Source organism: Hemitrygon akajei, chromosome 5 (genome assembly GCF_048418815.1).
Source record: "Hemitrygon akajei chromosome 5, sHemAka1.3, whole genome shotgun sequence".
NCBI lineage: Eukaryota > Metazoa > Chordata > Chondrichthyes > Myliobatiformes > Dasyatidae > Hemitrygon > Hemitrygon akajei.
The window spans coordinates 61,572,360-61,860,717 of record NC_133128.1 but is presented as its reverse complement, the minus strand read 5'-3'; the positions used below and the strand labels follow the sequence as shown (position 1 = coordinate 61,860,717).

The 288,358-nt window shown below is 40.2% G+C and overlaps 4 protein-coding genes, 1 long non-coding RNA gene and 1 pseudogene across 16 annotated transcripts in view; 2 read left to right on the top strand and 4 right to left on the bottom strand.

The window, feature by feature from the left end:
• The window catches only part of pcyt1ba (phosphate cytidylyltransferase 1B, choline a), a 96,728-nt gene extending 13,705 nt beyond the window's left edge, over positions 1-83,023 (top strand). For 3 of the 5 annotated variants that reach the window (XM_073045625.1, XM_073045624.1, XM_073045623.1), the window contains exons 2-8: positions 49,353-49,452; positions 54,410-54,526; positions 55,907-56,058; positions 64,971-65,049; positions 66,936-67,078; positions 71,101-71,289; positions 76,508-83,023. In XM_073045625.1, coding sequence (XP_072901726.1) covers positions 49,353-49,452; positions 54,410-54,526; positions 55,907-56,058; positions 64,971-65,049; positions 66,936-67,078; positions 71,101-71,289; positions 76,508-76,708 — 981 coding nt within the window. In that variant the 3' untranslated portion in view covers positions 76,709-83,023. Of the gene's footprint in view, positions 1-15,106; positions 15,359-49,352; positions 49,453-54,409; positions 54,527-55,906; positions 56,059-64,970; positions 65,050-66,935; positions 67,079-71,100; positions 71,290-76,507 lie in introns of those variants that run through there. The other 2 variants (XM_073045622.1, XM_073045626.1) reach the window with 2 other exon arrangements.
• A 22,244-nt stretch (positions 83,024-105,267) lies between these two features.
• LOC140727826 (pyruvate dehydrogenase (acetyl-transferring) kinase isozyme 3, mitochondrial) lies at positions 105,268-181,389 on the bottom strand. 4 transcript variants are annotated; one of them, XM_073045618.1, is made up of 12 exons: positions 180,999-181,381; positions 159,669-159,810; positions 135,947-136,018; positions 135,484-135,668; positions 132,236-132,325; positions 129,604-129,681; positions 127,219-127,295; positions 125,332-125,433; positions 117,392-117,502; positions 116,154-116,267; positions 110,294-110,433; positions 105,268-108,232 (listed from the first exon to the last, which is right to left on the bottom strand). In XM_073045618.1, exons 1-12 carry the CDS (start codon positions 181,102-181,104, stop codon positions 108,205-108,207), a joined length of 1,245 nt encoding a protein of 414 aa, XP_072901719.1. In that variant the 5' UTR covers positions 181,105-181,381; the 3' UTR covers positions 105,268-108,204. The 4 variants fall into 4 exon arrangements, with proteins under 4 accessions (XP_072901719.1, XP_072901722.1, XP_072901720.1 ...); XM_073045621.1 differs by lacking the exon at positions 180,999-181,381 and adding an exon at positions 180,724-180,880; XM_073045619.1 differs by lacking the exon at positions 132,236-132,325 and having other exon boundaries at positions 180,999-181,389.
• Positions 181,390-191,665: 10,276 nt separating this feature from the next.
• Positions 191,666-213,724, bottom strand: slc51a (solute carrier family 51 member A). 2 transcript variants are annotated; one of them, XM_073045617.1, is made up of 8 exons: positions 213,297-213,724; positions 210,056-210,210; positions 208,098-208,171; positions 206,664-206,822; positions 204,730-204,841; positions 203,702-203,848; positions 194,968-195,073; positions 191,666-192,680 (listed from the first exon to the last, which is right to left on the bottom strand). In XM_073045617.1, exons 1-8 carry the CDS (start codon positions 213,370-213,372, stop codon positions 192,646-192,648), a joined length of 864 nt encoding a protein of 287 aa, XP_072901718.1. In that variant the 5' UTR covers positions 213,373-213,724; the 3' UTR covers positions 191,666-192,645. The 2 variants fall into 2 exon arrangements, with proteins under 2 accessions (XP_072901718.1, XP_072901717.1); XM_073045616.1 differs by having other exon boundaries at positions 191,666-193,360; positions 213,297-213,722.
• On the top strand, positions 213,108-269,152 carry LOC140727825 (uncharacterized). The gene is made up of 5 exons (XR_012098946.1): positions 213,108-213,272; positions 216,687-216,852; positions 229,060-229,129; positions 248,936-248,977; positions 268,507-269,152. It is a non-coding gene; the product is annotated as an uncharacterized lncRNA (long non-coding RNA).
• On the bottom strand, positions 233,482-234,418 carry LOC140727312 (sin3 histone deacetylase corepressor complex component SDS3 pseudogene; annotated as a pseudogene).
• LOC140727822 (zinc finger Y-chromosomal protein-like) lies at positions 244,437-272,756 on the bottom strand. 4 transcript variants are annotated; one of them, XM_073045611.1, is made up of 11 exons: positions 272,578-272,756; positions 265,828-265,911; positions 264,886-264,923; positions 262,326-262,423; positions 260,518-261,084; positions 254,329-254,487; positions 253,659-253,802; positions 252,480-252,521; positions 250,290-250,427; positions 248,810-248,950; positions 244,437-246,500 (listed from the first exon to the last, which is right to left on the bottom strand). In XM_073045611.1, the coding sequence occupies exons 4-11, from the start codon at positions 262,390-262,392 to the stop codon at positions 245,305-245,307; spliced, it is 2,454 nt and encodes an 817-aa protein (XP_072901712.1). In that variant the 5' UTR covers positions 262,393-262,423; positions 264,886-264,923; positions 265,828-265,911; positions 272,578-272,756; the 3' UTR covers positions 244,437-245,304. The 4 variants fall into 4 exon arrangements, with proteins under 4 accessions (XP_072901712.1, XP_072901711.1, XP_072901713.1 ...); XM_073045610.1 differs by having other exon boundaries at positions 272,584-272,756; XM_073045612.1 differs by having other exon boundaries at positions 260,755-261,084; positions 272,584-272,756.
• Positions 272,757-288,358: the final 15,602 nt, after the last annotated feature.

The window sequence follows — 288,358 nt, the reverse complement described above, 5'->3', positions numbered from 1 at the left end:
TTCTGAGGGTGTGTCCTCTGGTCTTAGACTCTCTCAGGAAACATCCTCTCCGCATCCGCTCTATTGAGGCCTTTCACCATTCAACAGGTTTCAATTAAGTCACCACTCATTCTTCTGATTTTTAGTGAATACAGGCCCAGAGCCATCAAATGCTCTTCATATGACAAGCTGTTTAATCCTGGAATGATTTTCATGAACTTCCTTTGAACCCTTCCAGTTTCAGCACATCCTTTCTAAGATAAGGGGCCCAAACCTGCTCACAATACTCCAGATGAGGCCTCATCAGTGCTTCATCGAGTTTCAACATTACATCCTTGCTTTTATATTCTTGTCCTCCTGAAATGAATGTTTACATTGCATTTGCCTTCCTCACCACAGACTCAACCTGAAAATTAACATTTAGGGAATCTTGCACGAGGACTCCCAAGACCCTTTGGACCTCTGTTTTTTGTATTTTCTCTCCATTTAGAAAATAGTCAACCCTTTCTTCTACCAGAGTGCATGACCATACACTTCCTTGTACTGTATTCCATCTGCCATTTCTTTGCCTATTCTCCTAATCTGTCTTAAGTCCTTCTGTAGCCTCTCTACTTCCTCAAAACTACCTGTCATTCCACCTATCTTCATATCATCTGCAAACTTTGCAACAAAGCCATTAACTCCGTCATCCAAATCATTGACATATAACGTGAAAAGAATCAGTCCCAAAACAGACCCTTGTGGAACAGAACTAGTCACTGGCAGTCAAGTAGAAAAAGCTCCCTTTATTTCCACTCTTTGCCTCCAACCATTACTTTATCCATACATCTTTTCTGTAATACCATGGGCTTGTAGATTGTTGTCATTATCATATGCCTCCAAGTACTCTGGACCTCATCCTTAATAATCAGCTCCAACATCATCCCAGCTTCTGAGGTCACACTAACTGGCCTGTAATTTCTTTTTTTCTGTCTCTCTGCCTTGTTAAAGAATGGAATAACATTTGAATTTTTCCAGAATCTAGTGATTCTTGAAAATCATTACTAATGCCTCCACAATCTATTCAGTTACCTCTTTAGAACTCTGAGGTGTACGCCATCTGATCCAGGTGACTTATCTGCCTTCAGACCTTTCAGTTTCCCGAGAATCTTCTCTCTAGTTATGGTAACTTCATACGCTTCATGACCCCTGACACCTGGAACTTCCAACATCTTCCAGAGTGAAAACCGATGAAAGGTACTTATTCAGTTCTCCACCATTTCTTTGTAGGGGGGAGAGAAAAAGAAAGAAAGAAAAAAAACATTACAGCACATTTTTACGTTAAAGAACAGAGGTCACAGACAATTACAATGTCCTCGTAGTTACATGCAATTTTTTTAAATGCCTGGATCTTCCCACCAACACACCCAAAATGAGTGTTAAATGCTGTTGTCTCTGAGTCATATTCATGTTCATTACGTTCATGCATATCCAGACATCTCAAGTGAGTTGGATGTTTCCTGTTCTGAGCTGCATTTTAATCTACAATCCATTTTCAGGTCTGAAGATTGGTTGTTGCTTATTGTTAATATTTGCTATATACCCTCACTCCAGAGTACACTCTAACACCCTTACTGACTTACTCACTATTTATATTTATAGTGGGAGATCATCGAGCATTTATATAAGTACTGTAGTGATAGGCTACTTTGAATTTGCACAGTTCTTCCAATGGCATTGCTTCCTCCTTTCTGGCTGTGCCTATACTTGCCTAATCCAAATGTGAAGAGCTCATTTTACAAGCCTGAAGCATCTCTGCTAGTAGGCAGGCCATCTGTTGATAAATTAAGGAAGCTTTGCTCTTAATATGTCTCTATAATTGTAAGTAATAATTTTTTGAAAATAATCTATGGAATCAAAATGTGTACAAAAATAAAAATGCATGAGCTGGTCATGCAAATGAGTAAAGCTATAACACTCAACCAAAGCATTTTTTTAAGGAAAAGAATTAGCCTTTTGCTTTACCTCCATAGTTCGACTATCCCAATTGAAATCAGAGGGTTCCAGCTCCTGTGCCAGACCTAATCTGATGTGGGGTCTGGGAGGCAATCCGTAAACCAGGGAACCTTAGCAAATCCCAGTGACGGGGTTTTGAATCTGCTGGTTTCTACAGAGCCAAGACCTCATCACTGTGTTGTAGTAGGGAACCTCAGCATCTGCCACCTGTGGGCCCAGTTGATTCTCACTGTCCGCTACATCTCGTGGCAAAGCTGCAGAATCTAGTGCTACACTTCGATCTGTCCCAGTCAGTGGTAAAGTGTTAGCGCACCGACAGAAGTCATGTAGGAGGACACACACTAAAGGGTGGGGGGTCAGAGCAGGCATGATGCAAGCCAGTGTTTTTTTTCCTACACTTTTTGACTATTTAATAGTTTTGCTACTTCTGATAAACTATTTTAGCTCCGAATTCTAAGCCATTTCAGTTTATTGACACTTATTCCATATTACAGCCTCTGAGTGAATCTTTGCTGTCCCTTCCCTATTCCCTCAACAGCCTTCCAGCTATGGTATTATAGATAGATAGATACTTTATTCATCCCCATGGGGAAATTCAACATTTTTTCGAATGTCCCATACACTTGTTTTAGCAAAACTAATTACATAAATTACTCAGTAAAAATATGATATGCATCTAAATCACTCTCTCAAAAAGCATTAATAATAGCTTTTAAAAAGTTCTTAAGTAGTTTACTTAGATACATTAAATACAATCAACCCCGGCACTTTAACATATCTTACTCCTGGCGGTTGAATTGTAAAGCCTAATGGCATTGGGGAGTATTGACCTCTTCATCCTGTCTGAGGAGCATTGCATCGATAGCAACCTGTCGCTGAAACTGCTTCTCTGTCTCTGGATGGTGCTATGTAGAGGATGTTCAGGGTTTTCCATAATTGACCGTAGCCTACTCAGCGCCCTTCGCTCAGCTACCGATGTTATACTCTCCAGTACTTTGCCCACGACAGAGCCCGCCTTCCTTACCAGCTTATTAAGACGTGAGGTGTCCCTCTTCTTAATGCTGCCTCCCCAACACGCCACCACAAAGAAGAGGGCGCTCTTCACAACTGACCTATAGAACATCTTCAGCATCTCACTACAGACATTGAATGACGCCAACCTTCTAAGGAAGTACAGTCGACTCTGTGCCTTCCTGCGGACCGGAGAGAGCATGGTCCCCTGCGGCGCTCCTGTGCTACTGACCACCGTGTCAGACCTACAGTCTCCCAACCGCACATACTGAGGTCTCTCAGTCAAGTAGTCCACTATCCAATCCACCATGTGAGAGTCTACTCCCATCTCCGTTAGTTTGTGCCTTAAGATCTTGGGCTGGATGGTGTTAAAGGCACTAGAGAAGTCCAGGAATGTAATCCTCACAGCACCACTGACCCCATCTAGGTGAGAGACCCCATCTAGGTTACCTACCCATCTAGGTAACATGTCATTTTGCATGATCTTCAATGAAATCTATTTCAAACCTGTCTTTTTTTTTCATTCTACCTTCCTAACAGCTTATTTTGATAATTTTATCTTGCTCCTTCCTCCTGCACAAGAATGCATTTGATGTGATTGTGTAACCACCTTCAATCAACTGAATCTGTAACAAAAAACTCACAAAAGGCTTTTGTGTCATTAAGAAGCTGAGCAAGCGGTCTTGCTTGTGTTGTCAAATGAATTCTGTTATGGGTGGCAAATGGCAGTGAATAAAGACCAAAAAAAAGGAACAATTAGTGACTTTAACGAAAGGAAGTAGCTTCATCTCACAGCGGTTCACTTGATGGTGGAAAGAGGGGAGTGGTTGGATTGATTTCCTCAGAGCAGAGAAGGTTAAAAATGTATTAAAACTATTACGAGTTTTGATTAAGCATGTTCAAAAATCTTTCCCTATCAAAGAGTGCCTCTATGACCAGAGGCTGCAAATTTAAGATAATTGGCAAAAGTCTCAGGGAGAGGAAGAGAGGAGTTCTGATAGTGAGTTGTTAAGGTCTGAATTGTTCTGTTTGAAGTGCAGGAGGAAGCAGATTTGGTAATAATCACCAAAAGGAACTGGGGGTCAGATAAATGTACACCGGTGAGAAGAAAGGATGGAGTGGGAGATGAGTTGGATTGCTGTTGAATGCTCCAGCCAAGGTACGATAGCCCCGTCTTTGCTATCAGCTTCTTTTTAATATAATATGCACTTCTTAATCCTTTCCTGGCATTGGCTGGAATAGGAAATGGGTGAAATTCTGCAATGGGTGGCAGAGAACATCAGAGTACTCGGAGCAGGACAGGCTATTGGTGATGTTCACATCAATAGGATCTTGAAGCTGTCAACCTTCAACAGCATTCAGAGGAGTATATGGACAGGAGAATGTGCACACCTCACCCCTTCTGAAGTCAATGACCAGCTCTTTTGTTGACATTGAGGTGTGATGGTTATTCACTTTTTAGGTCAAGGAGGTATGTGTTGCCAAGTTCAGCTTTCTAACACAGCAGTTGACATTTCTAGAGTGAAGAGTTGTTTTTGAGTAAGTTAAGCTTCCAACCAATATTCTTTGCTCAGCCTCTTGTCATAAACAAGAACCAGTCTTCAGTTCTTAATGTAAATGGCAAGCAATAATCAGTCTGAAGTTAAAAGGATAGCTTTGCAAACAAACAGCACTGTCTATAGAGCACAGAACGCTGTCCCACAGCACAAGGTTGGTTGCAGTGTCAAACAATGGGGTTATGTTAATTGGGCTTGTATCAAACCAGAAAACACTATTTTGTTCAAGAAAACTTGCAGACCAGATTGATACTATCACTTAGTACATCAAATAGCTGATATGTCAAAAAATTGGAAGATTTGTATACTCAGAGGGTCACCTTTCAGAGGATTAATTGAAGGCATCAGGGAACTTTGTTCCCAGAAGCTTTTAGACCATCTGTTTGAAAAGGGCATCCAAAGAAGTATCTCTTGCATGTGATATCGCCCAAGTGGCAAAAAAAAAGCATGAATGTAAGAGAGCAGTCAGGCTTGTGAGGAATAGTCAATTAATATCAATAAGAATGACAGAAAGGTGGAGTGAACTACAATCCATTCCTCTGCCTTTGATTTCTGCAATGGACAATTCATTCATCTCCAACTTGTTGGTATGTCTTTTTAGCTTATAGGAACTGTACCTGTGTTTTGGAAATCCTTCGTGTTTTAGAAATTGTTTTAATTTGGAAATCTTTCATATGATTAAAAACCTCTGAGTTTTAAATGGATTTTGAGTATTTTATCTAAATTTGAACATGTATCACTAAAAATAAGTTAACTGTTTATTGGCTGGAAGTATCTCCTCCTTGGTAGGGAGGTGGACCCACTGCTGAAATAGTGGGTATTGGCAGATAAACTTACTGTGGAGGATAAACAGGAAAGTGATCTAGCCTTTGAAGAGTAGGTGGCTACAGTATAACCTCCCTTTAGTGAGGGTACCTATAGCTATCTGTATCTGATAGGGCTTCAGAACTTTGAGCTTAGAACTTCACAGTAAGAAAGCCCAACAACATCACAGAGAGAAAGGTGTTGTCAGGATACCACATCACTAAGCTCACTATCTGCTTTTTGTACTTCTACTTATCATTATTTGAGGTATAGCCCACTCTGTAGTATATCTGCAAACTTGTAGATAGAGTTGGAACAGAATTTGGTCATGCAGTCATGAGTGTACAGGGATTAGAGTGTGGAATTGAGGATGCAATCTTGTGGTGCACCAGTGTTTAAAATAATCATGTTGCTGCCTATAATCAAGATGTTGCTGTCTATCCTTATTGATTGTGGCCTGTTGGTCTGGATGCCGAGGATCAAATGGAATAATAGTACCGAAGGCAGAATTGTAATCAATATTCTGACGTGGATGTCTTTATTGTCAAGATGTTTCAGGGATGAGTGTAGATCAAGGGAAATGGCATCTGCTAAAGACCTGTTCCAGTGGTAGGCAAATTGCAGTGGGTTGAGATTGCTTGTCAAGCCGGAGTTGATGGAGTTGACCAGCCTTTCAAACCACTTCATCACGGTAGTTGTAAAAGCCACTGGGTGATAGTTGTTAAGGCACTGTATCTTGATTTTTCTTCAAAACCACAGTGGAAGTGGCTTTCTTATGTAACATGCTGTAAGGTTTCTCTGTAGCAGCAATGTTTGGGTTATGACTTGAGACAACGGGGTTTGGAATGCTGCTGTTCTTTCTTGTGAGCTGGAAGAGAGATTTTCACTGTCTTTTCCTGGGGAAAGATGAGGAGAGAAGACGCGAATGGAGAGAGTTGGTAGACCGCCAGACGGGGTGGACTCAGGGTGAGGGTCCGAAGGGCAGCAACGATCGGAGGAGGCCAATGGTGGACAAAGGACCTTACCAGTGAGCTCCAACATTGCGCAACTGACTGTTTAATAAGATTGGGCCCTTTTTTCTTTTTTTCGTTTCTTTACTAACCATATAGTCAAAGTAAGAATTATAAAGTTTAATCGTTTAATGGCAACAACATTGTGTACTATTTGTTATTTTGGGGTACTGATTTGTAACAGGGGGCACATCACTCAGCATCCCCCCAAGTGAGATTTCTTTAGTTTGGTCGGGCTGGGGGCTATCACCGCCTATATTAAGCCGCTAGCCAAAGTGAGAGTTGCACTTAACGCAGGAGAGAACCACAGCCTGAAAAGGGAGAGGTGAAAGATATCTGCAGGTACCCTGCCAGCTGATTTGCACAGGATCTAAGGACACTGCCGGTGATCCCATCCTGTCCAGATGCTTTCCCGGGGTTAACCCTCTGAAAGACTGACCTTATGCCTGCGACAATGACAGTGGATTTATATGCACTGGAGACTGTCAGGGTGTATGGTGAGGTACCCATTCCCTTCTGTTCAAAACATGCGTAGAATGCGTTAAGTCCATTAGGAAGGGATGTGCTGTTGTTGGTGATGCTGCCCGACTTTGTTTTGTAATGTGGTAGAGTAAGAGATGAGTGATGCTGGTGGAGTATGAATGAATTTATTGAAGAGGTAATAGAAATATTACTCTGGAAATTTTATACATTTTATTTGCAGCAGGTATCTGATTAAATCCCTCAAAGAAGACTTCAAAGTTCAAAGTACATTTTACAACCTTGAGATTCATCTCCTTACTGGCAACCACAAAACAAGAAACCCAAAAGAACCCATTTTAAAAAAAAGTCCAACAAAAAAAAAACACAAATAGTGCAAACAATAAAAGCAAGCAACAGCATTTGGAACGAAAGTGAATCCGTAGACACGAAGCCTGGAACAGCCAGAGCAGGCCCACAGCCTCAGGCTTAGTTCATCACACAGTGGAGCAAAACGTAACAAGGCTTGCAGACATGCAGATCGGAGCCGGCCCTCAGCCTCAGCCTCAGGGCAGTACAGAGCAGACCAAATGTCTCGGTGCAGTGAGCAGAACTGGCCCCACCCTTGCCATCAATCCTGACAATCTGCCAAGGCGTTTAAATCGTTCAAACATCGGGTTATCCCTCGCTCTAAGTTGATGCATCTGAAAATGCTATAACTTGCTGATGGATTTGGGAAATTGCCTGGGCATCAGTTGACAGAGAGGAGGGTTAATGTTCAGGCACCCGCATTGGCAAGTTATTACTGGGGGTATGTAATAGAAATCTCTGTAAGGGCCTCAACTATTCATGTTTTTATAAACAGCTTAAATGATGGAATAGAAAGTGAGGTATTTATCTTTTCCAATCACTCAATGGATGGTAATGTAAGAGGTGCAGCCAAAAACATTGTGTTTTAAAGTGATTTTAATAGTTTTGTTTTCCATTCTGTTAATAAACACTCAGTGGCTACTTTATTAGGTACCTCTTATACCTAATAAAGTAGCCACGGGTCCTCCGCTGTTGTAACCCATCCATTTTAAGGTTTGTTATGTGTACTCAGAGATGCTCTCTGTACACCACTGCTGAAAAGTGTGGTTATTTGAGTTACTGTCACTGCCCCGTCAACTTGAACCAGTCTGGCCAATCGCCCCCGACCTCGCTCATTAAAAAGGCTTTTTTTTGCGCACAGAACTGCTGCTCACTTTTTTTTTATTTTTGCACCATTCTCTGTAAATTCTAGAGACTGTTGTGTATGAAAATCCCAGGAGATCAGCAGTTTCTGAGAGAATTCAAATCTCTGATACGTCTGGCACCAACGATCATTCCACAGTCAAAACCTATTAGATCACATTTCTTCCCCATTTTGATATTTAAACAACAGACCCTCTTGACCATATCTGCATGGTTTTATGCATTGAGTTGCTGTCACATGATTAGATATTTGCATTGAGGAGCAGGTTTACCTAATAAAGTGGCCACAAGTATGTATATCACATCCATTTCAATGATGCTAAATATGAGTCATCTGCAAAGGCAAGATAGAGACTTGCGGGAGAAAGTCTAAAGGGATCTATTAATGTCCATCACTGTTGCTCATTAAATCCTCCACAAGTGAAGAACGTAATGAAGCACGTGGAAGGCTGATGTACATATGGAAAGGGACTGACTACAAGGAGACACAAATTATTCTAAAAGCAAGAGATTCCACAGATGCTGGAAATCCAGAACAGCACACACAAAATGCTGGAGGAACTCGGCAGGTCAGGCGGAGACCCTTCTTCAGGACTGGGAAGGAAGGGGAAGACACGTGACTATAAAGGTGGGGGGAAGGGAAGGAGGATCAGCTGGAAGGTGATGTGTGAAGCCAGGTGGGTTGGAAAGGCAAAGGGCTGGAGAAAATGGAATCTGATAGGAGAGCAGAATATAAATTATCGTAAGACCTTAACATATAGGAGCAGAATTAGGTCATTTGGCCAAGCAGGTGTGCTCACTAATTTTCCCTCTCGGCCCCAGTTTCCTGCCTTCTCACTGTATCACTTCATGCCATGACCAATCAAGAATTTATCAAACTCTGCCTTAAATGTACCCAATCTTTGCCTCAACAGCCACTTGTGGCAATGAATTCCATTGATTCACCATTCTCTGGCTGAAGAAATTCCTCCTCATCTCTGTTCTAAAAGGATGCCCCTCTATTCAAAGGCTATCTCCTCTAGGTCCCAGAATCTCCCACCATAGGAAACATCCACTGTATCGAGGCCTTGCAACATTCAAAGGGTTTCAATTAGGCCTCCCCTCATTCTTCTGAAATCTAGTGAGTACAGGCCTAGAGCCACCAAATGCTTTTCATATTGGGATGATGTTTTTGCAGGGAAATGTACTATGGACATGTGGTCGATGTTTAAGGATCTCTTGCAGGATGTTAGGGATAAATTTGTCCCGATGAGGAAGATAAAGAATGGTAGGGTGAAAGAACCATGAGTGACAAGTGAAGTGGAAAATCTAGTCAGGTGGAAGAAGGCAGCATACATGAGGTTTAGGAAGCAAGGATCAGATGGGTTTATTGAGGAATATAGGGTAGCAAGAAAGGAGCTTAAGAAGGGGCTGAGAAGAGCAAGAAGGGGGCATGAGAAGGCCTTGGCGAGTAGGGTAAAGGAAAACCACAAGGCATTCTTCAATTATGTGAAGAACAAAAGGATGACAGGAGTGAAGGTAGAACCGATTAGAGATAAAGGTGTGAAGATGTGCCTGAAGGCTGTGGAAGTGAGCGAGGTCCTCAATGAATACTTCTCTTCAGTATTCACCACTGAGAGGGAACTTGATGATGGTGAGGACAATATGAGTGAGGTTGATGTTCTGGAGCATGTTGATATTAAAGGAGAGGAGGTGTTGGAGTTGTTAAAATACATTAGGACGGATAAGTCCCCGGGGCCTGACGGAATATTCCCCAGGCTACTCCACGAGGCAAGGGAAGAGATTGCTGAACCTCTGGCTAGGATCTTTATGTCCTCGTTGTCCACGGGAATGGTACCAGGGGACTGGAGGGAGGCGAATGTTGTCCCCTTGTTCAAAAAAGGTAGTAGGAATAGTCCAGGTAATTATAGACCAATGAGCCTTACGTCTGTGGTGGGAAAGCTGTTGGAAAAGATTCTTAGAGATAGGATCTATGGGCATTTAGAGAATCATGGTCTGATCAGGGACAGTCAGCATGGCTTTGTGAAAGGCAGATCGTGCCTAACAAGCCTGATAGAGTTCTTTGAGGAGGTGACCAGGCATATAGATGAGGGTAGTGCAGTGGATGTGATCTACATGGATTTTAGTAAAGCATTTGACAAGGTTCCACATGTTAGGCTTATTCAGAAAGTCAGAAGGCCTGGGATCCAGGGAAGTTTGGCCAAGTCGATTCAGAATTGGCTTGCCTGCAGAAGGCAGAGGGTCGTCGAGGGAGTACATTCAGATTGGAGGGTTGTGACTAGTGGTGTCCCACAAGGATCTGTTCTGGGACCTCTACTTTTTGTGATTTTTATTAACGACCTGGATGTGGGGGTAGAAGGGTGGGTTGGCAAGTTTGCAGACAACACAAAGGTTGGTGGTGGTGTGGATAGTGTAGAGGATTGTCGAAGATTGCAGAGAGACATTGATAGGAAGCAGAAGTGGGCTGAGAAGTGGCAGATGGAGTTCAACCCGGAGAAGTGTGAGGTGGTACACTTTGGAAGGACAAACTCCAAGGCAGAGTACAAAGTAAATGGCAGGATACTTGGTAGTGTGGAGGAGCAGAGGGATCTGAGGGTACATGTCCACAGATCCCTGAAAGTTGCCTCACAGGTAGATAGGGTAGTTAAGAAAGCTTATGGGGTGTTAGCTTTCATAAGTCGAGGGATAGAGTTTAAGAGACGTGATGTAATGATGCAGCTCTATAAAACTCTAGTTAGGCCACACTTGGAGTACTGTGTCCAATTCTGGTCGCCTCACTATAGGAAGGATGTGGAAGCATTGGAAAGGGTACAGAGGAGATTTACCAGGATGCTGCCTGGTTTAGAGAGTATGGATTATGATCAGAGATTAAGGGAGCTAGGGCTTTACTCTCTGGAGAGAAGGAGGATGAGAGGAGACATGATAGAGGTGTACAAGATATTAAGAGGAATAGACAGAGTGGACAGCCAGCACCTCTTCCCCAGGGCACCACTGCTCAGTACAAGAGGACATGGCTTTAAGGTAAGGGGAGGGAAGTTCAAGGGGGATATTAGAGGAAGGTTTTTCACTCATAGAGTGGTTGGTGCATGGAATGTACTGCCTGAGTCAGTGGTGGAGGCAGATACACTAGTGAAGTTTAAGAGACTGTTAGACAGGTATATGGAGGAATTTAAGATGGAGGGTTATATGGGAGGCAGGGTTTGAGGGTTGGCACAACATTGTGGGCCGAAGTGCCTATAATGTGCTGTACTATTCTATGTTCTATGTTCTATATGACAAGCCATTCAATCCTGGAATCATTTTTGAGAACCTGCTTTGAACCCTCTAGAGTGTCAACACATCCTTTCTAAGATAAGGAGCCCAAAACTGCTCACAATACTCCAAGTGAGGCCTCACCAGTGCTTTATAAAGCATCAGTATTACATGCTTGCTTTTATATTCTAGTCTTCTTGAAATGAATGCTAACATCGCATTTGCCTTATTCTGCAGAAATGTTTTGGGTATTTTGAGTGGAAAGCCTGTTGCCTAGTGAGCTTCGCTAGCAGGTGCTGGTCTCTGATGACAAAGGCTTATCGTTGGAAGCGGATCACTTCTCATAACAGGAGCTAGCTCAGCGACAGCAGAAGTTGATGATGAAATTTATCATCGACTTTGGTGCATCAGCAGAGTCTCTGGTCCATTGAAGGTGGAACAAGCCTCATGAACCACTGCTAATAACTATGAGAAAGCAGCGACAAGAATAAAAAAACAACCCACTTAGTTGAAAATTAGGGCTTGAAATGGTTAAGATGGAGGTCATATTCATTGTAGAAGTATCACGTACGACAAGCTGGAGGAACTCCGCAGGTCGGACAGCATCCGTGGAAACGAGCAGTCAACGTTTCGGGCCGAGACCCTTCATCCTGCTCGTTTCTACGGAAAAGCAAAAGCTTTTTTAGGTATGGAAAGAGAAAGAAGATAGTTAAGAACAATGTTGGGCCCTTGAAGAATGAATTGGGTGAAATTGTTATGGGAAACAGAGAAATGGCAGAAGAATTTAATAAGTACTTTAGATCTGTTTTCACTAGGGAAGACACAAGCAATCTCCCAGATGTATGGATGGGCCAAGGACATAGGGTAACAGAGGAAATGAAACAGATTGACATTAGGAAGGAAACGGTGATGAGTAGACTGATGGGACTGAAGGCTAACAAATCCCTAGGTCCAGATGGTCTGCATCCTAGGGTACTAAAGGAGGTGGCTCTGGAAATTGTGGATGCATTAGTAATCATTTTCCAATGTTCCTTAGATTCAGGATCAGTTCCTGAAGATTGGAGAATGGCTAATGTTATCCCACTTTTTAAGAAAGGAGGGAGGGAGAAAACAGAGAACTATTGTCCTGTCAACCTAACATCAGTAGTGGGGAAGATGCTAGAGTCCATTATTAAAGATGAAATAGTGGTATATCTAGATAGCAGTGATAGGATTGGGCCGAGCCAGCATGGATTTACCAAGGGCAAATCATGCTTGACTAATTTATTGGAGTTTTTCGAGGATGTAACCAGGAAGCTAGACAAGGGAGATCCAGTGGATGTAGTGTACCTTGATTTTCAGAAGGCATTTGATAAGGTCCCACATAGGAGATTGGTGGGTAAAATCAAAGCTCATGGCATTGGGGGGAAGACATTGACATGGATAGAAAACTGGTTGGCAGATAGAAAGCAAAGGGTAGCGGTGAATGGGTGTTTCTCGGAATGGCAGGTGGTGACTAGTGGGGTGCCACAGGGCTCGGTATTGGGACCACAGCTGTTTACGATTTACATCAACGATTTAGATGAAGGCATTGAGAATAACATCTGCAAGTTTGCTGATGATACTAAGCTGGGTGGCAGTGTGACATGTGATGAGGATGTTAAGAGAATTCAGGGTGAGTTGGATAGGCTGAGTGAGTGGGCAGATACTTGGCAGATGACGTTTAATGTGAATAAGTGTGAGGTTATCCACTTTGGGAGTAAGAACAGGAAGGCAGATTATTATCTGAACGGTATAGAGTTAGGTAAGGGAGTAATACAAAGAGATCTCAGAGTCCTTGTTCATCAGTCACTGAAGGTGAATGAGCAAGTGCAGCAGGCAGTGAAGAAGGCTAATGGAATGTTGGCCTTTATTACAAAGGGAATTGAGTACAAGAGCAAGGAAATCCTCTTGCATTTGTACAGGGCCCTGGTGAGACCACACCTGGAGTATTGTGTACAGTTTTGGTCTCCAGGGTTAAGGAAGGACATCCTGGCTGTAGAGGAAGTTTGGCATAGATTCATGAAGTTAATTCCTGGCATGTCCGGACTGTCTTACGCAGAGAGGTTAGAGAAACTGGGCTTGTACACGCTGGAATTAAGGAGATTGAAAGGGGATCTGATTGCAACATATAAGATTATTAAGGGATTGGACAAGATAGAGGCAGGAAATATGTTCCAGATGCTGGGAGAGCCCAGTACCAGAGGGCATGGTTTAAGAATAAGGGGTCGGTCATTTAGGACAGAGTTAAGGAAAAACTTCTTCTCCCAGAGAGTTGTGGGGGTATGGAATGCACTGTCTCAGAAGGCAGTGGAGGCCAATTCTCTGGATGCTTTCAAGAAGGAGCTAGATAGGTATCTTATGGATAGGGGAATCAAGGGATATGGGGACAAGGCAGGAACCGGGTATTGATAGTAGATGATCACCCATGATCTCAGAATGGCGGTGCAGGCTCGAAGGGCCAAATGGTCTACTTCTGCACCTATTGTCTATTGTCCAGCTTGTTGTACGTGTTGCCTTGACCACAGCATCTGCAGTGCACTTTGTGTTTATTGTTAAAGTCTGGGAAATGGTGTCAAGGCTGGGATGATTTAAGGAAATAGTCATAGAGAATCATGTCAAAGTCTCTAATTCCTTCAATACTATCTCTGTTTAGATATTGTTGTTCCAGAAAACATCCATTTTTGAGAGAAATGGTGATGCAGTGTGAGAGTGAAACTACGCACTCAAAAGTGTCAGGCATAGGAAGAACAAGCTATTGCTGATTATCACATTCCACTCACCCTCTGCTGATCAATAAGCTCTCTTCCAAATTAAAGTTCTCTTGGAAGAAACACTGAAGAGGCAAAGGGCGGAGTGGGCAATGGGCAGGTCACCATTACCCTCAAGATGGTACGGGCTTCAGTATTTGTTCCATCGGTGTGATGAGGGTCAAACAATAAGTAGGCCTTCCAGCATCACCCATGCCCTGGAAGTATCTAATCCCCATGGTAGATGTAACAGAAAGAATGATATTTTATGTTTCATGATCTTAAATATATGGTAACAGAGGAAAATAGTTACTGCATTGTGCACAGAATAAGATTGTTTTATTTAGTAGGAACAACTCATATTTAACTCACTCATGTACTCTCATCTCCAGTTTTTATCGTTATGACCACTACCAAAATCACCTGCTGTATTTTTTTTTAATTAGTACGTTTCATTAACAGTGACACCAAAATGTCCAGATAGGCTATCCTTTCCAAATTTCTCCATGAGCAAAATTCACTGATCTAGTTAATTAATGAAGAGCTCTGTCCCCTTTAAACTGCTCGGGTATGTGGCCGCGCTGTAACTGAAATGTTCCCGCACACGCAGCCTTTGTCACCGCGCAGCTGGAATTTTATTTTCTATAATGTTAATATTAAAGTGTCGTGCAGTTTCAGGCCGTGTAAAAATTTCCCGCTCGGAGCAATAGTTGGTCCACACAGCTGTTTAAAAAAAAATCGAGAAGGAACGTTGGAAAGAAAACTAAAATTCTGTTTCCCTGAAATGAAGTTCTGACTCCCCCCCACCCCCCCATCTGCCTTTGGATCATCCCTGTCTGCAGCACAGCACAGAATTATGTGGCTTGCCTTGCTCTCATCTCACTCATTCAACAACCAACCAGTGCATGTTATGTAAATTGTTATGCTTCAGGAGGTGGTTAACAAACCTACAGCTGAATGGTTGTCATGGCAACAGCTGAAGGTCCTGCCTTTTATCTTATATGAGGGAATAATGTTCCATTTCCTGGGGTGGCAGCAGAGAGGATGGGTCCAGTCTAGTGCCGGTGGGTGTGGTGGTGAGACCTAAAATTTAAATAGCATGGAGCAGATAAACTGATGGGCAGTAAAGTGTTCAGTTGAATTCAGTCTTAGAGGCAGCAGCTTTTCCTCAGTCATGCCAGTTCTTAAATTTGATGCTGAGTCACGAGAAGGTATCCCAAAATCCTCCTGTTATAAGCTTCCATCAAAGACTATGGAGGAAATAGAACACACCTGCCCACAGCCTCATACGGTGAGTCAAATAATTGATATCTATGATTATATTAATCTGAGTGGTTTAAGTGCCTATTTGCTGTTCAGCATTATCAAGGAAAATGGGCCAGTGACAGCATGTGCCTCTAAAGGGTTTTCAAACAAATAGTTCGGTTTGTTGTGACCCTTATTGTGCATTTAATGTGGCTGTTAAATGAACCAGCTTTATTTTCAGTATGTCTAACTGCTCTGGGAGACTGCATTCCAAGGCGTTCCAGAATCAAAATATGTCCAGGAAGGAAGAAAACCTGTATAAGCCAATGCTTCAGGATTTCAAAAAGCAAACATATGCAGTAGATTGAAAAGGTTCTTTATTCACTTGAATAACTGATTCTTTGAGTCCTGCAGCATATAAACTTAATAATACTAACAATTGCTTTTGATGTACATGTCATTTTAAGCCTGTGGTGTGAAGCATAACAAATATGTTAATTAATATCTCAAATTTTTATGCAAAATATAAACTATTATCTCATCACAGATTAACCACGTTGTCATCAGAATGGAAACATTAAAAATAAATTCATGACTTCATCAAGATGAGGCCGTTACTCAGCTGATTCTGCAGAGAATTAGGAATGAATAATTTGTGAAAAGGGAATAGAAGTCCTAACAATGGCAGCATCATTGTACATTTTTAGCCTGTGCATGTTGGTGTGAACATTGATGAATAATCTAGATCCTAGGAGTTAACTGAAGAAAGACCGGAAGTATCTGTTGATGAAGAATAATAAATAGAGGTGATAAATCACTTGCTCTCCGCAGCCTATCATTGACAACCCAGAGGCGACAAAATGTCGCTCTTCAGAAGGGTAGATTGGGTGCCTTGATTAACTAATCAAACCTGTAACAGAGCCGAAGCAATTGAACACATTTTCAGAGGAAATGTGTGTCACCATTTTACTGAGGATACACTAACATCTGCTAGAAGTACACAGAATAGACAGATGATATCATTAATCATTGTGCACCTGTCATCTGGTGTCATTGCTGCCATTTTGGAGCTTAATACTCCAACTAATGCCTTCCCTTAACCACGCTCAGTTGAACACCTGTCCAGCAATGGGATTAACCAGCCCATCTCCTTATCCTCTCCACACAGATTGTCCAAGGGTACCATTGACTTATAACAGTTACTGTACATACTGATTGGTTTCTAAAGACTGTTGCTGTGATTACCTAAGTGGCTGTTTCAAGAGTACTTCAAAGTTGCTACTGTCCATGTGAAAGTGGTGTGACTGATACTAAAGGATTCCTGTTGAGTCGGTATTTGCCAATATTCTATCAAGCTTGTATCTGGAAATCAGAAGAACCCATGGAAATTCCAAACATTTAGTATTAGGACCCAGTGTGGAGTAGACTTGCAGATTTTGTGTGATATTTACATTTTGTTGTAAAGGTTATCTTTTAGCTCAGTGTTGTGTTCAGTGTGTTTGCCATCATTTCCAAAACATTGGATATTGCAGACCTCAAGTTCAAATTCCAGCCTCTATCAAGCCAGTCAGAAAATAAATAATGAGTAAGATCAGATATCCTAATGTATTTCCTTCATTAGCTTAATATTTAATTTAAGGTTATGAGTGTGCATTGCATAAACAGGGATGTACCTTGGGTGAAGATAGAACTGGGAACTTTAGTTTCCCAGTTAGAAAATAGAAGGGTATGAGTACAAAGTAAGGGTGAAGAACAGATTAATTAAAATACAAAACAGGCATATTTTTAGACAAAAAGCTGGTGAAGAGCAAGAAATAAGGCTGTGTATTAACCACTGCTTTGTGCAGCAGCCTACTTTCTGAACAAGATTCAAAAATGTTTAATGTCATTTCCAGCACACAAGCGTAAAGGAGTGTTACGAACCCCGTAACTGGGTCACTTACCAGCAAAGATAGAGAGGTCCGTTGAAGTCTGATGGTACTATTTTTAACAGTATTTATTAGTAAAAATACACAAAAATAATATCAATGCAAACATACAGATAATATACGTCGTCAATACTAAATCTAAAAGTGCGGGTATAATAATAATCAATAAGAAATAAGCTCTATCGTTGTCTAGGGGATAATGTATTGTCCGATGGAAATATAAAAGTCACTCAGTTCATTCAGGCTGCAGCCTTTTGGTTGTCGCTGTGTTGCACTTTGTTGGAGAGAGAGAGAGAAATAGGAATAGAATGGGAACAGTTACCGCTGCGGGTTTTCCAACCTTTATGATTTTGATCCTTCGGGAGTCCCGTTGGGGTGGCCGTTCACTTGTGGCCTCTCCTTTAGCTAAAGCCGTTCTTCCGTGGTGAGGCCGCCAATCCCAGGCAAAGGGAAAGGACGCACACGAGCCCCCCACCGGCTGTCGCTATTAAACACTGTCACGGGATTTCTAGCGTTTCTCCTGGTGCGTCTAAAGGGGTTGTTCCCCAGACCCTCTTTTATCCTTACTCACGGGGTCTCAGATGTCAGTCAGGTTGGGATGATGCAATCCCTCAACCAGCCCACTCTGGTCGTCCCCTGAGGGGCTTCAATGAATAGTACAGTACTCAATACACAATTCCGTCTCCAAGAGACAATGGCCGTTATCCGTGGCTTTGTCTCGCTGAGGCCAGGACACATTCCAAAACCTTGTGGATTCTCTCTCATTTCCTGGGTCCCAGACCCGAATTAATAGCGATCTTGCGATTCTCAAAAAGGAGGGGGCGACTTTGTACCCTTCGGCCCCTCAGAGTTGTGGCACATTCGTAACATGAGAATGAAATAATTGTTACTCTGGATCTGATGTAACACAAAAAAGAGCACAATAGGACAGAGAGCATAATAATAAAATCACAATAAATATTAATATATATGCATAAATTGATTGTATGCCCATAAAATGACACGAGGTACAGGAATGTCTACATATGAGATCATGGTGTTGGATCATTCAGGAGCGAAATGTCCATGATGCTCATATCTGGAAGTTACTACAACAATAGAAAACAATGCAGGATGATCACATTCTAAGTCCATGATGCAAATATATAATAATATCAAATATAATATATGCTGCAAACAAAAATTTCTACTGTCAACCTCAACCCCTACATCTTTCCTTAAAGCTTGAAAATCTTAAATATTTACAAGGAGTCAGGAACTAAAGGTTCCTGAACATTGGTTAAAACAGAACAATTTTGAAAGTAGAAGGCTGAAGGGTGGACTTTCTAAAATCGTGAAGGGATTTTGAAGCAATTGATGTAGACAGAGATTATGGGAGTAATAATCATTGGATAGCCTCATTAGATTGAATAAGAAACTCAGGATAAATATCTTGACAAATTATTGAAGTAAAATTATAATTTATTTTAAATGACAATTTGTGGACACCACATTGGCATGCAGTTAATATGTCAGTATTACAGTTCGGGGTATTCTGGAGCTGAATTCCAGCGCTGTTCTGTATGGAGTCACTGTGGAATGTGTGGGTTTTACCTGGTGCTCTACTTTCCTCCCACAGTCCAAAGACATACCGGGTAGGTTAAATTGTCACTGTAAGATGACCCATAATTAGATTAGGTTTAATCAGGGTTGTGGGGTTGCTGTGGCAACGTGGTTTGAAGGGCCAGAAGGGCCTACTCCATGCTGTATTACTTGTGTAGCTGGATCCTGGACTTCCTATCAGTTCACCGGCAGGTGGTAAGAATGGGCTCCCTCACCTCCACCCCTCTGACTCTCAACACAGGAGCCCCTCAGGGCTTTTGCTCCCTGTATACCCATGACTGTGTCGCCACCCACAGCTCTAATCTACTAATTAAATTTGCCGACGACACTACATTGATTGGCCTAATCTCAAACAATAACAAGGTGGCCTACAGGGAAGAAGTCATCTCTCTGACACAGTGGTGTCAAGAAAACAACCTCTCCCTCAGTGTCGCAAAAACAAAGGAGCTGGTTGTGGATTATAGGAGGAATGGAGACAGGCTCACCCCTATTGACATCAATGGATCCGGGGTTGATAATTCAACCTTAAATTGGTTAAGGTGACTTCTCTAATAAAATTGTATAGACCATTTATTATATACAGTATGTTGACACATAGTAGCAAAGTAAGGAGAAATATACCCGCTCATTACTGTTCCAGTAGCCAAATTAAATAGTGTAATATTCAGAGCATCCTGTGAAATATACTAAGAAGCATAAATAGTTGAAACTCAGAACAGGAGTTAATTGATCTGCGATGAGTCTACCTGTAGCTCCATTCAGTCTGCCAAGAGTAGTTGGAGCTGAAAATGGAGCATCCAGGAGGCAGAGAACGTAGTAGACAGTATGGCAAGTGAGCTGGTCTTTCTGCAGATTCAGGAAGAAGTAGGTGAGCATCAGGAAGGGTAGACAGGTAGTGCAGGAAATTCCTGAGATTATACCCCTCTCTAACAACTGTGCCTTGCGTTGGATACTGTTGGCGAGCGTGTCCTTCCAGAAGCAGAACTGGAGCAATAGCCCAGTTTGTGGCCTCATACTATATAAAAGGTGCAAATAAGACTTACATTAAGTAGGGATAGTGGTAGTGGATTCTACTGTGAGCGGGTCAGGTAGATTCTTTGACAGCAAAAGAAAGGCCAGGTTATATGTTTCCTCACTGATGCTTGGGTCAAGGATATCATGGAGCAGCCTAAACAGGAGAGTGAATAGCCAAAGATTGTGGTGTGCAAGTACCAATGACATATGTAGGGGGAAGGGGGAAGTCCTGCATCATTAGCTCAGGGAGCTAGGTAACCATTTTAGCAAGTAAGACTTCATATGTTGTAATCTCTGTATTGCTGCCAGTGCTGTGACCTGGTCAGTACTGGACTAGAAAGATAAGTCAGATGATTGTGTGCAGGAAAATGGCCTTTAGGTTCTAGGATGATTGGGACTGGTACTGGGGAAGATAGGACCTGTCGTGGGTGGGACTAACGTCCTTGCTTAGGGGGTTTGCCAACACTGTTGGTGAAGGGAATGCAGAGTACTTGTCCAGATGGGTGGGAACAATCACCTGGAGGAGAAATAATACAACCAGCAGCAGCTGTTGTATGCACAATCAAGGTAATTGAAAGCTAATCTGCATCTATTTTACAGCAAGGAGTAATGTAGATGAACTCAAAGCTGTTATCAACATTGAAATCTACAATATTGTTGCCAGCACTTTGACGTGGTTGAAGGACAGAATATCCAACTCTATACTCGCAAGGAATAAAATTTCCCGAGAAAGTTGTACCAACCTAATTAAACTAATAATTAAATGCCTAACTAAATTAATCCAGTCTTCCTGAACAAACTCCATATCCCTGCATTCCCTGCACATTCATAAGACCATTGCATCTTGGAGCAGAATTAGGCCTATCAAGTTTTCCCTACCTTTTCTTCATGGCTGATCCATATTTCTGCTTAGCCCTAATCTCCTGCCTTCTCCCCATCTCGCTTTATGCCCTGACCAATCAAGAATCTATCAACCTTTGCCTTAAATGTACATAAAGACTTGGCTTCCACAGCTGCCTGTGCCAAAGGATTTCACAGATTCACCACCCTCTAGCTAAAGAAAGCCCTCCTCATCTCCATTCTGAGGCTGTGTCCTTTCATCTTAGACTCTCCCACCATAGGAAACATCCTCTGCACATCCATTCTATCAAGGCCTTTCACCATTCAGTAGGTTTCAATAAGGTCACTCCTCATTCTTCTGAATTCCAGTGAATATAGGCCCAGAGCCATCAAACACTCTTCATATGACAAGCCATTCAATCCTGGAACCATCTTCATTAACCTCCTTTGACTCCTCTCCAGTTTCAGCATATCCCTTCTAAGATAAGGGGCCTGAACCTGCTTTCAGTACTCCAACAGTGGCCTCACCAGTGCTTTATCAAGTTTCAATATTACATCACTCCCTCACTTTTTCTTAATATACAGTATTTCTGTTTTTGCACGTTTTTAATCTATTCAATATATGTAATTGATTTACTTGTTTATTATTATTATATTTTTTCTGCTAGATTATGTATTGCATTGAACTGCTGCTGCTAAGTTAACAAATTTCACGTCACATGCCAGTGATAATAAACCTGATTCTAATTCTGATTCTGACATCCTTGCTTTTATATTCTAGTCGTCCTGAAATGAATGCTGATGTTGCATTTGCCTTTCTCACCAGACTCAACCTGCAAATTAACCTTTAGGGAATCCTGCACAAGGACTCCCAAGTCCCTTTGCATCTCAATTTTTTGTATTTTCTCTCCATTTAGAAATTAGTCAACCCTTTCATTTCTTCTACCAAAGTGTATGACCATATACTTCCCGAAACTGTATTCATCTGCCATTTCTTTGCCCATTCTACTAATCTGTCTAAGTAGCCTCTCTACTTCCTCACCTATCCACCTAGTTTCATATCATCTGCAAACTTTGCAGCAATGCAAATCTTTGACAAATAATGTAAAAAGAATTGGTCCCAACACACACCTGTGGAACACCACTAGTCACCGGCAGCCTGTCAGAAAAGGCTCCCTTTATTCCCACTCTTTGCCTTCTGCCAATCAGCCACTGCTTTATCCATGCTGGAATGTTTCCTGTAATACCATTGGCTCAGCTTGTTAAGCAGCCTCATGTGTGGCACTTCGTCAAAGACCTGAAAATCCAAGTACACAACATGAACTGATTCTCCTTTGCCTATCCTGTCTGTTACTTTTTCAAAGATTTCAACAGATGTGTCAGGCAAGATTTTCCCTTGAAACCATGCTGACAACGGCTTGTTTTATTATGTGCCTTTAAGTACCATGAGACTATATCCTTCATAATCGATTCCAACATCAGACTAACTGGCTAATAGTTTCCTTTCTTCTGCCTCTCTTCCTTCTTGAAGAGTGGAATGACATTTGTAATTTCTCAGTCTTCTGGAAACTTACCACAATCCAGTGATTCTTGAAAGATCATTACTAATGCTTCCACGATCTCTTCATCCACCTCTTTCAGATTCTGGTCTGTACACCATCTGGTCCAGGTGACTGATCTACCTTCAGACCTTTCAGTTTTTCATGAAACTTATCTCTAGTTATGGTAACTTCACATACTTTATGACCTCTGACACCTGGAACTTCCACCATACTGCTTGTGTTTTTTACAGTGAAGACTGATCCAAAATACTTATTCAGTTTGTCCACTATTTCATTGTCCATCATTACAGCATCTTTTTATAGGTCTAATATCCACTCTCACCTCTCTTTTACACTTCATGTATCTGAAGAATGTTTTGGTATCCTCTTTAAAATTATTGGCTAGCGTATTTTCATATTCCATCATTACCTTTTTAATGACTTTTTTAGTTGTCTTCTGTTGGTTTTTAAAAGCTTCCCAATCCTCTAACTTTGCACTAATCTTTACTCTGTTTCATGCCCTTTCTTTGGCTTTTATGTTGGCTTTGACTTTTCTTGTTAGCCATGGTTGTGTCGTCATTCCTTCAGAATACTTGTTCCTCTTTGGGATGTATAGATCCCGCACCTTCCAATTTGCTTCCAGAAATTCCAGCTATTGCTGCTCTGCTGTCATCTCTGCCATTGTTCTTTTCCAGTCAATTCTGGCCAACTCCTCTTTCATGCCTTTGAAATTCCCTTTACTCCACTGTAATATTGATACATCTGACTTTAGCTTCTTCTTCTCAAATTTTAGTGTGAATTCAGTCATAATATGACCATTTCCCCTGAGGTAAAGTTTGCCTTGAGTTGTCTATAATCAATTATAGTTCATTGCACAACACCCAATCCAGAATAGCTGATCCTCTAGTGGGCTCAACAATGATTTGCTCTAAGAAGCCAACTCGTACACACTCCTGAAATTCCCCCTTCTTCCAATCCAGCACCAACATGATTTTCCCGATCTACCTGTATAATTGAAGCCCCCCCATAACTATTGTAACATTGCCCTTTTAGCATGCATTTTCTATCTCCTGTTGTAATTTATAGGCAACATTTTTACTACTGTTTGGGGGGGGGGGGTTCTGTATAAACTTCCATCAAGGGCTTTTTACCCTTGCAGTTCCTTAACTCTCTCCACAATGATTCAACACCTTCTGACCCTATGTCACCTCTTTCTAATGATTTGATTTAATTTTTTTACAAACAGAGCAAGGCTACCCCCCTCTGCCTTTCTTCCTATCCTTTCAATACAAAGTGTATCCTTGGTCATTAAGCTCCAGCTATAATCTTTCAGCCATGATTCAATGATGCCTACAACATCATACCTGTCAATCTGCAACTGTGCTTCAAGTTCATCTACCTTATTCTGTATACTGTGTGTATTCAGATACAACACCTTCAGTCCTGTATTCACCCATTTTGATTTTGTTGCATCATGTTCAACCTTTTGATTCCTAACTTTGTCTGAGGTCTTACCAACATCTGCCTCCACGACCTCTAGTTCCCATCCCCCTGCAACTCTCATTTAAACTCCGCCGTGCAGCATTAACAACCCTTCCCACAAGGATATTAGTCCCCCTTCAGTTCAGGTGCAAATTGTCTTTTCTGTACAGGTCCCACCTTCCTTGGAAGAGAGATCAATGATCCAAAGATCTTATGCCCTCCCACCTACACAAACTCCTGAGGCATGTGTTAAACTGTGTAGTCTTCTAGTTATAGCCTCACTAGCACATGGCACAGGTAGCAATCCTGAGATCACAACCCTGCAGGTTCTGCCCTTTAACTTAGCACCCAACTCCCTGAGCTCGCTATACAGAACCTCGTCTCTCAACCTACCCATGTCATTGGTACCTACATGGACCATGACTTCTGACTGTTCACTCTCCTACTTAAGAATGCTGATGACTGGATCTGAGGTATCCCAGACTCTGGGAGGCAACATTCCATCTGGGAATCTCATTCTCACCCACAGAACCTCCTGTCCATTCCCCTTACTAACGAATCTCCTGTCACCACAGTGTGCCTCTTCTTCCCCCTTCCCTTCTGAGTCACGTCTTGAGTTCATGTGCCTATCTAAGAGTCTCTGAAATGTCACCATCACGTTTGCCTCCATCACCACCTGGTAGCACACTAGAAGCACCCACCACTCTTTGTGTCTTTGAAACAAAACTTGCCTCCTCTCATCTTAAGTGCATGTCCTGGGAAAATGATACCAGCTGTCTCCTCTATCTACACCTCTCATAATCTTATAAACTTCTGTCAGGTCTCACTTCAATCTCTGCTGCTCCAGAGAAAACAACCCAAATTTGTTGAACCTCTCCTTACTGCAGTGTCCTTTAATCCTGGCTGTATCTGGCAAACCTCGTCTGCACCCTCTTCATAGTCTCCATTACCTTCTTATAATAGGGTGATCATATTTGAATGCAGTACTCCAGATGTGGCCTAACCAAAATTTAATAAACCTGCAACATGACTTTCTGACTCCCAAACTAAGTGCCTGGACAAATAATGACAAGCATGTGATTTGTCTACGTTACCACCTTATCAACTTGTGCAGCAATTTTCATGGAGATATGGTCATGGACTTGGACTCCAACATCCCTCTGTACATCAATGCTGTAATTCATCCTGTACTGTCGATTTACATTTGATCTCCAAACTGCAGCACCTCATACTTAGCTAGATTAAACTCGGTCTGCCACGATTGCATTCCTTCATTATTGAGGGAGGATATCCAAGAAGGCTCTGGAAACAAAGTAGAGATTAGAAACAAAAAAGGTGTTATCATTTTTGCCTACCTTCCAGTAGTCAACAGGAGGCCGAGGAACAGATATTTAGGCAGATATCAGAGAGAAGCAATAAAGATACTTGACTGAATTCTTTATATCAATGATGGCAAAACAGCAGGTGTGATTTGCATGGAATTAAGTAAGGCCTTTGACAAGGTACCACTAGGGAAACTAGTTCAGAGTACCGTCAAACTGAAGCTTCAGTATAAGTGGTCCACAACAAATTCTGTAATCAAGGTTTCTTAACTTAATTTACCTGTCCATTTGAATCAAGAATTAATGCCTATTGAAAATTTAGTCTTGATTCCAATTACTTAATTTCAATGAGTGCTAAATTCAATTCCCTCCCAAAGCTGGGCTCTGCCAGAAAAAACCTACTGGAAATGAACTTACTGTGGATAAAACAGACAAGGATAAATAGCTAAAGGTTCTTTGTTATCCATCTTTGCCTTGTAGGATTTGGGAAGTGCATTCACTGAAGAGTCTGAACCAGAGTTTGTGGAAAGAATACAGGTGTCACAGTGTCACAAACTATGACCAATGACCATCTTGACCAGCAAGGCTAGGAGAGGAAGAAACAGCAAATTGCCAGAAATTAATGATCAATTTATTCTGCTCCACCATTAGTTCTGCAAAAACAACATTTCCCCTCCAGTCTCCCCAGGCTGTTCATGAAATTACTGGTTTTGTAAATTAATTAAAAGTTATCTCACAATTATTGCTGTAAGTAAGCTTGTAAAGGACTGAAAGGTACGAACTTCTGATGGCCTAATCAACCCTCTTGCCCTGGAAATAAACTATAATTGTTGAATTTCGTTTCTTTAGGTTTAGGTTCTTTAAGTTGTGTAGGTTTGCAAATCTTTAAGTTTTTTCATTTTTTCTCTCCCTCTCTGTTCTTCCCCTCTGTCTTTATTTCCATCTTGTTACTTTATGGTCTACATCTGATTTGATATCTTATTTAGTCCTTCCCCTAGTTATTCCTGAATCCTTTACTCTCAATGGTTAAGAGGTCAAGGGTTTTTTTTTGTTATTCACCATATTCCTCGTGTCCCTTTGGCTGTTGCAGTACAGTTATTAACTGGAATTGCCCATCAACATTTTCCGACTTTACCTCAGAATTACTTGCCCAACTGGTGGGGTTGATGCAACATATCCTGCAGTAGAGTGCCATCTTTTCTCATGGATAAGATTCTTCAAAGATTTCCATCCAATCAAATCCAGGTTTACTGTTGAGGAAGCAAGCAATGTTCAAGATAGAATTTCGGATAACTTATTTCCTTATAAGCCTCAGGACACTGTTAATTTCAACTGAATAGGCTCATTTTTTTCAACAAGCAAAGCCAAAGTAAAACATTGGCTTAACTTCAGTGGGAATTGTTCAAATTAGAATATGCTAACAGAGTTTACCTCATGGTTTGCACTAATTAAACAAAGGGACAACAAATAGCAAATACTTCTCCCTGGGAATTTACATGGGAGATTTCTCATGGGAATTCAGCCAGAACCCAGTAAGGACAAGGTCAAAGGTTGAAATGATTGCATGGGTTTCGTCCGGGTGCTCCGGTTTTCTCCACATACTGGTTAGGGTTTCTAAGTAATGGGTATGTTATGATGGTGCTGGAAGTATGGCAACATTTGCGGGCTGCCCCCAGTACATACTTGGACTGTGTTGATCGTTGATACAAACAATGCATTTCAGTATATGTTTTGATGTGCCTGTGACACCAGCTGATCTTAGAAAAAAAACTCTTTTAAAATCAGCGGTTTACAGCACTGTTTGGGTTTTCCATCAATCAGTGTCTTTTTCTCCTGTGGAAGCAGTTGCAACCAATACAGTCAGAAGTCCCATGTGGTTGCCAGTGGCACACTCTTGAACAGAAAGTCTTCATGATGACATCATCATTGTTATTGTACACGCTCATGGACTTCAGTTCATTGTGATTGTGTCATTACCACAGAGAGTTGCCAAGCCATCTAAATTATTGGTGCTGGGTGTGGTGGTGGGGGGGGGGAGGGGTGGTTGCAGGACGCAACTGGAGAGTATATAAGTGAGGAAGGCAAATCCAGGATCTGCATGCGATGAATTAATGATAGACTATCTCTCAACGGACTCACGTCAAGCTCTGAGTGATTACTTGGCAGATGGTTGACACTGAACACAGACATCCCAATGGGTTTACACTGTATCATTAGTAAGTAGCATACAACAATTTCAACATATTTCAAGAAATGATAGAATTTAATGATGTACAGCTTATGTACCAATTTCAGTCACATGCATTGTATGTTTGCTTTAATGTTTTAGAGACTATTTAGTCTTTCTGTAGTGCCTGCATGCAAGTTATTGAAATTGCTTCATTTGAATTGATCAATAGTTCTATCATTTTCCAAGAAAATGAACAACATTGAGTTGACAGACTGTATTTTCAAATTATTGTTTGCAGATGATGGACAGTTATAGCCTAAAATATAAATTTTTACAAAGAAGCTGTTTCTCCTTTACACTTTGCCCCATGTCATCTTCCAAAAAACAAATATTATATACTTCTAATGAATTTTATGAATGTTGAAAGTAGTTATAGGCTTGTTATATTATAAAACAGATAACTATTATACATCAATTTACTTATTTATAATATACACATTAGAAATCTTTGAATGAAGTACATTCTCTCTCCATAATCAGATTCAGAATCAGAATCAGGTTTATTATCACCGGCATGTGACGTGAAATTTGTTAACTTATCAGCAGCGGTTCAATGCAATACATAATATAGAAGAAAAAATAATAATAAATAAATCTTATTCCACATACTTTATACGGTATATGTATATTGAACAGATTAAAAATTGTGCAAAAGACAGAAATACTAATTTTTTTTTAAAGTGAGGTAGTGTCCAAGGGTTCAATGTTCATTTAGGAATCAGATGGCAGAGGGGAAGAAGCTGTTGCTGAAACCTTCAGGTTTCTGTATCTCCTACCTGATGGCATCAGTGAGAAAAGGGCATGTCCTTGGTGCTGGAGGTCTTTAATAATGGACGCTGCCTTTCTGAGACACCGCTCCTTGAAGATGTCCTTGGTACTTTGTAGCTAGTACCCAAGATGGAGACAACTAAATTTACAACCCTCTGCAGCTTCTTTCGGTCCTGTGCAGTAGCCACCCACTCCCCCATACCAGCCTGTGATGCAGCCTGTCAGAATGCTCTCCACAGTACATCTATAGAAGTTTTTGAATGTATTTGTTGACACACCAAATCTCTTCAAATTCCTAATAAAGTATAGCCGCAGTCTTGCCTTCTTTATAGCTGCATCGATATATTGGGACCAGGTTAGACCCTCAGAGATCTTGACACCCAGGAACTTGAAACTGCTCACTCTCTCCACTTCTGATCCCTCTGTGAGGATTGGTATGTGTTCCTTTGTCTTACCCTTCTGGAAGTCCACAATCAGTTCTTTCTGTACCTGCATCATAAAAATGTCAGCTTGTCTGATCTTAAACCTTTTTAGTACTGAGTGTAACACTTGGAGATGAGAAGAGTTGATTTCAATATTGGGTGCAAGCCCTTTAAAGTTTTCCTCCTCTTAAAACACACAGTACCTTGGAGAACTAGAGATAACTTTATTGGGGAACTGAAAGGTGTGAAGGTAGATAAGTCTCCTGAACCAGACGATGTACACATCAGAGTTCTGATAGAGGTGGGGGAAGAGATCGTGGAGGCATTAGTAATGATCTTTCAAGAATCACTAGATTCTGGAATGGTTCCGGAAGACTGGAAAACTGCTAATGTCACTCCTCTCTTCAAGAAGGGAGAAAAACAAAAGAAAGGAAACTCTTGGCCAGTTAGTCTGACCTCAGTGGTTGGGAAGATGTTGGAGTCTATTATTAAGAATGGGTCTCAGGGTATTTGGAGGCACATGATAAAATAGGCCATAGTCAGCATGGTTTCCTTAGGGAAAATCTTCCCTGTCAAATTTGTTGTAACTCCTTGAAGAAGTAACTAACAGGATAGACAAAGGAGAATTGATTGATGGTGTGTACTTGGATTTTTAGAAGGCCTTTGACAAGGTGCTACATGTGAGGCTGCTTAATAAGCTACAAGCTCATGGTATTACAGGAAAGATACATGGGCATGAAACTTACATGGATAAAGCACTGGCTGATTGCAAAGAGTGGGAATAAACAGAGCTTTTTCTGACTGGCTGCCCGTGACTAGTGGTGTTCCACAGGGGTCAATGTTGGGACCAATTCTTTCTACGTTATACATCAATGATTTGTGTTGTTGCAAAGTTTATAGACGATATGAAGATAGGTGGACAGGCAGGCTGCAGAAGGACTTAGACAGATTAAAATGGGCAAAGATATGGCAGTGTCAGGAAGTGTATGGTCATGCACTTTGATAGGAGAAAAGAAAGGGTTAACTATTTTCTGAATGGAGAGAAAATACAAAAAGCTAAGGTGCAAAGGGGCTTTGGGAGTCCTTGTGCAGGATTCCCTAAAGGTTAATTTGCAGGTTGAGTCTGGGGTGAGGAAGGAAAATGCAAACATTAGCATTGATTTCAAGAGGACTAGAATATCAAGCGAGTATGTAATGTTGAAATTTTATAAAATACTGGTGAGGCCTGACTTGGAGTATAGTGAGCAATTTTGGCCCCCTTATCTTAGAAAGGATGTGCTAAAACTGGAAAGGGTTTAAAAGAAGTTCACGAAAATTATTCCAGAATTGAATGGCTTTTGTCATATGTATGAAGAGCAATTGATGGCTCTTGGCATGTATTCACTAGAATTCAGAAGATTGAGGGGTGACCTCATTGAAACCTATTGAATGGTGAAAGCCCTCGATAGAGTGGATGTACAGAGGATGTTTCCTATGTTGGGAGAGTGTAAGATGAGATGACACAACCTCAGAATAGAGGGGCATCCTTTTAGATAGATGAGGAGGAAATTCTTTAGCCACAGGCAGCTGTGGAAGCCAAGTCTTTATGTATATTTAAGGAAGGGGTTGATAGATTCTTGATTGGCCAGGACATGAAGCAATATGGGGAGAAGGCAGAAGATCAGGGCTGAGAGGATAAATGGATTAGCCATGATGAAATGGCAGAGCATGCTCAGTGGGCCAAATGGCCTCATTCTGCTCCTTTGTTTTATGGTCCTATGGAACAGCAAAATGAAGAAATAAGATGATAAAAACAATGCTTAGTTTGCTGATTCACTTGAAGTTTTATGTGTAATGAGAATTAGTAAGTGATTTGTTGAATTTAGTGTTTCATTATACTGCTTTTAGTGCCCCATGGTAGAAAGAGAAATGCAGCCAAGAACTGCACAGTATATTCTTGTTGAACATCACAAACGTGAGGGTATATTTGTGAAGGAGACTCAAAGTTATTTTAACTGTGCCAGTGAAGTCTAAATGGAGATCTAATGAAGAGTTTTAAAAATGCAAAAGATTTGAATCGAGTGATATTTGTCTCATTGGTGGGTAAGTGATGAAAATGCTATCAGTTTTAAATGTGACTGATGATGAGGTGAGAAAATTCTACATTATTTCACCATTTGATAGGTTTCAATGAGGCCACCCCTCATTCTTCTGAATTCTAGTGAATACAGGCCCAGAGCCCTTTGATGTGGAAACCATAGAGCGAATGCAGAGGTGATTTACAAGAATTTTGCCTGGATTGGGAGCATGCCTTATGAGAATAGGTTGAGTGAACTCGGCCTTTTTCCGTTGGAGCAGTGGAGGATGAGAGGTGACCTGATAGAGGTGTATAAGATGATGAGGGGCATTGATCGTGTGGATAGTCAGAGGCTTTTTTCCCAGGGCTGAAATGGCTAGCATGAGACGGCATAGTTTAAGGTGCTTGGAAGTAGATGCAGAGGAGATGTCAGGTAAGTTTTTTACACAGAGTGGTGAGTGCGTGGAAGGGGCTGCTGGTGATGGTGGTGGAGGTGGATACGATAGGGTCTTTTAAGAGACTCCTGGACAGGTATATGGAGCTCAGAAAAATAGAGGGCTATGGGTAACCCTCAGAAATTTCTCAGGTAAGGACATGTTCAGTGCAGGTTTGTGGGCCGAAGGGCCTGTATTGTGCTGTAGGTTTTCTATGTTTCTATTATTCAGAGTCAATTTGTTTATTGATTGATTGAGGTACAGTGGGGTGTAGGCCCTTTCGTCCCTTTGAGCCACGCCACCCAGCAACCTCTGATATAACCCTGGCCTAATCACGGGACAGTTCACAATGACTAATTATCATACCAACCGGTACGTCTTTGGATTGTGGGAGGAATCCAGAGCACAGGGAGAATGTACGGTCATCTCAGGGATTTTGGTGGGAACTGAATCCGGGGTGCTGGTACCGTAAAGTGTTGTGCTAATCACTGCTACCATGCTGTCCGGATTATTGCAGCTTGGATTATATTTATCACATGGAATGTTTAAAGGAAATGTTGGTGAGCATTTGAGTAGGAGAATAGTGGGTATTGTTGAAAATGAGTAGAATATTCTAATTTTCGTCCATTATCTGATCAGTAATAAAAGTCAAGTCACTTTACGAAGCATGAAGAATTTCAAGTATTTGTTTCAACAACTGATGTCAAGGAGTTTTGTGGATCAGTTCAGAGGTAGATTGAGAATCTGTTTGCTGAATTGAATCTGAGTGGGTTGAATGTGTAGCTCAGGTTACAACTGTAAGTTAAGCATGCTAGAGCCTGCATTCAGTGCTGAATTCCATTTGTACAGTGAATAGACTCATAAAATACTGGGGAAGGGAGGGAAGCAGAGAGACCTGCCTAATTCTGGATCATAGGCGACTGCAAACTTTGCTAGACGAGTCAGGAAAGACTGTATAATTTCAAGTGGAGACATAAATTGAACATTGGATGACAGCAACTTAGACTTATAATGAATTTTTAATATAGCAAATTTCTTAGAGTGGTTAATGTCCAAAAATAATGTTTTACAAGATATGTTATGGTGTAAAAGAAATATTTCAGGACTACGTTCCACCCTTCAAGCATGAGTTCCATTTATAAACTGCTGCAGTTTATGTCATTTGAGTCCTTCAATTAAATTGCAGACTTGTGATTTGCTCTCTGGGAGTGCCATGGATGAACCACCAACTTGCAAGCTGCAATTGTGGTTGAAGAACTTTTTAAATTTATAATGTCAAGCATTCTAATTGGTACAATCCCCTTTGTAAGCATCAAATCTGTTTGAGCATTCAATAACCCATAATGTGTGAGCAGTTTATATTCATTGATGGTACATGTCCTTACTCCATTGTGGAGTAAGAAAATCTACCAAATGTAATGAATTTAGAGATACGAGAAAGAAGGCAGGACCACATGGGTAGTAATCTCAGAATTATTTCCAGTGTTGTGTGTGAGTGAGTATAGGAATAGGAGAATATATCAAATCAACATGACAGTGAAGGACGGAGGGATTTAGACTCCAGGGACTTTGGAACGGAGAGGGGGAGATTTGGGAAAATGAGTCTGTACAGCTGGGCACCTTTCACCAGTGTCTATGCAGTGGTGTTAGCTCAGGATTCTGGGGAGGAGTTGAACTACGGTAATCAGGGCAAAGGAGGAGAGAGAAAATGTAAATGAAAGAAGGAATAGTGGAATGAAAAGGCAGAAGATGATGAAATCAAATGTGAAAGGTAAATGGGGTCAGAGTACAAAAATACTAAGTTAGAGTTATAGAGCTATACAGCACAGAAACAGTCTCTTAGGCCCAACTCATGCATGCCAAACAAATTGCCCATTTGAGCTAGTCCTATTTTCCTGTGTTGGGCCCATATCTCCCTGATCCTTTCTTCTCCATGTACCTTCCAAATGATCTTAAAATATATGAATTGAAAAATGATGAAAAAAAAGCAGAAAGTCAGAAAGCGTGTATCTTAATGCAGAAAGCATAATAAAGCTCATGGCACACATAAGAGGGGTGATTGATAAGTTTGTGGCCTAAGGTAGAAGGAGTCACAGCAAGCAGGCTGTTTTTCGCCGTTTTTCGGGAGAAAATTCTGATAGATTTCTTTTAACTACTTGGGACAAAAGAGGCACGACTGCCCAGGCGTGTGACCTCAGAGCGTGGAAGGTTTGAAAAGGGAAGCAATCTTCAATGGTTTTTTTCGATTCACAGCAAGCAGGCAGCGGAGTAAGTCGCCGTTTTTCAGGAGAAAATTCACTTTTTTTTTAACTACTTGGGACTAAAGAGGCACGACTGCGCAGCCGCGTGACCTCAGCATGGAAGGTTTAAAAAGAACACCGCCATATCCAGCGGGCCCCGGAGTGTGAGGGTGCAGAGTGATAGGGCTTTGGCTCAACGGGCTTAGGCGGAAACGGGAAGCAGTTTCCTGCGACCGTTGAGTCTTATAGTAAAGGGGTAAGTTACAGGTTTATTTATTCAGTAATAACAGTAGCATTAGAGGTATGCATCTAGGATTAGTATTGTGCTTGGAGTGCCAGATGTGGGGACCCTGGGAGACTCCCAGCCTCCCCAGGGATTACATCTGTACCAGGAGCATTGAGATGAGGCTCCTGAAGGACAGTGTTAGGGATCTGGAGCTGCAACTTGATGACCTTCAGCTAATTAGGGAAAGTGATGAGATTATTGATAATACTTATAGAGAGATAGTAGACTAGTAGACAGCACCTCTATGACAGTCCCCCTCAGAAATCGATACATCGTTTTAGATACTGTTGGAGAGGTTGACCTGACAGAGGAAGACCACAGCGAACAGGACTCTGGCACTCTGCCCAGTGCCGTGATCAAGAGAGCAGGGAGAAATGCAGTAGTTATAGGGGATCCCATAGTGAGGGGAACAGACAAGAGATTCTACGAGCTGGACAAGGATACCTGGATGGTGCCAAGATACGGGATGTCTCAGGTCGGGTCCAGAGTATTCTCAAGAGAGAGGGCAAGCAGCCAGAAGTCTTAGTACATGTTGGTACCAATGACATAGACAGAAAAAGAGAGGAGGTCCTGAAGGAAGATTACTGGGAGCTAGGAAGAAAATTGAAAAGCCAGACCTCCAGAGAAATAATCTCAGGATTACTGCCTGAGCCATGCACTAATGAAGGTAAGAATAATGCAGTTAGACAAGGCCCTGGTGAGACCACACCTGGAGTATTGTGTGCAGTTTTGATCCCCTAATCTGAGGAAAGACATTCTTGCCATAGAGGGAATACAAAGAAGGTTCACCAGGTTGATTCCTGGGATGGCAGGACTTTCATATGAAGAAAGACTGGATCAACTAGGCTTATACTCGCTGGAATTTAGAAGATTGAGTGGGGATCTTATTGAAACGTATAAAATTCTAATGGGATTGGACAGGCTAGATGCAGGAAGATTGTTCCTAATGTTCGGGAAGTCCAGAACAAGGGGTCACAGTTTAAGGATAAAGGGGAAGTCTTTTAGGTCCGAGATGAGGAAAAACTTCTTCACACAGAGAGTGGTGAATCTGTGGAATTCTCTGCCGCAGGAAACAGTTGAGGCTAGTTCATTGGCTATATTTAAGAGGAAGTTAGATATGGCCCTTGTGGCTAAAGGGATCAGGGAGTATGGAGAGAAAACAGGTACAGGGTTCTGAGTTGGATGATCAGCCATAATCATACTGAATGGTGGTGCACACTCGAAGGGCTGAATGGCCTACTCCTGCACCTATTTTCTATGTTTCTAATAGCAGAATTAAGCAGTTGAATGTGTGGCTAAGTAACTGGTGCAGGGGGCAGGACTTCAAATTCTTGGATCATTGGGACCTATTTTGAGGAAGCTATGACTTGTACAAAAACGATGGGTTACACCTGAACTCAAAGGGTACTAATATCCTAGCAGGATTGTTTAATATAGCTGTTAGGGAGGGTTTAAACTAAGTTGACCAGGGGAAGGAAACCAGGGTGTTAGGGTCGAGGAAGAGGAAAATGGAAGTAAGTCAAAGATACTGTGCAGCAAAGATGGCAAGAAGGACAGGCAGGTGAATAGACAGGGTAATTTGCTGTGCGATAGAAATATAGCAAAATCGGTAACAGATACTGATCTGAATGTACTGTACTTAAATGCACGCAATATTAAAAATAAAGTCGATGACCTTGTTGTACAGCTACAGGTTAAAAGATATGACATTGTGGCCATCACTGAGTCATGGCTAAATGATGAATGTGATTGGGAACTGAATGTCCAAGGATACACAGTGTATAGGAAAGATAGGAAGGTAGGTAAAGTGGGTGGCGTGGCCCTGATGGTAAACAACAATATCAAATCACTAGAAAGAAGGGACATAGGATCAGAAGAGGTAGAATCCTTATGGGTTGAGTTAAGAAATGGCAAGGGTAAAAAGACACTAATAGCAGTTATATACAGGCCTCCAAACAGCACCCGGGATGTGGACTACAAGTTACAGCTGGAAATAGAAAGTGCTTGTCAGAAGGATAATGTCAAGATAATTATGGGGGATTTTAATATGAAAGTGGATTGGGAAAGTCAGGAAGGCACTGGATCTCAGGAGAGGGAGTTTGTAGAACGCCTACGGGATGGCTTTGTGGAGCAGCTTGTCCATAAGTCCACCGGGGGTCGGCTGTTTTGGATTGGGTGCTGTGTAATGAACCTGAGGCGATTAGGGAGCTAGAGGTAATGGAACCCCTTGGAAATAGTGATCATAATAAGATCGAGTTCAGTTTCAAATTTGAAAAGGAGAAGCTGGTATCAGGTGTATCAATATTTCAGTGGAACAAAGGAAATTACAGTGGTATGAGAGAGGAGCTGGCCCAAGCTGATTGGAAAAGCAAGCTAGATGGAGGGACAGTAGAGCAGAATTGGATGAAATTCCTACAAGAAATAAGGAAAGGGCAGGAAAAATATATTCCAAGAAAAAAGAAAATCATGAATGGAAAAATGGCACAAATGTGGCTGACGAGAGCGGTTAGGGCTAAAATAAAAGCAAAAGAGGCAGCATACAAGGAAGCAAAAATTAGTGGGAAAACTGAGGACTGGCCGACTTTTAAAAACTTACAGAAGGAAACTAAGAAAGTCATTAGGAAAGGAAAGATGAATTATGAAAGGAAATTGGCAATTAACATAAAAAAGGATACTAAGAGTTTTTTTAAATATATGAAGAGTAAAAGAGTGACACGGGTATATATAGAACTGATTGAAAATGATGCTGGAGAAATTATAATGGGTAACAAAGAGATGGCAGAGGAACTAAATGAGTATTTTGCATCAGTCTTCACAGTGGAAGACATTAGCAACATACCTGATAGCCAGAGGTCTCAGGGAATAAAATTAGGTACAGTCAAGTTTACTAGAGAGGAAGTGCTTGGGAAGCTAAATGCACTAAGGAGAGGTAAGACTCCCAGACCAGATGAGGTGCACCCACGGGTTCTGAAGGAGGTGGCTTTGGAGATTGTGGAGGTATTGGAAATGATCTTCCAGGAATCAATAGACTCTGGCATGGTTCCGGAGGACTGGAAGGTCACAAATGTAGTTCTGCTGTTTAAGAAAGGAGGGAGGCAGCAAAAAGAAAATTACAGACCTATTAGTCTGACATCAGTAGTTGGAAAGTTATTGGAGTCGATACTCAAGGACGAGATTATGAAATACCTTGAGGTGTATGACAAGATAGGCCCAAGCTAGCATGGTTTCATGAAGAGAAGATCCTGCCTCACCAACCTATTGGAATGTTTTGACGTAATCTCAAATAAGATTGACAAGGGAGAGGCTGTGGATGTTGTGTATTTGGATTTTCAAAAGGCCTTCGATAAGGTGCTGCATAAGAAGCTGCTTAATAAGATGAGATCCCATGGAATTACAGGAAAGATATTGGAATGGGTGGAGCATTGACTGATAGGCAGAAAGCAAAGGGTGGAAATAAAGGGATCTTATTTTGGTTGGTTGCCGGTTACTAGTGGTGTTCCGCAGGGGTCAGTGTTGGGGCCGCTTCCTTTTACACTGTATATCGATGATTTAGATTATGGATTAAATGGTTTTGTGGCTAAGTTTGCGGATGACACCAAGATAGGTGGAGGGGCAGGAAGTGTTGAAGAAACAGAAAGGTTACAGAGAGACTTGGTCAGTTTAGGAGAATGGGCAAAGAAATGGCAGATAAGATACAATGTTGAGAAATGTACAGTTGTACATTTTGGAAGAAGAAATAATCAGGCAGATTATTATTTAGATGGGGAGAAAATTCAAAAATCGGAAGTGCAAAGGGTCTTGGGGGTCCTTGTACAGGATACCCTAAAGGTTAACCACCAGGTTGGATTGGCAGTAAGGAAGGCGAATGCTATGTTCGCATTCATTTCAAGAGGAATAGTGTATAAGAGTAAGGAGGTGTTGATGAGGCTCTATGAGACACTGGTGAGACCTCATTTGGAATACTGTGTGCAGTTTTGGGCCCCTTATCTTAGAAGGGATGTACTGATGTTGGAGAGAGTTCAGAGAAGATTTACGAGGATGATTCCTGGAATGCAGGGGCTAACATATGAGGAGCATTTGTTGGCTCTTGGACTGTATTCATTAGAGTATAGAAAATGAGAGGGGATCTCATAGAAACATTTCTAATGTTGAAAGGGTTGGACAGAGTAGATGTGGAAAGGCTGTTTCCCTTGATGGGTGAGTCCAGGACAAGAGGCCACAGTCTTAGAATTAGAGGGTACCCATTTAAAACAGATCAGGAGAAATTTTTTTAGCCAGAGGGTCGTGGATTTATGGAATTCATTGTCACATGGAGCTGTGGAGGCCCGATCATTGAGGGCATTTAAGGAGGAGATTGATAGGTATCTAATTAGTCAGGGTATCAAGGGATATGGGGAAAAAAACAGAAATTGGAACTAGATGAGAGAATAGTTTAGCTCATGGTGGAGTGGCGGAGCAGACTCGATGGGCCAAATGGCCTACTTCTGCTCCTTTGTCTTTTGGCTTGTGAGTCAATTTTAGAAAACCTAACACATTTATTTTTCAACATAGTCCTCTCTTACATTCACACACTTAGTCCAGTGGTCATGGAGCATACGGATCTTGGACCTCCAGAAAGTGTCCACAGCAGGGATGATTGATAAGTTCATGGCCTAAGGTAGAAGGAGATGAGTTATTAACTTCAAACTTTCTGCATAATCACTCAAAGAGTTGATCTGCATGTGCATGTAACGAGAGCTGTATAACTCATCTCCTTCTACCTTAGGCCACGAAATTATCAATCACACGTCTGTGGACATTTTCTGGAGGTCCAAGATCCGTACGCTTCACGACCACTGGACTAAGTGTGTAAATGTAGGAGGGGTCTATGTTGAAAAATAAACATGCTAGGTTTTCTAAAATTGACTCCTTCTACCTTAGGCCACAAACATATCAATCACCCCTCGTATAGGTGGATTAAGATCTGATGACTTGCAAGGCAGTACAGACGGGAACTCAATATTGAGGCATATTTGATACATGGGAAGGAAAATGAGAATTTGTTTTATTATCACTGACATGCAGTACATTGTGAAGTTTGTTGTTTTTTGGCAGCAATACATAAAAATGTTACTACAAAGTTGCAATAAAAATGTAATAAATAGAGCTAAAGAGGAATAGTGATGTAGTTTTCATTAGTTCATGGACCATTGAGAAATCTGATAGTGGAGGGGAAGAAGCTGTTCCTAAACATCGATTCAAGGTTCAAGATTAGTTAATGTAATTTCCTGTTTAATTTAAAGGAATATGAAATAATTGTTACTCTGGATCAGATGCAGCACTAAAATCACATTGGCATAAAAATTACAATAATAACTAAAGAACACAATAAATATAAATATGTAAGATAGCTTATGTACATAGATTGATTGTATGTCTGTAAAGTGAAGCTAAGCACAGGAGTGTTTGTACATAAGGTGATTCTGACGGAAAATGATAAAGTAGTAGTGGGGGGGGAGTGTGAAGGGGTAAGTTCGGGGGTGGAGGTGTTGATCTGCCTTGTTGCTTGGGGAAAGTAACTGGTTTTCATCTGGTGGTCCTGGTGTGGATGATACGTAGTCTCCTTCCTGATTGGAGATGGACCAACAAACAGTCCGTGAGCAGGGTGGATCTTGAGGTTCCTATACCTTCTCCTTGGTGGTAATAATGAGAAAAGGCCACTTGCTGGATGGTGAGATTTCTTAATGATGGATGTTACCTTCCTGAGGCACTACATTTTGAACATGTCCTTGATTGTTGGGAGGCTAGTTCCCATGATAAAGTCTACAGTCCCCTTTTAATCCTGTGCATTGGAGACTCCATAACAGGTGGTGATACCTGTCAGAATGCTCCCCACAGTACATCTGTAGAAATTTGCTAGAGTCTTTAGTGAATATGAAATCTCCTCAAATTCATCGAGAAATATAACCTTCTTTGTGATTGCACAGGATAGGTCCTCTGAGATGCTGATGCCCAGGAAGCTGTTCACTCTTTCCACTAATGACCCTTTGATGGTGTGTGTTCTCACAACTTCCTCTTCATGAAGCCCACAATCAATTCCTTAGTCTTGCTGAGGTTAAATGCAAGGTTGTTGCTGCAATGAACTCAACCAGCTAATCTATCATGCTCCTGTATGCTTCCTCATTGTCATCTGAAATTCTCCCAACAACAGTTGGGAGTCAATTGATGACATCTATTGAGGAATTTATGGATGTAAATAGGAGATGAAATAAGTTTGGTAAAAAGCAGGAGACACTTGTAGGGCTAGTGTGTGGAGAGAGGCCACACAGGAAAAGGTATAACTAAACAAAGAATCTGTGCTTGTGAAAAGGAGAGATGTTAGGCTGGATTCCCTTAATGAAGAACATCTATGTAGGACTTTCTTTAACGTGGAGAGGCTGATGTATGGGCTGCCACCACATGGTCCCTGGCAGATCAGGGTCGGGGTCCAGTGGAACAGAGTCAATGTGACTGGGGACCCTTCATTGCCGCAGCCTTTTCTCACCTTCACTGACATTGTGGTGTGTCGTCATCTTCCACTAGCTCCAGTGTTGAAGTCTTGATTGGATTGTTCTTTGTCTAGAACCTGCCTCTTGTCCTTACCTCCTTGGGTGTCCCTACCAGGAGTGAAACTCCAGGCGGCATCATTCTAGGGATCTCGAGAACTCACATCCTCTCCACCGTGACAAGGTGACGACCCTCAGGAAAGACTTGTTAAAAAGTGTGGTGCAATAATTGTGAGAGATCTTAACCTTCATGTGTATTGGATTAATCAAGTTAGAAGGGTAGGTGCAAAGAATGAATATATAGAAAGGATCTGGGAGAGTTTCTTAGGTCAAATAGAGTGCTAAGCAGGGAACAACCTACCTTGGATCTCATAATGAGGAAATGAGGCAGGTTTAATAATGACCTCAAAGTAAAAAAGAAATAGTGATTACAGCCTGATAGAATTTTACATTCAATTTTTGGTGCAAGAATCTTGAGTCAGAAACTATTTAAATAAAGGGAGTTACATTGGAATGAGGATCGAGTTGGCTAAAATGAACTGAGCAGCTAGATTATTGGGAAAGGAGGAAAGTTATTCCAGCAAGCAATAGCAGAAATTTAAGAAATCAATTCATGACACTTAGCAAAAATATATCCCAATAAGAAGGAAAGATCCTATTCTAAGGGAGGTGGTTGGGGGGAGGGAGGGTGTTTTGGAGGGGCCTGAGGGTAAAATCAACATGGCTAGCCAGGAACCCTGGTGATAGTATTAAACTGAAAGAGAAAATCTGTAATGAGGTGAAAGTTAGCAATGGAGCTGAAAACTGGATGAAATTTGGAATCCAGTATACTGGCAAAAAATATAAGAGAAAATAAATTATGAGGGCAAGCTAACAAGATAGAGAAAAAATAGAGGATTTTTAAAATTAAAAAAGCGAGAGGCCCAAATAAATGTTGGTACACAGAGAATGTTGGGGAAGGAGTTATTAAAGCAAAGGAATAGCAGAGAAATTAAGTGGGTATTTTGTATCAGTCTTTAAAGTAAACACATGACATTAATACTGACGTGCTGGGGAGAAATTTAATGACATCGCCATTGAGAAATAGTACTAAACAAACTAAAAGGGTTAAAGGCTGACAAGTCTAGGATCCTAAATAATATGGTTACTGAGATAATGGACGCATTAATTATAATCTTTGAAAAATGCTCAGATTCTGGAGAAATACCAGAAGATTGGAAAACTGCCAACATAACACCCCCGACTCAAAAAAAGGCAACTATAGGCTGATTAGTCTTGCATCTATTGTTGGAAAACTAAATAGAAAAATTACAACAATCTGTAATTACTAGGGAAGTAGTAGCAGCACAATTGGAAAATCATGATCTAATCACATAGAGACACTATGGCTTCATGAAAAGGAAACTGTGCTTGAAAATTTACTAGTTTTTTTGGGAGAAATTTCGACCAGAGTGAATAAAGAGGGTACCAGTGGGTTTATATTATTTGGACTTCCGAAAGGCATTCAGCAAATTGACTCACAAAAGATTAAGTCAAGCGCCTACGATATTGACGATATTGTGTAAGCATAGGAAGATTGGATAATAGGCAGGAAACACTGAGTAGGGGTGCAGGATTTATCTTGAGACTGCAGTGACAGCACGGGGATCAGTATGGAGGCCACAAGACAGCGTCTGTATTGGTGATTTGGAAGAAGGGAGTAAATGTGTTCTAATCACCTTTGTAGAGAATGTGAGAAAGCAATTTGTGAAGACAATTCAGCAAGTTTACAGAGGGAGATTTATAGATTAAGCGAGCACAAAAAGTTAGTAAATGGTGTGTAATGAGGAAGAAAGGGCTAAAGAACAGTACTTAAATGGGGTATGACTGCGGAAAGGGATTCAGGAATCCTTATGCATGAAGCTATTAAGTACATACGGCATTTAGTAAGGAGACCTGTATTTGAAGCAGTTTGAGTATAGAAGTAGGGATATCTACTGCAACTTACAAGGCACTACTTCATTCGAGGCAGTGGAGGTGGTTCTTGGTATGGAGGAAAAGTTAACCACTTTGGGATTCGATAAGATACTGGAGCAGAATTAGGCCATTTGGCCCATCAAGTCTGCTTCACCATTTCATCAAGGCTGATCCATTTTTCCTCTCAGCCCGGTCTCCTGTCTTCTCATCGTATTCCTTCATGCCATGACCAATCAAGAATCTATCAACCTCTGCCTTAAATACACATAAAGGCTTGGCCTCCACAGCTGCCTGTAGCAAAGAATTCCACAGATTCACCACACTATGCCTAAAGAAATTGCTCCTACACTCCATTCTAAAAGGACGCCCCTCTATTCTGAGGCCGGGTCCTCTGGTCTTAGACTCTCGCGGCATAGGAAATATCCTCTCTACATCCATTCTATCAAGGCCTTTCATCATTCGATAGGTTTCAAAAAAGTGTCTCCTCATGCTTCCGAATTCCAGTGAATACAGGCCCAGAGCCATCAAATGCTTGAGAATGATTTTTGTGAACCTCCTTTGAACCCTCTTCAGTTTCAGAATGTCCTTTCTAAGCCTGCTCAAAACTGCTCACAATACTCCAAGTGAGGCTTCAACCAGTGCGTTATAAAGTCTCACCATTACATCCTTGATTCTTTACCCAAGCTAGTTTAGAAGAATGACAGAGGATTTTAAAATGATTAATCTGGGATTAGTGTAAATAGGTAATGGATGGTCAGCATAGATTTGGTGGACTGAAGGGCTGTGTTCCATCCTGTATTCCCTTATGATTATCATTGAATTATGTAAGATTCTTAAGGGTCAGAGAGGATAAATGTTAAGAGGATGCTTCCTTGTTTGGGAGAATCCAGAACCAAAGGAGCAGATGTCAGAATAAGGGGCAGTTTGTAAAGACGTAGATGAGGAAGTGAATCTTTGGAACTTTACCATAGAATCAGAATCAGATTCATTATCACTGCCGTTTCCATGTCATGAAATGTGTTTTGTGGCCGCAGTACAGTGCAAGACATATAAAATTACTACAACTTACAATGATAAGTAAATACATAGTGCAAAATAGGAATGGTGAAATGGTGTTCATGGACCATTCAGAAACCTAATGACGTTCCTAACACATTGAGTGTGGCCCTTCCTGATGGTAGTACTGAGAAGAGGGCACATCCTAGATAGTGAGTGTAGATAATGATGGTTGCCGACTCTTAGAGGCATCGACTTCTGAAGGTGTCCTCGATGGTGTTGAGGCTTGTGCCCATGATGGAGATGGGAGAGTCTACAACTCTCTTCAGCTTCTCTCAGTTCTGTGCATTGAAGCCTCCATACCAGGCAGAGATGCAACCCATAAGAATGCTCTCCTGTAGAAATTTGCTCAAGATCACCATGGGGTAGAGTTACTGTGTATATTTGAGGTTGTGTAGACTTACACTCAGTGGCCACTTTATTAGATACCCATATGCACCTGCTTGTTAATGCCAATATCTAATCAGCCAATCAGGTGGCAGCAACTTACTGCGTAAAAGCATGCCAACATGGTCAAGGGGTGCAGTTGTTCTGACCAAACACCATGATGGGAAAGAAATGTGATCTTAGTGACTTTGACCTTGGAATACTTGCTGGTGCCAGATGGGGTGATCCGAGTATCTCAGAAACTGGCGGTCCCCTGGGATTTTCATGCACAATAGTTTCTGGAGTTTACAGAGAATGCTGCGAGAAACAAAAAAAAAACATCCAGAGAGTGTTAGTGCTGTGGGCAAAAACGCCTTGTTGATGAGAGAGGTCAGAGGAGAATGGCCAGACTAGTTCAAGCTGACAGGATGTCAGCAGTAACACAAATAAACATGTTTTACAACAGCTGTGTGCAGAAGAGCATCTCTGAACACACAACACAATGAAATTTGAAGCAGAAGACCATAAGCATATACTCAGTGTCCTCCTGTACTGAATAAAGGAGCCACTGAGTGCATTTCTAATCAGTAAAGGGTTTAGGAAAAGGGCAGGAAAGTGGGGGGAATAGTGGATCAGCCATGATTGTACTGAGTGATGGAAAAGGTTTGAGGAGCTTAATGCCTACTGCTACCCCATATTTTGTGGTCTTACAGGACAAATACATAAACAGAGGTAAAAAAACAAATTAGTTATTGCTTTATTATTGTCACATGTTCTGAGGTACAGTACAATGAAAACTTGATTTTGTATGCGATTCATTCACATTGTTCCAATGAGGAAGTACAACGGAAAACAAGAACAGAGTGCAGAATAGAGTTTTACCATTACAGAGTAAGTGTAGTGCAGGCAGACAATTAATGCGTAGGGCTATAACAAGGTAGGTTGTGAGGTCAAAAGTCCGTCCTATTGTACTAGGGGGCTGTTCAGTAGTTTTAAAACAGCGGTATAGAAGATGTCCTTGAGCCTGGTAGTATGTGCCGTCAGGCATTTGTACCTTCTGCCCGAACGGAAATGGGGAGAAAAGAGAATTCCCAGGATGGAAGGGTTCTTTGATTATGTTACCTGCTTTACCAAGTATTGTAGACATGAAGGGGAGCAAGTTTCCATGATATGCTGAGTTATGTCCACAGCTCTGTGCATCTTCATGCATCTCAAAGTTCAAAGTAAAGTTATTATCAAAGTACCGTACATGTATGTCACCATACACCACCGTGAGATTTTTTTTCTTGTGGGCATGCACAGTAAATTCAAGAAACCCTATAAAATCAATGAAAGACTGAGCCCAACAGGACAGACAAACAACCAATGTGCACAACAAACTGTGCAAATACAAAACAGAAAAATAATAATAAATCAATAAGCAATAAGTATCGAGAATATCAGATGAGGAGTCCTTGAAAGTGACTCCATTGTTTGTGGGAACAATTCAATGACAGTGCAAGTGAAGTTATCTCCTCCGGCTCAAGAGCCTGATGGATGAGTGGTAATAACTCTGTGGTGTAGGTCCTCAGGATTCTGTACATTCTTGCTGACAGCAACAGCTAGAAGAGAACATGGCCTGGGTGGTGGGTGTCCTTGACAATGGATGCTGCTTTCCTGTGATAGTACTCCATGTAGATGTGCCCACTGGTGAGAAGGGCTTTACCCATGATGGACTGGACCGTATCTATTACTTTTTATAGGATTTTCAGTTCAAGGGCATTGGTGTTTCCATACCAGGCCATGATGCAGCAGTCAATAAACTCTCCACCACACATCTATAAAAGTCTTTAAAAGTTTTAAATGGCAGGCTGAATCTTCGCAAACTTCTAAGGAAGTAGCGGTGATGCCGTGCTTTGTTTGTAATTGCGCTTCTGTGCCAGGCCCAGGACAAATCCTGTGAAATTATAACACTGAGGAATTTAAAGTTGCTGACCCTCTCCACCTCCAATCCCCAATGGGGACTAGCTCATGGACCTCCAGTTTCCTCCTCCTGAAGTCAATAATCAGCTTCTTGGTTTTGCTGACATTGAGTGAGAAGTTATTATGGCAGCACTCAGCCAGATTTTCCTTCCCCCTCCTATATGCTGATTTGTCACCACCTTTGATTTGGCCAATGACAATGAAAATTGCCAGGAAACAAATAAGGCATTGGAGTTGTGCTTAGCCACAGAGTCATAAGTATAAAGCAAGTAGGGCACACAGCCTTGTGGTGCACCTGTGCTGATGGAGATCATGGAGGAGATGTCATTACCAATCCAAACTGACTGAGGTCTACAAGTGAGGAAATCAAGGATCCAATTGCACAAGGAGGTATTGAAGCCAAGGTCTTGAAGCTTATTGATTAGTTTTGAGTGGATGATAGTGCTGAATGCCAATCTGTATTTGATAAAAAGCATTCTGATGTATGCATCTTTGCTGTCCAGATGATCTAGGGTTGAGTGAAGACCCAATGAGATGAAATCTGCTGAGGAACATTGTGCCAGTAGGCAAAATGGAGTAGATCCAACTTGCTTCTTAGGCAGGAGTTGATATGTTTCATCACCAACCTCTCAAAGCATTTAATCATAGTGGATGTAAGTGCTATTGGACAATAGTCATTAAGGCAGGTTATCATATTCTACTTAGGCACCGGTACGATTGAAGCCTGCTTGAAGCAGTTGGGTACCTCAGACTACTGTGGCAAGAGGTTAAGGATGCTGGTGAACACTCCAGCCAGTTGATCAGCATGGGCCTTTAGTACTCAGCAGGTACCTCATCTGGGCCGGATGCTTTCCATTGGTTCACTCTTCTGAAGGATGCTCTCACGTCAGTCTCAGACTGAAAGCACAGTGAGGACTGTGGGAGTTCCTCCAAGTTTTGATGGTCAATGTGAGCATATTGAGCTCATTGAGGAGCGAAGCCTTGTTGTCACCTATATCACTTGGTTTCACATTGTAAGAGGTAATGGCATTCAAACCCTGCCACAGCCATCCAATGACTCAAGTTTGGTTCAGAATTGCTACTTCACATGTGGGATAGTTTTCTGGAAGTTGTACCTGGACCTCTTGTATTTTACTTGGTTGCCAGACCTGAATGCCACTGATCTGGTCCTCAGCAGACTGCAGAACTCATGGTTCATCCAGAGCTTCTGGTTGGGGCAGACTCTGAATGATATTGTGGGGGCACATTTGTCCACGACTGTTTTAATAAAATTGGTGACGGCTTGGGCAGAGCAGTTGCCATATGAAGCTGTGATGCTTTTCAGCAATGAAGTTCAATGTGCATTCTCATTCAGCAATATAGAACAGATTTCCACCCCCACCTACAAAATCAAATAACTTTAAAAAAAACTCATACCTTTGAAAGTAATGTAAACATGTGATTTATTTTTAAGCTGGCAAAAAGGCAATCTATCCACTGTGGCTTCATTCACTCGGATATAATGTCCTGATGCTAGCAAAGCTGCTTTCATTGATTTTCTCTCTGAATTTAGTGCTGGGCCTTTTCCTTGCACTGCAGACGTCCTCATGAGGTTATGGTCTGACATTAGATACCCAAATACATGATGGTGTATGTTTGCAATGGCAATGTACTTCAGCTTTGGCCCAGACACAAAGCAGTGATGCAAGTGCTTTGAAGGTGAAGTTAGGAGGACAAAGAGTTTGTATTTCTCTGATTGCAAGAGACTGAGCATTAAATTGGAGATACTTAAGTGAAAGAAACTTTCTGTCCAGTGTGACTATGGATACTGAGAGGATGGAAGGCTAAAGTTAGTGTGTGAGTGAAGTTCCTTTTACACAGAGAGCTTTAGGTGCCTGGATTGAGCTGTCAGTGGATGGTGGAAGCAGATACGATAGTGACATTTAATACGCATTTAGACAGGCACGTGCACTTGTAGAGAATGGAGGGATATAGATTGTGTGTCATCAAATGGGATTGGTTAAATTTAGCATAATGGTCAGCACAGATATCATGGGCAGAAGGGCCTGTTTGTGAGCTGTGCTGTTCCAAAAAATAAAGCACCTCTAAGCCCTCCAGAACAGAAATAATTTTGTTTGATAATCGTATATGGGTTGTTTTGTCTCAAACATAGGATGTTGAGAAAGGATCTGTTTAAAGAGTTGAGAATCATAGGAGTAGAGAGTCTGCAGGGGTTCAAGTTCAAAGGCAATTGACAAAAGAGCCAGGTATGGTGAAGGACAGGATATTTGAGGAGTTCTAAAAAGGGGGCTGAATATGTTCCTGAAAAGTACTTAAAAATAAAAGTAGGGATCTGGTAGGAGGGTGTTGAATGAGAACTAACTGGATGCTCTTGTGCAGAGGTAGCAGGGCTGGATTCCCTCCTTCCAGACCGTAATCTTCCTGTGATTCTGTCCATCATCAGAAATAGAGCCAAGGGAGAAAGATGGAGTTATGTTCTCAGTGAAGGCTGGAAAAACTGAGTAGTCACTTATGTTCAGAAGTTCTTGCCTACATCCTCTTTATGTCCTTTCAAGAGCAAAAAGCATTTGAATTTTGACCAGAGCACCCGGCATAAATTTGCATCATTTGGAAAAACTGTTCCAGTAAGATTCATAAAAATGCACATTACTAAATTAATAAGAAGAATATCGATTTAATGAAAATTTATGGCTATTGATGCTATTTCATCTTATATTTTTTTGTAAAATATGCTGAATTTAAATTGAGTTCTCAAATTCCTCCTGATATAACATTGGATTAGATCTATAAAGGAGATAATTTTGTGTATATTGTGATTTAAGCCTGTAATATAAGAGATTTTTCAGATATATAATGAGTACAAGAGAGGCAAGAGTGGACATCAGACTAGTGTTGTTGTTGGTGACTGGTGGTATTCCCCGAAGGTTGGTGTTGGGTCCACTACCTTACGTGTTATATGTTAATGATCTGGATGATGGAATTGATGGCTTTGTGGCCAAGTTTGTAGATGATACAGAGATCGATGGAGGAGCGGATAATGTTGAGGAAGCAGGGGGTCTGCAAAAGAACCTGGACAGGATGGGCAAATGGACGATGAATTGGTAGATGGAATATAAAATAGTTTTGTACTTTGATAGAAGGAATAAAGGTGTAGACTTTTCTAAATGGGGAACAAGTTCAGAAATTGGAGATGCAAAGGAACTTGGAAGTCTTAGGGCATAATTCCCTGAAGGTACTGAGGAAGGCAAATGTGATGCTGGCATTCATTTTAAGAGGACTAGAATATAAAAGCAAGGATCTCAGGCTGAGGCTTTATAAGGCATCGGTCAGGCCACATATAGAGTAACGTAAGCAATTTTGAGCCCCATATCTAAGGATGGATGGGCTGGCATTGTAATCAGTCAAGATGAGGTTTACAAGAATGGTTTCAGGGATGAAAGGGTTACCATGTGAAGAGCATTTGATGGCTCTGGGTCTGTGCACACAGGTGCTTAGAAGGATAAGGGGGGAGATCTCATTGAAGCCTTTTGAATATTGAAAGGCCTAGGTAGAGTGGACACGGAGAGGAAGTTTCCAGTTGGAGAACCAGAACCAGAGGGAATAACTTCAGATCAAAAGAGCATCCATTTAGAACTGAAATGATGAGAAATTTATTTAGCCAGAAAGAGGTGATTCTCTGGAATTCATTGCTATAGACGGCTGTGGAGGCCAAGTCATTGGTATATTTAAAGTAGAGTTTAATAGGTTCTTAATTAATAGAGACGTCAAAGGCTACAGGGAGAAGGCAGGAGAATGGGGTTGAAAGGGATAAATAAATCAGCCATGACTGAATGTTGAAGCAGAACGCAATGGGCCAAATGACCTAATTCTCAGATGGTCTTAACCAAAGATGTTCAGCAAAATACAAACAGATCACTCAGTGGTGTACAACGTTTATACAACTCTCAGGTGTAAATCATGTAAAGGCATTCAGTGTATGTCCTAATCTTTATTTTCTCCTTTTCTCTCCAGACGTTAACTGAACCCGCTGCATTTGCCGATGAAACAAGCTGCCAGTGCAGAGCTCCTCATGAAAGGCTGACTATTGCTCAGGCCCGCTTTGGAACACCAAGTTAGTCTTTGATTTCCTAATGGCTACCATTACAAACATCCACATTTTTCATATTCAGTGTCTGGTACAAGTAGGACTTGAGAAATTAAATCTGTTTTTATTGACCCATTAAGAGCAGAGGGAAACCACTACAGGTAAAGTACATGTCCAGTCTTCATGTCTTTAGTGACATTCTCCAAACAAAACATAGACCTTGACTACCCTGCACCATCCAATCTCTTAATGACCTTCCCATATTGGAGGGAAAAGATAATCTCTGATTCTTTATCTTGACCACCAACCATCTCCTTAAACTCTTCTCCTCACCCTTGCCCTCCACCAGAGACAGTGTGAAGATGCCATGCTCTTCTTAGCCATTGAGAGTGCAGATGTGTGTTTTCTTGCAACAGACCATGAGGCTGAGACCACATCAACAGTGTGGGGTAATAGTCACTTAGCTGGTTTTCTGCCCTGTAGTTAATGCCGAGTTTTCCCGCACGTGTACCTCTATATTATCCAATTAAGACTCTTAATACCTACCACATGTGCATCTTTATATGAACCATTTAAGACTCAATACCTACAATCAGGGAAGTATTTTAATCAAAGTCTCAACTTAGGATTTCTTTGACTATAAATTACTATAACCATGGTGCATTTTCACTCTTGGACAATACCATCAAACTTCAAACCCCCTTTTCATTTCCCAAATAAGTGAACCTGCTGTTTGTTGGTTCATCCTAATTCATCTGATGAGAGCTATAGTTTCTTAAGTAATTAGTAAGACAAAGGAGATGGTGATGGACTTTAGGAAGACTAAGCCTGCACTGCTCTCTGGTGCTATTGATGGTAAGGATATGGATGTGCTGAGGATCTACAGGTACCTGGGGGTGCACCTGGATTACAGACTTGAGTGGAGCACCAACTCAGAGGCTGTGTACAAGAAGGGCCGGAGTCGACTCCACTTCCTGAGGAGACAGTGGTCCTTTGGAGTATGTAGGCCTCTCCTTCACATTTCTACCAATCTGTAGTCACCAGTACAATCTTCTATGTGATGCTGAGCTGGGGCAGTGGCATCAACATGGGTGATGCCAACAGGCTCAATGAACTGATCAGAAAGTCTGGCTCTGTTATAGGAGTCAAGCTGGACACACTGGAGGCTGTGGTAGAACTAGGGACCCTACAGAAAATCCTGGCAATTCTGCTCAATGTTCCTCACCCTCTGCATGCCACCTTAGCTGAACAGGGGAGCACTTTTAGTAATACACTGAGACAACTGCACTGCTCCATATGAGGTCATTCTTCCCCTCGGCCATTAGGGTCAATAATGAGTCAACCTGTAGCTGGGGAAATGTTGACTCCCACCTGTTAGACTGTTTGAGGTAACTTATCTTTTATTCTTTCTTAATTCTCTTCTAATATTTGTATATCTGTGCACTTGCAATGCTACTGTGACACTATAATTTCCTTTGAGATTAATAAAGTATCTCTTGAGACCATTAGCTCTGGCAATCAGCAGATCGTATCCTAGCCTCCCAGGAGCAGAAGCATCACAGATAAGGCAGAGGTACTCAGTGCATGGATTAGCCTGGGACTATAATATTATAGCTATTACAGAAATTAGTCTGAGGGATCAACAGGACTGGCAGCTCAATGTTCATGGGTATTGATGCTTCCATTGCAATGTTTCAATAGTCATGGGGGAGTTTCAATATGTAGATAGATTGGGAGAATCAGGTTGGTGCTGGCTCCAAGAGACGGAATTTATGGAATGCCTAAGAATAAGCTTTTTAAAGAAGCTTGAGACTGAGCACACTAGGGAAAAGGCAGTTCTGCATTGGGTGTTGTGTAATGAACCAGATTGATCAGGGAGTTTAAAGTAAAGGAGTCCTTAAGGAGCAGTGATAGAATTCGCCTTGCAGTTTAAGAGTGAGAAGCTAAACTCAGGTGAATGAGTATTACAGTAGAGTAAAGGCAATGACAGAGGCATGAGAAGGAGCTGGGCAATGTTGATAGGAAGGGGACACTAACAGGAATATCAAAAGTTGATGTTTCTGGGAGCAATTCAGAAGACAGAAGATAGATACATCCCAGAGATGAAGTAGGATTCTAAAGGGAGGCTTAGGCAAACATGCCTGACATGGGAATTTAAAGACAGCATAAAACCAAAAGAGAGGGCATACATTACAGCAAAAATTAGTGGGAAGCTTGTAAAAACAACAACTGAAGCGTTCTGTCTGCCACAGTTCCTGATGAATTGTTGGATTACATAGCGGGAGACAGATGTCAAAAAAAAGTGAGCGGGGGCAGTTGGGACATTGTGCATGCTACAGTTCCCAAACAGATTTGAATTGTGTAATGTGAGAGAGATTTCAAAAGAAGCGAGCGGGGGCAGTCAGGATGTTCTGCATCCCACAGTTCCCAGGCAGACATTTGAGTGTGTGTAATTAGGCACTTGGCAAGATTCAATAAAAAGAAGTTAGGTTTAAGTGGTGCGGCAATGTGGGGGCCAGTGTTAGAGTGGGGAGTTCAGGCTTTGGCTCATTGAGGCTTCGGCAAGGGGACGCAAAGGCTGTGGGTAGATCTTTCCTTTCTTCCTTCCTCCCCCCTTCCTTCCTTCCCTTTACTTCCCTCCCTTCCTTCCAAATATTTGTTGCACGGTTATTAATTTTGCAGATGACACTTAAGTTGATAGCATAGTGTTTAGTGAATAAGGTTCTTTGAGGTTACAGTGAGATACAGATCAACTGGGAAAGTGGACAAAGGAATAGTTGATGGAATTTAATTTGACAAGTGCAAAATGATGTATTTTGGGAAGTTAAACTAGGGCTGGGAATATACAGTAAGAGACAGGAACTTGCGGACATATATCGAACAGAGACTTTGATGTACAAGTACATAATTCCTTGAAAGTGGTGATGCAGGTAGATAGGGTGGAGAAGGAGGTGTGTTGTCAACTTGCTATCATCAGTCTAGGCACTGAGTATAGGAGTTGAAATATGTTACAATCGTATAAAATGTTGGTTAAACCTGCACTTAAGAATGTTTTGTACAAATCTGGTAGGCACCCTGTAGGAAGGTTGTGATTAAGCTGGAGAGGATGCAGAAATGATTCACAAGGATGTTGTCTAGATTGAAGGGCTTGAGTTACAAGATTAGATAGGTTAGGTCTGTTTTCCCTTCTGAGCAAAGGAAGCCCAGAGGTGACATGAGAAAGCTATGTGAAATTCTGAGAAGCAAGAATAGAGTCTGTTTCTCATGGTAGGGATATCTAAAGCTGGAGGACATAGGTTTAAGGTGAGAATGAGGAGGTTTCAAAGGAATCTGAGAGGCAAACATTGCACAAAAAGAGTAGTTGGCATCTGAAATAAACTCCTAGAGGAGGTGCTGGAGCCATGTAAGAGGCATCTGGGCAGGTTGTACTGCTCCCCCTCTCTTCACCATTGAAACTTCACCCACTGTTTTCATTAGAATTGCAATGGGGTAGTACTAAATGGGCTAGCCACACATTCCATTGTATTACTGCCAAGGAGGTGAAGGTGAAAAATTACCTCCTCAAAAACAAACAAAAAATGCTGTTCCTGCGAAATGGATTACATGAAGAGCCAAATGATGAAAAACAGCCGAAGTAAATGTTGTCAGACCACTTTATCACAATGTCCATTTAAAGCTAATTCTCATCTGGTCTTCGTTACAAAGAGCCTTCCAGCTGTAGCAGAATTCAAGAGAATTATTAAACTATATACAATATAAAAATAACATCACTGCTGCTGGTGGCTCAGCTGGACAGATGTACAGTATATCCATGGAAATCCCAGATTAGTGTTTGGTCAATCTGTGTTGTGGTGAAGAGAGAACAATAATTGAACTTTGTAGCATCAAGCTGATGAAGGACCAAGTTTCTGAAAAACCTGTTGCTCCTCATCTTCATTCCTGATTCCATTTTGAAAAGTGTGGGCGGTAGGTTTGCACAAAATTAGATGTAATTCACTTACCTGAAGATGGGCCTTGATGTTTGTAGTGCTATGCATTGTGCTATTAAAACGGATCATCACATGGATACAGCCCTAGCCACTGCCTATCACTTAAGAAAGAGGAAAATGAAGAGGAGGACACTGAACAGAGCCATTTAATATGCGGAGAGGATGAGAGACCTAATTACTACAGATTTGTGGTAGATGGGAGTGAGGGTGGATTGGGCAATGTATAGTGGTGCAGTTAGCCATGTGAAAATCTATATCCCTGAGTTCAACAGCAGATATAAGTCATTCAGATCATTATTGTGCTGCTTTGACTAGAGTCTTGACATTGGTCCCCAGTTATCTGTTCTTGCTGTTGTCATCAGAATTGCCTCCTGCCCCCTACAGATACACAAAATCCTCCAATTATCCAAAGCCAGCTTTGGAAAACCAATATGCCAGGCTTTCTTTCATGTCCCTTTTCCCTTGGTCCAATACTCCTCACCAAGAAAAAAAAACTTACAAGGTTTTGCAACTACCATGCAACTGCAATCTTAAAGAGGTTCAAGTTCAGCATCACATGCTGGTTGGCAAGTAACCTTTTGAGACACTGTGCTGATGGATATATTCAACAACAGCGTGGTTGGCACTGACTGCGCACATGCTTCAATCAAGATCAGAGGTGGAGCAGAAAAATGCAGGTGCTGCCTGCATAACATCGACACACCAACTTTGTGGCATTTTTAGATCCTTTGAACCTGTAGCATCGGCATTCAATTCCATGCCCCTGTCAGAAAGGAAGTGTGGTCTCTGCCTATTTACAACTTAGCCTCACCAGTCTCTTAGGTGTTGGCAAAGAGAAAGCTACTGGGGGGGGGGGGGGGGGGGGGAGTTAAAAAAACGAATAATTTCACCCGAAATATTGCGACATAGTATTTGTAGTTTATAAAGTGCAAGTTGTTTAGTGGCTGGTTGTTGTATATCACTTTCTAATTCTCTGCTACTTTAACCTTTTACAGTCGACAGACCAGTGAGAGTTTATGCAGATGGAATATTCGATCTCTTTCACTCAGGTCATGCTCGAGCTCTCATGCAGGCTAAAAACCTCTTCCCAAATACGTACTTACTTGTGGGAGGTAAGAACTGAGTGGCAATCCACTTGAAACTAATTGAGAAAATCATTTGATGAATGTGCCATCCATAGGTACTCAAGCAGGGGTTTAGAAGCTCAAAACTCGCTCCCTCTTGTATGACTATTCTTCATTCTGGGACCTACAGAACCCACATTCACAGACTAGCTTTTGTTGGAAGGCAACACAGTCTGCTCCACAAACTCTCCTTTGGTTCCTTTTGGCGTTAGCCAAATGGTATAGCTTTTCCTGAATGAAACATTGCTAATTCTGGCACAGTCTCCATCCCTCCGTCATTATGTGCTGACAGTGTTTCAGTGTGAATAGTGCATTAGTTTAAAACTGTTAACAAATGTGCCCGCTTTGCATATTAATCCCCCTACATCTTTGATCTTGTGCTCATGCTGCTCTCCGGACCCAACAGCTCACACACTCATATTTGCCAAGTGTCACTCAGATTTTGGTTTAAAAATACAGCCACTCATAATGATGCTGCGCTGAAATATAAGTGTAGCTTTGAATTCTTAAATGGATCTGCAATCTGTGTCATTCCTTCTTTTCGCAAATGTCACTTCTATTATTTGTTCAGTGTTGACAGTTCTGTTCATATCCTCCTACAGATCCATTGCTCAGTTATCAAAATGTTCTTGCAACAAGCAATTTTTTCTTTGATGCAAGTATTAAGGAATACATTATTGTTAATGACAAGATAAAGTACCATCGTGTGTATTAATAGTTTGATGATAAGATAAAGTTATAGATCTTTCATTGCAAGTGATGGTTAAATAACAGCACACACAATCAATCTTATACCCAAAACATCTGACATGAAAGCAAAGCAAGAGTCACGTAGCAGCAGACATAAAGACTACTTTCAATGTGACTGGTCTTACACAGACAAGCAAGATTGTAGGGAATGTTCATGAAATCAGATTACTACTTTGAACAGTCTCACTGTTTATTTTGCGTGGTTTCCCTCTTTGACCCTTCTGTCCATTCCAAGTCTCATTCTTTTATCCACTTCACGTTATTACTTTTAAACCAACTGCTGAAAACTTCATGAAAATTAGCCCCAGTGTTTCGATTTTGTGTTTTCCCTTCCCAAATACAAGCAACACATCCTCTCACGTTGCTTTGTCCGGAAGTGTAAGCAAAGATAGTAAGTATGAAGTAATACTGTATGACACTAGCATAGTGAGGTTGTTGCCATTAAATTGGAAGGCAATTATTATGTGGAATTTTTAACGTATTTATACTTTGAAACATTTTTCTTGCAGTTATATTGGCATTAAACTGGAATGGTGAGAATTATTAAACAATGTGGCAGAAGCAATTGTGACATCTCCAAGGGATTCAAAAGAATTGCTTGTGTGTGTTTGGTTTCAGTATGCAGTGATGATCTAACACATCAGTACAAAGGTTTCACTGTCATGAATGAGATTGAGCGGTATGATGCCCTGAGACACTGCCGCTATGTTGATGAGGTTATCAGGGATGCTCCGTGGACACTGTCCCAAGAGTTTCTGGAAAAACACAAGGTACGTCTCTGTATTGTCCTTTCTGTTCCTGCAAGTGCCAGTGTACTTTGAGCAGACTTTGGCTTTCAATAACTTTCTTTTTGGCCTTGATTCTTCATTGGGATCTCCTCTTAGGTAAGGCTTGTCTTGTACAGAAGAGAAGGGTTACACTTGAACTTGAGGAGAGCCAATGTCCTTGTGGACGTATTTGTTAGAGCTGTTGGGAAGGTTTTAAACTAACATTGCAGAGGGATATTAACCCGAGTGACAGGTCAGATGATGGAGTAGTTGGTGTAAAGGTAAACGCAATGTGTAGCGAGACTGTCGGGAAGGAAAGGCAGTAACTAGGACGTAATTGCAGTCAGTGAAATTTGTTGAAATCTGTCTACTTTAATGCGAGAAATATTAGGAACAAGGGTGATGAACTTACAACATGGATCAATACATGGAACTATGAGATTGTAGCCATCACAGAGTCTTGGCAGTCACAAGGGCATTATTGTCTGCTGTATGATCTAGGGTTTAGACTTTTCAAAAGGGACAGGGAGAGAGGTGGGGGTAGGTATTGCTAACCAGCATAGTATTACAGCTGCAGAAAGGGAAGATGTTCTGGAGGGATCATCAACTGGGTCAGTGTTGGTGAAGTCAGAAACAGGAAGAAGTAATCACTCTGTTGGGAGTATTCTATTGGCATGCCAATAACAACAGAGACACCGCTGAGCAGATCAGTAGAGAGATTCTGAAAAGATGTAAAAATAACAAGGTTGTTGTCATGGTGACTTCATCTTCCCTAATGTTGAATGGAACCTCCTTCCTGTAAAATGTTTAGATGAGGTTTTGTTAGGTGTGTTCAGGATCTTCACAAGATATCTGGACAGGCCAACTAGAAGAGGCTATACTGAATCTAGTATTAGGCAATGAACCTAGTAAGTTGACAGATCTCTTGGTGTTGAGCATTTGAAGACAGTGACCACAACCCCCCCCCCCCCCCCCACCTTTGGCATAGTCTAAGAGAGGAATAGGAACAGACAGCATTGTAAAGTATTTACAGTACTTAGTTAGGAGAGGGTGAATTATGATGCTATTAGGCAGGAACTTGGGAATGTAAACTGGGAACAGATGTTCTCAGGGAAATGAACTATGGAAATGTGGAAGTGTTTTAGGGAGCAGTTGCAGGGCTTCTGCATAGGTTTGTCTCCTTTAGACAGGGAAATGATGGTAGGGAGAAGGAACCATAGTTGACAACAGAAGTGGAAAATCTGGTCAAGGGGAAAAAGGACACAAACTTAAGGTTTAGGAAGCAGGTATGAGACAGTGCTCTTAAAAGTTGTAAAGTAGTTAGGAAAGAGTTTAGGAATAGACTTAAGAGAGCTAGAAGAGGCATGAGAAGGCATTAGTGAGTAGGACTGTGGAAAACCCAAAGGTATTCTACACGTACGTGAAGAACAGAGGAGGATAAAGAGAGTAAGAATAGGATCGATCAGGGACAGTGGAAGAAAAGTGCATGGAGTCGGAGGAGGTAGGAATCCTTTGTTTCAGTATTCACCAGTGAGGGAGAACTTAACAAATGTCGAGTCAGTGTAGAACAGGCTAACATGCCAAGGTTAAGAAAGAAGATGTACTGGAACTTTCGAAAAACATTAGGATGGACGAGTCCCCAGGGCCAGATGAGATATACCCAGTGTACTACAGGAAGTGAGAGAAGATATTACTGTGCTTTTTGCCAATGATCTTTGTGTCCCCACTAGCCATAAGAGCAATACCAGATAAATGGAGGGTGCCAAGTGTTATTCCTTTTTTAAAAAAAGATAATAGGGATAATCCTGGGAATTATATCAGTAGTAGGAAAGCTATTGGAGGAGATTCTTAGAGGCAGGATTTATAAGCATTTGGAGAAACATAGTCTGATTAGGGATAGTCAGCATGGCTTTGTGAGGGGCGGGTAGTGCTTCACAAGCCTGATTGGCTTCTTCAAGGAAGTGACAAAACAACTTGATGAAGGTAGAGCACTAGATGTGGTGTATATGGATTTTAGTCATGTATTCAACAATGTTCTCCATGGTAGGCTCATTCAGAAAGAGAGGAGGCATGGGATCCAGGGAAGCTTGGCTCCGTGGATGAGGAATTGACTTAAGGTAGTAGATGGAGTTTATTCTGTTTGGAGGCCTGTGACTAGTGGTGCTTTGCAGAGCTCTGTTCTGGGACCCCTGCTCTTTGTGATATTTGTAAGTTACTTAAATGAGGAAATGGAAGAGTGGGTTAGAAAGTTTGCAGATTATGCAAGGTTTGATGATGTTATGGATAGTATAGAATGTTGTTATAGGTTACAATAGACCTTTGATAGGACGTAAATCTGGTCTGATAAGTGGCAGATGGAGTTTAATCCAGTGAAGTGTGAAGTGATTCACTTTGGAAGGTCGAACTTGGAGGCAGAATGCAAGGTTAATGGCAAGATTCTTTGCAGTGGCACACAAGTTGATAAGCTAGTTAAGTAGATGTATGTTGTGTTTGTTTTCATTAGTTGGGGGACTGAGTTAAGAGCTGCAAGATAATGTTGCAGCTCTATAAAACTAGTTAGACCCCATTTGTAGTATTTGTTAAGAATAGTTATAACTCAATTTTGCCCATTAAAACAGTTGGACTCATCCACAGGAGTGCGGATACACCAAAGTTCATTGGCAGGGAGGTATCCAATCATCTCCACCTGTTGCTGAACAAACTCACCCTCTGCACATAGTTTACCTTGTGGTTCAGATTCATTTATGTTGCAGTTTCCTTTTCCAACTGCATAATTTTTACAAGCTGATCATTCATCTTTTTCCTCTTCTGGCATTCAGTCTCATTTTCTCACACTCTTATACTGCAGACTAGATTCAAAGTCCTAACATGTCATTCACTCTGTGGTCACCATTCACCCCAAGACTTCTAGAATATCGGAGTATCCCCATGTCCATACCTTAAAGAACTAACTGTCCAAGGTGAGCACACATACACAGACGTAGATTATATCAATTTAATAATGTTATAAACAACTTTAAGAATGAAATATGGCCTTAAGATAGTAATATTTGGAAGTTCTTCTAAGTCAGAAGGTTTAAACCAGTCCAGAGCTTAAGCATAAAACCCAAGGCTTACTTTTAGCATGGTATACTGACAGAGGTGAGATCTTTTACAGCAACATTAAATCAAAGCCTTGACTGTCCTCTCAGGTAGAGACAAAGAATTTCATTGCAGAAGTTTTGAAGAGTGCAGAGGAGCTATTGCTGGTATCCTGGCCCATAGTTCACCCTTGACCAACATCTCAAAAACATCAAAGATACTTTGAAAGCATTAAAGATTTAAAGGCTATCTTTATTTATCACATGTACATGAAAACATTGAAGCACACCGTGAAATATGTCGTTTGTGTCAAATTAAATCAGCGAGGTTTGTGCTGGGCAGCCCACAAGTGTCGCCCCACTTCTGATGCCAACATAGCATGCCCAAAACTCACTAATCCATACGTCTGTGGGAGGAAACTGGAGCACCCAGAGCAAACCCACACAGGCACAGGGAGAACATACAATATCTCCACAGGCAGTGGTGGGAATCGAACCCTAATCTTACAGCTGGCACTGTGAAGCGATAAGCTAACTGCTACCACCCCTCTTTGTGCAGATGGATGATGGACAACACCTCAGCAACTACACTATATAAAGCACACTCCAGGGCAATTTAAAGGCATAAGAAGTGTTTTAAAAACACCTTTCCTATCTATGCAAAATGTCATCTGCCCTTCACAAGATACAAGTTTTTTCCATGCCTGGTGTCATTTTGCTGCTGCACATCCTCCAATATTTCATGTCAAATTCTGTTTTTTTTTCCCCCAGTCAAAATTCATCTTTAATGTTGATTTGTGGGTTGCTTCCCAAAATAAATGTCTAATTGTTGGGAGCAATCCAATAGATGTTAATTTGTTCACTCATAGTACCCATCAAGCGTATTGCAAATTTTATCCAACTCAAATCTCTGGATGTCTCTGTTGAAAAGAAAGTGCCATAAATGACCCAGCACAAGAAAATCCAGAGTTGTTTTTTTGTAATTAATCCTGAAGATTCCTACCAGCTCAGCCACTCAACCCTATTACTAATGGCACTTACTTATTTCATTTACACTTGAAGTTCAAACTAGGCTTCTAAAAACTCATTTTGCTTAATTATTTTGGGAAAACACTACTTTTGTGACCCTTTTTAATTAATTAACTACTCGCTTTTAATGAATCCCATTAAAGCTCTGTTTAGGCTTGTGGCCCAGTCTCAGCTATTACTGCCCCTCCACTCTCTATTCATTTTGTCATCTTCCTCTATTATTTCTTGTCCCTTCATGTATTGATTACTGCTCATCTAGTCCTTTCATCTCTCCATTCTTCCAAGGGCAAGTATTTGATTCAGGACCATCTGATGGGTTGTATCTAGCACTGACTTTCAGACTGATCCTTCATGCTAAGGGAGGAAAGTAGTGAAGATGACAGAAATCCGAAATAAAAGCAGAAAATGTTGGAAAGGCTCAACACGTCTGACTGCATCTATGTGAGGAACATCTTCATCATTTAGTCAGAAGGCATGCAATAGAATCTTCTGCACAATAGAGGAATTCTTCCAGTATCCAGTTCATCCAAACAGTTAACTGAAGATAGGAAAGGCATGCATAAAGGGCAATGCTGCATGAGTCATTGGGATTTCAATATTCAGGTAGATGGGGAAAATCAGTTTGGTTAAGAGAGGGAATTTGTAGGATGCCTATGAGATGGATTTTTAGAGTAGCTTGTGGTTGAGTCCATTAGGGGAATAACATTTCTGGTTTGGATGTTATGTAATGACCCAGATTTGATTAGGAAGCTTAAAGGTAAAGGAACCCTTGGGAGAGAGTGACCATAACATGACCGAACTCATGCTGCAGTTTGAGAAGGAGAAGCTAAAATTGGATGTATCAGTATCTCGGTGGAGTAGAAGGAATCACAGAGGGATTAGCCAAAGTTGATTGGAAGGGGATACTAGCAGAGATGATGGTGCAACAGCAATGGCTGGAGTTTCTGGGGACAATCTGGATGGAAGGCACAGGATAGAAGCATACAGAAGATGAAGTATTCTAAAGGGAGAGTGATGCAACCGAGCTGAAAGGGAAGTCAAAGACAGCATAAAAGGAAAAGGGAGGGCATAAACATAGCAAAAATTAGTGGGAAGTTAGAGGATTGGGAAGCTTTTAAAAACCAACTCAAGGCAACTAAAAAAAGCTATTAAGAGCGAAAAGATGAATTATAAGGGTAAGCTAGCCGATAATCTAAAAGAGGATACCGAAAGAGTTTTTACAGGTATATAAAGAGTAAAGGAGAGGCAAGAGTGGATGTTGGACCACTGGAAAATGACACTGGAGAGATAGTAATGGGGAACAAAATGATTGCAGACAAAAGTAATAAGTATTTTGTGTCAGTCTTCGCTGTGGAAGACACTAGCAAGATGCCAGAAATTTGAGTGTCAGGTGGCAGAAGTGAGTGTAGTTGCTATTACTAAGGAGAAGGTGTTTGGGAAGTTGAAAAATCTGAAGGTAGATAGGTCACCTGGACCAGAGAGACTACACCCAGGATTCTGAAAGAGGTAGCTGAAGAGATTGTGGGGCATTAAAAATGACCTTTCAAGAATCACTAAATTTTGGAATGGTTCCTGAGGACTGGGAAATAGCAAACGGTACTCCACTCTTTAAGAAGGGAGGGAGGCAGAAGAAAGGAAATTATAGGCTAGTTAGTCTGACATCAGTGGTTGGGAAGATTTTGGAGTCCATTATTAAGGATGAGGTTTCAGGGTACTTGGAGGAACATGATCAGCCTAGGTCATGGTCAAACATAGGTCATGGTCAGCCTATATTTCCTGACAAATTTGTTGGAATTCATTGAGGAAATGACAGGCAGGATAGACAAAAGAGAATCAGTGGATTTGTTTATGCAGATTTTTAGAAGGCCTTGACAAGGTGCCACATATGAGACTGCCCATGGTATTTTGGAAAGGTGCGAGCATGGATAGAAGATTGGCTGACTGGCAGGAGGAAAAGACTGGGAATTAAGGAGTCTGGTCTGGTTGGCTTCTGGTGACTAGTGGTGTTCCACAGAGGTCGGTATTGGGACCACTTCTTTTCACGTTATACGTCAGTGATTTGCATGATGAAATTGATGGCTTTCTGGCCAAGTTTGCAGACAATATGAAGATAGGTGGAGGGGCAGGCAGCATTGAGGAAGCAGTGTGTCTGCAGAAGGATTTTGACAGATTGGGAGAATGGGCAAAGTGGCAGATGGAATATCGTGTAGGGAGTGCATGATTGTGATCACTTTGGTGGAATGAGTAAAGGCGTGGACTATTTTCTAAATCGAGAGAAATTTCAAAAGTCAGAGGTGCAAAGAGACTTGGGTGTCCTCATGGAGGACTCCCTAATTTGTAGACTGAGTCGGTGGTGAGGAAGGCATATGCAGTGTTAGCATTCATTTTGAGAGGACTATAATACAAAAGCAAGGATATTATGCTGAGGCTTTGTAAGGCATTGGTCAGACTACACTTGGATTATTGTGAGCAGTTTTGAGCCCCTTATTTAAGAAAAGATGAGCTGGCATTGGAGAGGGTCCAGAGAAGGTTTGCGAGAATTATTCTGGGAATGAAAGGGTTAACGTATGAGGAGCGTTTGATAGCTCTGTGTCTGTATTAGCTGGTGTTTAGAAGAACTGGGGGGCAGGTTCTCATTGCAACCTATTGTATATTGAAAGGTCTGGAGTGGATGTGGAGAGGATGGTTTCTATATTGGGGGTGTTTAGGACCAGAGAGCACAGCCTCAGAATAGAGGGATGTCCGTTTAGAACAAAGATGAGGAAAAAATCCTTTTGCTGGAGGGTGGTGAATCGGTGGAATTCATTGGCACAGGTGGGTGTGCAGGCCAATACGTAGGGTGTATTTAAGGCTGAGGTTGACAGGTTTTTGATTAATCGGCATCAGAGGTTATGGAGAGAAGGCAGGAGATTCGGGTTGAGATAGTAATACATCAGCCATGATGGAATAGCGGAGCAGACTTGATGGGCCAAATAGCCTAATTCTGCTCCTATGTCTTATGGTCTTAACTGATCATTATATTTGGAAATGATCATCATCACCATAAATGAAGGTTGACTTCTTGCTTTGAGATTTACTTTGTGCATATACTAGCAGAATAACTTGATACAGGCAAAGGGTAGATTTTAAAAGAAGTGTCTTTTTATTAATTGTAAACGTTCCCCAACCTTATTCCCTACAAACAGTTATCATTCACTACCTTCTCTACCATACTTTCTGCTCAGTGCTTTAGCTTATCTCAAGTCCTCAGTGTTTCCTTCCCACAATTACTGATTTTTCCTCCGAAGACTCATTACTCTCATCCATTTTATCAGAAGTCTAAATAATTTGCCTCCCTTCCAGAAGGCAGCATGTTTCCTGCTCATTAGTGCTAAACAGACTCCCTCATTTAGTCATCATCAACACATCATCTCATTTTCTTCCTTCTATGGGATCCAATAATGCATATTTTTATATGCTGGACATGATTGTCGGGTACTCTTAGCAACCTGTTCAGTTGACACCATTGTCTTTTATCTATGTTACAAATATGGATTTTCCTGAGAGAAATCAAAAACTGTGAAGGAAATCTGAAATAAGATCTGCAGATAGTGGAAACATCAAGCAGGTTAAACAGTATCTGTGAAAATGTTAAATGTGTCAGATTCTGATAAAGGATCCTAGACCTGAAATGTCAGCTCTTCGTTTTTCCAACAATGCTGCCTGACCTGTTTGAGTGTTCCTAGAATGTTCTGTTTTTAAGGAATTAAGGACCATCCTTGATCCTTGATCAGTGGAAAGAGTGGTGGAGGGGAAAATGATGGAATCAATGTAAAATCAATGTTCTCTACAAAAAATATTTATGTCTGTGAAAGTAGCTTGAGGGCAGAGCTTTGGGGGTTTGTCAAATGGATCAAAGAAGAGGCAGAAATTCTGTTATTAATGTTGTAAATGTTCCTTTTCTGTGTACACCCACACACGCTGAAATGAAGTATATGGTATTAATCAACAGAGTCATTCATCAAAAAATTCACTGTTTTCAAAGCCCAGCCAGTGGCCAGCATTTTCTCAGCAATATTCAGCATTTTCTCATATCAATGCATATTGAGCACTTTCCCCTCAGTCCAGCTCCCAATGACGGAAACTCAATCGCATTGCAATGTAAAGATTCCAAGGTTTGCACAGGATTATTGTGAGATCATGCAGTATGTTAGTTTAAAGTCCCTTTCATTAATCAGTAGAAATTGAGCTGAAGGGTCTGATGTATTCCATCGCTGTACAAGACTAAGAGGTGACGTGGTAATGGTATATAAGATTATGAGAGGTAGAGAGAAAGGGTAGCCAGAATCTAATTTTCCATGCTAGGACTGTCCAAAAATAGAGGGCATAGGAATAAGGTCAGAGAGAAGAGGTTTAGAGGGGATCTAAGAGGTAAATGCTTCCACATGAAAGGTAGTTGGCATCTGGAATCAGCTTTGAGAGGTGGTGGTGGAAACAAAAATAGTAACAACATTTAAGAGGAAAAGAACAGAGAATTGAACAAGCAAGAGGGAAATGGAATTAATGCAAGCAAGTGAGATTAGAAGAGATAGGCATGATGTTTGGCAGAGATACAATATGCCAAAGGGCCCATTTCCATGCTATGGCTCTTGACGATGTCCTTAGTACAGGCCACTTCAGCTGAACAGGGAAAATAGTCACCTGCTTTGTCAGGCAGGAAAAACACAAAAACCAGTCCTATGGCTCAGGGTACATAGGAATCTTAAGAATTTGTGTAACTGATCTGAAATTATTAATATTCCAACTCGTAACTTAACTCTCTTTTAGATTGATTTTGTGGCACATGATGATATTCCATATTCCTCTGCTGGATCGGATGATGTCTATAAACACATTAAGGAAGCTGGTAGGTTGATGACAAAACTTACTATATAATAATGGCTGAAATCAAATATACTTAAATATACATTGGGAATACTTATTTGTGTATTTGCCTTGCTGCATTTGTTCATCATACATGGTACAATGCCAGCTTGTATTTATATGCATCTTCAACACAGATAGATGGTATAAAATATTTTACAGACATGGGAATTAGGGTAGGAAGGGAATGAAGATGGAAACCAAGTTTAGGAGATTGAGGTGGAGGGGGTTAGAGAATTCCAATGAAAACATGGCCCTCATGTAGAAAAGACTCAAGTCAAATGTATAAAGAGTTGTAATTTTTGCAGACGTTGGGGATTATCAATACTGGTGAAGTCAAGGAAAGTTTTAACCTAAGGATGGAATGTACAAGGCATTGGTGAATTGGAAACAGATGCAACTCAACAAAGACAGAAATGATGATAAAGCAGCTTAGTAAGATTCAGGCACCAGAATTTTATTTATGAAGTTCTGTAGGACTCATGTAAGTCATGTTATTTGGAAGTCAGGAAACCAACTGTTCTAGAACAGAAAGAGACTTGCGAAATAATTCTAGAACAGAAAAAAGCTAGAGGAATGGTTCCAGAACAAAAAAGTTTGGAGAATTGTTCTGGAACAGATATGATCGGATGGAGTTCTGGAGCAGAAAAGACTCAATGAGCGGTAGAACAGAGAGGGGTTTGAGAAGTGAGTCTAGAACAGAAAAAAATAATGTTTTGAGGATTTGTTCTAAAACATGAAAGGGAAAAATAAAGGTTTGAGTGACTGGTTCTAGAACAGAAAAGGGCCTGAGTGTAAATATAGTGAATAGAGGCAGGGAAGAGAATGCTCTAACGGGATGACTCCGATGGGGGGAAAATAAGGGGTCAGAAGCTCCACTCGGGGAGGTCATTTTATTTAACCAGATGCTGTGGCCTAGGTGAAGAGTTCAAACCGGAGAAAAGTGGTTGGTCTAGTGCTATATATGTAGACATGGAAACTGACCCCATAACTACAGGAACTGTCAATAAAATTGAGTACGCACGAGGGGTGTTGGGGGAAGCAAAAATTATATATTAGAGCAAATAAAAAGCTGGGTGTGAACCATGGAGGGGGAATGTTGCAGAAAGTTGTTTGCCTGATTTTACTGAAAACAAAGGTGATCAAGGAGCATGAAGATATTCATATTCATAGAGAAAATGACACGTGTTTTATTACGGCAGTCTTGCCAGTATGGAGGGGCCAGAAATCTGAATTGAAAGATTGAGCTTTGTAAGCACATTGCACTTTACATTTTATTCCATCTTTAGGACATTGGATTTGTTTTTACCAGATCATTTCTATTTCCACCCCTCCCTTTTCTCCTCCAAAATGTTCCTGTGTACATTTTGCAAATAACTGACTGGTCGGGAGAATAAAACCTTTGGTTGGTGGCATTGTCTGTTGATGCAGCTCTATTCAACCAGCAGAGGGCACTTTAACATTGTATTAGATGCCAAGGCTCTCGCATGGAATCCTTGGGTAAACAAACCTGCTGGAGGTACCACAGACAGTTATATACTTATAAAAACATATTCAATAGCACAAACCCGGTGAGATACGTCCAAACATTGCAAGATATAGAGCTCATACATAGCATCTGTGCATTTTATTTACCACACAGTATGAGGATAGGAATCATTTGATTTTAAAAAGATAAATAAATCTCCATCTACGTAAAATCTTTTACAGTCTCAGAATTTCAGAAAGTGTTATTGCAATTAAGTGCTTTCAGAGTAGTAACTGTTTTGAAATTAAATCTTGGTACCCTCCAATGTAGTGTAAAACTGGTAAATAATGTGTTTTAATGCCTTTTATTGACATTGCAAATTATCCTTTCTTTTTTTTTAGGTATGTTTGTTCCCACACAAAGAACAGAAGGTATTTCTACCTCTGACCTAATCACCAGAATTGTACGAGATTATGATGTTTATGCCCGACGTAACCTCCAGAGAGGTTACACAGCCAAAGAGCTTAACGTTAGTTTCATAAATGTGAGTCTCCTATTATCTTGTGACCTTTCATACCATGAGAATGCTATTGTACAAAGTTCTAACTAAATGCTGGCTTTGTCTAGCTCGGACTCGAAGGGATTGCTTACAATGCAAATTGCTCTGCAGCAAAGATTCAGTATTGCTGGGCAACAGACTCCCTGTTAGCAATAATAAAAAGCTGTTCTGCCTGCTCACACATTCTGATGAATGGCTCCATGACTTCATGTTATCACACTAAGGAAAGTAAAATAACTTTACTGTCAATGAACAACGCTGTTTAATTTTGGTAATGTGGTGTGAGTTCCAATCAAAAATTTTCTTCCAGTTTGCTGTCATTTAATTTTGATTTCTCCCTGCTTCCTTTGCTGGTGTTGCTGTTACATCTTCCACTTGAGTCTGTCATTGCTGAGTCACTGCATTACTTGTGCAGCTGTCAATGCAATTTCTAGACTGACCAGGATGTTCAGCCAATTTATCCCCTTCGGTATCTGTAATTGTTTTGTTCCAAGCACCATTCCAATTACGGGCTACAAATCATGGCTTTACCTAGCAAAATTCAGCAACAGCTTATGGTGTTTCGGGTGGGGGTATGGAGAGGGCAGGAAGACAAGCACAATAGCAGTTGGAAGTTGTTTACTCATTTATAATGTAAGCGTCACTAGCTGTGCCAGCGTGCACCTTCCCATTCCTAATTTTCCTCAAGAAAATCTGGCATCAGGTTGATGAGTTATTAAAGTCATGTGATTCTTTTTCAAGAGGAAATTAGCTTATTCCACCCCAGCAGCAATCAAGTATTCCCAAGTAAGAATATTATTGTATCTGTAACAAAACTTAAGACTTTGTTCCCATACATCTGCTCATAGGTTTGGAAAGTGCTTTTGAAAACATAACTGCATACCTTTAGTAGATGGTGCATACTTCAACCACTGTCTACCATAAGTGGAGAGGCAAATGTTTAGGTTTTTGAATGAAGTGCCAATCAAGTAAGCTGTTTTGTCCATGTAGTAGACTTTCTGGAATATTGTTAGGACTGCATTGTTAGGATTACTATATGAGGAATGTCTGGCAGCTCTTGGGCTGTATTCCCTGGAGTTCAGGAGAATATTAAACAGCCTGAACAGATTAGATGTGGCAAAGTTATTTCCCATGGTAGGGGAGTCTAGGACAAGAGGGCACGACTTCAGGATTGAAGGACATCCATTTGGAACAGAAATGCGGAGAAATTACTTTAGTCAGATGGTGGTAAATCTATGAAATTTGTTGCCACGAGAGGCTGTGGAGGCCAAGTCATTGGGTGTATTTAAGGCAGAAATAGTTAGGTTCTTGATTAGCCAAGGCATCAAAGGGCGTGGGGAGAAGGCAGGGGAGTAGTGACGACTGGAAGAATTGGATCAGCGCATGATTGAATTGCGGAGAAGATACAATGGGCTGAATGGCCTATTTCTGCTCCTAGATATATATATTATGGTCTTATGCATTCTTCCAGGCAGGTGGAGAGCATTCCATCATGCTCTTGATCTTTGTTTTGTAGACCATGGAAAGACTTTGACAGTCAGGAGGTGAGGCCCTTGATGCAGGAACTCAGCCTTGGGCCTGCTCTTTCAGCTGTTCAAGATTACTGACCACCATCTTTCAAGTTCATCTAGGGATGGGTAGTAAATGATGGCCTCACCTAGGGTGCCCACATTATATATTTTGTTTAAATCCACAGTGAGTAATGTATTTATTTGTTTTGTGCAGATATGGGTAATCTTTTTGTATAGTAGGCAAATTAAGCTTTATGGGGAAAAGGCAGGTAGGTGGAGATGAGTCTATGGCCAGATCAGCCATGATCTTATTGAATGGCGGAGCAGGCTCGAGGGCCTACTCCTGCTCCTATTTCTTATGTTCTAATTCCTAGCATATTGATGGTGATGGTGTAGGGGGCTTAACACTTGAGTAACAACAGGAAGCATTATCTTATGAACAACTGAAAAGTTAAACCTGTGTTCTTCCATTTGGAGGAATAATGGGTGATCACATGAAATACACAAGATCCTGAGAGCGCAGAGTGTTTTGCTGTCCGAACACAATTGGCAGTTTTCCATTGTGTAGTTGTACAGAACAGCTGTAGCACATATCTAGTGCTCCTGGTTGTTCATTATACCATTACAAATTAACTAAATTGCCTAAGCAGCGGCCCGTCATTGTGGGGACTTCAGGAGGAAGTGGATAGGAACAATCCACTTGACACTAAGTGGAATATGGTTGAAACCATTTCCGCCAACGTTTGGCCCTCATGTGTTGGAATCCATTGGTGTAGGTCATTCCTTGAACAGTGAAAGTGTCAGAAGGTTAAAAATCAGCATTTCTCAATTCGGCTGGAAGTTATCTGTGTCAGATGATCAGATTAAAGGACTGTAACTCCTGAAACAAAGCAAATAATTAACTCCTTTCTCTTACTATTATGTTCAAACTCATAACTTACACTGTAAAGGTCATAAAATTTGTTTGATGACTGTCATAATCTTATCATGTTTCCTCAAAGAAACTTTGAGGCCTATCCAACTATTATTGTATTTTCTTTCAGAACTGGCACTATTTGCAAGGGGAGGGATGTTCATTTAGCAACATTAACTGATTATCTTGGAATATTCCTGGCCTCTTAAGAACTCTGGTTGGTTGGCCCAATTTGCAGTGAAGTGTATTGCCAAATTGATATACTGTTAAAAAGTCTGTCAGTGGATTCAAAAAGCTAAACCCTTCTGCCTAAAACCTTAAAAGAGAAACATTCCAAAATTAATGCCTCAATTCAAGTGAAATTATCCAACCATGTACCCATTCACATGCTAGGTAAATGTCTTTTTGAACCCTTTGCACCTATGTACATATATCTCATTGTGCCTTCTGACCAAGTCATCTGCAAACTTAATGAACTGGGTATAGGAACAAATATAAATTTAATATTCAATGTAAAGCTAGTTCCCTAATATGCACCTTTTTTCGCTTGTTACGTCCACCTTTTAGACTTTTTTTATACTTGGAATATTTTCAGTTTTTAGTCAACTGTTAGTCAACTTTTGCCGGATTTTTAGTTTGGTGCTGATGTGTAAGAGTAGTATGTTACCACATTGGGCTTGGTCCTTCAATCGTAGTTCAGGAAATGTGATCATGCTGAGACCATCAACACTCACCATCTTACTGACAGCAACTGCTGGAACATGTACGTGCAGTGAAATCCAAGGTTGCTACTGTAATTCTCTGTTCCACCACAGGAGGCATCATTGCAGGCTTCTCTGCAAAAATCGTAGAATCATGGAGTTAAAGAGAACTTCAAGCATTTCCCAACTATTGTGAATGTAGAAAAGGCTTTGAAATGCTCTGCCTTGTTGATTGAGTGTTAGTTAGTGCCTGCTAACTTCTCTCACCCAAGAAAAGTAATAGTCAGGGACATTTCAAAATTACATGGATATAAGTCAACAATTTTTTTGTTAGAAATGGTAATTTATCTACTATAATATAATTAACTATGTCTAAAAATGCTTACTATTTGTGATACCCTGGTTTGCTGTTTGAGCACAATGTGATTTACTGCTCAGGCTATGCAATAGTGTTATTATACAGTACGTCAGGTTCCACTGAACTGATACCTTGAGCCAACATGACGAGGAAAGGTTAAATTATGCACAAAGACCCATAGGCCTTTGAAGACAGCTTTCAATTGGATTGGCAGTGTGTGGTATTGCCTCACTGCTGACAACATAAAACGTGCCTAGTTCTGAATCATTTCTTGTTTAAAACCTAAGCATTTATTAGAGGGAATTGGCAGGATACCGTCAGCAGGGAATTATCACTGGCTGGGCCCAGAAAGATCTGCCCACTGTTCTGCTATGGTACTGCTTAAGGACCAGGAGAGGTTTGGTGAGGTGTTGATGCAAGAATGGTGGAAGATTTTCTTTACTTAAAAAAAAACAAAGTTTACACCATTTCATCTCCATTTCAGTCACTGACCTGAACATTTTGCTTTCTCCCCCCCTTATCAGGAAAAGAAGTATCGTTTCCAAAACCAGGTTGACAAAATGAAAGAAAAAGTGAAAAATGTAGAAGAAAAATCAAAAGAATTTGTTTACAAAGTAGAGGAAAAAAGCCATGACCTTATACAAAAATGGGAAGAGAAATCACGAGAATTTATTGGAAACTTTTTAGAGCTGTTTGGACCAGATGGAGCTTGGGTATGTTTTTAAAGAATATCTTCCAAAAATATACACAAATTCAATATTACAAATATGTTATTAAATGCAATTACCTCTGCCTAGCTAATATCTTTACAATTTCTGACTCAAAAACTGCCAAACAAGCTCTCCTATGGTATATACCATATGGCCTATACGGGTATCTGTTCCCTTCTTTTCCTTCACTACAAAGACGACTGCATTGGTGCTGCCTCCTGCACGCATGCTGAGCTCGTTCACTTCATTAACTTTGCCTCCAACTTTCACCCTGCCCTCAAATTTACCTGGTCCATTTCCAACACCTCCCTCCCCGTTCTTGATCTTTCTGTCTCTACCTCTGGAGACGGCTTATCTACTGATATCTACTATAAGCCTACTGTTATGTACCTCGTAACTGGGTCACTTACCAGCAAAGATAGAGAGGTCCGTTGAAGTCTGATGGTACTATGTTTTTAACAGTATTTATTGATAAAAAGACACAAAATAATATCAATGCAAACTTACAGATAATATACTTCGTCAATACTAACTCTAAAAGCGCGGGTATAATAATAATCAATAAGAAATAGCTCTATCGTTGTCTAGGGGATAATGTATTGTCCGATGGAAATATAAAAGTCACTGTCATTCAAGCTGCAACTCTTTGGGTTTAAGAGAGAGACGGTTTTAAACTTGCCCAGGTCTTTTATGATGCCAATCCGTTGAGTCGGGGGAGTTGATTTCCCCGTTGCTAGCTAAAAGCCGTTTTCCGTGGTACCAGCCACCAGTCCCAAGCAACGGAACTGAACGCATGTGGCCTCCTTCAAATGGCTTCCCGCTATTATGGGATCGCTAGCGTTTCTTCTGGTGCGTCTGAGGGGCTGTTCCTACAGCCCCTCTTTTATCCTGACTTGCAGGGTTGTAGATGTCAATCAGGTTGGGGTGATGCAATCTCTTTCTCACCCCGCCCACTTTTGCCTGAGGGCGTTCACGTAGCATAGCATCTCAATCCACAAATGTGTCTCCAAGAGACAATGGCCATGTCCCGTGGCTTTGAATCGCCGGGGAACGAGGCATTCTGCACGTCTCTCTCTCATTTCTTGGGTCCCCTGACCCAACCCAATAGTGATCTTGCCATTCTCACAAAGGAGGGGGCTGCAGGCATAACACTACAGACTCTCACAGCTACCTGGACTATTCCTCTTCCCACTCTGTCTCTTGCAAAAATGCTATCCCCTTTTCGCAGTTCCTCCATCTCCACCGCATCTGCTCTCAGGATGAGGCTTTTCATTCCAGGACAAAGATGTCTTCCTCTTTTAAACAAAGGGGCTTCTCTTCCTCCACATTCAATTCTGCTCTCAAACACATCTCTCCCATTTTACGCACATCTGCTGTCACCCCATCCGCCCGCCACCCAACTTGGGATAGGGTTCCCCTTGTCCTCACCTACCACCCCACCAGCCTCCAGGCCCAACGTATAATTCTCCGTAACTTCCACCACCTCCAACGGGATCCCACTACCAAGCACATCTTTCCCTTCCCCCCCCTTCTGCTTCCCACAGGGATCGCTCCCTACGCGACTCCCTTGTCCATTCGTTCCCCCCCCGTCCCTTCCCACCGATCTCCCTCCTGGCACCTATCCTTGTAAGCAGAACAAGTGCTACATCTGCCCTTACACTTCCTCCATCACCACTGTTCAGGGCCCCAGACAGTCCTTCCAGGTGAGGTGACACTTCACCTGTGAGTCAGCTGGTGTGGTATTCTGTGTCCAGTGCTCCCGGTATGGCCTTTTATATATTGGTGAGACCCAACGCAGACTGGGAGACCATTTCGCTGAACACCTACGCTCTGTCCACCAGAGAAAGCAGGATCTCCCAGTGACCACACATTTTAATTCCACGTCGCATTCCCATTCTGATATGTCTATCTACTGTCAAGATGAAGCTACATTCAGACTGGAGGAACGACACCTTATATACCGTCTGGGTAGCCTCCAACCTGATGGCATGAACACTGATTTCTCTAACTTCCGTTTATGCCCCTCGTCCCCTTCTTACCCCATCCCTGATTTATTTATTTCCCCCCGTCCTTTTCTTTCTCTCTCTCTCTGCCCATCACTCTGCCTGCTCTCCATCTCCCTCTGGTGCTCCCCTCCCTCTTTCTTTCTCCCTAGGCCTTCCATCCCATGATCCTCTTCCTTCTCCAGCTCTGTATCCCTTTTACCAGTCATCTTCCCAGCTCTTGGCTTCACCCCACCCCCTCTGGTCTTCTCCTATCATTTCGGATTTCCCCCTCCCCCTCCCACTTTCAAATCTCTTACTATCTTTTCTTTCAGTTAGTCCTGACGAAGGGTCTCAGCCCGAAACATCGACTGTACTTCCTATAGATGCTGCCTGGCCTGCTGCGTTCCACCAGCATTTTGTGTGTGTGTTGCTTGTCTCCTATGGTAGATTTATTTTATGACCAAATATCATTATTAACATTTTTATTTAGTAATGCACTCTAAGTACTAGACTGCTAAAATAGTAGGACTGAGTTATCTGCAAGTTAATTGGTTTCACTGGGATTTGGGGGAATCGATTTTACCCTCTGTATTCGTGGAATTTCGTTCCTTTATTCTGTTGGAGGATTTTAGAGCACAGGTTCAATGTTAAAATGTGGTTCTCGATAATAGAGAGCAAAGACTTTATTTAACATTTGCAAAAAAAGGCATAGACACATGTTGTTTGAAGTAAAAGAAATCTAGTTATAGCACTTTCAGGTCACAGGATTGCTATCAACTGGAGGTTTCATGTTCTGTGCCAGAAATAAGCAATGAGTATTGCTTGTCTTGCAGAAGCAGACTTTAACTCCATCAATTCCTACTCAAGAGCAATTAAAAGTAGAGTAATTTTAGACAAAAGGGGAGCAAAAATATTAAGTAAATATCATTCATAAAAATACAAAATTGCATTCCTTTTCTAAAAGGTGGATGAAGACTTTTAAACAAATATTTATGTTATTAATTTGTCTCATTTTTGAAGCATTGCTCGTTAGTTTCAACAAAGAGTACAAAGTCATTATCTTGTGCACAGATTTCATGTGCGTTTGGGAATTGGAATGATACATGGTGTCATAGGCTTCCTCCAAGTACTCATTAAGTTTGCACTGAGTGACAAAGTCACAGAAACTAGAAATGTTCCAGGTTTAGTTCTTGAATTAACTGATCACTAATAGGGAGAGAGGGAAATTGTTCATTTTTGATTATTCTGCAATCGTACCCCCTAAATAAGGGTATAATCATGGTGGGTGAGGATATTGTTGATCTTTACTACATTAATCTGCTACTTAAACTGAGATCTGAATGACAATAGCCTGGTTCTCGTGGAGTTTGGTTAATACTTTACAGACTGAGTGAGGTGTGAAAAGAAACTAATACAAGGTGGGAGAAAAATGGTGCATCTTGAATAAACTTTTTTAAAAAATCACCTTGATGATCACTTTGCAAGGTGTGTTGCATCGGTCAAATGTGATTTTCCATCAGCAAACAGTGAAATATTGACTCGAAAAATTACCAAACAAAAAAGGAAAGCTAATTCATCCGGAACACTGTGTGCAATCTCATTTAGAACATTGGACAGTACAGCACAGAAACAGATTCTTCAGTCTGCAATATCGTGCCAAGCTAATTAAATTAATAATGAAAGAGCCAACTAAACTAATACCTTCTACCTATACGATGTCCTCCTGTTGTCTTCACATTCTGGTGTCTATCTAAGAGTCTCTTAAAGGGTTCTATTATGTTTGCCTCCACCACCACCCCAGGCAGTGCATTCCAGGAACACACCCGTTATGTGCTATGTCCAGACACACAGCACTCTGTAAAAAACTTAACCCGCATGTCTCCTTTAAACTTATCCCATCACCTTAATGCATGCTCTCTCAACCATGGGGAAAAGATATTGGCTCTCTATTCTGTCTATGCCTTTCATAATCTTATAAACTTATAACAGATCTCCCCTCTGCCTCTCCAGAAAACAAACAAGTTTGTCCAACTTCTCCTTATAGCACATGCCCTCTAATCCAGGTAACATCTTTGTAAACTTCTTCTGTACCCTCTCCAAACCCCTGATATCCTTCCTGTAATGGGGCAACCAAAACTTAAAGCAATATTTCAGTCTTTTATGTTCCAAGCTCAAGATTCAGGTTTATTTATCACATGTACATTGAAACAGTGAAGTGCATCATTTGTGTTAACCAACACACCCACCTGAGGGTGTGCTGGGGCAGCCTGCGGGTGCTCTTGAATTAATTTCCTCAACTAATAAAGGCAAATATGTCTTATGCCTTCTTACCCATTTTATCAACCTGTGTAGCCCCTTTCATGGCGCTATGAACTTGGACCCCAAGATCCCTCTGCTCATCAATGCTGCTAAGGGTCTTACTCTTAACAGTGTACTCTCTCAAGGTGCAACACTTCACGTTTGGCCAGTTTAAACTCCATTTGCTATTTTTCCACCTATATCTACAACTCATCTACATTCTCCTGTATTCTTTGCAGTCTTCTATATTTTCCAAAACACCACTAGCCTTTGTATCATATGTAAACTCACTAACCCACCCAACCACATTTTTTGTACAGGTTATTTATTGATGTTACAAACAGCAGAAGTCCAGGTATGGAACCCTGCGGAACATCACCAGTCACAAATCACCCAGAATAACATCGACCACTATACTCCATCTTCTATGGGCAAGCCAATTCTGAGTACAAATAGTTAATCCACTGTGAATCCTATGCAGCTCAGTCTTCTAGATGAGTCTTCCATGAGCAACATCATCAAGCACCCACTTTTCTAAAATCCATAGACAACATCCACAGCTCAACCTTCATCATTCACCTTCATCAACCTCTTCAAAAAAAAAACTCAATCATGTCCGTAAATTTCTTCAAGGATTGAAAATCTTGTTGGCCTCAACTTTGTACTTGGTCGAGTAAATCAAACTGACTGTTGGCATTAATACCAAGAGCGTGGTGCTTATTTTTGTACATGTCTTTAATATCAAGCTATTAGCTAAAAGACTTAATTCTGCTTGTGGCTGCACAAATCAACATGCCTTTGGTAGATGAACATTTGGCTTAAACTTTTTATTGCAGTGTATGTTTACTTATTAGAGTGGACTTTATAGTAATTCTTATTAATTGTTTTTTTTCATCTGAAGTAGTTTATTACATTTCTTTAACCTTCATGTCTTACAGAAACAGGTTTTCCAGGAGCGAGGTGGTCGGATGCTTCAAGCATTGTCTCCAAGACAAAGTCCCTCAAGCAGCCCAACAAGAGAACGGTCACAGTCTCCCACGTTCCAGTGGCCGTTTAGTAAAACTTCACCCCCATCTTCACCGAAAGCTGCTTCTGCCTCTGTCAGTAGCAACAGTGATGGAGAGGAGGATGAAAACTGAATGATAAGGAAAAGCAGTACATGAGCAGATGAACAGGATCAGCACTGATACTATCTCAGGCAAACCTTGACCTTTCTCTTTTGCTCTCCATTATTCTCAGGCATTTAATAGAATTTGATCATTACTATGATTACAACAAGTTGATCGTGCATACATCACAAACAGTAGTGACAAGATCGTACCATCCTCCCCACTGCAGGAATTAGCTCTATATTTAATATTGATGCAGCAGTATAAATGGCTCCCAATTTGCTAGAGAATATCATACGAGACACCCATCAATGCAAAATCAAAGCAATCTTAGAGGGCAACAGTTATGGGAATTAGTAGATAAAAGACTTCAGACTGGTACTATGAAAATTTGCTAAAAAGGGATGACCCCACATATTAGACAAAGCATTGAAGGCAGATTTTAAAACTTCTTATTTAATAACCTAACTCAGAATTACAACTTCCCTAGCATAGCTTCTTATATAAATAATTAGTAACACTCCTTCAAATTTAATATAAAATGACTTTAAAAATAGGTAAAGTCAAAATAACACACCTTGTAATATTTGCAATCTTCTGAATTATTGAGCAGGTTGGTAGATTCTTATGGATGTCTCAGATATAGAATTTACTTCAACTATATATGTTTCACATTTTCGTTTTATAAGGCAAAGTGAAGTAAAGCAGGCAAAACCTACTTTTAAAGCTGACTGTGGAAACAGTGCTGTGAATTAACATATGGCTTCAAATGTACATGCAGTTATTGGCCTTTAAAGCTCTTTGCAATCCGTGCTGAAGATGTCCCATGAGTTAAAAATTATCATTACTGTGCTGTTAAAATTCAGGAAAACAAGCTATTCTGGTTTCTATTCCTTTCCTTTCCAGTCCTAATGAAGGGTCTCAGCTCAAAATGTCGAATGTTTATTCCCTTCCGCAGATGCTGCCTGACTTGCTGAATTCCTCCAGCAATTTGTGTGTGTTGCTCAAGATTTACAGCGTCTGCAGAATCTCTGTATTCACTCTATGAGCTTCCTATGACATTCTAAACAAGCTCCAGAAATACTTAAACAATTAGCGCTGCTAAAGATAATTAGATATTGCCCAAAGGTAGGGCTGGTATCTATTGATGATCTGGTAATATTGATGTTCCAACAAATCTCTCCCTCCACCCTTTTCAAACCAAAAATAGAACAACTGAAAACAGTTTCATATCTGTATGTAGAAGTTTGCTCGTAGATTTTTTATATTGCACTTTTTTTCATCTTCCCTTTCCTATTTTAGTTAAATCTCTCTTTCCTTTCTATTTTTTCCTTCTATTTTGAATTTACTTCTGATTCATCCTGTTCTTTTGCTGTTGCTTTCTGCGTTAAAATTTCATTGGTTAGGATCACACAGCCCAGTCTTTCAGCCCCATATTCAGTCCATGCTGACCACTGTATTCCCACCTACACCAATTCCATTTGGTCCATGGCCTTCTATGACTTGGCAATGCCAGTGCTCATCCATTTGCATCTTCAGTGTTGGGAGGGTGCCTACCTGCAGTACCCACTCAGACACTGCAATCCAGATTTCAACCAGCCCCCAGGTGAACATAAATCTTCCTTTTAAATCTTTTACCCTAAATTTGTGTCCTCCAGCTAAAGATTCATCTGCTGTAAGGAACAGTGTTCAACTTTCTACGTAATCTATGCCTCTTATAGTTTTGGTTCCCAGTCAGCTGCTTCTGCTTCAAGAAAAACAAATCCAACCTATCCAGTCTTTCCTTGGAACTGAAAAGTTCCAGCTCAGGCATCATCCTTGTAACTCATCTGCAACCTCTCTGGTTCATTTACAACCTTCCCATTTTGTGGCAGGAATGTTTTATAAGGTTGTGCTATGACCTCATTGCTCTTTTATTCTTTGCCTTACCTACTTGTGCTGTCAAATTTAGGGATCCATGAACTTGTCACACAAAGGTCCCTCCCTCCTGAATAATCCCTTGAGCCCTTCTTTTCAGGGTATATGTCCTATATTTTATTGGCCTTCCAACATCCATCATCTCTTTGACATCAGGGTTAAATTCCACCTACTGAAAATAACCGTCAGCACCACATGCCACAGATTTTCAATCACAAAAGCAACCATCCTCCTTGTCCTACTACCAAGCCTACTGTGGATGTATTTTGTTAACTTGCCTTGGATTCTGTGGGATCCAACTTCTTAGACCAGTTTTTCATGAGGGAATTACTTGGCTTATTTCTGATGTGCTTCTTGAATAAAGGTTCTGTCATGCTTCTTGAGTAAAGGCTGGGCACTTGGTGTGTCCAGCAATCTGCAACTTTACCTATGGCCACTGAAGATTTTAAAGTCTTTGCCAAAGCCCTAGAAGGCTCCTTCCTTGCCTCCCATAGCAAATGAGACAGATCTTAAATAGATTATGCTCAATAAAGCATCTTTTTAATGCTGTAAAACATCCCTGTCCTCCTCCCTGAAATCTGTAACTACGTCTTTCTCTTTGGTAAATACTGATAAACTTAAGACCTCATCCACATCTTCTGGCTCCGTCTTTTGGTTGCACTTTTGATCCTTAACAAACATTTCTCTTGCCCCTATAATACTTATAAAACGTTTTGGAATTCCCTTTATACTTGTCTGCTAGTGATATTTTGTAGTCCTTTACTTTCCTGTTTTTTGTGTAGCTCCTACACTTTTGGTATTCCTGAAGGGCTTTACTTATTTTCAAATCTCCATACCTGTCAATATGCTTCTATAATTTCATTACCAAACCTTCAATATCCCATAACATTTAGGGTATCCTAGACTTCCTTACTTTTCACCCTTACAAGGGCACTTTACTCTGAATTTTCATTTGAAGAATGTCCCTGTAGTTAAGTTAGTCCTGTTTTGGTTCAGGTGCAGCCTGTTTTGCTTGTGCAGATGTCATCTGTGTACTCATTGTTTGCAGTGTCACCTTTTCACTAAGTAAACTCTACAATGTTCTCAGCACTATGTGCACTCCATAATGAGTCAATCCTCGGCTCCAGATGGGCATTGCAATCATTTAGGGGCAGAAGCTGGGCAACTTCTGGCGCACAGGTTACCAGGGACCCTTGAAGTTTCCGAAATTTCCCACATATTGAACGGGAGCACTCCATTGCACAAAGTCCTGACCAGAATTGAACTGAGCCCTTAGTTACTCATTTTAAAGCACTGATAATACTAGGGACCCCATTCCTCTCAAAACCCTACCAACTGTAATTTTAAAAATCTCCGCCTTTACTTTTACTTCAATAAATGAAAGAAGCATGGAAAAGTGGAAATGTGTACTTGTTGCTGCTCACCAATCAGCTGCCATGTCTTTTGGTCTCCATCAGACGGTTAAGTTCTATTTATGCACCAATCTTCGTCCCACTGCTCTCTTCTTGTCTTCACTTGCCACGGCCACATACTTTATGGTTAAGTAAGATAGAATATTAGCTCTCTCATTTATCAAGATCATTGAGGTTCCATTTTCTGCTCTATGGGATACAATGAGGTTGCCCAATACGAGCAAATTTTGAGCCATCAATCGGAGATCAGAAGTTGTGACTTAAGAATGACAGCTTCAAACAGTAAAGTGGGTTTTATAATGTATCGAGGCAAATTTTGGATGTTACGAAAATAAAGGCAGGAATGTCCACTATCCCAAAAGCACATTAAAGGAAAACTCAGCCTCAGTTTATAAAACTGAATAACATGAGAGCTATCCTTCACTCGACAAGCAGGACCTAACTCTAGTTAGGGAATAATGGTCATATCCCCTCCATTTTTGACCTTTTTCTACGATGTTTAATATAGAAAAATTGGGTATAGTCTTCAGTCAATTATAGTTAGAGGGCAACAAACAAGTGATGAGATGTAATTCACCACAAATTTAAACTTAGACATTTGCTCAGTACCTCAATTAATGTGGTTACTTTATTGTTGAATGAAATATACTACAAGTGTTTGAGAAACCAAATTTGAAGCATATGCAATCTTTATTATCACTGTGAATGTTGAAATTCAGAGAAAATTGATAGGAAGGATAAGACTCAACATATATATGTTAATATATATATATATTCAGTTTCAAAATAGCTTAATATTTTTGTGGTGGTTCAGTATGTTGGTGTTCTTACCCAACTTTCCCCACCTTCTACAGCTTCGTTTAGCAAGCATGGTTGGGAATGGTGAGCTTTTATTAAACTTATAGGCCATTGGATTTTATTTCAACTAATGATGGGATGCACTATTTTTACACCAAGGTACAATATATATTTTTTAAAATGATGGCTAGTCTCTTTCCATGGACATTCTCCCAAGTAGACTGCTGTACTGATCTCGGATTACTGATGCTGAACACCTCCCCAATCTTCTGCATGGAGGAGAAAGCTGAATATAAGAGCAACAGGCATTAAAATGAGGAATACTAATAGAAGCACAGGTTTGTCAGTGCCATTGTCCTCTGATTTCCATAATTATAATGCAGACATCCCATGACCAGATCATATATATTCCCGCATCAGATATAACAGATGGAAATTTTTGATCCAACTTAGCATTGATTGGCCAGCAATGAAGGGGGTTTATAGGTTGAAAAGCTCTGGAGATCTTCAGCGGATTTCCCACAGAAAGACAGTGACTGTCATCTGTGGATCTGTATCATCAAAGTCTTTAATGGCTTTAAAGTCAGATTGTAAATTTTCTACATTAATATTTTCTTTAATACTCAAGCAGAATGAATTCTGATCAGAATCCGGTTCAATATTCCTGGCATATTCATTGTTTTGCGGCAGCAGTGCAATTCATAATATTGTAATTTATAGATTTTCAATTTTATATATATTTAAATAAGTAATGCAAATAGAGAGAAAATAATGAAATAGTGAGGTTGTGTACATGAGATCATTATCCATTCAGAAACCTGGTTGCTAAAGGAAAGAAGCTGTCCCTAAAATGTAGCTCTTCCTTGACGGTAGGAATGAGAAGAGGAATCGTCCTGGGTGATGGGAAGGGGTGTCTTTTATGATAGATGATGGCTGTCTGAGCCACCATCTCTTGATGATGTTCTCGCTACTAGGGTAGTTAGTTCCTATGATGGAGCTGGCTGAGTCTACAACTTGCTGCAGCTTTTTCTGATCCTGTGCAATGGCCCCTCCTTACCAGATGGTGATGAAACCAGTTAGAATGCTCTCCACTGTACAGCTGTAGAAACTTGGTAAATTTTTGATAACATACCAATTCTCCTGAAACTCCTAATGAAATGTAGTTCCTGCTGTGCCTTCTTTGTAATTGCATCAATATGTTGGCCCAGGGTAGATCTTCAGAGATGTTGACATCCAGAAACTTGAAACTGCTCACCCTTTCCACTGCTGATCCATCAGTGAGGACTGGTGAGTGTTCCCTCAGCTTCCCCCTCCTGAAATCCACAATCAATTCCTTGGTATTACTGACATTGAGTGCAAAGTTGTTTTTGCTGCAACACCATTCAACCATCTGATCTATCTCACTCCTGTACGTATCCTTGTCACCATCTGATATTCTGCCAGTAATAGTTATGTTATCAGCAAATTTATAGATGTCCTTTGAGCTGTGCCTAGCCACACAGTTATGGGTGTAGAGAGTGGAGCAGTGTGCTAACCACACATTTTTTGAGGTGTGCCAGTGTTGATTGTCAGCGAGATGTTATTTCTGATCCACACTGACTGTGGTCTCCTGACGAAGAAGTCAAGGATCCAGTTGCAGAGGGAGGTCACAAAGCCCAGGTTTTGGAGCTTGTGGAGTAGTACTGAGAGTTTGCATTATATAAAACTTTAATGACGGTTTGATGGTTAATAATTGATCAAAAATATCAAAGTCAAAATTACAAAGCCTTCAATAGCACTTCACTCACCCCTAGCATCTATTACAAAAGTCTCTGCAAACAATAAAATAGTTTAAAATGTTTAAATCAAAATATCCCATGCACCTTTCTTTTTATATTATTAGATAACTCTAATTTCATTAGAGGATTAGGGAATATTATAATCTTCTCTCTCACATTGATCTTACTCCAAAATTATAGAAATGTACAAAATGAAACACTTATGTATTGAACTTAAGGTGTAAAAAGAATGAACTTTTTTCTACAGGAAGTGTGGATGGCTGCCGTCAACAATAGTATAAAATGCTGTCAATTAAGAGTGTGATAGCTATAATATATTAAAAATAGACACACGCAAATACAGGTTTGAGACTGATTCTGATTCTAGTAGCTACCCAGATGAAGACCTAAACCTACTAAGTAGCATCCCTCACAAAATGCTGGTGGAACGCAGCAGGCCAGGCAGCATCTATAGGGAGAAGCGCTGTCGACGTTTCGGACCGAGACGTCAACAGCGCTTCTCCCTATAGATGCTGCATGGCCTGTTGCGTTCCACCAGCATTTTGTGCATGTTGCTTGAATTTTCATTATCTGCAGATTTCCTCGTGTTTGCCTTAAAATAGCATCCCTGGCTTCTTTCATCGACGATGAATAATTGATTTAGTTTGCGTGGAAATTGCTCAAATATGGAAGGATTCCAGTTGCCCAAAATGGCAGAGCAGTAATATTTTTTCCCAGAATTGAAACAAAAACAATCTTGTATCAATTCATAATCCCATTCTCCTGTGTGATTTGTATGGATGTGAGTGAACATTATCTGTGCAAGTTTTCCAAATAGCTTAATGGAGCATCTAAAATGTTACTGTGGTTTTCAAAATACCATTATGAAGTAAGGAGCTTTTATCATTTAAATGAGGAATTGTTTCTAATAACACTAGAATTAAGCATCATACAGTTTTTTGTAGGGGAGGCTGTTGGCAGAGGAACTCTGACCTTTAACTAGGTTGCAGAAAGCTTTACTTTGGCTTTGCTTGTAGTAATTTACCACCTAATGAAAAGACCAACTAGACAAAGCTCACATTTAACTTCATGCCACAAGAGGAAGGAGTCTTTATTCTTTAATTCTCAGTAGGTTCACTGTTCACAGTATGAAAAGTTTACAAATACCTGATAGATTTTTTATTGCTTTTGGAATCGCCAACACTTCAGGGTTCTGCTATACTTAAAAGGAACAAACTTTTGAAAGCAGAACAAAGGGCTACACCATCTATAACCTGAGAAGGCCTGTAAATGAAATAATTTTCATTTTAACACAGTCAAACTTACACTCACTGATGCTCTTTATTTGATGTTAAAAAGTTACCATGTGGGAAGATAAGTACAGGATAAATTGAAGTTCATTCTTTTGAAATGAAAAGGTAGTACAACAGAAGTGAAACCAACTTGGTGTTTTCAACTATAATAAAAGAGTTCATTAATGCAAATATTTTAACCCCATTATTATCTGTATGAAGGAACGTAGGAAGATCAAGTCAAGTCGTACCTTCAGTATATTCTACCAGTCTGTGAGATCAGTGCCCTAACTCCAAATACTTATTATTGCTCTATATCTTTTAATTGCTTTGATTAGCAAAAAGTTATTAATCCCAGATTTAAAATGAACTGACCTAGCAATGACTTGTATAAATTCAATGTTTAAAGGAGCTTCCTAATTTCATCCCTGACTTTTTATGCTATCTTTATTACTTTGAGCTTCCCGAACAGCAGAAATAGTTCTGATGGGAAGTATCAATCTGAAATGTTAGCTCAGTTTCTTTCTCAACAGATGCTGACTGAACTGCTGAGTATTTCCAGAACTTTGTTTTTATAATAGAAATAGCTGTTTTCTATCTACGCTGTAAATTCCTTTTGTTATCTGGAATACTCTATTTCAAACAAATCAATTCTTAACCTTTAATTTTTCCTCAGAATTTAATTGTTGGAGTCCAATTTTCATGCAGGTAAATCTGTACTGTACTCCTTTCAATTTTCAAATTATTTTTTATGCAAAACTTTTAAATGTAAACACAAAGGGCATTACAGGCAACACAAAGTTCTTGGTCAAGAAAAGATGACTTTTCAAAAAAAACAGAGCCATACTCACTTTTTATTCCCCTATGTAATTATTACCTAAGCAAAACCAGAAAATAATTAGAACAAAGACTCATTTATGCCACTGCTTAGAAAGGAAACTCAGAAAATGGAGGACAGTGGTCTGTTCAAGTTTTGTATGAAAATGAAAGAAGTTATATAAATGGAAAGACCAGAACTACAGCTTTTTCAAAATTCAGATCAATTAGAAATTGATTAATGTAAATTTCCTATTCTAATCGAAATTTGGTTTATTTTTCCCCAAAGATTGACCAAAAGCTGTCCTCCATTTTGATTTTCTTTCGACTGTTTTAACCAAGCAATGTCATGGCATATCTTTTTTGAGGCATTTGCACTAAATTCATTCCATGTATCTTGTTTACCAAAATGTTGATTCAACTCATTTATGAATACTCCTAGCTTTATTACACCATTATTGTGTTCCTCTATAGACATTTTAAGTCAGTTATTGTACTAGTCACTCATTTTAATGTAAATTTTTATTTATTAAGATACATTGATTGTAAAAAATGCAAATAAACAACAATAAAGACCAAGTTTAAAACAGGTTTGTTCCAGCTATCTGATGCAGTCAATTTTTTCTTAGTTTAAAATGAGTAAGATATTTCTGAATACAACATACTCAACTCTCATTAAACAGTGTTAAAACAATGAAATAAAGAAAGAAACTTCCACCAATATGGGATAGATAATAGGTAAATTAAGATAACTAACCAAATCTGAACTGATAGGGAGTCCAGCTGGTTTGTGTCAGTATTATTTGCACAAAATAAATGTAATTGTTTGAGGCAGCACAAAACATCAGGCAGCTTCAACCATGTTACAAATGGCAAGATAAAAAGTTTGTGCTTGCTCCCATGCTTTAAAAGTTATTGAACTGAATATTCACCCTGCCCATCCCAACCTGGAATTATGAGTCCTGTGAAATCTTATCCATTGTCCAAATTTGTGGCAGTTGAGTAGCATCCTCAAGTTAGGCAAGTCTGCATTTTACCTACCAGCCCTTTTTAAAATAGTTGGCACAGTGAATTATTTTAAAATAAAATTACATGCACCTACCAGTGGTCTCAAGCATGATTCCAAGTTTCTGGTTACTTGTCACTTTAATTTTCTAACCCAGTTTTTCTTTGCCCTGGCAACATGCAGCAATGCATTAAATTTAATATGAGCTGAAGGGTCAATAGCATGTGATCTAGCTAGACGAATTAACACCCTCCAGAAACAATGGTAAAACTAAGTCATTTCAGTAATAGAAATAGGAAGTTCTTTTTCATATAAAATTTTACAGTATCCTCAGTATTGCACATTTTTTACCACATTAAGATAGCAATTCTAATTTTCTCATCAATGCCTCCTCTTGGTAGATCTTTCCTTTCTTTACTAATCTCAATGATGCTTACTTTCACCCTGAAACATCATTCCTTCTGTGATTTGATCTTCTGGCTGGTTGTAAGCGTTCCCCATCGTTCACTCCTCTTCTTGCCTTTTATTTTTATCTTAAAACTGGTTTATCTCCACTCTTCCTTTTCCGATGAAAGATGATCAGAATGAACTCTTTTCCTTGCCATAGATGTTGCCACTGTCTTTTTTTTTATTACTCTTAAGTAATTTTCAGCATCTGCATAATTTCGCTTTTGCATAATTAGTTCAGTATTGTATCAATCCACTTGCAATTCTTGTGGCAATGTGCACAAATTAAAATTGCCTGTTTCATGTGATAACCCATTTTTCACAGGCCAATAAAATGGCAACAGATATTCACATCAATATACTCTTATGTACTGCAAAGAAATAAAGTCTAAACAATAGCATTCCATTACACAGACCTGTGGATGATTTTCTACCCATGATCATGTAAACTAATGTAGGTAGAATCTCAAACTGGTTTTTATTTTACTTCAGATAAACTTTGCAATATCTGATCACTTTCCTCTTTTGTCCCCATAGCATAAATGAGCTTTGAGTAAAGCTTCCAAGATGCATGAAATTTTTAAATTGCCTGTAAAGGGCATTTTAAAAGGAATTAAATGTTGTGGCCCAAGTATTTGTTCAATATGAGGAGAGAGCCGAATTTTTTTAAATGTTGTCTTCTACCTCCAGCCCTATCATACTACATAGGACATAGAACAGTACAGTAGAGGGACAGGCCATCTGGCCACAATACTGTGCCAAACCAGCTAAAAAACAAATCAGGAACACCCAAACACTAATCTCTCCTACCCACACAATATCCATATCCCTCCATCTTCCCCATATCCCTGTGCCTATCAAACGACTCTTAAAAGCCTCTAATGTATTTGCCTCTACCACCATACTAGGCAGTGCATTCCAGGCATTCACCATTCTTTGAGGGGAAAAAAACTTAACCCTCACATCTCCTTTGGACCTACTCACTCTCACCTTCAATGCATGCCCTCGGGTATTAGACATTTCAACCCTAGGGTCAGATACTCCCTGTCCACTGTATCCATGCCTCTCATAATGTTATAAACCTCTATCAGATCTCCCCTCAGCCTCCACTGTTCCAGAGAAAACAACCCAGGTTCTCAAGATAACACATGCCTTCTAAACCAGGCTGGTAAACCTCTTCTGCACCCTCTCCAAAACCTCAACATTCTTCCGAGAGATGGGGTGACCAGAACTACATGCAACACTCCAGATGTTGCCCAACCAGAGTTTTACAAAGTTGCAACGTAATCTCTTGACTTTTGAGCTCAATGCCTTGAATGAAAGTGAGCATTCCATAAGTCTTCTTAGCCAATTTATCAACTTGTGTAGCCACTTTCAAGGAGCTATGAACTTGGAACCTAAGATCTCTCTGCTCAGCAACACTGTTAAGGATTTTGCCCTTACCAGAGTGCTGTCTCCTTGCATTTGCCCTACCAAGGTGCAACCCCTCACATTTATCTAGGTTAAACTCTGCCTGCCATTTCTCTGCCCATATTTGCAACTGGTCTATGTCCACTGTATTCTTTGCCAGTCTTCTATACTATCTACAACTCCACCAATCTTGGTATCATCCACCAATTTACTAACCCAACCATCTACATTTTCATCCGGGTCTTTTATAGACATCACGAACAGCAGAAGTTCCCAGCACAGATCCCTGCGGAACACCACTAATTACAGACCTCCAGCTCGAGTAAGTCCCTTCAACATTACCCCTGTCTTCCATGCACAAGTCAATTCTGAATCCAAACAGCCAATTCGCCGTGGACCCCATGGATCTTAATCTTCTAGATCAGCCTCCCAGGAAGGACCTTGTCAAACACCTTGCAAAAATCCATGTAGACAACATCCACTGCCTTATTCTCATTAAGCTCTATCATTATTTTGTCAAAAAACTCAATCAAGTTGGTAAGACACAACCTGCCACGCACAAAGCCATGCTCTCTCTCCCTAATTAGGCCATGGATTTCCAAATGCTCATATATCCTATCCCTAAGAATTTTCTCCAGCAATTTCCCTACAATTTACGTGAGACTCATTGGTCTATAGTTCCCAGGATTTTCCCTTGTTCCCTTCCTAAATAGAGGTACAACATTTGCCACTTGCCAGTCCTCTGGGACCTCCCCTGTGTCTAGAGAGGAACAAAGGTACTGGTCAAGGCCCCAGCAATTTCATCTCCTGCCTGCTTCAATGACCTGGGGTAAATCCCATCAGGCCCTGGGGATTTATCCATCTTAATACTCATAAGAAAGCCCAACAGGATCCTAGCATTCAGGAGGCAATACAGCATCTCTTGTGTCTCTCTTGCAGCCACAGAATCTCCTTTCTGTTCTGCCATCGAGACCCCTATAACTAGCATACTGCCTGACTTTACCCTTCCCTGTTGAGCCTCAGAGCCGAGCTGGCCAGTACCACCAGCCTGGCTGCTGCTGCGTGCCCTCAGCAAAATTGAAAGAGGTATATTGCTGTATAGCTCTGTGAGAGCAGTACTGAAAGAGGTATGCTTGCAGCTGAGGAGAATGGCCACAGGGAGCCCTGCACTGACTTCCTAATCCCCTTACTGCCCCTGGTGGTCACCCCTCTACTGTCCGAGGCCTTGTGTGACCCCTCTTCAAAGGTCTCATCTGTAATACCTTCAGTCTCCTGAATGATCCTGAGTACACCCAACTCCAGCTTCAGCACCTTGACCCGGTCAGTCAGGCACCATACTTCCCGCAGATGTATTCCGCCAGGAGTACTGAATTCCCACATCTGACAGGAGGAGCATTCCATCCTGACTATTCTATACAGTTACTTGAAAAAAGGCTTACCTCTATATAAGTGTGTCTCCGCCTGTTCACGCCAAAGCCTGTTCAACCAAAGCCTTCCAACCCTATCACTGCCACACTCCAGCAATGACCGCTTCAACAATGACCGCTCCAGCAATGACCGCTCCAACAATGACCGCTCCAGCAATGACCGCTCCAACAATGACCGCTCCAGCAATGACCGCTCCAGCAATGACCGCTCCAACAATGACCGCTCCAACAATGACCGCTCCACCTGAGTCAACTTTTCTTTTATTTGCTGCTGATTTTAGGCCTCTGACACCAACACTTACCATGCCTGTGCAGCCGAAAAAGACTGGCCTTACCCAAATCTGCTCCTTTTATTTGCAAATTCTTTCTCTCTCTCTCTCTCTCTCTCTCTCCCCCCTCTCTTTCCCTCCCAGCCCTCCCTCTCTCTATCCCTCTCTCTTTCTCTCTGTCTCTCTCTTCCTCCTCTCTCTCCCCCTCCCTCTCTGTCTCTCTCTGTCCATCTCCCTCTCTTTCTGTCTCTCTCCCTGCCTCCCTCTCTCTGTCTCTCTTTCTTTCTCTCTCTCTCTCTCTCTCTCTCTCTCTCTCTCTCTCTCTCTCTCTCTCTCTCTCTCTCTCTCTCTCACCACACCTGCAGTCATCCACTGTGAAATCAGAATTGTGCAGCACAAAGACTGGACCTCGGATACCATGCCCACACCAACCTTTCTTGATTATCTGCATTGATCACATTTGATTGTAAAGGCACTGTCTCTTTCTATGCCATGCCTGTTTAGTTGCACGTCTAAAGATCTCATGAACCTCTTGATTGTGATTGTATCCAAATCCACTACCTCCTCTGGAAGTACATTCTGGATATGAACCGCTCTGTGTAAGAAAAAAACGAATAGTTCCCCCTTTAAAGCTCATTCTTCTCAGCTTAAACATGAAGGCTCATTTGTTTTTGATACACCTGTCCTTGGAAAAAGATCAAGTATTTACCTCATTGATGCCTCTCATAAAACATATATATTTTAATCAGGTTACTCCTTTGCTCCAAGAAAACAAACCCAGCCTATCAATCTCCCCCCCTCCCCCTTATCCACAATCCTCCAATCCAAGCAACATCCTGTGAATTTTCTCTGCACTTTCTCCAGCATGGTCACATCCTTCCTAATAGTTTTGTGACCAGAACTGTACACAATATCCTAAGCAGAGCCAAACACACTTGCACAGCATTTAGATTGTTTTCATTCAAGGCCAGTATTTATTCATCATCCTTAAAATCCACTTGCCAAGGTAGTTGTGATAGTTTCTTAATCTACCGCCATCCTTCTATTCCCAAATAGCTATTGGCTAGTGAGTTCTGTAATTTAGGTCCAGCAACAATAACATAGAAACAATGATGAAACAAGTCTCAATGTTATGCACTTGGAGGGGAGCCTGTATGTGTGGCAGCCCTGCACACTTTTTAACTGCCCTCTAGGTAAAGACATTCATTCAATCACAATCCTAAATGAACGTTTTCTAATTTTGAGACTGTTTCCAGTCCGATTTTGGGAAAACAGTTTTTCCCTCTGTCAGGCTCCATAAGACTTAGTATGCTTCAGTGAGTTAACTTCTCTGGAAAGTACTGTATATATTCCCAATGTGTTTAATCTCTACCAATAGTTAACACCCACTGTTCTTGTTTACCCTGTTCCACCTCAATGCACTATGTAATGATCTTACCTGTATGAACAGAATGCAAGAGTAGCTTTGCACTGCATCTCCGTACACGTGACAATAATGAACCAGTTTCTGTTCCAATTCCCTAAAGCTCTTCTGCACCCTTCCCACAACTAACAGTCCAATGCAGTTTAGAATCTATCAGAAAACATGATTATATCACAATTGATCCCCTCATCTGATCATTGATAATGATTATGATCAGCTAGGTCTCTGGCATCAACACCTGCAGCATACCATAAGCCGATCTCCTAACCAGAGAATGAATTATTCATTCCTGCACTCTGCATTCTGAATCGTGACAAAGGCGGCTATAAAAGAGTGTTTTAGGGATAAGTAAGTAAACAAAAGGTTTGTCTAAAGGTGCTGTCACAATAAGTAGCATCATTATCAGTAAGTGCCACCTGATAGCAATGTTGCTGATATCTCCAATACCTTTCTGATAATGGAGCACAGACCAGTTGCATTCGTAAACAAAAGGGATTCTACAGATGCTGGAAATCCAGAGCAACACACACAATGCTGAAAGAACTCAACAGATCACGCAGCATCTACAGAGAAGAATATACATATAGTCAATGTTTCTGGCCAAGACCCTTCATTAGGACTGATTGCATTTGTCCTTTTTTTTTGGTGGGGGGGAACAATACATAATTGGTCTTTTTCACAGTATTAGCTTTGGGAGTCATTTTAATGTGGCTGAAGACTAACGTTTGTGAAAGAGTCTGGGTGGTGGGGTTGGGGGGGGGGGACCCAGGTGGAATATGCACTTGGACCTTATATTTGAACATGATAGAAATTATTACAGACTGAGCACTCTAGCACTAATGTGCAAGGCCCACCACCACCTAGGCTGTCGATAGGCATGTTCTTGGTATCTCCTCCCATGTTAGCTGTTTAATTGTCCATCATCAATCATAACGAGCAAACCTTTGATTTGACCTGTTGGTTGTGGATTGTTTAATCTGTCCATTTTTGTTACTGAACACAGCCCTAGGCCTGTAGTAATATGTAGCACAGATTAAACACATTGACACCTAATTTTTAGATATGGATTGTACTTGTCCTCATGCCTCTTGCACTCACCAATGATGTAATGACTTCCTTTCCCTTCCTTTCAGTTAGTCCTGACGAAGGGTCTCGGCCCAAAACGGCAACAGTGCTTCTCCTTATAGATGCTGCCTGGCCTGCTGTGTTCCACCAGCATTTTGTGTGTGTTGCTTGAATTTCCAGCATCTGCAGATTTCCTCGTGAATGATGTAATGATGTATATTTACTCCTCTGCCTCAGTTGTATAGATAGTTTCCAGGATAAACTGATTTTTTTTGCACTATTTATTTTGTAATTTATGGTAATTTAATCTCCTTGCAACTCCCTGTTATGTTCAACATGGTAACACCTGATTCATCAGTTGAGGAAAGACTGCCAATGGTGATCAGATAAAGGTTTTTTTGCCTATATTTAACTTGATACCATAAGACTTCATGAGGTCTGCAGTCAACATGGAGGTCTCCCAGTGCTATCCTTCCAACCTGCATACCACCATACTGCGGACTTGCCTGGTCGGTGGAACAGGATGTGCCCAACAACTATCATGGAAGAGTCTGGCATGAGATCCAAAAAGTACAAATCTGACAACATTACTTCATCAGGTGCTTGCTTGACCTGCTCTCCCAAATTAGCCCCAGATGTTTGCAAGTACAACTTTGAAAGGTCCCAAAGGAGGGTCTTGGTCCAATTTGTCAACTGTTTACTCTTTGCCATAGATGCTGTCTGGTCTACTGAGTTCCTCCAGCATTTTGTGCGTGTTCTACATATTGAGTTGTTTGGAGCATATGTCAGATCTCTGTCATGTTTTTGGACCCTTTAGATATTGAAGACATTGTGTTCCAGACAGCTGTTCATTGGATATATGCTACCAGAAGACGCGTAGCTAGATATATTTGCCAGAAGCATTCCCCTCTCCTGTCTTTCTCCAAGCTCCAAGGTTGTAGAGCACAGAAACCAGCCCTTAAATCCAGGCCAAACATTTTGCCCAGCTACACTAATCCCATTAGCACTCATTAAGTCTGTATCCTTCCATACCTTGCTAATACAAGTGCCTATCTAAAAGTAACCCTAGGTTTGGCTAGCAGCTTAATCTAGGGGAAGATAGCCTTCGACCCGGCCAAACTTGAGAAATCTTGTTTGGCTGGATGCTGTGTGATTGATGAGTTCCCGTTACAAATCAGTACCACAAAATAACAAACAGTACACAATATGCAATTAAATGATTGAGCTTTATAATTCTTAATTTGACTATAGGGTTAGTAAAGAAAACATCAGAGCTCACAGTTTTCCTGTCTGTTCATTTTCCATCGATTTCCCCCAGGCCTCAAGTCCTGACCCCGTTTCAAGTCCACTCCGTCCTGCAGTCTATGACTTCCCCATTCTGGCATCTTCTCTCTCCATCTTCCGCCAGACATCAGCCCGCGAAACCTTCACCCGATTCATTCGAGCACACAAGAAAGAAAAACGTCTCCCCTCTTTGGCCAGTGCACATTCCAAAGCCCCCATTATCTCTAGTCATAACCCAAACACTTGCGCTACAGAGAAACCATTTCATTAGTTGGGAAACCTTTCCCAGGCCGTTACATAAATGTATCTTAAACTTCTCCACCATCAAAACATTCATCTATACCAGTAATTCCCTTTGGCTCCCAGACCACATCCCTAGCACTTCCCTCTCCCTTTCTGGCCTTTACACAAAACTATAAAGAATTTTGATTTATGGTGCACAGTGAAAGAAAATAGGAACTGCAAATTCAAAGCAATGACCAATAATTGCAAAAATCATTGAAATCTATTCAAAGTTACAAATAAAATTATTTCTTTAATTAGGTGAAAACCAATTTTCATTGATAAATTTAGAGTGTAGATTAGCCCTACTATTCACCGCTTCATTACTTTTTCACCTTTCATTGAGATGACGGGCTGGTGCAGTGATATTCGCTTCTCAACATCAAGCTGAATGTCACTTGGGAGTCTCAGATCTCCACATTCAGTAATTTGCTGCTTTGAAAGAAGTTGGGCGACTGCACTGAAACCACACTCCACTAAATATGACAATGGAAAGGCAATAAAGAACATTTTAATCTTTTTCCATAGTGCAAAGATTTCTTTCTGCAACCTTGATATGATTTTTTGAAACTCAGGTTCAGCTCAAAGTCATTTTGTAGCGAGATAAGCTCTTCCTCTACCCTTCCCACTAGTTCCCTGTTACAAGTGTTCAGGAATAGATTGTTTACCCAACCTGGAATTTGGATTGAGAGAAGACCCTGATATCACTCTGATATGCAGCTCACTTAGGTGGGCCTGGTATAGTTGAATATTATCTGGTATTCTTTCTTTCTCATCGAACTCAAGAGAGGCTCAGAAATTGGAAAGTCATAACGGCCAATGTTGCACTTAAATAAGGTTAACTTGATAGAAATGTGCAGACAACTGATTTAACTTTGATAAGACTCTCATCATTTCCTTGCAATTGAAGATTGATTTCATTAAACTTTTGAATAATTCTGACAAATAAGCAATGTCAGTTGTGCCTAATATTCTTGAGTTGATTATTGAATGAAGCATTTGAGTCTTCAAAGAATTTTGTCACAGTTTCAAAAAGCACATGAAAGCATCTCGGGCATTTTCCTTTCGAGAGCCACCTGACTTCTGTGTGCAACAGTAAGCATTCAAACTGTTCATCATTCACAATACAAAGCTCTTGAAAGTCAAGAATTGACAGCATAGGACTAGATTTTATTTACCACTGTGATAACAGTATTTAATGATTTGTGCATCACTTAGGTTTTTCTGTGACAAGATGCTGTCTGTGAATACAGTTGTAATGCGCTGCAAGGTTTCACTGCTAATGTAATGGTTTCTCTGTAACAGCAATGTTTGGGTTATGACTAGAGATAATGGGGCTTATGAATGTGGTGCTATCCGATGAGAGGGATGTTGTTCTTTCTTGTGGGTCTGGGAGCAGGGATTTCACGGTCTTTTGCTAGGTAGAGTTGAGGAGAGAAGACGCGAATGGAGAGAGTAAGACTGCTGGACTGTATGGACTTGGAGCAAGGGTCCGAAAGTCAGCGACGATCGGAGGAGGTCAATGATGGATGAACGGCCTTATCAGTGAGCTCCAACATTTGTGCATTAGACTGTCTCATGAGAATGGGCCCTTTTCTTTCTTTTGTTTCTTTACTAACCATATAGTCGAATTAAGAATTATAAAGCTCAATCGTTTAATTGTAGATTGTGTACTGTTTGTTATTTCATGGCACTGATTTGTAACGGGGCACATAGCAGAGCATCCACTCAAACAAGATTTCTTAAGTTTGGCCGGGCTGGGGGCTGTCTTCCCCTAGATTAAGCCACTAGCCAAACCGAGAGGTACAATTGTTAAGGTATCATTCCAGAATTGATTTTGTTGGATGCTGTCTGATTACCCTGAGCATTGAACCAGTGGGGTAGATATTTGTACTCCAGATGAATTGTTAATTCACCTGTTAAGTACTGAGTGGAGGTTTGATAAAATGGCTGGCACAGCTCTCATTTTAATACAGACCAGCTCTGACAGCGATAGCTGGGTACGGGGATTTCAAAGACAGGGTTCTCTTGTTTCTGAGGAGTGAGGGGAAGGAGCGGTCAGATTTGGAATGTCTAATTAATCCACATCTTTCAGAGAAGAGTGAGAATTCTGAGTTTGTATTGGCCCTCACCTCTCTGGTAAATAAATGGAAAAATCAGGTTCGAAGTCCCAGCTATGGTAGGCTCCGCCTATTCTCTGGAATAACGCCCACCCCAAAGGGAAGGAGGAGTATGAGACTTGGGCGGAGTGGACCTCTCAGTTGTTAGATGAGTGACAGTGCTCTGAGGACGTAAAGCGCCAGAGAGATTGGTTGAAAGTTTGAATGGGCGGCATGTTGACATTGTGAGAGCTGATAGGTTGAAATCTCCCATAGCAACAGCTGTCAATTACATGCAAACACTGGACAATGCTTTTGGCCCGACCGGAAGCCCAATGGAGCTCACGGTGGGGTTTCAGAACATGCGTCAGGAGAAGGGGGAGAAGCTTTCTGCTTATATTTTTCAGCTAGAGAGGCAGCTGAATTGCTTGCAGTGCAGAGGGGTCATTCAGGCGGCTGAGGTGGATCAGTTAAGAATGGACCAGGTAGCCGGGGCACCCAGTCCCATGACCTGATTACGTGGGGTCTCCGACAGTCTTTTAAGACGCCACCCCCTCCATCTTTTGTTGAGGTGATCAGAAGTACGGGAAGAGGAGAACATGGTGGAGGTGCGGGAGGGCTCCGTCAGCAAGGTACAGTCCTTGGTAGTCGTCCCCTCCGGTGAAGTGACCACAGATAGCCTACCTCGGGGAGCGGTAGAGGAGATTGTGGCAGAGTTGAGAATAGAGATATGTCGGCTGCTATCAGCATGTGTGATCCCCCCCCCCCCCCATGATGGAGCTGATGAGGGGGCGGATCCCCCAAGTGGACAAACAACGCGGAGGACTGCTGGCAGCAGGTGTCACGCCAAAAGGAGAGTGAGCCTCCGGGTACCTCAGCAGGGAGAGTCGTTGGGAAGACTTAGAGGAGACCCATTGAGAGAATGGCCTGGTGTCTCTGAGGGAGCACATTCCCAACAATGTACCAAGGAACCCCTGAAAGCAAAAGGCCTTGTTCCTGAAGGCTTAGTGGGTCCATGCTCCAGTGTATCGCTACGGATAGAGGGTATTTATGCTAAAGCCATACTCAACACCAGGTCGCAGGTCACGTTGTTTTACACCTGGTATCTGAAGCATTTACCATTGACCCCATTAAAGGCACTGGAGATCTGGGGTCTCAGTGCTGGTGATTATCCATACGACAGTTATTTGTCAGTGAAGTTGGAGTTCTCGGAAGCCGATGTGGCAGTGTCTGAGGTCCTTGATACGTTAGTGCTGGTTGGTCTGGACCCTGTTGAGAAGGATGGTGTTTCAATCCTGGTAGGGACCAACACCCCTCTTGTGAGAAGGCTCATGGGGGCCTACAAGGAGAAGGCTGGCAAGAGCTTTCTGGAACATTGTCCGTGCACCCGAGGTTTCAAGCTGCTTTTGAGGAAGTGCGTGGCTGCAAAGGGCTGGATACGAAATTTAAACAAGGGACTGTGTGGTTCACCCAGTCAAAGTCAATGGTGGTACCGTCCAGGGAAGTAGCGAAAGTGATGGGGACCCACAAATTTCCCCAGAGTGCCTGAGGGTGAAGCCCTCTTAATGGACACTCCGGAAGACCATGAGGGAGAGTCAGGATTTCCTGCTGGGCTACTGGTGAGGCCTGAATTGCAGAAGGCCTTGGTTGCAGGATGGCAGTGATTGTCAGAAACATCAAGAAGAGGGAGGTCACCTTCAGGCAGGGGATGTCCTTGGCACATTTGTTGACAGTGACAGTAATGTCTAGTCCCCCTGTGAGGCACAGGGGGAGAATCTATCAGAAAAAGGGGAAAAGTTGATCGCTGAGCCATTCAACTTCAGGGACTCCCCAGTTCCTGCAGGTTGGAAGAGGAGGCTGGTAGAGAAGATGTTGAAGCTGGAAGGTGTCTTTTCCATTGACAAGTTTGATGTGGGTTGTTCCAAGAGCACGCATCACACTATCTGGGTGACAAAGGACACCCCGTTCAGAGAAAGGTCACGGCGACTGGCCCCTGCAGAGCTGGAGGATGTCCGGCAGCATCTGTGTAAGTTGAAGGAAGCTGCAATCATCACCGACTCCCGAAGCCCCTGTGCGTCCCCAATAGTAACGGCCCGAAAGAAGAATGGGAAGGTACGGATCTGTGTGGACTATAGGACTCTGAACAGGCGTAACGTCCCCAACCAGTATACAGTCCCAGGGATCGAAGATGCGCTGGCCTGTCTGAGTGGTGCGAAGTGGTTCAGTGTGTTGGAGTTGAGGCACACATAGAAAGAAACCATTACATTAGCAGTGAAACCTTACAGCACGTTACTCTCCGCCCACCAAATTTAGTCATGTCCTCATGACTTTGAGATAATTCGCCAACCCTTCCTGCAAAACACAAAGTGTAGAGGGCAGTGGCATCACTCCCCAACATGGTAGAGATCACTACCTGTTCCCCTGGTGCTACATAGGCCAGCCTATCCGGTGGTCTCCTAATTCTCTGAGACCTCCGTACCCCCTCACCTAACTCTTCAGGTTCAGACACTACTGGGGATACTTCGTCTACCTGGTAAGGCCTCCCCCAACCTATCACTCATACCCACCTGCAACTCAGACCCCTGCATACAATACAATTTACCTCACTCCAAAGAATTGATATTGTTTTATTGCATGACATGATCACCAAAATACCAATAATCCTGCAGTTCAATAAAGATCTCCTTAAATACTGCAGGAAACTTGCTTTGTACAAAGATTGACTGCACAGTGCCTGCATATTTTAGACATAAATCTTTAACTACATGTTGTCTAACTTACCTGATGCATGCACAAGGGACTTGTGCAAAACAAATCCTTGCGTTTAGCAACATGGCAAAAACGAAAGAACTGCCATTGCTGTGACAGATTCAGTTTATTGTGCTCGTGGAAAGATTAGTACTACCTTAGCATATGTTTCTAACAAGGCAAAGTATTGTGTTTTGAGGAACACAAATGCTCTGAACTACTTGATGTTGCAGGAGGTTCTCTGGGTTTGCCCTTGCAATATTATAGAATATAAGATATCAGAGCAGAATTAGGCAATTCAGCCCATCGAGTCTGCTCTGCCATTTTATTATGGCTGATTTATTATTCCTCCCAAGCCTTCTCCCCATAACTTTTGAAGTGCTTACTAATCAAGAACTTTTCTCCACCTTAAGTATAACCAATGCCTTGGCCTCCATGGGGGCATCAGTGGTAATGAATTTTACAGATTCACCACACTGCGAAGAAAGAAATTCCTCCTCACTCATCTCTGTTCTAAAAGGATGTTCTTCCGTATCCTGTGGTCGTAGACACTCCCACTGTAGGCTTTTCAATATTCTAAAGGTTTCAATGTGATCCCCCACCGCCATTTCCCCCACCCCCACCTCACCCACTTCATTCTTCTAAACTCCAGCAAGTACATGCCCCAAGCCATCAAACTCTCCTCATATGTTAACACCTTCATTCCCAGGATCATTCTCGTGCACTTCCTTTGAACCCACTCCAGTGCCAACACATCCTTTCTTAGACGAGGGATTGCCTTCAAAAAATTTATTACTTCAAGTAACAGAGTACATATTATAATGCTAACACAGCGTAACACACACAAAATGCTGGAAGAACTCAGCAGTTAAAGCAGCATCTATGGAAATAGATAAATAGTCAACATTTTGGGCTGACACCTTTTATCACACCAGTCCTCATGGAGGCATCAGAAGTGGAAGGAGTGAGCAATTTCAAGTTCCTGAAGGCCTAATTTCTCTGAGGACCTAATCTGGTTCAAACATATTGATGCAGCTATAAATGAGACAAGAGGGCAGCTCTATTTAGTCAGAGTTTGAGATCTGGTATGTCACACAATCGCAGATTTCTACTGATGTAATGTGGGAAGCATTCTAACTGGCTGCATCACCATCTGGAATGGAGGGCGGGGGATGGAGCTACTTCACAGGATCAAAGTAAGCTGCAGAGAGTTATAAATTAGTCAGCTCCATCATGGGCACTAGCTTCCTTAGTACCAAGACATCTTCAAGGAGGGGTGTAGGGGGCTCTGGATAGAGGTAGTACCTTTGATGTCTGGTATGCTGTTCCCTACCAGACAGGGCAGACGGGCATCACTGGTCCTCATCCATCTCCTAAATCTCTCATGTGTTGGCTCCAAGTGCCATATCCCGGTAAACCGCTTCAGCTGGTGGGCTAAACCACGTGAGGGGGTGGTGTTAACATGGCACCACTGGGCGAATGACTTCCATGATGAAGTCACCGGCCAGGGAGGAAAGGTTCTGAGATGAACTATAACGGCCACGTGTTCACGGCCAAGGCGAGCCACCCAGTTGGAGGAAATCGGCTATTGTCAAACCTGGAGAGGGATGGGCTCCGCCAGGTTTCAGATGCCCAAGACAGGCTGCATGATGAGCACACCAGAAAGCAACTTCATACCAGACCGGTCGCAGCCTGGGTTACCAATGACCGCGCTATCTGTCTCACACCAGGGCGGATACAATAAACATGCTACTGCTGATTCAATACAGAAGATCCGTGGCAGAGAGAACATCACAATCGCCACATGGGATGTAAGAATGCTGAACCAAGCAGGAAAACTCAAGGAACTCACGCATGAGATGGAAAGATACAACTGGCACCTCCTCGGGCTCTGTGAAGCCAGATGGAAGAATGCTGGAGAAGTGCATACTGAGGAAGGTCATGTACTCTATTATAGCAGAGAGTAGAACAGACATGAAAATGGTGTAGGGTTCCTAGTCAACAAATCCATTAAGAACGCTGTCCTAGGATGCCAACCAGTGTCAAGCTGGCTCATGACCATCCACCTGCGAGTAAAGCCATTCAACATCACAGTGGCACAAGTCTACGCCCCAACAACAGACTACGATGATGAACACATTGAAGAATTCTATAAGAAACTACAAGATGTCATCGACAAGGTGGACAATAAAGATATTTTGATCAATCAGGGTGACTGGAATGCCAAAGTGGGCAGAGACGTACAAGATGATTGGAAGGGATCTTATCAGCCCCTCATGCAATGACACCTCCAATGAGAGACTACGGCTGCTGTAATTTGCCAGTTATAATAACATGGTGCTGCCGAACACATTTAGAGAGCACAAAGCATCCCAAAGATGGACCTGGCATGCCCCAATGGTCAACATCACCAGACTGACTACATCCTGGTGCAAAAAACGGCACAAATCTGGTGTGAACAGACCAAAGACCAGAACATTCCCAGGAGCAGACGTGGGCAGTGACCATGACCTTGTCATGACGAACATCAGTGTGCGCTTGAGGAGAATCAACAAGCTAAAAAAACAGCCGGCTGAGATTTGACCTTGAAAAACTGAGAGATCCCGCCATCTCTGAAGAATTTCAGGCAGCAATTGGGGGAAGTTTGCACTAATACTCCTCTTTGATGAAGACCTGGAGACCACCACAAATAACTTTAAAAAAAGCAAGCAAGATTCTGGGGAAAAGCCACCGCAGGTCTAAACCATGGGTCACTAACAAGATACTGGATATATGTGACACAGGAAGGAAATTAAAGATAAAAACACAGCAGAGGGAAGAACAGAATACAGGAAAATCAATAAGGAAATCAGGAGGGAAATGAAGGAAGCAAAGCAAAGATGGATAGCTGAACAATGTGCGGACATTGAAGACAGCCTCTCCAACAACACAAAGAAGGCATTCCAACTGGTGAAAGATCTTACCAAAGGAAAACAAGCCAAAGTGAACACCATCCAAGACAAAAATGGCAAAACTCTCATAGAAGAAAAGGAAATAATGGTAAGGTGGGCAGAATACTCTTCAGAACTGTACAACTACCAGAGCAAAGGGGATTCAAACATGCTGAATGTACAGGAATCTTCCAATGAGGATGACTATCTAATCATGCGTGAAGAAGTTGAAGCCGGGAAGTCAGCAGGAGTTGACAACATCCCTGCTGAAATGCTGAAACATGGAGTAGAGGCCACGATAGACATGCTTACCACTATCCGCAATAAAATCTGGCAGACAGGTGAATGGCCGACACCTTGGACTCAGCCGCTGATCATTGTGCTTCCCAAGAAAGGCAATCTCCAACTTTGCCAGAATTACCGTACCATCAGTTTGATCAGCCATATAAGCAAGGTCATATTGAGAATCAGTATTGAGACTCAGAATCATATTGAACAGGCTGAGACCTCATTGCTGAGGAACAAGCCGGCTTCCATAAGGGCAGAAGCACCACTGAGCAGATTTTCAACCTCCGCACCCTCTGTGAGAAACAGCTGAGAGGGTTCTACCACGTCTTCATAGACTTCAAGAAGGCATTTGACAGAGTCTGGCATGATGCCTTATGGGCCACCATGAAGAAATTCAACATGGGGCAGAGGCTGTTTCATACAATCCATCAGCTTTACGCCAAGGCAACCAGTGCAGTATTCACACAAGGCACCATCGGGGAGTGGTTCCATACCTCTGTAGGAGTCTGTCAGGGCTGCCTCCTCTCCCCCACTCTCTTCAACGTCTTCCTGAAATGGATCATGAGTGTTGCCCTTGAAGATCATGTGGGCACAGTCAGCATCCGAGGGAGGAACATCACAAACCTAAGATTTGCTGACATTGATGGCCTTGCAGGAAAAGAGGACGAACTGGCCAACCAGGTCAGCCATCTTGACAGAGCCTCCACAAAGTTTGGAATGGAAATAAGTGCCGAGAAAACCAAGCTCATGACAAATGCCTACAGTGCCATCACAACAGACATCTCGGTCCATGGTCAGAAACTTGAGACAGTGCAGCAGTTCAAATACCTGGGGGAATCATCAAGTGATGAAGGATCAAGACCAGAAGTCCTGGCAAGAACCGCACAGACAATGACTGCACTATTCAAACTCAAGACAATATGGAGGGACAGCAACATCACCGTGAAGTACAAGATCAGACTCCTGCGTGCATTGGTATTCTCCATCTTCCTGTACACATGCGAGACATGGACCCTCACAGCAGAGCAACAGAAGATACAGGCATTGGAAATGAGATGCTATCGCAACATCTTGGGCATCTCACACTTGGACCGCATCACAAACGAGCAGGTCCGCAAGTCCATCCACCACCACATTGGCTCCCATGAAGACCTTCTCACAACGGTGAAGAAAAGAAAGCTGAGGTGGTACGGTCATGTAACAAGATCCAGTGGCCTTGCAAAGACTGTTCCACAAGGAACTGTGGAGGGGAAAAGGAGAGGCAGACAGAGAAAAGATGGATGGACAACATTAGAGAATGGACAGGGAAAACATTTGTGGTGACCCAGGCCCTGGAACACAACGGTGACAGTTGGCACAGACTGGTGCAAAGCTGGTCATGACGGTGCCCCAACGACTCCACCAGGAGTTAAGGGCACAAGAAGAAGATCATCTCCAAGGAGCAGTGCCTCAAAAAGGTGGCATCCATTGTTAAGGACCACCACCACCCAGGATAATGCCCTCTTCTCCTTGTTATCATCAGGAAAGAGGCACAGAAGCATGAAGGCACACACTCAGTGATTCAGGAACAGCTTCTTCCCCTCTGCCATCGATTTCTGAATGGACACTGAACCCATGAACACTACCTCGCTACTTTTTATTTCTATTTTACACTTCTTACTTTTTAATTTTTTTATGTATATATTATATACATATATACACACAGTTACTATAATTCAGAGTATTTAAATCTATATTATTCTGTATTGCATTGTACTGCTGACACAAAAGTTAACAAATTTCACGATGTACGCTGATGATATTAAACCCGATTCTGATTCTAATCAGGATTGGAAAGGAACAGGAAGGATGACAGAATAAAAGGTGTAGGGAGGGGAAGGAGGTGATAGGCGAAGCCAGATAGGTAGGAAAAGTAGAGGACTAAAGAGGAAGGATTCTGATAGGAGAGGAGAGCAGGCCATAGGAGAAAGGGAAGGAGGAGGGCTCACAAGGGGAGTTGACAGGATCCCTTCAGAGATGGCAGAAGTTGCAGAGAATGATGAGTTGGATGCAGAGGCTCAAGGGATGGTAGGTAAGAACAAGAAGAACTCTATTACTGTCAGGAAGGTGGGGTGAGCGTGGATGTTCAGGAAATGGAGTAGATGCGGGCAAGAGCAGCATCAGTGGTGGAGGAAGGGAAAACCTGTTCTTTGGAGGAGAAGGACATCTCAGATATCCTGGAAAGGCATGCTGCACCCTAGGAACAGATACAACAGAGACAAAGAAACTGAGAAAAGGGAATAGCAGTTTTACAGGAAACAGGTTGGGAAGAGGTATAGTCACGACAATGTGGGAATGAACAGGTTTAAAAAAGATGTCGGTTAATAGCTTGTCTTCAGAGATGGAGACAGAGAGATCAAGAAATGGGAGGGAGGTGTCAGAAATGATCCAAGTGATCTTAAGGTCAGGGTGAAGTTGAAGGCAAAGTTGATGAAATTCATGAGCTCAGCATGGGGGCATGAAGCAGCATCTATGCAGCAGAGGAAAATTTTGGGAGAATTACTGTGGAAGACTTGGAACATAGACTGGTCTACGTAGCCAATGGAAAAGCAGAATGAAAAATTGTTGAGGATGAGTACCAGTTCTGCCATAAAGAAGGTGGTGGCAGTGGAGGGGAACTGAGAAAGAATCAGAGAGTTTTAAGGCTTTCTTGGTGGGGATAGAGCGCATTGGGGCTGGACATCCACGGTGAAGAGACAGTCAGGGCCAGGGAATTAAAAGTTCATGAGGAGATAGAGGACATGGGAAGTGTCGTGGATGTAGGTGGGAAGGCACTGAACCAAGGGCGATAGAATGGAGATGAGGCACTGGGACACGAGTTCAGTGGGGCAGGAGTAGGCAGACAATGGGCCTATCTGGACAGTCAGGTTTGTGGATCTTGGGTAGGAGGTAGAAGTGAGCAGTGTGGGATAAGGGAACTATGAGTTTGGTGGCAGTGAATGGGAGTTCTCCAGTTGATGAGGTCAGTGATGGTGTTGAAGACAGTCTTCAAGGGGCAGGTACTAGGAGGTGTCTGAGAGTTGCCACCTAACCCCAGCAAGGTAGAGATCAGTCCACCACACTTCAACAGCACTTCTAATGTCTGTGGGTTTGTTGGCAAGGTTGAGATTGGTGCGGAGAGAGTGCAGGGCAGTATGTTCAGAAGGGGTAAGGTTCAAGAAGGAGAGAGGAGTGCTGAAGTTGAGACTATTCATGTCTCATCAGCAAATTGAGATGAAAAGATCCAGAGTAGCCAAGGAACCAGAGCAGGGTGTCCAAGAAGAGAAGGAAGGGAGAGGAGTCATCAGTGCAGGGTGTGGATTTCTTGACAAAGAAGTGGGTTCAGAGACGGAAGTGACGAAAGAAGAGCTTGGCATTGTGGCGGGTGCAAAACTCACTAAGGTGTGGCAGAATGGGAACAAAAGTAAGGCCCTTGCTGAGGACTGAATGTTCCACCTCAGAGAGGGGAAGGTGAAAATATGGCAAGGATTAGACCTGGGATTAGAGAGAGGAAAAGAGTTGATGGTGCCAGCAGAGAGGGAAGGGATGGGGTATTCAGGGAAGGTGGGGTGGGAAGAAGAAGGAAGCTCCGAGGACTCAAAATTTGACGGCGATGGAGCCTGAGAGACCCAGGATTGGAAAGTGGTGATGGGGGAAGGGGAGCCCAGAGGTCCAATGGCAGCAAGGAAAAGTCTTATCCTGGACTGGCTGGTGGTCACAATCCAGGCTGGAGCCAGAATAAGATGGTTGCAGTCTACTTGTAGTCTGTAGGCATCCAAGGTCACAGGAAACACAGTTTTCTCATGTATATTAGCAATTACACAAAAACATAGGTGCAGATAACTTGAGAATGTCATTTACATCTAATTACATATAAAATGAAACACATACACAAAATGTATCAAATATATGGAAGACATTTAATATCCCACATTAAGACTTCATATAAATATTTTTCCAATTCAACAAAAAAACCTTCAGCGTCTTCACTTCAATATACAAAATAACATGGGGTCAAACAGACAAACGTTCAATTAGTCATTATACCCAGATTCAAAGGTAAAGAATACTTTGTCATAAGTGTCAAGATTGTAGAATTCCATTACAAAAATAAACACCAATTTTACTCCTGATGCCTCAAAATTTAAACAACTGCTTTATTGTCCCAGATATTCAAAGACTGTAAAATATATTTTTTATTGCTCTACTACTTACTTTTCAAATTCTGACAAACTAATTTAGCAAAACCAAATAAATTTGTGCCTTATAGAGCAGGTTAGGAACAATGATGAAAGAAAAATCTTGCACAAATAAATTCAGGAATTTACTATTTAAATATTATTGGATCACACAATAACTTAGAATAAAATTACATGCAGCAATTATCAGCTACATATTTCTTAATACTTAATCAGTCAGGAGGAATTCTGAAAAAATAAAATGCACCGATCAGGCGTACAAGGAGTTTAAGTAAAAGAATTGAGCTAACCATACCAGCACACACATTCCCACATTAACACAGGTTACCATAGGATCACTGGAGATCAGGTATCATCCATTTATAATGAAAACATGTTGTATTGAGATACTTAGGACACTTCAACAGCAGTGTCAAATTATTACAATAAGACCTTAAGATATAGAAGCAGAAGGAGGCCATTTGGCCCATCAAGTCTGCTCTGCCATTTCATCATGGCCGATCCAATTTGCCTCTCCTGCCTTCTCCCAGTAGCCCTTCAAGCCCTAACCAATCAAAAATAATAATGAGTTCTGAATGTTATTTCAATGAAATTCAAGAATAAATATGTATTTATCACAAATTGAAATACTTGGGAATGGGTTTGCTCCAATTGTCACACAGATTTCAGTTATTAGACCAGAGTAATCCTTAATTTTTTTCATGGAGTACCTTAACCAGAACTAGGGTCTCAAGACATTCATCTTCAACAAAAAAAACAATGTTTTGAAGACAACACTACAGGTGAGTTTGAAATTTAGCTGGCAAACTCAACTTTACAAGATTATCTATTAAGCCGTCTTTTGCATGTGCAAATATGACTGAACTTGAATAAACGTCTTTCCCCAAATCAGATCTCTGTGCAAGTCAAAGAAAGCAATTTCTACGAATGTACTAAATAAAAGTGCATAGAAAATATTTGTTCAGCAAAATATAGTACTGTTTAACAGCAGCAGTCCTTCCTGAATTTAGATCATAAAACTGTTGATTGAAATACAGATGCACCAAGGAAAGCACCTGTCATTTCAATTTAATGTGCTCCACTTATATTGTGTACTCGTGCTGCAATTTTAATCAATTTTAATGCTTTGTGATGACATATTCACAAGCTCTTATTTTGTAAAACAAATTTAAAAAGTCTTTCAACATTATCTCTTCAAGGTCAGAAACAGTTACATAATAAATAGGAATACAATAGTCGGAACATTTACATTTCCTTACTTCTGAACAACAACCACCCAAGTCTTGAAGTATGACACACTGCCTCATTTCGAAAAAATATATGCATGATCATGGAATGAAGAATCTACAAAAAAAACTATTTTCATTTGGAAGGATTTTTTACATCACAGTATTCCCACCTTAAATGGCAGTTGCATATTACAGATGCCTTGAGAAATAACTTGAAGAAAAACTATTTTGATGGAATTGCCTTAACTCACTAGTTCCTTCTTCCCAGATCCCTCCAGGTAAGTTGTGGATGATGTAACTAACAGCCATATTACTATTATGCTGCTATATGTGTGGAGCTTCAAACCAAGACGGGCTTCATGCAAGTATGAAAACTACATTTTTAATAAGTGTCAAGAGTGCTCATATATCTTGCAGTGATACTATATCACAACTTGTCAATCAGGAGCAGAAACATAAATAAAATGGCTTCAATTCATACACTTAATCCCAAAATCTTTGACATTGAGATTTTGCACTAAACAAACCATATAATCCTCGTCTTACTGGACTAGATCCTTTTCGTTAAAAATCAATTAACTTTTGTGAAACAATTAAATCATACGACAGCTTCAAGCTGAGTGGCATGATACAGAAAAAAAGGTGGCAGGGAAAGGGCCAGTACATCATAAATCGTTCACCAAGATATTTAAGCACTAGATTGTGAAATAACTACTGAATCTAATTTTAATGCTAACCAAGGAAAACCATTTCAGTTTTCATTTTAAAGGTATCAAGGCCATCAATGCTTAAGGTTATTCTATTATCCCGTCCATATTTCTTTGAAACCCCAAAATTCACTGAATTTATAAATGCACAACCTTTTAACATGTATTTACAGGATTGATATTATTCCATCTCAGAACCAGTACAGCATTTCTTGTCATTCAGTTTTCATTTACTATAGCTTTTGTTAATTTTACTGACCAGCTAAGTTGTGATGCAATTGATACCCAGCTAATAACCTAGAATTTTCTTGTGGATCAATCATTTATCATACAAATTACAATTGAGGGTCACGCAAGAGAGAAAGGTTAGAGTGATCTTGGCAGTAGATTAACAGGTCTGCATAGCATCGTGGGCTGAAGGGCTTATACTATGTTGTACTGTTTTATGTTCTATATTAGCAAAGGCTGAATAAATAAGCATAGGCTCCATGTCTCATCGTTATTTCCCCTTTCTTCTATTATTTGCCATGGGAATAAATATCTTGTGATCTTTCTGAACCAGATTTGTTCGTAGAATAACCAAATAATTTCATAATTATTACTCTTAATACTAGACCTTTTTTCATTTCAGATGTATTTAATCATTGAATTTAAATTCTCTATGCCATGGTAGGATTTCAGCTCACATCTTCTGAACATCATTTCAGTCTCCTGGATTGCCAGTCCGGTTACTTAAAGAATGAAAGGAAAAAACTATAAATCATTCTTTTTACAAATCTGAAGGCTTAGGACAGTTCTTTCCCAAATTAAGTTTTGGCTTGCTCTCAGTTTTGCCATCTTAACACTCTTTGGCAAAGCTGTTCCAGGTGAATACTCGGAGATGACCATTTACTATTACAATCACCGACTGAAACAAAAACCAACAATATAACCATTCCATATAATTTTTTTAATAACTTATGTTTGCTTAAAAAGTGTAAAGATAATTCACTGCAGATTATAAAAGAACAGAGAACTCTCAAAACAGAATTTTGTTTGGCTATTCTGACAAATTTTGCAACCCACAGAAGAAATGTGAACATAAATTATTTAAATACAATGAAAAATATTTTAACTATCTACAGAAGAGACCTGATAACACTATCTCGTGTACGTACTGGTTCTTCTCCCTGGTGAAGAACACACGTATACAAACATATACACAGGCAGGCAAACCAATCGAAACAAAGCACTTGTGAACATTGTTGACAGTCCTGACAATGCTGAGTTGCATAAATGTTCAAGATACAGCATCTCTTCAGATTAACCTAACTGCCATTTTCAAAAAGAACTGTCTTGGTCTTTTAGAAAATGTTTCCTGGGTTAAAATGCTACTTTGGCAGAAGCTAGAAACTGGTCATTTTTAAATAACCATTTCTCGCACAGGTACGGGCCACCTTTGGGTTCTGTTACTACAGTTGGGTAACAGTCAATTTTTGGCCGTAGGTCAGAAAATATACAAACAAAAAAAATTAACACCTCCACAGTATTGTCATGATTAGCATCAAAAACACACAAGTCTGATAAGAATAAAAAATTACCATAAGTGGTAAATGAGAGAGTGGAAACTAGTTCTGTCATTCAGAGAAACCAACATATGTACACGAGATGGACTTCTAAATTTAATACCATGGGGACCTTGCTCATATGTGAAAGGTTTCCACAAGTCAAGTGTTTTCTAACCTGTGGACAGCCTACATATGTATTTTGTCTTTGTAAGAGAAGGGTAGCAAAGTGAGACAAACAATAAGCAGCCAATCAATTATCAACATTTTTCCTATTGCTGAAATGAATGCTTACCTCCAATATTTTTTAGTCAAGTAAAATTGTATCAGAAAAGATTACAATGTCAATGTTAAGTGTAATAGATCATAAAAACAACTTACACTGCAAGGTTTGAGATTTAGGGTGTGGGATGATGCTATCATGTGGGAGGTTAAAGGGTGCCAATTTGGACTAATTAAGTTCTCTAATATTGCAAATCACAACAAACTAATTTTCAGTTTAATCCTGTTAACCTGCACCTGCTGGGACCCGAACTTAAATGCCCCAAAGTAGGTGCATAAAGATTTCAGCCAGAAGACTTGCTCCACAACTGTCTAAGCCAGATAAACAGAATGTTCTCAAAGGTGAAAAATGAAGAAAATCCATCCAGTCTCACTGTGCTCAACATTTTGCAACTCTTAATAGTGAAAGATGGCACTAAAAGCATTAAATATTGTTCATAGTGCCACCACTTTTGGGATTTTACAAAGTTATAAGTTAAGCTAAGTTCTTAATTGACAAAGATATGAAGCAGCTTTGGAGCTGACTTGACTATCAGTTCCGATTCTACCATTAACAAATCATATCATCTAAATATTTTAGCTTAGTATCTCTTGTTTTACTAAAATAGTATTTACTATTTTCAAAAGCTTCATATTGAGAATTACTCCAGATACCATTATGTAGCTTTGGAAGCTCAATTTCAATGTCTAGAGTAAGTCACGACAAAATACATTTACCATAGAATGTTACAGGCAAAAAGACTAACTACATTACAATTCTTCATAAAAGGCTAATAAAGACTGAAGTGCAAAACTGCTTTGAATTACTAATCAGCATGTGTGCCCATAACAGCAATAAAAGAAACTTTAGCAGTAACTAGAGGAACCTTGTCCACTGTTGATGCAGCAAAGGTAAAACATGGATGTCTATAGTGGAACCACAAATCAGAATACTGGTCCAGCAGGTTGCAGGTAGAAGAGGATTACCGGTTGGCCTTATATTTCGAAGCATCTCTAGGTTCACTGCTAGGATTGCTCCAATCATCTGCTTCTGGAGTGGTTTGGTAATGTCGCCAGGCTGATTTATTGAAAACAGGAAGTCGTTCAAAAGATTCACTTGACAAAGCCTAGGGGAAGAAAAAAAAGAAAATAATTTAAAAATTTAAACCAAAATCTTCAGTGTTATGAGGCATAAACTTTATCAGCCAGGCTTCGAGACCAAGGGCACAGATGGTGTCAGAGTGTGGAAAAACAGATTGTGCCTCTGATTAATCCTATACATAATGAAAATTAGCTTTACCAATAATTGTTCTCACAATGTTGTAGTATGCAAAACAGCTTTTTTAGACAATTGCATTACAATTTAATTATTCTTGATAGACTTCAATGCATACTGCATGAAAGATTGTTTGTAAATGCACAGATTCTTTCCCTTTTTCAGGTTTTAACTTATGATAATTTTAAGCAAGCTTCCTTTTTACATGCAAAACATTTAAATATTAAATTAAACAAGCCTATTGCAAGGTATGAACAAAATTGCACTACTGTATTTTTAGGCCATAAGAATACCTAATACCTAATCTTATGAATAGCTATCTTAAGAATAGCTAATCTTACAATTAGCTACCAAAGATAGTTCAGGTCAGGATTTCTATTAAAAAAAGGATAATTAAAATGATCATTTTAATGTGATTCAATGTTATGACAAAAAATTTGAAAAGTATATAGAACACAGAAATTAGGAAGCTAAATTTCTAGTATCATCATCTGTCGAGAAATTCTCTATTATTGTTAACTTGTTTTGTGACTTGATTGCAAATCAGCATTGGTCATAGTAGCAGGAAAACTGCTGTATAATAACAAAGGATAGAGTTTCTCTTCTCACTTGAACTTTGCTTCTCTAATAATCTCAGCCCCTTTTCTGAATGAAGAGAAATCTGATTCAATGAATTAGCTCTACACTCCAAAGAGATACAAAACAATGTGTGACTTCGTACTACAAGCAGATTTAAATAACCTGTTGCAGATATGGAGAAGTAAATAACCCATTGCAGGTACAGAGAATTAAATACGTGACCCATTGCAGGTACGGAGAATTAAGTACGTGACCCATTGCAGGTACGGAGAATTAAGTACGTGACCCATTGCAGGTACGGAGAATTAAGTACGTGACCCATTGCAGGTACGGAGAATTAAATATGTAACCCAGTGCAGGTATGGAGATATAAATAACTCATTGCAGGTACAGTGAAATAAATAACCCATTGCAGGTATGGTGAAGTACAGCACAGAACCAGGCCCATCAGGGCCATGTAGTCCACGCCGAAATTAATTAAACTGCCTACTCCCAACTCCCTGGACCTGACCAGAGCCCTCCATATCCCAACTACCTATCCAAACTTCTCTTAAAAGTTGAAGTCGAGCTTGCACGGACCACTTGCTCTGGCAGCTCATTCACACCTTCGTGACCCACTGAACATAAGAAGTCTCTGCTTATGTTCCCATTAAATGTCACCTTTCACCCTTAAGCCATGACCTTTGGTTGTAGTCCCACCCAACCTTAAGCCTGCTTGAATTTACCCTATCTATATCCCTCATAATTTTGTATATCTTTATCAATATCCTCTCAACCTTCTATGTTCTAAAGGATAGTCCTAAGCTGTTCAATCTTTCCTTACAACTCAGGTCCTCCAGACTCTTGTAAACTTTCTCTGCATTCTTTCAATCTTGTTTACATCTTTCCTATAGGTAGGTGACCAAAACTGCACACAATACTCTAAATTAGGCCCCACCAATGTCTTGTACAACTTCAACATACCAACCCATCTTCTGTACTCAATAGACTGATTAATGAAAGCCATTACGCTTCACTCTGTAAGACCTAACCTGGATGGCTTTACCAGGTCTACATTAAATTCCATCTGCCATTTTTTCAGTTCATTTCTCTCGCTGATGCAGATCCTTCTGCAAGCCATAATAGCCTTCCTCACTGTCTACTACACCCCCAATCTTGGTGTCATTGCAAATTTGCTAATCTAGTTAACCACACTATCATCCAAATCATTGATATAGTTGACAAATAACAAAGGACCTAGCACCGATCCCTGTGGCATACCACTAGTCACAGGCCTCCTTTACTACCACTCTCTGGCTTCTCTCACAAGGCCAATGTCTAATCCAATTTACTACCGCACCCTGAATGCCAAGCGACTGAACCTTCTTAACCAACCTCCCATACAGGATATTGTCAGATGCCTTGTCCATGGAGACAACATCCACTGCCTTGGCTTCATCCTCCTTCCTGGTAACTTCCTCAAAAAACTCGATAAGATTGGTTAGACATGACCTACCACTCAAAAAGCCATGATGGCTACCCTTTATCAGTCCATGTCTATCCAAATACTCATATTTCTGCGAAGCGCAGAAACAAATAACACTGTGATAGATAGATAGATAGATAGATACTTTATTCATCCCCATGGGGAAATTCAACTTTTTTCCAATGTCCCATACACTTGTTGTAGCAAAACTAATTACATACAATACTTAACTCAGTAAAAAATATGATATGCATCTAAATCACTATCTCAAAAAGCATTAATAATAGCTTTTAAAAAGTTCTTAAGTCCTGGCGGTAGAATTGTAAAGCCTAATGGCATTGGGGAGTATTGACCTCTTCATCCTGTCTGAGGAGCATTGCATCGATAGTAACCTGTCGCTGAAACTGCTTCTCTGTCTCTGGATGGTGCTATGTAGAGGATGTTCAGAGTTATCCATAATTGACCGTAGCCTACTCAGCGCCCTTCGCTCAGCTACCGATGTTAAACTCTCCAGTACTTTGCCCACGACAGAGCCCGCCTTCCTTACCAGCTTATTAAGACGTGAGGCGTCCCTCTTCTTAATGCTTCCTCCCCAACACGCCACCACAAAGAAGAGGGCGCTCTCCACAACTGACCTATAGAACATCTTCAGCATCTCACTACAGACATTGAATGACGCCAACCTTCTTAGGAAGTACAGTCGACTCTGTGCCTTCCTGCACAAGGCATCTGTGTTGGCAGTCCAGTCTAGCTTCTCGTCTAACTGTACTCCCAGATACTTGTAGGTCTTAACCTGCTCCACACATTCTCCATTAATGATCACTGGCTCCATATGAGGCCTAGATCTCCTAAAGTCCACCACCATCTCCTTGGTCTTGGTGATATTGAGACGCAGGTAGTTTGAGTTGCACCATATCACAAAGTCCTGTATCAGTTTCCTATACTCCTCCTCCTGTCCATTCCTGACACACCCCACTATGGCCGTGTCATCAGCGAACTTCTGCACATGGCAGGACTCCGAGTTATATTGGAAGTCTGATGTGTACAGGGTGAACAGGACCGGAGAGAGTACGGTTCCCTGCGGCACCCCTGTGCTGCTGACCACCGTGTCTGTGATGATTGTACGCTCTAGTATCAATTGTTTGGTGACAATAAAGTATTAAGTATATATCCAGTCCCTTAGAATTTCCCACAACTGATGTCAGGCTCATCAGCCTATAATTTCCTGGTTCATGTTTAGATTTTTTCATAAACAGCAGTATGACTTTAGCTATCCTCCAATCCTTTGGTACCTCTCCTGCCACTAAGGTGTTTCAAATATCTCTGCTAGGGCACTGGCAATTAATGCACTTGACTCCTTTAGGGTCCAAAGGAACACCTTGTCAGGCCCTGGGGATTTATTCACCCTGACTTGCCTAAGGGTAGCAACACCTCTTCATCTGTAATTTATACAAGGTCCATGAAGTTGATGCTGCTTTGCCTCACTGCTATGGACTCTGTGTCTGTCTCCTGAGTAAACACAGATGCCAAGAACTCATTTAAGATCTCCCCCATTTGTTTTGGCTCACCTGGATTACCATTCTCATCTTCCCGAGGACCAATTTTGTCACTAGCAATCCTTTTGCTCTTAACATACTTGAAGAATCCCTTAGGATTTTCCTTCACCTTGTTTGCGAGAGCAACTTCATGCCTTAATTTTGCCTTCCTGATTTCTTTCCTAAGAGTTTTCTTGCACTTCTTATACTCCATAAGCACCTCATTTGTTCCTAGGCAACTAGGCACCTCTCTTTTATCTTAACTACTTCTTCAATATCTCTTGAAAATCAAGGTTCCCTACACTTGTCATCTTTACCTTTTATTCTGACAGGCACATACAAGCTTTGTACTCTTAAAACTTCACTTTTGAAGGCCTGCCACTCTCCAAGTACACCTTTGCCAGAAAACAGCCTGCCCCAATCCACACTTGCCAGATCATTTATGATACCATCAAAATGGGCCTTTCTACAATTTAGAATCTCAAGCTATGGACCAGACCAATCTTTTTGGATATTTACTTTGAAACTAATGACATTGTGGTCACTGGATGCAAAGTGATCCCCTACACAAACTTCTGTCATCTGATTGTCTCATTCCCTAACAGTAGATCCAGTATCACACACTCTTTCGCTGGGACTTCTACATACTGAAAGGAAACTTTCCTGAACATATGTGAAAAACTCTATCCCATCTAGTCCTTTTATAGTATGGGATTCCCAGTTAATATGTGGAAAGTTAAAATCATGTACCATAACAACCTTGTGTTTCTTGCAGCAGTCTGTGATCTCTTTACAAATTTGTTCCCCTAAATCCCTAGGACTGTTGGGTGGTCTGTAATATAGCCCCAGGCTGTCTGACATTTTCCATGACTAGTAATGTCACCCTTTCTCCTTTAATCCCTCTTGCTCCGTCACATTTAAAATAACAAAACCCCGGAAAATTGAGCTGCCAGTCCTGGCCCTCCTGTAACTGATTCTTATTATGGCTACAATATCAGGACACTAGTCGCACAATCTTTTGATTCCTGACTTTGTCTGAGGGCTTACCAACATCCGCCTCCACAACCTCTCCACTAACTGTTCTGGCACTCTGATTCCCCTGTAATTCTAGCTTAAATCCCTCCATGTATCATTAACACATTTTCCCACTAGGATATTAGTCCCCTTCCAGTCCAGGTACAAACTGCCCCTTCTGTACAGGTCCCACCTTCCCCAGAAGAGAGCCTAATGATCCAAAAATCTTATGCCCTCCCTCCTACACCAACTCCGTAGCCAAGCACTACACTGTACAATCTTCCTAGTTCTAGCCTCACTAGCACGTGACACAGGTAGCAATCTTGAGATCACAACCCTTGATCAAGATCACAATCTTGAGGTCCTGTCCTTTAACTTAACACTTAACTCCCTATGTAAAACCTCGTAACTCATCCTACCCATGCCATTTGTACTAACATGTACTACAACCTGTGGCTGTTCACCCTCCCACTTAAGAATGCTGAGGATTCGATCCGAGATGTCTTGGGCCCTGGCAGCCGGGAGGCAACATACCATCCGGGAATCTCATTCTTGCCCACAGAACCTCCTGTCTGTTCCCTTAACTAACGAATCCCCAATCACCACATTGTTCCTCTTCTCCCCCCTTCCCTTATGAGTCACAGTGCCAGAGACTTGACACTGTGAGTTTCTTCTATTTGATCAACCCCCCACCCACAACAGCATCCTGTTGTTGAAGGGGATGACTACAGGGGTACTCTGCACTGGCTCCTTAACTCCTTTCCCCTTCCTGTCACCCAGTTTCCTGTGTCCTACACCTTGGGTGTAACCAGCTCTCTATACGTCCTATCAATCACACCTTCAGCCTCCCAAATTAACTGGAATTCATCCAGTTCCAGCTCCAACTCCTTAATCTGGATTGTTAGAAGCTGCAGCTAGTATTCCAAATACATATTTTACTATTCCACTCTTGAATTCTCCTTCACTGTTGAAAGGTACCTTTAGATAGATGACTGCATCTGTGCCCAGACCTTCCATGGAATACAGTTTGAGATCTCCTTGAAAGTACCTAGCATACAGACGGGAGATTGGCAAGCCATATCCAAAACCCGCCTGCAGAAAATCAAAAAAACACATTTTACTATATATGGTATCATCATAATTGGACTGAGTTGAATCGGATTATGATTGGCACAATGAAAAACTTGTTTTGCATACCATCTATACCGATCGTTTCATTAGAACAATGCTCTGAGGAAGTAAAAGGGTTAGGGTTCAGGCTGAATGCAGAATAAAGTGTTACAGTTACAGAGAAAATGTAGTGCAGGTAAATAAAAAGGTGCATGTCTATAGTTAGACAGATTGTGAAGTCAAGTGCTCATCTTATCGTACTAATAAGACCATTTAATAGTCTTACACTAGTAGGACAGAAGCTGTCCTTTTAAGAAGATGATCAAAAACAGGCAGGAGAATTTGAGGAAGAGAAAGATGAAGACTAGGTTCTTTGTGACGTAATCTTCAAAAGAGGAAATTTTAGATGAGCATCATGTTGGTCACATGGGAGAACAATTTTATAAGTTAATGTCAGCCAACAGGAAATAGGAGTTTCTTATGCTCACTCAAAGTGGATCATCATAAACCAAAGGAGGAAAACTATCAATTAATTGATGATCCAAAATGAACACCTAAACCCAGACAATGCAGACTACAGACCCATAGAATATTTCAAACTTTTAACTGCCTCCCAGACACTCAACTCAAGTGAAGTTAATAACAGAGTAAAAATGCTAGCCTTGCCAACAGTAGTTGTTTCTGTCAGTGAATGATCTAAAAGATTCCAGTTTGTAGAAACAAAAAGAGGAGACAATTAAATTGCCCAATAATCAATTAAATCAACAAAGTTTATTGGTTCCAACAGTAAGTCAAATTAGCTTAAATTCTGGATTGGGCTCTTGGATAATGACCAGAAAAAAAAACAATTTACACAATATTCCAGATTTTAAAGGAGTGGTCTGGGTAGTATTAAAATGGTTGAAGTATATGATCCCAGAACTGCCACTCACTATTAGAGAAAGATAGATACTTGGAATTTAGGTTGAATGAATCAATGTCACAAACATAAAATGAACACATTTCAATGAACTTTTGATGTACCTGGCAAAGAACAGCAAACTTGGTGAAAACATTTGTATAGTGATAAAAAAAACACCACAATCTCTTGCAGGTAGAGCACCTACCAGTGGAGCTGCCCGTGATGGCTCCAAGCTGGGACTGGGTGCTGTAGAATACATATAATTAAACAAACGCTCAATCTTCCGCAGAGGAACACCACCCCCTTTATCAGATATCTGCAAAAAAATAGGAAAAGGATTGGCATTAGAGCTAATACAACTTAGCTATCTTGCTCAACATGGCTATCACAAAAAAAATCAAATGAATAAATTCCTTCGATATACAAGAAATATATTTACTTTATCTATGAATATTAAATCTAAAAATTGGGGACTTCCGGCAAGATGGCGACTGTTTAACTGTTTCGAACTTTTGCTCCGTCATTCTCCCTACCTTTGCACTATATGTCTCCATTCTTAAACCTTAGTTAGGTATTTTATTAGGTTTCTCTTACTTGCCTGCGAACACATCTATCTTATAATGTCTAACAAAAGTACTAAAACGGGAAAAAAGAAACTTCTGCGACTTTGCCGGTTGACATTCTTGCTGTTCTGGAACAGCATCGACAAGATATTTTAAAGGAATTTAGAACTTCTTTCAACCAGCTGGATGTCAAATTGGATCGGATCAACGCTAGAGTGGACGAACATGCCAAACATTTATCTTGCATCGACTCAACTTCTGAAGATTTAAAACACCATGTCCAATATCTGGAAACCCTCTGCTCCAGCCTAGAGCAGCAGATTTGTAAGCTTTTTTCCAAAATGGTGGATCTTGAAAACCGTAGCAGACGTTGCAATCTACGAATTCTTGGTTTGCCAGAGGCCACCGAACAGGGCTCTCCCATGAAATTTTTTTCCGATTTTCTCTGTGAGATTTTTGGGAAAGAATTTCTTCCGACTCCACCTGAGCTTGAAAGGGCACACAGGACCTATGTTCCCCGTGCAACTCTGGGTTCCCGCCCATGGCCGGTAATTTTGTGCTTTCATCAATACCAGGTGAAAAACCGTTTGATTATGGAGGCACGTCGCAGAGGTACTTTTGCTTTTCAAAATACAGTCATTCGTTTTGTGGAGGATTTTGCCCCCCAGGTTCTGAAGATGCGCGCTGAGTTTAAAGGTGTAATGAAAGTGCTTTTTGATCGTGGTTTTAGACCCTCCTTTTGCAATCCAGCCGACCTGCGAATTACGCTTACTACTGGAGAATATAAGTGGTTTAAATCAGTGAAGGATGCTGAGGCATTTGTTGGAAGTCTTCTGGCTATCCTGTCTCCTCAGGAACCCGGTCTGACCTTCTAAAATGGTGGATAAGTACCTCTCGTAGTAAAGCTATTTTTTTTCCTGACTCAGACTGTACTTGAATAATTCAGACATTATCTATTGAGACTCTAAGGGCTGTAGACAATATCTCCCTGGACTTGGTGCGTTTTTTCTAAATAGATAATCCGAGTTTAATGTTTCCCTGCGGACGTTTAGATTGTACTTGTGCAATCTATAGTATTTTTGTATAACTTTATCTATAGAGATCTACAATTAACTTTAACTTGTTTTGGAGGTTGGGAGTTTTTATTGAAGGCCTCCCTGTTGGTTGATTCATAGTTTAAGTTTTGCTTTTTTTTCTGTAAATGGTTGATAAGTACTCTTTTCAAATCTATAAATTCCCTCTTTTCTCCCTCCCCTTTTATTTTCTTTTAATCTTCTATAATTTTTCACGGGTAAGTTAGTTTTGGTTTTCTTTTGATTTTCTTTGTATTAAGTCTCACACTTCTGCTGAAGCTGTTCCTATTTGTTATATTTTCTAGTGCATAAACTAGTTACCATTTGCTATAGTATTTATACGGAACTGTTGTTAATGACACAGAACTTACTTGGGTTAATTTTTTTGGTAGAGCTAGCTGCTATTTTTGGTAGCCGTCTAGTTTTGGGTTGGGAGGGTGGGGTGGATTCTCCAGTTCCAACACCACTCACTGTTTCCTTTGCTTTCCTCTGTTACTCAGGACATGTTTCTGTTTTGATTCTACGAATCTATGTTTACATTTTTGCTCCCAGACTGTTACTGTACTGCTTGACTTTTTATATGCCTGCTGCCTTCTACGCACAAACAATTGATAATGGTTAATACACTTAAATTTGTGAGCTGGAATGTAAAGGGATTGAATCACCCTGTTAAAAGAAGGAAGGTCTTCTCACATATTAAACAGCTCAAAGCGGACATTGCTTTCCTTCAAGAAACTCATATTCGTTGGTCTGATAACTCCTGGCTTTTATCAAAGTGGGCGGGTCAGCATTTTCATTCATCCTTTGCTGCCAACGCTAGGGGGGGGGGGTCTCCATCCTTATTAACTCAAATATTCCTTTTGAACTCCATAATAAGATATCTGATACAAATGGCTGTTTTGTTATTGTTTCTGGTAAACTATATAATACTAAAATTGTACTAGCAAACCTGTATGCCCCCAATTTTGATGATGTTAATTTTTTTGAACGTTTTTTCTCCTCACTACCAGACTTAAACTCATACTCTCTTATACTGGGTGGTGATTTCAATTGTTGGTTAGATCCTAGTTTGGATCGATCGTCCTCTGTTACTAGACCACCTACTAAATCTGCCTCAGCTATTCAATCGTTTCTCTCTAATTATGGTATCTCTGATATATGGCGTTTCCTTCATCCTACTGAGAGAGATTCTTTTTTTTCACATGTTTACCATACCTTTACTAGAATTGACTACTTCTTACTCGACAATCAACTCATTCCATTTGTCTATTCTTGTGATTATCAGAGTATACTGATTTCTGACCATGCCCCAATTACTCTGTCTTTAAATTTTCCTGGCCTTCCTCAGAGGAATAAACACTGGTGGTTTGATTCGACTTTACTATCGGATGATGATTTTCTAAAATTTATCAAGGATCAGATAACCTTTTATTTTAACACCAATACATCACCTGAAGTGTCATCCCAGATTGTCAGGGATGCCATGAAAGCATATCTGAGGGGTCAAATAATCTCCTATACAGCAAATCTTAATAGAAAATCCTGTGTAGATCGATTAGACCTCATTAATCAGATTAAAGAATTGGATCAACTGTATGCTCAAATTAAAAATCCTGAAATATACAAGAAACGTGTAGAACTTCAAACTAAATTTAATCTTCTGTCCACTCAACCTGTCAAACGCCAACTTCTTGAAAGTCGTTTTTATATTCTTCTTGAAAGTCTTGAGTCGTTTTTATATTCATGGTGACAAATCTGGTAAATTTCTAGCCAATCAGCTGAGGCGTTCCAAAGCCAAACAACATATTACAAAAATCCGGAAGGAGAATGGAGACCTTACGTCAGATCACTTAGAAATCAAAGACGCATTTAAAAATTTCTATTCTTGACTTTATTCCTCTGAATCTTTGAATGACAATATCTCTATCGATCATTTTTTAAATAATCTGAATATTCCTTCGCTTTCATCTGATTTTAAAGCCAAACTTAATGCGCCTATATCATCAGAAGAAATATCTTCTGCAATTTCTGCATTGTCCTCAGGGAAATCTCCTGGACCTGATGGGTTCCCCGTAGAATTTTATAAATCATTCTCTTCACTTCTCTCCCCTCAGTTACTTTCAGTATTATCTGACTCGTTTAACTACGGTAAATTGCCACCCTCTTTTAATGAGGCTTCTATTATTCTTTTATTAAAAAAGGGTAAAGACCCAACAGAGTGTTCCTCGTATAGGCCGATTTCATTGCTTAATGTTGATGTTAAAATCTTGGCCAAAGTTTTGGCTTATAGATTAGAAACTGTTATTCCCTCTATTATTTCTGATGATCAAACTGGTTTTATTAAAAACCATCTTCCTTTTTTTAACATTCGGCGTTTATTTAACATTTTATATTCACCTCCAACTGGGATTCCTGAATGTGTTATTTCCCTTGATGCGGAGAAAGCATTTGATCGTATAGAGTGGAACTACCTTTTTGCAGTTTTAGAAAAATTTGACTTCGGTCAAAGTTTTATCTCTTGGATCAAATTGCTGTACCTGTGTCCTACTGCTTCTGTTTTAACTAATTCTCAGAAATCCCAGTTATTTAACCTCAAATGTGGCACCCGTCAGGGATGCCCTTTAAGTCCCTTTCTCTTTGATTTGGCTATAGACCCTTTGGCGATAGCTTTTCGAAATTGTCCTGAACTGACCGGGATTTGGAGAGGGGGTGTTGAGCATAAAGTTTCTCTTTATGCTGATGACTTATTACTTTTTCTTTCAAATCCGTCTACATCCTTACCTCCAATGTTTTCACTTCTTGACCAGTTTAGCCAGTTCTCTGGATATAAACTTAATTTACATAAGAGCGAACTTTTCCCAATTAATAAAGAAGCACAAGAATTAACATTTCGTGATCTCCCTTTTAAAGTAGTCCACAATCAACTTACTTATCTTGGGATTATAGTCACAAGGAAGTTTAAAGATCTCTTTCGTGAAAATTTTGCCAATCTTTCATATACTATTAAACAGAGTCTGTTACAATGGTCACCTCTATCTATGTCTTTGGTAGGTTGTATTAATGTTGTTAAAATGTATGTTCTCCCTAAACTTTTATATTTATTTCAATCAATCCCAATTTTTATTCCTAAATCTTTTTTTGATTCCTTAGACTCTATTATTTTGTCATATCTGTGGAAGAATAAGCGCTCTAGAATTAATAAAATCTACCTCCAAAAATCTAAAAGAGGATGGCATGGCTTTACCTAACTTTTGCTTATATTACTGGGCAGCCAATATACGTTGTGCTACCTTTTGGTCTTTTTTCCATGGCCAACCCGAGTGCCCTAATTGGGTGGCAATGGAATTGAGCTCCACTAAAGAATTATCTATCTCTGCACTTCTCGGCTCTGTACTCCCTAGTAGTTTGTCCAGATTAATAGTTAATCCTCTTGTCAGACACACTTTGTGTATATGGGCTCAGTTTAGGAAATTTTATGGTTTCCATGGTTTTTCCTTTTCTAGCCCTATCTTACATAATCACCTTTTTTTACCTACTACGTATGACTCAGCCGTCCATGATTGGTATAGGAAGGGCATTAGACATTTTGAAGATCTTTTTATTGATAATCGCTTCGCCTCTTTTCAACAGCTCTCTGCTAAGTTCAATCTGCCTAATGCTCATTTTTTTAGATATCTCCAAATTAGACACTTTATTACTCTTTTAATCCCTAACTTCCCTGAAATGCCTGAGAAAAATGTTATGGACTTATTTCTTTCTATTAATCCACTAGGTAAAGGTTTAATATCATTTATTCGTGATAAATTAGCAGCCTTACGACGTGCCCCTGTGGATAAAATTAAAATGGCATGGGAGCATGATTTAAATACCTCCTTATCCGATGAGACTTGGGACTCGATTCTCAAATCGGTTAATTCAACCTCTCTTTGTGCTTGCCACTGCCTTTTACAGTTTAAGATTGTTCATAGAGCCCATATGTCTAAATCTAAATTATCTCGATTTTACCCTAACATCAGTCCGCTTTGTGATAAATGCAAAAGGGGCGAGGCCTCTCTCATTCATATGTACTGGTTTTGTCCTAGCTTGGAGAAATTTTGGAAAGATGTTTTCATAACTTTATCGTATATTCTGAATTACCACTTAGAACCTAACCCTTTAATTGCTTTGTTCGGTTTCTGGGGTGAGACAGATTTACGTCTGAGTTCGACTAAGTGTCGAATATTATCTTTTGCCTCTCTCCTAGCTAGATGTTTAATCCTCCTTAGATGGAGAGATGTTGCCCCGCCCACACATGCTCAATGGCTTAACGATATTATGGCCTGTTCAGACCTTGAAAAAATTCATTATTCAGTCCTTAATTCGGATTTAAAGTTCCATAAGGTCTGGGGACCTTTTATTGAGTACTTTCATAACCTTCCTCTTAACTAAGGTTTTTTTTCGGTCCCTTGCTTTCAGCTCCTTTTTTTTTGTAGTAGGCATTAATATCTTCTGTTGCTAAGTGTATTTACAGTTTTGGGGGTTTGATTGTCCTGATTTATATTCTCTATATTGTGTTGTGGTTGGTCTGGAGTTTTTTGTAGTTGCGGGGCCTGGGGAGGATACTAATTTTACATGTCTTCAATTTGGGTGCTTTCTCAATTATCTTTCTTTGTATCATATTATTATTGTATGTTTATTTTTGCACTGTATCAATGTTCTTCATTTTAATCCGGGGCTTTTTTAAATCTGTAGCTATGTAGAAAATGTATAAAAAAACTAATTTAAAAAAAATCTAAAAATTAAAAATCAAACTGCAGATGCTGGAAATCTGAAATGAAAATAGAAAATGCTGGCAATACGCAGCAGGGTTTCAGCCTGAAATGTCAACTCTACTTTTTTTTCCACAGATGCTGCCTGGTCTGCTGAGCTCCTCCAGCATTTTGTGTGTGTTGCTGAGATTTCCAGCATCTGCAGACTTTCTCTTGTTTGTGATTTGAATACTCAGCAGGTCAGGCAGCACTTCTCTTACCCAGGCCTAACAAAGTGTCCACAACTTGAAATATTCACTCTTTCCTCTTTCCACAGATCTAATATTAAAACTCAGTTTTAGTTCTGAGAGGGACATCAAGATTAAATATATAATACTGTAAGTCAGATTTTGCTGCCACAAGCCCTCTACGACACCAACAAGACTTTCAAATTTTGTGATAACTTAGTTGATACAGGGTCTCACTCAATGCAATGCTACAAAAAGTAGTGCCCATGAAACAGCTGAAAGTCTTTTGATAAGTGGTTATGCTACAATCACAGGCTTATTATTCAAATCCTACTAAAAATAAAGCAACTAAAAATATATAAAATAAGTATTTCAGTAGTCATTTAGTTTGGAGCATAGAACATTGGCCCATACTGTTGTGCTGACCTATATAAACCTACTCCACTATCAGTCTATCCCTTCCTTCCCACAAGGCCTATAACCTTTCATTTTCCTTCTATCGATGTAGTCCCTGAAACATCCCTATTATATCAGCACCTTCCATCACCCTTGGCAGTGCGTTCCAAGCACCTATCATACTCTCTGTTTAAAAAAAAACAGCTCAGACATCTCCCCTAAACTTTACTTTACTCACCTTAAATGGATGTTCACTAGTATTGGCCATTGCCACCCTGGGGAAAAGGTGCTGGCTGTCCATTCTATCTATGCCTCTCATACACCTCTATCAAGTTACCTCTCATCCTCTCAACACTCCAAAGAGAAAAGCCCGAGCTTGATCAACCTTTCCTCACAAAACATGCGCTCTAATATAGCATTGTGTCAAATCTCCTCTATACCCTCTCTAAAGCTTCCAAATCCCTCCTATAATAAAATGACCAGAATTGTACACAATACTCAAAGTACGGTTTAACCAGAGTTTTATAGAGCTGCAACATTAGCTTGCATTTCTTGAATACAATCCTCTGACTAATGAGAACTGGTACATTATACACCTTCTTGCGTGGCAACTTTGAAGGATTTCTTTCATATTATTTAATAGTAATTAATCACAATACTATTAAGCTAAAAAAATCAAAAATAACCTAACACTTACTTTGTCCCTCAAATTTCTTTATTTCCTTTCTTTCAAAAAGAAGCAAACTGCTCCAGCATTCATTTTTGTCTATGCAATTGAATGAGTTTGAGTATACTGCACTGCCATTAGTTCCCATCTCCTGCAGGACTCCACAAGCAATCCTAATCCCAGAGAATTCAAAACCTTAGGTCATATTTGCAGGAACTTGAAATTTTGAATGTTCAAGACTCAGAATCATGAAGTTTCCTAAATTCACCACAATTACAGTAACAACACCTGGGCAAAAGAAATTAGTTTCTTTTATTTAAATTCAATCAAGCCATTTTTATGTTGCTCGGAACAGTGGTCAGTTAACAACTTTACAGTATTTTCTAACAATTTATCAACATAATTTATTTTGGTTTACTCTTTCTTTGACTATAATTACATGTTGAAACATAACAAAATTGCTATACTTACCTTAATAGATAAATCCTCCTTTCCCAATGTAACCAGAGTTTTTATAGGGGGATAACCTTCCATTTTCCCTTCATGAAGTTCAACAGTAGCTCTCATAGAGTTCTGTTATAAACAAAAATTCCACATATCCAAACAATTTGAGTTAAGGTAAACCAAATGAGCCAATGCTTGCAGCGGGAAGTTACACCTAATGATGGGTGAGTCATGAGAAGCTGTGTTTCAGGACTTGCTTTAATTTTCCAGAGAAATGTTTTTTGAGAATAGCTGTTACTTTTAAAATATTTGCTTTAAGGTAAAGTGTATTCACACATGTACTTTAAAAAGAAATGGTTGCAAGATTAAAAAGTAGTTAAGTACTAGTTGTGGCTATTTCTCAGAAATAGCCCATTTAAAACAAAATAATATTAAATAATGGTTAAAGTAGTTTAAAGTTACTATCAGACAACTTGCCTCCTCCAGATACAAGATGATTGGGATCCATTTACTTGAGTGGATGTTGTCAATGAAACAAAGGAAGTAACTAATAGAAGATCCTAAAAGTTTGCAACCAACAAGTTTGTAAACAACCAAAATTATTTATTAACTTAGAATGTAATCAACTTTGAATAGATACACTGAATGAGTTGTTCTGGCTTTGAAAGCAGCTAAAGTAGTTTAACAGATCTGACAGCCAAAGTAAACAGAAATAAAAGCAAATAAAATATTAGCATCAATGAAATCATACAGGCCAACGAACAGAAAAATGATAATTCTAGTGAGGAAATGCATGAAATTTGATTTTATGTTGGGAACTTATTTTTTCTGAATTGTCTTGTGGAATAATTGGTACATTTAATCCTCTTCACAAAAGCAGTCAAGGGAACTATGTGCTTCTACTGCAAGGACATGAGTAGTGAGATCACCAAAATATCATTGCTGTAATTTCATCTATTAACTATATTTATTATCACAGAAAGCTACATACCAAAGTTCCCCAATGTTAAAAATACTGCTGCCTCAATAAGTAGAGTATATAGAAAAGAAACTATCCAGACCTTGATCAATTACCTGAGTGAACAATATTGTTGGGAATTCTCATCAACACAGGTAAAGTGAGATAATTCATTTTAGTTGCACAAAATGGATTCCACACATTTTTTGTGTGACTACACAGAAACTGAAAAGGTCTAAAGAGATTTAGACATTCCTGTAAGATAGAACTGGCAATAAAGTATCATCAAAGTGGATAATGAAATGAACACATTTTTAATATTTTAATAAGGCCTCATAGGATGAATTGGTATTGCATCAAAAGGAGATATTGGTCTCCTTTAAGAGAATAGATTTGTTGTTTTGTTTTATTCCGAAAGCAATTGATAGGCTAGATAGAGTGAAAACTTTCCTCTGGTTAAACGCTCAAGCTTAAAAAAACAAAACTTTAAACTTAGGCCAGCCAATCAGGAGGTACAGCTTCACAATAAAATCTGAGGTAGCAGAAAAGAGTTCCCATCCATGAAAGCAGATGTTAGTTAAATTATTCATTATAATTAAGTAGATTTAAGGATATGGAGCTACAGTGAATGAGTACAGATGCAGATCAGCCACAAAGTGTATGAACAGCAGAATAAGGTTAAAATACTAATTGCTCTTTTCCTGTCCCCATACATGCTGCAAAAGATTAACTATAACCATGTAAACAAAGCTAAACTTGGAATTTTAAGATATCATCTGCCTATTTATAAATTCTAAATTTAAAAATTAGATCTTAAAATTCTTGACAAAAGCATTAATCTAGGAAGGTAGATAACAGCCTAAAAATGGAAGTTCCTCAGGCTTCAACAAATGCAAATACGAAATTATATATTGCTACTTTCTTCAGCAATCATGAAATTGAATCTGTTAACTTACTTTAAACAATTCAAACAGCATGTGGAAGAGATGCGAGGGTACATACACCACTTGGATAGGCTTTTCAGGTGTTTTAGCTAAAACATATTGATAAATTCATTCATTAATTATGTATATTCCTTTGCATAATTATTAACATCCATAAATAAATATTACAATTCTACTTAAAAACAAATTTATAAATGTGAAATGCTAATTGAACTGGAACAATTTCTGTTACCTGATGAGCTAATAAACAAAACACGATTAAAGCATCAAGGAAGACTGAGACATAGAAGTGATTGAGAATTTCAGCACCAACTGCCTGCCTTTTGATCACTGCCAGAGAAGGAGTCAGTGAGCAGCCTATCACTGTGTGGCTCGCTGTGGCAGGCGGGTAGGCCTCTCTGCCTTGTGTGGTGTCCCTCTCTTCTCTTTTGATGAATGTCAGTGATATCAGAGGATGGTATCGTGATTCTGCGCAATGGATTGGACTATCGTGTTTATGGACCGTGGACCTTTTCAGCTTATGGTTCTTATATTGTGTTTTTTTTTAATTGCCCGTTCCTGTTCTGTTTTGTGCGGGGGGGGGGGGGGTTTGGGGGTTTGATGATCAAGACGGTGTTCTTTTTTTGTATAAGGAGGGAGGAGACGTTTCTCTCTGAATGACTCTCATGTTCTTTTTTTGTTTCATGGCTACCTGGAGAAATACAAATTTCAGAGTTGCATACAGACACATGTTTTGATAATAAATGAACCTTTGATAAAATACTTTGCCATTGCTAGAAATATTCAGCAGTGAAGCAACAAATATGGAGGGAAAAACAGAATTATTGCTTACACTGATCATCTTTAATAAGAAAAATCTTGAAATATTACTTGATTGTGGAAGAATAGCTCATCAAGTCATTAAAGTCAATTTTATAGGAAAGCCTGGGGTGCAATTTTGAATGTCATCTTAATAGCCAGTGGAGAAGTATCAAAGAAACACTATGTGAAAAAAATAAAGATTGACTTAGATATCAAGCAGTCAATACAGCTGTAATTTAAGTATATGTTTGGTGCATTGTAGTCAGATATCTGATAGAATAGGTTCAAAATTAGAATAATTGGTTTACATTTCTAATCGACATGCTGCCCATAATGACATTGTTCAGAAAGTCATTTTCCACATATATATTGAAATTACCTAGCACCATCAGTTCTCTTCACCACAAGACTATCACTAAATTGTCATACTGCTTGTGCAAAGTCCTGAACGGAATGAGTATAAATTTTTTCCAAGTAAACTGAAGGCATTTCCCCTAATTTAAAGCATCAATTAGATTCTCTAACTATTGTTTTATCTCCCTTTCCAGCTCCAGTCTTAGGCTCAATTAAATTATTTGCAACTTTGGTATTATATTTGATGTTTAGAAGTTTTTTCTATCATATAGCTGCACCATCAAGATAGAGACATCCACTTCAGAAATGATGACTAACTATATCCTGATTTATTGTATCCAGAGAGTCGTGCCTCTGTCTCATTTCCATCACAACATCCATCATCACTGACTCCCACTTGAGCAACATGATTTTAAAATTTGCATCATTGCTTTTCATTATCATACTTTCCCCATTCCCCCTTTATAATTCCCTCCAACTACAGATATCAGTCTCCCTCCAATTCTGGCATAAAGGACATCCCCTGATATCACCATACATCACTCAGCAATAAATTTTGTTTGATAATTTGCCTTTGAAGCATTGTTCAGCATTTTACTATGTTCATGTTGATAAATAAATACAAGTTCTTCGTGTTATTTTTGAGAGATGTTATCAATGTAGGCAATACTATTTTTGTGAACTAGCATTTTGAAAGGTCACTCTGCTAGCCTATACTGTTCTTAATGGATCAGCATTATTCTGCTAAATATGGTGACATTAACAATATGTTACTGCATTGAAGCAGGCTGGCTGTTGTCTTCCAATTCATCAGCATTCAACCACTCCCAGTTAACTAAATCCCAGTCTGGAAGACCAGAATGACAGATGAAGCATTGGTCATTAAACTCTGTCAAAGAACTCCATGTACTTTTCCCCTAATTTTATATTTTAATTATTTCTTAGCATCAGAGACAACATTAGGTGAAAATTTTCAGGAGCCTCTTGGCAAGGGTTTCAATGAAATGCCTTCAGCATCAAGGTCAGGTGAGTGCAAGCAAATGGGAACTATGAGCGGTGCACTGAATCCAGCTCAATTTAGCCCAGGAAAAATTGATGTCTAGCAGATAGCTTCAATGGCATATTTGATAGTCATTGTTTTTCTCATTGTGTGATGTATTAAGTGATCAATATTGTGAAGCCTGGTTATTACAATTTTTTAATAATTAATTCTAATCAAAAATCTTGGAAAATTCCAATTACCATTAAATTCATTAACCTCCACATCTGGGGACCCTGTGTAATATTGTTCACAAAGCATCTTTGCAGTCTCGTATGCATCTGCACAAAGAAAATGAAAATCAAAGATTAAACTATACAGCTTACATGATACAAGTAAAAGTGAAAAATATCAGCTCAATCTGGTAGAAATGTGCAGCTTCGTTATGCAACAGTCGTACAAGTTCTCAGTTCTTGAGTGCAAAAGATCAAACAAGTTCATAATTAACTAGAAACATACTATACATAACAACCACTCAGGTATACTTTCTTTGGTTATCTATTGTAGATGACCTTAAGTGCCTCCTCATCAGTTTAAGTATGAGGAATAAACAGTGGCGATGAGCAGACTTAGTTGTGTGACATTTACCTCAACATTACATGTTGGAAATATTAGGTTTAAATATCTTTTCATTTCAAAGTTTTACTAAATCAAACTATTTATATCAGCTGAGAGTCCATATTCAACACATGGCTGATACAACCAGTAAACTCTCTTATTTTAAATCTGTATCAACTCCTATGATGTAGAAATTTTTCCAGATCTGACCATCACTTAAGATATCCACAAAATGCTGGTGAAACACAGCAGGCCAGGCAGCATCTATAAGGAGAAGCACTGTCGACGTTTCGGGCCAAGACCCTTCGTCAGGACGGAAACATCGGCAGTGCTTCTCCTTATAGATGCTGCCTGGCCTGCTGTGTTCCACCAGCATTTTGTGTGTGTTGCTTGAATTTCCAGCATCTGCGGATTTCTTAGTGATCACTTAAGATATAATGGTATCAGACATTCTACTAATCTGTTTAAGGCTGTTATGTCAAATATTGATCTAGAACAGAGGATACATGCAGTATCCTGAGAAAGCCATCCTGACATTTTTGAAGTAATTAGGTGGGTAGGCAGGGACGTGTTGGGAAGAGGAAACTTTTATATCTTAAGTAAATGAAACATTGAAGATTATTTTCTGCACTAATCATTGTGATTGAAATGGGAAAGGCAATACATTCCAACTTGTAGGCTCTACATTTTGTTTTTAAATTGTTATTTATGCAGCCAAGTCCCAATAACAAATCAAATTATCACAGATAGTATATTAATTAACTAAAATATAACAGATTTGGGATAAATAGGACATCTTCAGGTTGACAAACTGTAATTAAAAGGTACCACAGACATCAATGTCACAGTTCTAACAGTTTATATCCAGATTAATAACCAACATGAAGGATCCAAGTATTTACGCCAAATTTGTAAATATCACGGGAAAGGAGAATGCTGCAAATTTGCAAAGAGATTATAGAAAGGTTAAGAAGATGAGCAGAAATATGGTTGACGGATTATGACATAGTAATTGACAAGTTATTTTCTCTGGTTAGCAAAACAGAGAAACAGCTTAACAGAAGATAAACTACCCCTGACCGAATCCTGCAATATCAAGGGATCTGGGTGGACTACAATAAGAAAAACAAAATTAACACAGAAGTGTAGCTAATCCCCTGATTTCACCACTGTCAATACCTTGAGGGTCACCACTGTCAATACCTTGAGGGCTACCACTGACTAGAAACTGAACTGGAGTAGCCACATACACAGAACAGATTAGAGGATAGGAATTCTGCAGCAAGTAACTCGACTCCTAATTCCCCAAAGTCTGTCCACCATCTACAAGGCTCGTGTCAGGAGTGCGATGGAACATTCTTTACTTGTCTAGTTAAATGCAACTTTCATACTACTGAAGAAGCTCAACACAATGGAGAACATAGCAGCCCCCTTGATAGGCACGCCTTCCACAACCATTCCCTCACTTTACCATCAGTGTACATTAGCAGCTGTCTTCACCATCTAAGGAGGCACTGCAGCAACTCACCAAGAATCTTCAGGCATCACCTTCCAACTTCAACTAGCTCAAAGGCCAAAGGCAACAAAAGCATGGAAACACCACCAGCTGAAAAGTCACACACCTCCTGTTTGGAAATAAGTAATCATTCCTTCACCATTGCTGGGTCAAAATCCTATATCCCAAATAGGATTTTGGGTATACCCACGCCTCCATAACTGCAATTGCTCAGGATGGCAGCTCATCACCACCTGCGCAAAGCCAACCATGGAGAGGCAATTAAATGCTGGCTCAGCCTGTTAAGCTTGCACCCCTTGAACGAATATATTAAAAAATACAGGATTTTGAGAGGGTCTGACAGATTAGATACTGACAGGATGTTTCTCTTGCTGGGGGAATTCAGAACTCAGGGAAATTGTTTTAAAATAAGGGCTGGTGATTCAAAACCAAAATGTTAATAACTTTTCAGTGGGTCTTGAACCTTTGGAATTCTCCATGCCAAAGAGCTGTAGAAGGGCAAGTTATTAAATATATTCAAGACTAAGATAGACATTTTAAAGATAAAGAAATCAAGGATAATGAGCAACAGACTTGAAAGAGGAACAAGCCAAAAAAAAAAATCATACCAGCCATGTGATTCAATTACAGAACAACTCCAATAGGCATTAGAGCCAACTTCTAATATACTTCTCAAATTTTTATTAGATTCTTCTGGATTTGACAATTTTTTTTGTAATCTAGAATGAAAGGGATATTTTCCTCACTTTAAGATCTCATACCTCTAACAACATCTGCAACGTTGCAGCTTGGATCAATACTTCCAATATGCTTAGGATGTGCCGGATTTGTGTTACCACCAAAAAGGAGAGCTGCCAAGAATAAACCAAAGAAAACAATGAGCATACTCTCATTTTATAGATAAAACTGATAATAATCAGTCATATCACATAAATTGTGCTGGACGTTCTACAATATATTTTATGAAATAAATTATTAAAATGTAATAATAGTAGTGCATGAAAACAAGTTTGAAATTATCAAAATTTCTCATCTCATATTTAGATACACATGAATTTAGATATTTAGAACTTTTGAATGTGCTTTAAGATATAAATGTGTCCATTTTATTCGAGTCATAGAAAAGTGCAGCACATAAACAGGCCCTTTGACCCATCAATAGAGAGAGTACAGAGAAGATTTACTAGAATGTTACCTGGGTTTCAGCTGCTAAGTTACAGGGAAAGGTTGAACAAGTTAGGTCTTTATTCTTTGGAGCATAGAAGGTTGAGGGGGGAACTTGACAGAGGCGTTTAAAATTATGAGGGGGAATAGATAGAGTTGATGTGGATAGGCTTTTTTCCATTGAGAGTAGGGGAGATTCAAACAAGAGGACATGAATTGAGAGTTAGGGGGAAAAAGTTTAAGAGCAACACGAGAGGGAATTTCTTTACTCAGAGAGTGGTAGCTGTGTGGAATGAGCTTCCAGTAGAAGTGGTACAGGCAGGCTCAGTATTGTCATTTAAAGTAAAATTGAATAGGTATATGGACAGGAAAGGAATGGAGGGTTACGGGCTGAGTGCAGGCCAGTGGGACTAGGTGAGAGTAAACATTCAACATGGACTAGAAGAGCCGAGATGGCCTGTTTCCATGCTGTAATTGTTATATGGTTATATAAGTCCATGCTAAGCCATTTAAACTGCATGCTCCCATCAACCATAATCCTCTATATCCCAACCATCTCTGTAGCTCTCCAAACTTCTCTTAAAACATTGAAATTGAGCTTGCATGCTGCACTTGTGCTGGTACTTAGAACCATAGAACATTACAGCACAGAAACAGGCCTTTTGGCCCTTCTTGGCTGTGCTGAACCATTTTTCTGCCCTGTCCCACTGACCTGCACCTGGACCATATCCCTCCATACACCTCTCATCCATGTACCATCCAAGTTTTTCTTAAATGTTAAAAGTGAGCCTGCATTCACCACTTCAGCTAGCAGCTCATTCCACACTCCCACCACTCTGTGTGTGAAGAAGCCCCCCCTTCAATGTTCCCTTTAAACTTTTCCCCCTTCACCCTTAACCCATGTCCTCTGGTTTTTTTCTCCCCTAGCCTCAGTGGAAAAAACCTGCTTGCATTCACTCTACCTATACCCATCATAATTTTATACACCTCTATCAAATCACCCCTCATTCTCCTACGCTCCAGGGAATAAAATCCTAACCTATTCAACCTTTCTCTGTAACTCAGTTTCTCAAGTCCCGGCAACATCCTTGTAAACCTTCTCTGCACTCTTTTAATCTTATTAATATCCTTCCTGTAATTAGGTGACCAAAACTGCACACAATACTCCAAATTCGGCCTCACCAATGTCTTATACATTCCTTCGCATCTCTGTTCTAAATCGAAGCCCCTCTATCCCAAGGCCTTCTTGTCCTAGACTCCCCCACCATGGGAAGCATCCTTTCCACATTTCTGTCTAGGCCTTTCAACGTTCAGAAGGTTTCAAAGGAATCCCCCCTCACCCTTCCAAATTCCAGTGAGTACAGACCCAGGGCCATCAAATATTCCCTGTATGATAACCCTTTCATTCCCAGAATCATCTCTGTGAACTGCCTCTGGACTCTCTCCAACGCCAGCACATCTTTTCATAGATCAGGAGCCCAAAACTATTAGCAATACTCAAGGTGAGGCCTCACCAGTGCCTTATAAAGCCTCAGCATCACATCCCTACTCTTGTATTCAAGACCTCTTGAAATGAATGCTAACATTGCATTTGCCTTCCTCACCACCAACTCAACCTGCAAGTTAACCTTTAGGCTGTTTTGCACAAAGAACCTCGAGTTCCTTTGTATCTCAGATTTTTGGATTTCTTTTCCCCATTTAGAAAATAGTCTACACATTTATTTCTACTACTAAAGTGCATGACCATTTTCAACATTGTATTTCATTTGTCCTTACTGACAGTCTGACTGCACACTATCTTTGCTTTTTTTTAAACCAGCCATCCTATTCTGAGTCCATTCATTCTCATTCCCACTCCCCTGCCAAATTAGTTTAAATCCTCAACAGCTCTAATAAACCTGCACACGAGAATATTAGCTCTCCTTGGGTTCAGGTGCAACTCAACCCTTTTGTACAGGTCATAGCTCCCCCAGAAACATACCAATGATCCAAGAACCTGAATCCTTTCCCCCTGCACCAGCTTCTCAATCACACATTTATCTGCTAAATCATCCTGTTCTACCCTCACTAGCACGTAGCATAGGTAGCAATCCAGAAATTGGATGTCTCCTAGAAGTCTTGCTTATCAGCTTTCTGCCTACTCTCTAAATTCTCTTTTCCTTCCCATGTCATTGGTACCAATATGCAGCAAGGCATCTAGCTGCTCTCCCTCCCTCTCTAAAATGCTGCGATCCAAGATGTCCCTGACCCTGGCACCTGGGAGGCAACATAACGTTCCGATGTCCTGTTCACGTCCACAGAATCTCCTGTCTTAAGGCACTGAGTACTTCTGATACTTAGCATTGCCCCGACATACCATTAATATTTAGGTTGCTGGTAAAGAATTCTATCCGAGTTTTACATTTAAGCACATTCCCTGTAAGCTCTCCATATTTGGGCAGCTAGGTCTTCATTACAATTAAAATCTCAACATTTCACAATATGCTTCAGTTTGCTGGTCCTAAATGATGAAGTAATAATTTGTCCTGTTCAGCTGGATGTGCAAAATGTGCTGAAATCCAATAACATCTTTTATTCATCCTTAACAGTTCCACAGATTCTGGTGACAACTTTGATCTGGCTGATCATGACTAGCTTCTGGGTGGTTACAAAGGCATGAGTCCAAGATGAAAACAAACTTCGCTACAGAGTAATTTCAATCACATCATTGATCATCAATTTACAAAATACAATCCCCCCCCCAAAAGAACCAATTGTCCCACTATATCTTCACAAGAAAGCGCTTGAAAAAAAAAAATTCAATGTATAGTTCAATTTGCTCTCACCTTTAATACAAAGTACTTACTGTGCTGGTTGATAAGCATCCTAAATGAGATACGGCTGGTGTAGAAACGATCCAGAAAGTATTGAACATTACTACTTATAAATGGGTCAAAGCCAAACTTCTCCTTATATTCAATAACCCCCTGAGCCATGGTTGGTACAACATCATTATGTCGATTTCGGATTTTAATCAGCGATTCTAGAAAACTAAGGTACAAACCACATTTGTCATACAAGAGCTAAAACATGATTAAATCAAAAATGAAAAACATTTGAAAAGGACACCGGACTGAAGTATACTAATGTATGAAATTGCAAATTAAAATACCACAAAGAAATACTTTCATGGAGTATTTGCTGGTCATTTTCCAACTATTGTCTTTCAGTCACACACCAATCATCAATCAAATCGAAATATATTTTAAACTGCAGAAATGAGCACACCCATGTCTGAAAAGTCTACTTATGAAACAAATAATACTTACTCATCTAACACTTGTGGATCTTCAGTTCCTTTGCTCTGAAACTCAAGTAGTTCTAAAAAGCTTTGCATGTACCTGCAAGGTGAAAAAATTAGTTAACCGAAGAACTTACTGTTTTTTTAAAACTTAACCAAAACAAAAATCATTCAGAAATCATACTTTCTGGATAAATTAATTATCTAACAAATTAATAAACTGAGTAGATTTAACTAACCTCAAAAATAAATAACCATTTTACAATCTTCAACATTTTTTGTCTGCAAATTACTTTGGGACAAAAGAAGTTTTCTGTCAGGGCAAGTGAGAAAAGGGGAAGAATACTTAGTGCAGAAACTCAAAATGGCGTACTAAATAAAATAAGCAAACAGTGTGAGGCACAATGCTTCCAAAGTAAAGAGAGATGGGACAAGGCAAAAGTGGCCTTGCTGTGACTTGATGACAAGGGCCAAAATACATGCCAGTAACATGAGCGGAGCAGGTAATCACAACTAATGGCCCAGTAACACATCTGATATCCTATGTGAAAAAGGTTTCAGTGACAACCCATATAAAATTCTGACCAAACCACTGAATGGACTGGATATGTGAACAAAAATGGAGGTTAAGGGGTGAAGTTCCTATCAGTAGGGAGACAAAAGTGGGTAGAGAGGTGAGGTACATGAAAAATTGTATAGCAGGGAACGGAAAGATGAGAGAACAGGGCTCAAAATATAAACATGAGAAATAGAAGGAAGAGAGCATCAAATGATCATAAGACATAGAAGCAGAATTAGGCCATTCGGCCCATTGAGTCTGCTCCGCCATTCACTCATGGATGATCCTTTTTTCCCCTCCTCAGCCTTTTCCCATAACCTTTATGCCACGGCTAATTGAGAACCTATCAATCTCTGCCTTAAATACACCTAATGACCTGGCCTCCACAGTTGCCTGTGGTAACAAATTCCAGAAATTCACCACCCTCTAGCTAAATTTCTCCACATCTCTGTTTTAAATGGATGTCCTCTATCCTCAGGCTATGCTCTCTTGTTCCCTAGACTCGCCCACCATGGGAAACATCCTTTCCACACCTACTCCGTCAAGGCCTTTCAACATTCGCAAGGTTTCAATGAGGTCTCCAACTCATCCTTCGAAATTCCAGTGAGTACAGGGCCAAGGTCATCAAACATTATGACTGGATACATTACTGCTTGGAGTGAAGGCTCCAACACACAAGATCAAAAGAGGCTGTAGAGGATTGTAGACTCAACCAGCTCCTTCTCAGATCCAAACCTCCCCACCACTGAGGACATCTTCAAAAGGCACTGCCTCAAGGGGGAGGCATCCATCATTAAGGACCTTCACCATCCGGGACATGTCCTCTTCTCATTACTGCCAGCCAGGTGGTGGTACAGCAGCCTGAAGAACATACTCAGTGTTTTAGAAACACCTTGTTCCCCTCTGCCAAGAACTCATGAACACCACCTCTCTATTCCCCTTTTGAACTCTTCATTTATTTTAATTTTTTTATTGTAACAGAGTAATTTTTGCCTTTCACTGTACTGCTGCCACTAAAGAATAAATTTCAAGCCACATGATACTGATTCTGAAATAAAATGCTATGAACAAAAGGAATTCTCGGTGAGACATGTTAGAACACAGATCAATATTGCACAGGAACAAGACAATGATGATAGCAAGTTAAATTAATCCCAACTGCCTGCACATGCTTAATATCCATCCACTCTTGCATGTGTATGTGCCTATCTGGTGCACGCCTCTTAAATATCACTATCATTCCACCACCCACCTCCACTCCACAACCCTACTCCTAGCAACATGATCTAGGCCTCTACCACTCTAATTTAGGGGAGGTAATTTGTGGAGAGTTTGCAGACTGTTGCAAAACAATACAAGGAGGTGATTTTAAGTTTCCACATTTTGATTGGGACTCCCATACTTTAATAAGGTTGGATAGGATAGAGTTTGCCAAATGTGTTCAGGAAAGTTTCCTTAGTTGTAACTGCAGCAAGAGCAATACTAGATCTCTTATTAGGGGATGACACAGGGCAAGTGACAGAAGTTTGTGTAGGGGAATGTCTTGTAGCTAGTGAGCATAATGCCATTAGTTTCAATATAATTATGGAGGAGCGTACATCAGTCCTCACGTTGAAATTCTAAATTGGAGAAAGGCAAATTTTGATGGTATCAGAAAGGATCTGGTAAGTGTGGATTGGGACAGGTTGTTTTCAGGCTAAGGAGTTATTTGGTAAACGGGAGGCCTTCAAAAGTGAATTCTGAGAGTACAGAGTTTACATGTTCCTGTCAGAATAAAAGGCAAGGATAACAGATTTATGAAACCTTAGTTTTCGAGATATATTGAAATACTGGTTAAAGAGGAGGAGGAGGTACATAGCAGGTATAAGTAGGAAGGAACAAATGAAGTATTTCAGGAATATAGAAATGAAAGAGAACACTTAAGGAGGAAATCAGGAGTACTAAGAGAAGGCAAGAGGTTGCTCTAGCAGAAGAGAACTCCAAGGACTTCTACAGAAATGTTAAGTTCTAAAGGATTTTCAAGGGACAAAATTGGTTCACTTGAAGATCAAAGTGGCCATCAATACATGGAGTAGAAAGAGATGAGTTGATCTTAAATGGATTTTTTTGCACCTATATTTACCTGAGCAATGACAAAGTCTCTAGAAGTGAGGTCATGGACTAACCATATAAAAATTACAGCATGACCGTATAGAGTGGAACTACCTTTTTGCAGTCTTAGAAAAATTTGACCTCGGCCAAAGTTTCATCTCTTGGATCCAATTGCTGTACCTGTGTCCTACTGCTTCTGTTCTAACTAATTTTCAGAAATCCCAAGTATTTAATCTCAAACGTGGCACCCGTCAGGGATGCCCCTTAAGTCCCTTTTTCTTTAATTTGGCTATAGAACCTCTGGCGATAGCATTTCGAAATTGTCCTGAATTGACCGGGATTTGGAGAGGGGGTGTTGAGCATAAAGTTTCTCTCTATGCTGATGACTTATTACTCTTTATCTCAAATCCGTCTTCATCAATACCTCTAATGTTTTCACTTCTTGACCAGTTTAGCCAGATCTCTGGCTATAAACTCAACTTACATAAGAGTGAACTTTTCCCAATTAATAAAGAAGCACAAGAACTAATATTTCGTGATCTCCCTTTTAAAGTAGTCCATAATCAACTTACTTATCTTGGAATTACAGTCACAAGGAAGTTTAAAGATCTCTTTCGTGAAAACTTTGTCAATCTTTCATATGCTATAAAACAGAGTCTGGTACAATGGTCACCTCTATCTATGTCCTTGGTAGGTCGTATTAATGTTGTTAAAATGTATGTTCTCCCCAAATTTTTATACTTATTTCAATCTATCCCAATTTTTATTCCTAAATCTTTTTTTGATTCCTTAGACTCTATTATTTTGTCATATCTGTGGAAGAATAAGCGCTCTAGAATTAATAAAATCCACCTCCAAAAATCTAAAAAAGAGGGTGGCATGGCTTTACCTAACTTTCGCTTATATTACTGGGCAGCTAATATACGTTGTGCTGCCTTCTGGTCTTTCTTCCACGGTCAACCCGAGTGCCCTAACTGGGTGGCAATGGAGTTGAGCTCCACTAAAGAATTATCTATATCTGCACTTCTTGGCTCTGCACTCCCTAGCAGTCTGCCCAGATCAATAGCTAATCCTCTGGTTAGACACACTTTGCGTATATGGGCTCAGTTCAGGAAATGCTATGGTTTCCAGGGGTTTTGCATTTCTAGCCCTGTCGCACATAATCACCTTTTTTTTACCTACTACGTACGATTCAGCATTCCATGTTTGGTACAGGAAGGGCATTAGACATTTTGAAGATCTCTTCATTGATAATCGCTTCGCTTCTTTTCAGCAGCTCTCCGTTAAGTTCAACCTGCCTAACGCTCACTTTTTCAAATATCTCCAAATCCGACACTTTACTGCTCCTTTAATTCCTAACTTTCCTGAAATGCCTGCGAGAAATGCTATGGACCTATTTCTTTCCATTAATCCACTAGGTAAAGGTTTAATTTCAATTATCCGAGATAAACTAGCAGCCTTACGACGGGCCCCTGTGGATAAAATTAAAATGGCCTGGGAGCAGGATTTAAATATCTCCTTATCCGAGGAGAGCTGGGACTCAGTTCTCAAATCGGTTAACTCAACCTCCCTTTGTGCTCGCCATTGCCTCTTACAGTTTAAGATTGTTCATAGAGCCCATATGTCTAAATCTAAACTATCTCGATTCTACCCTGGCATTAGTCCGCTCTGTGATAAATGCAAGAGGGGCGTGGCCTCTCTCATCCACATGTACTGGTTCTGTCCTAGTTTGGAGAAATTCTGGAAAGATGTCTTCACTACATTATCGGGTATTCTGAATCAGCACCTAGAACCTAACCCCTTAATTGCTCTGTTCGGTTTTTGGGGCGAGACAGATTTATGTCTGGGTCCGACCAAATGCCGAATACTATCCTTTGCCTCTCTCCTGGCGAGACGCTTGATCCTCCTTAGATGGAGAGATGTTGCCCCGCCCACTCATGCGCAATGGCTTAACGACATTATGGCCTGCTTGGACCTCGAAAAAATTCATTATTCAGTTCTTAATTCGGATCTAAAGTTCCATAAGGTCTGGGGACCTTTTATCGAGTACTTTCATAACCTTCCTCTTGACTAGGGTTTTTTTTTCTTTTTGCTTCTTTTCGGTCCCTTGCTTTCAGCTCCCTTTTTCTTTTCTGGTAGTAGGCATTATTATCCTCTGTTGCTAAGTGTATTCACAGTCTGGGAGTTTGACTGTCCGGACTTATACTCTTTATACTGTGTGGTGGTTGGTCTGGAGTTGTTGTTTTTTTCTTGTGTTGTGGGGCTTGGGGAGGACACTAAGCTCACTTGTCTTTAATTTAGGTGCTTTTTTGTTAAATTCTCTTCCTTTCTAGCATATTGTTATTGTATGCTTAATCTTGCACTGTATTAATGCTCCCCATTGGGATTTGGGGTTTTTAATTTTGTAAAATGTTTTGAAAAACTAATAAAAAAATTTTAAAAAAAAATTACAGCACGGAAACAGGCCATCTCGGCCCTTCTCGTCCATGCCGAACATTTACTCTCACCCAGTCCCACCTACCTGCACTCAGCCCATAACCCTCCATTCCTTTCCTGTCCATATACCTATCCAATTTTTTTTTTACCCCTAAACTTTTGCCCCTTAACTCTCAACTCATGTCCCCTTGTTTGAATCTCCCCTACTCTCAATGGAAAAAGCCTATCCACGTCAACTCTATCTATCCCCCTCATAATTTTAAATACCTCTATCAAGTTCCCCCTAAACCTTCTACGCTCCAAAGAATAAAGACCTAACTTGTTCAATATACAGATAACAGAGAAGGCAAACTAAGGTAGATAAATCCCCAGGGCCTGACACGATGTTTCCTCAAACCTTGTGGGTGGCTAGTGCAGAAATTGCAGAGTCCCTAGCAGAGATATTGAAAATGTCCTTAGCAAATGGTGAGGTGCCAGAGCACTGGAGGATAGCTAATGTTGTTCTGTTGTTTAAGGCTCTAAAATAAGCCAGGAAATTAGAGGCCAGTAGTGAGTATGTTATTGGAAGGCATTCTATGTGATGAGATATACATGTATTTGGATAGACAGGGACTGATTAGGGAAAATCAACATGGCTTTGTGGGTGGTAAGTCGTGTCTAAACCAATATTACAGAGTTTTTCATGGAAGTTACCAGGAAGGTCGATGAAGGCAAGGCAGTGGATGTTGCTTACATGGACTTTAGCAAGACCTTTCACAAGGTCCCGCATAGGAGATTGGTCAAAAGGGTTCAATCACTTGGCATTCAGGTTGAGGTAATAAACTGGATTAGACATTAGTTCAAGGGAGAAGCCAGGGAGTGGTAGTAGTTGGTTGCCTCTGTGACTGGAGGCCTGTGACAAGTGGTGAGCTGCAGGGATCAGTGCTGGGTCTGTTGGGGCTTGTCATCTATACCAACGATCTGGATAATAATGTAGTAAACTGGATCAGTAAATTTGTAGATGACACCAAGATTGGAGGGCAGTAGACGGTGAGGGCACCTATCAAAGCTTGAAGCAGGATCTGGACCAGTTGGAAAAATGGGCTGAAGAATGGCAGATAAAATGCAGAGATGTTACATTCTGAGAGGACAAACCAGGCAAGATTTACACAATGAGCGATGGAGCACCAATGAGTGCAGTAGAACACAGGGATCTGGGAATGCAGATCCATAACTCCTTGAAAATGGCATTACGATTAGATAGGACCTGAATTAATGGGAAATGTTGAATAGGTTACAACTTTATTCCCTAGAGCATAGGAGAGTGAGGGGAGATTTGACAGAGGCATACTAAATTATGAAGGGTATTGATAGGGTAAATATAAGCAGGTTTTACCCCCCACTGAGGTTGGGCGAGACTAGAACGTGAGGTCATGGATTAAGGGTGAAAGGTGAACTAAGGCAGGTGTTCCCAATCTTTTCTATGCCATGAGCCCTTACCATTAACTGAGGAGTCCGTGGACCCCATGTTGGGAACCCCTGATCTAAGGCAAACATGAAGGAGAACTTCTTCACTCTGAAGGTAGTGAGAATGCGGAACCAGCTGCCAGCAGAAGTGATGGATTCAAGTTTGATTTTAACATTCATGAGAAATTTGGATGGGAGTGGTATGGAGGGCTATTGTCTGGACGTAGGTCGATGGGGCTAGGCAGATTAATAGTTCAGCCTGTTTCTGCACTGGTGTTCTATGACTCTATGATTCTCCAGGTTAAAAAAGCCTTGATTTGCACATCTCCTTTAGACTGTCCCCTTCTCATGTTACAGCTACCTCTAGTAACTCCACTTTTCAATCCTGGAAAAAATGTCTAAAGATACCTGTGATAAACAAAACACGAGCTTGGGTCATCCGCAAACTCAAGTCTAAATTGAAAGCGGGAATGCTACATGGAAACTGCAAGCAAGCAAGGTTTAAAAGCAGACACCTGCAGAGCACAGCATTAGTTGTTGGAAAGTGGGTCAAAGAACAGAAAATGAACCAGTAACTACCGGTAGATGCTTATACTGGAATGCATGACACAGCAGGCACCAGTGCTCGTCATCAGATTTAACGGATCAGTAAGAAAGAAAGGAGATCATAAAACATAGAACAGTACATCACAAGAACAAGCCCTTCAGCCCACAATTTTGTGCCACACCAATTAAATTAGTAATCAAAAGGCCAACTAATCTCTTCTGCCTGCACAAGGTCCAAATCCTTCCATTTTCCTCACATTCATGTGCCTATCCAAACGTCCTTTGAAATGACCTTCACTCACCATAAATGCATGCCCTCTGGTATTTGACGTTTCACCCCTGGAAAAATGACATTGTCTGCCTACTGTATCTATGCCTCTCATAACCTTATAAACCTCTATTAGATCTTCCATCAGCCTTCACCGTTCCAAAGAAAAAAAAACGAAATTGTCTAACTTCTTGTCGTAGCACATGCTCTCTAATCCAGACTGCAGTCTAGTAATCTTCTGCACCCTCTCTAAAGTCTAAAATAGGGCCACCAGAAATGTAAGCAATACTTCTGATGTGGTCTAGAGTTTTAAAAGCTACAACATAACTTCCTGACTTTTAAATTCAAGGCCACGACTAAAGTCAAGCATGCTATAATGTAATACTTTAGTAATACTTAAGTAATATTGTTTGATTAAGTATTCTTGGTTTGTTTGTAAAATTCATTATGGGTAATATGTAAGTATGTAAATGGCATATGACATCACGCTACCACATCACATGTGTGCACCTCACTAAAGATAAAAGGCTAACTGGACTCATTTCCCAGCTTCAATTTCGATTAGTTTCTCGAGTTACAAAACACGATAGTGGCGAGGAGGAAGTTTTAAAATGAACCCAAGGCGACTACTTACCTGTTGAAGCACAGCAGATTTTTTCTTCAGAAAGGGACAGAGAGGGTCAAGTTTTAAAAAGGCAGAAAACAGACGGAATTAACAAGCTATGAGTTCATAAACAGTGAAGAACCAGAGGATAATAACAAATAACAAAAAGCATAAATAGCTGGCTACATTAGAAAGACAGACGTATTCAATTGCACAACAGATAACTGGACGATGTATACTGAACAGATTGGGCAGCAGTTTGAAAAAATGAAATAGTCAATGAAAAACAAGTACCAGCTTTGCTGACTGCATTGGTTGAAAAACATACAGTTTGCTTAGAAGTTTAACTGCTCTAACCAAACCAGTCGAAATGAGCTGTGATGATGTTGTTAACGTAATGCTTTAAGTTTCATAAGCAGAATCAAAAGGAGGAGGAGTCGGCACAACATTGTGGGCCAAAGGGCCTGTAATGTGCTGTAGATTTCTATGTTTTATGAGTCCATTTCAGCTTATATAGCTGATTTGAAGAGATTGTCCAAGCATTGTCAGTTCAGTGGAAGGCTTAATGGTGCACTGAGAAATCATAGAGAGGTCACCTCACTACAGGAAGGATGTGGAAACCATAGAAAGAATGCAGAGGAGATTTACAAGGATGTTGCCTGGATTGGGGAGCATTCCTTATGAGAATAGGTTGAATGAACTTTGCCTTTTCTCCATGGAGCGACGGAGGATGAGAGGTGACCTAATAGAAGTCTATAAGATGATGAGAGGCATTGATTGTGTGGATAGTCAGAGGCTTTTTCCCAGGGCTGAAATGGCTAACACGAAAGGACACATTTTTAAGGTGCTTGGAAGTAGATACTAAGGAGATGTCAGGGGTAAGTTGTTTGTTTTTTTTTTCTTCTTTTTTTTTTAAACACAGAGAGTGGTGAGTGTATGGAATGGGCTGCAGGCGACGGTGGTGGAGGTGGATATGACAGGGTCTTTTGAGAGACTCCTGGATAGGTACATGGAGCTTAGAAAAATACAGGGCTATGGGTAACCTTAGGTAATTTCTAAAGTAAGTACATGTTCAGCACAGCATTGTGGGCCGGAGGGCCTGTATTGTGCTGTAGGTTTTCTGTTTCTGTTTAGTTTGTGGAATATCACAAGAAAGCATTCAAAAACAGCTTCTAACTGAAGTACAATTCACATTTAAAACAGCAGTTGAAATCAATGCATCAACAGAAACAGCGAACAGAGATGCAATTGAGTTGCAGTCAGGAAGGAAAGTAAGAGTGAACAAAATTGCAACGTCTGTACGGAAACTAGTGTGGCGCGTGGTTAGGGTGTTTGACTAGTGACCTGAAGGTCGTGAGTTTGAGCCCAGCCAAGGCAGCTTGTGTGTCCTTGAGCAAGGCACTTAAGCACACAATGCTCCACTCTACCCAGCTGAAAAATGGGCAAAAAATGTTGGGGGTCAACTGGCGTCCTGTCCGGGGTGGGGGGGGGAAGTCTTATACTCTCAGTCACTTCACAGCACTGGCCTGATGAGCCACAAAAGCTCGGGACAGGACTTTGACTTTGATACAGAAACTGCCCTGGGTGAACAAATTGTGGCAGGGGCTCACATACACCAGACCAATGCAGGTTTAAAGGCAAAACTTGCAGAAAATACAAAGAGGGACACATACAAAGAAATAAATGGAATGCACAGGGAAGAGAAAAAGCCAAGAAGCCAAGTTGCAGTTTCAAAAAGTGCACTAATCTGCATGCGCTTGATGAAAAATCTGATAATGGTGAGAGCGACACAGAACTGGGTAGCCTTGCAATTTACTACGTGAAAACTAACAACAAATAAGCAATATGGCTTACACCATATTAAAGTGAATCGCGAGTTAATTAAAAAGGAATTGTACACAGGCTCAGCTGTTTCAGTCATTCCACAAAATGATACTGAAAGGCATTTCAAAGAAGCCAGTCGATATCCAACTAAGAACTCAAACTGAAGAAAAGATAACTCGTGGGAATGACATTCATAACAATGAAATAAAACAACCAACAAGCCACATTAGGCATGCATGTGTAAAATCAGGAGGGCCAGGATTGTGGGGCTGTGATTGGCTGAGACAACTATAACTTGATTGGAGATCCAGCCACAATTTGCATGCCAAATCCCCTGCATCAGACTCAACTGAAAGCAAATTAAGAAAGGTACTAGGTGATGCCACAGCAGTATTCAAGGATGACACTGGAAACCTCAAACGTATCAAGGGTAAAATAGTGTTAAATGAAAATTTCATAACCAAGTTTTACAAAGCCCATCCATTTGTTCTTTATACCATTTGTGATAAAGTAGCCAGTGAACTAGATTGCATGGAAGCTGAAGGAATTCTTTCCAAGGTTGAATGGAGCCCATGGGCAATGTCACTGGTCCCAGTAGCCAAGTAGGTGGTTTCTGTCAGGATCTGTGGTGACTTTGAGGTCATCATCAACACAGTACTGAAGGTAGATCAATACTGTATGCCCAGGATAGAGGATATCTTTGCAAACCTTTCTGGAGAAAAACACTTCAACAAAGCGGACTTAGCTGAGGACTACCTACAGAGGGAGACTGAGGAGCCCAAAGTGTTTCGCAACATCAACACTCACAAAAGGCTTTATCATTATAATAAGCTTATTCTGGACCAGATGCAGCAAGGCTTTTAAAGCACCAATTGTTACCTGAATTACATCATTGTTACTGGTGAGGATGACAAGGAACATTTTCAAAATCTCAGGATAAGTGGTAAAAAGATTAGAAGATTAAAAGCTCAGAGCATGACTCAACAAGTATGAATTCTTTAAACCAATCATCGCTAACTGCGGTCACACCATTGACGCACAAAAATTACACAAGTGTGTTGAGAAAATTCAAGCAGTGCTGGATGCCTCAAAGCCAAAGGATGTGTCACAATTGCAGTCCTTTTTACGATTTGTCAATTACTATATGGGTTCCTGCCAAACTTGGCTACTGTGCTCCATCCTTGAACTCATTACTACAGATTGGGTAGAAATGGTAATGGACAAAGCCATGTGAGGTGGCTTTCCAGAAGGCGAAGGAAATGGTGACATCAGACTCTGTACACACACATTATGATCCACGTCGTCCAGATAAGCTTGCCTGTAACACCTTGCTTTATGATCTAGATGAAGTCATGTCACATGTTATGAGTGATGGAACTGAACACTCCATACCCTTTGCATTACGTTCCCTTACCGCTGCAGAGAAAAATTACGCAGAGGCTGACAGAGGGGCCAAGTCTGGTTTAGGGTGTAAAACATTTCAACAAGTTTAAGAGTTTACCCTTGTTTCTGATCATCAATCGCTAGTGTCCATTTTTAATCTAGAAAAAGGTGTTCCACTGCAGCAACTTCATAAATGTAGTGATGGGCTCTGTTTGTTGGTGGACACAATTACAAGATCAAATTCAAAACGGACAACTAATCATGGCATGCTGATGAATTGTCCTGTTTACCCTTGGAAAATAAAATACCTGAAAAATTTACAACGCAGGACACTCCTCTTGATGTATTCTCCCTAATACAAATCAGAGGTTTCCCTGTTATGGAGGAGACAATCAAAAGGGAAGCCAGAAAATAACTCAAATTGTCTCAGGTCTACGTGGCCAACCAAAACACTGGAATATGCAAGAATTCCAGTTACCCCATGTTTACCAGTGCCCGGATGAACCTATCCTTGACAAGGGTTACCTTATGTGGCAGTTGAGAGTCGTTGTACCATCCAAGCTGAGAGCTAAGGTGTTGGGAGAAGCTACATTCCAGACAGCTAAGATGGTCAAAATGAAAACACTGGCTCGCAGCTTTGCCTGGTGGCCCGGGATAGATCAGCAGATCGAACAGCTTGATGTGTTGAAAAGCCATTTTGCAAAATGACTGATGTCCCAGAACATTCAGTCAGTGACAATGGACCACAGTTTGTTGTCATTCTCGAACATGAATGGAATAAGACATATTACATCTGCACTGTACCAGCAAGCTACAAACAGCTTGATGATAAGGCTTGTCCAGGGTCTAAAGAAAGCACTGCGAGCAATGTCAGCAGAACACAACACTGACACTGAACCAGGAGCTCGCTGATTTCCTCCTTAAATATTACAATACAGCACACTCCTCAAACGATTCACCAGCTATGCTTTTCCTGGGTTGTCCATTACACAGATGCTTGGATCTCAAACACAGTCTCAGAAGGAGTGTACAAGACATACAGCTGAGTCAAATTGAGGGTTCTTCAAACAAGGAGGTTCGGAATTTCACTCCTGACCAAGCAGTCCTGGCGAGGGACCACAGAGATGATTAACAATGAGTACTTGGAAAGATTAAGACAGAACTGGACCGCTCTCCTACACAGTGGAGTATGTGTCTGATGTCATCTGGAGATGACCTATCGATCAGTTGTGAAGAGCAGAGTCAAATGTAACAGAAGGAAGGTGTCCAGAGTCACTTCCTCCAGTCCCATGGTCAACTCCTACAACCGCCACGAAAAGGCCCAGAACCTAAGATTGTTTCACACCCACAAGTCTTACCTGCCAAGCAGAGTGACCCATCCCCATCCTGTCAAGAAAGACATTATCCCACAAGAGTAAGAAATCCTTCACAGCGATTAAATCTTTAGTCCCAAGTGGGACAATATAAAATTTACTGTGCTGGGATGTCTATATAGGTGTATTACATAGTACATGTGTTTATAAGATGACTAGAAAGCAATACATTACAGATTTGAATTGAGATGCATTTTATATTGAGTTGGAGTTTGTAGCTAAGCAGGGAGTTTAGCTATAATTTCAGATTTAATATTTCAGTAATATTGTAAATATATTGTTTGATTAAGCTATCCTCATTTGTTTACATAAACAATTACGGGTTAGATGCAAGCAGTACATGACTGGCATATATCATCACGCCTCCACATCATGTGTGCAAGCCTCACTAAAAAAAAAAATCTAAGTAGACCCGGTTCCCATGGCTCCTGTGTTTTTCTTTTGATTAGTCTTTGGAGCTACAAAACATAACACATGCCATATGTCTTCTTAACACTCCATCAATCTGTGTAGCCACTTTCGGGGAGCATGAACTCAGACCCCAAGATCCGTCTGCTTATCTACACCATAAAGGATCTTGTCCATAACACCACCAATCTTTGTATCAACTTCAAACGTAGTAACCCACCCAACTACATTTTCATCCGGGCCATTTACATACATCATAAACAGCAGTGTGCTGTCATAGGAAGGCAGCATTGTCTTTTGCACATTGGTTGTTTGTTCATCTTAGTTGTGTGTGTTTTTCATTGATTCTATTGTATTCCTTTGTACTTACTGTTAATGCTTGCAAGAAAATGAATTTCTGAGTAGTATATGGTGACATATACGTACTTTGAAAATAAATTTACTTTGAACTTTGAGAGGTCCCAGAACAGATCCTTGCAGAACACCGCTAATCACCTACCTCCAGTTAGTAAAAGTCCCTTCAACTACCACTCCGTTTTATATGGGTAAGCCAGTCCTGAATCCAAATGGCCAATTCACCATGGATCCTATGCATCCTCATCTTCTGGATGAGCCTCCCACAAAGGACTTTATCAAACGCCTTACTAAAGTCCATGTAGATCAGGGGTGTCAAACTCATTTTAGGTCACGGGCTGGATTGAGCAAAATGCAGCTTCATGCGGGCCGGATCAGTCGGACGCGTGCGAACGCAGCTTTCGTTGCCTCCGTTTTTTCAGCCTGCTCTCATGTGTCTCAGTCTCTGCTATAACTACAAAGTGTTTCACTTTACAAATTCCGTTTCTTATGAAGAAGACTGCCGAATAAACACTAAAAACCCTGAAAACCTGGCACCTGAATAAACTCAGCATTAGCCATATCATACGCCATAGGCGCTTCGATTACTGGGGCCAGCTTTAATAGTAATTAGATATTATCTTGCGGGCCAAAGATAATTCCACCGCGGGCCGGATTTGGCCCGCGGGCCTTGAGTTTGACATATATGATGTAGATTGAGCCTCAATTGATTAAATGTGTGCAACTCAAGAAACACTAACAAAATAGCTTAAGATTATAATCTGTATAAAATGATGTATAACATATTCCAACAAAATTTGAAAAGTTCTGAAGAATAAATGCACATCAATGCTAATGTCCACATGAATGAAAATGAATAGCAATGGGGCTGAAACTATTTAGCTAAATAAAAGAGAATACGATAACATGGAGTTTTATTGTGTGGAAATCTGTTACAAAAAGCTTCATCTTGATCCAGCAGAGTGAGAGAATACACATGTTAAAACTCAATGAATGGTAAATCACAGTAGCTGTGAGAATGTGTTTTATGAGGAAAGGTTGAGTGAGCTAGGGATTTTCTCTTTGAAGCAACTGGGGAGGAGAGGAAATGATAGAGAGGACAAAATCAGAGTTGCAGAACACTACAGAAGAGAAGAAGGCCCTTAAGCCATCTCTTCTGTGCTAAACTATTAATCTGCCTAGCCCCATCAACATGCACTCAAAACAAAGCACTCTATACCCTGCCTATCCATGTACCTATCCAAGTTTCTCCTAAATGTTGAAATCATACCTGTATCCACCACTTCTGTTGGCAGCTCGTTCCACACTCTCACCACCCTGAATGAGGAAGTTACCCCTTATGTTCCCCTTAAATATTTCACCTTTCATCCTTAATGCATCACCTCTAGTTCTAATCTCACCCAACTTCAGTGGAAAAAGCCTGCTTGCTTTTACCTTATCTATATCCCTCATAATTTTGTACACCTCTATCAAATCTCCCTTTACTCTTCTACACACTAGGGAAGTAAGTCCTAACTATTCAACCTTTCCCTATAACTCAGGTACTCAAGTCCTGTCCATATCCTTGTAAATTTTCTGTGTTCTTTCAGTCTTATAGACAGCTTTCCTGTAGGTAATTGACCAAAACTACACACAATACTCCAAATTAGGCCACATCAATGTCTTATATAGCTTCAACAAAACATCCAACTCCTGCATTCAATACTTTCATTTATGAGGGCCAATGTGCCAAAAGCTTTCTTTATGACCTAATCTCCCAGTGATGGCACTTTAAAGGAATTTTGAATCTGTATTCCCTGATCCCTATATTCTACCACACCTCCCAGTGCCCTGTAGTACCCCGTGCAAGTCCTACCTGGTTTGTCCTCCCCATGTGCAACACCTCATACCTGTCTTCATTAAATTCCATCTGCCAGTTTTCAGCCGATTTTCCAGCTGGTCGAGATCCCGCTACAAGCTTTGGTAGACTTCCTCGCTGTTCACTAAACCCCCCCCCCATGTTGTCATCCACAAATTTACTGATCCAGTTTCCACATTATCATCCAGATTGTTGATAAAGATGACAAACAACAATGGACTCGGGTTTTTAAGATAAGAGGCATAGATAGGGTGGGCAACAGCAACATTTTTCCCCAATGGCTAATACAAAAGAACATATCTTAAGGTGACTGGAGGAAAGGATTGGGGGGGGGGGGGGGGCGGGAAAAACACACAGGTAGTAATTTCTAGATTGCTACCTGTGCCACGCGCCAGTGAGGGTAGAAACAGAATGGTCTGGCAGATAAATGCGAGGCTGAGAAGCTGATGCAGGGGGCAGGGCTTCAGGTTCTTGAATCATTGAGATCGCTTCTGGAGGAGATATGACCTGTACAAAAGGGACAGGTTGCACCTGAACCCAAGGGGAACAAATATTCTTGCGGCAAGTTTGTCAGAACTGCTGGGGAGGGTTTAAACTAATTTGGCAGGGGGATGGGAACTGGAGTGAAGAGACTCAGGATAGGACAGATGGTAAAAAAAAAGCAAAGATAGTATGCAGTCAGACTATCAGATGATAGGACAAAAATCGCAGCCAGCACGGTGAGTATCAGTGCATTAGGGATACAAAATCAAAAAGAGTAGCAAATACAGTACTCAAAGTGTTATATATCTCAATGCATAGAGTATAAGAAATGGGGAAGATGATCTTGTTGCACTTCACAGATTGTTAGATATGATGTTGTGGCCAATAAGTGAATCGTGGCTGATGGATGGTTGTAGTTGGGAGCAGAATGTCCAAGGTTACACACTGTAACTGAGGGCGAAGAAGGAAGGCAGAGGGAGTAGCGTGGCTCTGCTGGTAATAAATGCATCAAATCATTAGAAAGATGTGACATAGGATCAGAAGATGTTGAATCCTTGTGAGCTGAGTTAAGAAACTGCAAGGGTAAAAGAACCCTGATGATAGTTACATACAAGCCTCCAGTAGCTGGGATGTGGACAACAACGGGAAATAGAAAAGGTATGTCAAAAGGGCAACATTATGATAGTCATGGGAGATGTTAACATGTAGATAGACTGGGAAAATCAGGTTGGCAATGAATCTCAAGAGAGTGAAATGGTTGAATGCCTACAAGATGGCTTTCTAGAGCAGTTTGCCATTGAGCCTACTGGGGAAATCAGCTATACTGACCAAGGTGTTATGTAGTGAACTGGAGGCGATTATGAGCTTAAGGTAAAGGAACCCTTAGGAGGCAGTGATCACGATATAATTGAGTTCAACTTGAAATTTGATAGGGAGAAAGTAAAGTCTGAAGTAGCAGAATTTCAGTGGAATAAAGGAAATTAGATTGGTTGAGAGAGAGGAGTTGACCAAAGTAAATTGGAAGGAGCTGCTGGTAGGGATGACAGCAGAGCAGCAATGGCTTGAGTTACTGTGTATAACGTGGAAGGTGCAGGATAGATGTATTCCAAAAACAAAGAGATACTCAAAAGGCAAAATAGTACAACCATGGCTGACAAGGTAAGTCAAAGCTTATGTAAAAGCAAAATAGAGGCCAAAATTAACAGGAAGATGGAGGATTGGGAAGTTTTTAAAAACCTACAGAAAGCAACTAAAAGAATTATTAGGAGGGAAAAGGTGAAATATGAAAGCAAGCTAGCAAACAATATCAAGGTGTATAGAAAAAGCTTTTTCAAGTATATAAAAATTAAAAGAAAGATGACAATGGATATAGGACCGCTAGAAAATGAGGCCAGAGAAATAATAATGGGGGACAAGGAGTTGGCAGATGAACTAAATGAGTATTTTGCATCAGTCTTCACTATGAAAGACACTAGCAGTGTGCCAGATGTTGAAGGGTGTGAGGAAAGAGAAGTGAGTGCAGTTGCTGTTACAGGGGAGAAGGTGCTCAAAAAGCTGAAATACCTAAAGGTGCATAACTCACCCAGACTAGATGAACTGCACCCTAGGGTTCTGAAAGAGGTAGCAGTAGAGATTGTGGAGGCATTAGTAATGATCTTTCAAGAATCATTGGACTCTGGCATGATTTTGGAGGACTGGAAAATTACAAATGTAACTCCACTCTTTAAGAAATGAGGGAGGCAACAGAAAGGAAATTATAAACCAATTATACTGTCCTCAGTGGTTGGGAAGATGTTGGAGTCAATTATTAAGGATGAGGTTATGGAGTATTTGGAGACACAGGAAAACATAGGACAAAATCAGCATGGTTTCCTTAAGGGAAAATCTTGCATGACAAACCTGTTGGAATTCTTAAAAGAGATTACAAGTAGGATAGATAAAAGGGATGCAGTGGATGCTGTATATTTGGATTTTCAGAAGGCCTTTGACAAGGTGCCATACATGAGGCTGCTTACCAAGTTTACAGGAAAATTACTGGCATGGTTAGAGTATTGGCTCATTGGGAGTGGGAATAAAAGGATCCTTTTCTGGTTGGCTGCCAGCAACTAGTAGTGTTCCGCAGGGGTTGGTGTTGAGACCACTCATTTTTATGCTGGTATATAAATGATTTAGATGATGGAATACATGGCTTTGTTGCCAAGTTTGCAGATGACATGAAGATTGGTGGAGGGGCAGGTAGTGTTGAGGAAACAGGAAGGCTACAGAAGGACTTAGACAGAATAGAAGAATGGGTAAGAAAGTGGCAAATAAAATACAAAGTTGGAAAATGCATGGTATTTGGTAGAATGCACTTTTGTAGAAGAAATAAATATGCAAAAATCTGAGATGCAAGGGGACTTGGGAGTCCTTGTGCAGAACACCCTGAAGGTTAACTTGCAGGTTGAATTTGGTGGTGAAGGCATATGCAATGTTTGCATTCACTACAAGAGGTCTAGAATTCAAGAGCAGGGATGTGATGCTAAGGCTTTGTAAGATACTGATGAGGCCTCACCTTGAGTATTGTGAACAGTTTTGGGCTCCTTATCTAAGAAATGATGTGCTGATATTGGAAAGCGTTCAGAGGAGGGTCACAAGAATGATTCCAGGAATGAAAGTGTTATCATATGTGGAACGTTTGATGGCTCTAGGCCTGTATTTGTTGGAATTTAGAAGGACGAACGGGGATCTCATTGAAACCTTTCGAATGCTGAAAGTCCTAGACAGAATAAAATGTGGAAAGGATGTTTCCCATGGTGGGGGAGTCTAGGACGGGGGGGGAGGGGGGGCATCCACTTAAAACAAGAGATGCGGAGAAATTTCTTTAGCCAAAGGGTGGTGCATTTGTGGAATTTGTTACCACAGGCAGCTGTGCAGACCACGTCGCTGGGTGTATTTAAGGCAGAGCTTGATAGGTCCTTGGGCCAGGAGTGGGGCTGAGGAGGGTAAAAAAGGATCAGCCATGATTGAATGGTGGAGCAGACACGATGGGCCAAATGGCCCAACTCTGCTCCTATGTGTTATGGTCTCATGGATGTCAGAGGTCGCGTTTTTATACACAGAGTGGTAAGTGCATGGAAGTAGATATATTAGGGACATTTAAGAGACTCCTAGATAGGCACAGGGATGAAAGAAATATGGAGGTCCAGGTGGGAGGCAAGACTTATATTGATCTTGGAGTTAGTTTAAAAAGTCAGCACATTTTCATAGGCCAAAGGGCCTGTTCTGTACTGTATTAATCAATATTTTATGTTTCATTAGGAATAAGCAAAAATTGCTGGCCTTGCCAGCAACACACACATCTCAAAAAATTAGGTACTGCTCTCATTCTGAAAAGCATCCTCACACCACTCAGATTTCTATCCCAATTTTGAATTCACTACAGAGTAATACAGCTATACATTCAATTTAGCATCTAGATAAACAGTCAGCGAGTACATTATCACTTCCTTTAATGTCTTAATATCTTGTACCTTAATAAATTCCTGTAGCATCAGACTCCAATTTAATAACCACTTATTTTTTTATTCCTTTTCTTCAGCAAAAACAAAACTAAAGGGTTGTGATCTTAAGTATATAATACAAAATGTGAACCAATACATGTGTGATTATTCTGTAGTACATTACAAAAGTTTATGCAAATACTAATCTTTATTTTACTTTTAAACTTAATAGTCAATCTTCCATGGTGTTGTCTTTATTATTTACATGCTTTGTCGAAATCCCTTAAAACCAGATCCTGTTATTTAAAGTGGCATTTTTTTTTAACCTTCGCCTCTTTTCCACTTAACTCTCACGTGGTTAGCTTGCTCACCAGTGTGGAATAAGCTTTTGCATACTCCTTTCATAGGAGTTATTTTATCAACAATGTTTTCCAAACTTAGCCCATCTTCTGAACTTCCTCACAATTCTTTATTTTTAAGCAAGTCGTTAGTTTTATCTTCAGGATCCTTCATTCTATTAGTTTTCAGTTTAATATCTGCAAGTGATCCCTCTTTGTCCAAACAACATTTCAAATTCTGCCTCTTCACAGCACACCTTTGAATAACATTAGCCAGTGGGGTACCTTTACATTCGAAATCAAACTGTAATTAATTCACAGGCACCTTGTTAACAAGCCATTGTTCCTTCAGCCTGGTTACTGCTTCTGAAACCAATCCAGACTTTAAATTTTCTTCATTCAATTTAGGAACTACACTTTTCCCTTCTCCTTCAATAATAATATCCACATCACCACCTTTTATCTCCTCACTAACTTTTAACACACCTTCTAACACAAACAACTGGGAATTCTCACTTCCCACTAGTACCAAGGTTAACCCTTTCTTCACTGAACCAAGTCCATCTGACCCAAAAGGACTGCATTCCTTTTCAACTAAATCAGATACCTCAGACTTTTCCTGAGTTTCATTAATAGGTTCAGTACCATGTGCATCCACATCTTGAACACACTCAGACGGGACATCTGCCTCTTCCAGGCTTTCAATACCCGTCCCCTTTTCAAATTCTAAGTTCCCCTGATCCTCCCAGTTACTCCCTGGGCAACTCCCTTCCGGAGTAAACTCAACCCTGCGGGTTAAAGCAACCTCATCTGTTAACCCAGCAGACTCCTTCAAGGTAATGGCATCCTTTTAATCTAGGACTGCCCTTATTTCATTATCGGGAACACATTTAAAATTTTAAACTTCTTCAAACAGTTCTGTCAAGCCAGACAGATCATCCATGTCCAACCCTGGACCTTCTAACAGCCTTATCTGTTTCTCATTTTTACTCCGTGCCTCTATAAATTTCCTCCTGGCTAAGGTAGGTCTACCTCCTCTCCTTTACTTTCTCTCACCTCCCTATTCTCCGTTTTACCACCCTCTAACCCCTCTTGGTACAGGGTCGGTAAAAACGTCTTGGCTAAGTCGATACTGGTCTCTTTCTCAACTGCCTTTCTCGACATGCTGCGAGTGGTCGCGCATGCAGGATAGATCTTGGAACCTAGGGGCGGGACCTCAACACATACAGGCTTGTTCGTCAGCTTCACTGCTGAACACACCTCACCACCTGCTAAATCGTTACCAAGAAGGACGTCCACGCCGTCTCCCAGTAATTCTGATCGCACCCCTATTTCAACTGGTCCAGATACCAGATCACAATTTATAATGATCCTATGCAAAGGCACAGCTTCTGTCCCTTTTCCTATGCCTCTCAAAACTAACTCTCCAGTCTCAGGACCAAAATCTAGTACCTTACTGAGAATCAATGACTGCTCAGCTCCAGTATCTCTCCAGATCCGCACTGGAACTGGTGTTTCTCCCTCTTTCACAGACACGGTCCCTTCTGAAATAAATTTCTCATGCCCTTCTCATATTTTATCTACCTGGGGCTTTCTCATCGATTTGCTGATCGACACAATACATCCTGTAGGGACTGCTGCTTTCCCTTTTCCTGTCTCCTTCCTCGGAGCAAAGCACTTAGATGCAATATGACCCACCTTTCCACAATTAAAACAGGTCAAGCCAAGAACCCTCCTGCCAGCTTGCCTTTCTTCCTCCTTACTTTTACCATTAGCTCCCGGCTGAATTTCTGCCTCAGCCGGTGGGCTTTCTCTACCATTCCCACAGTCTTTCTGGTAACTCTTATTCGAGGAAAACTTTGTCTTGTGGGTTAGGGCATATTCATCTGCGAACCTGGTAAATTCGGATATGGACTTATTCGGCTTCTCGTTCAAATACATCCAGATATCATCCGGAACACAACCTTCAAATTCCTCAATCAGAATTAACTCTCTGAAACGCCGAAAATCCTCTTTCACCCTTTCTGCCGCACACCAGCGATCCAAGAGCACACCCTTCTCATAGGCAAACTCTGCAAACGTCTGATTCCACACTTTATTTAAATCTCTGAACTTTTGTCTATATGCCTCAGGTACCAACTCGTAGGCCCGAAGAATGGCCTGTTTTACTTCCTCGTAATTCTCATCCTCCTCCTCCTCCACAGACAGCGCCGCATATGCCCGTTGTGCCTTCCCTTTTAACACACTTTGTAACAATGCCAGCCACTGATCTCTGGGCCACTTCTGATTCACTGCCACCTTTTCAAAATGCAAGGAACAACTATCAACATCCATCTCCTCGAACGGAGGTACTAACCTAAACTCCCTACTAACATTAAACCTCTCCTCTCGGTCCGCCCCTTAGACCCTTCTCTCTTGCTTTAACTTCTCCATGTCCAGCTCATGCTGCCTCTGTTTCTCCTTCTCCTCATACTCCCTCTGTTTTTCAGCTCTTTCCTTCTCCTTTTCAGCTGCTTCCAGCTGTTTTAACCTAATTTCATGCTCCCTCTGCTTTTCAGCTCTTTCCTTCTCCCTTTTCAGCTCTAACTCCTTTAGCTGGAGCTCATACTCCCTTTTCCTCTGTTCCACGTCCAGCCTCAATTTTTCCAACTCTAACTGAGCCGTCCCAATAGCTGGTACCTTTTCAGGGATCTGTTCCAATACCTCAGCCGAAAACACATTCTTCTCAATATAATACAGAGTTATGGCCCTCCGCACCTCCCACTTTTTCATTGACAACCTCACCTCTGCGAGATTTAGTCCTTTCGCAATATTTACCAAGTCTTTGTGGCCCCCTCTAGCACCTTCAAAGTCGGGTTTTGTGTAAATTCGCCTACATCCATCTTTGCTGGTTTCCCATCTGGTTACCCGCGCAACCAGATTCAAGTCTAGACATAAAAGCCCGATTCACTGGCCCTCCAATTTGGTATCAAATCCCAGACGAGCCCCCAAGTTGTTACGAACCCCGTAACTGGGTATCTTACCAGCAAAGATAGGAGTATCCGTTGAAGTCTGATGATACTATTGTTAACAGTATTTATTAGTAAAAATACACAAAAATAATATCAATGCAAATATGCAGATAATATACGTCATCAATACTAAACCTAAAAGTGCGGGTATAATAATAATCAATAAGAAATAAGCTCTATAGTTGTCTAGGGGATAATGAATTGTCCGATGGAAATATAAAGTTCAGTTCAGTTCATGCAGGCTGCAGTGGTTGTTGGTTGCTGTGTTGCAATTGTTGGGGGAGAGGGAGAGGGAGAGGGAGAGAGAGAGCTATTGACTTGCCGACTTTCCTTTTACGATCTTGATCCGTTGATGCGTTGTTGTTGTGGCCATTCACATATGACCCCTCCGTCCTTTAGCTAGACCGTTCCGTGGAGGACTCATCACCCAGGCAAGGGTGGACACACACACAAGCCCCCACCAGTCTCGTAGCGTTTCTCCTGGTGCGTCTGAGGGGTGTTTCCCCAGACCCTACTTTTATCCCCACTCACGGGGTCTCAGGTGTCAATGAGGTTGGGATGATGCAATCCCTCAACCAGACCACTCTGGTTGCCTCCTGAGGGGTTTCAATGAATAGAACAGTACTCAATACACAATTCCTTCTCCAAGAGACAATAGCAGTAATCAGTGGTTTAGTTCCGCTTTTGTTAGGAGGAGACATTCCACCTTTGTGTATCCCTGTGTTGTCTCTCTCTCATTACTGACATGAGCTGTTTATCTCTCTCATTTCCTTGGTATCAGACCCAAAATAATAGCGATTTTGTGATTCTAAAAAAAGTGGGGGGCGACTTTGCACCCTTCTGCCCATCAGAGTTGCTCCTCATTTGTAACAGCATCATTAAAAATCACGCTATAAATATTGATATTAATTTGTACCTTATGTAAATTAAAACATATGAAACATGCTTACAGCATCTTAAATATGAAGTACAGAAAGATGACCGATATAACCAAATAATTGTGATTGTGGTTTGTTGTGCTCATTATAAGAATATCAAACCCTCACTGGTATTTCTTTGAAAGTATGAGAAATTTCAGTCACCTCAGATATTACCAAGGAAGTGCAATTAAAAGTTGTTTTCAAACCTTCAAATTATACTAATCATGTAAAAGAACCCATCTTCACCATAACCACAATGTTCCACTCAGCACACTAAGAGTCTCAAACTGATTTCAGGTCAGAAATTTTGCCATACTGTCCTACACTACATACGCTACTGTTTTTGTTTTACAAACAACATTCACTTACCAGGACTGGACAAGCTGCACAGAAGGTCTGCTCAGCAGATTATCAGGCAGCAAATTCACTTCCCTCATTGTATTAGCCAATCGAACTGGTAGTTCTTTCCGCAAAAACATAAATGATGTCTTTTCACATGCATTATTACGACCTAATAATAACAAAACAAAGTAGGTAAACATTCTGCCGGCTGCATACAAAGTACTGAATAATGCATACATATTCACTCATGCTTTTCCTCTGACAATGCAAAATAGCTTACAACATAGGTTGCTTCTTGCATATAAAATGCGATAATTAAAACTATTAAAATGTATTATTAAATACAAATCCATACAGTCAAACTAAGTAAACTGACACAGTATTATTTTTTCACTATGGATTTAGAATAATTCATTTTGGGATTATTAAATATCGATATTAGTGTAGAAGATAATGTTATCAGAATTTTCAGTTCTTAGCATGGAATTATTAATAGTTAACATAAAGTTAAATTATATCATCAATTTTGAATACTTCATTTTAAATTATACAATGCCATTGTTCGACTACATTTATTTCAGTTTTTGATCATTAAGTCAGAAATAAATTCAGTCCTCTAATTCTGTACCAGGAAGACCCAAGGTTGATCCATAGCATCAGTTAACTGGCTTTCAAGGGGATCCCTAATTCAATATGAATTATTGCAACATTTGAGCAGTTGAGCTGAAGCTCCAAGAAATTAAATTGGCACAAACATTTGGACAGACTTCAATCTCCTTGAAATGACTACAGAACAAAAAAAATGATCCAATACATTATGCAAGAATCACAAACACTTCATTTCAATGTATTTCATTAAATCTGTAACTAATTCCTCAATAGAATACAATAACTATATTTCCAACCATCACACTATCTGATTCAGTTATTCCAGTTATCAATGCAGATTAAGGTTACTTAATACAAAGACCTCAACCACAATACAAATGCTACATCATGATAATGAAAAACAATGTTACAAAATACTTGTTCAAACGATATCAAAAGCCTGTAAAACCATGTTTTTAATTTCAAGCCAAAACTACTGATTAAAAGCAGACTCTGTAGTTACATCTCTTGTTTATGAGATGCCTAAGAATATAAACAGCAGACATTCCTCCAGGGTAAGATGACATTTGCAACCTGATCAGACTTTAAATTCTATACTCTAGGAAGGTCAATGCCTCGCTGCAAGTTCTTAGAGCGACTAAAGCACTATATTAATTGCAAACTATTATAATATCCAGTACATTTAGTGGAATTTGGTTTGATTGGTTTTACTGGTCATATTTGCAACACAAAATTTAATATTATATTCCAACAAAATACATATCTACAGTCAACAAGGGTTAATTATGAATAAAATTGTATTAAATAATCTTCCAATGAAATATTTTCTTCCATTATAAATGGAATATAGTATTAAAGAACTATAGTATCTTTTAACCAAAGTAAATAAATCAGGAGTACACAACGATTGAGCTTCACTGCTCACTTGAACTGCCACTGTTCAAGGTCAATTAAGCTGATGTATGATAGATGGTATTATGACAGTATGGTTGAGTTTGGCACAGACTGCAGCAGTCTTGTGTCTACTGAAACATCAGTGCTATACAGAGAAGGTGCAGCAATTTTTTGATGCAAGGTATCATATTGACCTATTGATATTTTCTCAATGTTATATCCAATATACTTTTTGCAGTTAACATTTTAAAATGTTGATCATTAATCTCCCCACATTAATGGCTACAAGGTGAAGGAAATCAATCAGGCCCTTTAAAAGGCTGACAGAAAAAAACAAGAAACCTAACAACGAAGAGAAACCTGTTGCTACTGCCTGTCTTCCCTATATTTCCACAGTTTCTAGAAGGACTGCTGCGATTCTGAAGAAATATTGGATTAATACCACAAACCCATAAAGAAGCTCACATCACAGCTTATGCAAGTCAAAGATGACCTGGGACTCAGGTCAGCTGGCATTTACAAGATTCCCTGTGAATGAGGAACAATGTATATCAGCCAGGAGGAACACAAAGTGGAAAACTGCATCAAGTAACACAAGAGGTGTATCGCAAAAGCAGAACACTGCATTCACAATGGCCATAAGATTGACTTCAACAACACAAAACTACTGTGCCACGCCAATGGCTTTTGGGACCGCCTGGTAAAGGAAGCCAATGAAATAAAAATAGAGGAAACGAATTTTAACAAAGATGAACGACTCACTCCTAGTAAGAACTGGAATTTGTAAACAAAATGGGAGAGAAGAAACCTGACTGGATGGGGACTAACCAATCAGGAGGGATGGAATACAATGGTATAAATATCACCAGACTAGATTTGCCCAGGCATCATCCCTGATGAAGATGGCAGAATTTATCATCAAAATGTCAGTTATAATCAATACCTGTACCCGGCTAGAAGCCAGAGAAGAGTTTATTTGTCACGTATGCTGGGAAAGCACTAAATCTTTTTTTCAAATAAATATTTGTTAGTAATATCCTAGACAATGAAACAAGGCATAGAATGGGAATGCATAAAAATAGTACGGTGTGGCGACCCACTTCCTAGCGCACTCGAACCGGCTCACAAATAGCCAGCGCGCAGGCACAAAGGCCAGGTCCGCAGCAAAGGGAAAAAGCCTGCGGGGGTTTGTGAGTACGTGTCCCTTACAGCATCCGCGCCCGGGGAGGGCGGGATGAGGGAGGCTTTAAAGCAAGGCTGTGAAGTTCAAATAAAATCATCTTTAATTGTAGTTTACCGACTCCGTGTCATTATTTTAGCGCTGCGTGTAGCACACCGCTACAACGGGACATTTACTGGTGATATTTACTGGACACAGAAATGAAGCTAATTAGAAGGTAATTTACAAAACAAGGACATATAATCCAAGGTGATCATTTGAACAAAGAAATTAAGCTTCTGTTTAAAAAAAATATAGAAGTCATAAACTGCAAGATTATGTACAAGATTATAATAACAATTTTGATTCATCTTGATTACTTTGTGCATAATCACTCCATTTCAATCTGAACGTACTTTAATCTCATGCCTTGAAGATTTTACTAGAAATCTTAAAAACATCAGACAAGCAATGTGAGAACTGTAGAAAAGCTTGGAGCTATATTGAATAAAATAATAAATAAATGTCATTGATGGTATGATTCTGATTTTGTCATAAAGTGCTAGCTTTAAAGCTGTGGCAATTAGTTGGAAACAAACAAAATGATAATTAGTGACATTGACAGTTGGAACCATTCAAACAAAAGGAAATAGACTTAGATCTATATATCACCTTTTATCACATTATTTAAAGATAACCTAAAGTACTTTGCAACCTGTAAATTACCTCCCAAATAGCCAGATTATTGGTCCTTGTGATGTCAGCTGATGCATAAATTTCAGCTGAAACACCAGAAATAATGCCCCTACTCTTCTTTAGAATGATACCTCAAGGTTTCCTTTGCATTCATAAGGACAGATGATGGAGCTCTGTTTTACCGTTTCACCCAAAAGATGATAGGTCCAACCACTTACTCCACATTACACCAAAATGTCATGCTAGATTTCTGTGCTCTAACTTCCAGAAAGATACAGACCCACAAACTTTTCACTCATGGGCAAGTGTACATGAACAGGGCAGAGCCAACAAAAAAAACCTGCTAATCCCAACATTAAGATACAGGAGCAGAATTAGGTCATTTGGCCCTTCAAGTCAGCTCCGCCATTTCATCCCTGCAGATCCAATTAGCCTCAGTCCAAATCATCTGCCTTCTCTTCTTGCCCTGACCAATCAAGAATCTATCATCCTCTGCCTAAAAAATACAAAGACTTGACCTCCACAGCTGCCTATGGCAAAGAATTCCACAGATTCACCACTCTCTGGCCAAGGAAACCATGTTAAACTTTGACCTATCTTATCATGTTTCTCCAAGTACCCTGAGACTTCATCCTTAATAGTCGACTCCAACATCTTCCCAACCACTCAGGTCATTAGACTAACTAGCCTATATTTTTCCTTTCTTCTGCCCCTCTCCCTTCTTAAAGAATGGAATGACATTTGCAATTTTCCAGTCTGTTAGAACCGTTCCAGAACCTAGTGATTCTTGAAAGATTATTACTAATGCCTCTACGATCTCTTCAGCCATCTCCTTCTGAACCCTGGGGTGTACACCATCTGGCCCAGCTCATTTATCTACCTTCAGACCTTTAAGTTTTCCAAGAACCTTCTCTCTAGTTATGATCACTTCACGCACTTCATAACCCCTGACATCTGGAACTTCCACCACACTGCTAGTGTCTTCCACAATGAAAATGATGCAAAATACTTATTCAGTTCATTCACCATTTCACTGTTGCCCATTACTACCTCTTCAGCAGCATTCTTCCAGTGGTCCAATATCCACTCTCACCTCTCTTTTACACCTTATGTAGCTGAAGAGTCTTGTGGTATCCTCTTTATTATTGGCAAGCTTACTTTTTTATTCCATCTCTACCTTCTTAATGATTTTATGAGTAGCCTCCGTTGCTATTTAAAAGCTTCCTAATCCTCTAACTTCCCACTAATTTTTGCTCTATTCAATGCCCTCTCTTTGACTTTCCTTGTTAGCCACTGCTATGTCATCTTACTTTTAGAATACTTGTTCCTCTTCGGGATGTGTATATCCTGTGCCTTCCAATTTGTTTCCTGAAATTCCAGCCATCATCCCTGCCAGGGTTCTTTTCCAATCAATTCTGGTCAACTCCTCTCCCATGCCTCAGTAATTCCCTTTTCTCCACTGTAATACATATACATCTGATTTTAGCTTCTCCTTCTCAAATTTCAAGGTGAATTCAATTACATTATGATCACTTGTCCTTAAGGGTTATTTTAATTAAGCTCTCTAAACAATTCCGGTTCATTGTTAACATCCAGTCCAGAATTGCAGATCCCTTAATGGAGTCAACATTGAGCTGCTCAAAAAAGCCATCTCATAGGGACTCTAGAAATTCCCTCTCTTGGAATCCAGCACCAACCTCATTTTCCCAATCTGCCTGCATATTGAAAATCCCCATGACTATTGTAACATTGCCCTATTGACAAGCATTTTCCATCTCCCATTGTAATTTGTAGACCACATCCTTACTACTGTTTGGGGGTTTGTATACAACTTCCGTCAAGGGCTTTTAACCCTTGCTGTTCCTTAATTTTATCCACAATGATTCAATACCTTTTGACCCTATGTCACCTCTTTCTAATGATTTGATTTCATTTTTTACCAACAAAGCCACACCACCCCCTTTGCCTTCCTGCCTGTCCTTTCAATAACAATGTGTATCCTTGGACACTAAGCTCCCAGCTATAATCTTCTTTCAGCCATGACTCAGTGATGCCTACTATATCACACCTGCCAATCTGCAACTACGCAGAAAGTTCATCTACCTTATTCCATATACTGCACACATTTAAATATAAAACTTCATGCTTGTCCAAATTCTGGTCAGGGTAAATTCTAGGTTTACAGTGTTCCAGTCTTAGAACTGTAGGGGGAAAATATCAAGTATTCTCATTTTTAAAGAGGAGACACGAGATTATATTTTATTAATATATCAGCAAAAAAATCTGACCCAACCAAAGGTTAAAAAGTTCAAATTTGTTTGTAATGTCATCAAATATGGCCTATACAAAACATTAGTTTGGCAGTGGCAACTCTCTGGTAACTGCTACCTCACAGAAAATAAAAAGTTTGTGAACATCTTCCTTCATACTTTAAATCATGAAGATTACTTTAGATAACTCAATGTTTGTCCTGCAGGCAATTGAAGTGCATAGGCAGAACTTGGGTTTTTAAAAAAAAAATCAGGAAGTTCTTCAAAATGTAATCTCCCTTTCGGCTTTCCTTGCCATTCCAGATAATAAAGAAATCCAGCAGAATTTACTGCAACACAATATTCACAACACTCTTTCTATGTTAAAATCGAAATCTTTAAAGAAAATCTGAGAATACAGATGTTGATGACAAGAAGAATTACTTATCGTTTAACCTCAAATAACTTTCAAAAGGTAAGCTGTCTTCTTGAATTATTACTTTATATACTATTGAAAGAGTGCAAATTAATTGCTAGTGTACACTGCAAAATTATGAAACAGTGGTATGAACATTTTAAAATGCTGTTCAAGATATCAACAAAGCAGTATACTTGTCTTAAAGACTTCAGGTTAGGGTCCTAAACTGCAGTAGAGCTTATTATGAGGGATTAAGTCGGATCTAGGTGGTGTTGGGCAGGCTGGTGGTGTAGTGGCCTCAGTACTGGACTTTGAGTCGAATTGGCTTAAGTTTGAATCCGGCTGGGTCCCAACTTGGGCAAAAGCAGAATCTGTGTGGAAGAAAGGCTTCCACTTCTGTATCTTGCCACAAAAACCCTATGGACAACAACTCGACAGCATGCAACAGCAGCAGCAGAGGTTAATTGGGTGAGGCTGTTTGAAGGGAATGAAACGGAATGGAAGTAGAAGAGATTAAGGAGAGAGATATGTTCCTGTTAAGTGGAGGGTAACCCTGGCTGCTGAGAGATATTGAGGCTCTGGTCAAGAAAAAGAATGCATACACTGGGTTTCTATGTCTTGAGCTACATCAGATTGATGCTGGGATTTTTAGATAGATAGATAGATAGATAGATACTTTATTCATCCCCATGGGGAAATTCAACTTTTTTTCCAATGTCCCATACACTTGTTGTAGCAAAACTAATTACATACAATACTTAACTCAGTAAAAAATATGATATGCATCTAAATCACTATCTCAAAAAGCATTAATAATAGCTTTTAAAAAGTTCTTAAGTCCTGGCGGTTGAATTGTAAAGCCTAATGGCATTGGGGAGTATTGACCTCTTCATCCTGTCTGAGGAGCATTGCATCGATAGTAACTTGTCGCTGAAACTGCTTCTCTGTCTCTGGATGGTGCTATGTAGAGGATGTTCAGAGTTTTCCATAATTGACCGTAGCCTACTCAGCGCCCTTCGCTCAGCTACCGATGTTAAACTCTCCAGTACTTTGCCCACGACAGAGCCTGCCTTCCTTACCAGCTTATTAAGACGTGAGGCGTCCCTCTTCTTAATGCTTCCTCCCCAACATGCCACCACAAAGAAGAGGGCGCTCTCCACAACTGACCTATAGAACATCTTCAGCATCTCACTACAGACATTGAATGACGCCAACCTTCTAAGGAAGTACAGTCGACTCTGTGCCTTCCTGCACAAGGCATCTGTGTTGGCAGTCCAGTCTAGCTTCTCGTCTAACTGTACTCCCAGATACTTGTAGGTCTTAACCTGCTCCACACATTCTCCATTAATGATCACTGGCTCCAAATATTATACCTTAGTGTTTATTAGGCAGAAAAAATGTGGTTGCTCAAGAGACAAGGGAAACAAGTGGAGCAATATGGAGAGTATTAGTATTACCAGGGAGGAAGTATTTATAGTATTACAGTGTACTAAGATGGATAAATCCCCAAGGCCTGATCAAGTGCTTCCTCAGACTATGGAAGGCGCAAGAAGTAATTACAGAGGCTCTTGTGGAGGCCGTTTTTATCATCAGCACTGGTAAAGATCCTGAAGAATGGAAGCTGGCTGATGTTGTTCCACTGTTTAAAAATAGCAAAGATCAGCTAGGGAACTACAGGCCGTCATTCTGACACCAGTTAGGGAAATCAGTGAAGGGAATTCTGAAGGACAGGATCTTCCAACACTTGGATAGATAAAATCTGATCTGGAGGAGTCAGCATGACAAGTTGTGTTTGATGAATCTCTCAGAGTTCTTTGAAGGAGGAAATAAAAGGGTAGGGCAGTAGATATTGTCGATTTGAATTTAAGCAAGACCTTTGACAAGATCCTACGTGGCAGGCTGGTCTGAACGGTTAGGTCCTGTGGAATCCAGGGAGAGCTAGATATATATATCCAAAACTGAATAAAGAGGTAGGAAGCAGAGAGAGGTGGTTGAAAGTTATTTCTCAGAACCAAGGTTGGTGACTAGTGGTGTGCTGCAGGGTTCAGTGTATTATGATGTGGCAACAACGAATATAAAATTAAGACAGGTTTTTTAATAAACAAATCCAAGATGGTGACGCAGCTTGCAGCGGCCACTCCGGAGCTGATTATCTGCTATTTGTGAAGTGGGGTGCCGTGCGCAATCATAATCAATTGAAAACGGACGTGGGAGCACGGAGGAACATCGGGAAATCTCCAGGAAGACCTTCTTCGTTGCTGCTGCTGCTGTGAGGTCCGGGACTCTGCTGGGAAGAACAGGTCCCCAGTCCTCGGGGTTGCGTTGCCGATGGCCGTTGGCGGGGCCGTCTTAATACGCTCGGCAGAGGATGGTGCTCAGAGAAGCTGTGCCGGAGGGGATGGTCGTCAGCTCGGAGGTTCGACGGACTCGGAGTCCGCTGCGGTCAGGTCGCTTTCGGTGTGTGCTGCATCTGCGAGGCTGGGTTCGATGGAGCTTTCATTTTGTGCTGCGTCTGCGAGGCTGAGTCGGGTGGCGCCGTGGAAGTACACAGCATAACAGAGTCACTGACGAATTAAACCACGAACTGACCTGCATCACAGCAAGGCTTTCCCCTTTTATACCTGGTGAGACAGGCCAGCACATGACCTCACACTGGTGGGAAATTACATCACCCCACCATCACAAGACCATTACATCATGCTCATAAGACAGTCACAAGATACCCACGGGGTATGTAACAAGTGTTAGGACCTTTATTGTTTGTTGTTGAGAGCTGAAACTAACACTTTATCTCCATCTTCACAGTTGAACATATTAAAAGCAATAGGAATTAAGTATTCAATAGAAACCTCAAATTATTCATTTCAGGAGAGAGTCTAACTAGGTAAGCTAATTAGACAAGTCCCTTGTTCAGAGGCCCACATCCTTTGCAGCTGCAAAGATAACACATACATTGGTTATAATCTTTTGAAATTGTCCAATTCTAGTAAGGTGTCATCAGTCTGGAAAACTGCAAATATAATACTGTACCACCTTCCAAGGAGAGACAGAAAGCAAGAAACTCTAGGTTTGTTTGTCCAACATCTGTCACTGGGAAATGCTGGGATCCATGACAAGTAAAACAGGATATTAAAAATAAACATATTAAACTGTCAACATACAAGAAGGTATTTGACAAATTCATGAAATTTTGAGGATAAAAGGGAATGAGTGGAAGTTGTGCAACTTCGAATTTCATAAAAGCATACAAGGCGCCACACAAAAGTTTACCACATAAAATAAAAGATTTGGAGTATTGAGGACAAGATATTAACTTGACTGAGGATTGTTTACAAATAGAAAACAAAGTACTAATAAATAAATCATTTTCAGGCTATCTTTAAAAATAGAATAGCACAAGAAAATGAGCAAGAACTTGGACCAAGTATACTGTTTGCTGATCCAAGTTTGTTGGTGATAAAAGATGAGTAACTTATTTGGAAAGATATAGACAGCTTAAGTGAGCTAAAAGATGGCAGATGAGTACAATTTGATGAAAAAAATAGAAAAAAGAAAATTATTAAATAGCTTGCAATTAACAAATCTTGATATTCTGAGAGACCTGAACAACCTTGTTCAAACTAAAATGCAATAAATATCCCGCTAACTATTTGGAAGACCATGTAGTTCAACATCTGACTTACCAACTGAGGTACACAATGTTCCTTCAACTCACTAGGGCTATAATTCCTATGTTCATTTTCAACAAACTGGCTTAACTGCAATTCAAAGAAGGTTTGCTTGATTCATTCTTAGAAGAAAGAGATAAGTTTAAGTATAATAGGACTATATATCTAGATTTTGGTAAAGGAAGGAATAATCTTATCAGAGTATATTTTCTTCAGAAAGCTTGAACAGAATCAAAACAGTGGGACATTTTTTCTGGTGCATGAAACTTCAACTAGAAGGCACAATGCCAGAATAAAAGATACATGATCAACACAAAGACAAGAACAATTTTTTTTTCCCCTAGGGAAAAAATACAGTATTTTTAAAGATAACAGTACATAGATTTGTGGACAATAAGACAGCCAAGTTCAAAGCTACAATCAGCTCAGTTTTGGCCTCAATAATGGTGGAGGAAGTTTAAGAGACAGACATGACTTGTTTTTAAACATTTTCTCAAGACAAATTGGTCAAAAAAAGTAAGGTCAAGTGTAATAACCATATCAAAAACTGCAGATGCTGCAAATCCAAAATGGGTTCAGGAAATGCTGAAAACACTCCGCACATTTACACATTTTGATGAAGCTTCGACTCTGCTTCCCTCTCCATGGATGCTGCATTCAGCCTGATTCTGTCCGCCAACCTCTCCTTAGACCCTAACTCCTTCATCAGATATCAAACCGTCATACACCAGACTGTTGCTAACCTTATTTATTCCGATCTCAGCTTCAAGGTTTCCGATATCTGAATACACCTCCCACAGAGGCCATTTCTACTTATTTTAGAATATTCACAACAGGACTGCCTGAAAAATCCATTATTTCAGCCTGTTCTTGCTTGACAGAACATTTTCATTTCCTGCTCCGACGTGGCATATCTTCCCATGCACCCACCTCTCCGCTTTCCACATTTCCAGTCTATTCCAGTCTGCAAATACAACCCTTCTGATGTGCATGCACCTTAAGATTTTCTCGAATGTTGGGTCTCAACATCATCATTACACAATGGAATTGAATCTCTAAGCATCTCCACTTAGATACTCTAAGTACTTTCAATTCATTGTGTCATTGAACTGACTGCTCAGAAGCAAGGACTTCTCTACATCAAGGAGAACAAACCCAGATGACTTAGACTCTTGCAGAATGCCTCCACTGAAATTTTAAATATCATGGCAAATGCCACTAATTCTCCAATCCACTTTTACTCTAACTGCAAAGCTTCTCAACTAATTCTCCACTGCACTGAATTCTCCGTTAATTAACGCCACTTCCTGCACCTGTGCAGAGCTCAATTTCATCAAATTTGCTATCAACACCCCTCCCCTTAAGTTCACCTGATCCACCTTTGACATCCCTTTCCTCTTTCTTGATCTGTCTCCATCTTTCACAAGCCCAGTGACCCACAAGTTTAATACCTCTTTCCTCCCTGTCACTTGCAAGGATGCAATTCCCTTCTCTAAGTTCTATGCCTCAACTGTTCTCGTGATAAGGCTTCCCACTCCAGGAAAGTATATTCTTTTTCAGTATATGGAGTTCCCTCCCATGCCAATGCTATCAAAGGAGGCATCATCCACACCTCATATACATTTGTAACACTTGGCTCGATCAACTCCCATTCGTTTAGATTGACTTAAACAGTCTGTGCACAAATAAATTCGTTGGAGCTCACGACTATCTCTGCCGGAGACTCCAAGCAATCTTGTCCTCAGCTTGAGCACCCCTAGTTACCTGATCATCCTTAACTGATCCACCTCAGCCGCCCAAATGACCCTCCAGTGCCGCAAACAATTAAGCCGTCTCTCAAGCCAAAAAAGGTATGCGGAGAGCTTCCACCCTTCTCCTGACGCATGTTTTGAAACTCCCCTAGGAGCTCCCAAGAGCTCCCGGCCAGTCCGAAAGTGCTTTCCAATGCCTCCAGACACTCAGTAAGGGAGGCCAAGGGCTGGTTAACCTTCACACCTCGCACTACCCCAGCCGCCACTCCCCGCAAACTTTCAACCAATCTCTGTCGCTTTTCCTCATCCGAGCGCTGCCACTCACTTAACAACTGTGAAGTTTGCTCCACCCATGTCTCATTATCCTCTTCACCCTCAGGGGGGTGGGCGTAATTCCAGAGAAAATTCTTAGTTTCTGGCGGGGCCCCTCTGCCTTTCTCGCCAGGGAGGTAATGGCAGATGCCAACTCGGAACTCTCACCTTTCGCTGGGGGATGCAAACTATCCAAATTTGCCAAATCTGACCACTCTTTCCCCTCATCCCTCAGTAATGAGAGAACTTGTTCCCTAAGATCTCCTTCCTTATCCGCAGGCAACCCAGCTCGCTGAGCTCCACCCTCTCCCTCCCTAACAGTTTGCAGACACCATGGCCCCGCCTCCCCCGGGTCACCAATAAACTCTTGCAGCTCCACCCCCCATACATCCATGCTTGTCTGCACTAACACCAGGTCTGGTCTCATCTCTAAATCAAACTTTTGCGATACAATTTCAACTTTACCAACAGCTTTAACCATACACACATTGAAGTAACACTTCATCCAGCTTACGAACGTTTACCCACTCAACACGCATGCATTACTCACTGACAAACCTTCAGCTGCACACCAGCACTTGAACCCAGCTGCCTCCATAACAACATTAATCTAAACAGCGTGATCACACAGCATCCACAGAATCCAATCCCGGATGAGCCCCCACAAATGTAACACTTGGCTCAATCAACTCCTGTTCATCTAGGGGAAGCTGCTGTTTGTCCCGCCAAACTGTGTGCTCACATTTGTGTAGATGCTGTATAATGTACCCCAGTACAAACCCACGACACAAAATATCAGACAGTACACAATATGCGATTAAATAATTACACTTTATAACTCTTACTGTGACTATGGGGTTATTAGAGAAACAAAATAGTAAAGAAAAAGGCATCACTTTATTTGGTTTTAAACAGCCTGTGCACAAATAAATTCATTGGAGCTCACAGAACCAGGTCTCCTTTCCACCAATCGATCTCCTCCGAACTCCGTCGACCCTCGGCTGGGACCACCCCCAATGGTCTATTAGAGTGCTCCACATGCATCCTTCCTCTTCTCCTCTCCTCGATGAAAAAAAACCCACACACTAACCCGGTTCCCACACATACAAGATAGAATGACATGTCTTCCATTGGTTAGTTCCCCGTTATCTGTAGTTATAACCTAAACATCGCAGCTACAGAGACATTACCTCATCAGTTAACATCACAGAGAAGCCATTTTATTGGCCTTAGCAGTTAACATGACTGAGAACACCCCTCACACGTCTGTCCTCATTCCCATCACCCCACCCCCAACATAACAGGGAGATAACTCCCCTAGTCTTCACCTACCACCCTAGGAGCCTAAACATCCAATATATTCATTAACTTCCACTACCTCCAGTGGGATCCTACCACCTGGCGTATCCTCCCATATACCCAGCTCTCCGCTTTCCACATTGATAATGCTCTGGATGATTCCCATGTCTGCTCATCCATCCCTTCAGGCAGATGGGGGATGGTAGAAAAATCATTTTATTGACCACCTCCGCTCTACCTACCACACCAACCAGGATTGCCCAGTAGCCATAATTTTAATTCCACTTCCCATTGCGATATGGCATGCCTGTCATGGCCTTCTCCACTGCCAAATTGATGCTACATGCATATTAGAAGAACAGTGCCTCATCTTCTGACTTGGTAGTCTCCAACTTAACGGCATGAGTATGAACTTCTCCAACTTCCAAAAACCACTCCCCTCTGTCCTCGTTTTCTGTTATCATACTGTCCCCATCATCTCATATCATTGCTTTCTCCCACTCTCTTGATCTATCACCCACACATTCCTCCCACCAGCTCACCTCGCCTCCTTCCTTTTATTCCATGGTCTCTGTCCTCTTACATCAGATTCCATTTTCTTCAGCCCTTTGTTATTTCCACCTATGCTTCTCAGCTTCTCACTACAGTCCCAGTCTCTCCGCTGCCTATCATCCCCACCTCACCTGGACCAACCTATCACCTGTAAGCTCTTGCTCGAACCTTCCCCCCTCCCCCCTACTTCTGATTCTGGCTATCTCCCCTTCTTTCTTTCCAGCCCTGATGAAGGGTCCTGACCAGAAACACTGACTGTCCACCCCACTCTAATAGATGTTGCCTGACCTGCTGAGTTCCTCCAGCTCCTTTACGTGTTACTCTAACTTCACTATCCTCAGGTATTTAGACTGTTCCACTTCAAGCTCAATGCAAGATCAAAGAATTAACATTTATTAATCCATCAGGAATCAGCACTGATGTCAACATCATCATTCTGTAATTTCCATTTACATTTCCCCAGACTTATTGTTTGTCCCTTATTCTATTACGACATATTTTATTTTATACCATCCGGCTTTCACATCAGTTTACAACATCAACTTTTCTCAGCACCTGATACAAGGCTACATGATTTCTTGTATTTTTTGTTTTTCTTGTAGATAAAGCTACAATGCAATAATTCTGAAATGTCATTACTGCTGGATTATACAGTAGCTCATTTGCAAAATTCCATGAAAAGCAATGACCATAAAAAGCTGCAGGTCTCTGGACTATAGTTCAAACTCATCTTCAAGTTCATGAGGCAAGACTGGTAACAATAACCCACAATTAGTGCCGTTTAAATTATTACACAAATAAATTTATACCTAGACAAGATCACGATTTTTCTGCCTTTTAAAACAAGCATGGTCAGGGTATCTTCAGCTCAGCTAATGGATAGTCAAATGCTACATCCTATATTTCTTTACTGAATTTTCATAAAACCATCTACATATGTATCCTGTAAAGTGTCAATCAAGTCTATTAAAATGACATGGTAAGGAGAGAGAATGTTCTGTAAGATACAAGTGGAATGAAGTACAGGCTGTCCCCGGGTTACTTACGAGTTCCGTTCCTGAGTCCGTCTAAGTTGGATTTGTACATAAGTTGGAACAAGTACATCCAGTATTATTTAGCGTCAGTTAGTCAAACGTTTGTCTTAGTATATAGTATATGTTTTACCTTTCTATGCATATAAAACACTTAAGAAATGTATGTATTCCAATAATTAAACCACTGCGTTGCTTAGTAATAATTGTAGCTTTCATCGGGGCAGGGCCTTTCACATGCTTCATTATTCTCACTTTATCTGTTATCCTTTGACCGACTGTAGCCTAACACTTTTCCAATGACTGATGGCATTGCACTTCTTTCCAAATGCTTTATTATTTCCACTTTATTTTTAATCGCGACCACTTCCCGTCAATGGAACAGAAACACTGCAGGCGGTGGGTCCCGAGCTGTGCCGGCTCCGGAGGTCCGCTGGGTCTTAAGGACCACCGCACTGAGACAAGTTAAATGGGACGTGGGGGCTGTGCTGGGTTTGGGTATTTGATCCTCCACAATATTCCGCGTGGGAATTTAAACTGGAGGTGGCAGTGCTTTTTTTTTTACGAGGTCGAGTTCCGAGCTCAATATCAACCCGGCACGAATGGTACAGGAGTCACTGGATCGACAACAACCCGGCATGGGAGCGGTCTGGCAATGGATCAAACTCGGTAACCTCCGTTCTCGAGCCTGGCACTGATCTCACTGCACCATCAGCCAACCAGAATGGGGAGCGGGGTTAGGGTGAATCTTACTAAGAAAAATTTAAGCCAAATACAAAGTTAAACACTCAACACAGTATCAACGGCAATGACTTAAAATGGCGGACGGCGTCCTCCTTCCTCAGTTCGTAAGTACAAGTTGTCCGTAAGTCAGACGTTTGTAACTCAGGGTCTACCTGTATTGCAGAACTTAATCAAGTATAAACATTTTAGCAAACTGTACAGCATTTCAGGGCATTAAATACTGCAGGTATTTAAATGTTTGTAATAAATACAACCTCAAGTATATTGCTTCCATGGATCAGTAACATAATTCCATAACATTGGCAAATAAAGCCTTAATGTTATTTAGAGTAATAGTGAACCAGTCTAATCCCAGAGGTGCCAGAGGTATATTTTCCAAGATTAAGTGTGCAACAATAGACAATTCAAAAGGGACAGATTATATTGCTACACTGCTATTAAAATACTAACAGGGATTATAAAAGTATGATAGTGTTGATTGGCTTTAAGATCAAATACTTTATAGTGCCAGGGGGTTGAAGTGTTATATTACACAAAATAATTAGGAGATTAAGGAATATGAGACACTTGTTTTTTTTTAAATGGTGAAGGGTCACAAACACTGAAAACCATGAGAGTCTCATAAGTTAAAGCAATTATCAAGTACAAGTACAAAATAATGTGAACACTAATCTTTTTAATCATGGAGAATACAAAAGAGTTTTGGCCATAAGCCTTCTTTTACAAAACACTTGGTGTACTGCGAATAGCTCAGCAGACCCCATCATAAGAAAGAAATAACAGTTTTAGAAGTGGATTCACTAGAATGATGCCCAAAATATGAAGACTGAATTATGACGGTAGATTACATAAACTAATGTTCTTTGGTCTAGAATTTAAGGTTTAAATGAAGTAGCTGAAGTTTTCAAGCAGATTTGAAAAAGTAGAAAGGATAATTTTACAAATGGAAGGATCGAGTAAGAGAAGGCTTGTAGAACGATTAAAGCCAAGCATTAAGGAGTGAATTTAGAAAACACTTCACCAGACTAAAATGTGATGGAAATTTAGAACCTTGTTCAGATTCAGATCCATTTATCACCTGTACATCTAGTGAAATGCATCATTTGTGTTTGCAGCCAGTACAACCCAAGGATAAGCCTGGGGCAGCCTGCATCACTACACATTCTAGTACCAACATAGTACACCCACCAAGTTCGCAGAACAACAAGCAATAACACAAAAGCAAAACAAATCACTTACCTCCTTCCCACCCACGCAGTCCTCTAACCCTAGAACAGGTCATCTCTGGGTCTCTAACCCTAACCTCCAGTGGACTCTCAGACATTGGACTTTTGACTTCCCCAGTGGACTCGCAGTCATAGAGCTTCATCATCAGGCCTCAACTTCTGTTCGAGCTTTGGACTTTGATTTGGGTACCATCCCCAGGTCTTGATGATGACAATGAATAAGGGTGCTGAACGAAGATCAAACTACAACACGCCGATGATGGGACCCTGAACACTAGGCCTCAAACTCCATTCTTGCCAACTCTTGCATCTAGGGGGTCACCAACACTCATTTCTCCTGCCCAAACAGAACTCTGATCATGGAACCCAATGACCAGAGGGGTGGAGGGGCACCAGCCCTTGCCCTTACTGGTCTACTGGCCCAACATTTGACCACGGATGTCCTTTGTCCCACATCAATATCACTGGCCTTTGAGCGTGGAGCGTGAAATGGAGGCCTAGACTTTGGTCTGACTTCTTGTCCCTAAAGCCGAACCTGACCTTTAACACTCCTCTCTAACCCCCAAACTATCCCTACAAACGTAAAACAATAATGAAGTCTGAGCAACAGCTTCATTTTGGAACATACTTACTGATGTTCAATCAACTACAGGTTGAGTACTCCTAACCCGGAAAACCAAAATCCAAAAACCTCAGAAGTCCAAAAATTTTGAGTGCTGACACGACGTCACAAATGGAAAATTACACAAGGTGCTGGGAAGGTTCCCAGGAGATTCTCAGGTCCCTGCTCACAACAGAGAGTTCTGAGAAATGACCTCACATATGTAATGAACAGAAGTTACTAAACAATAGAAAAATACAGCATAAAAGCACAAATTAAATATCTCAATCGTGTATAGAAAGAGTGGATTTGTCAGTGTTAGAGTGAACATATGCCGCTTAACAATACGCTGATCATAAAACAAGTAAGATCTATCACGATTAACTGAAAATTGAAGGTGAATATTCAAACAGGGTGATTGCAGAAATTTAACAAAAGGCATAACATCAATTTTTTTTTAAGTGTCTGCTGATCACAAAGCAACAGAGAAATTCATTGATGAGTTTGGCAAGATCATTGCTGATGAAAATCTAACACCAGAACAATTCTACAATAAAAAAGTAAAATATAAATACAGGATATTGTAACTTTTTAATCAAAACACTGCATCGTAGGTGGAGACTGAAATCCTGCCATTGTTTGCTGTTGTTCAACAGCTGATTCAGGTATTCTCCTGAAGCTGCTGTGCTGTGTTTGTTACCCTGCACACATTATATTTTCATTATATTAATGGTATGTAATAATTTTTACTGTTCAGTACATGAACAAGTGCAAGACAAATACTGATTACTAGTAGCACATAAATTCAGAGTCAGAAATGATGGTGATCCTATTATATATTCAGAAATCCAAAACACTTCCAACCCCAAGCATTTTGGATAATGCGTACTCAACCTGTATTAATTGTTAATCTGAAACTGACCGGTTTTTTGCAAACCAAATCATATTAGGGATAAGGGGAAAATTGTGGTAAATTTGATGCCACAGATTGGTTTGTAAATTCAATGAACGGCAGAACTTGCAGGATCTTAGGAGAAGTACATCATCAAAACAAGATCTTTAGCTCACTGATTCCACACCAACAAACAATGACTCGTCTGCACCCTTCCTATACGTTTTTATTTTCTTGTTCTGCCATGCATTGAAATCATATTCTCAGCAAATCCACTCATACTCTATCAGTCCCCTGCAGACAAAGAACAATTAACCCACCAAGCTTTGCATCTTGGGACTGTGGGAGGAAACCGGAGCACATAAAGGAAACCAATGCAATCTCTGAGAGAACAAAGAAGCTTCACACAGATCAGGAGGTCAGGACTGAACCCCCAGTCATTGGCTATACTAACTGCACATTGTACCACCTTAACAAGTTTGAGGGCAATATTCATCACACAGTGGACAGTAAAATTAGGCAAATTTTTCAATGACATTTAAGATTTTTGGCTGACTCAAAAGTTTCCTCTAACCTTCCCAATTACAAATTCCTAGATAAAAACTTTAAATAAACAATACAGCAAGATACAAAACATTTTTGCATACAAGATACTACATGCCAAATAAAAAATAAGGAACACATAAGCTCTATCAACAGCAACTATGGATTAAGTCGCAAAAAAAAATAATGCTTAGAGACATTCTAGCAAGCTTTCAAGTACATAAAATGCTAAAAAAAATCCTTTACCATAACCAAAAAATCAAAATAATTTACAAGATAAAATGTACATCTACTGAGGAGTTTATGAAGTAAAACTATATGTCACATTTGTAGATAATAGTCTCCATGTGAAACAACAATCAAAATTTATGTCAACGAGGATGCACCCCTGGTGGGAATTCACAAAACCAAATATTTACTTTACAGCTTTATACAGAACCAGACACCTTCACATCCTGCCTTTGCAACTTCAACAGGAAATCACTAGCTACAGTCTATTTGAAACTCTTTGTACGGCGGATTCTGGTTAATTGGGACACATCTGGACCAGAACATTTTGGCCCAATTAAGTGCTGCCCTAAATCGCTGAAGTTTCATGAAAATAGTTTTAAAAGTATTTAAAAAAAAGACAACTTACCATTTAACTGAGTAACAATTAGTGTATTTAAATGAAATACAGAACAAATTTGAACACTACTAATATCTCTATAGTACTATAAAATGTGTATATTAGTTCCTAAAAATTATTGACAGAGAAATTAATCTGCTGTGTTCTTCTGATTGACCATAAATGAACAAAATCAGCACAGACAACGGACTGGCTTCATTCAATGCTTTAGATGATTGCATGCTCTAAATCTTCATGTTTGTTGTAACATTCAAGGTGATTGTCAATATCTTTGAATCCTTCGCATTGAAGTCGTGAAGCCATTTCATTTTCACTCCTAACTGTTTCAAGCATCTCCAAGCCTGACTGCTTGAAATTACAGTGAGCAAAACAGTTCTAAATTGACTTACTACTTACTTCTCACCAGCTATCAGTGACAAAAATCACTGCTTTCTGAATGCAAACACACGCAAATGGTACCACTTAAAAACTGGCTATTTTCTTGATTTAGATATTGTTTTTTTACAAGTTATCCCAAATAAACACCTGCCCTGATTAACTGTTGGCCCAATTAATCCACTGCATTTATTTTACAATACAGAAACTGTTACAACCTAAAGTAAAATAAATCCTCAAGTCAATTATAGAATATGTTAAAAGATAAACCACAATAGCAAGATTGATAACCCAGGTGGAAACAGATGAAAGTCAGATGCCAGGAAATCGTTCTTCATACAAACAACGATAAATACAAATGTGACAATTTTAAGAATGGGCAGTGGAGGCAACATCTTTTATTTGCAAACACAGCTATAAGATTTTTATTTTCCCTGGATGCACCAAAGAGCCTTCCTTGCTGACATCCCTCATGGGATCACAATTTTTTGCTGTTTACTGCCATGGTTTTCTTAGTTCACTGCCCCTCTAAAAGGAGAGACAAAAAACAACTGTGATTTCAAACTCTCAACCACAGCTTTATGCCCTCCATTTCTCTTAACATCTCTACAACTGTCATTTCAACCTATCTCCTCCTTTTATACTCTAATCCCCAATAAAACACTTTTTTTCCTCATGTGCTGGTCATTAAACACTGTACAGTCACATCTTCATAGCTTTAAAGTCCCAGGATGCAAATTTAAATCATGCCTCACGACACACTGGTTTTTAATATGTATCTCTACATATTATGTACCTCTTCTTAACAGTGTTTGTCTACACCAAAAAAGAACTGGACACACTACCTACTATAATTCAAAAATGATTACAACAAGTTGCAAAGGTGAGCCCAATGCATTGTCTTGAGTATAAAGTGTAGTTAGAATTTCAAGCTTCTGAAACAGCTCCAAAAATCACTGAGTAAGCAGGGCCAGCCAACATTAAAGGAATATGAAGTGACCCCTAAATGCCTTATTTTTCAATTTTATCACAGCTCATCAGTTTCTAACCTGTCTTAGTTTCAAACTCTTCCACACGCAACTCTAAAAAATGTTATATATTACCAATTTGATTGAACTATAACCTGTCGTGCTTTTTTTAAAATTTCCAATGGGATACTCCCTGTCAACTTTCTTTGAATCCAACCAATGGAGACCTGGGAATCGGAAATACAGCACACTCCTTCAGAGGCTTCTGCCAGTTATCTTTGCCCACTGGCACACATTAAAATAACAGTTAAAAATTAAGTTTCGCTTCCATTACAACACATCAAAAGTTGGCTTATAAAACGCCTTGTTCGTCCCGAAAGGCCCAATGCCAATAAAACACTGTTTTACTGATGGCATTTGTAGAATTTCAAGTACCAAAAGTTTCGCCGTGTAGTGCATCGAATTACCTTTAAAATTTCCCGTGACGTTCGGCTGGGGAAGGGGAGGGTCTGCAAGCGAGTGTGACACAGTTGTTTTGATCGTCTTGCCCTCCAATGCGTACGTGCGGCAACCCACTCCAGTGCCCGGTTTCGGGGAGCACACAGCCTTTCCCCGCCGGTGCCATTAGCGCACCTGCACAGAATCGCAGCCGGTCGCGAAGCCAGCAGGCACGGCGGCGACATAAACAATAACACATCCCTCCCTCCCTCCCCGCCGCCGGCGCGCACCCTCGGCCACTCACCGAAATCCAGGAACTGTTTTATCGACAGAGGCGAAGGGGAGAAGCGCGAGTAATACTCGATCTGCTTGGGGATGGGGTTTCTCAGCAGAAGCCCGTACAGCCGCATCTCGGCCGCGGTGGTGATTCCGTCAGCGGCGCCTTTCGCTTTCTCCCCCGTACTTCCTGACTCAAGCGCCCCTCCTCCGGCCCTCCTCGGCCCCGTCCATACGTGAACGTGAGCCGCTTCTTGGCGTCACACGTGAGATGGTCGGTTCGCGTTCCAGCGCTACTTGAACTGGCGTTTAAATTAGACGATAGGCATTACTACCTTGGAAATAGGCCCTTCAGCCTATTGTATCCACAATCGGAACTATATTAATCCTGCTCCCTAGATGTCGCCTGTCTTTTTTAATATAAATGTTCAATGCCCCAGAGTACCCTGTCTTCACTACCCTTTTAGGTAGTGCATTTGGTTTGAGCAATTACGTTGTACTTGACAAATTCCCCGGCCACCTCTGCTTAACTAAACTCTGTGTGACCTGGGCTTCATGTTGGAACTGATGACATTAAAGTTATTCCTGGTCCATTGCAAATTACAGCTGCCCATGCAGAGGTACACAGTTCATCTTTATCTTTCAAAATGAACATGGCAGTAATCTTCATCAAGCCCAGGTTTCAGCCGTTGGCGTAATGTCGAAGTAATGGTGATGCCTTGGCTGTTGACAATGTACACTCAGAGGCAACTGTTGTAACATATGATTATTTGAGTTACTGTTGCCTTCCCATCAGCTAGATAACCAGTCTGGCTATTCTCCCCGACCTCTCTCATTAACAAGCCATTTATTTGCCCACAGAACTGCCGCTCACTGGATTTTTTTTTGTTTTTCGTACCATTCTTTGTATGTTCAAGAGACTGTGTGCATGAAAATCCATGATCAAGTTTCTGAGATACTCGAATCACCTTGTCTGGCACCAACAATCATAGAACATAGAACAATACAGCACACTACAGGCCCTTCAGCCCACAATGTTGTGCTGACCCTTAAACCCTGCCTCCCATATAACCCCCCACCTTAAATTCCTCCATATACCCACCTAGTAGTCTCTTAAATTTCACTAGTGTATCTGACTCCACCACAGACTCAGGCAGATCCCTCTGCTCCTCCACACTTCCAAGTATCCTGCCATTTACTTTGTACTCTGCCTCGGAGTTTGTCCTTCCAAAGTGTACCACCTCACACTTCTCCGGGTTGAACTCCATCTGCCTTTTCTCAGCCCACTCCTGCATCCTATCAATGGCTCTCTGCAATCTTTGACAATCCTCTACACTATCCACAACACCACCAACCTTTGTGTCGTCTGCAAACTTGCCAACCCCCCCTTCTACCCCCACATCCAGGCCGTTAATAAAAATCATGAAAAGTTGAGGTCCTAGAACCAATTCTTGAGGGACACCACTAGTCACAACCCTCGAATTCAAAATTACTCCCTCCCTCTGCTTTCATCCCATGGTCAAAGTAACAGATCAAATTTCTTTGCCAGTTCTGTGTCAGAACATGTGAAGGCAAAGAGCAACCGGTTGAGGCTGCCTAGTTTGATGGGTGAACAAGCACTGTGGATGAGAGCTGGCTTTAAACAGGCTGCAGGTGATGACTTGGAAACGAATAGCAGGTGACTCCTGCTAGCTGGGTGGAGACTAAGAGGCGCCTGCTTGTGCAGGCCTGACAGGACCCTGCGCGCCCCCCATGGCCAGTACCCAACAGCCAGATAGGACCATCTGATGGGTCTGGTGGAACTCCTCGATGAGCATTAGATATAAGATGAAACTGAAACCAAGACCTCTCCTCTGGGCCGAACCCTTCCCTGTCAACCAGGTACTGTACATCCCGTCCACAATGACGTGAGTCTATCAACTGGCAAACTGTGTCCACTTCCACCATCCTTGGTTCCTGAGGTGCAGACTCGGATGGATTGAGTGGTCCAAGGACAACGGGCTTGAGTCAGGACACAAGGAAGTTAGGTGTGATCCTGAGGGACATTAAGTGATTGGATTGATGTGATGGGTAATCTTGAAGGGACCAATGAACCAGATAAGAACTTGCAGATCTCTGTGCACATGGGCAGATCTTGGGTGGACAGCCGTAAAGAGTCCCCCTGGCTGGAGTGATCTAGCTGGTCACAGCCAACTGATGGCATAGCAACAGTAGGCACACTTGGCAGCTAGGATGACCTTCCGTGCCCTCTACCAGGCATTCTGACAGGGGTGAATCAGGGCCCTGGCAAACAGGTCCACCTCCACCATTGGCATCTCTGTAGGGAATAATGGGGATTGGTAGCCACTTCAAAGGGTGACATGCCAGTGGCAGAGGAGATATGTAGCTTGTGGGACAGTTCAACCCAAAGCAGACATTTCTTCCATGTAGGAGGGTTAGAGGTGATGAAACATCACAGAAACTTCTGCACTTGTTGATTAACTCTTTCTGACTGAGCACTGGTCTGTGGATGATAGCCAGAGGACAAACTCACTGAGGTACGGAAGAGAAAGCAAAAGTCTCACTGGAAGTGGGAGACAAATTGTGAGCCCTGGTCCAATGGAAACCGCGGAGGCAAACTACATGTTGGAGAACCAGTTTCACCATCTCAGAAGCTGACTGAAGTTTGGGGAGGGCAATTAAGTAGGACACCTTGGAGAACTGGTCCACCATGGTCATGATCATCGTGGCCCCATCGGAAGGTAGCAAACACATGATGAAATCCATGGCAGTGTGGGACCATGGAATTGAGGGACTAGTAGGAGCCCAGAAGGCCACTGGTTGGAGGAATTTGACTGAGTACTTTGAGGGCAAGCAGCGATGAACTGGTATACTACTATAGTCATGGTGAGCCACCAGAACCAGCATTATAGAAAATCCAGACTCTGTCATGCACCTGGAGTGCACTTATGTGCAGTTGTCAGGTGTGTTGGCCAGAGTAGGCTCATGCTGTAGGGCCTTGCAGATCTGGTTCCCAAGATCTCAGATGATCAGGCCAAGGATGGCATGAGGGTTGATCTATGTTTCTGTTGGGTCAAACTGTCATGACAGTTGTCCACCTTAATGTTCTTGGAGCTGGGTTGATAGGAGATGGTGAAGTTGAATTGCTTGAAGAACAGGGCCCAGTGAGCCTGATGTGGGTTGAGCCGGCGGGTCTGGTGAATGGATATGTGGTTCTGGTGGTCAGTCCAGATCAGGAAGGGCACAGTGCTTTCCAATCAACCAACTCTACCACAAAATGTTAAGAAGAGTTCAGATAGCTGTGAATGGGAGAGGTGGTGAAGCATCTCTTGAGCTCCTTGAGTGTGTGGTCTGCAGCAGCAGACCAGGTTATCCGTAAGGTAGGTGATTTGGTTAGGGAGATGGAAGGAGCAGTGATTTGGCTGCAGTTCCTGATGAAGTGGCAGTAGAAGTTGGAGAAGCCCAAGAAGCACTGTAGCTATTTGAAGAAGCATGGTTGGGGCCACTCAATGATGGTGCACACTTTCTCTAGGCCTGTGGTTATTTCTTGGAGTGAAAGGATGTAACCCAGGAAATAAATAACTGGGGCGTGGAACTGGCATTTCTCTAACTTGCAGTACAGTTGGTTTTCAAGGAGATGCTGAAGGACTGAATGGCTGTGACAGGTGTAGTCTTAGGCATTCTTGGACAAGATGAGGATGCCGTCGAAGTAGATGAAAACATACCCGTGTAGCATGTTTCAGAGGATCCCGTTAACAAAGGCTTGGAAAACAGTTGGACTGTTGGAAAGTCCAAGGGGCATCAGTATTTGTAAGGGCCAATGGGTGTTATGAATGCTGTTTTTCACTCATCCCTTGGTGGATGCAGATCAGGTTATGTGTGGTCCGTAGATCCCATTTGGTGAAGATCTGGGCCCCATGGAGTGTTTAGGATGCTCTAACCATCAAGGGGGGAAAAGGTTGTGGTTTTTAATGCTGATTTTGTTGGGTTTCTGGTAGTGGATGCATAACAAAGATCCCCATCTTTCTTTTCGACAAAGACGGGGACTTTTGGAGACTAGGATGATTGAATGAAGCCATGCTGTAGTACTATGGTGACGTTGTCGTTCATGACTTGGGTCTCAGAAGAAGAGAGAATAGACGACTTCAAGGAGGAGTGGTGCCCGAGAGGAGGTCGATTGCACAGTCATGTAGTCTGTGAGGCAGCAGGGTGCTGGATTCCCTTTTACTGAAGGTGATGACCAAGTCATGGTATTCCTGTGAGAGTTTGGAGAGGCCAAGGGGTTCCTCTCCAAATTTGCGGGGTGATGTCAATTGAAGTTGCAGGCAGAAGTATCCCCAACTCAGCAGTGAACCAAACGACTAGGTGAAATGAGGGTCATGAGTGGAGAGCTAGGGGTAACCCAAGATCAGAAGGGTGTTGGGGGAGTCGATAAGGAGGAATTGGATGGATTTACGGAGCTCTCTGATACTCATGTGCACAGGCCATGTGTGTCATCCCAAACACCAAGGGAAATCCATCAACAGCCATGATGCAGAAGGGTGAGAGACAAGATCAATAGGGGGCCCAAGCTGAACACACAGAATTCAGTCTAGAAGGCTGCCTGTTGTGCGTCCTGTGCATGTAGAGCCATAGGGTGTGGAGGAGGACAGGGAGATTGAGTTGGGCTTTGGTGCTGGAACAAGGAGCTAGGGAGAGCTTACAGATAGAGGGCCCCTCATCTTTACCTGAATGCAGTAGGCAGTTGATGTGTTGGTGATCTGCAGTAAGCAGATCAGTTATTTCTTAACCGACGCTAACACTCTTGGAGGGTTAAGGGCCTCTCCCTGAATTGCATGGGTTCCTGATGCATTTTGGATAAAGGTCCTGCAGCCTGAAATGGTTCTTGGAAGGGAACTGGGGTTCTGGCTGATGATCTGGAAGGTGTTCCATAAGATCCTTGTCAATTAGGAGTCCCAGACTGATGTGGCTTTTGAGGTCAGTGGGCATCTCCTGGGTAGACAGCTCATCTTTCAAGTGTTCTGAGGGGACATGATGGTAATGGGCCAGCAGCATCTCCACATTCTAGTTCCACTCTGCCGTGAGGATCCTGAATTCCACGATGTTATCCAGCACTGAGCTTGAGCCCTGACAAAGGTGAAGTATCTGATCCGCTGCCCTTCTTCCACTTCCCTAATGGTCAAAAACCAGAAAAAAAACACCTCATGTGTGTTCACATGACGAAGTTCTGTGTGTGCGGACATGGTAATATGCAGAATTCCTCATATTTATTTCAAATGGTGGTTTTATTGTCCCACTTAGTGGTGGCGCAAGTCAGACCTCACCCACTCAAGAGAGAGGAAGGCAATCTTGGCTTAGTCTGTAGGGACAGGATATTGCGTAATTGGGTTGGGAACCTGTTGAAGCAGGGAGGAAGTGGACTATCACAGGGTTGCTCTATCAAGATCGAGAGTGGCAAACAGATGGCCAATGGCTTCCTACTGCTTCTGGAGAATGTGCTTAATGGACGACTTCCTTTGGGCGAGCATACTCTTCTGGGTCAATCAATAGTTAGAATTAGAATTAATTTTATTTCTTATATCCATCTCACAACATGAGAGAATTAAAATCTTGACATTGCATCTCTGTCGTAATGTACATGGGTAAGGAAGGGAAATGTGGGAGGATATTGCCTAACACTAAGATTGTACACATAGTTGTTTGGTATACGTGTTTATAGTCAGCTACAATGTACAGTTATGTAATCAGATCAACGTGTATTGATCAGTCTGATGGCCTGGTGAAAGACATTGTCCCGGAGTATGTTGGTCCTGGCCTTAATGCTGTGGTACCTTTTGCCAGAGGGGAGCAGCTGAAACAATTTGTGGTTGGAGAGGCTGGAGTCCCTGGTGATCCTCTGGGCCCTTTTTATGCACCTGCTGCTGTAAATGTGCTCAATAGAGGAAAGTTCATATCCACAGATTAGCTGGGCTGTCCACACCACTCCCTGCAGTACCCTGTGATTGAGGGTAGTACAGTTCCCATACAGGCGGTGACATAGCCAGTCAGGATGCTCTCAATGGTGCCCCTGTAGAAAGTTCCTGAGGATTTGGGGACACATACCAAATTTCAGTTCACCCATTCTGTCATTAAATTTAGAGGAGGTTTGACCAAATGCAGAGCAGTGGAGATGATTCAATGATGAATGATAATTTTAATAATAGACTGCAAAAATAACAAGCCATGAGGGGTCACAAAACAAGAGAGAAGAGATACTAACACCACCGGCAACAAGATCACTGAAGGCTAAGAGCAACTGGTTGAGGCTGTCTGATTTGTTGGGTAAACAAGGACGGTGGATGTGAGCTGATTTTGCATTAGGGGATGTGGGAGTTTATGATGGTTCCTCCATGTTTCTAAGATCAAAGTGAGCATTGATGAGCACATCTGGAAGTGAAACACTGCTGTGTCCTATATCACTTGATTTAACTATATATCAGGTAATAGTTTCTAAGTTCTGTCGCAATTGTTGAGCATCCTTCGTTGATTCAAATTTGGTCCAGAATTGCCACTTTGTGTGTGAGATGGCTTTCCAGAGATTGTACCTGGACCTCTTGTAGCTTTTTTGGTCACCAGATTTGAATGCCTCTCATCTGGCTTAGCAGTTTTTGAATCTCCTGGTTCATCCAGGACTTCTGATTGGGGAAGACTGAATGATTTTGTGGGGACTCACTCATCTACGGCTGTTTTAATAAATTCTGTTACAACCACGGTGTATTTATTCAGATCCCGAGATGAGTCCTTGAACACGACCCAGTCCACTGTTTCAAAGTAATCCTGTAGACAAACCTCTGCCTCCTGTTATCACCAACATTATCTTGCCTTTCTCTACGGTGGGAGAGCTTAGGACCAGAGAGCACAGCTTAGAATAGAGGGATGTCCATTTAGAACAGAGATAAGTAGGAAGTTCTTTAGCCAGAGGGTGGTGAGTCTGTGGAATTCATTGCTATGATGGCAGTGGGAGCCAAGTGATTGAGTATATTTAAAGCGGAGGCTGATAGGTTCTTGATTAGTGGAGGGTGTCAAAGATTACAGAGAGAAAGCAGGAGAATGGTTTTGACAGAGATAATAAATCAGCCACGATGGAATGGTGGAGCAACTCAATAGGCCAAATGCCCTAATTCTGCTCCTATGTCTTACAGTGTTATGCTCTGAATTGCAGAGTTCTGAACAGAGCCCAGTCTATTGCAAAAAGCAGCCTGTCCTCTATTGATTCTGTCTATATTTCATGCAACACCAGGAAGGATTCTACATAATCAAAGACCCCTCCCATGCTGGTCATCCGATTTTCTCCCTCCTTTCATCAGGTAGACAAAAGTTTTAAAACACCTACCACCAGGCTCAAGAACATCTTCTATCCTTCTGTTTCAAGATTTGAACCGACCTCTTGTACAATAAAGATGAACTCCTAATTTTCTAGTCTATCTTGTCATAGCCTTTGCACCGCAGAATCAAAATTAAGTGGAATATCACTTGGCATGTGTCATGAAATTTATTGTTCTGTGGCATATAAAGTTGTGTTAAATAAGTAGTGCAAAAGAGAGGGAAAATATTGAGTTAGTGTTCATGGGTTCATTGTCTAGAAATCTGAAGGCAAAGGGGAAGAAACTGTCTTGAAACGTAGAGTGTGTGGCTTGTGGCTTATGTAGTTCCTCCTTAATGGTAGCAATGACAACAGGACATGTCCTGGGTGATGGTGCTTAATGATGAAAGGAACCTTTTTGAGGCATCGCTTTTTGAAAGCTTCCTTAATGCTGAGGAGGCCAGTGCCCATGATGGAGCTAGCTGAATATACAACCTTCTGCACCTTTGTCAGATCCTGTACAGTGGCCTCTCCATATTAGATAGTGATGCGACCAGTTAGAATGCTCTCCACAGTACACCTATAGAAATTTACAAGTGTCTTTTGGTGGCATGCCAATTATCCTGCAACTCCTAATAAAATATAGCTCTTGTGCCTTCTTTGTAATTACATCAATATGTTGCGTCCAAGGTACATCTTCAGAGATGACATCCAGGAAATTGAAACTGTTCACCTTTTCCACTGCTGATCCCTCAAAGAGGACCTGTGTGTGTTCTTTCAACTTCCCCTTCCTGAAGTCCATAATCAATTCCTTAGTCTTTCTTACATTGAGTGCAAGGTTGTTGCTGCGAAGCCACTCGACCAGTTGATCTATCTCACTCATGTGCCTACTTATCACCACCTGAAATTCTGCCAGCAATAGTTGTGTCATTTGCGGATTTATAGATGGTGTTTGAACTCTGCCTCGCCACATAAACATGGGTGTTGAGAGAGTAGAGCAGCCAATTAAGCAGGCATCCTTGAGATGTGACAGTGTTGATTGACAGCGAGGAGGAACTGTCATTTCCGATAGGCTGTGGTCTCAACAGTGAGGAAGTCAAGGGTTAATTTCCAGAGGGAGGTTCAGAGGCCTAGGTAGTGTAGCCTGTTGATTAGAACTGAGGGAATGAGCGTTTTCAATGCTGAGCCTGACGTTAAGTATTGCTTTTATCTAAGTGGTCCAAGGCAGAGTGGAGAGCCAGTGAGAATGCAATCTCATTAGACAAATTACATCGGATCCAGGTCCTTGCTTAGGCAGCAGTTGATTCTAGTGATGACAAAACCCACAAAGTACTTAATCAGAGTAGATGTGAGTGCCTCTGGACAATAGTCGTTGAGGCAGCTCACCCAGTTCTTGGGCTTGGGTATGATTGTCACCCTTTTGAAGCAGTGAGAACCTCCAGCAGCAGCACAGGGAGATCGAAGATGTCCTTCAACACACCCTCCAGTTGGTTGCACAAGTTTTCAGAGCCCTATCAGGCACATCATCAGAGCCCAATACTTTGCGAGAGTTCACCCTTTTGAAAGATGTTCTGAAGTTGACCCCGAGACAGAGATCACAGGGTCACCAGCTGCTGCACCGAATCTCACTTTCAAAGCATACATAAAAGGCATTGGGTTAATCTGGGAGTGAAGCATCTGAGCCATGCATGATGTTAGGTTTCACTACATGGGAAGTAATGGCCTGCAACCCCCAATCTTATTTGTCTACCTGCGCTGCACTTTATCTGTAACAGTAACAATGTATTCTGCATTGTATTTTTTGTAGCACCACAATGTACATATGTTTGGGATGATTAGTCTGGATTACATGCACAACATAACTTTTCACTATTTTAGTACACAAAAATAATAAACAAATCACCAATGTATGGAGAATATTATAATTTCCAGAGTCTGTCTTTCCCTACATGAAAATGACATTGAATGGATGTCATTTTGATTATAATGTATGGTGTTAAAATTAAATAACTTTACCTCTGACCTACTGAGAAGTTTGATATAATTTAGCAATTAAACATTAATCACATCACCAGCCATGGTAAATCATGATACTACAGTTAATTACATCTATTCTAAAGCTTTTGCCACATCAGTTCATGGAGGGTTAATACATTCCACATTTAACATTTGTGACTTAATTTTCAAGCACATCTGTAATTGTCTTTTAGATGTCAACCAATCTGTACTTTATTAATGAAAAACTTAATTTTAATCAGACAGCATCCTTTTGTGTTAAATAAAACAACCTGCAATTTGAGCAATGAGGGAAAAGGAAATCCATTATGCATTTAACACATTTGGTTCAGTTTCTTACAAATATAATTAGAGTGTGACACAGTAATTACATAGAGTTGGTCACCGATTCATCCAACTGAATGCTTTTTAGATTAAAGCTAGAACTACAGAGTAAATGCTGACATAAATAAAGAGATTATTTGGTTTTCTATATATATATATATAAAAAAACAATTCATGCCTTCTTTGTAATTGCATCAATATCTTGAGGCCCAGGATAGATCTTCAGAGAGGTTTACACCGAGGAACTTAAAGCAATAATCCACGACACTACCAATCTTCATATTATCTGCAAACACATTTTAAAAATATATATATATATATATATATACACACACACACACAGCATAGATCCAAGTATGGATCCCAGTGGACCACCACTAATCAAACATCCAGCCAGAATAAGTATTCTATGGGCAAGCCAATTTTGAATCCATATATCCAATTCGTCATGGATCCCATGCAGCTAATCTTCCAGACAAACCTCCTCCCATGAGGGACCTTGTGAACTACCTTACAAAAATCTGTGTAGACAACATTTACAGCCCTGCATTCATTAATTATCTTCATCTCTGTAAAAAAAAAAAATTCAAGTTGGTAAGCCACAACATGCCCCACACAAAGCCATGCTGAACGTCTCTAATTAGCCCATAATCTTCTACTTGCTCATAAATCCTATCCCTGAGAATCCTCTCCAGTAATTTCCCTATCACTGATGTAATTTCCAGGATTATCCCCGTTTCCCTTCTTGAATAATAGAATACCATTAGGTACTCACTCATTCTCTGAGACATCGCCCATGACTAGATTAGACTACAAAGATATCAGTCAAGGTCCCAGCAATATTGTATCTTGCCTCTCTCAATAACCTGGGGAATATCCCATCAGGTCCTGGGAACTTATCCTCAATGTTCTTTAAGACACCCAAAACTACCTCTTTTTAAATCTCAAATGCATTGGTGCATGCAACCACATCAATGACCAATATGTTGTTTTTATTCACCAGGCAACAATAATTTAAAATATAGCGGTTATAATTTATTTATAGGCACAAGTTTAATGTGACACAAAAGTTACAAATACAAAGGGCAAGTAATGTATACAAGTAGTTTAAGTGTAATTGAAGTAACTGATATTTGATCAACTGATAATATCTTCAATTTATTTGCTTTTTCTTTCATGTACAATTGATTATATTACCAAATGTAATTTGATATTACAGTACACAAGTATGCAAACATGTTTCAATTTCTTCATGTTTGATTAAATATTACTAGTTACAGGGCAGAACCATGAAAAAGTAAAAGCCACAGAAGTGTTTTAAGATGTACTGGATTTCAACTTCTTGTAACTTTCTTGGAAGCTAGGTACAAAAATCAAACAATTTATTAGATAGATGTAGTTTGTTAGTAACGTTAAGAGAAAGGCACTTTTCACCTTAAGTATGGCACTCAGTCAGAATGAACAAAGATTTCATCAGCAACACACACAGAATGCTGGCAAAACACAACAGGTCAGGCAGCATCTATGGAAATGAATAACAGTTGGCGTTTCAGGTCAAGAATCTTCTTCAGGAAGGGGAAAGAAGCCAGAATACAAAGGTGTAGTGAGGCAGGAAAAAGATAGCTAGAGAGTGTTGGTGAAGCCATATGAGTAGGAAAGGTAAAGGGTTGGAGAAGGGAGGGGGGGGTGAAGAAAGAGAGAAAGGGTATTTTTGTTTTAAACTGGAAAGAGAAATCAATATTCATACCATGAATATTGGAGGCTATCCAGATGGAATACAGGACATTGCTCCTGCTACCTGAGGGTGGCCTCAACTTGGCACAAAAGGAGGCTATGGACCACCATGTCAGAATAAAATGGGAATCAGAATTAAAACATATGGCTAGTGGGAAGTTCGACTTTTGATGGATGGAGCAGAGGTGTTCAACAAAGCAGTCCCGCAATTTACAAGTTGTAATTCCTCTAAGTTATTCATTTGTAGTGTGAGAGAGATTCATAGTTTCCTCAGCTTCAGATGCTGATCTCCCCCTTAAATGAGAAAGCATATGGAGAATTATTTAGCCCTGCATAAAATTTTGAACAAGTTGATTGACTCCCCCAAAAAATAGTTTAGGGTAAGAAATGGTATTAACAGCAAAATATTGGTAAGGACTAAAACAAGCCTATTGCAGTTTTCATATTTTTCATTCATTTCATTTAAAATTTACTCTATAATTCACAGTACACCCATAATTTCCTGACCAGAGGCTGATGTGGACATGATATCTGGTTTGTCAGGGCTGTGTGAGTAGACTTGTAGACAACATACAAGCACCCTTTCATCCCACTGATGAAAATAGTCAAACTATTGTCATATTATTGAAAACAGTTGCTTTATGACAAAACTATCAATTAAGTCAAATGTAAAAGCTCTCAGGATCTAATCAAACATCTTTATTGAAAAACTGGTGCTACTGGAATGCCCAAAAGAGGAGTGGGGAACTGTCAATACCTCAATACAAATCTAGTAAACGATGTTCGATTATTGCCTTATGCTCTTGAGATTTTGCTTTATGCCTTACTAGAATTCACAAGGTTTAGGGTATTTGTGTTTTTAACTGAGTTTTGCATTTCATCTATTTCTAGGGGATTGTATCTTCTTCTGTAGTAAATGCGTGATAGCATAGTTATAATAAACATCTCCATTATGAGAAGCTGCTGGTTCATATCTGAAAAAGACATAAGTATATTTTGTTAGTTGAGACACTTGTAATTTAATAACATTTCCTAATTAAATGATAGAGAGAGGCTACTAGTAACAAGGCAAAAATATTTACCGTAGATTCCGGATTATAAGCCGCTACTTTTTTCCCATGCTTTGAACACTGCGGCCTTTACTACGGTGTGGCTAATGCATGGTTTTTTTTCATGCCGCCAAAAACATTTTGCCTCGTAACAGTACACCAATAAAATTGATGAGTAGTTCACAGAGGTCCAATGAAATTGTACGATAAATCAAGCGCACTTTCACAATTAAATTATTGTAAATCAGTCATTTGTACTCACCCTCATCAACATGGAAAACACTCGAAGAAAAGCATTGTGCTGCCTTTATGGCAGTTATTTAGTTTATAATATTTTCACTTAGTAATTCATTTGTTATTATTTTCTAGTTAAAGTTAGAAGTGTTTTAAGTATATTTGTTTTCTGTGCTACATCCCGGAATGCTATGACGTCACATCTGGTTTCGCCGCGTCTTATGGGAAATACCGGTTTGCGATAAACGGAAAGGAGAGGGCGAGCGCATTACACCCGCGCGAGAACGCTGCAAACATATGATGCAGCTTTTAAGTTAAAGGCGATCAATAACTTTTCCTGGTAGGCTGCAGTATATATTTTTTTACCAGTCGTTAGCAGATATTGGAATGTTGTTCGTGCACTGTTCAGTAAAAAAGTATACGCAACGTAATTTGTGTGTTACCGATACGTATGTATATTTAAAAGTAGCCGTGTTACAGGCACGGTTCGAAAAAAAGCATTTGCAATATGTATTTGTTTATGTTACCATACGGATTTAATTAAAAGTTAAAAAATCCTCACGTGTAATATCTTTCTGTGTAAATATCTCATATTACAACGTGGGACACCTGCGGCTTAAAATCCGGTGCGGCCTGTACAAGTACAAAATTGATTTTCTTTCTAAAATTAGAGCCTGTGGCTTTTAATCAGGTGCGCTCTGTAGTCCGGAATTTATGGTACTTATAACTTCATGAGTCTCTATCACAAGCATGCTCTCTACAAATGCTAGTTGGAGAATTTTTTCACCATTTTATATTCCCATCTTGGGCTAAAGCTGTAAATGGCTTGGGCTAATAACAGAAGCTTAGCAAATGTCATCCATTTCTGAGAAATAGGTTTTTCTTCTAACAAAGCCGAACTTTTTCAAAAATAAATATAGGAATACACAGAGAAAGAAAAAAAATCACTGCATTTCATCCAGCTGGTAGCAAGTAACCTTGCATGATTTTTCCTTCAATCTTAAATAGATTTTGGAGTATGTCAAAAGTTCAGCACAACAATGTGGGCTAAATGCCTATACTGTTTATGTTCAGGTAGTAAAGAAATACTGTTCTTCAGTGTTTTCACCATCAATAATGTTATTTAACTCAAAAGGAACATGGTATATGTTCATTTAGTACACATGGCAAATCCTTGGAGTTGTAAAGCCAACTCTTCTATTTTGCAGCATATTATTCAGATATTCATATCGAGTATCATGGTTTAGAAATTTACAGCTATTATACAATAAATCTACGACAGTGGATAAACAACGTACATGCCGCTCTGGCTGTTGGTGAAAATGGAGGTGCGCAGGCCAAACCTCCTGACAACGCCGTTATGTTGAGAATGGCAGACTGGAGCTGAGTAAGAATGAATGAAATCTGTGGAGAGGGAAAAAAAATACACATAAAATTAAAATTAACAAGTATAACCAAATGATAAGAATTAGACTCAGAAGGAAATAACAGTTCATAATTTTTTTTACATTGGTCAACCCCTGAAGTTAATAAGTCAGTCATATTACTTGAATATTAAATGATATTTTCTCTCACTCACACTGTAAATAGCTCTTCAGCTCTGTGCAGGGTGCTGGGATGCATGCCTCTGAGGTTTTTAGAGCACCTGAATTGATTAATTGTTTTATTAATAAGAGTCATTAATCATTTGGAGTTCCTTGCATTTTTCTTGAACAACTGCTCTTTGTCATTCAGGCTCCTGGAGCTTTCTGTTTAAGCTTGCTAAATTTATTTTGATAAACAATGCAAGTAACACAGAATGTCTAAGTGGAAGCCCGATTAGTGCTAATCACAGGGTCCTAGTTTTGAGAATGTTACTACTCAGTATTCTTTTTGGAATAACCTTTCATCAGTGCAGTTTGTCTTTCCTCCACACCTGAGTTCCAATATTGCTAGTGCACATCATGACAGAAGGATCCCACCAGGTAACGGATCTAGAGGCTGAACAGCAGTATTCTGGCATCAGTCAGCTTTAGGTGAGAATGCCATCTATTCTCACCTCCACGATCTGAGTTTTTTACATTTATGTTTAATCACTCGATGAAATTCATGGTACAGACTGCAAAAAGTGAACTTTCATGTAACAAATGAAGCTAGCTCAGCGATAAGAAGAGCCTGTCTATCCTGTCTGAATCAGCAGAATTGACAGTATAGCCTTCTGTATTCTATTTACCTCTGGAAGAATAGTGAAGAATAAAATGCTGTGAGCACGATCCTTCCCTAGGTTTTGAGGTTCATATTAAAGGACTCCAGTTTTCCAGGCCTCAAGGGTTTTTCTGGGTCTAACTGTTAAAGACTCTCAAGGTCTCCCTTGGACCTTTAGGCCACCATGGTCTTCTCCAGGACTCCCAAGGTCTCCCTGTCTCTGGAGGTTTTCAAATCTCTCTGCCTCTCAAGATTTCCCAGGCCTCTCTCTCTCGAGGCCCCTCTCCAGTTCCTCAGGTCTCCCTCTCGAATTCCCCAGGTCTCAAGTCTTCTCTGGATCTCAAGATTTCAGGTTTCCTTAGGCCGTCAGGTGCCGGCCATAGGGAGGAGGGTACTGTAATGAGCCACCTGGGCCTGTGCATTGGGCTCTGAGATTTTTTAAGAGCACCTGAGTTGGTTAATTGTTGTTTAATAAGCGTCATTAATTGTTTAGAGTTTGTGTTTTTCTTGAGCGTCTTTCTGTTTGTAATGCTGTCTCCCTGTGCTTTCTGTCAGCTTAAGCTTATTTTGATAGGCCTGGGGATTCCATGTTACTTGTATTATTCAAGCAGATGTCCAATTAGTGCTAGATTTCAGAATGTCATTTTTCACAGTGTCACTCAATGATCTTCTGGAATTATGAATAAACTCTCAAGAGTCTGTCTTCTCCTCTGCACTTGGGTTCTGATATTGTTAATGCACATTGTAACTCTACTTCTTTCTCTCCTCCCACGCTTTAGAACCTGCAGATCATGGCCATCAGATTTTCAATCATCTAGTTTGCTCACATCCAAGTGATAAACCGATGGGTAGACCCCCCCCAACCCCCTTATTGAGGGGAAGTTTTGACTGTTCTCCAAGTTAGACAAGCTGAAATATTCAATGCTGTAATGTATCCAAGCTATTACATATTCCATTGTCAACCACACTGCACCTTTTAAAATCCAGACCACCAGCCAATTCCATTGATAATATCACGTGTTGAATACTCCCAGAATGGTCACAGTGAATTTTTTCTTCTTTGGGCAAAGCTTAACATATTGAGAGATATTGCCGTCAGCTGTTGATAGAAAACACCCTAATAATTTCTACTCTGGATGCCAGAACATTTTAGGCAAACTTTGATCTTCTCTAATGGAAGGAGTGCTCAAACAAAGCACAAACAGGAAAAACACTTGAAAAGTGACCATCTAAGCTTAAACCATCACTTTTCCATTTGAAAGCATGATTTTGTTTTTGCCCGACCACTCCAGAATGCAACATCGGGAATGATTCACTGAAATGTTATCGGATAACCTTGACATAGAGAACAAAGTAACATAAGAAAATACAAATCAAAACAATACATTTATAAACCACTTAATTTATCGTCCCTACAGAAGCCCGAATATCCATGCTGAGACAAGCAGTGAAAGTGCTGTTTAACATATGCAAGCAATGGGATAATATTGCAACTGTAAAGTGAGCATAGAAAAGCTGGCCCCAAACTTGATCAGTGGATAAATGCGAAACCTGTTCAACCACTCCTTTCCTGATTTGATTGTAAATTCAATGCTTCATTGTAACCTACTCTGGTAACCTTTATTATCAAGAATCTAACTTTCTCTGCCTTAAAATATGCAAAGATTCCGATTCTGCTGCCCTTAGAGGAAAGGTTCCAAAGTCATCTCAGACAAAACAAAGCATCATCCCATCTTAAATATGTGATTTATTTTTTTGTTTTAAAAAAAAAATGAAACAGAGCTCCTTAGTTCTAGATTCTCCTACGAGAGCAGACACTCTTTCCACATTCTCCCTGTGAAGGTACCTCAAACTCAATTGTCATCCAAACTCCAGATACAAGCCAAGCCTATCCAACCATTCCCAATAAGGTAAACCAGCCATTCCAGGTGTCAGACCAGTAAATGCTTCCAATGCATTTATATCCTTCTTTAAATAAGGAGATCAAAACTGTAGTCACAGTACTCTACTCTCAGCAATGCTCATATGACTGGAGAACATCTTCTCTACTTCTGTCTTTGATTGCCTTGAGTTGCAGGCCACAAGAGCTCATTGCCATTACTGGGGAAGCCTGAAAACTTCCGATAGGCCTGCTTTCAAGTTTCTCATTAGAAAAATTAGACAGGTTAGACGATAAACCCATGAACACTGTTGTTGAATCATAGTTGGCAAATGGCGACCCTATTGATAGTGTAGTTGTCCACAGGGTTCTCGTGGCAAGATACAAAAGTAGATTGCCAGGCCTTCCTTCTGCGCAGGTACTGCTGCTGCCCTGTTTGGGACCCAGCCAGATTTGAACTCAGGACCACCCATCTCAAAGTTCAATGCTGATGCCACTTGACCACGGGCCAGCCCAATGATGAACACCACTTCACTATATTTGTCCTCTTTTTGCTCTATTTATTCTTTATATTACAGTACTGTAGAAGAGTCTAGGGCACAAATATACAAGTCATGAGCAGGACGAAGCCCACGTGATTCAAAAGTCGCAAATCTGTTTCTGGTAAACTATATAACACTAAAGTTGCACTAGCAAACCTGTATGCCCCCAACTTTGATGATGTTAACTTTTTTGAACGGTTTTTTTCCTCACTACCAGACTTAAACTCATACTCTCTTATACTGGGTGGTGATTTCAACTGTTGGTTGGATCCTAAACTGGATCGATCGTCCTGTTACCAGATCACCTACTAAATCTGCCTTAGCTATCCAATCGTTTCTCTCTAATTTTGGTATCTCTGATATATGGCATTTCCTCCATCCTACAGAGAGAGATTATTCTTTTTTCTCACATGTTCACCATACCTTCACTAGAATTGACTATTTCTTACTCGATAACCAACTTATCCCATTTGCCCACTCTTGTGACTATCAGAGTATACTGATTTCTGACCATGCCCCAATTACCCTCTCTCTGAACTTTCCTGGTCTCCCTCAGAGGAATAAACACTGGCGGTTTGATTCAACTTTATTATCGGATGATGATTTTGTAAAATTTATTAAGGATCAGATAACCTTTTATTTTAACACTAACACATCACCTGAAGTGCCATCCCAGATTGTCTGGGATGCCATGAAAGCATATCTGAGGGGTCAAATAATCTCTTACACAGCAAATCTCAACAGAAGATCCTGTGCAGATCGATTAGACTTCATTAACCAGATTAAAGAATTGGATCAACTATATGCTCAAACTAAGAACCCTGAACTATACAAGAAGCGTGTTGAACTCCAAACTAAATTTAATCTTCTGTCTACTCAACCTGTCGAACGCCAACTTCTCGAAAGCAAGAGTCGCTTTTACATTCATGGGGATAAGTCTGGTAAATTTCTAGCCAATCAGCTGAGGCGTTCCAAAGCCAAACAACATATTACAAAGATCCGGAAGGAGAACGGAGACTTTACATCGGATCATTTAGAAATTAATGACGCATTTAAAATTTTTTATTCTCGGCTTTATTCCTCTGAATCTCTGAATGACAATATCTCTGTTGAACAATTTTTACAGAATCTGAATATCCCCTCACTCTCATCTGATTTCAAAGCCAAACTCAATGCGCCTACATCATCAGAAGAAATATCTTTTGCAATTTCTGCACTGTCCTCAGGGAAATCTCCTGGTCCTGATGGGTTCCCTGTAGAATTTATAAATCATTCTCTTCACTTCTTTCTCCTCAGTTACTTTCAGTATTATCTGACTCATTTAATTATGGCAAATTGCCACCCTCTTTCAATGAGGCAACTATTATTCTTCTTTTAAAAAAGGGCAAAGACCCAACAGAGTGTTCCTCGTACAGGCCGATCTCTCTGCTCAATGTTGATGTAAAGATCTTAGCTAAAGTGTTGGCTCATAGAATAGAAACCGTTAATCCCTCCATTATCTCTGATGACCAAACAGGCTTTATTAAAAACCGTCTCCCTTTTTTTAACATTCGGCGTCTATTTAATATTTTATACTCAGCTCCAACTGGGACTCCTGAATGTGTTATTTCCCTCGATGCGGAGAAAGCATTTGATCGTACAGAGTGGAACTACCTTTTTGCAGTCTTAGAAAAATTTGACCCCGGCCAAAGTTTCATCTCTTGGATCCAATTGCTGTACCTGTGCCCTACTGCTTCTGTTTTAACTAATTTTCAGAAATCCCAAGTATTTAATCTCAAATGTGGCACCCGTCAGGGATGCCCCTTAAGTCCCTTTCTCTTTGATTTGGCTATAGAACCTCTGGCGATAGCATTTCGAAACTGTCCTGAATTGACCGGGATTTGGAGAGGGGGTGTTGAGCATAAAGTTTCTCTCTATGCTGATGACTTATTACTCTTTCTCTCAAATCCGTCTACATCCTTACCTCTAATGTTTTCACTTCTTGACCAGTTTAGCCAGATCTCTGGCTATAAACTTAATTTACATAAGAGTGAACTTTTCCCAATTAATAAAGAAGCACAAGAACTAATATTTCGTGATCTCCCTTTTAAAGTAGTCCATAATCAATTTACTTATCTTGGAATTACAGTCACAAGAAAGTTTAAAGATCTCTTTCGTGAAAACTTTGTCAATCTTTCATATGCTATAAAACAGAGTCTGGTACAATGGTCACCTCTATCTATGTCTTTGGTAGGTCGTATTAATGTTGTTAAAATGTATGTTCTCCCCAAATTTTTATACTTATTTCAATCTATCCCGATTTTTATTCCTAAATCTTTTTTTGATTCCTTAGACTCTATTACTTTGTCATATCTGTGGCAGAATAAGCGCTCTAGAATTAATAAATTCCACCTCCAAAAATCTAAAAAAGAGGGTGGCATGGCTTTACCTAACTTTCGCTTATATTATTGGGCAGCTAATATACGTTGTGCTACCTTCTGGTCTTTCTTCCACGGCCAACCCGAGTGCCCTAACTGGGTGGCAATGGAGTTGAGCTCCACTAAAGAATTATCTATATCTGCACTTCTTGGCTCTGCACTCCCTAGCAGTCTGCCCAGATCAATAGCTAATCCTCTTGTTAGACACACTTTGCGTATATGGGCTCAGTTTAGGAAATGCTATGGTTTCCAGGGGTTTTCTGTTTCTAGCCCTGTCGCACATAATCACCTTTTTTTACTTACTACATACGATTCAGCATTCCATGTTTGGTATAGGAAGGGCATTAGACATTTTGAAGATCTTTTCATTGATAATCGCTTCGCTTCTTTTCAGCAGCTCTCTGTTAAGTTCAACCTGCCTAACGCTCACTTTTTCAGATATCTCCAAATCCGACACTTTATTGCTCCTTTAATTCCTAACTTTCCTGAAATGCCTGCGAAAAATGCTATGGACCTATTTCTTTCCATTAATCCACTAGGTAAAGGTTTAATATCAATTATCCGAGATAAACTAGCAGCCTTACGACGGGCCCCTGTGGATAAAATTAAAATGGCCTGGGAGCAGGATTTAAATATCTCCTTATCCAAGGAGAGCTGGGACTCAGTTCTCAAATCGGTTAACTCAACCTCTCTTTGTGCTCGCCATTGCCTTTTACAGTTTAAGATTGTTCATAGAGCCCATATGTCTAAATCTAAACTATCTCGATTCTACCCTGGCATTAGTCCGCTCTGTGATAAATGCAAGAGGGTCGTGGCCTCTCTCATCCATATGTACTGGCTCTGTCCTAGCTTGGAGAAATTCTGGAAAGATGTCTTTACTACATTATCGGGTATTCTGAATCAGCACCTAGAACCAAACCCCTTAATTGCTCTGTTTGATTTTTGGGGCGGGACAGACAAATGCCGAATACTATCCTTTGCCTCTCTCCTGGCTGGACGCTTGATCCTCCTTAGATGGAGAGATGTTGCCCCGCCCACTCATGCGCAATGGCTTAACGACATTATGGCCTGCTTGGACCTCGAAAAAATTCATTATTCAGTTCTTAATTCGGATCTAAAGTTCCATAAGGTCTGTGGACCTTTTATCGAGTACTTTCATAACCTTCCTCTTGACTAGGGTTTTTTTTTCTTTTTTTTTCTTTTCGGTCCCTTGCTTTCAGCTCCTTTTTTTTCCTGGTAGTAGGCATTATTATCCTCTGTTGCTAAGTGTATTCACAGTCTGGGAGTTTGACTGTCCTGACCTATACTCTTTATACTGTGTTGTGGTCGGTCTGGAGTTGTTTTTTTTCTTGTGTTGTGGGGCTTGGGGAGGACACTAAGCTTACTTGTCTTTAATTTAGGTGCTTTTTTGTTAAATTCTCTTCCTTTGTAGCATATTGTTATTGTATGCTTAATTTTGCACTGTATTAATGTTCCTCATTGGGATTTGGGGTTTTTAATTTGTAAAATGTTTTGAAAAACTAATAAAAAAATAAAAATAAAAAAATTAAATTTTTTTTTAAAAAGTCGCAAACCATTTGTAAATGAAATTCATTATGTCCAAGTGAGTTTAGTGTCTGCTAAGGATGAAGTTTTTAAAATAAGTGCCCTGGAGTGTACCGAGCCTGCACACAGGGTACTAGCACTAGATGATGCCTCAGTTCCAATCAGATAACATATGAACAGAGACAAGACTGACTGATAAATGCAGGACGATTTCTACAAGGTCTTTCAGAATGTCATGCAGATACAAGAATCTTGCTCAATCCCAGATAGCGTCAGCATCAACAAGCAGCGCACGCACAACCCAATGTGACAGCTTAACGATGCAGCCGATTTGCCTTGTGATCCAAGTTGTAATATTACTAATTTGTCCTCATTAATGCTTTACCAATTTTTCAAGCATTTGGTGATATGAAATCAGATATAAATTGACAGATTGTTTCAACTCACAGATGATATGCACAGAATCAGAGTCAAGGAAGATACCATTTAACACCATCTTACCAATACTTTTCTCCTCAAAAATCAGTATCAGATTTATTATCACTGACAAGAAAATGAATATCACAGTTGTATATGGTGATACACTTTGATAATAAATTTACTTTGAACATTATACTGAGATGAGAAGGGAGTTCCTCATCTAGAGGGAATCTTTGAATTTTTAAATCTCTAAAAGCAATGTTAAAAATATAATTTCTCAGTTTATTTTAAAACTTGCCTGTCTATATATTCTTTTTGGCAGCCTTTGTTCTATAGTCATGGCTAGGGAAAGAGTAGGCTTCCTGACTCCAGCTGGAAACATTCCCAGAAATTTCAGCAAACAACAACAGACCGCATTAGTATTGATTTTCAAAGGAGGAGCATTTTATGGCCATCTAGATAGCCCTAGACTGCCTTACTGGAAACTTGAAGAGATGATGTTTCTTCTACTTCCAGTTCCCCAATTAGGACTGGCAATTTCATCAAAGTAACAAAAGAAACTCAAATTGTGAAAAAGAATAGGGAAGTGTACGATATTCCTCAACATTAATGTGAATAATTCTAGTACGCACTCAGGTCAACAACTTATGATTACTTAAAAAACAACCAATTTGTAATAATACTGATAACTGCCCAACAGAGTACTATTTTCTCCTTTAGAACATACTCATTAGCCTATATAACCACAAGTGAAATTGCCTCTTGGTTTAAACAGCAATTGGTAACCCTTTGTTATGCCAACCCAGTAAAATCACACAGTCAATAATATCAGCTCAGAAGAATCACTTTCATTTCCACTGAAGTGAAATAAAAAGGCATCAATTTGGCAAACTTATTTTGTTTAAGATATTAAAATATTGGTATTCTTTGACTTTCTTTCCTAACTATCCCACATATTTTATGCTCACTGACATTTGTGTTTTTTTTTAAATAATGCAAAGCAAATATGACATGACTACTTCAAAACTCCAGAGTCCATTCATACCTGATAAAGGGTGAATTTAGGGATTATCTTCTGATTTTTAAGTTCACCTTTGACTTTATTGAAAATTATTCCAATTGGCCACAATGCAAATATTGTGGAAATGCCAAGGGAAGTGTTAATCCAAATCGCAGGTCCGCTAGGTGTAAGCTAGAAAATAACAAGATATACACTATTAAGCTCAGTAAAAATATTTCCAACTATTCTTAGCTCTAAACAATAAATTAAATAGCTTTTACTTAGAATTTAACCAAAGTTAAAGGGTTAAAAGGACCTTGATAAATGAATTGGAGACTGAATTTAAATCCATCAAGGCAGCTGCAAAATTTAAATTCAGATTAGTTAACAACATTCAGAATGATAAATTTAATTAATTTCAGTAATGGTGATGTTAACTATTAAGATTTTTTTGTGAAACCCATTTGGTTTACTTTTACCTTTTGTACAAGTGGCTATAACTATAACTTGGCTATAACTTGCTACAACTCAAGACGAGTTGCAATCAGGATAATTCTTAACTACCTTCTGAAATAACCTACCACACCACTTCATGCAGAGCTGATTTGGTCAATGAAAGGGTGTATGACACCACAAGGCCACGTGTGTAGTAATTGAGCTATGTAACAAATATGTGCTGTCAGTACTGAATGAATGACACTATGAATGTAGTGTTACTAAGTATTTATTCCTTTGGGTATATTTTTATTGTGTGTGTGTGCGAATACATACACACATAGCTGGTAGTCACAAGACAACATTCTAACTCACATATCAACCAAATACCAAGTAAACATGTTTTCTAACTCAGATCACCTTTAATATGTTTATTCTCACTGAATGGTACAATTCACAAACTACATTAAATTTTAAGAAATAATTTTGGGATTAACTTGGGAAACTTCATAAATTGTGTTACTTAATCAACAGACCAGATAGAGAAGGTAATTCCCAACCCGGTGCTTGAAATATGTCAAAAATTAATAATTGCTTTGTAAACTAGATATTACTTGAATAATACAACTATTGCTTACATCATCAAGACTAAAGGTCCCATTCACCCAAAGGACCAACGTGAAGACCATCAGAACTGGACGCAAGAAAGCCAGCTGAAATGTTCCCAATTTCAGCAGGAACATCAGGCGCCTAAGAACAAAAAAAAGTCTTATGTCCACATCCAAAAATCAGAAAAAAAATAAAACATTAACTTGTGCTTCCACTTAGAGGTTAACATTGAGAAATACTGAGAAGTGCCTGAGGATATTTATGTTGTTAGTGGAACAGGTTTTTTGCTAGCCTCAGGGTCAGCTGCTGCCTGGTGTTGCACTCTGCTGCCTCTTGCAGTGCAGTCACAGACACAGCCTTCCACTGGAGGGCTCACTACCAGATCACAGGTGCAACCAAGTGCAAAATATGGTCTCTCCTGCCTGGAACGACTCACCGTGCCCTGGAAAAGTCTTGATAGCCGGTGAGACTCCACACCAGGCGTCAAATCCCTCACTGAAAGTGGATGTCTGTGATGCCTCTAGCATTCACAAATATTCCAAAACATCTGAGAAGTATTGGAAATATCAAACTATTTAAAAAATACATCAAAGTTGGTACAACACACACAAAATGCTGGTGGAACACAGCAGGCCAGGCAGCATCTATAAGGAGAAGCACTGTTGACGTTTCTGCCTCTTCGTCCTGACGAAGGGTCTCGGCCCAAAATGTCAACAGTGCTTCTCCTTATAGATGCTGCCTGGCCTGCTGTGTTCCACCAGCATTTTGTGTGTGTTGTTGTTTGAATTTCCAGCATCTGCAGATTTCCTCGTGTTTGCTCATTAAAGTTGGTACAATATTTACACATTAATTTTGACATTTCTGTACTAGAGAAAATATGAAGTTTGGGCTTTGAGATTAAAATTATCTCCTGGAAAATCTGTTGCATATGAAAACTAGGAGATGAAAATCTTATTATTTAAACTTACTTGAGCAAATAACACTTTAGTTGTGTCAAATGCCATCTAAACTTTCTGAGCTCTACCTCAAGTTAACCAAGTGCTTACAAGAAATGTTTATAGTAATACGAGTAAAATTGTAGTTACAAGAGAAAAAGTTGAATTTGATGTGTCTCTGTCAGGTGAGAATGTTATGGAATATCCAACAAGAGCAGGGAGGGACAGAATTATCTCAAAACGTGTAATGAATATTGGCCATGATCTGACCGAATAATGGAGCAGACCTATTCTATTCTACAGATGAAAAAGACAATATTGAATTAATGTGTTATTTAGATATTCAGCACTGTAACTGGCCCTTCCAACCCAACAAGCTAATGCTGTCCAAATACACCCATGTGAGAATTAACCTAACTCACATCTTTGGAATGTGGAAGGAAACCAGAGCACCTGGAGGAAAGCCATTGGTCACGAAGAGGACATACAAACCTCTTATGGGCAGTAGTGGAATTGAACCCGGCTCACTGGTGCTGTAATAGCATTATGGATGGCACTGTGCTATCGGGATGCCCCCATTTTTTTTCTTTCTTTAAAAAAGATGTATTGAGGTCAAAGTTGAAAGGACTAAGTTGATGTCATATAAATACATTTCAAGCAGAACCGAACCAACCAGCCCACCATGGTGGAATGCTAATCTAATTCCATCATTATGGGGTGTATTATAGATAGATAAATAGGTAGATAGATACTTTATTGATCCCAAAGGATATTAGCACTACAAGTGCACAGATATACAAATATGAGAAGAATTTAAAAAAGTTACCTCGAACAGTCTAACACGAGGGCGCCATCACTTCCCCAGCTATAGATTGGCTCATCACTGCCCAGTTTCCAAACCAAGATAAACTAGTATCTGCAGCTCAGCCTTATAAGTTTTGGCTTCAGTAACTCAGAATATATGGTGTGTTTCTGTGAAGGGAATAACAGACTAAGAACATCATCCTCAAAGAAGTCTAAAAACTTACCTTGAAATCCTTCCAAAAGGCAAACATAGGCAGCAGCAACACAAAGGTCCTGTACTAATCTTCACAGGAGTATTTTCAAAATGTTTCAGGAACGCTTCGTCACCCCCAAATTCTTCTATCATCATCCGATGGAACTTATGGATGACAAATGCGAAGTATCTATCCACATAACAAAATAAACCCAGACGGTTACTCCTCAAAAATGTTCTTTCATTTAAATCACCTTGCAACTATATAGTTGCTACACAATCAAGAACATTGCAGTGTATTTCATTTAACAGTCTTAAATTTCCAAAGAATTTTACAAATTTCGTTAGGCATTTCTCCACACAAAATAATTCTGAAGTCAGAATCTGTCATGTAACCATGACAATTCAAAGAAAACTTGGAAGCTAATTTTGCAAAGCTTCAAACATCTGGTTTCTTGTGAGCAGTTATATAGGAGACTGAACAAATTGGAAGGTTTATCTTCTTAAGTTGTATGGTGACACTAGTTCTAATATCGATTGAGAGGAGAAATGCTTCAGTAGGAATGCAGACTGTTTTCAAGACAGGCATAAATCGTCCTTTTGAAGCAAAATCATTTGGTGAACATAACAATGAGTGCACATAAGGTGATTCTACACTTTCACAACCTTGAGCTGTCAACCTCCTTCATTCTACAGTCAGGTCATGGTAAGCAGAAACTAAACACTGCCTTGGGAAAGCAACAGAGGAAGTTGGAATGATGTGCATTCCGGACTCACTATCAAGCATATAGTTGCTGCTATCACACAACAGAAGTTATCTTATATCTGAGAACAATTGTCTGCTTCACTGGCAGAAGGCCAAGATAATTTGAAAACTGAATTAAATATTCTATTGTAAACATTAGAGATTGACATTGATTCTGACACTTGAGGGTTTGTTTCAGGTCTAAAAGTCTGCCATTAGATGGGGATTCAGGAAAATAAAATTACCTTCAACCTTCATTCATTCTAAGCACTGACCTCACAGTTGTGAAATTACCTATTTTGGGATTTAATGCCATCAATTTAGACCCTGTATCATTCAATGAAATAAACTATTATGCAGTTTCTCAAAATGAAAACAGAAGCCTGAAAAGGAATTGCATTATTTCCATTCCCATTTTTACCCTGCATCATGTCAAGGAAAATTGTTCGACATTTACTGATAGCCGTCATCTTGAATTCTTTTTTTTGCCCTGCAGCTAAACATACTTATTGGAAACTCCAAGGAAACATGGAAGTATATTTCTGTACAAAAACAGGACCTCTAATTGAAGAACTCTTTATCTTGTTTGATAAATGGAATATAATTTTGATGATGCTTCCCAAAGAATATTAAAATTTAATGTATTCCAGGGTTTAAATTAAACAACTTCTTAAAGTTAAAATGGGATAAATTAATAAAAACCTCAAAAGAAATACATACACTGCTATTGTCAAATCTGTGATCATTGATGCCAAAGGAATCCACATGCCAATACAAGATGCGGACGCTATCACCTAAAACAAAAGTTTTTAAAAAACTATGTTTAAATATACAAAAAATTAACATTTAATTCTTTTTTTTAAAGATTTCAAAATAACCGGTGTAAAATTACATTTTTTTAAATTGATACATGCAGAGAGTAAAATAAAATGAAATGCAAGCCTCATTGACTGGGGTCAGTTACTTATATATTAAATAATGAGCAGCAGGCGCTTGGGGCTCGACAGATTATGGAATGAGAGAGCAGGCTCGAGGAACTCTGGTATATTGAACAAGACAGAAGGTTATTGAATGAGAGAGCAGGTAGGTGTGTGGTGCTCTATAGATTATGTCTACTTCCATTTTTATAAAATGTATACATTTTGATCATATTTAGAATATAGATATGCTTGCAATCTAATTGTAAAGGGGGGTTTCTTTTTCTTTGTTACTGCGTATGTTAATCAAAATGGCTTCTTTGTTTTGTTAAAAGTAGGAATGTTTCTTTGTTGCGAGAGAGTGCTGGAAGCTTGTTTGGGTTAAAATTTACTGATAACGAGAATTGTATTCCTTTGTAAACCAATTGGGATTAATGTTGTTCTTTCTTCTGAATCTGTAAGCTATTGTTGATGGGCTTTTGGGGAGATTGGCACGAGGGTGAGAGAGAGAGGACGTGATGCTGTAAACTGGGCGAGGAACAGACCCCAAGCAGGGGTCTAAGGCCAGGAGGTACCCCGAGGAGAGGAGACGAAGATAGATGTGCTTGGTTGACAACTTCGGATGGTCCTGAGCTGTGAGTCCAGGAGTTCGGAGGGGATCGAATGGTGGCCAGAAGACTTCAGTAATTGAGCTCCAACGGTTGTGCACAAAGTGGTTTGGACTTTGATAAGTTTGGCGCCTTTTCTTTATTTTCGTTTCCTTCATATATACTGTATGGTTATTAATCAGTTATAGTAATCTTCATAAACTGTAATCATTTAATCGCATATGGTGTCCTGTCTGTTTTTGGGCGAGGCAGGGACATCACACAGCATCCACACAAGCTGATTACCCAGTTTGGCGGGGCTGAAGGCTGCTCCCCCTAGACGAGAACGAGCTGAGCGAGCCTGAGGCGACCCAGGGGATTACATAATCTAAAGAGCAACTTTGGTCACTCTTGGGGATAACCATGATATGACAAAGTTCTCAAATTAAATGAAGGAAAACTAAATGCAAATATTTAAGACACTCAATTTATATACATCAGTCTGCTTAATGTAAATGTTTTAACACTGTGCTATAAAGGAGTTGGACATAGGAGGTTGGAGATGAAAGGGAGGAATTTTGCACAGACACATTGGTCCAAATCATTATTGATATAGCCAAGGCATACAGTACCGATAAATCGGATTAGTACAGATGGGGAACTGATGGTTAGCATTGATCTGATGGGCCAAAGGATCTTTTTCTGTACTGTACTACCCTAGAACCGTCTAACCCACCACCAGCACAAGCACCATAGTTTAAAAAAATGTGGACTTAAAAGCACATTTGTTAAAACTATTACATGAAATAAAGGAAATAAAAAGGATGGCTGAATCTAACCCAGTCAGATGGATGGAAGCCCTACACACACCAGCTATGGATGGCATAGGGATAGAGGGGCAGATAAGCTTTGTGTCCACACCCTCAGCACCAGATTCAAGCATTGCCTTTGGGCTCAGGGACATTCAGGGGTAGAGCAAGTTGCCAGATGCACCCTATCCTGGCCTCCAGCATGTCCCTTACTTGCACTCACACAATTTATAAGGAAGTTTTCTCACTTTGAAAAACTTTGGATGAATTATGTTAAAGCAACGAAAGATGATATTTGAAAATGAATGATGAATTGAAAGCATTTTCTGGAAAATTTCCCAGCTGGATGTTCTAACAGCACTTACCGGCGCAGCCCCGCTGACCCATATTATAGTTGCTCTCCTGTCTGAAGATGGGACTTTTCTCAGCAGATACACAACTTCCTCGCAATACACAAGATTTGCAATTACAGCCATTAGAGTGAGAACACTGTACAAAATGATGGCAGGCGAATTCAGATCTGTGGGGTGAGAAAGCATTCACTACTTGAAATGAGCGGTCTCCATTCACAAGCCATTTACAATCTCAAATTCACACATTTATTCTTATGCTGAGTAGATGCAAAGTCTTGCCTAAACTGCTGTTGAAGTGCGGTGGGTGGTCATGCTTCAGAGATTAATATTATCACTAAAATGTAAAGCCTCTTATGAAAAACAGCACACTGATTAGGAACTGGAATCAGTTAATTTCCTCCATCGCCTATGAGTAATTAAAGTTAATTACACACATGGTATATTTCTAAAGCTGATTCTGTAATTACCTGACATCCTTCCCCAGGAGTCATCTTAAATGAAACTATTATTTCTACATTGATTTATTTCCTAAAAAGTCTGCAGAAAACTGGAATTTACAGCATCCATTTCAAGGAGACAGAGGAGAAATACAAAACTTTACAAATGAATCCCCAAATGCTACTGACTAGATTGCACAGATTTAGTTTCACTGGATTGACAGTTTAGACCACTAGTGTCCCAAAATATTTCTCTCAACTTTTCCCCCCAACAAGTAAATGACAGGCAAGAAGTTTTTTTTGGGGGGGGGAATGACATGCAGATAGGGCTGCATAAATACTGTCCTGGGCTAATTGAGCAAAATAACTTCTGAAATTAATCATTTTCTCTTAAGAAAAACAAGTTTGGCTATAACTGAAAGGAATTATGATACAGTGCATATTTTTAGGTTAATCAAGTATTCATAGTTTTACACCATACAAGGGGCCCTATCAGATTATTATGTCAGTGCTGGCTCAGTTTTCCTGGAATTCTATTTTGCAATTTTTTTTTCTAGCTTTCCATTTCATTTTTTTAAAGTTAAGCGCATCATCCACTATAGTTTCTGAAAGAGCGTCCAACATTCTAACAATTATTTGTGTGAGGGAAAAATCTGCAATACTAAATAAGGACAGTGGGGTTAAAGAATAGAAATCTGGAAAATAATCTAAATACTCATTTCACTCAGCCAACTAAACTCTGAAAATCAACTTCATGCTTCTCGAGGTGATGACATGAGTTCAAAGGAATTAATGGTCCATTTGAATTTAAAGAAATCCTGAATGATCCACAACATATGATTTTGGGTTTTTTCTCAATGTCAAGCACTTCAGAGGAATAAACCATATTCCAAATATGATGCAATTACATGAATGTTAAACATGAATAGTACCAATGATTAGAAATGGAATAATATCAATAAATACCATAATATCTTGAGTATTAAAGGAAATTATGGCAAACAAATGAGAAACCTCATAAGTGATATGAAAGACAAGTATATAACCACTTGTAGAAATGACTTGTCACTTTGCGTTCACCAGTATGGAGATCCTTCCACATGCTCCATCATTGTTTATGCTTCAGGTTGTAAATGCCAGCCAGAATTTCAAACGAACAGGTCTGAGAATCAGCACAGGTATATTTAGTAACTATCAGTTTTAATCTTCTGGAACAGCAATAATTGTAAAAAGAGAGGCATGGTCTGAGGTGGGGAAATGAATGATCAGGGTGGACTGGCTATTTGGGAAGTCAGGGGATTTCCATAGTTTTACAGTACATACTGTACTGCGTTTTTGCCTCCCCCCCCCCCCCCCCCATTTTCTCATGAACATCCTACACCGCTTATACAGAGCCAGATTGTCCTTGGAAACTGTCCAGATCGAGCTTCCACTGCACAGAAAAGTGACGGCCACAATTTCCTGGATAACAGATGACGTAGTCTGTTAACGTCGGTGTGCTCGGATACTTCATTTTCGAGCGTTTTGTGTGGCTTTATTCCCAAGTACAAAGAAATAATATTCTACACGGTAACGACCGAATAATAAACACTGCACTCCATCTAAATCATTCACTGATTGTGATCTCACACATACCACTCAAGTCTGTTATTCCTCTCGTAAGGCCGAACTCATTTTATCAGCTGTCTTTTCCCAATAACTGGTAGTAACGTTCATATTAACAATGCAACAGCAAGGTCAGAGTGTGGTTGAAATGCGTTTATTTATTTGCCAAAATAGATTTATTTTATAAAACATCGAGAGCATTTACACATCTGAGACGATCTGCACGACACAGAATCGTGAGATTGGGGGGGAAAAGCAGATCCAACCTGCACTGAAGCACTTATTTGCAAATAACTTACAAAATATACTTCCACCATCCGTTTTCCATGCTTGCTGGTTCTTTAATAGCTGGATTTTCAAGACTGACAGCCAGTGGGGTGGCTTCAAAAGCACTGGCTTTTCTGTCTTATCCAGCTCTTTGCTATTTTGGGGATCCTCCCTAGAAGCAATACTTTTTCGAAGCGTATGACGAATTTTAACATCACTTTCTTGTTCACAAATCAACCAGTTCAACCACACTTTGAGAAAGATATTTTGAAACTAGAGCACAAAATGTGCAAGCATTCTGACTCCATATGCAGCATAGCTATAAAGGATAAAGACACACTTGGTTGTCCGGCTACAGTAACGAGAGTTTGGTGTTAACCACAACAATAACGCCTATCCTTGGTTTTTGATGACATCAGCAGGAGAAACGTTGCAAATAAGTTACGGAATTGACAAAAGAGTTTAGTTAACTCTTGGCGTACTGTAAAATATGGGGATAGTAATAAGGCTATTTGGAATAAATTTGGAGTTTAAAATTTAAAAAAAGATTAATGAATGCTTCGAGAACTAAAACTATGGGCATTGTTACTGTGCGACCCGCCCAATAAACTCCAAGAAAGAGCTGTTTTCTATATTTTATCACAAGAACCGCAGGATTTATTTAGGGAGGGTTGGAGCACTCCTGCCTGGGTTGAGTGTGGGATCTTCGAAACCCCGTCTCCGCATCAGCCGCCGCCCATGCCCGTGTACCGGGGCAGGGAAGAGGCTGAGCCGGCTCGTACCTCAGCCCCGAACCGGGCTCTGTGCTGCTGGAGTCACTCTGCCGTCTCTGTAGACCGAAGCCCACAAATTGTCGCCGCGACAGTTCGGGTGCCATATTCGCGGTGCTGAAGGGTGAAGCGGAGAGCCAACGCCGCCAGGTAACGTTCAGTTTGCATACTCACTCCGTAAAATTTCTGCGGCTTTGGGAGGGTTGGAGCCGCAGTAGAACTCCAGGCTCACGTTCCGTGAGTCGGTCATCTCTCCGGCATACAGACGGCGACTGGACTTGCTGCCGAGTTTCCCGGGATCAGTATCCCCTGCCCCCTGGCCGCTCTCCCCGCCTGCCTGACTCCAGATGCACGGAGCTGGTTGGCTTGAGTCATTTTCGATTACAGTACTAGGCGTCTACGTTCTTTTGCAGATAAGCATCAGCTTCTAAAGTTGTAAAGCAATCAGAGGTCTATTATACAACCCCTCCTTAAACTGAAATAGCCCAGTAGGTAAAAGGTAGAAATCAAAGACGCCTTCGACATCTCAGAAGTTCAGGTAATCAGAGGGCAATGGCCCCGAGAGCATTGTTCGACTTCAAACCTGCCAGGCGCTTGCAGCGAACTCGAAATTAACGTGAGTTTTGAATGCTCATTTCAAGTGTCCTTCCCACTACCAAATGCAAATTGGATGAACAACATTTCATATTCCCCTTGGGTAACCAAAAATCAAATGGTATGAATATTAACATTTCCGATTCCACGTTAGCCGCTTCCCCGGGGCTATCCTCCCACACACATTCAACCGTCCATCTCCCTTTGTTCATTCCCACCACCCTTCAAAACCTGGTTCCACTTGTCCATTACCCCCTTCCTCATTTTGACTCCAGCTACGCGATGAAAGGTTCTGTGGAGACAAAAGATGTGACACTATCTTTCCAGTCCCAAACCATACCTCAGGAGCGAGAAGAAACAGGAAAGATTGCCAGTGTAAGACAACAGTATTCACCCCTCCCCCCACTTCATATTTGATTGTTTTACAACATTGAATCACAGTGGGTTTAATTTTTTTGATACTGATCAACAAAAAAAGACTCTTTAATGCCAAAGTGAAAGCAGATCTAAATTAATTACAGATATAAAATGTAGAATAATTGATTGCATAAATTTTCACCCCTTTAATATGACACACCAAATCATCACTGGTGCAGCCAATTGGTTTTGGAAGTCACATAATTAGATAAATGGAGATCACCTGTGTGTAGTCAATTGATTGTAGTAAAATACACCTGTATCTGGAAGATCGAACTGCTGGTAAATTCACTTTGATTTAATGTAAAACACAAAAACTTCTAAGGGTGGTTAATACTTCTTGGAGGCACTGTATGATACACAGAGGAGGGAACATTCCTAATAAAAATGTCTGTATTGTGATATTCCATAAGGCTATATAATCTGTACAAGTAATGCAAGCTGAAAGTAAAATAAAAATTGAAACACATTTTGTGAGAGGAATTTTTATCCTGTATCTTGGGTTTTTTGGTAGTCATTTGTGAATTTACATTCTCTGAAATGCTGTAATGTGGGGGTCATCACCTGTATGGAGGAGTAGGGGACAGAGCTTGATAAGAGATGAGGATCGAAGAAGATATTAAAAGTTTTTAAGGAGTCAGCTTCTCACTGTTCAGAACAACATCCTGCCTCTGGGTTCTACGAAAACTGCTTGGCTACGTGGAGAAATTTCAAAAGAAGGAGAAAGTAGGCCCCAAGGGTTCAGCCTTTTGACCGAAAACCAAATGAGTTCACTCTGCATGGGTTCCTTGTTTCAGATCAAAGGAACACAGGGAGAACTCCAGACAGCTGCTCAGTTACTGAAGTCAGTTTGGAAACAAAACTTAAAGTAATAGCATTGGTGCAAGCCTGCACCCAGTGGATACACAGGAGGCTTTGAGGGCGGCAGCACTTTTATTCCCAGGAAAAGGAAGAAAATGTCAGCTAAAGTACAAACAGGCCTCACACACATCCTGCGGGTTGTATGTCAAAGCCCCTGGATTACTCACATCTTATTTGTAAAGAATGGAGTTGTTTTCCTAGCCCAATGATACTCTGGACTCAGTTTACAAATGCACAAGTTTTGTATGTTGCAGAGAGAGAACAGAAGAAAGAAATGGTACTTGGGGAAATCAGCTCGGAAAGTATGTCATAGAATCATTAACTTCATAGCTCTGCCAAAAGCTGCAGATATACATTACATGAGTTGTAGTTCAGCGGGTGAGATAATATTTCAACCTGCAGCTATTAGATGTGACAGAAATCTATAAGTTATGGGAGGAACCGTAAGTAATTACATGGTTGTAATTAAAGACCTATCAAGGTACAGTAACATTGGAATATTTATGCGTTGTAAAATCTGAGAAAGGTAAAAAAGCACTTTGGCCTGTTAGGCACAGAAAGCTTTAGGTTTGGTTTGGTATGTCTGATTTTGACTTCCATGGAGGTGGCAGCTAAGGTAGACAGGACATTCAGTCCTGTACAACCCGGGAAGAGTAATGCTCAATGCTTTAGTTTAGGAAGAAGCAGGGAGCATCATGTGGCACAAGCTGGAAGCCATCCATCATGCAGCCGTTCTTAGAATTAGAATCAGGTTTATCATCACTGTTTTATAAGCTGCTGTTTCTAAATCATTGAGTGTGGGTCTTCTGTACCTCCTCCCTGATGGGAATGATGAGAAAAGGGTAAATCCCAGACAGTAAGGACCCTTAGTGACGGATACCACCTTCTTGAGGCACTACCTCTTGAAGATGTCCTCAATGATGGGGGTTGGGGTTGTGCCAGTGATATTGCCGGCTGAGTCTGCATCCCTCTGTAGCTCTGGTCATTGGAGCTTTCGTACAGGGCTGCGGTGAAGCCTGAAAGTTCCCCATCATATATCTCCAGAAATTTGCAAGAGTCTTTGGTGACATACCAAATCTCCCCAACTCCAAACAAAGCAGAGCCTTCTTTGTGTTGGACCTAGGCTAGGTCCTCTGAGATGTTGACACCTAGGATATTAAAGCTGCTTATTAGTCTATCTGCTTATTAGACATTATCTAGGTGCTAAAAAAAAAGCAGCAACTGGTTATATGAAACACAAGGTAGAAATGATTCAAATACTGAGTTCCACAACACAAACATCAATACAAACTTCACATGAGAACATCAGTATTCCCAACCTTCCACAGGTGAGCATTTGATAACATCCGATCATGTGGTCATCTGTACGTGTGTAAATATACACACACAGAAAGGTTCTGGAAAACCTCAGCATATTGGATTGAATCTTGCATATTGGAAAGATGCAGGGTTAAGTTAGAAGTTAATACATTTTCCAAGCAAAAGGTATAAGAATGTGCTGATTATTTCTCTTCCTTTTGAGGAAGACAATATCAGTCTCAAAGCAAATGCAAAACATCAGGAAGATCGAGTTATTTGGGTGCAAGAGCCAGACTGATTAAAGTGGCTTGGGAAATTAGATTGAAAGATTTACCCGTAGTCAGACAAGGGCAAACAGCTAAAGAAGTAAATATATTTTCTATTGAAAAACAGGAGCAGGTAGAGGAGAAAGAAGGGACCTGGGAGAACTTGGCGTTATCTGAAAGGTCACACATTGTCCAGGCTTTGGACCTTCACTTGCTACGAGTAACAGTGGCGTCCAGAATTTCAAAGAAAAAGAGGGAACAATTACAAATGTAACATCGCAGACAGCCAAAAGGTGAGTAGTGATTAGTTCTGTTTTCCTTCTGAGTTGAAGTTGTCATATAAATTACATTTAAGAGCGAGAAACTTGTGACTTTGTGATGGTGAATTTGTGGAATTTGTTACCACAGGCAGCTGTGGGGGACAGGTCACTGGGTGTATTTCAGGCAGAGATTGATAGGTTTTTGATTATACATGGCATCAAAGGTTACGGGGAGAAGGCCGGGGAGAGCAGCTGAGGAGGGGAAGAAAGGATCAGCCATGATTGAATGGTGGAGCAGATTCGATGGGCCAAATGGCCTAATTCTGCTCCTACGTCTTATGGACTTAAACAAGATTATTTACTTAATAAAATAATTATAAGTAGCTGATTGAGTAGGCATCATCCACAGGGAAAAATTTTAATTGGCCTATCAAAAAAAGGGATAGAGAAGACGTAAGTTACAGATGGGCAACTGTGAACTAATACCTGGAATTTCTGCTCCATCTGTGAATTACAAGAAGCATGTATTATGAGGAACCACACAAGTAGGAAGGTCCCCACTATCCACGAGAGCTAATTCAGGGCTTCTGAGTTTGATGGTCAGGATCACTGTGAAACCTATAGAAGGCTGAGTATTGTCTTAAGTGCATATTCTAAGGGACGGCCATCCTGCAAATACAAGGGTTTGTGGTAGAAATGGGCTGGGCATCTAAAAGGGCAGGAAGAGCAGGAAATTCAGAGCGAGAGTTGCTCTAATCGGTACTCAGAGTTAAAGACTGGGGTTGGGGATTATCACAGTGTGAAGGAATGCATTTAGAAGAGGGCACTCACCATATTCTCAAACAAAGGAGTGCACAGGTGATTCCACGACTGGAGAGCAGTAAAAGTGGCACTGTAGTCATCAACATGGGTCTTGCATTGTGCATTGCTTCCTAGTAACAGGTTCAAGAACGTGACATTAAAAAGGCAGGGATTAAAGTTTAATTGTCAGACCTCAGGATCTCGGGGAGAAGTTTGAGAGGAAGGACTGTAAGATGGTAATCCTCGGTTTGCTCATAGCAAAGTACAACAATGAGATTAAGGGTAGGATTGGCCAGATTAATGTGCTGATTGGGGACGTGATGCAGGATGGAAGGCAGTAGATGCAGGGGCATTGGACACATTTTTAAATGTCCTTCATTATGCAGAATGAAATTCAACTTGGACAGACTGAAGGAGCCCCCCATTGCCAAATCCCTCAAAGCTACAGTTGGCGGAAAACTTGCACCACTGCTGACGCTTGACAAAGGTGCTGAAGTTTTGACAGCTAAATTCAATGAAATTATGACAGAAACAGCCAATGAGATGCTTGGAAAACACCAGTGGAAAACCCAACCCTAACAGAGGAGATCCTGGAAATGTGCAACACTAGAAGAGACTTGAAGAGAACTAAGAAAACAACAATAGCAGGAGCTGTAGCGTTCAGATAGATGCGCAAGCGGAAAACATGATCAAGGCCAAGGAAGAATGGATTGAGAGGCAGTGTACTGAGATGGACCTCACTAAACAGAGATGGTCACGAGTCAGCACCATCCAAGGCAAAGAAGGAAACTGTCTCACAGAAGATGAAGACATTCTCAACAGATGGACTGAGTATTGTTCAGACCTTTACAACCATCAGACCCAAGGAGCTCCCAGCGTACTTGAAAGCCAGGACTCATCAAACACCAATGACTTCCCAATTCTGCGGGAAGAAGTAGAAGCAGCCACAAGATCACTGAAGAATGAGAAAGCTGCAAGAATGGACAACACCCCGGCTGAGCTGATAAAACATGGAGGAGAGACTGTGATAGATATCCTCACTAATATCTTCAGCACCATCTGGCAGACTGGGGAATGGCCAACAGCCCAGACAAAATTACTCATCATCACTCTCCACAAGAAAGGTAACTTACAGCAGTGCCAGAATTATTGAACCATTAGTCTTATCTGCAATGCAAGCAAAGTGATGTTGAAAGTCATCTTGAACAGGCTGAAACCACAGGAAGAAGAAATAATCGCCGAAGAGTTGGCTGGATTCAGAAGTGAAAGAAGTACAACAGAACAGATATTCAACATCTGAGTACTGTGCGAGAAATACAACCAACATCAACATGACATCTTCCATGTGTTTCCGGACTTCAAGAAGTCATTCGATAAGCTGTGGCATGGTGCACTCTGGGCCACAATGAAGAGATACAACCTGGGCCAGAAGCTGTTCCAAATCATCGTGCAGCTCTGCACCAAAGCTAGCAGTGCGGTACTTGTTCAAGGCACAGTGGGGAGTGATTCCACACATCAGTTGAAGTCCGACAAGGCTGCCTCCTTTCCCCCACACTGTTCAACATTTTCCTGGAGCGAATAATGAAAGATGTCCTGGAAGACCACAGTCAGCATTGGAGGACAGATCATAAAGAACCGCAGGTTCGCTGATGACATTGATGGGGTGGCAGGAAGTGAGGATGAATTGGCCCACCTTGTGAACCGTCTGGGCAATACATTTACCAGATTTGGCATGGAGATCAATGCAGAGAAAACCAAACTGATGAGAAACAATGATGAGCTAATCACAACACAAACCAGTCAGTGGACAAGAACTAGACTGTCAACTGGTTCAAGTATCTTGGCACCATCATTAGCCAAGAAGGATCAAAGCCTGAAGTCCTTGCAAGGACAGCCCAAACAACAGCCACTCTGGCTAAACTAAAACCAATCAGGAGAGACAATAACATTGCTCTCAGATCCAAGTTGGAACTCCTGCATGCACTTTTGATCTCCATCTTCTTGTGCACGTGCGAATCATGGACTTTGACAGCAGAACTGTATAAGAAGATCCAGGCAGTAGAAATGAGATTCTTCAGAAGGCTCCTCAGCATCTCCTATATGGACCATGTCTCAAACGACAACTGGTGCAGCACTCATTTTTACAGCACCCACGACTCAGGCGGGTTGCAGGATCCGTAACCATAACAATAACATTATGCAGCAAATAATCAAGCCGGAGTAGCTCCTCATTATTTCCCAAGGGAAATAGTTCAGTATGGTACCCGGTGCTAAGAAGCTGGTGATGGAGGCAATGTTTATTCATTTTAGGTCAGATCCCGGGTTTAGTGCTGGATGCTTTTGCTCTGCCAGTTTGTCAGAGTGTAAATTTGTTGCCCACCTGGCTGGAGTTGCCCTCTGGGTATGAGCACATTGGCATCGATTCTCTAGTAGGTAGCTTATTGCCTGATACCATTGCAGGTTTTGTCCACCATTCTCAAGATGGTGGTTTGTTTCCTGGTAGTGGCACAGTGAGTTTATTTGGTTCTGTCGTGCTACAAGGTGTGGAATTCAGTCCCTGTTCTTTGTTGTACAAGAGAAACTTTTGTTAAGCAAAGAATCAAATTCAGAGAAACCCTTCACTGAAGCACATCCAGAAGCATAATTTGAAAACTAAACAAATAAATTTGATTCAAACACCTTAAAGTACTAACAAATACAGTAATTATGAACATTTAAATAAAGTGCAATGAATAAACCCTGCTCCTACACGTCCTTATTCAGAGGATCAATGACGATGTAACTGAACATCGTCCTGATATATATACACCAGCTCTTTCTGGAACAGAGCATCTTGATTTGCCTGTGACTCCTTTCTGAAGCCCAACAGTGCTCTGCCACTGGGCTCAGTGGTTCATTGGCTTCTGATCTCCAAAAGACATCACGTATCCATAGTTAACCACTCAAGGTTGGAAGTCTGAAGTCTGCTGAACAGTGAACAGCCCAACATAGAAAACCTACAGCACAGTACAGGCCCTTCAGCCCACAAAGCTGTGCTGAACATGCCCTTACTTTAGAAATTACCTAGGTTTACTCATAGCCCTCTATTTGTCTAAGCTCCTATCCAGGAGTCTCTTAAAAGACCCTATCGTATCCACCTCCACCACCACTGGGCAGCCCATTCCACGCACTCACCACTCTCTGTGTAAAAATCTTAACCCTGATATCTCCTCTGTACCTACCTCCAAGCACCTTAAAACTGTGCCCTCTTGTGCTAGCCATTTCTGCCCTGGGAAAAAGCCTCTGACTGTCCACACGATCAAAGCCTCTCATCATCTTGTACACATCTTAACATGTGCTAAACGTGATCAGGCCATTGGCTGCTGATGTTAAATGAGCAACCAGTATGAATAACCAACACGTACAAAAGCTGGATGAACTCAGCAGGTCGGGCAGCATCCGTTGAAGTGATGCTGTCCGACCTGCTGAGTTCATCCAGCTTTTGTACGTGTTGATTTGACCACAGCATCTGCAGTGCACTTTGTGTTTAGTATGAATAACCAAACCAGCAGAAGGATGTTCTGCACACGTGACCCTCGCTAAAGCCCATATTCAAGTGTGATCAGCTTGAGTGCCACTGTCTTTTTACAGGATCTGCAAAGGTTTACCAACACCCATCCAGTGTCACCATCTTTTCCTAGTTTCCATGACACATTTTATTCAAAGGAGATTAAAACATGAAAAATTCACTGAGGAGTGTCAAACATCCCCTCATACTGAACAGTTCTGTGAAGAAGATGTCAACATTGAGCAGCCAATACATTTTTATTGTGAATTCCCTCCGAGCCTGGAGGGAATTGTAGCCTCATACAAATTCATGAAACCAAAATCCGCAAATCCGTTACCCTGATGCATCAATCATGGAAAGCATATGGGATGACAATCTATGTACAAATATTTAAAGATGATGGAATTACAAAATGAAAAGTATGCTTTTAGAAGAAATTATGAATGAACAGTTAACTCCATTTCTTTTTCCATGGAAGTTCTCAGCATATTAATTCTCACTTTATATTCCCAACATTTGTGATTGTTGTATAAAACAAGATCTGATAAAGCTGGAGAGATTTCATCCTGTGATGTTTCATGATTTTCCATTATAGATTCTGCCTGTAACCTATAATGTTAATAACTGGTCTGAAATATCCTTTTGGCTCTTGGAATTATAATTCTATTTTGTGCAAACACTTACCTGTTTTCAAGTAAAAGGTTAATTGCATTTATCAGTAAAGTGACTCAGAGCCAATCCATATTCCTTACAGGCTTCTTGATTATTTAACCATTTAAAGACCGTGACAGAGGGATTGATTAATTAATAACCATTTTTCAACTGTTTCCATCTGCAATACCTTGCAATCAGTATATATTACCATTATCAGACAGAAAACAAATCATATGTAAACACAAGAGATCATACAGATGCTGGATAATAGAGAAAAACAAGTTATACATGCTGATTTTCATTTGTCTTGTTCAAAGCAATAAATAATTAAATTTCATCAGGAAATTTGCAGATGCCAAAACCGACATACAAGTGATGAAGGGTCCTGATGACAGGTCTCAACCAGAAACATTGACTGTTTACTCTTTTTCATAGATGCTGCCTGACCTGCTGAGTTCCTCCAGCATTACGTGTTTGTTGCCCAAATAATTACATTTCATGCCTTTACTGTGAATAATGATTGAAGTGATTGAACTTGAGCATAAAAAAATCAGATTCCCAAGCTGTATTTATTTTTTGTTATCAAAGGAATAAACATTATCAAGTCCCATAAAATTTTGTAAGTTTTAGAAAGATCACCCTTTGGTCCGGGGAACATAGCATATACTACTCAGTCTCAGCTCACGTGCCAATACCTATAGGTATAGTTTGAGTAGAATTATCCATTTCTGTGGAAATTGTCTCATGAGCCTTTGTTGTAATCCATTGAAATGGTCCACACAGTTCTTGGTGCATTTCATCATATCCTTTACAAAAACAGAAAAATGTTTTTACTTATACACTTCAAAACCCTGTAATAAAGGGCTCCCCTAATTACTTGCTTCACTGCGTGAAAACTTCATGAATCATGTACAAGGGAAAACAAAATTTCCTTGTTTCTCAAGATTTACAAATGATATTCTTCCAAACAATGGTTTACTTCCACATTTCTCCGCATTATATTCCATGTGATTATTATCCTAACCTCTTTACATATCACAGTCTTCACGCCTTCATCACAGCCTATTCTCTCAAGTAGCTCATTGTCCTGAGGAAACTTGGATCGATCACTCTCAGTCGTTTAAGTCATTCCAGGTATGAGAGCTACAGATTATAGGCTGGAGGTCTGCACCTGAATTTATATTCTGTCATATTCTGGGAATTTGTGGATCTTCTGTGCATTGGTTTCTCCTGTGCTATTACTGTGCTCTAATCATTACATCTGTGTCACTAGACCGATGGCTCCTCACTCTTTCTGTGTATGCTACCACAATATGGACGCTCTCTCAAAGACAGCATTTGTTCAATGTCACTGTTATTTCTTTATTGCTAATTTTAATTAACTATACTATGCACACTAAGTGACTCATATTTATTTTCAACAGTCACTTCTTAACAATGAATGAGAAATGCTTACACTGCAAACAAAATTCTTTGTTTCTCCTATCACTGCTGCAACACCTCTTCAGTATCTGAAATTCCTTAGATCACTTATCTCTTTGGCAATATAATAACCTACTACCATTTACTACTTTCTAATAGCCACAATTGGACTACATTTTTGTAACAACTATTTTTACAACACTTATACAATTTTCTTGAAGAATTAACTATAGATTAACATTTTCTTAGAACTTAACTACAGCCATAATCAGTCTCAGTCAACTCAACTTTTATTTAAATTTGCCCAGTTCTAGCCTCATCAAAATTGCAAACATGATAAAATTCTATTATATTATAATCCCTCTTTCCAAGTTTAGCAACTAATCCTGTTTCATTGTTCTCTACTGTATCTAAAATTGCCTTTCACCTCGATACTATTACTTAGAAAATTGCTTTCCCAATTCTGGGAAGTATCAGCTTCCTAGTTTCATGCACCTTTACTTTCCTGTTTTACAGTTTGCCCAAAACTTCATTCCTGTTAGGAAACTCCCATTTAGTGTAAACAGCCCCATAGCTTTTAGCTCCACCCAAAGGATTGGTACAACATTGGGATTTTCTGATAAAGACTTTGCTGCCTTTATCCAACTTTTGCCATTAAGGTTGAGTAGCATTGTCCATTTGTTGAATTGAACTAATATGTGGCCGTTACAGAGACTTGGATATCTCGTGGGCAGGAATGGATCTGAGTGCGTCGGGGTTTAGATGTTTCAAAAAGAACAGGGAGGGAGGCAAAAGAGGTGGAGGAGTGGCACTGCTAGTCAGGGATAGTATCACAACTGTAGAAACGGAGTAAGTCATAGAGGGATGGTCTACTGGGTCATTGTGGGTGGAAGTCGGAAATGGGCAGGGGGCAATAACTCAAATGGGTGTTTTTTATAGAGCCCTCAATAGTAACAGACATCAAGGAGCAGATAGGGAGGCAGATTCTGGAGAAGTGCAATAAAGATGGGGTTGTTGTGTTGGGTGATTTTAATTTGCCTAATATTGACTTAGAGCCATGGGTTTAGATGGGGTGGAGTTTATTAGGTGTGTTCAGGAAGGTTTCCTGATACAATAAATAGATAAGTCACCTAGAGGAGAGGCTGTACTTAATCTGGTTTTAGGAAATGAATCTGGTCGGGTGTCAGATCTCTCGGTGGGAGAGCATTTTGCGGGTAGTGATCACTACTCTATCTCCTTTACCATGGTGCTGGAGAGAGATAGGTGCAGACAATTTGGGAAAACATTTAATTGGGGTAGGGAGAAATATGATGCTATTAAGCAGGAACTTGGGAGCAGTCGTTCTCAGGGAAATGCATGGGGTTCTGCATAGGTATGTTCCATTGAGGCAGGGGAATGATGGTAGGGTAAAAGAACCATGGTATACAAAGGATGTAGAAAATCTAGAAAAGGAGAAAAGAAAAGCTTACGAAAGGTTAAAGAAGCTGTTAGAGCTCTAGAAAATTACAAGGGTGCTAAGAAGGAGCTCAAGAATGAAATTAAGAGAGCCAGAAGGGGCCATGAGAAGGCCTTGGCGAGCAGGATTAAGGAAAACCCCAAGGCAAGAGTACGTGAAGTACGTGTAGTACGTGAAGAGCAAGAGGAAGAGCTGTGTGAGAATTGGAACAATCAGGAGTAAGGGTGGAAATGTGTATGGAGCTGGAGGAGATAGCAGAAGTACTTAAAGAATATTTTGCTTCAGTATTCACCAGTGAAAAGGACCTTGGCAATTGTAGGGATGCCTTACAGTGGACTGAAATGCTTGAGTGTTTAGACATTAAGAAAGAGGATGTGCTGGAGCTTTTGAAAGGTATTAAGTTAGATAAGTTGCCGGGACTAGTTGAGATATACCCCAAGCAGCGGTGGGAAGTGAGGGAGGAGATTGCTGAGCCTCTGGTGATAATCTTTGCATCATCAATAGGGATGGGCAAAGTACCGGAGGAGTGGAAGGTTGCAAAAGTTCTTCCCTTGTTCAAGAAAGGGAGTACAGATAACAGTGGAAATTATGGACCAGTTAGTCTTACTTCAGTGGTGGATGAGTTGTTGGAGAAGATCCTGAGAGGCAGGGTTTATGAGCATTTGGAGAGACATACTCTGATTAGAGGTAGTCCGCATGGTTTTGTCAAGGGCAGGTCCTGCCTTATGAACCTGATGTGAGGCTCATTCAGAAAGTAATGAAGCATGGGATCCAAAGAGACCTTGCTTTGTGGATCTAGAATTGGTTCATCCACAGAAGGCAAAGGATGGCTGTAGATGGTTGGTATTTTGCATGGTTGGTGACCAGTGGTGTTCCACAGGGATCTGTTTGAGACCCCTCCTCTTTGTGATTTTTATAAATGACCTGGATGGGGAAGTTGAAGGGTGGGTTCATAAGTTTGCTGATGACACAAAAGTTGGGGATGTTGTGGATAGTGTGGAGCATTGTCAGAGGTTACAGCGTGACACTGATAGGATACAGAACTTGGCGGAAAAGTGGCAGATGGAGCTCAACCCAGATAAGTGTGAAGTGGTTCATTTCAGTAGGTCAAATTTGAAGACAGAATATAATATTAATAGTAAGACTATTGGCAGTGTGGAGAATCAGCAAGATCTTGGGGTCCGTGTCCATAGGACACTCAAAGCCGCTGCACAGGTTGACAGGATTGATACGAAGACGTATGGTGTGTTGGCCTTCATCAACCATGGGATTTAGTTCAAGAGCCATGAGATAATGTTACAGCTGTATAAGACCTTGGTCAGACCCCACTTGGAGTACTGTGTTCAGTTCTGGTCACCTCACTACAGGAAGGATGTGAATGCTATAGAGAAAATGCAGAGGAGATTTACAAGGATGTTGCCTGGATTGGAGAGCATGCTTTATGAGAATAGGCTCAGTGAATTTGACCTTTTCTCCTTGGAGCGACAGAGGATGAGAGGTGACCTGATAGAAGTGTATGAGATGATGAGGGGCATTGATCATGTGGATATCCAGAGACTTTTGCCCTGGGCTGAAATGGCTAACGCGAGGGGGTATAGTTTTAAGGTGCTAGGAAACAGGTACCGAGGGATATCAGTGGTTAGTTTTTCATACAGAGAGTGGTGGGTGCGTGGAATGGTGGTGATGGTGGAAGGAGACACAATTAGCAATGCCATGCCCCCACTTCTTTTGCCTCCCTCTCTGTTCTTTTTGAAACATCTAAAGCCTGGCACACTCAGCAGCCATTCCTGCTCCTGAGAGATCCAGGTCTCTGTAATGGCCACAAAGTCACAGTTCCACGTACTGATCCATGCTCTAAGTCCATCTGACTAGATTATGACACTCCTTGCATTAAAATATTCACATCTCATACCATCAGGCTGAGTGCATCTTTGCTCTAACATCTGCCTATCCTTCCTCACAAACCCCCTACAAGCTGTCTCTACTTGTGCTCCAAGCTCCCCATCCTCTGCTTCTTTACTTCGGTTCCCACCCCCTTACAAATCTAGTTTAACCCCTCGCCAATCGCATTAGCAAACGTCACCGCCAGGATATTGGTCGCCCTGGGATTCAAGTGCAACCCGTCCTTTTTGTACAGGTCACACCTGCCCCAAAAGAAGTCCCAATGATCCGAAAACCTGAATCCCTGACCCCGCTCCAATTCCTCAGCCACCCATTTATCCTCCACCTCATTCTATTCCTATACTCACTGTTAAGTGGCACAGACCCCAATCCCGAGATTATTACCTTTAAGGTCCTGCTTCTCAGCTTCCTTCCTAACTCCCTGTAGTCTGCTTTCAGGACCTCCACCCTTTTTCCACCCATGTTGCTGGTACCAATATGTACCACAACCTCTGGCTGCTCACCCTCCCATTTCAGGATATTGTGGGCGTGTTCAGAAACATCACGAACCCTGACACCTGGGAGGCAAACTACCATCCTTGTTACTTTTATGTGCCCACAGAATCGCCTATCTGTCCCCCAAAATATGGAGTCCTCTATTACCACTGCCATCCTCTTCCGTTCCCTACCCTTCTGAGCCACAGGGCCAGACTCCGTGCCAGAGGCACAGCCACTGTTGCTTCCCCCCCAAAAGCACTCATAATGGAGTACTTATTGTTAAAGGGGACAGCCGCAGGTGTGCTCTCCACTACCTAATGCCTTCCCTACCCTCTCCTGACGGTTACCCACTTATCTGTCTCCTGTGGCCCTGGGTGACTACCAGCCTATAGCTCCTCTCTATCACTGTCTCACTCTCCCTAACAAGCCGAGGGTCATCAAGCTGCAGCTCCAGTTCATTCTATCTCTAAGGAGCTGCAGCTCGACGTACCTGGCTTAGATATGACCATCAGGGAGGCTGGAAGTCTCCCAGATACCCCACATTTGACACCCAGAACAGAAAACTGCCCTCACAGTCATACCCACTATTCTAATGCACCGAGCCCCGCGAGATGCTCCTTTTTTTGAACTTTTTCCCCCAACCTGTGCAGAGCTCTCTCTCTCTCTCTCTCTCTCTCTCTGAAACGATTGTAATGGATAACACAAGGGGCATAGTTTTAAGGTGTTTGGAAGTAGGTACAAGGGGGATGTCACAGGTAGTTTTCACACAGAGTGGTGGGTGTGTGGAATGCACTGCCAGCGAAGGTGGTAGAGGCGGATACAAAAAAGTCTTTTAAGAGACTCTCAGATAGGTATATGGAACTTAGAAAAATGAGAGGGCTATGCGGTAGGGACATTTTAGGAAGTTTCTAGAATAGGTGGGCTGAAGGGCCTGAAATGTCGTATAGATTTCTATGTTCTATGTTCTATTCCTGTGGAAGTTGTCTCAGGAGCCTTTGTTGTAATCCATTGAAATGGTCCACACAGTTCTTGAAGTGTCTCACCATATCCATTACAAAAACAGAAAAAAATTACTTATACACTTCAATACCCCCTATAATAAAGGGCTTTCCCAATTTCTTGCTTCACTGCATGAAAACTTTATGAATCATATACAAGGGAAAACAAAATTTCCTGGTTTCTCAAGATTTACAAATGATATTCTTCCAAACAATGGTTTACTTTCACATTTCTCCACATTATATTCCATGTGATTTTTTCCCCCTATTCTCTTAATACATTACTGTGTTTACAGCTTCTTCACAGCTCCCACTGGTATAAACTGTCCCGTAAATTTTAGCTCCACACAAAGGATTGCTGCAACATTCTGATTAAGACTTTGCTGTTTTTATCCAACTTTTGCCTTCGAGGTTTCCACTACATTTTTCTCCTCTTATTTGAAAATAACTCTCCTGAAATATTTGTTCAAGTTTAAAGTTCAAATTTTAAGTTTATTGGCATGGGCATATGTAATCAGGTGACTGTTGAATATAATTTTTTTATTGTTAAAGTGCACTTATGTATTCACCGTGGTAATGCTGAAATATCTGCCTGTGCCTATCAGAGAAAATGGTGATGTCATTTTGCACGGGTGGAGTAGAATGAAGAATTGTCACTTTCTAGAGAGAACGACGTTAGAATGCTTTTCCCAGGTATGGTGAGGAATGATGAATAATATTTGATAATATCCACGTAAATTCATTTATACTTGTTTGTAAATCTAGAATATTGGTAATTTGACAAGTTTTACATGTGGATGCTTTAGATTTTCATGAGTAAATTGATCAGCACTGGAGTAGCATGGTTGTGCGAAGTTCATTATTGGCCTAGTAAGTTCAACATTTTAGTAATTCAACTCTGAGGCAATATATTGTAAAAGTTTATTTTTGTCTTTCTTTATTGTTTCTTGACTGAATGTGAATGTGTTAATTTCTTTACATAGTGTGAGTGAGGAGAATTCGTTTCAAGGTCTGGCCTATCTGTGTTTGGAAGTTAAGCACTTGTCTGTCAAAGTGAGTATATTTCTTAGTTAAGATGAGAAGTATTTATTCATATTTTTGATGTTGTGTATAAGCTACAGGGTTGGTGGGATTCTAATGGTGTTTGTATTTTTTTAAGGATTGCCACTACCGTATTGGTTTTGTATATTTTGTTTTAGTTATTTTCATACTGCATACATAACAAGGATGTGGTCCAAAATTAAACTGAGATTATAACAGCGAGAACTGTTTTTTAAAAAATTCATTTCATCGTTTTTATTTCGATACCCTCTTTCTCCATTAAAACATCTAAAACAGATAAAAGAATTTAGGACCTGAAAAAGTATTTGTTGTCCTGCGTGTGTAATTTTGCCCAGGCTACAAAACATACATACTCTGGGTATGTAATTTAGCTTTTTAAAGCAGCAACGCAGTACATTACAAACATACCAACATAAATTACATAAACAAATTATCGTAAATTATACAGGACAGAAGTTGGTACCACTCTGCCAAGGTCAATAATTGATTTGGTATTGTTTTCAAAACTATAATTAGAAGAGGGTGGTGGCATACTAAAAGGAAAGAACTAATAAGTTCAACCACAAATCATTCAGTTTTCAGGGAGATGGGTCATACACCATCTGTAGCAGGAAAGAAGTTGACGTAGGGTCAAGAAATATTTTCCTTCCACAGATGCTGCATGACGCACAGAGTTCTTCCAGCACATTGCTTGTAACTCAAACTTTTGTACTGATATTTTGTGTTGAAAACAAAAATACATTTTAGCAAAATGTAAACTTTTGAATCAAATGTATGACGTATGACTTTTACACTGAGGATCTTATTTTTTGGGAATAAAACAGTCCTTAAAACCATTGAAAGGCATGCAATTAATGGATGGATTCCCATAAAGAAATGTTCCGCATATCTACAAGTAGTATACAAATTGTTTTGCCAAGTGTTATCATGAACATAAATAGATAAAGTTCTTCCAACGTGAGAAAATAACTTGGGTTACTATAAAGAACTCTAAAAAATTCAAGAATTTAAACTGCGTTTTACTTTTACCAATTCTTTTTGCAATAGCAATTACAAATACTGGAGATCTGCTGGAATCATAACTTAAATATAAGATTTCCTATATTTACTATTTTATTGAAACTTGTAGATTTTTTTATGTCTTGCACTATACTGCTGCCAGAAAGCAACAAATTTCACAATGTGTCAGTGATAATAAACCTGATTCTGAATATCTCACTTTAACAATGCTACAATGCTTCCATAATTTTTGGTGGTTATTTTTGTGTTCTCAGAATACCTTAAATAACATTAGTGTGGCTATTGTTGCCATTCAGATTGCATTACAAAGTATTGATGAAAACCAACACAATTTTCAAAACGCTGCATGTACAATTCAAATGTAGGAGGATAAATTTACATAAATATGCTCTGGTGTTTTTAAGCAAAATCAAGTCCTGACAAAGGGTCTTGGCCCGAAACATCGACAACGCTTCTCCCTATAGATGCTGCCTGGCCTGCTGTGTTCTACCAGCATTTTGTGTGTATCGCCACAAAAGGGTGGTGTTCTGTGGAGAAGGAAACACATATAGCATTTCATATCTTTCCACTACATCTGGCAGAGTATTTTATGCATTTTCTGCTTCTATTTTCAATTTCCAGCATTTGCTAATTGATAACCATGGACCACAGCATTACACCAAAACCTCCTGAAACTGACTTAACGAGACCCTACAAGAGGCCACATAGGTCAGCCAGAATTTGTCTTCCCAACAAACATCTTTTTAAAAAAACTTCGGTAAAAGTCACATCTATACCCTCAAATTTGTTATTTTTCAATGTTGTCACATTTGAAATGCGTTTAAATGCCCTGACATTGTTTTCAGCATTTCAAAAATCATTAATAATCAAACAAGCAATCGCAAAAATAAAAAAAACTGTAAGTGTAGAGGAAATACATTTTAAAACATTTTTAATATTTAAGAACATAGAAATACAGAAATCTACAGCAAATTATAGGCCCTTTGGCCCACAGTATAATGCCAACCATGCAACCTATTCTAGAAACTGCCTCGAATTTCCCTACAACATAGCCCTCTATTTTTCTAAGCTCCATGTACCTATCTGAGACTCTTAAAAATACCCTATTGTATTTGCCTCTACCACTGTCTCTGGCAGTGTATTCCATGCATCCACCATTCTCTGTGTGAAAAACATAACCTCTGACATCCCTGTTGTACCTGCTTCCAGGCACCTTAAAACCTTTGTGTTAGCCATTTCAGCCCTGGGCAAAAGCCTCTGGCTATCCACACGATCAATGCCTCTCATCGTCTTACATTTTTAAATATATTACAACACACAACATCAGCTTTTAGAACAGCCACTAAACTCATTTCTACCTTAATTTCCTGCAGCTGTAAAATCTCCATTGAGAAAAGGTATGTTATTCCCAATCTAAATCTTGCTTGCAGTCGGTGGTGTAACATTGTCTCCAGATTATACTTGTGCTTCAACTTTCTGTGGGCTTTTCCACTGTGGCTGGAGGTCATTAAAGGACCAGAGCAGTGCAGTGCCCCCACAGTGAAATTTCAACCTATATAAACCATATTTCTTCATCATTCTATTAAAGAATTCTTATTGAGACCCACTGGATATTGAATTATTCAATCAATGTCAAGCCATGTATGGAACACTAAATATAGAAAGAGAAAAAATGGTGGTATTAAGAGATAGAGTTAGAGAAACTGATTTTTTTTGAATAACTGATTTGGAGACTCAAGAGAGACTACACTGCAAATGCTGGAAATCTGGAGCAACTCACTGAAGGTTAGACAGCATCCATGGAGGAAAATGAATAGTCGATGATTCAGGCCAAGATCCTTATTAGAACTGAAAGAATCTTGAATTTGTAGGAATGAATCTCCACACATATGAGAGTTAATTTTTAGTTTTAACATGAAGAGTTAACATGCTATGTGCTAAATTTAATGTGCTTGTTTTCCAAGTTTGTAGTAGGCACCCATGTCAAATGTATGACATTTTACATATTTTAATGACATATGTCAATGTAACAAAATTTGTGTGGATCTGCAGAACAAGTCGGGGTATTTAATTCAAGGTAAAACCTTCCACAGAAAGCAAACTAAAAGGAGGCGAAGAATGGTGGGATTAAGGAAGTTTAGATGCAGAACAAAAGCATACAGGCATTTGAAGCTACGCTACACGTTAAGGCAATCATCTCAACTATTTCAGGCAATCATTTCAGCTAGATGCTAAATCTTGAGTCCGATTGTTGACATTCATCTAAAACACATAAACATATCAATGTATTAAATCCAGGAATTCTTTATTTGTAAGCAGAGCAGAGGGCCACTGTCAATACACTGTGTAATGATTTGATTTTTTTTTGGAGCAAACATGAACAACCAGAAATCTGCATTTTCTGCTTTCATGAATTTCCATCCATATGTGCTCAGGACAATTTCAAACAACAAGACTAGATCTGGCCAGGGTAGGAATGATTGTGGGACAGTTGTGGTCCTAATTTCAGTCAAGCTCAAAGTGGACACTTTACTCCAGTGGGGCCTGACCCATCCATTAGGAGCTGCTCCTAACAAGTTCCAACTCCCAGGAACCCCTCCACTTCACCTGATAGTTCTCCTGGTAGGATGTACTTGGCATTTTGCTGATCCTGTCTCACGGACTACTCAAACCCAAAAGACAACTCAGTGAGACCAAGTCTATTTGACAAGCAGTACCAAGGGAATAATCCCACCACTTTGCCGTTGCTGTGTACGTGGCCTGGTTACACAACAAAGCTATTAATAAAAAACGCTGCAGATGGGAGCGAAGTTTCATGGAGCTTTACTGGCAGAATCCGAACTCGACACACATGTACGGATCAATACGTGCCTAATAGTGCATGCTCAATATGCACCTAATAGTGCATTCAATGATGTGTTATTAAAACATAAAGTAGTCCCTTATTATACTGTAGGCTATATGGTACACTCCTTTTTTATTTTAATAGTGTATCAACTGTTGTTTTTACTGGGGCACTATGCTAAACAAATATGTTTACCCTTAACATACAAATGACTACCATTTGTTTTCTTAGTAACTTGATAATATCAAATTATAACAAAGTAATGTAATAATATCAAATTAAAACAAGCCTTTTTTTTACTTTTGGTCTAAGACCCATTTATAACTCAAGTCTCTGTGGGGGTCTTCTCTGCCTCTCTGGATAACGTTTGTTAATAAACTTGTTTGTTTTAATACAGATTTCCATATAAAAGTCATGAAAAGTTGACCTCTGAGCATAGGGAGTTAAGTAAATGTGCGCCTCCAACTTGCTAAGAGTTCTAGGCAGCATATTGCCTCCGTATCATGAGGACTCCTCTGTGCAGATGTCCTAGATATATACGCATCTTTGTGCTATCACCTGTCTTCTTTGCCCATTTCTCATTTGTTCCAACTGAGCTAATTACACAGCCAATCTTTGTATTCTCCTTAGATTCCAAATAGATAGCCTGACCTTTATGACACCATCTCTTGTTGTAATATAACTTTCCAACTTCTATTCGTGCTTCATATCTTTGTGCTGGTGATTCAGCAGGAGTGCGGAGAAGATGCTCAGGAGAAGACAGAGATGCTGGTCTTTTTGGAGATTTAAGCTTATTGAGAGTTTGCAGATCTTCCATTATCTGTTCATCTGTTAACAAGTAATTTAACTGCGCAGGTGTAGGTTTTTGTCTTTTATCTGTAATTGGAACAGGGTCATTAGGTCTCCTCCTTAGTTTCCTAGTCATTATTAGCTTTACCTCCATAGAATCTCCTGTGAGTTCCATCATTATCCTCTCATTCTCAATCATCTTTTTCTTTTCTTCTAACTCAATCTTTTTATCTTTAAACTCCTTCACTGCTGCTTTCTTCTCTTCAATATAATTCCTTTCCACTTGTTCTGTCTACAGTTGCAGAAAAAGCTCTGCATTTCATATTCTTTCTTTGTATTGTTGATCTAGTTTCTTCATCCTTTTCTGATACTCCTGCAAAGTGTCTTCCTGTAACTGCTGTAGCTGTCTTTTGAAAGATGTCAATTTCTCCTGGTACATCTGCTCTTTTACTTCCAGGTAGTCTTCATCATCCTGCTTATTGACAATATCCGTCTCCCTTGCATCCTCTGTATATTCATCTGAGTCGCAGCCACGGATATTTGCATTGGTCCTCATCGTCAACGCTGTCTAGCTCCTTGTCGTCATTGTAATAGTCAACAGTGGGTGAGAGGAGAGCTGCAGACATCTTCCCTGCCGACCTGCCCTCCTTTGTTGATACATCCAGTGCCTTGATGGCGTGCCAATCTAACTGGATTTTCCTGAACCATTCATGTCCCAGCAACGGTGGTCCTCCATTTTTCAGTACATAGAGGTTCAACTGCTGTGCTAGAAGTTTGTCTCTGTAGTGTCACTGTCACTTTAATTTTACCTTTGGGATGCACTTTCTGTCCTGTTAAGTCTTTAGCAGTAGCTTAGTTCATTTTAGAGGTATGTGAGAAAACAGTCATTTGTAGTTGTGTACAGAGATCACTGTTAAAGCTGAGCCTGTGTCCAACTCCATTTTCAGTCTCACGCCTGCCACTTGTGGAGTGATCCTTATTACTGTCCGATCATCTGTCTCTTTCACGCTGTGAAGTTGCAGACAAGACAATTCACTTTCGTCAGAGTCGTTTTCATCAGAGCTGCTTTCTTCCATTTTGTGTACATTGTTGTGTTTTCCTATCTGTGGTTCCTTGTTTCTCTGTATTTTGCCCTTTTTCTGTTGTTTACCAGCTTTGCATACTCTGCCAGTGTGGCCCTGTTTGCCACAGTTTCTGCATTCTTTGTCTTTAAACCAACAGTCATCAGCGTCATGTGACCTGTTCCCACAATAGTAACATTACTTCCCTTCATTTCTGTTCAGTGACATTTTATCCGTAGCATATTCCAGAGATTTTTTGTTGTATCTGTGAAGCACCCCATGCTGCTGTTCTGTTGATATTGCAATGTCCAGTGCCTATCTCTAATGTAAGGTCTTTTTCACCCAGGAGCTTCTTCTGTATGGTTTCACAGTGCATGCCACAGACTAACCTGTCCCTCAATGTGCCCAATAGACCAGCTCCAAATTGACAATGTTCTGATAATTTGCACAATTCAGCACAATATTCAGAAAAGCTTTCATTTTTGCTCTGATTGTGTTTGTGAAATTTAAATCTTTCAGCGATGACCAGTGGTTTGGGGTTTAAATGCTGTTGGAGAGTATCTACTATTTGCTTGAACACTTTGTCAGCTGGCTTTTCAGGGGTTAACAAGCTCCGTAGCAGCCCATACGTTTTTGCTCCCATAATACTGAGTATGACGCTGGCTTTCTTTTCATACTTAACACTGTTAGCCTCACAATATAACCCCACTCTCTCAATGTAAGTTGCCCAGTCTTCAATGCCACTATCAAATGCTGTAATGGTTCCAATCGTCGCCATCTTTGTTATGTTAATTTAGCCCCGTTTTTCTCATTTTCTTTTTGACTCACGTGTCCTTTTTGCAAATGCCACGAGTGCACTCGTCTAGTTGCGTGTGTCGCTCCTTTTTATCTTCCTTCTGGGGCAAGCAAACCCTCAGTCCCTGGGGTTCAGCACTGGCTGTGGTCTCGCCTGGACGTGCTGCGGCTCCGACTGTGTCTCTTGTTCTCCCGACGTTCCCGACCCTGGTTGTGCTCCTGCTTCCTCTCAGGCTCGCAGTCTCACTCTGCCTCCATCTCCCGCTCCTTGTGCTCTTATTCGGAGTGTCATTATCAATTAAAACACGGCATTCCGATATGATGTAGGTTCATTAACCTTGTCGCCAGTTTGTTGTGTATGTGGCCTGGTTACACAACAATGCTATTAACAAAAATGCTGGAGACAGGAGTGAAGTTTCATGGTGCGTTACTGGGAGAATCTGAACTCGACACACATGTACAGATCAATACGTGCCTAATAGGGCGTTCAATGACATGTTACTAAAACATAAAGTAATCCCTTATTATACTCTAGGCTATATGGTACAGCCACAAAACCCAAGGTCCTGGAAGATGAGGAATAATGGTTGCTGAATGAGGGTAGCAGTGAGTATGAGAGGAAGTACAACAAATGGACAATTGAGCAGTGGTTAGAGAAGGTGGCAGTGAGTGAAGATTACACACAATACTCCAGTTGTAACCTAACTGATGTTTTATATTGTTACCATCTTGATCAGTTAATAAATGCAAATATGCCTTCTTAACCATCATGTCCATTTATAGACAATAGACAATAGGTGCAGAAGTAGACCATTCGGCCCTTCGAGCCTGCACCACCATTTTGAGATCATGGCTGATCATCTACTATCAATACCCGGTTCCTGCCTTGTCCCCATATCCCTTGATTTCCCTATCCATGAGATACCTATCTAGCTCGTTCTTGAAAGCATCCAGAGCATTGGCCTCCACTGCCTTCCGAGGCAGTGCATTCCAGAACCCCACAACTCTCTGGGAGAAGAAGTTTTTCCTTAACTCTGTCCTAAATGACCTACCCCTTATTCTCAAACCATGCCCTCTGGTACTGGACTCTCCCAGCATCTGGAACATATTTCCTGCCTCTATCTTGTCCAATCCCTTAATAATCTTATATGTTGCAATCAGATCCCCTCTCAATCTCCTTAATTCCAGCGTGTACAAGCCCAGTCTCTCTAACCTCTCTGCGTAAGACAGTCCTGACATCCCAGGAATTAACCTTGTGAATCTACGCTGCACTTCCTCTACAGCCAGGATGTCCTTCCTTAACCCTGGAGACCAAAACTGTACACAATACTCCAGGTGTGGTCTCACCAGGGCCCTGTACAAATGCAAGAGGATTTCCTTGCTCTTGTACTCAATTCCCTTTGTAATAAAGGCCTACATTTCATTAGCCTTCTTCACTGCCCGCTGCACTTGCTCATTCACCTTCAGTGACCGATGAACAAGGACTCCTAGATCTCTTTGTATTTCTCCCTTACCTAACTCTACACCGCTCAGATAATAATCTGCCTTCCTGTTCTTACTCCCAAAGTGGATAACATCACACTTATTCACATTAAACATCATCTGCCAAGTATCTGCCCACTCACCCAGCCTATCCAAGTCACCCTGAATTCTCCTAACATCCTCATCACATGTCACACTGCCACCCAGCTTAGTATCATCAGCAAACTTGCTGATGTTATTCTCAATGCCTTCATCTAAATCGTTGACGTAAATCGTAAACAGCTGTGGTCCCAATACCGAGCCCTGTGGCACCCCACTAGTCACCACCTGCCATTCCGAGAAACACCCATTCACTGCCAACCAGTTTTCTATCCATGTCAATGTCTTCCCCCCAATGCCATGAGCTTTGATTTTACCCACCAATCTCCTATGTGGGACCTTATCAAATGCCTTCTGAAAATCGTGGTACACTACATCCACTGGATCTCCCTTGTCTAACTTCCTGGTTACATCCTCGAAAAACTCCAATAGATTAGTCAAGCATGATTTACACTTGGTAAATCCATGCTGGCTCGGCCCAATCCTATCACTGCTATCTGGATATGCCACTATTTCATCTTTAATAATGGACTCTAGCATCTTCCCCACTACTGATGTTAGGCTGACAGGTCGATAGTTCTCTGTTTTCTCCCTCTCTCCTTTCTTAAAAAGTGGGATAACATTAGCCATTCTCCAATCCTCAGGAACTGATCCTGAATCTAAGGAACATTGGAAAATGATTACCAATGCATCCGCAATTTCCAGGGCCACCTCCTTTAGTACCCTAGGATGCAGACCATCTGGACCTGGGGATTTGTCAGCCTTCAGTCCCATCAGTCTACTCATCACCGTTTCCTTCCTAATGTCAATCTGTTTCATTTCCTCTGTTACCCTATGTCCTTGGCCCATCCATACATCTGGGAGATTGCTTGTGTCTTCCTTAGTGAAGACAGATCTAAAGTACTTATTAAATTATTCTGCCATTTCTCTGTTTCCCATAACAATTTCACCCAATTCGTTCTTCAAGGGCCCAACATTGTTCTTAACTATCTTCTTACTCTTCACATACCTAAAAAAGCTTTTGCTATCCTCCTTTATATTCCTGGCTAGCTTGCGTTCGTACCTCATTTTTTCTCCCCGTATTGCCTTTTTAGTTAAGTTCTGTTGTTCCTTAAAAATTTCCCAATCATCTGTCCTCCCACTCACCTTAGCTCTGTCATACTTCCTTTTTTTTTAATGCTATGCAATCTCTGACTTCCTTTGTCAACCACTGTGGCCCCTTTCCCCCCTTTGAATCCTTCCTTCTCCGGGGGATGAACTGATTTAGCACCTTGTGCATTATTCCCAAGAATACCTGCCATTGCTGTTCCACTGTCTTTTCTGCTAGGATATCCATCCAGTTAACTTTGGCCAGCTCCTCCCTCATGGCTCCATAGTCTCCTTTGTTCAACTGCAACACTGACACCTCCGAGCTGCCCTTATCCTTCTCAAATTGCAGATAAAAACTTATCATATGCTGCTGCTGCCTTCATAGATCTTTGGACAACCACATCACGGTACTATTACTCAACACTTTCTCTAAGGACATACAGTACTATTCCATATGGACATCGTAGCCTTACTAGTCCTTCCAAAATGCATTACATTACCTTTTACAAGATTTAATTCCGTCCATCATTGTTCTGTTAGTTAAGGGGTAAATATTGGACAGAATATTGACACCTGAGAATGTTGTCAATATCTTTGCTTCTCATCTCTTCTGAAAGACAATTCTGCATTTGTACCAGAAAATATTAGTTCAATGTGTTGTTGGATGTGTATATTCCAAAACTAGTGCTGAGATAATTTTCATGAACCATCCTTAAAGCAAACTTAAGCATACCACAAAAAATATCAGCAAAGGCACATTGATTGGGAGAAGTAATAATGTGCACAGAGTATAATTCTTTCTAAAGTACTGAGAATGCTAAGATATAACTAAGAGTGATATACATCTCATTTGAGAGTATTTAGAAAGAACCCTTTCTGAAAACAAATTGAACTTACAATATGAAATGTGCTTTTTGTTTAATCCTGAAGAATGTCTTTCATGCCCTCTGTAGATAAACCAGATTGGTTTTCCAGATAATACACATCTGCTTTTCTAGCATCCGCAGATTTTCTTATTTGTGATTGGTTTTCCAAATATCCATATGTATTTAATGTGACAAACTGCATTTTGACTTTCAATTCAAAGGCTTGGAGTTTAAAAACAGGGAGGTTTTGTTATAATTGTACAGGATGTTGGTGAGGTCTCACCTGGTGCAAGTTTGGTTGGTTCCCTTACTTAACCTTTTGCAGCATTGGAGGCAATACAAAGCAGAATGGGAAGAAGTCAAAGTAAATTTATTATCAAAATACTTGTACAGAATGTCAGTATATACTAATCTGAGATTCATTCTCTTGCAGGAATTTATAGGAAAGGGGTATCCAACCAAATGAGATTAAATAATTTGGTCTTGTATTTCTTAGAGTTTAGAGAATGAAGGGTGATCTTGTTCAAACATGCATACTTCTAAGGGGAATATTGGAATATTCTCACAAGTGGAGAATCTCAAACAAGGGAACGTAACAAGAGGGAGTTGGTCATGTGAAACCAAGGTACTGTACTTAGAAATTTCTTCTCAGTGAAGCCCTGGCATTCTCCGCCTTGGCAGATAGTGGAAGCTGGATCAGTAGATTTACAGTGAATGTGTATAACTATTTGATAGATTGAGGAACAGATGGTACTGGACAACTGGCAGAGGAGTCGTCATCAATAAGCTCTGATCATGCTAAATGGCAGAATTGGTCTGATGGTCAATGGCCTCTGCTCTTATTTTGTGTGCATTCACTTGATATTCTTGTATATATATATTTTTTAAATCAGGGAAGCAGGTTAGAGCACCATGAATATTAACAAAATGAAGAGATGAAAAATAATAGCCTGCTTATCATTTTTCAGTACTGGCAGTTTGTCAGCAAAAAGATATGCTTAAGTAACTACTTCAAGGTTTTTATTCAGAATTTCACTCTTGATTAATCATACAATCTCTTCATAATCATTTAGCTTCAATTACTAAATACAAATATTAACCCCATTTTCAAAATACAACCTGTAGAGTTAAATTTGTAACTTAATGAATTAGTTCAGTAGCCCTGAGAATATAATAACCCAGAGGGAATTATTGCAGCAAAATAGAACTAAATTTATTATCAAAGTACCCACATATCTATCACCATATACTACCTGAGATTTGCCACTGCCATTACAAAAAAGGTACAGCAGCACCTCTTTCTTAGAAGTTTCCTAAGATTTGGCATGTTATCTAAGATTTTCACAAACTTCTATTGCTGCAGCAACAACCTTGCACTCAACATCAGTTAGACCAAGGATTTGATTATGGACTACAGAAAGGAGAAGTCCGGCGAACACACAACAATCTTCACCTTGGAGAGGGTGCTGACTGGTTGCACTATGGCCGGGTATGAAAACACCAAAGCCCTTGGAATGGAAAAGCCTACAAAAAGTAGTGGATACAATCCATTCCATCATGAGCTGTGCCCACCATTGAGCACATGCTGTCAAAGAAAAGCAGCATTCATCAAGGACTCTCACCATCCAGGCTATGCTCTCTTCTCACAGCTGCTATTAGGGAGGATGCACCAGAGCTTCAGGTCTCACACCACAAGGTTTAGGCAGAGTTATTACCCCTCAACCAACAAGCTCTTGAACCAGAAAGGCTAACACAATGACAATCAACACTGGCGGACATCAAAGGTGATCTGTACACCCATGACTTTGTGGCTAAGCCCAGCTCAAATTGCATCTATAAGTTTGCTGACCACAGTACAGAATTTCAGATGGTGATGAAGAGGCATACAGGAGTGAGATAGATCAGCCGGTTGAGTGGTGCCACAGCAACAACCTTGCACTCAACATCAGTTAGACCAAGGATTTGATTATAGACTTCAGGAAGAAGAAATTGAGGGAACACACACCAGTCCTCATTGAGAGATTGGAAGTGCTAAGAGTGAGCAGTTTCAAGTTCCTGGCTATCAACATCTCTGAGGATCTATCCTAGGCCCAAAATATTAATGCAATTACTTTGGCTATTTCTTTAGGAGTTTGAGCAGGCTTAGTATGTCACCAATGACAAACACAAATTTCTATAAATGTACTGTGGAGAGCATTCTTACTGTGTGGCATGGAGGTGCTGCTGCACAGGAACAGAAAAAAAAACCGTAGAAAGATGTAAATTCAGTCAGTTTCATCACTAATCTCCCCAGCATCTAGGACGTTCAAATTTGATGCCTCAAAACGGCAACATCCATCATCAAGGACCTCCATCATCCAGTGGATACCCTTTTCAAGGATGTGGTAGAGCGCCTTTAGATACACACTCAACGTTTCAGGCACAGCTTTGTCACCTCCATCATCAGATTTCTGAATGGACAACGAATCCAAGAGGGGTCTAATTCCTGATATTCAAAGTTAAGCAGGAGTTATTTTTGTTAAAGATTGGTAGGCTTTGAAAAGGAATGCAGATGTTGCTCATGTCACATTACTTGTGTATATCCCTGTTCCACAAATGGTTCTATACTTCATTGCCCTTGGGAGTTTATTATCAATACCCCTGAAGAGAGCAGATGTATAATAACAATAAAATCTGCTGCTAGTGCCCATACCTTGCCAATTCACCAGAGATTATTTTAAAAACATTTCAAGATTTTTGTCTGGAATGCATGTCTGCTTCCCATGTGGTAACTTAGCTTATTACATCAATGGTTATGTTCAGCTTTACATTAATGGGCAACTGACTGTACTGTCATTATTCAATATTCCTTTTATTCTGCATGTTTACAACTTCAGCTTTACCAATGATCCATTGCAAATATAACATATATCAAGTTATTTTATCTTCAGTTTTTCTGTACACTCTTCCGCTTAATACACAAAATACATGCTGTGACAGCCTGTGAATAGTTGGTATTTTTCATTTTCAAGAATGTAAGTGGAACTATGACCATGGTTTATATTTTGAATTTTCTGATGATAGCAGAAACTGGTTTTGAATGAAACTGCAGTTCATCCTACTGTTAACTGTGACACACAATGTTAGAATACAATGCATCCTCCCTCCACCATGTCATCTCTATCAACATTAGTTTGATATGCCTTGTTCATATTGGTCAGTAGATCAGTGCATAGTTTTCATTGTCCTAGTAAATATCCTTAATGCTCCTCATTCTGATAGAACTGAAATCCAAATCATAAATAGGACAATAAGCGATAACCTGCAGAAATAAATATTTTAAAATGTAATAATCTGAATTTTTTTTTAAAAATAGCAAAAGTAGTACTCGTTACTCCTCATAATCCTGATGGCTAATCTGCTACTAAAACAAATACCATACAAGTTCATTGCTAACAGTAAATAGCAAAATTACTACAAATATTATTTCTAAAAAAGTCATTGGGGAAATTCAGTAGGTGATGTTGAGGAAAATAATTTGAATTTTATTTTGTTTACAGATTAGATGTACATTGTTTTAGCATATAAGTGACACTGAAAATGGTTTTGTTTACAGGTACAATGATATAAAGCTTCCTTCTCAAATCAAACACGAGGAAATCTGCAGATGCTGGAAATTCAAACAACAACATACACAAAATGCTGGTAGAACACAGCAGGCTAGGCAGCATCAATAGGGAGAAGCGATGTCGACGTCTCGGCCTGAAACGTCGACATCGCTTCTCCCTATTGATGCTGCCTAGCCTGCTGTGTTCTACCAGCATTTTGTGTGTGTTCTTCTCAAATCAATTAGCTTTTAATTAGTTCACGTTTTATCTCAGTATAAAAAAAGTCTACACCTATTCAAAGAATTCTCTTAGCTGCCCTTCAAAGTGTATTAAATACAATTCAATTGCTCAACAGTTTATATTCCCTCTCAAAGTTTATACAATGAGCAATTGGTAACATTAATAAGAATGTTTTTTTTTATAAACATATACATTTTCCCTATTACCCACTCTCCATCATTTTACTTTACTTCAGAAATAACTTTTGCCTCAGAAACTCTGTCCAACATCAGGCCTGCATTATGATAATGTACAACACTGCTTCTCGCTGTATGGTACAATGAGTACACAAGCCCAACCAAAAGAACTGCATTTGTTGTTAGTGCAATTTTCAAAGCTCCCAATGTCACAGTACAAATTAAATCCCAAAAATGCATCAAGAACACTGGGGCACTGTTGTAATATCAGGTTTGTGTTAACTTAGAAATCATGATGGGGAGAAAATGCTCAAATCGCAATGTGGGATTCAATTCCATGTGTTCCTACACGGGTACTTTAAACAGATTTTAAAAGTAACAAAGTTTATATTTTCTATATTTTGTAGGCATGGTGAGGGTCAGGAGTCAGCTAAATTAGAAAGATTATATTCAGAATAAAATTAGTATTCCTAATGATTTTAACAAATGTATTGCTTAAAACATGTACATTGAGGACGGTATAACATTAAATTAAATGACTTTTGAGTAAGTAATGTTAATCACTGTGTTGTATAAATTATTTAATACCACCTTTTCTTTTAAATACTGTAATTTTCTCTCTTTTCATCCAACAGTGTGCAAACTTTTGAGAATACATTGAGGAATTAGTCTGCAAGTTATACAATAATGGTCAAAGATCTTTCATTTAAAATTAGTTTAAACTTAGATGCTCTTTTAGGCACTAATGAATATAAAGCCCAACTTATACTTGAAAACTTACAGGATTCTGTAGAAACCTGATGTTGCATGCGGCTTTGAATTAAATATTTTATAAAATATAAAAACATGAAATTTTGGAATTAAGCTGTACTTTTCAGTTTCCCTTCATCTTCCAAATTAATCCTGATCTGAAGACTTCAGGATATTATTCCATATTGCATACTTTCCATTAATCATTTCTCAGTACTTTAAAAAAGTTGCACCCACTCCCCTTTTGCTTTTCTGTTGGAAAGATTTAATGATACAGAAAATACTAACCTCTGTTACTCACCTCCACCATGAACCTCATTCCAGTGTAACTAGATTGAGGTACATTGTATAAAATAAGGTATTGCTAACCACCTGAGTTATTTCAAAGTATAACTTTTATAACTTATGCAGAACTGACAATACAGTTTTTAACTTGCTAACTTAAGATTAAGCTGCGGTGTACTACAGAAAGCACTGGACCTTTTTTTTAGAAAACATATAGTGCTATTTCTTTTATTTATACAAGATACAGACATTGGCAAAATATAATTTTGGAAAAAAAATGTGTACACTTGTAAAAACATGAATAATGTCATTCTTTTTACACAATATCTGGAAAAGTAAATTAGCTGAGAGAATTCTGCCACCACGATGCATTGCTAGACCACACAATACAGGAATGAAGCGCATCTGGAAATACAAGTAGAACGTGGGAAGTCGGAGGAGGCCTTTAGGCTCAATGGTATATCACTGAAGAATTTTCTTTTAAAAGATGAAATAGTAGAAAAAATTCAAAGAAAAACAGAAAATATACTATTACCATAATACATTGCAGCTTCAGAAGCATATCGGAAAAAATTAACTACAGCGCAAACAAAAAGGAAATTTCAAAATACAGAATATGCTGAGAATGTGTTCAGCCAGTTAGCACAAAAACTGTAGCACTCCAAAAAACTGAGCAATAAGACAAACTGATAAATGGCCTCATTTGCCATCAATAGTTAATATGAAGCTAAATTGTTCTTGAATACAATATCTAATCTTGGGTCCAGTAATTATAATGGCAGGGACTATGATCTGCAGCTGACTGGTTGCAACTAGATTGTTAGTTTCATCTCTTAAAAGAGTTGACACCATGTTGCAAAAAAATGTCCATTTAATGGATTTCCAAGTCAAAGGACATACAACTTTCAATTCAAGCTAAAGCTCCAATCCATGACACAATACAATGGAGAGAGGGAGAGAGAAGTTAGTTCAGTAATCAGCATGAACTTAAGTTTCCAAGTCTTTAACAATTAAAGGACACAAATATTCCTTTTTTGTACAACAAATGATGAGAAGCAGATGCTTTCCAAATTGAAAATAGTTCATGATAGCCCCTCCACCAAAACAACATCTTTATGATGTCGAGAGATATGTTGGTTCTTTTCTGAAGGCCTTCGGAAGCCCTTTTTGCAGTAATCACAACGATGAGGATAGTCCTTTGTGTGAATAGAAATAACGTGTCGTTTAAAGCCCGAGGCATCGGTAGTGCTATACTCACAGTACTCACACTGATAAACTTTTTTGCCACTGTGGGTCTTCATATGCTTCTTGAGCTCAACCTGTTGACGAAAGCCCTTTTTGCAACGTTTACATCTAAATGGAAGATCCTTGGTGTGGACTGAAAGAATATGCCGACTAAGAACAAAAGGATCTGCAATTTTAAAGTCACAGTGCCTACACTGGTGCAGTTTTTTACCCTTGTGAGTTGACATGTGTTTCTTGAGCTCTGAGGGTCGATGAAAACCCTTGTCACATACCTCACATTTGTGAGGATAGTCCTTGGTATGGACTGAAATAATATGGCGCTTCAGATCACTGGAGTTAGAACTCCTGTGATCACAATGTGTACATTGGTGGGTTTTGTGTCCTTGATGAATGGCTGTATGTTTCTGCAGTTCTTTGGCATCCGTGAAAGTCATTAAACAATGCTCACACTTGAAAGGCAGATCCTTGCTGTGCTTTGTCTTCATGTGGGTCTTGAGATTGGAGGCATCTGCTGACTTATAGTCACAGTACTGGCACTGGTAGGGTTTCTCCCCAGTGTGGGTTCGCATGTGTTTCCTCAGTTCTGATGGATGGCGAAAACCCTTTCCACACTCCACACATATATGAGGGAAATTCTTGCTGTGCACAGCTAAGAGGTGTCGGTTCAGAAGCCCCTGCTCTGCAGTCTCATAATCACAAAATTTGCATTTGTGCATCTTTGTAGCTCCCTTTTCCCGGTGAACCAACTTATGGGAAACCAGAGCTCCTGGGTGAGTAAATCTCTTGCCACATTCATCACACTCATAGGTCTTCTCCACCTTGTTCATGAGCATATGGCTTTCCAGATGATTATGCAAACTGGTCTTCTTGTTGGTAGTGTAATCACAGTCTGTACACTGGTATTTTTTCTTAGTCAGCTGCTCCGGATGATTCTTCATGTGCCTCTTCAGAAAGCCTCTGGACTTGAACTTTTTTCCACAGATCATACATGGATAAACTGTAATAGGATGCCCGTCAGGCCCTATGATGATTGCTGTATCAGAATAAAGAAACAAAAGTAACTTAATTGGCATGATTGATAACAAGGATAGAGAAACAAAATTGAGAGAGGGATCAAAGTTCTTAACTAAATTTTAATTCTTCACAAACCTATTTTATGTAGATTTAAGCAAAACCCTTTATTTGGAAATTTCTTGTCCCCAAGTACAATAAATCAAGACATATTAGGCTTCTCAAAGTAAAAATAAACCCTTAATATTTCCTTCCAGCCCCAAATATTGAAAAGATCATCTATGTAGATAAAAATACTGGAATATGGTGCAGGTTTCGGGGAATGGAAATTTAAAGGAGTGAATAATGACATGATATTCAATAATGCAATATGTTGTTGACTTGTCATCTAACTTTATCCACATCACCATTTACTCAGTAGCTTTATGAGGAAATGCAGTGATGGGAAAAAAGTAAATAATGGGTTCCATTTCTGACAGCCATTCACTTACAAGGTCCGGAAGCAAATGTTCATGCTTGGAGACATTAAAGCAACTGGTATACTAAGCTCATAAAAAGGTTCAATTTATTGAATACATTCACAACATTTGGACACCCGTTAAGTGCTAATCTTTGCAGAGCTCTACATATTTTTCTTTACTGAATATGCATGGTGATTTGTCTCTATTTTGTTGTAATTTGCAAATCCATCTTCCAAAAACATCACACAATAATAGTGTAATGAACCTTGAAGAACTCCCATCCATTGCCATCAAAATCACAGTTCCCTTATCCCACACTGCTTGCTGCTATCTCCTACCAAAGATCCACAAAACTGACTGTCCAGGTAGGCCAATTGTCTCTGCCTGCTCCTGTTCCACTGAACTCGTGTCCTCATATGTCAACTCCCTTCAATCCCTCTTTGTTCAGTCCCTTCCCACCTACACGACGACACCTCTCATGCTCTCGATCTTCTCACTAACTTTCAATTCCTTGGCCCTGACCGCCTCATTTTCACCATGGATGTCCAGCCTCTATGCACTTCTATCTCTCATCAAAAAGCTCTTTCCCTTTCTCCTATGGTCTACTCTCCTTTTCTCTCATATTCCTTACTCTCCAGCCCTTTACCTTTCCCACCCACCTGGCTTCAGCTGTCACCTTCTAGCTATCTTCCTTACCACCCGCTCCCCCCATTTTATTCTGCTGTCTTCCCCCTTCCTTTCCAGTCCCGAAGAAGGTCTCAGCCCAAAACGTCGACTGTTTATTCATTTCCATAGATGCTGCCTGATTTACTGAGTTCCTAAAGCATTTTGTGTGTGCTGTCCAGCATCTGCAGACTATCTCATGGCTAATACATTGTACTGCTACACTACAAAGTCAACCATGGAGTAACAGACTTACAAAATATGGAAAATAGCCCTTCAAGATAACTCTCCTTGCTAACTAAAGTGCCTTCCTAAGCTACCTCCAGTTGCCTATGTTTGGCCCATATCTTTCTAAACCTTTGCTATCACTGTATCAATTCAAATAGCTCCTTATAATTGTAAACACCTCTACTTCTTCCTGTGGCAGCTTGTTCCACATACCTACCACCACTTGTGTTAAAACACTTGCCCCTCAGATCTCATATAAATCTTTCTCTTTTCATCTTAAACCAATGCCCTCTAAGTCCTAGACTCCCCTACCCTGAGAAAAGAAATATGAATATCCACCTTTATTAATACCCCTCATGATCTTGCAATTGTGCACCAAGTTTCTGCAAAAACATGTTGAGGTATAAAAGCATCAAGAGATACATGTTTCACTTATGATCAGCACATCATAAATTGCTATCAGCATCACCAAAGACAGCACCAAGAGAAGATTAGGAACTTGCCTGCAAAGACTTCAAATAATTCTGTTTCAAAATAAAAGACTGACCAAGTATTTGTAATCACTCACTCACATCTAAGGGAACAATTTATTTGTAACAATGGCACAAGTATTCAGTCAGTGAATAAAGCAATATGTAATAAAATAAGATAATAAATAGGAGAAGAAATTGATGGAATGTTTCCTTTCCTCCTATCAAAACGAAACCATTTCAACTACTTCCTAAGTATATGACTGTCTAAGTTTATTATTTGCTGCTTTAGGAGCAACAGGTGAATAGTCAATTAGTGAAGTATTTTTTAAAAGTAAAAATAAATTAATAATTTAAATTTGAGAGAAACGACATCACCTGCATTCATGAGAGCAAGTAAAATGCCAGATTTTGCTGTGTGAGTGGACTAGGTATTAAAGAGCCTTGCAAAAAAATGTTTTCAATGCCAAGCAATGACTCATAATAAAAGATCAAGGAAAATTAAGTACCTGTCTGATATTGTCTACTTTCAAGTCTCTTCCTTTTCCTTGATTTTGGTTTTACCAATCTGGTAAGCTCATTTGTTCCATCTGCCTGGAGGAGGTGACTGCCTGTTTCATTTTTATTCTCTACAGCATCCGAACTGTTACCTGAGAAGACAAAATGACCAGTTTCAGGTACCCATTTTATTTACAGATTTTAAGTTAATTCATATATATTCATATTCTATATAACCTCAAAAGCCACTTTATTAAGTAGTTCTGCTGTTGTAGTCCATCCACTTCAAGGTTCAATGCGTTGTGCTTGCAAAGATGCTCTTCTGTTGTACCACTTGGTTACTTGAGTTACTGTCACCTTCCTGTCAGTGTTAAGTTGTCTGGCCATTTTCCTCTGACCACTCTCATGAACAAGACATTTTCTCCCACAGACTTGTTGCTCACTGGATGTGTTGTTTTTCACACCATTCTATGTAAACGCATAAGAAAATTCTTGACCATGCTTTTTAAGCATTTGAGTTGCTGCCACATAATTGGCTGATTAGATATTTGCCTTAATGAGCAGGTGGACATAATAAAGTGGACGCAGTGTATATAAATCACTCTCATAATTCATCTGCTTTAGCCATTACAATCCTTACAAAGGGCTAGCCAAGCAATTTTAAAATATCAACTCAATCAAAAATGGATTTAGAAAAATTGTCAAACCCAGTAATGGGAGTTGATTTTGTTTCATATACAATAATTCCTTGCATGTAGGCAAAAAATTGTGCTGTTGATCTGACATTATCAATAATATGATAAACAAAAACAATGTCAAAGTTCAACAAGTGCTTAACAAATATTACAACTGTATACATAGTCTCCTAGGTATCAATATCTTGCTTGCATGCAATAATTTTAAATTAGACTGAGCAATCAGCTATGAGGTTAAAAATGGGTGCATGGTCTATATAATGATATATAAAATTATTGAACTAATTCAAAACTCTTGGAGGAAGTCTTCAATAGAAAACAAATACCCAAATTGTGTGCTTTCATTATACATACATCAAATTGTCAGAAACCGCCACTCACTGGCCTCAGTGTACATGTACTTACAATGTGCTACTGCAACAAAAGCTTTTGTTTTGTGAGCACTGATATAAGTGAACATATTTTTTATTTAATTTTCACAGCCAAAAATGGAATAAAACGATTTAATTTTAAAACTTCTCAATCAGTTAAGCAAATTTTTCTCTTTTAAGTCAAACTTTTAGCTTAATTTGTGTTTAGAGTTATGATGTTCCCTAATTAATGACCCTAATTGCTTTGGTAATAGTTCTTAACTTATCTTGATTGAGTGCATTGTGGTAACAATTTTCCACAAAGTTATGACATTAACCACTCGGCACAAGAGATCAAACACTAGTTACTCAAACTTTGTTGTAACTGGAAATAGCGTTAATCACTGATCTTAACTGGTAGCTTTTGAAAAAAAAAACATACTTACCATATGCAGTAGCCCAAGCTACCGGAACAAATGTTTTGCTAATATCTGTTTCTTCAACTTGTTGTTCATGGCCAACTGCTGCTTCATCTTCTCCTACTATGACTTCCATGTAAACTTCATCTGCAATGTCAGCACAATCTAGAAAAACAAGTAACAATAAAATCTATTTCAATTCCTTCAAGTAAGTTAATTTTGCACTTTAAAAAAATCACTTGGAATCACAGATAAACAAATCTCTATTAGTTATGCATTTGCAAATTTGTTCGGACCATAAGCATTTACTGAAAATGGAATTTTAACCCAATCAGCCATGCAGTTCGAAACCCTTTTGTGTACTTAACTCTGTGGAATACCACTGTAGTTCAAGCCCAGTGAAGAATGATTCGATATTATTCTGCTCAATATTGGATGTACACTGAAGGGATTGTACAGAGGGAGGTTCTTCTAGTGAGAGGAAGTACAATGAGGGATTGTATAGTGAGAGGATATACAGTAAGTGGTCTTAAAGTGGATATTGTACACTGAGTGATCCTAGTGGCCTTACATGGAGGGGATTGTACTGAGTGGTTTTATCGTGAGGGTATTGTACATAGTGTTCTTAGAGTGAGGGAACATACCCTGCAGGGATACTGAGGATTATGTGGGGGGAGTGGGTTTGGGTTCAATGAGTGGTCTTAGAGTAGGGACTGTACACAGTGGCCATACTGACTGCATGGACAAGAGGGATTTAGGGAAGAGGGATTGAGGAACCCTGGAGCACATCCTCAGCAGCTGCACAAGGGCACTTGGTGAGGGACGGTACCGATGGAGGCATGATCAGGTCCTGAAGACCATCGCTGAAGCCATCAGCGCAGGAGTGGAGTGGGTGAAGCGGTCCCAAACCTCCAAGCAGACCATTGCCTTTGTAAGAGCTGGGGAGCAGCCAATACCCGCCAAAAGAACATTGGCAAGTATACTGACCTCTGCAAGAGACTGGCAGCTGATGTTCCTGATTTCAGGAACATCACTGATGATGTGTCCAGAAGCATCAGTAGATGTATGCATACAGGGGGCAATGGGACTTCCTCACTGGGCAATGCATGATAATAGAGTCATAAAGTCTTACAGTATGGATAAGTTTAGCTGAAGTGTGTGCTTTTATGCTGTAAGACTCAATGACTCTTTATTGTTTATAAAATGACGTAAAGACTCATTGACCATGCAGATGAGATCACCCACTGAAGTTCCAGAATATCAATCAGACAACATTAAGGTGTTAATTCAAACTCTGAAGCAATTTATCTGCATGAAATTGGCCTATTATTGCCTGAAAATTGCACCAAAATGAACAAAATTAAAGTCACTGAGATAAGAAGGATAACTGTACAGTGGCTGAATTCATAACATAAATCAAGGTGATTTTGGCACTGCATACCAGTCGTAACAGCCCCAGAACCTGACAGCAAGTACTCCTCAGAAGGCATAAGCATCAGATTAATTCCCCATTGTGTGGCTTCTGCACTTACTAAGTAATTCAATCGTTACTTCAGCACCATAGTCTTTCTGACAATTATCCGAAAGGTGACAACTGTTATATGAGATATCATTGCCAAAGATAAGCATCACAGTTCAACATTATGGGATCCTGAAATTCCCTATCCAACATGGTTCTGAAGTATTTTCACAAAAGTAACAGCAATGGTTCAAGATGGATAAAAAATGCTGCTTCGTTACCCACAAATCAACATAATATTTTTCAAAAAGTTGGTATTAACATTTATACCAGCAGATAAATGGGGTAAATAAACTGTATTTTAGGTTAAATGTAATCTTACACCCGGTCAAACCTTCAGTACCTCATTAAGTATAAGACCCTGTTACTATTATCAGTTGTTGCCTCCATTCAATTGTCTTATCTTCCTCATTAAATCTATAAAATTTTCCAGAGCTAATGGTGTATAAATAATCTATATATTCAACAGATAGTATGTAAATACATTAAATCTACAATATACACCAATAAACTCATTTTCAACTGATATACATTTCCTTGTAGTAAAAATCATGCAAATTGTACAGTATGTACCGTTTGGGATAGTATTATGTACAAAACAATAATTTGATTAATTATCCACCTAGAATTTCTGTGTGTTCAAATTCTTGAAACTTGACAAATTTTAGGATAAGTGAAATAAAACAATAGGCACTTACTTGCTTGAAGGTAGCAGTTCTCCTCATGCTGTGTTGCGTTCACTATGAGATAATCCATTGAAATGTATTAACTACTTAACTGAAGAACATGTATATACAACTTAACTTTAAAATTTCACCCAATTTTAATATAAGTGGCTAATTATTAGTTTTAGTTTAGATTATTAGTTTTCTAAACTAGCAAGCCAGTGGTTGAAAACTGAATGCACTTTGCCAAAGGAACATAGTGGAGTTCAATAAATCTTGCAATTCTGGGTCAATATAATTACTGCAGCCTGGCTAATCTAGTTGACTAGCCAAAGGACGAATGATATGATATAATCTCTTAAAAGACCATGTAGAATAATCACTCAAAGCCTGCCTTTTCTGCCAACAATTAGTGCTTGTATTATCACTGACAAGGCTGAACAGATATATTAAGATTAATCAAAATGGATTCAATTTTGCAGGATTTCCTCTCAAACAAGTCAGTGGTTTACGACTGTACTCCTGAATGTGTTCAAATGATGGACATAGACATTGGGGGAGAAAACAAAACTTCTGCTAATTCTCCAGTGGAGAATTTGCATGAACATTCTGCATCAGGATGGGATGATAGTACTTCAGTTAGGCAAAGAGCTATGCAAGTCTAAATACTAGATAATCTGGATTTTTTAAAGCTCTTAAATAGCTTTTAAATGTCATACAGATTCAAAGATTTTGACACTCGTTGCATTTGGTTTAACTGGCTGTCAAAATAGCTTTAGGATTTTTATGGGTGGGTATTAAATTATTCTCTTTTCCAACATTTGATTGTTTTACACTGGGGTACAACCTGTAGGACAGGAATTGAATAAACTTCAAACCACATGGCATCAAACTGTCATCCACATTTCAGGCATCAAGAGACTGCTCACATGATGTACTATTCGAATACTCAACATTAGTGGTCACAAATTTCACCCAACACAAAGTCCAAATTAAATTATTTTAAAATACCTTAGATTCAAAATTGCATTCTAATTGGTATTCAAGCAATGTCATCAAAGTTTAAGGTGGATTTCTAAAAGATGCCTGGGAACAGTAATCCATTCTGACTCACTCAATTTCTTTAATTTGCTTAACACTCTGGAAGGATTGTATTTACATTGGGGCTCTATTTTATTAAGTGCAAAACCTTTTTAAGAAATCTGTACTTACTTATATCCTCATCCTCCTGATTAGGGTCATTAACAGTCATGTACACCATTTTCTCTCGTGATATTCTGCCCACGTTGCCCTGATCCAGTAGTCCAACCCCATGTTCATTATCGGGTTCACTTTCGCCAATGTCTACAGTTCCACCTTAAGTTGCATAACAAAAAAAGTCATTATATTTCATTATAGTCATTATAAGAAGCTAAAAATCCCCATTACTTGCACATGATTTATGACACATCATATCACTTTGTAAAAATAATTATTTAACTCCCCTTCCAGCATTTTTCTCCCCATCTAAACATATAAATTATTTAGAAATTTCAAGGGGATTTACAATGGAAGTACAAGATAAAATGGAAATTGTCTCAAATAGCTTTTGTTCTTTAAGAGTTGTCCCAAATAAGCCCAATTAACCAGGATCACTATATAAGCAAACTAATGCTTATCGACTCACCTTCATCAGCTACAGTATTTCAAAACCAGCAGCACAACAAAAAATACAAGGATCCTTACATAAAATGAAAGAACTCGGTGTGTCTAATATTCTTAATTTAAGTAACTGGTTGAATCACAAATTATGCCCAGAATTCCTACTTGCCCTGCCTAACCTTTTTTTTGGTAGGATTCAAAATGGAATACTAAAATGACATTGATCCACTTGATTACTCACCTAAATCATCCTCACCATCATCGGCCTTGAAAATGTAAACTTTAATGACATCACCACAGGTACTATCTTCTTTTAAACTTTCACTCTGTGTTGACAGTCCACTTTCCATTTTCAGCTCACCATTTCCTCCATGTTCAATCTTTCCTCCATCATCATCCACTAAAAAAAAACAACTTTAGTATTAACCACACACACGTCCTGAAACATGCAGATCAGATTTTTACAAACTGCTTAGTGCTCTGTGTCAAAGTAATTGTTCAAATATTTTCATTTCGTCCAGAGTTGCATAATTCATGCTAAACAAAAATGTAGCTTTCTACAGGGAAAATACAACAAAATTCTGAAATATGAAGAAATTTTTAAAAAGTATTATTAGATAAAACTATTTTAATAAGTAAAAGTCTCCGAGTAGCACTTGCTTTTAGCAACAACCTCAAAAAAAAGTAAAAGAAACAACACTAAATTAGAAACTATACTTAATCCCTTCTTATAGTCAAATATTCATTATGGACAGATAGTCTGCACTGGTAATTGTAAGTGTAATGGCCTGCTTAAGATTTCTGCTGCTATGCTGTGAGGTAGTTTATATTAGCAGCTTTCTGTAAAAGCAGTGTGCTATGCTGGAAAGTGTGTTTTGGCTTTGGTGAGTTAATGACCCATGTCGTTCCACACAGGATTACGAGTCAGCCAATCAGGATTGTGGGGTGTGAGAGAAGGTATGAAGAGAAGAGAGCTGTATGAAGGAGTTTTCTTAAGGACAGTAGTGTAGCTTGAAGTCTTTGGCAGGAACTGCAGAGTGGGGCACAAGGGAAGATGCTGTAGAATGCCATTAGAAGGAGAGTCCCTGTTGCAATAACTGTTTTGTACAGATGAATGGCTCCATGGAGGAAGGGCCAATACTCCTAAGAGAGCCAGTTCATTCAAGATGGTCTTCAAGGGGAATTCAGAATGAGGCACAGACTGTGGGTCCACAGCATGAGTGAAGAGATACACCCCGACTTCTCCAGTATGAGCTCCAACATTATGTGCACATTGGACTGGTTTAACAGTTATGGGCCATGTTATATTTCTTTTATTTTTCTGTAATTGTTTGTGAAAGTTAAAATTTGGTAAATATATTTTCTTTATAATTTTATGCTGGTGTATGATCTGTCATTTCTGGGCTACCGATAACTGTGTATGGACAGAATTTACTCAGTATTCACTCAAAATTGAGGTTTCTTTAATAGGGATATCACTACGTCCCTTTTTTGGTTGACCTGACTGACCCTAGACATATATCGTTTATGAAATGTGGCCTTCTCACCAGTGACGTGGCTGTTCGCAGAGTTATCTAATGAGCCAAATCTGTTTGCGAGCCCCAGTGAGAGGGTCACATAAGCAATAAATGGGTGGTACCTTAATGAATGTGTTTTCTAAAATTCAACCACATAGTATGCATTTTCATGTTTTTGTAGCCACTAACTTTAGCAGGAACACGTTGTATCCAGTGGCTCTGCCTTCAAATATGCTTGTGATATTGCACTAATCCCAACAACTTCAAATTCAATCAGTGACCCTTTTCCCAGCCAATCTCAGTAGACAACAGCACAGGTTACTACCACCCTCGGCATCAGAGGGAAGAAGAAAAACAATATTTCAAGATATTTATTATAAGAGCTAAGATGGGAAGGATTATTTAGAATACCAGATAAGGATAGGGCTGCACCTGGCTATGCTGAACCCATGGATAGGTAAGTTACTGTCTAGACTTATAAATGAGAAAAATTGTCACCAGCAGCTGAAAAAATGTAACCACTAATGGAGAAAATGGAAAGAAAAAAACACCTAAAAAGTTCAGAGTAGTAACCAGCAAAAGCATAAACACAGTTAAAATTCAAAATAAACTGATGCTAGAAAATAAGTATCAGGGCAAGCAACAATGCAGGAGACAACGGCAGAACAGGAACATTGAAACATAGTGAAAATAACACAAAAGGTATGCACCTTTCGAGGCACTATATTGTCTAGGAATAACTATTATGCATCAGATTTAAAGCAAAACAAAGTGACACCTGATTATGGCCAATAAGTTAGAAACCGTGTGGCCTGAATACCAAAGGAAGGAGGATGCCTATTTTACAATTAATGAACTCCAGAATAAAATGTCACAAAATGTAAACAATAACATGATACAGAATGAAAAAACTAAAAAATGTCTACAGTTAGATAGGGAGAAAATGAGTGAAGCATCTAGAGTCGGAAATGGGTAACACGTCCATACTGTTTTGCCCATCTACACTAGTTCCATTTGACCAGAATACATCCATATTCAAATGCTTGCCTAAATGTCTCCTATGTGTAATAATTGTATCTAATTCTACCACCTCATCGGTCAATGAGTTCCAGATATCAACTACTCTCTATATTAAAAACAGTTCTCCTCAAAGTTTTCTTTAAATTACTTTCTTTTCAACTTAAAACCTTTGTGGGGGGGAGAGACTCTGCCTCTCCAATTTGTATGTCTCTCACAATTTTATACACCTCCATCAAGCCACCCACCAGCCTCCTTCAATACAGGGAAAACAACACCAGATCCAATCTTTCTCCAAAGTCCTCCAATCCAGGCAGTATCTTGATGAATTTCTCTCCAGCACAACCACAATCTTCCTTTCATGTGACAACCAAAACTGCACATATGGTACTGTGCTGGAAGTGCACAAATTCAATTGCATTGGTCCTCTGTAATTAAAATAGCCTACCATTATTAATTAACAAGGGTCACAAATAAGATCAACTTGGGCAAGATATTTGAGAGTACCCAATGCTTGGGCAGGAACACTTGTCATCACTATGGAAAGGAGAAATACTGCTGAGAAAAAAAGACTGGTTATTACTTTTAAAATTTGCTGGATCTCAAGGCACATAAATAAGCGTGACTTGACACGATTCCATAATGTGTGAACACACAAACATCTGGATAGACATATTATGAAATAATTTAGTGAGCTAAATTCTTGGAAATTAAAGTTAAGAATTTATCCGAAACTTGCATTTTGTTTTAGTGATCAACAAAAAGTGAAATAATAATCAGACCCAGTAGTTATTTTATAGTAAAACCCACAGAAGCCTTAAAATGACTTAAAAACTTTAACATGTTATAGGCAACTAATTAAAATTGAAGTCTGGCTTTATAGGTCAGCGAAGCAAGTTTAAACACACTTGTAAATTGATGAAGGACAGGATGCAAAGCTTATGTCAAAAGTGTCAAGAGAATCTGGGACTATGGTGCTTAACATCTGAAAGTCACCCTCTGCAACAACCTCAATTTTGACTTGGAATTGTTACCCTAACTTAACATATAGATTCAGACAGCACAGACATAGATCCTTTTGTCCAGCTCGTCCATGCTGCCTGTGATGTTAATCCATAACAAACCCCATTTGTCTGCATTTGGCTCAACACTTATGAAGATAAAACTTAGATCTCCTCTCATTTAAACTTGTGTCCTCTATTTATAGACTCTCCTGTCCTGGGGAAAATAGACTCTAATCATCTACCCACTTTATGTCCCTCACAGTTCTATAAATCTCTGTTACAGTGAAAACAAACACGCCCATACAATCTCAAAAGTATAGACCTTCATTCCAGACAACTTCCCGCTGAATCTCTTCCACACTCCCTCTATTGATACATTGTTTCTGTAGTATGGTGACCACAAGTCTTATAACTGCAACATGATGCCCGACTCTTGTACTGATAGACTCAGGGTATCAAGGCAAGCATACCAAAAGCTTTCTTCACTGCCCTGCCAACCTGTGTCACTACTTACAGCAGCAAGTTATGGGTTTGCATCAAACCAGGTGTCAAAACTGTCTGCAAAAGTAAATGGCATCAATATATATTAGCAACAAGGGTCCCTACAGCAATCCTTGCAACATACAATTTTTTTAGACTTCCAGTCAGAAAAACGTCAATCCACCATTGCATTGCCTTTCACCGAATCAGTTTTCAATCTAGCTTGCCAACAATCTCTTGTGCCTTAATCTTCTGGACCAACCTAACAAGCAGGAATTTGTCAAAAACCTAACTAAACTTTTTAACTTGTGCCCAAGTGATGCCAGTGAACCAACAATACACCTACTGTTTTAATAGCAAAGCACATATTGAATATAAAATTAAATTATTTTTATTTCATATGTAAGGATTATACTCCATTCATTCTAAGGACTGGATATAATACAGGCAGTTAAAATCAGAGTTAATCCATTACCATCCTAAACCAAAATTGCCTTGATAAGTTCATGGACTGGATTTCACAGTTCTTACACTGAAAACATATGTGTAGATGCAGCAAGCAGTTCATAAGGTATGTGGCATTGTAAGAGGTTTTGAGTACAAAAGCAAGAATATCTGACTGCAGTTGTACAAGGTCTTATGAAGATTCATCTGAAGTGTGTGCAGTTTTGGTTATGATGTCTTAGAAAAGGGATTTACTTGCTATAGGAGTGCCAGAAATGTTCATCACAATTCTGATAAGGCTAGACTACCTAGATAATGGAGACAGCATTTTTCATGCCTGGGTACCTAGAACTAGGAGCCACAATCTGGGCAGGCATTTGGACCAGAAACAAGGAGAAATTTCTTCATTCAAATGGTGATGAAAATGTGTAATTTTCTACCACAAAGGATCATGAATAAGCTTAAGAATTGGATAGGCAGATTGCTAAATACAAAAAAGGATCAAGGGTTTGGAGAGAACAAGAATATTAGAATAGTTGAATCGTACAGTACAGAAATAAGCCCTTTGGCCCACCATGTCCAGGCCAACATTTTTGACAATTTGTACTAATCCTATAATCCCACATTAGAACTGAGACAGAAGACCAGTCATGATTGCATTGAATGGTGGAGCAGACTCAACAGGTTGAATGCCCTCATCCTGCACCCACTCTTGTATTTTACTGAGCTAGGTTCTTGCAAGTACATATTTAACATAAGAGAATAAACAACTTCCCCAGACAGGTTAAAAATCCATCTCAAATTTACTTGCTCTTTGGGACTGAGCGAATAATGAAAATTTGTCTGAACTCAAAAGACATGTTCTAAACCTTTTCACACAACACAAATAATTGCAATTCACAAATTCAGCTTGAGGGCCAGTTTTATCTATCCTACCCACACTGAGTTTGAAATTTTTTCCCAATGTTTCTGGACTGTGGAGGCTTGCAGTTTAAAATACTTTAGTATTAAAAATTCATGGTGTAAATTATGGGCTCAGGGTGGACAAGTGAACTTGAGAAATACTTTATGCATTGGGAAATAGTGACCAAACAATAAGAGTGCAAAATTTGCAGATATGAAAACTGCAACTCTGGCAGTGCCAAAATTATCACAGTATCCAAGTCCCAACTATTGACAGCCTCTATTAATAACATTAAAGTGAACAAGAAATTGGCATCGAAATGTACTGAAGATATACAGGGAGTTGGGAAAGCAAGGTATGATGACACAGAGACACACAGAATACTCCTGCAGAGAGGTATCTCACACATGAAACATGAAAAGCTAGTATGTCAACTAAGTAAATAATGATGATGGCAAGTGGAATATTGGCACATTTATTGTATATGATGTAAATGTGCTAATGGCACAAATATTGGCAAAAATCACACCTAGAGCAATGTGTACAATTCAGATCTCTTAATACGTGGAAGGCTGCTCAAGCAGTTTGATTCGTTGAAGGGGCTTGTCTTGAGGAAACATTCAGAAAGTAGGATCTTTACATTGGCATCTAGAAGAACAAACGATATAACAGAAACATGAAAGGTTGAGGCTGATAAGATGGGGTTCCTTTGAGAAGGATTCCAGAAATGGGGACTATGGTTTCAAATAAAAAGGAAGCTCCTTAACTAAGACGGAATTGATGGGAATTTCTTCTTTCAGAGGGTCATAAACTTTTGTAATTCCCACAAAGAGTGACAAAGAATGAATCCCATTTCATATATTTTACAATTATAAAGACTCACTCAAATTAATTTAGATTGCAATCACTTTTTAGATTTGAATGAAATAGTCAAAAGTTTCACAAACAAAATAATTTTATAATATCAAATGAAACATTATGATTGCGTCAACTTGTGTGCAGGGATAAAGAACAAATTCCATTCATTTTCCATGTGCCAAAGGCCTACCTCTCTCGTCACTTACAGGAAATCATTAAATAATCTTCATTAGTGCCTTTATTTCCTACTGGAGCCTCGATGGTTACGGGAACTGTCTCCTGACTCTGAACGTGTAAACTGCGTGCATCTATCACAGTCTCTGCAGTTGAGTCGGTCACCAGAACTTCTTCTACATCAGGCAATAAGGCATCCGTGACTATTTCAGCTTCACTGACTGCAATGTGCTCAGCAGTGGCCATATCAGACACATGTATCGACTCACTTGTCAGTACATGTTCAGCAACACACATGGCCTCTGACGTAATGTCAGAAGCTAATACGTCTTCAGGGATTGTAGTCAGAGTTTCCTCTGTGCCAACATCTGTGTCCAGTACTTGTTCAGGAACAATTATGGTTTCTGGTTCCTCAATAATATCAGGGCAGTGGACATCTTCAGCCACGACGTCTTCAATGGCATCTTGTATTACAACAGAGTCAGTGTCATCAGAGACAAAATGGGATTCTGGGTCAATAGTGGAATCTACAAAGACGGTTTCTTGAACTTCCACAAGAATATGGTGTCCATCAATATGCTGTGAAGTCACTTCATGAACTAAAAAAATTTAAAAAAATTAAAAATCAATTAATACTCATAAACAAAACCTGGTTACTTTACTATAATAAAACAAGCATCAAAATTATGACACAGGATTGTCATTTTGTCCATTACAATCAATATAAAACTATCAAGTTGAATCCCATCTTACAACACTTGACTCTGCAGACCACAACTTCTCATGTTTTTATGCAAAGCAGGTTGTCTCTACCATCCTACCTGTGAACACCTGCCACCCTGTGGTGGAAACGTTCTCCCTCACTGCCTTTCCAAATATTCGTCAAATGACTTTAAATAAATGCCTTCTCTTTTTGAAACCTTGGCTTGGAGAAATTAATCCTCCCTATTTGCTTACTCGAGCTCCCACAATCATTCTACAAAAACAACCAGTAAGATAGAATAGTTATTCAATTTATTGTTTGAGAGATCCTGTATATGAATTTGACAGTAGTAGTGTCCACGACGACCACAGAAAAAATATAACTAACATTTCCAACTTCTCTGCCTCAATTGTTTATCAGAGTATTTTCTTTTGATCACGAGTGGAGGATGCACACTAGAAGTACAGCACAAGTTTTAGACAGCTTTATAACTGTCCAGTGCTTAAATCATATACTGGCAAATCGAAAAATAAAACTTTCAAATTAAAAACATACTCAGAATCAGATTCTGGTTTATTATGTCTGGCATGTCATGAAATCTGTCAACTTAGCAGCAATTCAATGCAATACATGATAATATAGAAAGGGAGAAAAAAGTAAATGAATTACAGTAAATATATATATATTAGTGTGTGTGAAAATTGAATAGACTAAAAATAGTGGAAAACAGAAATATTTTTTAAAAAGTAAGGTACTTTTCATGGGTTCAATGCCCATTTAGAAATCATATGGCAAAGGGGAAGAAGCTGTTCCTGAACTGCTTAATGTGTGCCTTCAAGCTTCTGTAATCCTTCCTGATGGCAACAATGAGAAGAGGGCATGCCCTGGGTTATGAGGGTCCTAATATTTTTCGTTGCCTTCCTGAGGCACCCTCCTTGAAGATGTCTTGGGTACTGCGGAGGCTAATACACAAGATGCAACTGACTTATATTTTATGACTTTCTGTAGCTTCTTTCGGTCCTTTTGGATTTTAGTTAGGTCCGATTCTAGGATTGTTATATGCATTTTAAAAAGCACAATATATAAATATTGCTCAAATATTCTAAATATTCCTGTAAATAATAGATTGTTTATTACCTGTGTTATCAAAAATCACCTTGGGCTCCTGTTGTTGCAGTTCAAGCCCTCCTACATCTTCATCCATGGTCTGCAAATTTCATCAGTCACCACTGTATCTGTTAAACAAATAAAAAAGTTTAAAGAATGTTTTACAAAATATTTTGACTGTCACATCAATTTGTACTCAAATTGAATAATCACAGTACACTGCTCCTGAAAGAATTAGGATATTTCGTACGACATTTGGCCACTACTAGGAATCGAAAATTAGGCAAAATGTACATTCAACTATCTGCTACACTGCACTGCTAATTCCAAAACATCAGTACTCCTTAGATATGCCAAGGATCTATGAAACGTAAATGAAGAAGAAAGAATATACATGTTTTCAGAATATGGCTATTTCATGCGATATTTGGCCATTAACAGGAATCAAAAATTGAAATGTTACAGCTAGACCATATTTACTCAGATTTCATTGTTCACAAATTCAGAAAATTTTAATAGCTAGGCATGGCAAGAATTACTTTTCTTAACCATGCTATTTAGTAACCAACTATCGAACCTATAAAAACAACAACGTGCTCATTATTATTTCTCTCACACTCACGGCGCAGTTTCAATAACCTTTCAAATCAAGGGACTCAATTCTTTAAAAATAACAAACATCAGAAACGGTGTTAAAAAAGTAATCTGTGCATGCGCAGAATTGCATTCACATCTGTAAATTCTAGTCAAAATCCCCAATCTCAATTGTGTTGGAAGGAAGAAGCAAACAGCAGATTACCATTTCCCTATAGGGAAGGAAAGAAAATTAACGGAGACAACGTATGCAATAAACTACACAGTATGTCTCATGGAATGTATTTTCAAATCATCAGAGATCTGGCAGCAGACTGATTATGAAAACTAAGAAGGGAAATGGATTAAACTCCTTTGCTAATTTTCTGCCATTTTGTAGCTTTCTGAAGCTTAAAGCTCTTAGTCTAGTTGCAAGTACACACATGAACACAAATGAACACTATTGTCTTGTCTCTTATAGTTCAATATTAAAATACTATTGTTAAACACTCATAAACAAACAGAAAATTGTCCGAAACAATGACATCTATTGGCTTTAGTATTAAGTACCTCTACATCACCCTACCTTAAAGGCAGTATCAGAAGGAAAGAAACAGGAAAGTGAGAATAAAGTTAACTTGTTTAATCTGCAATCTCATTGGTTGCTTTTATTTTAATAGAGCCTGCTTAGACTTTCAACTTACAATCAATCAGGAAAATGGAAGATTATTTCCCAAGTCTAATGTCTTAATATATGATGGTTCCTCATCTACTGTGTAATGACCAATGTCTCCTACAAAAGCTATTTGTTGGTTATTTGGCAATGAATAGTTATTTCAGCTCTCCCCCTCATTTACTTTAGATTTAAATGTTAAAATGAGCAATATTTTAAAAAAACTAACACCAAACCACAGTTGTTGATATTTCATTCCTCCTTCAAGAACTTCAAGACACAAGTAAAAGTTGTGGGAAGTTGTGGAAAAGGAAAGAGAAGTAAACAGGCAGAGAGATTTGAGAAAGCTATTCTGGGACTTAAGACTTTGGTAATTGATGGAATCGTGTCAGCAATGGTACTGTATTTAAATATGGAGTTTAAAATAAGTGATATTGTACTACAGAGCTGAAGAAATATGACTTACTGCAGACATGGATACACTGTAAGAAATTCATTCAGAATCAAATATGACATCAAGATTGTGAACAATTTGCTTCAGTAGCCAGGAAGGGTGTATGGAGTTAATAGTAAAGGAATAGAGACCCATTTTCAATCTTGTGCTTTGTTATAAGTTAAAGAAACTATCAGATATTTTACAAATGTTGAGGTCAGGAGAGATGTTGAAGCAAAGTTGGATTTCCTCTGCTGAAACTAATACGACTTGAATGTAACAACATTGCTAATGGGCAACATTAGAAACAGAAGGGTACAAGTACAGATCTCTGAGGAACCGAAGAGGCAATGCTGGAAACATGGAAAGGAACATCACCGGTGACTGAATACAATTGGGCAGACAAGAATGTAATTTAACGACTAGATCCCAGCTGAGTGACAGGAAAGGTACTGGTGGAAAATACAGTGTTCAACGTATCAAAGGATGTAGATTGTTGAAAAGGAAAAGATAGGCACAGAAAACAACAGCTCATTTGTACAGTTATATCAATTATAAAAACCTACATGGGTTTACTTATGTAGCACCTGATTTGGAAAATATATTTGGAAACCACATCTGCCTGATATTCACGGCTGAAGGCTGTAGTTAATTAAAGAAGGCACATTCATTTGTCCAAATGACTGAAATATCATTCACACTGGACCTAATATATTTGGTTGGCCCCAGACTGGTGAAGAGTGTTAATGAAGTAAAAATTGAGCTTCAAGCTCAGTGAATTCACTTCAATTATTCATGCAATAAAATGAAGTAACCAAAATATTTTTATTAGAAGAGGGAAAATATTGTCTTTTGACTAAACTACCATCTTCATGTTTAAGATTAAATTCTCTTAAAAAAATATTTCTTACCTTAGCCCGACCTTCCTTCAAATGTTCACTGCTATAAGCTAAGGTCAAAGAAAGGAATTTTAGTTTACCAGGCCTACAAATAAATGTGTCAACATAAAAGCTAACCTTTCAAGAAAAAAAATAAACAATGGACATCTGCAACAAAAATCTCGAGCCAGTGCCTTGCGCTTGATCTCCTTACTTAAAGAAGGGTGTATGTGGGAATCGTGGGAAGCAACTTTATTACTTGGGCAACATTAGAGACTGAAAGGTATAAGTACAGATCTCTGAGGAACAAGAGACAATGCTGAAAACATGGAAAGAAACTCATCCCTGGTGGCTGAATACAAATGGATAGACAAGAATGTAACTTGATGACTAGATCTCAGCTGAGTGACAGGAAAGGCACTGGAGGAAAATACATTAAGTGTTCTTCCCAAGAAGAAAAATCGAGTTAAATATACTTATATACTTTGTAGATTCAAAGAATGTGAAATGGTATCATTAAAAAATATTAAGATTCTGAGAGGACTTCCTAAACGCTGTAATAAACACTGTGAGGATGTTTCCTTTAGAAGTAGAGTCCACAACAAGAGGATATAATCTCAAAGGGTCAACCAGTTAAGGTTGAAACAATTATTCATCAGGAAATGTTTAAATATTTGAACTTTTGAGGAATTTGAATACTGAAGTCAATAACTAATAATTTTTTAAAGATGACAAGACATGAACTAAAACAAATCAAAAGGTTTGGAAATGCGAGGAAAAGTGAAGTTGAGGCCATACAGCAAATCAGCCATGAACCAGAGCACGTGTGTAAAAGTGTAAGGTCCATTTATGCCGTTTTCCATTAAATACCTCTTACAACTTTCTTCTTAAGATCATAATGATGTACACAGCTGTTTTTGCATACAGACCCTTCAGATTTGTTAGTTAAGAACACATCTCTTTAAAAATAATTACCATTCAAACTAATTTTTCAATGTGTATAGATGTCGACCACCATTTGGGCATAGGTTTTCAGATGCATCTACATGAATAAGCCACCTGGTAAGAGAAGGAAATAAAGGCAAATTCAATTTCATTACTTAATTAGACCTCAAAATCTGTACACCCATTTATAAAACATGCCTACTTTACCTGAATCTAACAACAACATTTAAATTCCCTACATGATAGTTTATGGTTTGTGAAATTTTACCTTTGAAATCTAAACAACTCTGGAATCTCCCATGGCTATGAAAGACGACTATAAATACAAGCCTCCTTTCTTCCACGTCAAAAGACTGTGTAAATGTGCCACAACATACACATACAGGATTTCAAATAAAGGTGATCCCTTCATGTAGACATATAACATCTAATGTGAATTAATTATCCACCATGAAAAATTGAAGCATTGGTAAGAATGAGGGAAAAGAATAAGCTACGGCAAGACAATTTCTGATAAATGGGAAGTTCAGTATCAGAACTAAAGCTCTATTCATTGTTGTAAGGTTCATGAACTAACAGTCAACGTGCATTCAACAGTTGTATGAATGAAGCTTCATGGACATAGCTTTTCAAAAATATTTTGGCAGCTTAGTTACAGGATCAGCATACCAGTGAAATTTCCAACTCTACCTTTCACATCCACCAGAGGGCAGTTGGGCTTTAGTGTTATATTCACTCAGAAAGTGAAAAGCTCCCTTCCTCTACAGAACTGCTCTAGAAATTCTAGTATACCATAAAAGAAAGTCTAAATAAGCCCTTTAGTCACTGATATTCCACTGAGATTACTTATACCAAAGAGGGAATGTAAACAATTAACTTAGTCTGCCCCCACAGTAGAATCTACTTGCTCTGGGAATAGCCAATATAAGCACTCCCAGGGCAAGAACCCTCCAGAGATTGCCCTGGGACTTGTATCTTTCTTACCATATTTATTGTACAAATCATATTGAATTGCAAGCATGACAGAAGTCAGGATTTGCATATCTGGAGTGATTTATTGCTTTTCACTCCAAGAAATCTCTCCAATTGCATGATACAGAAAAAGACATGCCATATACAAAGGAACTTCAGATCAATCGTGGGTAACTCTTGCTTCAGGGCGAGGATTGATAACATGAAGCCTAGTCTCAGGAGTAGGACCAATAATGTGGTAAACTATCAGGATCCCTTGTGATGCTATGTAACATCAAGGTAGCTCAAAAATAGCTGCAGCAACTTGGATTTCCAAAGAAGCGATCTTTCATTATCCCTCAAAAATAGTAGTCTGTTAATCTACTACAATCCTTTGCTGTTTTAAAAGCTGTTGATTATGTCACTAAAATATACTAATTAAAAATCAAAGGAGCAACATTTTTAAAAATGATATGAAGTAAAATGATTACCTAACTGCCCTCCTGGCCAGTTAGCCAGAAAAGAACAAATGAACTTATCCATTAAGACCATGCTGTTGCATGAGGAATCACTATAATGGTATCACCACACAGGTCCAGCCAATGACAAGTAAGTGCTAGGGGAGGGGAGGTGGGTGGTGCAAGAGTTTCTTTTGTGCTTCCAGCTCAGTCTTCTTTCAAAAGGCTACATTTGATCATTTGCAATTAAATATGAGGCTGAATTTTTTGCAATCCTCACTTACATAAGTTAGCCCCAAAGTTATTACAGGTTGGGGACCCCTTATTCAAAATGATTATTTTTTTCTTGAGCGCCGTTATCACAAATGCAAAATTCCACAAGACACTGGGAAGGTTCTCAGGTGATACACACGTCTTTGCACACCAAACAGTCCTGACAAGTGTCCTCACATATGTAATGAACCCATGTTAATGAAAAATAGAAAAACACCACAATAAAGTGAAAAATAAAGATCTCAACTGTGTATTTTCAGCGTTGGAATGAACATACGCTGCTCGTGAAACAAGTAAAGATCTATCATGGCGAACTGAACATTGAGGGTAATTGTGAATATTCAGCAAGTCAGTAGCAGAACAAAGGCATGGCATTTAATTTTTGAAGCATCGCTGATAAAAATCTAATACCAGAACAAGTCTAGAGCGCTGATTATCTTTTACCTTAGATAAAACCTTTAAAAAGTTACTGAAACCTTTAAAAAAGTTACTGTAACCTTTTAATCACAACACGGCATCAAAGGTATAAACTGCCGCTGTTTATTGTTCAACAGCTGATTCAGGTACTCTCCTGATCTGCTGTGCTGCTTTTGTTACTCTGCACACATTATATTAATGGTATGTAATAATTTTTACTGTTCAGTACATGTGTGAAAAAACATGTCCAGCCCCAAGCATTTCCGATAAAGGGGTACTCAACTGTATGTCTTAAAACGTTGAATGCCTTCAGGTTCAAAGATTGAGTTTTATGTTTAGTCTCCCAATATCTTACAAACCCTTTAACCAACATATTTCCCATTTCCTTAACAGAAAAAAATTAATCTGCTTTTGACAAAATTTGTGCTCATGCTTCCTGGTGAATTAGTTAATGCAAACTATTTACAAATTAAATATGTTTACCAAATTGCTCTTTAGATGTCATCAGGATAGAGAATAAAGTATAAAATAGGCAATAACTGAATATTTTTCTTCACTGAACTGATAGCAGTTTTGATAAGGAAACCTCTAACTCCAGCTCTGCCTTCAGACAAAGCCCAAGGCTGCCTTTAGGAACTCAGCTGCAGTCATCTTTCAGACCTCAACGCCCGTCTTTGGAATGCAAAGATGAAAAGGGTCAGATCAACAGGCTCTCTACATACAACCCATACAGATGCAGCATTTCCAGGAAGCCAGTTGATCCATTCTGAAGCATGAAAGACAGTGTCCTTGAGGAACAATAAATGACATTCAACCACCTCATTGCTCAGCTGATTCAAGATCTAGACCATAAACATCTGCTCATTTCACACTCTCCACATGTCATCTAATTTACTGTATGTTTCCAATTGAGTGTTTTTTTTAATATTTCAGCAATATTTTCATATTTTTCTCTGTAGAAATTAACCATTTTTGGAGCATGTGTAATGGTCAAACCTATGAGTTAACATGTAGGAAGATGATGTGGTGCTAGATGGCACTCTTGTTCCACTTTCGCCATGAGTAAAATTTACTTCAGTCGACTGTATTTCAAATCATTTGAAACCAAGAAGGCATGCATGAACACCCTTGTTTGACAATACTTTATTAAAATTGGAATTCTCAGTATGGTAACTCAGTGGAACATTGACAATCAGCATTAAGTAACACCCTGGAAACACATGTAAAGTGCCTTCAAGTGTAACTTAAGAAACATAACATTAAATAAGCAGGAACACAACAACCTTGATTTCAACAAATTCTCAGCATTTGTTCTGCAGTTTCATTCCTATTTGAACTCAAGACAACACTTCCTTACACCCAAATTATGTTTCATACTGATTCATCTCATAGAACCTGCACTCTATGCTGCTGACAATCTGACATCAGGTGCTCAATAAATTCTATTGTAATCTCATGGGATCTGCAGTGTAAACACATGTGGAGCCAATGGAAACAAGCAAGTCTCTGACCCCAGTACTACAGGCAGGTGTGTGGCCAGTTGACCAGATGTGATCAAAACATGGCAGGTGTGCCATGTGGGTGACAGGTCCATGAAAGGCGATAAGGAACAAAGGATTGAAGATGCAGCATAAACTCAGGTGGATAGTGAAACATGTAGGGGGTGGGGAAGTCATTCTTACATACATAAACACTACAGATGGGAGGCTCACTAAATTGAATAGATATTGCTATCTCAAACAATATTTTTTCTTCCAACTCTGCTTAAGACGTGTTTGTCACTTTTTTATTTCAAAAAGATAATTCTGCAATCTATGAAAAACTAAAACCAATGAAACCTATTGAAATGACTTTGAGTTCACAGGAAATTGTCAAATCCAGCAGATTGAGTTTTAATCCCACTTGTTAGTTAGTATTTTATTAATTTCCTCACTCCAGGTGGATCCTTGGTTCCATACTCTTTCCACATTTTGATGAATTCTCCCCCTCATGATGACAAATACAACAGTATTTAATACTTACACAATTTTTCTGGCATTCTTTGGAATTACCATTCTAAAACATTACAATTTACACATTTTAGAAGCTGTTATGATCTGTATTCAGTCTCTTTCAGTGGGCTAATCTCAATTACCATAAGATGATAAGACACGGAAGCAGTAGGCCATTCAGCCCCTCGACTCTGCTCTGCCATTCGTTCATGGTTATTTTCCCCCCTCAACCCCATTCTCCTGCCTTCTCTTTATAACTTTTGATCAATTTAGAACGTTTTAAATATACCAACGACATTGCCTCCGCGGATGTCCGAGGCAATGAATTCCACAGATGCACCACCTTCTGGCAAAAGAAATTCCTCCTCCTCACCCTTTTATTCTGCAGCTATGTCCTGTGATCATACCCTCCCATTACTGTAAACATCATCTACATATCCACTTAATCCACACCTTTCAATATCCAGTAGGTTTCAATGATGCCTCCACTGTTCCTCACTACCCATCATCCTTCTAAACTCCTGCATGGGTCCAGAGCCATCAACGCTCCTAAATTAACCCATTCCATCCCCAGGATCATTCTCATAAACCTCCTCTGGGCTTCCTTCAATTTGGGGCCCAAAATTGCTCACAAATCCCCTAATACTCTTAAAACCCTCTCCTCCACATGGTGGCAGAAGCACAACTTTTCAATTTACAATTGCAGATAGATTGACATACAATCAGTAAAGCACTTCAATTCAGATTAATCATGATCTCTTGCTCCTTACCCACACACATCATGGAAGCTAATATCTTTCCTGTTACAGCCTTTCATAACTGTATCAGCATTCTTGCTCCAAGTTCTGTTACTAGCAGCTCTGTGATTGTCCAGCCTATACCTCAACAGAAACTCTGTCCTGTCCCAAAACATGATATTGTTAAATATCACTGTAAATTGCACAATACTGAGGGAAAATGAGAAAAACTATTAAAAAGCTTGCACCACTCACTACAGAAAATTACTTGGCCATCTAGATAAAATCAATAAAATTAAGCTTGATTCCCCCCCCCCAAGTGTTCAAAAGTTGTGCATTATTCATAATATAGGCATATTTGAGTTTCCCCATGTCCTCTCTTAGCATTTATATCTCATAGTTATGTTGAAGAAAGTGAACAGCTTAACAAAATATTTCATGCCATGGTGTAAACTATTCACATAGACACTGAAGAAATTTCTTAAACGTATGGAATTTGCTTTCAGAAATCAAAGCCTTTTCAATTTCTCGGTATACAATTTGATAGAAACAAAGCAATTATAGGGCGTCTAAACATCAAGTATTGCATCTATTTAAATATAGGCTTCTCAGCTTCGAAAATTGGATTTGCTCCAGCCCACAATATAGGGGAGAGACAAGACACAGGTTCACTGTTAATGTGAATCGGTAAGAAAATATCAAATGCAAATGAGGCAAAAGTACCTATCCTACCCCGGACCAACCGAGTGATTTTTATTTGACCGATTAAGTCCCAATTCATTATGGTAATGTTTCAAGCATTGTACTGGGAAAACATTAAAATAACCAGTTCCCATGACATCAAAATGACCTATGTTCACTGGCGATTCTGAACTACTTTGAAGTAGCCCAGAATATACTGAGTGTACGGGATCTCTTTTGATATCGCCACGATTATGCGCGAATTGCAGGACATTGGGATGAAGATGGACACAGCAGGGCATTCCCGACTAACAGTGTCGTGACCTGGCAATGAATGGCGGCGGCAGGAGAATCGAGCCTCTCAGTGTTTGACAGTGCCGAGTGGAGGGTCGGAAGGACGCAGTGCGAATTACTGTCAGAGCAAGTGGCGCGCAACGCTTGGCGCCCATTGACAGCGAGAGAGAGAGAGAGAGAGAGAGAGAGAGAGAGAGGGAGGAAGGGAGGGAGGGCGCGAAAGGGCCGCCGTGACGACAACCATGTTGAAATGGCGGGCTGGCTGAAGCGCGCAAGCTGCCGACTCCTGGGACACCGACTAAACAGTGGCCGCGACCGACGGACTTCGCAGCGGGATTCCCGAGCGGCAGATCGCCTGCGCGCCATTCTTTTATTTTCATAAATTTAAAAAGCGTTGGATTTTTTAAAAAAAACTCCTCTCCACCAGCTCTTCTCTACGTAAGCTGTGCGAGAGAAGAAAGAGGGGGGGAAAAGCAGAAGGTAACGCGGCCGTGGGTTGGCCGGGTCAGGCTCCGTGCTGCCCCTCAGTGAGAGGGAGAAAGAACACATTCGCCGCCAAGATGGCGCCGGCGCCTTGCTCCAACCCTGCCCCCAACCGCCGACATTTTGTCTCCGCCATCCGCCGCAAGATGTATCTTCGCTTCAACTGCTTAACTCCTACATTTACCTAAAAATCACTGAGCGCGCAGCGACCACGTTCAGGCCCTCCCATCGAATCCTCCATGCAACATATTTCCCCTCATTTTAAAAAAAAAAGTAATTTTCGGAGCGGCCTGAATCTATAACCCAGAGCGGAGCCCTTTCCCGGGAGTTTGATCGCTTGAGGCCTAACTGCGGCCTCCTCGAGGCCTACTGCCCGCCATTAACTCCCACGGCGGGGCTCGGGCTGAGACGCCAGTGCCGCCTCGCCGTTCACGCCCGGGAGAACGGCCGCATGTCCGGAGGGAGGCGGTCGGGAGCCCGGAGCGGCGCCTTTACCTTTACCTGGTGAGTGTGTTGGGCGGGCGGAGGCCGATTTCGGTTCGTTTCGACTCCTTCCTGGGCTTGGTTTAGGCTCAGCCTTTCCTGGCTGGGCCGAGCGCTGGCGGGTCGGGTCGGGCCTAGCCCTGCCAATCAGGCTTTGTTGTTTGATGGCTGCGGGGAGGAGGAGGAGGGGCTGACTACTCGGCTCTTCGCTGCCGCCGCCGCCGCCGTCGTAATACGTAACGTCAGAGTCTAACCCCTAGGAAAATGCGGAAGAAGCAAGTGCCGTCAGGCCAGAAGCGGGAGAGCAACCAAAGCCCTCCCAGGTTTAACGCCCTAATAATGGGTTCCCGCGAAACCGGACTCGTCACTCGGCCGGGATCTCTCGCAGGCTCCCTGAGGGTCTTAATTTAGTTTATTTTCTCTCTGCCGCTTGTAATCAGATGTGCTCTGACCTCAGTCAGGGCACGGCGATCGGAGGCCAGACTGCTGGTGGAAGGGTTGCCCGTGTGCCAGGCCGCCTGAGCGATTGGACAATCTCAAAGGGCGAGAAAAGGAGATGACAGCCATTTACTCCAAGGTGGCCGGGGGAAATAATGCTCCTGGTCCCTGTGTTGAAGGCGCTGGCGCTTAAAACGTTCTGAATTGTTTCACAGTAATTGGATTGAGTCTGATTATTCCCAACCCGACCCCGCCATTTTCCCCTCTTGGGCCACCATTTTACCAATATAAAAGTCTTAAGTCTTTTGATTGTATCTAGTTGTTCAGGGGTGATGTGCAGAGCAGACAGCACCAGCCCCTCCCCAGAAAAAAATAAGTAAATGAATATTTGATTTGCACCAAGCAGCGCTCACATTTTTCCCCGGAACCTCTCAGGCCAGGATTGTTTTTCTAATGGAGATTTTCATTAATATGGGGAGATGGCGTTAAAGACAATGGGATTAAATTTGAAGCATGTTCTTGTAGTTCGAATCCTTGTGTTTAATAGACCACATCTGTTTTTCAAACGTTGGCTTGGGGGAGGGGGCGGTGCCTGGGCGAAGAGTTGATTGGAGATCACTTTACACTCAGTGAAGCGGAGAAAATTTGTGGAATGGTAACTTGAGTCTAGGTATGTTTGTATTTGTTGAAGGATATGCTGTACTGTACAGCGTTTATAGCTTATAAATGTACAGTAGCCCCTCCCAGCAGCCCGCTACACAGACATCACCCACCCCATCTGCCATTCACTTTTACACTAATGGTTCCTATAATGACATCAGCTTCCAACACTGGTGTCCTGCTTATCTCCCTCCAGTAGCTGTCTCCAATCTTCATATCTGCACCTCGCTTTTTCTTTGCAACCTCTATCATTCATCTGCCACTCTCCCAGCCCTGCCTCCTTTACCTAGTACAATCTTACTGCCTTTTTTATATATTTTTCACTCAGTCCACCAATCACGTTGGACTGGTGTCTCACCACTCCTTCAGTTCATTATAATTTCCCACCAGAATATTGTGTAGAGATAATATGATCAGAGAAATGTTAACTGGCAAGAGATTCTGACATGCATGATAAATTGTTCCCTGATTAGGTTAGGGTTAAGCGGGTTTTTCAGGCATTGCAAGGGTGGCATGTTTCCAAGGGCTGGTTCCACGCTGTATCGCTAACTTAATGGAAACGTGTTGGGAATCTGAAAAGGCAGAAAACAAGACTACACCGCATTTGTTTGAAAATAAAATTTAATATTTCACATTGATCTTCCTTTGCAACAAAAATAGTTGGGACTGAAGAGGTTTTTATCACCCAGATAAATGGAAAGTATTTTGGCCCTGGGTGAAAGACTTTGGTGTATTGAATAATTCTGTCAGAAGTGGAAATTGGTGAAGATGGAGTGAACTTGAGAATCTTAGAAACAAAAATCTTTTCAAAAGGAAGGAGGGGGAATCTACAAATGGAGATTTCAGTAATTGTTAAACGTGGAGAGTGGAAGGCAAACAGGTACTGCTATCAGCTTCTAGAAATGGGAAGAATCTGCATATAAAATTGTGGAAAATGGAATGTACACTATTAGTCAACTTATAGTGAAGGGGAATCCATAATTTAGGAAATGTGATGAGAGTGGTGAATCTGTGGAATTCTCTGCCACAGGAAACAGTTGAGGCCGGTTCATTGGCTATATTTAAGAGGAAGTTAGATATGGCCCTTGTGGCTAAAGGGATCAGGGGGTATGGAGAGAAAGCAGGTACAGGGTTCTGAGTTGGATGATCAGCCATGATCATACTGAATGGTGGTGCAGGCTCGAAGGGCCGAATGGCCTGCTCCTGCACCTATTTTCTATGTTTCTATGAAAACAGAGAACCTGGAAGTGTAGAAAAATTGGAAGATGATGTATTGTTGAGTTTGAGATGAGCCAGTGGAAATTAGCAGTAAAAGACCATTTTCCATATCTTGTCCTTCACAACCCGTAGTACTGCACTTAAAGAAAACCTCCTTGCACTATATATTCTGTAAAGCTTTCTCACAACCTCTGAGTTCTTATTCACCAAAAGGAGAAAAATTGACTTGGGCATATTTTAGGTATCAGTTGATTTTAGGAATTGATAAACTTGCATTTATTGGAGTCTGGGAAGCAGAATGAGGCAAAGAGGAAATTAAATATGTTGATAGATTCTGGAGTAATAGTAATAATTATTCTTCTGGAATTACAGCCCAATAATATTTGAAGGTGCTTATTCAATTTTATTTTTTCATGAAAGTAGTTGTGCATTTATTAAACTCAAATTTGTCTCCTTTATACTTGAAACACTGAAGATAAAATAATAGTAGGGAATTTACTCTGATTTTGACAGATGAAGTTTTGTTGGGTATAAAAGCACCAAAAGATTGAATAAACCAGATAAAAATCTATCAGCAGAAGAGATTCAAAAGGCTTCATTTGAAAACAACTTGTGGGGAATTTTTTCCATGGGTGGATTAGATTGGAAGTGGGTTTGCATGGGGAAGATAATGATTAGAAATGCAGGATATATGGTTTGTATTAGTGTTGGTGATCCTGATTTGCAGTAGAGGTCACAGGATTTGGCAAGTTTGACAGTTCGAGACTTGACAATAAATTGAAAGGACAGGGTCTGTGAATAGATTATTCCGGAGATTAAGGAAGCCTAGGGTTGGGAACGGGGAGAATTTAAGGTGCTAGAAAAAAAGGATGAATGTGTAGATTTCCATGATGATACTGTATATGACAGAACTTTGGCAACGAATAATGTATTTGTGAGCAGGTATACCAATGCATTTTTCCAGAATGAGGTAATTTGAGTAAATAAGTATATTGAAAGAAATTGTAGAGGAAGTCTGTGAATGCTGATCATTTGATTGTACTTGTGTAGGTTTATGAGAGTGGTGAAAGTATGGGAGTTGCCACTTATGAGCGGTTATAAATAATTCAAAGAACTTTAGGGTATTGTCAATAGTGACATGGAACATGTTGAAATATAGGAAGTTGAATAAATCAAATAACAATTTCCCAAGCCTCACTAATGTAATTAAAGATGAAATTCAGGCAGTTGCTGCACAAATATTTTGGCCCCTCTTATCCCATTTCTCTGCTTAGTTTGTTACACTGGTTTTTCACCCTGCAGATTGACACTGAAACCCAGAAAGGTGTGAACCTAAACTTCATTCAAGCATACTTGAATTTTTAATGGCATCGTCAGTCTTAGACATGACTTTACCAATTATTTTGTGCTGAAACTTTAACTTCACATTTATTGAGTCTCAATTTTCTTGCAGAATTTATTAGAGATAAAACAAAAATATTTTACTTTAATCTTTTTTGTCTCTTCACACCTTCTTCCAAGAGAGGGGATGCATTTTGTGAAGAAAAATTGCTGCAAACCTTTTTAAAAATTAAGGAAAATTGCTGAACAGAGGAGATTTGGGGTTAAAATGCCGAGTTCCCAGAAAGTGGCAATACAAGTAAATAGGGTGGTGAAGAAGACGTATGACAATTTTACTTTTATAAGCCAGTATGTCATGGGTATCCATCATGATGACAATGACAGGAACCTCTGCAGGAGAGCTTTTAAAGTGGAAAAGCTGTTGTAGTGGAGCAGCTCCATTCTCTCGACCTCAGAAATCTGGGTCCATTGGTACGAACAAGCAACAAACTGAGGTCTTCCTTGGTTGCAATGTTTGCAGCTTAATGTGAAAAAGACTAAGGAGCTGGTGGTAGACCTGAGGAGGGCTAAGGCACTGGTGACCCCAGTTTCCATCCAAGGGGTCAGTGCAGACATGGTGGAGGATTACAAATACCTGGGGATATGAATTGACAGTAAACTGGACTGGTCAAAGAACACTGAGGCTGTCTACAAGAAGGGTCAGAGCCGTCTCTATTTCCTGGGGAGACTGAGGTCCCTTAACATCTGCCGGACAATGCTGAGGATGTTCTACAAGTCTGTGGTGGCCAGTGCTATCATGTTTGCTGTTATGTGCTGGGGCAGCAGGCTGAGGGTAGCAGATACCAACAGAATCAACAAACTCATTTGTAAGGCCAGTGATGATGTGGGGGTGGAACTGGACTCTCTGATGTTAGCGTCTGAAAAGAGGTTGCATGCCATCTTGGACAATGTACTAGTTAGGCACAGGAGTACATTCAGCCAGAGACTCATTCCATCAAGATGTAACACTGAGCGTCATAGGAAATCATTCCTGCCTGTGGCCATCAAACTTTATAACTCCTCCCTCGGAGTGTCAGACATCCTGAGCCAATAGGCTGGTCCTGGACTTATTTCCACTTGGTATAATTAACTTATTATTTAATTATTTATGGTTTTGTATTGCTATATTTCTACACTATTCTTCGTTGGTGCGGCTGTAATGAAACCCAATTTCCCTCAGGATCAATAAAGTATGTCTGTCTGACTGACTGTGACATCTTCTGTGTTTTGCCATGCCCTTCGCTCTTCACGGAGTGTTGCAGTCCCACCTTCATTGCCATTGGCTCTCACTGTAGATCTCATCCACCCAGTCTGCTGGAGCTGACTTTGCATGCTCTTAGCGGAAAATGAAGTTGCGGGCTACCCTCACCTGGTTTAGCTTGCCTGTCAAATCAATGTGCCATGGTGTAGCTGCTGTCACGTGCCAACATCTACTTGGAGCCACAGGTGAGAGGTGAGTGTCCAGTGGGGACCAGAGATGAGTGAGTTACCCCAGAATGGACATGACTAGCTTCTATACCAGAGGTGCATCCTATACCTCTGGACACCCCATGCACCCTTGTCAGTTACCTAAGGTTGGTTACCTGAAATTTTGAATTCTTAAATAAGTAGCAACAGAGTTAACTTCCCAATGTATCTTCCTCAACAAGCAGATCAGTAATGATTAATGGCACCATCTGTAGTCTCCCTCAATATCCACTCTACTTTTGTTCACTCCAGCCCTCCCAGTTCTGCAACTTGAAACGAGTTCTGAAGAAAGATTATTATCTTGATACATTGTGAATTCCCTAATGAATATTCAAGAATGCTATAGCAGTTCATTATTAAGTAAATTTAAATATTGAACCTGCATGTTGAAATCACCCACAACCATTGTAACATTGCCATTTTTTACATGCTGTTTCTATCTACAGATGCAATTTGTACCACATCCTGGCTATTGTCCAGAGACCTGTATATATCATTTTACAAGACCTCTTACGCTTTTACTCTTCATGCCCTCCCCCTCCCAGAAAATGTCTTGTTGAGCCATTACATGATTAATACATCTTCAGTAATAGTTTTTGCTTCTTTTCCCATATGATCTCAACTCTCAGAAACCTCTTCCTGTTTGCTCCTTGAACAAGACCCCACTAAGGAACACAAGCCATCATGCCCCACTGAACTCGTATCGGCTTACCTTGACTGTTTTATCCCCCCAGTTCAGTCCCTTCCGACCTACATCTTTGACACCTCACACACTCTTGATCTTTTCAAGGATTTCAAATTCCCTGGTCCCCATCATCTCATTTTTACTATGGATGTCCAGTCCCTATACACCTCCATCTCCCACTAGGAAGGCCTCAAAGCTCCCCATTGTTTTCTGGACTTTAGACCTAACCAGTTCCTTTCCACCACCACTCACCTCTGCCTAGCAGTACTTTTTCTCACTCTCAATAATTTCTCCTTTGGCTCCTCCCACTTCCTTCAAACAAAAGGGGCAGCCATGGGCACTTGCATGGGTCACAGCTATGCCTGCCTGTTTGTCAGCTATGTGGAATAGTCTATGTTCCAAGCCTATACTGATGACCGTCCCACACTTTTCCTACACTACATCGACGACTGCATTGGTGCTGCTTCCTGCACCCGCGCTGAACTCATCAATTTCATCCACTTTGCCTCCATCTTCCACCCTACCCTCAAGTTCACCTGGTCTATTTCTGACGCCTCTCTTTTTTCAATCTCACTGTCTCTATCTCTGGAGACAGCTTATTCATTTATATCTATTACAAACCCACGGACTCTCACAGCTACCTAGACAACACCTCAATTCTGCCGCATCTGCTCTCAGGATTAGGCTTTTCATTCTAGAATGAAGGAGATCTCTTCCTTTTCCAAAGAGAGGGGCTTCCCTTCCTCCACCCTCAACTGTATCTCTTCCATTTCATGCACACCTGCTCTTACTCCAGCCTCCCGCTACCCTACTGGGATAGGGTTCCTCTTGTCCTCACCTACCACCCCACCAGCTTCCGTGTCCAGTACATAATTCTCCGGAACTTACACCACCAATGGGATCCCACCAGCAAGCACTTCTTCCCCTTGCCTCCTCACATTCTGTTTTCTGCAAGAATCGCTTCCTATGTGACTCCCTTGTCCATTTATACCTCCCCACTGATCTCCCTCCTAGCACTTAACTTGCAAGCGGAACAAGGTGCTACACCTGCCCCTACATCTGATTCCTCACTACCATCCAGGGCCCTAAACAGTCCTTCCAGGTGAGGCAACACTTCACCTGTGATTTTGTTGGGGTCATTTAATGTGTTCAGTTCTCCCGCTGTGGCTTGTACATCAGTGAGACCTGATGTAGATTGGGAGACCGCTTTGCCAAGCATCTATGCTCCTTCTGCCAGAACAAGCATGATCTCCCAGTGGCCAGTCATTTTATTTCCACTTCCACTTCCCATTCCCATTCTGTTATATCCACCCATGGCCTAGTCCACTGTCGTGATGAGGCCACACTTATTGGAGGAACAACACCTTATATTCTGTTTGGGGAGCTTCCAACCTGATGGCATGAACATCGATATCTCAAACGTCCAGTGATGCCCACCAAACCCCACCCCCTCCATTTCCCATCACTTTATCTCGCCAACCAACATCCCAGCTCTTTACTTCATCCCTCCCCCTCCAGGTTTCATCTATTACCTGGTGTTTCTCTCTCCCCTCCCCCCACCTTTTAAATCTACTCCTCAACTTTTTCTCCAGTCCTGCCGAAGGGTTTCAGCCCAAAACATCAACATTACTTTTTTTCCTTTGATGCTGCCTGGCCTGCTGAGTTCCTCCAACATTTTGTGTGTGTTGCTCAGATTTCCAGTATCTGCAGATTATCTCTTGTTTGTGGTTTGATTGCTACCTGGACATTCTTTTGGATGAAACAGCTGAAAACAGTTGTCACGTTAAAAACCACGTGCAATGACATAGAACATACTGCATGAAATAGACCATTTAATTCAATAAAGCTACACAAATGATAAAATTTTGAGCTTCTAGCCGGGTACAGTTAACAGTTTAAATCAATGTTTTGACGACAAGTCCTGCTACCTTCCTCATGATGCCTGGGCATGTCTAGGTCATTAGGGATGATGCCCTTATCCTGGCATCTCAGAAGGGAAACTAAAGAACAAAGAAGCCTTGTCTTCTCTATATGCAGTGATTCAAAATGACAAATATTGCGGTGAACTTCCTCCCCATAGAGTTAAGTGAAAAAGAATCTAGTGCTTTCACGGTATACGTGACAAATAAACTCTTCTCTGGTTTCTAGCCAGGTAGTCGTAGCAATTTTAACCAACGTTTTGATGACAAATTACCACCTTCATCTGGGATGATAACCTAGATTCTCCTTTCATGCGTTTTTTTATGTACCTCAACAATTCAAGGTAGTGAATTATGAGACGAGAATGTGGATATGATAGTGAAATAGAGGATCAACCGTGATCAAATTGAATGATCATACTGCTGTATCAGTGTAGTCTATTCCAATTCAGTTTATTATATCTATATTTCACATTCAAATGATTTCATAAAAGTGTTTAATGTATTCCTCCAAGTTTTGTTTTCATCCACGTGGTATAGTCTTGTTATCCAGTAATAACTACCAAAAATTTCAGATCTTTGCTTAATATTTCTTGGTAAGTATAAATTCCCAATTTTAGTATCTGTTCTTGTAAACTTTCTATTCCTTCCTCAAATGCTTTGTAGCTTCCCTTCAAATACAATATCATATTCACATCAATTATTACTATGTGGTGCCCAATTCTACATTTACACTCTTGTATCTACATTACATTTTCAATGTATTAACGATATTTTATTGACAATCTCCAGTTTTTGTTCTTCTCCAAAGTAGAGAAGCTCACCTTTTCAATGAAAAACTTCCATAACATTGAAGAATCCAATTAGATAATACCTCTATTTTCAATAAAGTATTAATACTTTACTGATGGTACAACCTTAATTCTATTACCATCTTCCAAATATCTTTGATGCACCACCTTAATCTAGTGCTCATAAAAAATGTAACAACAAGCAATTAATTTAACAGTGATTTTACAAAGCTTCAGTGTTTTTGTATCTCTCCAATAATAATCTCAAATGATTCATTTGTGTTTTGTTTGGGTTATTAAGATAATAGGGATGTATCCTGAGATTGTGAACAGCTTTATCAGTGTTGTTTATCTGTTGAAATTAATTCAGCCATTAAATGCCATTAGACATAGGAGCAGAATTAGACCATTTGGCCAATGGACTCTGCTCCACCATGGCTGATTTATTATCCCTTTCAACCCCATTCTCGTATCCTTTGACACCCTTACCAATTAAGAACCTGTCAAACTCTGTTTTAAATATACCCAATGTCTTAGCATCCACAGTTGTCTTTTGCAATGAATTCCACAGTTTCAGCACCCTCTGGCTAAAGAAATTCATTTTCATCTCTGTTGTAAAGGTACATTCTTGTATTCTGAGGTCCTAGACTTCCCCATTACAGGAGAAATCCTCTTTGTGTCCACTCTATCTAGATTTTTCAATGTGATAGGCCATTCTTCTAAATTCCAGTGAGTACAGATCCAGAGCCAACACTCATATTCACTTCACTTCAATCCCAGGATTATTCTCATGAACCTCACCAATGCCAGCACATCCGTTCTTAAATAAGAGACCCAAAACTGCTCACAAATACTCGACAAGTGCAGTCTGACTAATGCCTTATAAAGCCTCAGCATTACATCCTTGTTTTTGTTTTCTAGTCCTCTCAATATGAATGCATACATTGTATTCCTTGTCATTGTTTTAAAGTGCCTATTCAGTGTTTACTAATATCTTCTTGAACCTCAACCCCATAATTGGCTGCTGCCTTAGAGGTGCTCAGGCAGATCTAAAAACAGAAATCTGGGAAAACACTCAGCAGGTCAGGTATCTGTAGAAAGAAATCAGATTTAATGTTTCAGTTTTCAATTTAGTTTCAAATTGTGGATATAAATGGGGAAGAGCTAGACCAAAAGGAAAATCAGACACCATTGAAGGTGAGCAAGGGATGAGGAGACAGAATTCACATTGGGGAGATGCAGAACTTCAAGGTTTGCCACTCCTGGATTTACCAATAACTTAAAAAAACACAAATGCTGGACATCTGAATTAAAACAAATTTTAGAACCAATCAGCCAATCTGTAGAAGGAGAAACAGACTTAATTTTTCAGGCTGAAGATGCTTCATCAGGACTGGAAAAGTGAGAAAAATTAGGACTGAGAAGTCCTTGCCCAATCCTGCAACTTAAAACCAAATTCTTTTCTCATTTGCCCGACATCTTGAACGTGAAACATTAACACTGTTTCCTTTCCACCAAAACTGACCTGTTTTTTCCCCAGTATTTTATGTTTTTATTTCTGATTTCTAACATCTGCAGAATTTTTGATTTTTATCAGATACAAAAGTATGAAAGTGGTGTTAGAAGGAGATTGGTTAATTTGGCCAAGTCGATCGATTGGGGGAGGGGGGGGGGAAGAAATGAGGTGAATAGTATTACATTGGCATTTTGGTATCTGCAGAAGAGGAGGTTAGATGGAAAGGTCTACATGGAATAAGAGTTCTTAAGAGGAATACTTTACAAGTTTTATTTTCTTTTTTTTAATGATAAAATCTTCCCAATCTAACATTTTCTAATTGCTTCTATTTGACAAAGAAATGGAGTTAAACAATTCAGTGTTCCCAATAATCGTTTGTTTTAAATTTAAACCAGACTAAGTGGGGGTGGGGGGAAGAATTCTGACTCAGTCCCCAAGCATTCATCTTTTTTTTGATGGCAGTAACTCATGTTGGGAACTGAAGTCTATAAATTTACCAGAGGGTGCATTTTGAGATTTGTGTACTTGGATGTGCTAAAATACATACAAAATAGAATTCAACTTGACAGATGATTAAGAAAAATGTAAATCATATACTATTCTGAGAAAGGATTTTATTCAAGAAAACTGAAGGTATATTAAAACCATGAGCTAAGTTTTTGCCCTTGGGAGTTTTCTGAATTGTCCACAGAAGTCTATTAAATGAAAGGCTATAAATCAACTGAATCCTTAAATAATAGCCAGGGAATAAAATAATTAACTTTAGTGGCTGTACCATTCAGCTGTAAACAGGAAAATTGATGAGATCTGAGAAAGGTTAAAGAGACTATATCCACCTTGCACAAGATGTTTCACATAGAACAAAAATTCCAAGAAAAAAGCACTTTTGTTTTAAAACACACAGCAACTTGATGACCCAGAGATGTCACTGGACAGACTAGATCTGTACAATACTACTAGTAATATTTTAAGTTTCTATAGATACTGTTGCAAGCAGTCAGTGTCCTCTTTGGATGTAACATTAATGTTACAGGTGCTTAAGATAATGCTATATCCAAAGAGGGTGCTGTTTATAAATACATGGTTATATAAATTTTGCTAATATTCCGTACAGTACATAATGATAATCTGTCCGATAACATCAACCCAGAGTGCCCAGTAAATGACCTGTAATAATTTTGATTGTTAATTACCATTATATTTAAGGTATTCTGCACTGGCTATATTACTTTGTAATCAGTTAAGTAGTCAGTCTTTCCACATTCCTCAAGATCAGTTTATAGCCCAATATTCTGTAGAAGTATACCCAATCCAGAAGTTGTACCAATAAAACTTAATGTGCAAGCTAATTGTCTCTACTTCACGTGTCCAATCTGCATCTCCTACTATTGCCTGCAGACCAGATTAGACCAATTGTGAGCCAATAAGACAATGTATATCTCTCGATGCAAAAATGTTTTAAGTGAAACTGAATTTGCTTCTGTAACATAAATAACATACTATTTACTTACCTTCCGTCATCGGATTTCTGAACAATGATCCTATGTATTTTACTTCACTTATTTTTGGGAGGGGATGCTCTCTTTGTGCGTTGCTGGTTTAATTTATATAAATGCATGTGTACATATATGTGGAGTATATACAAAATGTATTGCTCTGTACTGCTACAGAACAAATTTCTTGACATACAGTAGGCCTGTGACATTAAATTTGATTCTAATCTATAATGGATGAAATTATTTTAATTAGTTCTCCAAAATTAATTGACATAATGGATAGGTCAATTGGACATTGTAAATTGTCCCATGATTAGGTTATTGTTCGTCGGGGGTTTTGGGGGTGGCGTGGCTAGAAGGGCATAATCTGCACTGTATTGCTAAATAAATAAACTTTGGTTAGAGCAATATATGACTTTGTGGCCATATGTGAAAGAAATGACAAATTACCCCAGTTCATTTAAAAAAGCATCTCAACAGAAACACAATAATAATTCAAAGTAATTTTTATCAATGTACATATGTCAACATATACAACCCTGAGATTCATTTTCTTGGGGGCATACTCAATAATTCATAATACAATCAATGAATGACTGCGCCAACTTTGGTTGAGTGCTGCCTGGCCTGCTGAGTTCCTCCAGCATTTTGTGTGTGTTGCTTAGATTTCCGGTATATGCAGATTTTCTCTTGTCTGTGATTTTGATTACCAACTTTGGTGTTCAAAAGACAACAAATTGTTCAAATACTAAAAGAAATAATAAATAAATAAGCTATAAATATTGAGAACATGTGATGAAGAGTCCTTGAAAGTGAGTCCGTGGATTTGTGGGAACATTTCAATGATGGGGCAAGTAGGTTGAGTGAAGTACACCCTTCTGTTCAAGATGCTGATGGTTGAGTGAGTGGTTGGTGTTGTGGGCCCTGAGGCTCCTGTACCTTTTTCCTAGCACCAACAAGAAGAGAATATGCCCTGGGTGGTGGGGGGTCTGTGATGATGGATGCTGTCTTTCTGTGACAACATTTTGTGTAGATGTGCTCAACGTAGGAATGGCTTTACCTGGGATCCAAGAAAGATATGAACCATTGTGTCGGTAACTTGATTAAAAAGTTTAAAATCAGTTGTATTTGGTATTCACTTCCAATCAGTTGTATTTGGTATTCACAACCACAGTATATAGTTGAAGTTATCAACATGTTGAAGCTTACGTGCTGTTTTCAGTGCATCTTCCTTAGCATTTCATTGCCTGTAGTCAACACACCACATTTCAAAAGGCAGGATGATCCTACAGTCATAACATATATAACATCAAATATTTCTAAATATACCTTTCAATTTCAAATAGTCATGTGAAATACAAGTTGTCTCATTTTGCACGTTCAAGCATCAGTCTCACCTAAAGTACCATATGATTTTAGAAAGGTCATAATTTTTATTTATCATGAAGTCAGCATCATTCAAAAAAACAATTATTCCCCGATGAATCCTAATTCCTTTACTATATCAACTTATTAATATAAGTTGTAATGCGCATTCATTTGAGTTAATATAAGTTAACATTACGTCATTAATTTTAGACAAGTATTGACCAAGTTTGGTGGTTTTACTTTTTGAGGAGTAATATCTCTGTTCAGTTTACCGTGACATTTATTGTTATACTTCCATGGATCTAAATTCAAATTCTTAGCACCTGTGAATCCTTTCTTTGGACTTTTCCATGAAACGGTACTTTGTATTGAGAATAGGTTGAGTGAACTCGACCTTTTTGCCTTGGAGTGACGGAGGATGAGAGGTGACCTGATAGAGGTGTATAAGATGATGAGAGGCATTGATCGTGTGGATAGTCAGAGGCTTTTTCCCAGGGCTGAAATAGCTAGCACGAGATGGCACAATTTTAAGGTGCTTGGACAGGGGTACAGAGGAGACGTCGGGGTAAGTTTTTTACGCAGAGAGCAGTGAGTGCGTGGAATGGGCTGCTGGCGATGGAGGTGGATATGATAGGGTCTTTTAAGAGACTGCTGGACAGGTACATGGAGCTCAGAAAAACAGGGTTATTGGTAACCCTAGGTAATTTCAAGGACGTGTTCGGCACAGCTTTGTGGGCTGAAGGGCCTGTATTGTGCTGTAGGTTTTCTATGTTTCTGTGTAACTCCATTATTTTCTTGCCAAAGGGAAATAATGAACACCTTTATGCCTTTTGGTGGGGGTAACATTATAGAAATAGAACTATTTAGTAAATTCTCACCTTATTACAACCATCAGAGAGGAAGTACAGAGCCCGAAGACTCACACTCAATGATTGAGCAACAGCGTCTTTTCATCTGCCATCAGATTTCTGAATGATCCATAAAGGCTTATGCCATTCCTGTTTTTTTTTGCACTATTTTGTAATTTATAGTAATTTTATGTCTTTGCACTGTACTGCTGCAAAAAAAAAATCATGTCATGCAAGTAATAAATGAACCTCAGTCTGAAAAGCTCAAAACCATTTTGCAGAGAATTAAATTTGAAAAAAAAACTGACGAGATGGAAAATTAGATTCTAGTCTCATTGCTTTTACCGTGTTATTCACAAACTTCACCTCTTCTCTCCCTCCATTGCCAAATGCCATCGATTTTACAGAAATATACACTCAGTGACCACTTAGTGAGGTACACCTGCACGTTCATGCAAATATCTAATCAGCCGATCAGGTGACGGCAACTCAAAGCATAAAAACATGCAAACATGATCAAGCTGTTCAGTTGTTCAGACCGAAGATCAGAATAGGGAAGAAATGTGATCTAAATGACAATGATTGTTAGACGGAGTGGTTTGAGTATCTCAGAAACTGCTGATCTCCTGGGATTTTCACACACAACCGCCTCCAGAATTTACAAAATATGATGCCAAGAACAAAAAAAAATCCAGTGACTGGCAGTTCTGTGGGCAAAAAACACCTTGTTAATGAGACAAGTCAGAGGAGAATGACAGACTGGCTCAAGCTCACAGTAACTCAAATGAATGCGCATTACAACAGGGCAGCATCTTTGGAAATGAATAAACAATCGACGTTTCAGTCCGAGATCCTTCTTCACGACTGTTAAGGAAGAGGGGTGGTGCCATAATGAAAAGGAGGTGAAGGGTGACAGCTAGAAGGTGATAGGTGAAGACAAGTGGGCAGGAAAGGTAAAGGGCGAGAGAGGAAGGAATCTGATAGGAAAGGAGAGTGGACCATAGGAGGAGGATATGGTGGTGATAGGCAGGTGAGAAGAGTTAAGAGGGCAAAGTGGGGAGGGGCGGATTTTTTAGACCGGAAGGAGAAATCGATACTCATAAAGTGTTGCCTCACCTGGAAGGACTGTTTGCGACCCTAAGTGGAGGTGAGGGGGGAGGTGTATAGGTGTAGCACTTAGGCGTTTGCAGTGATAAGTGCCGAGAGGGAGATTAGTTGGGAGGGACGAATGGACAAGAGAATCACGGAGGAATGAACCCTACAGAAAGTGGTGAGATGGGTGGGGGTGGAAGGGAAAGATATATTTGGTGGTAGGATCCCTTTGGAGAGGGCGGAAGAAAGTTATGTTTAGGTTTGTTTTTAAATACCTGAAACTACAGTAGCCAACCAATTTAAGTGTTAGATTAGCAATTCATTGTGCTAGTGACGAAACTGCACATCCCTTTCAATGCTTAATGCCTGTGGTGTTGCATTACTTAGTTAAATTCTCTAGTTATTTGATTCGTCTCTCCTTACTCTACCACACTATCAAGTGGGAAAAAAATTGTCACCATAACGTCATAATAAACATATGACCTTACTGTTTAATATTTTAATAACGATGTCAATTTCTGACGATGTGATTTTGCGGTGAAGTAACGTATCACTATTGTGCTTATCCTGAAGTTTCTAGTGGTAGGGCTAAAGTTGCTATGTTCAGAAGCAGATTAATGCTTGTGCTACTGGCAAACTAATCAGTATTTGCGACCAGAATCACATCATAGCCACAGACATTTGTATCGCAAGTCTACTCAGATTGAAAAAATGAAATTACGGGTTTAAATATTATAGAAATTCAACCGTAGATATGATTGCATTCTATAGAATTGCAAGTCAAACAAAAAAAAGGGTTAATGTCTCTTGAGTATTCCAGACCAGTGAGATTGTTGCTGTTGTCTGTGATGAATTAGTTGATGTCAGCTAAGGGTTTTCTCAAGTTTTCCATCACACCTAATTGCTAAGCAGTGA

What these genes read in the sequence shown, in the direction of transcription:
- LOC140727822 (XM_073045611.1), bottom strand. Translation starts at nt 262,392, where the DNA reads ATGGATGAAGATGTAGGAGGGCTTGAACTGCAACAACAGGAGCCCAAG. An exon ending in TGATGGTGAGGATGATTTAG is followed by an intron (nt 253,803 to 254,328) that starts GTGAGTAATCAA and finishes ATGCAACTTAAG; the next exon opens with GTGGAACTGTAGACATTGGC. An exon ending in AAGTAGACAATATCAGACAG is followed by an intron (nt 246,501 to 248,809) that starts GTACTTAATTTT and finishes ATTCTGATACAG; the next exon opens with CAATCATCATAGGGCCTGAC.
- LOC140727826 (XM_073045618.1), bottom strand. Translation starts at nt 181,104, where the DNA reads ATGCGGCTGTACGGGCTTCTGCTGAGAAACCCCATCCCCAAGCAGATC. An exon ending in GATCCACAAGTGTTAGATGA is followed by an intron (nt 135,669 to 135,946) that starts GTAAGTATTATT and finishes TTTGTACCTTAG; the next exon opens with TTTTCTAGAATCGCTGATTA. An exon ending in TGCTGTTTGAATTGTTTAAA is followed by an intron (nt 125,434 to 127,218) that starts GTAAGTTAACAG and finishes TGTTTATAACAG; the next exon opens with AACTCTATGAGAGCTACTGT.
- slc51a (XM_073045616.1), bottom strand. Translation starts at nt 213,372, where the DNA reads ATGACCGACTCACGGAACGTGAGCCTGGAGTTCTACTGCGGCTCCAAC. An exon ending in GGGTCAGCGGGGCTGCGCCG is followed by an intron (nt 208,172 to 210,055) that starts GTAAGTGCTGTT and finishes CTTTTGTTTTAG; the next exon opens with GTGATAGCGTCCGCATCTTG. An exon ending in ACCAACAGCCAGAGCGGCAT is followed by an intron (nt 193,361 to 194,967) that starts GTACGTTGTTTA and finishes TGTCTTTTTCAG; the next exon opens with ATATGAACCAGCAGCTTCTC.